The 261,438-nt window shown below is 64.9% G+C and overlaps 13 protein-coding genes and 1 long non-coding RNA gene across 27 annotated transcripts; 6 read left to right on the top strand and 8 right to left on the bottom strand.

Moving 5' to 3' along the window:
• Positions 1-2,256: 2,256 nt before the first annotated feature.
• On the bottom strand, positions 2,257-9,885 carry LOC142003162 (intercellular adhesion molecule 4-like). 2 transcript variants are annotated; one of them, XM_074979876.1, is made up of 6 exons: positions 9,701-9,885; positions 7,896-8,067; positions 7,468-7,740; positions 5,916-6,233; positions 4,358-4,597; positions 2,257-3,613 (listed from the first exon to the last, which is right to left on the bottom strand). In XM_074979876.1, the coding sequence occupies exons 2-6, from the start codon at positions 7,969-7,971 to the stop codon at positions 3,384-3,386; spliced, it is 1,137 nt and encodes a 378-aa protein (XP_074835977.1). In that variant the 5' UTR covers positions 7,972-8,067; positions 9,701-9,885; the 3' UTR covers positions 2,257-3,383. The 2 variants fall into 2 exon arrangements, with proteins under 2 accessions (XP_074835977.1, XP_074835978.1); XM_074979877.1 differs by having other exon boundaries at positions 7,896-8,048.
• A 4,309-nt stretch (positions 9,886-14,194) lies between these two features.
• LOC142003370 (intercellular adhesion molecule 4-like) lies at positions 14,195-21,511 on the bottom strand. Of its 2 annotated transcripts, none has more exons than XM_074980268.1 (5): positions 21,091-21,511; positions 18,945-19,217; positions 17,983-18,322; positions 16,292-16,531; positions 14,195-15,547 (listed from the first exon to the last, which is right to left on the bottom strand). In XM_074980268.1, the coding sequence occupies exons 1-5, from the start codon at positions 21,134-21,136 to the stop codon at positions 15,394-15,396; spliced, it is 1,053 nt and encodes a 350-aa protein (XP_074836369.1). In that variant the 5' UTR covers positions 21,137-21,511; the 3' UTR covers positions 14,195-15,393. The 2 variants fall into 2 exon arrangements, with proteins under 2 accessions (XP_074836369.1, XP_074836368.1); XM_074980267.1 differs by having other exon boundaries at positions 17,983-18,300; positions 21,091-21,500.
• An 18,737-nt stretch (positions 21,512-40,248) lies between these two features.
• LOC142003179 (intercellular adhesion molecule 1-like) lies at positions 40,249-47,056 on the bottom strand. Its single transcript, XM_074979904.1, has 5 exons — positions 46,821-47,056; positions 44,123-44,380; positions 43,491-43,778; positions 42,325-42,585; positions 40,249-41,666 (listed from the first exon to the last, which is right to left on the bottom strand). Exons 1-5 carry the CDS (start codon positions 46,882-46,884, stop codon positions 41,560-41,562), a joined length of 978 nt encoding a protein of 325 aa, XP_074836005.1. The 5' UTR covers positions 46,885-47,056; the 3' UTR covers positions 40,249-41,559.
• Positions 47,057-50,475: 3,419 nt separating this feature from the next.
• Positions 50,476-55,413, bottom strand: MRPL4 (mitochondrial ribosomal protein L4). The gene is made up of 9 exons (XM_074979905.1): positions 55,300-55,413; positions 55,071-55,149; positions 53,904-54,072; positions 53,359-53,410; positions 52,975-53,092; positions 52,548-52,654; positions 51,705-51,814; positions 51,351-51,421; positions 50,476-50,872 (listed from the first exon to the last, which is right to left on the bottom strand). Exons 1-9 carry the CDS (start codon positions 55,345-55,347, stop codon positions 50,727-50,729), a joined length of 900 nt encoding a protein of 299 aa, XP_074836006.1. The 5' UTR covers positions 55,348-55,413; the 3' UTR covers positions 50,476-50,726.
• On the top strand, positions 54,084-61,678 carry LOC142003181 (uncharacterized). The gene is made up of 3 exons (XR_012642792.1): positions 54,084-54,881; positions 59,247-59,376; positions 60,448-61,678. It is a non-coding gene; the product is annotated as an uncharacterized LOC142003181 (long non-coding RNA).
• Positions 61,679-71,146: 9,468 nt separating this feature from the next.
• S1PR2 (sphingosine-1-phosphate receptor 2) lies at positions 71,147-89,220 on the top strand. 3 transcript variants are annotated; one of them, XM_074979630.1, is made up of 2 exons: positions 71,147-71,209; positions 86,566-89,220. In XM_074979630.1, exon 2 carries the CDS (start codon positions 86,643-86,645, stop codon positions 87,693-87,695), a length of 1,053 nt encoding a protein of 350 aa, XP_074835731.1. In that variant the 5' UTR covers positions 71,147-71,209; positions 86,566-86,642; the 3' UTR covers positions 87,696-89,220. The 3 variants fall into 3 exon arrangements, with proteins under 3 accessions (XP_074835731.1, XP_074835732.1, XP_074835733.1); XM_074979631.1 differs by lacking the exon at positions 71,147-71,209 and adding an exon at positions 74,622-75,387; XM_074979632.1 differs by lacking the exon at positions 71,147-71,209 and adding an exon at positions 84,629-85,623.
• On the top strand, positions 77,548-134,527 carry DNMT1 (DNA methyltransferase 1). 5 transcript variants are annotated; one of them, XM_074979627.1, is made up of 34 exons: positions 77,548-77,643; positions 104,357-104,399; positions 106,306-106,413; positions 107,081-107,339; positions 108,352-108,424; positions 109,221-109,308; positions 109,440-109,480; positions 111,322-111,373; positions 111,767-111,850; positions 111,932-112,041; positions 112,325-112,443; positions 112,914-113,006; positions 113,426-113,577; positions 114,161-114,348; positions 115,014-115,203; positions 116,370-116,467; positions 118,697-118,844; positions 119,760-119,875; positions 121,155-121,356; positions 121,778-121,911; positions 122,543-122,716; positions 124,443-124,664; positions 126,190-126,382; positions 127,035-127,125; positions 128,444-128,572; positions 129,292-129,574; positions 130,341-130,482; positions 130,836-131,002; positions 131,159-131,336; positions 131,647-131,842; positions 132,222-132,385; positions 132,628-132,744; positions 133,116-133,206; positions 134,098-134,527. In XM_074979627.1, the coding sequence occupies exons 4-34, from the start codon at positions 107,255-107,257 to the stop codon at positions 134,133-134,135; spliced, it is 4,158 nt and encodes a 1,385-aa protein (XP_074835728.1). In that variant the 5' UTR covers positions 77,548-77,643; positions 104,357-104,399; positions 106,306-106,413; positions 107,081-107,254; the 3' UTR covers positions 134,136-134,527. The 5 variants fall into 5 exon arrangements, with proteins under 5 accessions (XP_074835728.1, XP_074835730.1, XP_074835727.1 ...); XM_074979629.1 differs by lacking the exon at positions 77,548-77,643 and adding an exon at positions 98,814-98,837 and having other exon boundaries at positions 134,098-134,526; XM_074979626.1 differs by lacking the exon at positions 77,548-77,643 and adding an exon at positions 98,980-99,089 and having other exon boundaries at positions 107,081-107,312.
• A 4,184-nt stretch (positions 134,528-138,711) lies between these two features.
• On the top strand, positions 138,712-143,530 carry EIF3G (eukaryotic translation initiation factor 3 subunit G). The gene is made up of 11 exons (XM_074979757.1): positions 138,712-138,833; positions 139,005-139,051; positions 139,434-139,544; positions 139,771-139,859; positions 140,262-140,321; positions 140,753-140,857; positions 141,014-141,203; positions 142,629-142,736; positions 142,906-143,042; positions 143,189-143,295; positions 143,435-143,530. The coding sequence occupies exons 1-11, from the start codon at positions 138,814-138,816 to the stop codon at positions 143,448-143,450; spliced, it is 990 nt and encodes a 329-aa protein (XP_074835858.1). The 5' UTR covers positions 138,712-138,813; the 3' UTR covers positions 143,451-143,530.
• A 365-nt stretch (positions 143,531-143,895) lies between these two features.
• Positions 143,896-146,526, bottom strand: P2RY11 (purinergic receptor P2Y11). The gene is made up of 2 exons (XM_074979598.1): positions 146,456-146,526; positions 143,896-144,894 (listed from the first exon to the last, which is right to left on the bottom strand). Exon 2 carries the CDS (start codon positions 144,888-144,890, stop codon positions 143,937-143,939), a length of 954 nt encoding a protein of 317 aa, XP_074835699.1. The 5' UTR covers positions 144,891-144,894; positions 146,456-146,526; the 3' UTR covers positions 143,896-143,936.
• A 200-nt stretch (positions 146,527-146,726) lies between these two features.
• PPAN (peter pan homolog) lies at positions 146,727-152,839 on the bottom strand. 2 transcript variants are annotated; one of them, XM_074979595.1, is made up of 12 exons: positions 152,763-152,839; positions 152,083-152,253; positions 151,750-151,851; positions 151,278-151,328; positions 150,873-151,043; positions 150,682-150,758; positions 149,424-149,531; positions 149,000-149,123; positions 148,813-148,891; positions 148,602-148,731; positions 147,617-147,780; positions 146,727-147,175 (listed from the first exon to the last, which is right to left on the bottom strand). In XM_074979595.1, exons 1-12 carry the CDS (start codon positions 152,778-152,780, stop codon positions 146,799-146,801), a joined length of 1,572 nt encoding a protein of 523 aa, XP_074835696.1. In that variant the 5' UTR covers positions 152,781-152,839; the 3' UTR covers positions 146,727-146,798. The 2 variants fall into 2 exon arrangements, with proteins under 2 accessions (XP_074835696.1, XP_074835697.1); XM_074979596.1 differs by lacking the exon at positions 146,727-147,175 and having other exon boundaries at positions 147,670-147,807.
• Positions 152,840-153,637: 798 nt separating this feature from the next.
• ANGPTL6 (angiopoietin like 6) lies at positions 153,638-174,763 on the top strand. Of its 3 annotated transcripts, XM_074979974.1 has the most exons (6): positions 161,244-161,618; positions 163,956-164,528; positions 168,829-168,955; positions 172,902-173,095; positions 173,528-173,804; positions 174,036-174,763. In XM_074979974.1, exons 2-6 carry the CDS (start codon positions 163,965-163,967, stop codon positions 174,236-174,238), a joined length of 1,365 nt encoding a protein of 454 aa, XP_074836075.1. In that variant the 5' UTR covers positions 161,244-161,618; positions 163,956-163,964; the 3' UTR covers positions 174,239-174,763. The 3 variants fall into 3 exon arrangements, with proteins under 3 accessions (XP_074836074.1, XP_074836075.1, XP_074836073.1); XM_074979973.1 differs by lacking the exon at positions 161,244-161,618 and adding an exon at positions 153,638-153,816 and having other exon boundaries at positions 173,528-174,763; XM_074979972.1 differs by having other exon boundaries at positions 173,528-174,763.
• Positions 174,764-174,909: 146 nt separating this feature from the next.
• Positions 174,910-179,498, bottom strand: SHFL (shiftless antiviral inhibitor of ribosomal frameshifting). The gene is made up of 8 exons (XM_074979975.1): positions 179,289-179,498; positions 179,062-179,111; positions 178,807-178,851; positions 178,604-178,642; positions 177,573-177,728; positions 177,387-177,490; positions 176,474-176,610; positions 174,910-175,659 (listed from the first exon to the last, which is right to left on the bottom strand). Exons 1-8 carry the CDS (start codon positions 179,356-179,358, stop codon positions 175,457-175,459), a joined length of 804 nt encoding a protein of 267 aa, XP_074836076.1. The 5' UTR covers positions 179,359-179,498; the 3' UTR covers positions 174,910-175,456.
• A 15,295-nt stretch (positions 179,499-194,793) lies between these two features.
• Positions 194,794-201,318, bottom strand: RDH8 (retinol dehydrogenase 8). Its single transcript, XM_074980380.1, has 6 exons — positions 201,137-201,318; positions 198,705-198,866; positions 197,161-197,340; positions 196,429-196,522; positions 195,945-196,128; positions 194,794-195,045 (listed from the first exon to the last, which is right to left on the bottom strand). The coding sequence occupies exons 1-6, from the start codon at positions 201,240-201,242 to the stop codon at positions 194,794-194,796; spliced, it is 978 nt and encodes a 325-aa protein (XP_074836481.1). The 5' UTR covers positions 201,243-201,318.
• A 1,912-nt stretch (positions 201,319-203,230) lies between these two features.
• On the top strand, positions 203,231-260,565 carry COL5A3 (collagen type V alpha 3 chain). Of its 3 annotated transcripts, none has more exons than XM_074979912.1 (67): positions 203,231-203,400; positions 206,138-206,305; positions 207,202-207,415; positions 207,918-208,080; positions 209,506-209,628; positions 209,939-210,076; positions 210,678-210,803; positions 210,896-211,063; positions 213,670-213,717; positions 218,157-218,198; positions 221,787-221,849; positions 221,978-222,052; positions 222,533-222,622; positions 223,339-223,395; positions 223,676-223,729; positions 225,382-225,435; positions 225,889-225,942; positions 226,351-226,404; positions 227,771-227,824; positions 227,903-227,947; positions 228,124-228,177; positions 228,251-228,295; positions 229,007-229,060; positions 229,425-229,469; positions 229,730-229,783; positions 230,369-230,413; positions 230,630-230,683; positions 230,957-231,001; positions 231,296-231,349; positions 232,210-232,317; positions 232,395-232,448; positions 233,043-233,096; positions 234,119-234,163; positions 234,883-234,936; positions 235,451-235,495; positions 235,619-235,672; positions 235,849-235,902; positions 235,984-236,037; positions 237,271-237,378; positions 238,689-238,778; positions 238,859-238,912; positions 239,149-239,256; positions 239,561-239,668; positions 239,894-239,947; positions 240,941-240,994; positions 242,012-242,119; positions 244,166-244,219; positions 244,916-244,969; positions 245,181-245,234; positions 246,021-246,074; positions 246,785-246,892; positions 247,137-247,190; positions 247,795-247,848; positions 248,134-248,187; positions 248,313-248,366; positions 248,587-248,694; positions 249,677-249,730; positions 249,864-249,917; positions 250,858-250,965; positions 251,176-251,229; positions 251,670-251,705; positions 253,136-253,189; positions 253,317-253,533; positions 253,898-254,010; positions 256,554-256,622; positions 257,543-257,779; positions 259,628-260,565. In XM_074979912.1, exons 1-67 carry the CDS (start codon positions 203,310-203,312, stop codon positions 259,772-259,774), a joined length of 5,328 nt encoding a protein of 1,775 aa, XP_074836013.1. In that variant the 5' UTR covers positions 203,231-203,309; the 3' UTR covers positions 259,775-260,565. The 3 variants fall into 3 exon arrangements, with proteins under 3 accessions (XP_074836013.1, XP_074836011.1, XP_074836010.1); XM_074979910.1 differs by having other exon boundaries at positions 210,675-210,803; XM_074979909.1 differs by having other exon boundaries at positions 210,663-210,803.
• The last annotated feature ends 873 nt before the right edge of the window (positions 260,566-261,438 follow it).

Genomic DNA, 261,438 nt, shown 5'->3' with positions numbered 1-261,438 from the left:
CCTCCGGCCCCAGCTCGTCAGACTCCCAGGACAGGTGCCAACCCAGCCTGGGGCAGGGCTGCAGGGTGGATCAGCATGGGCTGCAGAAGGAGGAGGAGGTACCATGCACGAACGTCAGGCCCTGCAGCCCAGAGCTGCCCCCCTAGTGCAGGGCCCACAAGGGGGCTGGGACTTCCGCAGCCCCTGCCACATGGGTGCAGCTCCTCGTGCCACCACCAGGGGCGGCTGCTGGAACGTGCAAGGCAGCGGGGTGGGGGGTCAGGCTCCGTTCTTGGCTCTGGGGCAGACCTGGGGCCAGAGCCTGTGCCAGTCCGTGCCTCAGTTTCCCCTCCCCTTTCTTTAGTTGGACTATGGGCCCTTTGAGCAGGGACTGTCCCACACTCTGTGTCTCTGTGGCACCCAGCACAATATGAGACGATCTCGGCTGGGGTCTGGGCGGCGCCTGGCCCGACGGGGCCCTGATCTCGGCCGGGGTCTGGGCGGCGCCTGGCCCGACGGGGCTCTGATCTCGGCCGGGGTCTGGGCGGCGCCTGGCCCGACGGGGCCCTGATCTCGGCTGGGGTCTGGGCAGCGCCTGGCCCGACGGGGCTCTGATCTCGGCCGCGGTCTGGGCAGCGCCTGGCCCCATGGGGCCCTGATCTCGGCTGGGGTCTGGGCAGTGCCTGGCCCGACGGGGCTCTGATCTCGGCCGGGGTCTGGGCGGCGCCTGGCCCGACGGGGCTCTGATCTCGGCCGGGGTCTGGGCGGCGCCTGGCCCGACGGGGCTCTGATCTCGGCCGGGGTCTGGGCGGCGCCTGGCCCGACGGGGCTCTGATCTCGGCCGGGGTCTGGGCGGCGCCTGGCCCGACGGGGCCCTGATCTCGGCTGGGGTCTGGGCAGCGCCTGGCCCGACGGGGCTCTGATCTCGGCCGGGGTCTGGGCGGCGCCTGGCCCGACGGGGCTCTGATCTCGGCCGGGGTCTGGGCGGCGCCTGGCCCGACGGGGCTCTGATCTCGGCCGGGGTCTGGGCGGCGCCTGGCCCGACGGGGCTCTGATCTCGGCCGGGGTCTGGGCGGCGCCTGGCCCGACGGGGCTCTGATCTCGGCCGGGGTCTGGGCGGCGCCTGGCCCGACGGGGCTCTGATCTCGGCCGGGGTCTGGGCGGCGCCTGGCCCGACGGGGCTCTGATCTCGGCCGGGGTCTGGGCGGCGCCTGGCCCGACGGGGCTCTGATCTCGGCCGGGGTCTGGGCGGCGCCTGGCCCGACGGGGCTCTGATCTCGGCCGCGGTCTGGGCGGCGCCTGGCCCGACGGGGCTCTGATCTCGGCTGGGGTCTGGGCGGCGCCTGGCCCGACGGGGCTCTGATCTCGGCCGGGGGCAGTGACAAGTGACAAGTCTTGCCTTAGCGTTAGCGCCCTGGGGCTGGTTATATACAACCTCTGCAGCGCTCCCCACTTCGCACCTCACTGCCGATCCCACTCAGGTCAGGGGCAGCTACGGGCTCTGTCTGGGGCTCGGCTGAGTAGACCCGGTACAAAAGTGTGGGGGAGGCTATAGCCCCTCCCCCCACCTCCCTGCATGCTGCCCCTGCTCTCCTGGCCAACTGTGGGCTCCTGAGCCCTGCAGGGCAAGTGCCTTGTCCACACCTGCCCGGGAAGCACACGGAGAGCTGGTGGGTCTCTCGGAAGAGATGTGCTTCCTTTATTTGCCCTGACCACAGCTTTGCAGATGCTCTTTGAGCCCTGGATAAAGCCGGCTGAACAATGTCTCCGGTCAGGGACGCTGCCCCTGTCACAGGCCTGAGTCCCAGTGTAGCAGCCGCCAGGCGCCCAGTTACTGGTATAACTGGCTGTGAGGGGGCTGGGCCCACGCTGAGTTGCTGCCCCAGCTGAGTGAGCTTGGGAGGGAAGTTCCTCCAGGTCAGCGCGGTACAGAGCCGGGGGCGGGGTCCCACCTTCCTCTGCAGCAGGGGCTTGGCTCCTCCCAGCACACGGCTCTGGCGGATCAGTTCCCTTCAGGGCTCAGCGCTGGTCCCTTCTGGTCTCTGCCCCTGGCCTGAACAGCCCGAACAGCTGTGCTCAGCATGGGGACTGGCGAAAGGCCACAGCCGGCAGGAGGCAGGAGATGGGCTGGCCACCGTCGGGCTGCGCCAAGACACCACCTGGCCCCAGAACACACTCTGAAAACACCACCAGCCGGGGGGGGATCCCAGGTGTGACGGGGTTCAGGGGTCCCCAGGCACTGTGCCCCGTCCGCAGGCAGGAGTGACTCTCACTCAGCAGGTAGAACAGGAAGTTTATTAGGCGACAGAGGCCCGGCTCACCACAGAGGTGTCAGTACAGCCGGCAGAGACAGTCATTCCAACCCGTCCTGGGGAGAGGAGCCCGAGGGGTGCCCCTCTGGGGTGTAGCTTCCCCGCTCGCCCAGCTGGCTGTCTTCCAGCTCCCTCTCCCCCTACCCTCTAACTGCTCCCATTCAAACCCAGCTCAGCTCCTCCCTGCTCTGTGTTCAGGTCAGAGGTGTTACCTGCCAGCCTAGGTTATAGCCCCAGGGGTCATCCCCAATGCTCTGCCTGTCACACACACATCCAGTCTGACTCTCACACATGCACCCCCCTCCAACTCCGTCACATCAGGCCAGCAGCTCCCCAGCCCCTTGGCAACAACACAAACTGTGGGTGGGGGAAGAGCCCCAGAGGAGATTTACCAGCGTTTGCCTGCAACATACGAATGGTTCCCTGCACCCCCCAGCCAGGCTCCCATCCCGCACTCACTGGGGGCTTTCGCTGCCCCCATTATTAATCTCCCTCCCCCAGTCCTGGGGAACGCAGACCGGGCTCAGCCGCTGCAGGAGAGGGAGTCCTGCTCGACCCGAGTCTGCTCCCTGCCCGCTGCCGAAGCCGGGTTGCAGGGTCCTGCGATCCACGTAACGGGCCCCTCTCAGCTGCCCAGACCCGACGATCCCAACAACTGTCTCGTTAGCGTCAAAGAGTTTTCACAGGGACCCGCCCCCCACCGGGCCCCTCTGTGGAGCTCCCCGGCAGGGCAGCTTGTGCGCAGCTCAGAGGTGCCAGCCCCACGGCTCAGAGAAGTGGTTAGCAGTGGCTGTTACAGCCGGTCTCCCTGCACCACCGTTCTGACCGTAGTGTTACCGGCACTTCCTGCTGCTCTCCCGGCCGCCTGCTTCCTCCGCGGGTCCATGGCAGCTGCAGCCACACGTCCCCCAAGCCAAGGAGGTGGGCTGTCCTGTCTGTCTGTCCTGGCTGTTCTGGGGGCACCGGCCCCCTCCCGCGATCCTGCTGAGCAGCAGGGGTGTGCAAAGGAGGGTCCCGCACTGCCTGGCATGCCATGGGAGGGGGGGAGCCGCAGGTAGGAGCCCCAGGGTGCCGGGTCCCAGCAGTCCAGGCCTAGACGCTCTGCTCCGCACCAGCTGTGCTCTCCGCAGCCCCATTCAGGCTCCTGAGCTCCGACGGCTTGTGCTGCTCAGCTGCTTTGCCTGTCTCCTTGGGTTTGAGCCAGTAGGAACCGACCTTGTAGGTGCGGCAGTACCAAACATAGACCAGGTAGCCTACACCAGCTGCAAGGACGAGAACGCCCACAACCACCAGCACCCACTTCAACCACCACCAGGTGGGATCTGTCAAAGAAGGAGGCAGGAGATTGAGGCACATGAAGAGGTGGGACAGCCTAGTGTGTAGGGCTGTGCACAGTGGCCGTGAGGGGGAGAACACCCGGGCTGTATTCCCCTCAACCCCTGGACTTGGGCAAGTCGCTCTCCTGCTCAGTGCCTCAGTTTCCCCTTCCACTCTGTCTGTTTACATGGTGAGCTCCCTGGGGCAGACTCACCCTTTGCTTGTGTGTGTGTGGATCGCCCAGTACGACAGGGCCCTGATCTCTGCCGGGGTCTGGGCAGCACCTAGCACTACAAGGCCCTGATGCGGGCTGGGGTCTGGGCAGTGCCTGGCCCAATGGCGCCCTGATCTCCGCTGGCATTCCATGGTGTCACACACAATTAATATGAACAGAGAGGGAGCTGTATGTGAGAGGAACTGGGACAGAAAAGAACCAGCAACCCCTCAGGCTGTGGAACTCGGCCCCAGCCCTGCTCGCTCTGGGGCAGGACTGACACTAGAAGCACAGCTGACCCTGGCGGGGCTGTGTCCCGGCCACGCTGCAGAGGGAATGGCTGGCTGGGAGCCCTGGGCCAGGCGGTCTGGCCTGCAGCACACCCAGTGCAGAATGGCAGCCTGGTGTCCCCTATGGCTTTCATGGGCCCCTGGGTTCCTAAATCCCATTGAACAGCAGGTCCATTCCTTTGTGTGCCTTAATCTCTTAGTGCTTATGCAAACCTCGCCCCCAGGCCTCCCCAAAGGCCGCTTACCGTCCACATGGACCATCACTTCCCGGCTGACGGTGCCGTACTCGTTCGAGGCCGTGCAATTGTAGGTCCCAGCATCCTCCGAGCTGACCAGCCGCTGCTCCGCGCCTTGGAAGACAACCCCAGGCTTCACGCACTCCACCGTCGGCGTGGGGCTCCCCTGCGCCTCGCAGAAGATTTGCTTGGTCCCCTTCACCCAGATCCTGCTCCGGGGGCAGCCGGAGTCGTCCATCCTGGGCCGGTCTGCAGACGGGAGAGGGCAGCTGGTTACTCAGCCCAGCACCGTGTGGCCCCAGCCCTTGCCAGCTCCCAGGGCTGCTGCAAACTACGGCAGCTTTGCCCTGCCCCCCCAGCCTCCTCATGGGGCTGCCCTAGTGCCCAGCCAGGGCCAGGCAGGCCCTGTGTGCCAGGGAGCAGCCTTGGCCTTGGGAGCTATGGGTTTTAAATCCTGCCACTGCCATGGCCTCCTTGCGCAAGCCTGGGCCTGAGCCCAGTCAGCAGAAACCCACGAGAAGGCCTCAAGTCCCCACCCGTGAAATGGAGCTGCAGATCCTTCCTGTGGCAGCCTCCTCTCTATTGCTTGGAACTGGGTGTGTGCAGTGTGTGGTGCCACGGGGCCCTGATCTCGGCTGGGGTGTGGGCGGCGCCCTGCCCGACGGGGCCCTGATCTCGGCCGGGGTGTGGGCGGCGCCCTGCCCGACGGGGCCCTGATCTCGGCTGGGGTGTGGGCGGCGCCTGGCCAACGGGGCCCTGATCTCAGCCGGGGCGTGGGCGGCGCCTGGCCAACGGGGCCCTGATCTCAGCCGGGGCGTGGGCGGCGCCCGGCCCGACGGGGCCCTGATCTCGGCCGGGGTCTGGGCAGCGCCGGCCCAACAGGCCCCTGGCCTTGGCTGGAGCTCCCCTAATGCCAAGGACAGGTGGGAGACGGGGCATTCGTGTGGTGGGCGCTGTGCAGGAGCGGCCACCCCCGTTCACAGGCAGCAGGGGAGCCGAGGTGGCAGTGGAGTATGTCTGGAGAGAGCTGGTGTGGGCACCGTGTGCTGGGAGGGGGCAGATGGGCCGGGGGAGCAGAAAGCTGGGAGCTCTGTGACCCCTTCTGCTGTCCCCCAGGCCCTGGCCAGTAGCCGTCCCGTGTGCTCTGCCGTGATGCGCTCCAGCCAGGCCAGGCCCCAGAGCGGGGAGGTGCAGGGTGGGGAGGGGAGGAGAAGAAGAGGGAGACCCCATCGCCCTGAAGAGAAGCAGCACCTGTGCCCACACCAGGCCTGGCCCCTCAGCGACGCTCTTGTGGGGAAATCCGCACTGGGGGGGTAGGACGATCCACCCGATAGGGCCCATCCCTCGGACGGGCGGGTCCCAGTCTAGGCTCAGACCCTGCCTTGGGCGCTTGGCCCCACACCAGCGCCTTGGCAGTGGGAGTACTTGGCCCCTCTCTGGGTCGGACCTGGGAGCTGGGTGGCCTCCCATTCCCGAGCTGGGACTCCACCGGAGGGAGGAGTCAGCCCCGTGGCTGGGTGCCTGTGCCTCTAGCTGTGTCTGGTGCCCGGACCGCGTGAGGACTCACAGTAAACCCGGAGCTCGGCCACAGCGGAGCTGTTCCGGATGAGGGGCCAGTGCGGAGTCAGGTCCAGGGCCGTGAAGCAGGTGACCTGCTGCCCGTGGTCCCATCGCTGGGGGGTTATCTCGTGGGTCACTGTGACGTTGTCGGGTCCGGCCCCAGTGCGGTTGTGGAAGGTCTCCGTGTGCAGGGTCCGGTTCCCCTGGCGCAGGCTCACGGTGAGGTGTCTGACGGGCGCCACACCCCAAACCCGGCACGTCAGGGTGTGGGTCTGGCCCAGCACCAATGCAGGGAGCGGCTCCAGCACCACCTGCTCCGGCGCCCCTGGAGGGACAGACGCAGGCAGGCTGAGGGCAGGGACCCAGCCCAGGGACAGACCCTCCCCAGGGACCAGGGCTCTGCTCCCCGCCCCGGCCAGCTGGAGGCCATGCAGACCCCTGGGGGAGCCACAGGCAGAGTCCCAGGAGCCCTTCATGCCAGCAGCCGTCCGTCCTGCCTCCTCCACAGTCTGCCTTTTGTGTGGTCTCACCCTGACCACAGCCAGGTCTGGAGGCCTCCTGGCCCCTGTTGCTGAGGCTGCATGTCCCTGGGTCCCAGTGGGAGGAAGAGCCCCAGGCTGCCCCCGCCCCAGCTGCAGCCCACCTACCAGCTTGTCCATCCCTCCTGCAGCTGCATCCACCTCCGCCCTGGGCAGACCCTGCGCCCCACGCCCAGCCGGGGCACTCCCTGATGCTGCACCCAGCTGGGCTGCCTTTCAACCTGCCCTGGGCTCTGCCCTGCAGGCTGCTTTGCCCTCCCTCCTCCAGACTGGAGCGGTGCTGGGAGCTGCCCTCCTCTGCGACCCAGCCGCTTCCATCAGGGCTGGCCATGCTACGGGGCCACAGCCCAGCAACAGCTTCTGTCTAGGTCAGCCCTGCACTGTGGATCTGGACACAGGCCCCTGGGGGAAAGGCCCAACCCCATTCCCTGCTCCCCTCCTGCCCCTGGGCCCAGCAGCCAGTCCCCTGCCCAGGGGCCGGGTGGGAGTCAGCACCTCCTTGAGGGGAGAGGCCCACTTCCACACCTGCCCAGCCAGCCTGCGCCGCTCGGGGCCAGGTCACCGCTCGGCCCCCAGTTCCCCACTTCCACACCTGCCCAGCCAGCCTGCGCCGCTCGGGGCCAGGTCACCGCTCGGCCCCCAGTTCCCCACTTCCACACCTGCCCAGCCAGCCTGCGCCGCTCGGGGCCAGGTCACCGCTCGGCCCCCAGTTCCCCACTTCCACACCTGCCCAGCCAGCCTGTGTCACTCGGGGCCAGGTCACCACTTGGCCCCCAGCTCACCACTTCCACACCTGCCCAGCCAGCTTGTACCACTCAGGGCCAGGTCACCGCGCAGCCCCCAGTTCCCCACTTCCACACCTGCCCAGCCAGCCTGCGTTGCTCGGGGCCAGGTCACCGCTCGGCCCCCAGTTCCTGTCAAGGTGGTGTCCATCCCTCAAGCACTTCCCTGCCCCCAGAATGGCCCCATGGGGCAAAACCCGCCCCAGCCCCGCTGCAGCTGGGAGCCAGCGGCACTTACGGTACGCGGAGATGGTTCCTTTCACCAGCTTGTGAGTAGTGTTGCAGTTGACGTAGCACTGAGAGTTCGACTCCCACTCGGAGATATTGACGATGTGCATGGCTATCCACCCGGGGCCGGTCCGACTCAGCTCTTTTGTGAGGGGGATCTCCAGCCCTATCGGGGCATCACGGTCCTGGCACGTGGTGCTGCAGTTTATCCAGACGGACCCTCCGTACTCCACCACGGCAGTTCTCGGCGAAATGCGCACCTCAAACGAGCCCTGCGCGGCCCCTGGAATGGCCAAACCCGCCCGTCACGCTGCGCCTCCGGGGCTCAATGGAAGCCAGCCAGCAGAACGCCAAAGCCACCCGCTGCCGGGCCAGCCGGACACCCCGTCCCGACCGCGCCAGCACTGCCCCGGGGACACGCTGCCTGCGCCCACTTACCCGGCAGCACCCCGAGAAGCAGCAGCAGTGCCAGGGAGTGCAGGGGTGAGTGCTTCTGGAGCCCCTGTGGCCCCATGGCTGCGGAGGGAGGGCAGAGACAGGGCTCGGCTTTCCCGGGGGCCTGGCCCAGGCGCACTGGCCTCAGTGGGAGTCCTGGCGAGTGAGTGAGCGGCTGTAAGTGGAAATGCAGAGCTGGAGCAGAGCTGCCCCCCAGGGCCTGTCTGCAAGAGAGCGCAGCCCCCCCCACCCCCGTGAGATTGCCAGGGGAAACCTGCCTGAAGGGGCAGTTCCTTCTGACCCCGCCTAGCTGGAGACCAGCCCAGCACCCTGCCTGCTCTAACCAGCAGTCTCCACTCCCGCCCCAGCCAGGGCAAGGACCCAGGCATCCTGGTGCTCAGCCCTGCCCCCATTCCTGTCCCAGAGGTAGGAAGAGGGCCAGGGAGTGGTGAGCTGGCTCCCAGCCCTGCAATGCTGGAACCGCTAGGCCTCGCTGCCTTCCAGAGCCAGGGAGAGAACCCAGACAGCCTGCCCCTTAGCTCTCCCCTGCTAACCACTGCCCTCCCGGAGCCAGGGGAGACCTCCCAGCCCCTGCTCTAACCCCCAGCCCCCACTGCCCTCCCAGAGCCAGGGGAGACCTCCCAGCCCCCTGCTCTAACCCCCAGCCCCCACTGCCCTCCCGGAGCTGGGGGAGACCTCCCAGCCCCTGCTCTAACCCCCAGCCCCCACTGCCCTCCCGGAGCTGGGGGAGACCTCCCAGCCCCCTGCTCTAACCCCCAGCCCCCACTGCCCTCCCAGAGCCAGGGGAGACCTCCCAGCCCCTGCTCTAACCCCCAGCCCCCACTGCCCTCCCGGAGCCAGGGGGAGACCTCCCAGCCCCTGCTCTAACCCCCAGCCCCCACTGCCCTCCCGGAGCCAGGGGAGACCTCCCAGCCCCCTGCTCTAACCCCCAGCCCCCACTGCCCTCCCGGAGCCAGGGGAGACCTCCCAGCCCCCTGCTCTAACCCCCAGCCCCCACTGCCCTCCCGGAGCCAGGGGGAGACCTCCCAGCCCCCTGCTCTAACCCCCAGCCCCCACTGCCCTCCCAGAGCCAGGGGAGACCTCCCAGCCCCTGCTCTAACCCCCAGCCCCCACTGCCCTCCCAGAGCCAGGGGAGACCTCCCAGCCCCCTGCTCTAACCCCCAGCCCCCACTGCCCTCCCAGAGCCAGGGGGAGACCTCCCAGCCCCTGCTCTAACCCCCAGCCCCCACTGCCCTCCCGGAGCCAGGGGAGACCTCCCAGCCCCCTGCTCTAACCCCCAGCCCCCACTGCCCTCCCGGAGCCAGGGGAGACCTCCCAGCCCCTGCTCTAACCCCCAGCCCCCACTGCCCTCCCAGAGCCGGGGGAGACCTCCCAGCCCCTGCTCTAACCCCCAGCCCCCACTGCCCTCCCAGAGCCAGGGGGAGACCTCCCAGCCCCTGCTCTAACCCCCAGCCCCCACTGCCCTCCCGGAGCCAGGGGAGACCTCCCAGCCCCCTGCTCTAACCCCCAGCCCCCACTGCCCTCCCGGAGCCAGGGGAGACCTCCCAGCCCCCTGCTCTAACCCCCAGCCCCCACTGCCCTCCCGGAGCCAGGGGGACAACCCAGCCCCCTGCTCTAACCCCCAGCCCCCACTGCCCTCCCAGAGCCAGGGGAGACCTCCCAGCCCCCTGCTCTAACCCCCAGCCCCCACTGCCCTCCCGGAGCCAGGGGAGACCTCCCAGCCCCCTGCTCTAACCCCCAGCCCCCACTGCCCTCCCGGAGCCAGGGGGACAACCCAGCAGCTGCACCTCCTGCAATGGCGTCGCTGGGTAAGCTGGAGCTGCGCAATGCCGGCCAGCAGGTGTTCGGGGCTGTCCCTGGGGCAGGCGAGACCCCTCTGCACTGAGGAACAGAAGCGCCAAGAGGTCTCCGTGGGGAGGGGGCTGGAGTTCTGCCGTTGCTGTTGGAGAAGGGGCTGATGGTGAGCGGCGCAGCCCAGGGGAGCGTGTACGTAGCTGTCTGCTGGGTGAGATAAGGGACGTCTCAGGCCCCCCCCCCCCCCCCGCCCTGGCTGGCTGCCCCAGCTTATGAGCAGAGCACCCTCACGCCCATGGCCAGCAGCCTGTGTGTGTCTGTGGCGGGTTCACAGCCGCACACAGAACAGTGGTTGCTCCACACACGGGCAGGAGCAACCATTGCTGGTTCCCTCTGGCTGCAGCAGAGCTCAGAACTGGGGCTGAGCCCCCAAAGGGGACAGAGACCCGGCTGCCCCCACTCAGTCTGTACCGGGGCAGAACCCCTCCTGCACCCGTAAATGGTGCTGAGCAGCAGCCCGTGTGGCCCTGCTGGGGGGGGTGGCTCCAGCCATCCCAGCTCCCCACGCGCAGGCGGGGCTCACAGGCGGTGGGCCACCAGCCTCTCCCGCAAGCAGCTTTGGACCTGGCTGGTTCTCACTACGTGCTGGTTCCTGGCCCAGCAGCAAGCAGGGCGCTGGGTTGCCGGGGGGGGGGGCGGGGGGGGGCCGTGCAGCCCGTGTGTGCCATGGATGGGGGGGGGGGGTCAGTGGGAGGCCACAGTTCCAGGTGTGCTACTGAGCATGCTCAGTAAAAGTCAAGCTGCACATTGCGGTTGTGGGGGGGACCAATTCCAACCCCCCCCCCCGCCCACCCCTTGTAACCTCTGTCCAGGCAGTACCAAGGCACTGGAAAACTCGAGTTTCCCAGCAGACATCTGGGCAATGGACTGAGAGGGGCCCTGTAGCTAATTCCTGCACGAGAGAGAGAAAACTGCAAATGCCGGCAGGTGGGCCAAAGGGCTCAGGTTGTGGCGCCGGAGGAGCAGGGTGGCGAGTGGGAAAAACTCTTTCCCCGGGAGGGTGGAGCAGCTCTGGGACGGGTTCCCGGGGGAGGAGGTGGAGTCTCTGTCCGGCTTGACAAAGTCCTGGCTGGGGCTGGGGCTGGGCCTGCTTTGGCCTGGGGGGGGCTGGACTTGATGGCCTGCTGTGATGTACATAAAGCTGTAAATCCTTGAGTTGCATCCTGCTCGGATTCCATGTGGGCAGACCATGGTGCTAGTACAGTATTATCTATTCGTTTCCTAGCCAGGCTCCATATTCCGCTAGCTTTTCCGCCTGCCGCCGCCGCCCAGGGAGGGGATGTTCTCAGGGAACGGCCCACGGGGACTCCCAGCGCTGCCCTGAGTGGCACCGGCGAATTCGGGGCCCAGCGTTTTTGTAAGAGGTGCTGGGGTGACGCTGCCCCGTGTGCATTTAGCGACCCGGAGGCCGTCGCCCTCACGTTGCCCAGTCACCCACTCCTGGCAGGCTGCTTTGGACCCAGATCTGTGGAGCGACTTTGTACCATCAGCCAGCCGTGCCCCCGCCCTACTCACTGGTGACCAAGTGGCCCAGCCCCGGGGCAGGCAGGCAGGCCCTGGGGCCCAGCATGCCTCAGGCCTGCTCTCGCCCCTGGCTTTGAAGTGGGCCATGGCTGACGATGGGCTAAGGCTCTCAATCACTTGCCTGCCCACCTTTGGCATCTCACCCACCTGCTGCCGCCCTCTGCGTAGCAGAAACTCCCTGACCCCAAGGCAAACGGGGCCGGTCGGAGCTGCTGCTGGAGCTAGGGCCTGTGCTGCAAGCAGCCGGCAAGTATGAACTTGAGGTCACACCTTGGAAGGGCGACAAGGCCTCCCCGGTGCCCCAGAACGGGCTGGGTCCCAAGTGTCACTGCGCAGAGCCGCTTCCCAGGCACTTATGGGCACAGGGCTGGCTGGTGTAGGTGTCCCTGCCTCCCACCGCCTCCGCCCTGCAGCGCTTCAGTGGCAGAGCAGCGTTCTCTCGCAGGGCTTCCTCGGCTGCGGCTTCTTCCCCGCCAGGGCTGTGTGCGTGTGCACCCGGGGGTGTGCATGGTGCATCTGCTCACGCATTGCCTGGGGCGTGTGCGCATGCACGTTAGGGTGTGTATGCACACGCATGCCTGTGCGCACGCCTGGGTGGGGTGTACCTGTCTGTGTGCACGGCTGATGGGAAGGGCTCCTTGCTAGTGTGGGAGGGCGTTTGCCGGCGAACGCCCCATGTGGCCTGTTGGCCCCTTCGTGGCAATGCCCTGGCCTGTGCCGTGCGGCCTGGTGGCTCTCACCTTGCTGCCCCCCCACCCCCGCGCACTTGCCTGCGATGCCCAGAGCCGTTCTCGGCAGCGAGACGTGGCCCAGGTCACCCAGGGAGCGATGCCAGAGACGGGAACTGGCCTAGTCCCACGCCCAGGGCGAATGCCCCACCAGCCACCCTGCCCTTCCATAGATGAGCCTCTCTGGGTGGAGGCCCTTCGCCCACCCCTCCTCCCTCCAAGATGTGGCCACCTCTGGGCAGGAACATGGCTGCTCTCTGCCAGCAGCAGTGCTGTGGCTGAAGGGGCAGGGCAGAGCGCGAGAAGCTGCCCCTCCGGCCCCAGCTCGTCAGACTCCCAGGACAGGTGCCAACCCAGCCTGGGGCAGGGCTGCAGGGTGGATCAGCATGGGCTGCAGAAGGAGGAGGAGGTACCATGCACGAACGTCAGGCCCTGCAGCCCAGAGCTGCCCCCCTAGTGCAGGGCCCACAAGGGGGCTGGGACTTCCGCAGCCCCTGCCACATGGGTGCAGCTCCTCGTGCCACCACCAGGGGCGGCTGCTGGAACGTGCAAGGCAGCGGGGTGGGGGGTCAGGCTCCGTTCTTGGCTCTGGGGCAGACCTGGGGCCAGAGCCTGTGCCAGTCCATGCCTCAGTTTCCCCTCCCCTTTCTTTAGTTGGACTATGGGCCCTTTGAGCAGGGACTGTCCCACACTCTGTGTCTCTGTGGCACCCAGCACAATATGAGACGATCTCGGCTGGGGTCTGGGCGGCGCCTGGCCCGACGGGGCCCTGATCTCGGCCGGGGTCTGGGCGGCGCCTGGCCCGACGGGGCTCTGATCTCGGCCGGGGTCTGGGCGGCGCCTGGCCCGACGGGGCTCTGATCTCGGCCGGGGTCTGGGCAGCGCCTGGCCCGACGGGGCTCTGATCTCGGCCGGGGTCTGGGCGGCGCCTGGCCCGACGGGGCCCTGATCTCGGCTGGGGTCTGGGCAGCGCCTGGCCCGACGGGGCTCTGATCTCGGCCACGGTCTGGGCAGCGCCTGGCCCAATGGGGCCCTGATCTCGGCTGGGGTCTGGGCAGTGCCTGGCCCGACGGGGCTCTGATCTCGGCTGGGGTCTGGGCAGCGCCTGGCCCGACGGGGCTCTGATCTCGGCCGGGGTCTGGGCGGCGCCTGGCCCGACGGGGCTCTGATCTCGGCCGGGGTCTGGGCGGCGCCTGGCCCGACGGGGCTCTGATCTCGGCTGGGGTCTGGGCGGCGCCTGGCCCGACGGGGCTCTGATCTCGGCCGGGGGCAGTGACAAGTGACAAGTCTTGCCTTAGCGTGAGCGCCCTGGGGCTGGTTATATACAACCTCTGCAGCGCTCCCCACTTCGCACCTCACTGCCGATCCCACTCAGGTCAGGGGCAGCTACGGGCTCTGTCTGGGGCTCGGCTGAGTAGACCCGGTACAAAAGTGTGGGGGAGGCTATAGCCCCTCCCCCCACCTCCCTGCATGCTGCCCCTGCTCTCCTGGCCAACTGTGGGCTCCTGAGCCCTGCAGCGCAAGTGCCTTGTCCACACCTGCCCGGGAAGCACACGGAGAGCTGGTGGGTCTCTCGGAAGAGATGTGCTTCCTTTATTTGCCCTGACCACAGCTTTGCAGATGCTCTTTGAGCCCTGGATAAAGCCGGCTGAACAATGTCTCCGGTCAGGGACGCTGCCCCTGTCACAGGCCTGAGTCCCAGTGTAGCAGCCGCCAGGCGCCCAGTTACTGGTATAACTGGCTGTGAGGGGGCTGGGCCCACGCTGAGTTGCTGCCCCAGCTGAGTGAGCTTGGGAGGGAAGTTCCTCCAGGTCAGCGCGGTACAGAGCCGGGGGCGGGGTCCCACCTTCCTCTGCAGCAGGGGCTTGGCTCCTCCCAGCACACGGCTCTGGCGGATCAGTTCCCTTCAGGGCTCAGCGCTGGTCCCTTCTGGTCTCTGCCCCTGGCCTGAACAGCCCGAACAGCTGTGCTCAGCATGGGGACTGGCGAAAGGCCACAGCCGGCAGGAGGCAGGAGATGGGCTGGCCACCGTCGGGCTGCGCCAAGACACCACCTGGCCCCAGAACACACTCTGAAAACACCACCAGCCGGGGTGGGATCCCAGGTGTGACAGGGTTCAGGGGTCCCCAGGCACTGTGCCCCGTCCGCAGGCAGGAGTGACTCTCACTCAGCAGGTAGAACAGGAAGTTTATTAGGCGACAGAGGCCCGGCTCAGCACAGAGGTGTCAGTACAGCCGGCAGAGACAGTCATTCCAACCCGTCCTGGGGAGAGGAGCCCGAGGGGTGCCCCTCTGGGGTGTAGCTTCCCCGCTCGCCCAGCTGGCTGTCTTCCAGCTCCCTCTCCCCCTACCCTCTAACTGCTCCCATTCAAACCCAGCTCAGCTCCTCCCTGCTCTGTGTTCAGGTCAGAGGTGTTACCTGCCAGCCTAGGTTATAGCCCCAGGGGTCATCCCCAATGCTCTGCCTGTCACACACACATCCAGTCTGACTCTCACACATGCACCCCCCTCCAACTCCGTCACACCAGGCCAGCAGCTCCCCAGCCCCTTGGCAACAACACAAACTGTGGGTGGGGGAAGAGCCCCAGAGGAGATTTACCAGCGTTTGCCTGCAACATACGAATGGTTCCCTGCACCCCCCAGCCAGGCTCCCATCCCGCACTCACTGGGGGCTTTCGCTGCCCCCATTATTAATCTCCCTCCCCCAGTCCTGGGGAACGCAGACCGGGCTCAGCCGCTGCAGGAGAGGGAGTCCTGCTCGACCCGAGTCTGCTCCCTGCCCGCTGCCTAAGCCGGGTTGCAGGGTCCTGCGATCCACGTAACGGGCCCCTCTCAGCTGCCCAGACCCGACGATCCCAACAACTGTCTCGTTAGCGTCAAAGAGTTTTCACAGGGACCCGCCCCCCACCGGGCCCCTCTGTGGAGCTCCCCGGCAGGGCAGCTTGTGCGCAGCTCAGAGGTGCCAGCCCTACGGCTCAGAGAAGTGGTTAGCAGTGGCTGTTACAGCCGGTCTCCCTGCACCACCGTTCTGACCGTAGTGTTACCGGCACTTCCTGCTGCTCTCCCGGCCGCCTGCTTCCTCCGCGGGTCCATGGCAGCTGCAGCCACACGTCCCCCAAGCCAAGGAGGTGGGCTGTCCTGTCTGTCTGTCCTGGCTGTTCTGGGGGCACCGGCCCCCTCCCGCGATCCTGCTGAGCAGCAGGGGTGTGCAAAGGAGGGTCCCGCACTGCCTGGCATGCCATGGGAGGGGGGGAGCCGCAGGTAGGAGCCCCAGGGTGCCGGGTCCCAGCAGTCCAGGCCTAGACGCTCTGCTCCGCACCAGCTGTGCTCTCCGCAGCCCCATTCAGGCTCCTGAGCTCCGACGGCTTGTGCTGCTCAGCTGCTTTGCCTGTCTCCTTGGGTTTGAGCCAGTAGGAACCGACCTTGTAGGTGCGGCAGTACCAAACATAGACCAGGTAGCCTACACCAGCTGCAAGGACGAGAACGCCCACAACCGCCAGCACCCACTTCAACCACCACCAGGTGGGATCTGTCAAAGAAGGAGGCAGGAGATTGAGGCACATGAAGAGGTGGGACAGCCTAGTGTGTAGGGCTGTGCACAGTGGCCGTGAGGGGGAGAACACCCGGGCTGTATTCCCCTCAACCCCTGGACTTGGGCAAGTCGCTCTCCTGCTCAGTGCCTCAGTTTCCCCTTCCACTCTGTCTGTTTACATGGTGAGCTCCCTGGGGCAGACTCACCCTTTGCTTGTGTGTGTGTGGATCGCCCAGTACGACAGGGCCCTGATCTCTGCCGGGGTCTGGGCAGCACCTAGCACTACAAGGCCCTGATGCGGGCTGGGGTCTGGGCAGTGCCTGGCCCAATGGCGCCCTGATCTCCGCTGGCATTCCATGGTGTCACACACAATTAATATGAACAGAGAGGGAGCTGTATGTGAGAGGAACTGGGACAGAAAAGAACCAGCAACCCCTCAGGCTGTGGAACTCGGCCCCAGCCCTGCTCGCTCTGGGGCAGGACTGACACTAGAAGCACAGCTGACCCTGGCGGGGCTGTGTCCCGGCCACGCTGCAGAGGGAATGGCTGGCTGGGAGCCCTGGGCCAGGCGGTCTGGCCTGCAGCACACCCAGTGCAGAATGGCAGCCTGGTGTCCCCTATGGCTTTCATGGGCCCCTGGGTTCCTAAATCCCATTGAACAGCAGGTCCATTCCTTTGTGTGCCTTAATCTCTTAGTGCTTATGCAAACCTCGCCCCCAGGCCTCCCCAAAGGCCGCTTACCGTCCACATGGACCATCACTTCCCGGCTGACGGTGCCGTACTCGTTCGAGGCCGTGCAATTGTAGGTCCCAGCATCCTCCGAGCTGACCAGCCGCTGCTCCGCGCCTTGGAAGACAACCCCAGGCTTCACGCACTCCACCGTCGGCGTGGGGTTCCCCTGCGCCTCGCAGAAGATTTGCTTGGTCCCCTTCACCCAGATCCTGCTCCGGGGGCAGCCGGAGTCGTCCATCCTGGGCCGGTCTGCAGACGGGAGAGGGCAGCTGGTTACTCAGCCCAGCACCGTGTGGCCCCAGCCCTTGCCAGCTCCCAGGGCTGCTGCAAACTACGGCAGCTTTGCCCTGCCCCCCCAGCCTCCTCATGGGGCTGCCCCAGTGCCCAGCCAGGGCCAGGCAGGCCCTGTGTGCCAGGGAGCAGCCTTGGCCTTGGGAGCTATGGGTTTTAAATCCTGCCACTGCCATGGCCTCCTTGCGCAAGCCTGGGCCTGAGCCCAGTTAGCAGAAACCCACGAGAAGGCCTCAAGTCCCCACCCGTGAAATGGAGCTACAGATCCTTCCTGTGGCAGCCTCCTCTCTATTGCTTGGAACTGGGTGTGTGCAGTGTGTGGTGCCACGGGGCCCTGATCTCGGCTGGGGTGTGGGCGGCGCCTGGCCTAATGGGGCCCTGATGTCGGCTGGGGTGTGGGCGGCGCCTGGCCTAATGGGGCCCTGATCTCAGCTGGGGTGTGGGTGGCGCCCTGCCCGACGGGGTGCTGATCTCGGCCGGGGCGTGGGCGGCGCCCTGCCCGACGGGGTCCTGATCTCGGCCGGGGTGTGGGCGGCGCCCTGCCCGACGGGGCCCTGATCTCGGCTGGGGTGTGGGCGGCGCCTGGCCAACGGGGCCCTGATCTCAGCCGGGGCGTGGGCGGCGCCCGGCCTGACGGGGCCCTGATCTCGGCTGGGGCGTGGGCGGCGCCCAGCCCGACGGGGCCCTGATCTCGGCCGGGGTCTGGGCAGCGCCGGCCCAACAGGCCCCTGGCCTTGGCTGGAGCTCCCCTAATGCCAAGGACAGGTGGGAGACGGGGCATTCGTGTGGTGGGCGCTGTGCAGGAGCGGCCACCCCCGTTCACAGGCAGCAGGGGAGCCGAGGTGGCAGTGGAGTATGTCTGGAGAGAGCTGGTGTGGGCACCGTGTGCTGGGAGGGGGCAGATGGGCCGGGGGAGCAGAAAGCTGGGAGCTCTGTGACCCCTTCTGCTGTCCCCCAGGCCCTGGCCAGTAGCCGTCCCGTGTGCTCTGCCGTGATGCGCTCCAGCCAGGCCAGGCCCCAGAGCGGGGAGGTGCAGGGTGGGGAGGGGAGGAGAAGAAGAGGGAGACCCCATCGCCCTGAAGAGAAGCAGCACCTGTGCCCACACCAGGCCTGGCCCCTCAGCGACGCTGTTGTGGGGAAATCCGCACTGGGGGGGTAGGACGATCCACCCGATAGGGCCCATCCCTCGGACGGGCGGGTCCCAGTCTAGGCTCAGACCCCGCCTTGGGTGCTTGGCCCCACACCAGCGCCTTGGCAGTGGGAGTACTTGGCCCCTCTCTGGGTCGGACCTGGGAGCTGGGTGGCCTCCCATTCCCGAGCTGGGACTCCACCGGAGGGAGGAGTCAGCCCCGTGGCTGGGTGCCTGTGCCTCTAGCTGTGTCTGGTGCCCGGACCGCGTGAGGACTCACAGTAAACCCGGAGCTCGGCCACAGCGGAGCTGTTCCGGATGAGGGGCCTGTGCGGAGTCAGGTCCAGGGCCGTGAGGCAGGTGACCTGCTGCCTGTGGTCCCATCGCTGGGGGGTTATCTCGTGGGTCACTGTGACGTTGTCGGGTCCGGCCCCAGTGCGGTTGTGGAAGGTCTCCGTGTGCAGGGTCCGGTTCCCCTGGCGCAGGCTCACGGTGAGGTGTCTGACGGGCGCCACACCCCAAACCCGGCACGTCAGGGTGTGGGTCTGGCCCAGCACCAATGCAGGGAGCGGCTCCAGCACCACCTGCTCCGGCGCCCCTGGAGCCAGAGGTGGAAGAACCTGAAGGTTGGTTAATTGGATCCCTTCCTAGCTGGCTGCAGCTGGAAGGCAGTTGCTGTGCTCCAGCCAGGCACTGCCCGCCCCTGGGGCCTGAGCCAAGCTCAGTGTCACTGCTGGGTGGGCAGGCGCTCTAGGTGGGGCCGGGGCTGGGGTGTGGACGACTCCCTCCAGGAGCCAGACTGAGACCCACCAACTTGTCCCACCTAACAGCTGCCACAGGACAACTATGCATGGGTGCGGCCTGGCCTAATGGACTGGAGTCAGTGTCCTTCACAGGGAAAGGCCCAGCCCCATTCCCTGCTCCCCTGCTACCCCCCACACCCAGCAGCCAGTCCGCTGCCCAGGGGCCGGGTGGGAGTCAGCACCTCCTTGAGGGTAGAGGCCCACTTCCACGCCTGCCCAGCCAGCCTTTACCACTCAGGGCCAGGTCACCACTCAGCCCCCAGTTCCCCACTTCCACACCTGCCCAGCCAGCCTGCGCCGCTCGGGGCCAGGTCACCACTCAGCCCCCAGTTCCTGTCAAGGTGGTGTCCATCCCTCAAGCACTTCCCTGCCCCCAGAACGGCCCCGTGGGGCAAAACCCGCCCCAGCCCCACTGCAGCTGGGAGCCAGCGGCACTTACGGTACACAGAGATGGTTCCTTTCACCAGCTTCTGAGTAGTGTTGCAGTTGACGTAGCACTGAGGGTTCGACTCCCACTCGGAGATATTGACGATGTGAATGGCTATCCACCCGGGGCCGGTCCAACCGAGCCCTTTTGTGAGGGGGATCTCCAGCCCTATCGGGGCATCACGGTCCTGGCACGTGGTGCTGCAGTTTATCCAGACAGACCCTCCGTACTCCACCGTGGCGGTTCTCGGCGAAATGCGCACCTCAAACGAGCCCTGCGCGGCCCCTGGAATGGCCAAACCCGCCCGTCACGCTGCGCCTCCGGGGCTCACCCTGGAGCGATGCAGCACAAGGGTGAGCTCAGCCCCCGGACCCGCGATGGGCCCAGTCCTTGTGGGGACAGGGCGCTTGGGCTGGCCGTGGTGGGGCAGTGCTGCTGCGGTGCAGGGGACTGGGGACTCAGCTGTTACCGAGTGAGGAGGGGGAGGTGGCGATTCCTGCCCTCAGCCCAAGCCCAGACACTGGAGTGAGCGGCTTTGGAGGGCTCTGTCCTTGTTTGCAGAGCTCTGCACTAGCCCGTCCCTGATCCCAGGCCAGGGCAGGCGCCCACGGCCCCATTTCCTCTTCCATGGGCTCCCCCAGCCAGCAGGGACACAGCCACCCTGGGCTCTGGGGCAAGGTGGGAGCAGGGCCTGGCTCTGCGGCTTCAGGAGGGGCAGGGCCGAGGGAAGGCGGGGCAGGGCCCAGGGCCCAGACCGTACTGCTCCAGGCGAGCGGTTCTGCCGCAGCGTTTCAGAGGGCCCAGTGGCAGCAGAGGTCCTGGCCCGTCCCCCGTCAGTGGGCCTGCCCCAGCCTCCACCCTTCCCGCCCAGGACTCAGGCCCAGGCCCTGGGCTAGTGCGACCTGCCGGCCCCAGGCGTCAGTGGGGTGGGGCTGATTTAGGCCAGCCAGGGGTTAGCCCATAATGGACTGGAGCAAACGCGCTCCTGGTGCAGGCCCTGCACTTGGCCCGGCCCGGCCCCAGGGCTGGACACCGCGTCCTTATCTCGGCAAAAACATCCTCCTACGTCCGGGGGCTTTCGTTCAGCCCCCTAATGGCCGGTGCTACGGCCCACCGGCTGCAGTGCCCCAAGCCTGGCCCGCCCATGGCTCGCGATGTGTGTTCCCAGCAGCTTTCTGCCTGCAGCATGTGGGCCCTGCTGGCCTCTGGCTTCCTTCCTTCCCTAACCTGGGGGGTGGCTCCCCGCCGGCAGGCCCTGCAGGGGCTGAGCCTGGTGCAACGTGCACGTGAAACACACCAGCCCAATCAGGGGCTCTACCCTCACTCTCGGGGGGATGGTGAGAGGAGCTGCTGGGCCCCTCCACCCGGCTTGCCCAAGGGGGCAGATTCCTGGCCCAGCCTGTGGCCTTGGCCCAGAGGGACTTCAAGGGGCAGAGCTGCCCCAGGGTGCACAAGAGCAGAATGTGGCTTGTATCTGGCAGCGTTGACAGGGACACACACGAACACGCACACACTAGAGACAAACCGAGGACTCGCGCATGGTATACACATGGGGACACACACACACACACACTGTACATACACTCAGGACTCGCCCATCTTGTGGTTAAAACATTAGGGATACAGTTTTCTTGGCATGAGCATAACTTTGGGAGAACTCACAGACACACACTGACACACACATTCTTTATCTCTCTCACTTCCTCTCACGCATTCTCACTCAGACACACACATTCTTTATCTCTCACACTCTCCCACACTCCCTCACACAGACACACTCTCACACCCCCTCACACACACTGACACACTCTCTGACACACACCCTCACACACTGTCACACTCCCTCTCTCACACACACACTCTGACACTCCCTCACACAAACAGTCTCTCTCACACACCCTCACACTCCCTCCCACACACACTGACACACTCACTCTCTCTCACACTCTGACACACACTCCCTTGCACACTCTCTCTCTCTCTCTCTCACACACACACACACACACACTTGCACACTCACTCTCTCACACACTCTGACACTCTCTCTCTCTCGCTCCACAAACCACCCAGCCAAACCCAATCTCTTGGGCGCGGACCGAGGCGCCACGCCTGGCTGCGGAGCTGCGGGCGAGGCGGGTGCCGGGGCCGCGCCGCTTACCTGCCAGAGCGGCGGCCAGGGCGACGAGCAGGCGGGGCTGGGCCATGGTGCCGCGGCTCGGGCCGGGACTCTGGCAGGCTCTGCCGCCCGGCCCCGCGCTCCAGCTCGTCCGCCTTCCCGGAAGCCCTGGGCGGAGGGAGGGGGATTTCCAGCTCGGCCCCGGGGACTTCTCGCGCTCTGACGTTCCAGGCGGGGTTTCCCAGGGAAAGGCCCCGCCGGGCGCTGCTCTCGGGGGGCGCAGGCCGAGGGGGGAGTCCGGGGCCGCAGGGCTGCGGCTCTGCCCTTGTGCGCCCCCCGCCCCGCGCACGGGCCGGCCCGGCCCGGCACTGACCCAGAGCTCCGCGCCTCCGCACGCCTGGGGAGCCGCCCTCAGGCACCCCGGGGCTCTGGCTGCCGGCGCCCAGGTGCTCAGTCCGCCTGGGGACCCGTCCCAGAGCCGGGCGGGGCACCCCGACGGGCCGGCGCCTGTGTAAATCATCCAGCTGGGGTGCGCCTGGGCGGTGGCTGGGGATGGGCAGAGGGGCGCTGTGAGTGTGGTGTGGCGGTAGGTGGAGAGGACACAAAAAGAGCTTAGTTACGCACACACAAAGGACGTGAATGGCTCCTTAGAGGCGGGCGCAGGCGGGCAGGGACTCACACAAAGCGACGCCCTGGAGGGCCAGACTCTGTGTGGTAGTTTTGTTTACAACAGCAGCAGCAGCCGGGGCCCCACAAGAAGGCAGCAGCTGTCTCTCGTGTGTGTGTGTGTGTGTGTGTGTGTGTGTGTGTGTGTGTGTGTGTGTGTGTGTGTGTGTGTGTGTGTGTGTGTGTGTGTGTGTGTGTGTGTGTGTGTGTGTGTGTGTACACACAGCAGCAGGCAGGCGTTTCGCTCCCTTCTGCCCCAGATCCCCTTTAACCTCCCCGCCCGCACCTGGGCCTGCACCCCTGCAGCTGCTGCGCCCCTGCCAGCTACGGGGCTAGTACCCTACGCAGAGCTCTGCTGTGAGTCCAGCTGTCAGCTGCTCTCAGAGCCAGGGCTCCTTTCCTCCTTCCTTCCTTGTGCTCTGGGGTAGCACAACAGCCCAGGCCCTCCAATTCCCTGCAGCCACATGGGGAAAAGGTCAGAGTGCAGGGCTTCCTCTGCAGCCCCACCTCTGACTCCCCATGGGCCCTGGGGCACATCCTGGGCTCACTCTGTGCCTCGGTTTCCCTAACTGGAAGGGAGGGCAGTAAAACTAGCAGGACAGTGTAGCTGAGCGGGCAGAGCCGTGCGCCGGGGTGCAGGACACCGGCTTCCATTCCTGGCTCTGCTAGCGCTGGTCAGAGCAGAGTGTGTGCGGCTGGGCAGCCCCATCTGTGGTTCTGGCGTGGCTGGAGATAGCAAAGAACAGGGGGCCTTGGAACCTCTTTGTATTAACATGCTGGCTGAGCCCAGGGCCCAGTGCAGCTCAGACCGTGCAGGCCAGGCACTTCGCAGAGGCAGTCCGTGCCCCACAGCTCATGCTCATTATCCCAAGCACAGGTGGGGAGCTCCACCAGCAGCAGTGCAGTGACTTGCCCAAGGACACCTAGGGCATCTGTGGCAGAGCCAGAGACAAACCCAGGCCTCTCACGCTCCCATGCGGTGCCATGTCCCACAACCCTGCTCTGCTGCCTACACCAGGGCTGGGAGCAAGGTTGGTGCAGGGCACGTGTGCCAGGACCCCCCAGGTCAGGGCAGTCATGGCCCCTCCCCCACATTTGAAAGCCCAGCCCCTCCCCCAAAGGATCCCTCACTCCCGTTCCTGGGTTCTTGTAGGGGTCCCTCTCTCCAGCTCCCTGTGCTGTGCAGGGCTCAGGCAGGACCGGGCCACCCTGCATGCCTCTGGACTCCTGCCTCTGCCCAGTACTTCTTCCCTGTATGAGCAACAAGCCATCCAGCGGCACCTTACAGACTAACAGCTGCTTGGGAGCACAGGCTCTGGCGGGCAGAGACCCGCTGGGGCGGGTGCGAGAGTGCAGGGTTAAAGAGTGGGGTCCCACTGCAGGGGAGGGCCAGAGCTGGCAAGGTCTGGTCAGCCAGGCTGGAAGCGGCCTGGAGCCTTGTGAGCTTCCAGAGGAGGGTTCAGTCGGGGGGATGTGGCCCGTTGTTGGGTGCTCATGTGGCGCTGAGAACATCCCCAGCGGTTGTTAGTCGCTAAGGTGCCACGGAACTTTGTGTTTTTGGACTCAGCTTCCTCTCTGCTGCTTCCCTGTGTGGTGGCAGGTCCCAGCTCTGCCTGGGGAAGCCTGGCCCTGGGGTGTTTCACTTCCTTTTCCCAGGCTGAGCTCAGCGGAGTCACTTCCATGCAGAAGGAACAAGCCCTTGTCCCGCACAGGGCTCACTGAGACGCAGCACCTAGAACCTGGCGCTCTGGCCCCTGCTCAGAGCTGCCCTCCTGCCCTTGGCGAGCTGGTAACACCGCTCTGTTTAACAGACGGACTCGCCCGCTGCCATCGGAAGGAGCTGCAGGGCCTGCCTTTGCCTCCTGTGGCGCAGCGGGGCTGGAGCTGAACGGCTGCCGTGTTCCTCCGCAGAGGTGGCCGCGTTTCTGTTGGGGGCAGGTTTCCAGAGTGCTCAGTTAAGCACCAAACCAAGAAGAGAAGCCAAAGGAGCCCACCGGCTGCTGGAGCCCTGTGGAGCTCAGTCAGGACCAGGCTGTGGGCTCTGCAAACCAGGCAGCTAAATGGCCCCGCGTTCCTTGGCGAAGCTCGGCTCCTGTGGGAGTCTGCGGCCACTGGGGAGACAGATTTGCCTCTGCCACACCAGGGCAAAGGCGGAGCGACTCCGGCTTCCAGCGGCGCAGCTGCCGGGTGCTTTGGGATGCCCCGGTGCATGGCAGGCCGGCTTAGTGTGTGATTGCGGTGAGACCGGCCGAGGCCCAACCACACCAGGGCGGAGGCAGCCCCAGGCCCCCATCACCCGCCTGAATTCTTAGTCCTCCACCACCTGCCCCTCGCCCGGGCTCTGGCCCTGCTCTGCCTCTGCGGCCAGATCCGGCCGGGCCAGGTTCCAGGGGTCTAGGCCACAGCCGCACGACCCTGCCTAAAGCCCTGCTGGGCCTTGGGGGAGGGGAGAGGGGTCGGGGCGCGGCCCAGACCCATCTCTTGTGTTTTCATGGACTCGGGGGCAGAAACCAGAGGCTGCAGCCTGCGCCAAGGGGCAGATTCTCAGCTCTTCTGTCTCTGGGCTTGGGGTGCAGGATGGGGGCGTGAGGCAGGGCATGGCCTGTATCCTGGGCCTCCCCGGGGCCCTCCTGCCTAACTCCCAGGCTGGGAAAGAGGGTCCAGCCAGCACCCTGCGCTCCTGCCACCGCCCCACCTGTGCCCAAAGTCTGGGGTAGGAGCGGCCCCAGGCCGAGCAGGGAGACTCGTCCAGGAGGGTGGTCGGGGGGCCACTTCCCCCCATGTTAACGCCAAAGTGAACCGCTCTCCTCTGGATCCTGGTACAGCTGCCTGCCCCTCCGCCTGTCCCTCTCCTGGGATCCTAGTGCATGAGGTCAGCTGTTCCCCCCCTCCCCCAACACCTTCTTCTCCCCCGCAACTCCTTCCCCTCTACCCCCCCTACACAGCTCCCCCTCCCCCCACATCTCCCTCCCCCTCCCCCACCTCACACCCCTCCTTCCCCTCTACCCCCATCTACCTACACAGCTCCCCTCCCCCGTCTCCCTTCCCCTTCCCCCACCTCACACCCCTCCTTCCCCTCTACCCCCACCCGCTACACAGCTCCCCTCCCCCCACATCTCCCTTCCCCTCCCCCACCTCACACCCCTCCTTCCCCTCTACCCCCACCCGCTACACAGCTCCCCTCCCCCCACATCTCCCTTCCCCTTCCCCCACCTCACACCCCTCCTTCCCCTCTACCCCCATCTACCTACACAGCTCCCCTCCCCCCACATCTCCCTTCCCCTTCCCCCACCTCACACCCCTCCTTCCCCTCTACCCCCACCCGCTACACAGCTCCCCTCCCCCCACACCCCTCCTTCCCCTATACGGCCACCCCTCTGCACCTCTCCCGCTCCCCCGCGCCCCTCCCGTAGTCCCAGCGCCGGCCGTTCCCAAGCCCGGCTGCGGCACCTGTGGCCGGTTTCCCCGAGGCTTGGCCCGGTCGGGTGGAAAGCGGCTCCGCGGCGTGGGCCGCGCTGCGCTGCGCTGGGCCGGGCCGGGCCGGAGCCGTCCTCCCCAGCAGCTGCCGAAGGGCCGCGTGTGGCTGGTGTCCGAGCAGCCGGCGGGTCCTTGTGCGCCCCCGGAACCCGCTGGGAGCCTGGGGGGAGCCGCCCGCAATGACCCACCCTCCGCGACCCCGCAGCCGCCAGCCGGCTCCGCTCCGCGGCAGCAGGTCTCCCGCGTCCCTGCGCTCAGAGCGGTCCGGGCCCCCGGAGGGGCGCTGGCTGCCCCGTGTGCTCCCGAGTAACTGCAGCGTGGCCGGGAGAGAACAACTCCGCAGGGGCCTTCAGATTTGCACCGTGTGATGGAGCGGGGGGAGCGCGTGTGTGAGTCAGGCTGGATGTCCGAGCAAACAGAGCAGCTCCCAGTGGCTAAGGGTGACCCCGGGGCTACAACTGGCAGGTGACACCTCTGCCTGAACAAAGAGCAGGGAGGAGCTGAGCTGGGTTTGAATCGGGGGCGGCAGTTAGAGGCTAGGAAAAGGGAGAGCTGGAAGGCAGCCAGCCTGAGGAGGGGGAAGCTACACCCCAGAGGGGCACCGCTCGGGGTCTTCTCCCCAGGACGGGTTGGAAGGACTGTCTCTGGCTGCTGCACTGACGCTTCTGTGAGAAACTGGACATCTGTCGCCTAATAAACCTCCTGTTGTACCTGCTGAGTGAGAGTCTCTCCTGCCAGCGGACGGGGTGCAGTGCAGGGGGACCCCTGAACCCCATCACACACCGCACCAACATCACAGCCGCGGTCAGGGCCCCGTCGGGCGGGCGCTGCCCAGACCCCCGTCGAGATCAGGGCCCCGTCGGGCGGGCGCTGCCCAGACCCCGGCCAGATCAGGGCCCGTGGGGCACACGGGAAGGCCTGGCTGACACCGGCGCCGCAACGCCCTCGCTGGGGGTGCGAAGAGACGCTCCCTCGCTCCCTCCCCGCCCCAGCGCAGGAGGCTCCGGCCCCCAAGGCGCCCGTGTGAGCCGCTCCGGGTCCAGCGGGGCCGGGCCAGAGCTCCCCGCGCGGGGCTGTGACTGCGCGGCCGGCTGCGCTTCCCCCTCCGCTGGAGCCCGGCCCGGCCCGTTCTGCGAAGCCTCGCGCCTCTGCAGGGGCGAGCCCGGGGCCCCTGGGCGAGCGAGCCGCACCTGGCCAGGCCCGGGCACAGGCTCCCGGCTCTGCCGCTGGCGCCAGGGCCCCCCCGGCGGCAGCTCTGCGCCCTCGGCCGCAGCTGCGCAGGTGGTGCCGCACCCCCCTTCCGGTGCGACAGCGGCAGCGCCCGCGGCTGCGGTGTAACGGCCCCGCTGGGGGCTGGGCTGGGCCGGCTCAGCGGGGCCCGGCCCGGCCCGCCGCCGCTCGGCTGCCGGGTGTCGCAGCGGGAGACCGGAGCTGCAGCCGGCGAGCCGCCGCCCCGGGATGCCGCGTCCAAGCCGCACTCGGGGATGAAGCCGGCCCGGGAGGCGCCACAGCGACCCGGCATGAGCGCGGAGCCCGCCCGCGCCTGGCCGGCCGCCCCCTGCCCGGCGCCGCAGGCCGGCCCTGTCCTCTGGCCCAGCGGGGAGCGGCCTCCATTGACCCCCCGCGCCGGGCCAGCGCTCCAGGGGCCTGGAACCCTTTAGAGAGCGGAACCCTGGGCCAGGCCCTTCCCTGGCTCGCTACGTCCCGCGGAGGCGCTTGGTTCCCTCTCTCCCGTCCCCTGGAGCCGACCCAGGGCCGCCGTTCCCTGGAGCCCGCCCCACTCGCCGGGAACGCCGCGCGACGGCAGAGCCTCAGGGCTCCTGCGCACCCCGCCCCGCAGTGCAGGGTCTCTGACACACAAGCGACGGGCTCTGATTCTCACCGGCGGCGGGCGGGCAGAGGATACACGAGCCAGCGCCCGGCCTGGGGCGGGCAAGGGGCAGAGGGACCGCTCTGCAGCCGGGACGGGAGCTGCCGGGAGCCCGGCTCGGACAGCCGCTGCGCCCGCCTGCCTGCCAGCGTCCCCCGGGAGACGGCAGGCGCCGCCCAGCTGCTTAGCCCTGCGGCGGTGCCGGGCCTGGGCGCACGGAATAAAATGCATTCCGCGGAGGGACGGGAAATGGGCGGGGCGCGGCTCCCTGCAGGCCCTCAGCCCGGGGCCTCTGCCCCGCTGCCGCCCAGGGTCCCTCTGTGCTGGAGACGGCCGAGGAGGCCGGGGAGACCCTGCCCAGTTATGGCATTTCTGTGCCCCCCCGCTCCTCACCCCCCCGGCCGCTCCCCAGCAGCTGTCGCAGGCCCCAGGCCACCCCCGACCCAGGGCGGCTGATACAGCCCCTGCTTGGCCGGGCAGGAGGCCCATTGCCTCAGAGCCCCGGCCCAACCCAGCCCGGCGCTGCACTGGCGCTCGGGCGGGCTGGCCCTGGAGAAGTCCGGAGGGCACCGCCCCGCCAGCGAAGAAGTCAGCGGGGCGCGTGGGATCGGGCGGAGGGGGCTCCCGGCTGTAGCCAAGCTGGGAGAAGAACCCAGGAGTCCCGGCTCCCCCTCCTGTTCGCCGGGTAGCTTGTCCGCCCAGAGCCCCGCTGGGGCCGGGCGAGGAGCCGCAGGAGAGGGAGACCTTGCAGGACCCTTCCTCCTCCCTTGTCGCCATCCCCAGGGGCTCTCAGCCCGGAGGCGGCCGCCTGGAACCGAGAGGCCCCTCCGGGAAAGTGCGCTCGGCTCGGGCGAGCAAAGCAGCGGGGGCTGCCGGGCTGCGCCGCCTCCCCCGGCGGTGGGAAAGCTCCCGCCCCGTGCGCCGCGGGTGGAGGCGGCCAGGCCGAAGGCAGAGCTGCGCAGTGCCCCGGGGTGGTGGGGTTCGGGGTCCCCAGGCGCCGCCCCCGGCCGCATGCAGGAGCGACTCACTCGGCAGAGCGGCGGGTTTATTCTCCGACAGGGCCCAGCGTGGCGCAGGGAGAGGAGCCCCGGCCCCCCACCCACCCATCCACCCCCCGGAGCCGGGGCCTGCCCCCCCCGTTGTTCCTCTGTCCCCCCCAGACTCACTGCTTCCCAACCCCCAGTTCCAATTCAACCCCCTCAGGCTCCACCTCCCCCTTTGTCTGCAGCCCGGAGGTGTCACCTGCTCGCCAGGTTACCCCAGCAGGAGCCCCCCTCTGTGTCCATCACACCTGGGGCGGGTGGACCCCGCCGAGCGCAGGCGAAGGACCAGCAGGGGAGCTCCTGCCGGCCCGGCGGCGGGGACAGGGCTTGTGAGGCGGGCTGGCTGCGGGGGTGTGGGCAGGAGGTGACGGGCCCGGCCTGGCGTCGATTCTCTCCTCTGCCACTGACTTCCTGTCAGACCTCAGACAAGTCACTTAGTCTCTGCTCAGGGCGTCGGAGCTCGCCAGGCTCAGGCAGCCGGGCCGGGGCAGGGCACCGGATCTCTGAGTGCTGGGGCAAAGGGCAGCGCGACGGGGAAAGGGGAGTGGCCTTGCTCCGGGCTGAGCCAGCAGCCGGCTGCGTGTCCACTTCCCGCACAGCTCGTGGCCTCCGGCTGCGCGGCGCGTTCAGGGCCAAACGAGCCCCGTTTGCTGCTGACTCAGCCCCCGGGCTGGCAGTCGGGGGGGGCCGAGTGCACTGGGCGGCCTGGGGCTCCCAGCCTGGCAGGGTGACCGTGGAGCGGCGGAGCACAAACCCCCAGTGCCCGGGGACTAGCGTCTGGCAAGGGGCGTTGCCGCCAAGGCTCCGGCTGGAGCCCAGCCCGGGACCCGGCCCAGGCGCCTGCGAAGCCCCCACGAGGCAATCGTGCAAATCAAGTGAACAGCGAAGCGCTGGGCGCCCGTTTCCCCCGCCCCAGCGAAGCGGGCCCCAGGCCTGCCCCGTCCCCCCGGCCAGCTGCGCAGCCCCCCACGGCCGCTCCCGGGGGTGCTGAGCCGGCGGCGGGCGAGGGGCTCTTCTCCCGCCGCAGCCCGCTCGGCACAGGGGGGAGCGGGGCCGGGACGCCCCCTGCCCGCCCCGGGAGCAAGAGGCCGCGCTGGGCTGGGGCTCGCCGGATTCCCTGGGCCGAGCCCCGAGCCCCCTCGGGGAGCCCAGGGCCCGCGCTCCTGCTCCCCGCCGGCTCCGATCGCTCTGCTGAAGCCGGCGTGGGGCTGCTGGGGAGTGGGGGCCCCCCATGGCTCTGCGCCAGGCCGGGCCGGGCCGCAGTGCGCACGGGAGGCTCTGGCCCTTCCCGCCCCCGCGAGCGCCGGGCTCCCCGCTTCTAGCTCCTGCCTCCAGGCCTGGAGGGAGCCCCAGCCGCTCTGGAACCACTTCCTGCCCGGCCCAGGTCCGCGCCCCCTCGCCCTGCCGCCGAGCCGCATTCCCAGCTGGGCCAGCTGCAAGGCAGAGCCCCGGAGAACACGCCAAACGGGGGTGGGGCTACACAGACAGACACAGGGGCTGGGTGGGGATAGACAGACAGACAGACAGGGGGGGTGGGGACAGACAGACGGACGGAGGGACGGACAGAGACAGGGGGTGGGGATAGACAGACAGACGGGGGTGGGGATAGGCAGACGGACGGTCGGACACATAGACAGACGGGGGGTGGGGATAGACAGACAGACGGGGGGTGGGGATAGACGGACGGATGGACAGAGAGGGTGGGTGGGAACAGACAGACAGATGGGGGATGGGGATAGACAGACGGACAAACGGATGGGCGGACAGACGGGGGGTGGGGATAGACAGACACGAATGGATGGACAGACAGACAGACGGGGGGTGGGGATAGACGGACGGACAGACAGGGTGGGTGGGGACAGACAGACAGACAGGGGGTGGGGACAGACGGACAGACAGAGGGGGTGGGGTGGTATATTGGGCCAGCGAAGCAGTGCATGGGGCTGGGAGACACATCGGGGGGCTCCATCTCTGGCTCTAGACAGACACCTGGACTGTGCGGAAGTAGAGCGCAGAGGCTTCCAGCAGCTGGCCATGAGGTGTGAGTTAAAGATCCCGCCCTGGCTCTGCCATGTGGCCCCAGGAATCCGAGCCCAGTTGCACTGTCCTGGGGTTTCTAGCTGCCGGTCTGCCAGAGGCGTGGCCGGGACTGCAGCGGGTGACTGGTTGGAGGGCAGAGTTAGGATCCAGAGGGACCTGGATAAATTGGAGGACTGGGCCAAAAGAAATCTGATGCGGTTCAATAAGGAGAAGTGTAGAGTCCTGCACCTGGGGCGGAAGAATCCCAAACATTGGTACAGGCTGGGGACCGACTGGCTGAGCAGCAGTAGGATGGAAAGGGACCTAGGGGTTCTGGTGGATGAAAGGCTGGATATGAGTAAACAGTGTGCCCTGGTAGCCAAGAAAGCTAACGGCATCCTGGGGTGCATTAGTAGTAGGCATCCTTCAGTCTGCACAGACTATGGATCGCGCCCTTCAAAGTTCCAATCGAGGACTTTACAGCATCTGTTGTGACTATAAAGACCCACACGAGAGTGACAGGCATTAGGAGCAGCATTTCAAGCAGATCTAGGGAAGTGGTTATTCCTCTTTATTCGGCACTGGGGAGGCCACATCTGGAATATTGTGTCAGTTTTGGGCCCCCCAGTATAAAAAGGATGTGGATTTGCTGGAGCAGGTTCAGCGAAGGGCAACAAAAATGATCAAGGGGCTGGAGCACAAGACCTGTGAGGAGAGGCTGAGGGATTTGGGCTTGTTTAGTTTGCAGAAGAGGAGGCTGAGGGGTGATTTAATAGCAGCCTTCAACTACCCGAAGGGGAGCTCTAAAGAGGAGGGTGAGAAACTGTTCCCAGTGGTGTCAGATGGCAGAACAAGGAGCAACGGTCTCAAGTTACAAAGCAGGAAGCGTAGGCTGGCTGTTAGGAAAAACTACTTCCCCAGGCGGGAGGTGAAGCATTGGAATGTGTTGCTTAGAGAGGTGGTGAATCTCCACCCCTGGAGCTTTTTAAGTCCTGGCTGGACAAGGTCCTGGCTGGGATGACTTAGTGGGGTTGGTCCTGCTTGACACAGGGGGCTGGATGTGATGACCTCCTAAGGTCCCTTCCAGCCGTAGGATTCTATGACTCAGGTTCTGTGGAAGGGAGAGAGGTGAGCCAAGCCGCTGCCCTTCGCCCTGGCTGGCTGCCCACGCTTTCTGCTGCCCACTCAGCACCCTCCAGTCACAGGCATTCCAGGAACTGTGCTGGGGCTGAGTCAGGCCCAGGCCCCTGCTGGGACATTCCTGGCCCAGTGCCCCTGTGAGCTGCAGGCAAAGAAAACAGGAACCAGCCCCTGCCAGAAAGGATCCCTGCTTGGGGGTGGTTAGGGGCGGGCCTGTCTCTGCTGGAGCGGCAGCCCATGTGGAGCTGGGACAAGTGCAGGCCCTGGAGCCTGGCTCTGCCTTGCACCTGTCTCTGTTTCAACAGTTTGCAGCTATGTGCATCTCCCAGGGACCTTGGGAGGTCACTGAGTCCAGCCCCCTGCCCCTTTGGCAGGACTAAGCAAGATGCCTTTTTCAGTCTCTCTGAATGGCCCCTTGAGGCTTGAGCTTGCAACCCTGGGTTTAGCAAGACAATGCTCAAACCACTGAGCCATCCGTCCCCCCAGTGCCCCCTTGGCTGCCCCAGCTCCTGGCAGCTCTGCCCCACAGAGCTCTGTGGCCACTCTGCCTCCACCGGCCTGCCCGGCCCCAGCTGGGGAGCTGAGCGAGGTCCTGAGTGGCAGAGCAGGGACTGCCCTGTCCCGTCACTCTGCCCGTGGGTGGCCCAGCAGCACCAGGGTATGGGGTTACGGGGGTTTTACAGTAATGCAGGAGCCGCTCCTGCCCCGGGGCACATGGCACATGGCAGCACCAAAGCTTGTGCCAGGCGCCTGGTGGTGTCTGGCGGGAGCCGGAGGTGCCCTGAGCCTGTTTGTGTGGCTGCAGATGGGTTGTGCGTGTGAGGCTGTAGTGGTTGGGTCTGCACTGAGACTCACAATGGAGGTGTGACCCCGTGGGGACCTGGGCCGAGCGCAGCGGCAGGGCCATGAGCAATGGATGGGGAGGTGCTGGCTAGCCAAGCCACCAATGGCAGAGCACCACGTCAGCCCGCCTGGGCAGGCCACCCTCCATCGCCCACGGAAGGGGAAGGGACTTTCCCCCCACATGGTGAGCTCGACACTGGCCCTGGCCCTGCATCTCCCAGTTCTCCAGCCTCACGAGTTAAGCCGGTGTGCACTGAGCGGCCCCGTTGAGCAGATACTGAGCTGGGGCTGCGGCTGGCCCCTTTGGGGCTGGAAGACTCAGTGTGAAGCTGGTGACAGGCGTTCACAGCCCTGCACCTGAGCAGAGGGGCTGTTGGGCTGGGCACTTGGAAGCAGCTGGAGTTGGGGGTTTGCTTGTGCGGCTGGCCCGGGGGCGGCAGAGGAGCTGTGGTGGCAGGTTGGGGTTGCTGCCGTGAGAAGGGGATCCCAGCCAGGCTGTGAGTGGCCCGGTGTTAAGCAATTTACTCTAGGCTGGTCCCTCTAACACAAGACAAAACTGCCTCAGTGACTGGACTGAGCAGCATTAACCAGGGAAAGGCCAACGAGGCTCAACGAGTCCAACACCACCATCGCGCTGGGAGAGGATGACCTGGAAGATGCGGAGAGCTCACTTGCCTGGGCCTCATCTTCTCGGGAGGGGGCCTGGTCATCAGCACCGGGGAACAGCAGTGAGGTGCTCCCACCACCTCCCCAGGCTACTTCTCCCCCAGGAACTCCCAATTAGCAACTTCAAAGCACCCGCAGGTCATACGGCTGCAGGTATTTCCCAGTTCCCTCCCTCCCAAATCTCTCACCCGCATTCCCGCGCCCCCCCCAGCTCTCAGCCCATCCCCCTGCCCCTGCCCCCTCCCAACTCTCACCCCTCCCCCAGCTCTCAGTCCCACCCCCACCCCTCCCCCAGCTCTCAGCCCATCCCCCTGCCCCTCCCCCAACTCTCAGCCCCATCCCCCTGCCCCTCCTCCAACTCCCACCCCATCCCCCTGCCCCTGCTCCCTCCCAACTCTCACCCCTCCCCCAACTCTCAGTCCCATCCCCACCCCTCCCCCAGCTCTCACCCCCATCTCCCCTGCCCCTCCCCCAGCTCTCACCCCATCCCTCCCTGCTGCCCAGCAGGGATCACCCTCCTCTCCCCAGCATTGCTGGGGTGGGGGTAGGCAGTGAGGAGCTGTGAGGCAGCAGAGTTTTGGTCAGGCCCATGTGATGGGCTGGCCCTATGCCCCCGCCCCCTGTGAGACCCCGCGTGGCTCTGGCTGGACGTTTGGCAGGTACCCAGGCCCCGCTGCCTGGGCTGGGCCCCTCTTCTGCTGAACCCCCCTCTGAGTGTTGTGGTGCACCTCAGGCTCCCCAGCTGTGCTGCAGGGCAGTGCCTGGAGCTGCACAATCCATCTGCATCAGCTCCTGGGGGAAATGGGGGCGCAGACAAGGGGCAGTGCCAGGGACCTGTGGAGCCATTGGCATTTCCTGGTCATGTGCCCTCATCCCCGGGCGGGCCAGACTTCCTCTTGGGCAGCCAGCCCAGCACACAAACACACACAGCCACTCTGCGGAAGGGGCCTCGCTGCCCATGTGGCACTGAACCAGACATGTAGGAGCCAGTGGCAACGGAATCTCTGCCTCAGACAGAAGCTGTGTAGGACATAAGAGGTTCCAGCCCCTGCTCAGGGGTCCAGCCGCTAGCACAGGGCTCCCGGATGCCTGGGTTTGGCTCCCTGCTCAGGGGTCCAGCCGCTAGCACAGGGCGCCCGGATGCCTGGGTTCTGCTCCCTGCTCAGGGGTCCAGCCGCTAGCACAGGGCGCCCGGATGCCTGGGTTCTGCTCCCTGCTCAGGGGTCCAGCCGCTAGCACAGGGCGCCCGGATGCCTGGGTTCTGCTCCCTGCTCAGGGGTCCAGCCGCTAGCACAGGGCGCCCGGATGCCTGGGTTCTGCTCCCTGCTCAGGGGTCCAGCCGCTAGCACAGGGCGCCCGGATGCCTGGGTTCTGCTCCCTGCTCAGGGGTCCAGCCGCTAGCACAGGGCGCCCGGATGCCTGGGTTCTGCTCCCTGCTCAGGGGTCCAGCCGCTAGCACAGGGCGCCCGGATGCCTGGGTTCTGCTCCCTGCTCAGGGGTCCAGCCGCTAGCACAGGGCGCCCGGATGCCTGGGTTCTGCTCCCTGCTCAGGGGTCCAGCCGCTAGCACAGGGCGCCCGGATGCCTGGGTTCTGCTCCCTGCTCAGGGGTCCAGCCGCTAGCACAGGGCGCCCGGATGCCTGGGTTCTGCTCCCTGCTCAGGGGTCCAGCCGCTAGCACAGGGCGCCCGGATGCCTGGGTTCTGCTCCCTGCTCAGGGGTCCAGCCGCTAGCACAGGGCGCCCGGATGCCTGGGTTCTGCTCCCTGCTCAGGGGTCCAGCCGCTAGCACAGGGCGCCCGGATGCCTGGGTTCTGCTCCCTGCTCAGGGGTCCAGCCGCTAGCACAGGGCGCCCGGATGCCTGGGTTCTGCTCCCTGCTCAGGGGTCCAGCCGCTAGCACAGGGCGCCCGGATGCCTGGGTTCTGCTCCCTGCTCAGGGGTCCAGCCGCTAGCACAGGGCGCCCGGATGCCTGGGTTCGGCTCCCTGCTCAGGGGTCCAGCCGCTAGCACAGGGCGCCCGGATGCCTGGGTTCTGCTCCCTGCTCAGGGGTCCAGCCGCTAGCACAGGGCGCCCGGATGCCTGGGTTCTGCTCCCTGCTCAGGGGTCCAGCCGCTAGCACAGGGCGCCCGGATGCCTGGGTTCTGCTCCCTGCTCAGGGGTCCAGCCGCTAGCATAGGGCGCCCGGATGCCTGGGTTCTGCTCCCTGCTCAGGGGTCCAGCCGCTAGCACAGGGCGCCCGGATGCCTGGGTTCTGCTCCCTGCTCAGGGCTCCAGCCGCTAGCACAGGGCGCCCGGATGCCTGGGTTCTGCTCCCTGCTCAGGGCTCCAGCTGCTAGCAAGGACTGTGAAAAATCATGCTCCTTAACCTCTGAGAATGGGACAAGGAGCAAGGGAGGTTTAGGTTGGACATTAACTGTCAGGGTGGTTAAGCAGTGGAATAAGTTGCCTGGGGAGGTTGTGGAAACTCCACCACTGGAGGTATCTAAGAGCAGGTCAGACAGACACCGGTCAGGGTGGTCAGATGGTGCCTGGTCCTGCTGGGAGGGCAGGGACTGGACTCGATGACCCTCCCAGTTCTAGTGTTCTGATTCTTTTGTTCTTTTTAAACCTGTGTGATGGGTTCAGGGTCCCCCAGGCTCTGCACCCATCCACAGGCAGGAGTGACTCTCATTCGGCAGGAGAACAGCGGGTTCATTAGCCGACAGGACACAGTGGTACAGAGGAGTCAGTGCAGCCGGCAGAGACAGCCAGTCAAATCCAGACTACGGAGAGGAGGCCCCGAGGGGCCCCCAGAGCCGGGGCCTTGCCCCCTCCTTGGTCTCTGTCTCTCCCAGCCCAGACTAACTGCTTCCTAACTCCCAGTTCCAATTCAAACCCCTCAGGCGCCACCTCCTCCTTTGTCTCCAGTACAAAGGTGTTACCTGGTCGTCAAGGTTACCCTCAGCAGGAAACCCCCACCCTTTGTGAGCCCCTCACAGACACACAGGTATCCCCCACTCCATCACAACCTGCTGTCTAGAAATCTCCCTGGGTGACCTTCTTGTGTTACGCTAGTGAGGGAGTAAAGGCCAGCTCCTTACACGATGTTTCCTGTCATTCACGGTCTTCTAGACGTCCAACTCCCACAGGCTTTCCTTATTTCTCTTCCAGGCTGAGAAGTCCCCAGCTTATTAATCTTCCCTCCCATGGAAGCTGCTCCTTCACCCCACTCATTTCGGTCGCCCTTTGTGTACCTTTTCCAAATCCAATTTGTTTTTATCTGAGGGGGTGACCAAATCCGTGCTCAAGACGTGGGCAGGCCATGAGCTTTTTCTGTCTGATTAACTATCGCTTTCCTTTCTCCATATTCCACTAGCTTTTCCGCCTGCCACCGCCACCCACGGAGGGGATGTTCTCAGGGAACAGCCCACTGGGATTCCCAGCGCTGTCCTGAGTGGCACCGGTGAATTCGGGGCCCAGCGTTTTTGTAAGAGGTGCTGGGGTGATGCTGCCCCGTGTGCATTTAGCGACCCAGAGGCCGTTGCCCTCGCGTTGCCCAGTCACCCACTCCTGGCAGGCTGCTTTGGACCCAGCTCTGTGGAGCGACTTTGTACCATCAGCCAACCGTGCCCCCGCCCTGCTCACTGGTGACCAAGTGGCCCAGCCCCGGGGCAGGCAGGCAGGGCCTGGGGCCCAGCACCCTTTGGGCCTATTCTTTGCCCCTAGGAAGTAGCCGTGTTAGTCTGTTCCCACAAAAACCAGGCGGCAGGGGCTAATGCTTTCAGCATGGCACACGCTGCCGCGAGCCCCAGCTCAGTTTGTTCACTGCACAGGGCAGAAGGGACAGAAAGGGCTCGGCTCCCTCGGAGCTAATGCAGCCAGGGTGGGCGCGGGTAAGCAGCTGACAATACTGAAAGCAGACGACCACCCATGGCCACGGGCTGCTGATCCGTGGCGAGGTGCTCCAGGGTTTTAGCTGGGGCTGTAGGTAACAGCCTGTGGCTTTCTGCTGTGTTCTGCGTGCGGTGTGTGACTGGTTAAGTTCTGCGGCTGCTGATGTGACCGTTTCCCCCACTGTGATCGTGCCTGATGTCCACATTCCTGCTTTCCTTGGGCCCAGTCCAGCCAAAGCACCGAGTTGGGTTACTGGCTCCCTGGAGCACACCACAGACAGCGACGCAGCTCAGCTCTGGGAGGACTCAGCACCCAGGAAACCAAGCCCCGGAGTAAATCCGTCTTACCCCAAAGGATGCGCACGGGGAAGCTTATAGGCCAGGCCCCTGGGCAGCAGGGTTGCCTAGTGGTTAGATTCCAGTGTCACCAGTGAGCCAAGGGTGTAGGCATTCTTAGCCAAGGCTGTTCCTTCAGTCTGGGGCATGGCCCTGAGATCCCACCTTCCCCCTCCTCAGTGGGGTTTTCCTTCAGGCTCTCCCCCGTGGCACCGGGGGCTGGTGGTTTGGAGGCTGACCCAGCAGGCAGCTCTGGCTCAGGTTCTGCAGCTCCAGGGTTGAGAGTATCTGGGGCAAGAAAAGAGTCGGGGGCTGCCGTGTGCTGCCGAGAGGGCAGGGACTGGACTCAATGACCTCCTGAGTTCCCTTCCAGCGCCAGGAGCTGCACGTTGCCATTTCGTTTTCGAAACCAGCTCCTGCCCCTACACTGGTCAGCCCCGAACTGAGCCAGGCTCCTGCCTTTTATTCTCCCTCCAGGCCTGGCATTGGCTGCAGCTGACATGGGGCGGGGCTAACTGGGCACAAAGGCCTTGTTTGGCCCCTGCAGTGCCAGGCTCACCTCTCCCCCAACCGTTACCGAGGGGCGTGAGATTTGCACAGTGGCAACAAACAAAAGGGGTGTTTAATAGATGGGATACACGTGTGTGTGTGTGTGTGTGTGTTGGGGGGGGCGGGGCTCCTGCTGGGGGGTAACCTGGCGACCAGGTGACACCTCCGGGCTGCAGACAAAAGGGAAGGTGGAGCCTGAGGGGGTTGAATTGGAACTGGGGGTTGGGAAGCAGTGAGTCTGGGGGGGGACAGAGAGACAAAGGGGGGGGGCCAGGCCCTGGCTCCGGGGGGGTGGGGGTGGGGGTCTTGGGGCTCCTCTCCCCAGCATGGATCAGACTGGCTGTCTCTGCCGGCTGCCCTGACCCCTCTGTGCCACACTGGGCCCTGTTGGCGAGTAAATCCGCTGCCAAGTGAGTCGCTCCTGCCTGCGGCTGGGGGCAGCGCCTGGGGACCCCGAACCCCATCACAGCATAAAAATAGGCGTTAGGTGGTTACAAGTGTAAAGGGTCTGCTCAAAGTAAATGATCAAAGCAAAGTGAACAAAAGCCACTTGGTCACATGGGAAGAGCGCCCCCCCCCCCCCCAGCATGCTGCTCTTGTCTCAGGTCCCAGCAAAGTTCATGTTTACTCTGCCCTGGGCCTACAGCTGTTCAAAGGCCAAAGTATTTCACTCTCAAGTGCCCGAGTTTCAGGAGCCAGCTGAGGACAGGAACAAAGGCTTCCTGTTGCTTGGAGCAGGGCGGGGACGGGGTCTGCATCTGGGGCCCCAGGCTCAGGGCTCCCAACCCTCCCTAGAGCCTCGCAGGCTGGATCAGGCCAGATCCAGACCTTGGGCTCTGCCAGGGGCTAGAAGAAGCTCTGGGCCCTGCTGTCACTCACTGCGCACCCCCCCACCCAGCTGGGAGAAGGGCCCAGTGTGGTAGGGGTCTTGGGAGCCTGCGCGGAGGACTCATACCGCTGTTCTGACTGACCAGAAACACAGCACTGGGGCCCTCCATAAATGCTCCATGACAATCCTGAAGCAAAGAGCGGCCTAGTACCGAGCCCTTGCCGGGCTCCTTTTGGAAAAACAAGATGCTGAGAATCTGGAGACGTTTCTTTCGTGGGCTCCAAACCAATTTTCCTTCCTCCTTGCTTGCAATGAAAAGGAAATCTGTCCTGCACCACGGCCTGCCCCAGCCTGCGGAACGCCAGCCTCTGGAGACAGCACTGTTGGCAGGCAAGGCCACGCTTCCCATGCTGGCACACGGACCCGCCCCTGCCCTGCCAAACATTTCACCTTCTTCCCAGGAACAGAGAGGAAGTCAGCTGTACAGGACAGAGCCCGCCTGTCTCAGAAGTCCCAGCGCCAGGCTATGTCTTCAAATAGCTCGCACTAAATCAAGAGCCAGGCCTGGGACAAATTGGGAAATCCCCCCCGGCGCACTGAGTTTTCACACTACCAGACACTGTGCTGCAGGCAGCTGAGCACCTTGGAATGGGCCTGCCAGAGGGAGCAGCGGCACAGTGACTGGGGCGCTTGGTGTACCTGATCCAAAGCCGACTGGCTCCCAGCCGGCTCTGGGTCAGCCCAGGAGAGGCCCTGGATTGGCCATCAGCTGATGGGCAGCCCCTGGCAGCCAGCAGGAGACCCCTCTGTGCCCCCTCCCTGCTGTGCGTCTTGTTGCTGCGGGCTCCACGTTGGTGTCGGTGCCAGGGCGGTGGCCATGGCCAGCAGAGACATCCCCCAGATGGGCCTGCAGAGCTGGGTGCAGCTGGAGGGGAGAGGCACTAGCTGGCTCACCCAGCGGGGCTCAGGGCCCGGGAATTCTGCCTGCAGGCCTGGCCTGTCTGGAAGGAAGGGAGCTGGCGGTGGCTGACTGCGTGTGACATGGCCATGCAGGGGCTCCCACTGGCCCTGAGACAGACACAGCCCCTGTGCCACCTGGGCTGCCTGGACACGGCCCTGGCAAACACCTGCTGAGCTGCCTGTGCTGATAGCAGCTGGTGTCTCTGGCCAGCTGGCTCCTGGATGTTAAAGTCAGTTCTCAGTTCCTGCCCCTCCAGCCAGCTGCCAGGCCCCGGGCACAGCTACCGAACGTGCTCGGACGCGTCGGGGGCTGGGACCTGGCGCCAGACAAGTTCAGACCAGAAATAAGGTGCAAATGCTCCTCAGCTGTTTGTCTGTGCTGTTTCCAGGGGCATTGCAGGGCAGACCTCCCCTCGGAGACTAACGCCGTGGGAGCAAAGCCGCTTCTTCTGCTTGGAAATGGGGGCTGCTCACGGCACTCATGACCCAACACGCTAGTTACCCGGAGAGAAAACTTCGTTTGTCAGCATTTTGCCTGGCAAGAAACTCCCTAGCGAGAGCTGGGGCTGCAGAACCCTCATTCTCTGCTGATGGCCTCCCTTTCCTGGCACGGGTCTCCTGGGCAGCGGCCAGTGGAAAGCAAACAGATTGCTGGGAATCGTGACAAAAGGGCCAGAGAATCCCTTACCGCCTCTGTGTGAATCCCTGGCATGCCCGCAGCTGGAGTACTGCCTGCGGAAGCATCACCTGGTCTCAAACAAGAGCTCTCAGCATTGGAAAAGGCTCAGAAAACGGCAACAAAAATGGTGGGGGGGGTTGGGGGGGGCCCTGTGGGGAGAATTAAAGCAACTGGGACCTTTTGTCTCAGAAGAGGGGACGGGGGCGGAATGGTGCGGGGCTGTAAATCCTGACGGGTGTGGAGAAAGTGCATACAGAAAAGTGCTTTATTTGTTCCCCTAACACAACAATGGGGGTCACCCACCGAAATTAACAGGCAGCAGTTTTCTGACAGACACTATCAGGCGATCTCCTGTGTGCCGCTTTTCCCCTTGCATTTCCAATCCCACAGGGTTTGCCTTTGTCCCAAAACCAGCTGTTTCTTTGGGGGCGAGCTGGGCCCTCTCCAGCGCCAGGGCTGCAGAGGAACAGGCCTGTCCTGCATGTGCCAGGCTGACCGGCAGCACCAGCGGGCACTACCGCAGCCCAGAACAGAAGCAGCAATGGCAGCTGCTCCGATGGGCAGGGCAGCGGCTGGGTGTGGCGCCCTCGGCTCTGGCTTTGCCCTGGACTTGGGATGCTGCAGGGCCGATGGGGCTGAGACCTGCCCACATGCTCCACGCAGAGAACACAAACCCTCAGCCGCCAGATGAACTGCCACCGCCAAGAGATAGGTCCCCTGCCCCCCTGCCAGGCCCCTTGCCTGATCGCACAGAGTGAGTCCAGGGCCAGGCTGTGTCTGCCCTGCCCAGCGGGGACACCTCCCTCTGCCCACCCACCCCGGGGCGAGCCCAAGGGGCACCCGCAGCGTGTACTGAGACGAACAAAGCCGAGTGGACCCGGCATTAGCATTGTGGGGCCAGGAGCCCAGGGGTCCCCGGCCGTGTGACTGGCCCAGGGTCCAGGAAGGGGCTTGTACCTGGGCCTGGCGAAAGCCGAAAAGGCCCAGACCTGGAACATCCAAGCGGCTCTTCCACAGGCTGGGTGGTTTGCATCCAGGCAGCCAGCAGCGGTGGCCAATGGGTGAAACTGTGCAAGTCACATGGCCTGTTGTGCTAGACACATCCATGCGCGTGCACACGCAGAGACGCACCCCCATGCACACACAGGCATCCATGCTCACGTGCACAGGCACACATACATCCGCAGAGACACACGCTTGTGCATGCACAGACACACACATGTGCCTCAGGGCTCACTCCCTCAGAGAGCTGGATCCCCCCAAACCAGCAGCTGGGGGGCCAAGGCAGCCCTTACCTGCAGGGGCTCACAGTCCTGGCACGGGGCTCACCTCCCAGGGTGCTACAGCCCAGAGTGGCTGGGCTGGACGGTGCAGCAAGCGCAGGCCGGGCCCCCAAGCCGAGTCACGTGCGGTAAAGAGCCGACCCCTCCCACCAGCTCCCATCCCTGGGGTGATGGCTCTGGGCTCCTTGGTGGTCTCCTCCAGCCGGTCATGCCGCGGCTGCCCTGTGCCCTGTGCACAGCGGGTGAGGGCGGTGGGGCCTGGCCCATGGCTGGCTGCAGCTAAGTTGTCGTGGGGCGTTTTCTCAAAAACTGCATCATCCCCAGGCCTGCGGTGAGAGGCACCACAGTGGCCGCAAGGCCTGTGAGGATCCGGGACCTTGGGGGATCTGTAGGCAGGAGGAAGAGAGGAGTCAGGGGAGCCCCAAGTTGCTGCTTGCCCAGGCCTGGACACCCCTCACCCAAGGCCTGAGTGTGAAGTGCGCCCTTACAGTTCCTTCCGGGCGAGGCTTTGACAGAGGGGGAACTGAGGCAAAGGCGAGCCGGGCCTGGGTTTGGTGCCTTGCCCGGGCCCCCATTTGGGCAGCCAGGTTTGCAGGAGGCCATTGGGTGCCCCTGACCCCACCTCGGCACACTGAGCGAGCTGGGAACCCTGGCACAAGGTCACGCAGGGCCCCTGCCCAGAGCTCCAGGGTTCCCAGCAGAGCCCAAGAACAGACACCCGCCTCCCCACCGGGCTCGCATCTCACCTCCTGCCACCTGCCCAGGGGCAGAGCGCTGCAGGCAGAGGGAGCCCAGCCAGGCCCTCCCACCCCAGGCAAGAGGGGGTCAGAGCAGGCCGGCAGGGCAGCGCCCCCCAGCCCCCAGCCTGCATCCACAGAGACACCACGCTCGTGGCAGATGCAGGCTCCCAGGCCAGGCCAGGGCACCCGTTCTCCGACTGGCCCAGAGGGCAGGTGCCTGGGCCACCAGGAGTCTGGTGCAGATGGCCCCTCGCCCAGCCCTTCGCACAGCCAGCGAAAGCCAAGAGGCTCCAGCTGCCCTCACTTTTCACAAAGAGGCTGACGTGCCCCGAGCTGCTCCCGTAGTCGTTTCGAGCGAGGCACCGGTAGGTCCCGCTGTGGGTGAGCTGGGCCGAGCGCACGGCCACCGTCCTGCCGTGCTCAGACAGCTCCACGCTGGCCTCGGAGGGCAGCTCCCACTGCAGCTCGGGCTGGGGGTTCCCCTGGGCGCTGCACCTCACCGTGATATTAGCACCAACCTGGAACAGCAGACGCTCCACGGAGACCTGCACGCTGTGAGGCGGGGCTGCAAAGGCAGGGGCAAGTCAGCCCAGGTGCTGGTCAGGCGCTGTCCGGGGGAAGGGAACTGGGGTCTAGGAGTTAGCTCGGGGGCTGGGAGTCAGGACGCCTGGGTTCTCGCCCCACATGTAGGAGAGACGTTGGGGGGTGTCTAGGATTCATGTGGGGGTGGGTGGAGCCAGGATGCATTGGGGGGGGCCTTGGGATTTGTGTGGGGGTGGGCAGAGCCAGGACGCCTGGGTTGCCGCCCCACATGTAGGAGAGACGTTGGAGGGGTGTCTAGGGATTCATGTGGGGGTGGGCAGAGCCAGGACACCTGGGTTCTCACCCCAGATGTAGGAGAGGCACTGGGGGGGGGCCTAGGGATTCATGTGGGGGTGGTCAAAGCTAGGACGCCTGGGTTCTCGCCCCACATGTAGGAGAGGCATTGGAGGGTGTCTAGGATTTGTTTGGGGGTGGGCGGAGCCAGGATGCATTGGTGGGTGCCTAGAGATTCATGGGGGGGAGTGGGCAGAGTCAGGACACCTGGGTTCTCACCCCAGATGTAGGAGAGGCATTGGGGGGGGCAGGGATTTGTTTAGGGATGGGGAGAACCAGGATGCCTGGGTTCTTGCCCCAGATTTAGAACAGGCACTGGGGGAGTGCCTAGGGATTCGTGTGGGGGTGGGCAGAGCCAGGACACCTGGGTTCTCACCCCAGCTGTAGGAGAGGTGTCGGGGGGGCCTAGGGATTCGTGTGGGGGTGGGCAGAGCCAGGACGCCTGGGTTCTCACCCCAGCTGTAGGAGAGGCGTCGGGGGGGCCTAGGGATTCGTGTGGGGGGGTCTTGCCCTGGCTGTGCGACCCAGCTCTGCTGCTTGTCCCCATGTGCTGTGCACCACAGACCCCCGCGCAGTAGCTGATCAATGCCTCACCCCAGACGTGCAGAGTGGTCCTGGCCCAGGCACTCAGCACCTGGTGGCCCACACGGAGCATGGCCTGGCACACGATCTCCTGCCCGTGCTGCGTGGGCTGCGCCACGAAGCTGTACCCCACGGCCGGGTCTCCGTGGCTCTCGCTCAGCGGCCGGCCCGCCGTGCTCAGGGTGACGTTGATGTCGGAGGGGCTGGAACCAGCCACAAGGCTGGAGACGTTGCAGATGACTTGCTCCCGGTGACCAGCCACGATCTTGGCTCCCAGGTGGATCTCAGGGGGCAGTAATCCTGGGGGGTGGGGGGATAAAGGGGAATGAACTGTCCTGGAACCCCGAAGCACCAGGCTGTAGCTACCACCTGCACATAACAGGCCAGGGGCTCTGCACCCTGGGAGCCTATTCCCAGGTGGGGGTGGGGCCGGTGATCAGAGCAGGGTGCTGGGAATCCAGACTCCTGGGTTTTACCTTCTGCACTGACTGTTAGTCCCTGGAAAGCCTTGCCCCTCCCCCAACCCTTCCCCCCAGGCCTCCCTGCCCCCCTTCCCAGCACTCCCTGCCCCTCCCCCAGCCCCTGCCCCATCCCCAGGGCTCCCTGCTCCTCCCAGGAGGGGGTGGGGTGGGGGTCAGCCCTACGGTAGACGTGGAGCCTGGCCTTCTCCATGATGTTGGTGGAGGTGATGTAGCACAGGGGCTGCAGGTCCCACATCTGGAGGTTGGTGATGTTCAGAGATGCCCAGCCGGGCCCCACTTCCATCACCTTCCGCTCCGGCGTCTCCCAGCCCAGGCTGGACTCGCCCGCACACGAGCTGGTGCAGTTCAGAATCACGTGGCCGCCGAACGGCACGGCCGGGTCCTTGGGCGTGATGCTCAGCCTGCAGGCGCTGGGGTGCCCTGGGGAGCAGGGGGCAGTTAGACAGCCTGGCCCCAGCCACAGCACCCTCCTCCCCCCAGGGCCACCCCTGCCAGACCCGGCAGCTCTGCTTTGGGGCGGTCGGGGGTTACAGCTGCAAGGAAATGCCGGGTGGACGGTGGGGCTCAGCAGAGCTTCCCGCCCCCCGGCCTTAGGATACAGCCATTGACAGGTAGCACTGGGCTGCTTCTCCCGGACCCTGCCTCATCCAGGCGCCAAAGGGCCACACAGGGCAGCATACCCGGAAAAGGGTGTCAGGGCACCTGCCTGCCACCAGGCCGGGAAGTGCCCCACACTGGGCTGGGGGGCAGAGCCCTGTGGGTCGGAGCGCCCAGCTCCACAATGGCACAGCGCCGAAAGGGCCCGCAGGCCTGCAAGAGAGCGCCTGAGACCCTGCCCGGCAGTTCTGTGTGTGAAGCTGCTCGTGGGGCCTGGCCCGTGCGCTACACTCAGCATGACAAACACCACTGGGACTGGCCAGGCTCCCTGGAGTAAGAGGCAGGCCTGAAACACAAGCCCACATACTGCAGCCTGGTGTGCGCCTGAACTGCGACGCCAGGCTGTGAGAGAGGCAGGCTGGGCTGACAGGCCCTGGCACAAAGAGGCGTAATGGTGCAAATCACTAAAAGGTGCAGGGCGCGGGCTGGGAGCACATCCCCGAGGGTGAAAGAGCCCCTTCTGCGGGAACCTCCTGTCCCGGCACACTCCCCCCACAGATCACACATCCTGAGCCAGTGCTCCCTGTACTCCGAGCACGTGGGTGGTCACCCCAGAGAGCGTCCGGTGCTGTCCAGCTGATTTGTGGAGAGCACACAGCTGGCAGCCGGCGTTCCTATGGTGGTGCATGTCTGCCAATGCCTCGTGCACAGAACAAAATTTAATCCGCCCCAGACGGAACAGTTAGACGGAATCCTGGTACCGAGCCAGGCTGAGGCCGGGTCTCACCTGGGCATCATGGACGGACACATTCAGGTTCTCGCCAGAACACCCAGCCCCGCAATGCATGCAGAGACCCCCACGGGCAGGGTCCGGATGCCAGCGTGATAGACATCAACCCTCACGTACAAGGCAGTGGGCAGAGGGAGGCGGCCTGGTACGTCAGCGGAGTTGTGTAACTTGTCGGTACCCAGCTGTAAAAGTGGACCCCACGGGGAGCTGTCTGTCCAGCCCGGGGCAGAGCCGCATCCCTCGGCAGGGGTCTGCTGACAGCCACCACTGCCCTTTGTTTAGCGGTGCCCCAGCCAGGCACCTCCATCCCTGTCTGATGTGTGGCCTTTCAGGGCTCCCGGAGGTCTGTGCCGGGCTGACGGGGCACACAGTGGGAGCCCGGTGAAGCAGGAGACGGGTGCACTGGCGACGTCTAGCTGCTACACCCAGGGCCCACCCTGTGGGTGTCCGAGGCCAGGACCCGCTCGCCAGCTGGCCATGGGTGTGCTCAGGGCACAGCTGCCAAAGGTGGGGTCTGCAGGCGGGAATGTCCCCGCTTGCCCCAGGCGGCATCTCATGGGAAACCTGCTAAAACAGCAACGAAGGGTCCTGTGGCACCTTACAGACTAACAGAAAAGCTTTGAGCTTGAGCTTTCGTGAGCACAGACTCACTTCATCAGATGCTGGTCTTGGAAATCTGCAGGGCCAGGTATGAATAAGCCAGAGCAAGGGTGGGGATAGCAAGGTTAGCTCAGTCAGCCAGGGTGAGGCTCACTGCCAGCAGCTGATCTGGAGGTGTGAACACCAAGGGAGGGGAAGCTGCTAAAACAGGGTTACCCGAGTTTCCTGCCTGGCACGTGCTTTAAAATGGCCCAGTGGCGCTCGGCGCAGGCCCTGGCTCACGCTCGGGCTCACACGGCCCCGCAGGAGCTGCCACGGACACCCCACCCTCACCACCTGCCGGGGACCCCGCCTCTGCCGACCCTGGCGTGGCCGGAGCCATGCGCGAGCCAGAGGAGATGGCAGCCTCCCGGGGGCAGCCAGGCCTGTAGCGCCTCGGGGGTTCGAGGCGCCAGGGAAAGAGAATCGGCTGGTTCCAAAGGCAGCCGGAGCCCAGGGCCACGGCCCGGCCCTAACGCGCCAGCCACGCCCGGCTCCTGGCTCCAGCAGCTCTGCCGGGGGCCCTGGGGGCGCACGGGCCAGCCAGCAGCGGGGCCGTGGCCTCTCTTCCCTCGGCCTAGGAGACCCATCCCCCAGGACGGGGTCTCGGGCTGCTGCTGCGCTGGGCGGGCACAAGAGGCCGGATCTCCGCTGGGCGCTGCCCTAAGCTGCTGCACGCCCCCGGCGCAGGGCACCCCGCGCCCCGGGCCTTTGCTGCTCTCCCTGGCGGCCGTACCGAGCGCGGCCCTGCTCCGGGACACGCACCGCCGGGGCCGCCCGCCGCGCTGGAAGGGGGGGGGGCGACCAGCCCGGCGCCCCCAGCCGCGCACTTACCCAGGGGCAGGGCGCAGAGCAGCGCCCCGAGCCACAGGCCGCCGGGGAGGCTGCGGGCTCTCATGCTGCGGCTCTGCTCGAGGCAGCTGCTGGGCGGCCCCGCCCCGCCGCGCCCCGCGGGCAGCAGTTTCCGGGTGCGCCTGTGGGCCGAGGACCGGCCCGGCGGCCGGGTCCCCGCAACGCGCCCCTCCCCGGCAGGCCGCGGGGACCCGGCGGTGGGGAGCAGTTCCACCCCCGCGGGCGCCCCCGGGATGTGACCCGGCGGGGGTGTCTGGGCCTAGAGCCCCCCCCCCGGTGGCCGCGTGTGTCCCCCGCGCCCCGCAGCAAGCCGCGCACGTGCCTCAGTTTCCCGGCACCGCCGGAGGTGGGCGTGTCCGTGTCCGTGTGATGACGTCTCACACGGAGGCCAGGCCCTCCGTGGGCTTTGTAACCATGGCAACCAGGTGACCCCCCCCCCCCCCGTAGGACAGAGGCGGGGGAGGGGCCTGGCTGGTTGAATGGGAACCGGGCGCTGGGGTGGGGCAGTCTGGTCTGGCCGGGGAGGCGGGAAGGGGCCAGGGCCCGGCTCGGGGACCCCTCTGGGCCCCTCTCCCCAGGATGGGTGGTACTGGCGGCTTCTGGGCCCTGTGCTGACCAATCTGTTCTGCGCTGTGTCCCTGTCGCCCCCTAACCCGCCTGTTCCCCCCGCGGAGCGAGAGCCGCGTCTGGCTGGGGGTGGGGCAGGGCCTGGGGACCCCCGCTCCGGACAGGCGGCCCTGGGGCGTGCCGGGGAGCCAGCAGCTGGGTGGGGGGAAGGGGAAGGTGGGCAGAGGCAGAGGCAGTGGCGGATTCCTGGCCTGACCCTTCCCAGCAGCGAGGGACCCGGGATCCCCCCGTCACTCAGCCCCTCAGGCCAGACCCAGCTGGGCTGACTCGCTGTGCAGCCGCCGCGCTCTGCCCCAGAAGCGGCTGCGTCTCCCTGGGGAGCACAAGGACCCAGGCCCGCGCCGAGGGGCCCTTTGCTTCCCTCTCCGGCAGCAAACACGCTCCCGCCACGAGCCCATGGCGGGAGGGGCCGAGCACGGGGGGAAGGGGCCGCTCCGGCTGCAGACAATTCCCGGAACAGCCACATCCGGCCGTCTCACCCCGCGGGTCGCACCCAGCGCAGCTCGGCCCTGGCCGGCACCAGGGGCCTGCTGGGATCCGCCTCTGGAGCTCCCAGCCCGGCCTGCCGGGGAAGGCGCTGGACGAGCCCCGGGCCAGGGGTTACAACAGGCTGCTTCCTACTCAGGAAGCGGAGCTGTGACTCCAGATACTGGGACCTCGGCCCATCACATCTCCACCGGGGTCTGGGCAGCGCCCGGCCCGAAGGGGCCCTGATCTCGGCCGGGGTCTGGGCAGCGCCCGGCCCGAAGGGGCCCTGATCTCGGCCGGGGTCTGGGCAGCGCCCGGCCCGAAGGGGCCCTGATCTCGGCCGGGGTCTGGGCAGCGCCCGGCCCGACGGGGCCCTGATCTCGGCCGGGGTCTGGGCAGCGCCTGCCCGACGGGGCCCTGATCTCGGCCGGGGTCTGGGCAGCGCCTGCCCGACGGGGCCCTGATCTTGGCTGGGGTCTGGGCAGCGCCCAGTCCGATGGGGCCCTGATCTTGGCTGGGGTCTGGGCAGTGCCCAGTGGCCCAGGGACTCCACACTCAGTTGAGGGCTGCAGATAATCCATCCTAATGGTTATTTATCAGGGCTGCGCTGCAGCGCGAGTGCTGGGTTTCCTGCCCAGCACCTGGCAGGGACAGGACACTGGCTGGAAACATGGTAGTTTTTGAAGTGCACAGAGGCCACCAGAGATTTACCATTCTGCACTGGGCCAGGTTGGAGCTGGAGTCACTGCCAGGTGCTGAGGTCACGCTCCAGCTGCAGCCGGAGGTTCTCACACCAGCCCTCATCAGCAGCCACACTGCAGGGGGAGGGCGCGCTGGTCTCCCAGGAGCAGCTGCCAGGAGAGGCCCCACAGCTGAGGAAGGGGAGGCTCAGGCCAGCTGCCCTCACGCCCCCAGCAGCCTGGCCAGGCCCACCAGTAGATGCCCCCAAAGGCAGAAACCTGCAGCGCTGGCCCCTTCACAGCTCCAGTGGAGTGTCCCAGGCAGCAGGTCCCTGCACTGGCCCAGCTCCACGCCTGGACCTCAGCGAGCTCTCAGCTTGCTGACGGGGGCTGATGTGCCATGTGCTAGGGCTGGGGCAGCTTGTTATGGCCAGAATGAAGCACTCAGCTGACAGACAGCCCAGCTGACCAGTGCTTCACGGACCGGCTCCTGGCAGCGGAAGGGCCCTCGGGAGCGATGGCGGCTCTGGCACCAAGTGGCACAGCCCAGCTCCCCCGCCAGCGCACGCCTCGGGGGCGGTGGGTGGGTTACCCCTCTGCCGCGAGCTTGGCCTGTCTCCCATCAAGCCGCAGGGCCACTCTATGGCGCAGGGTGCTTGGGGGCTGGGATGTGTGGGAAGGGAGTCTCAATGGTCCCAGATTTGTGGGGGTGGTCCAAGACCCAGCAGCCACCTCCCTTCCCCCACCCAGGACGGACCTGGAAGCCTGCGCTGCAGCACCCTATGAAACAGCTGCCCTGCCCCCATGCCGAGGGCCCACAGGGCAGACGATGGTCCCACCCCTCACCCAGGGCTGCCCTTGCCCCCATCGCAGTGCCCCTGGTGTGACACTGGTTCAGCGCAGCACCCAGCACCCCCACACGCCCTGGTCATGCAGCCAGGCCCGTTAACACGCCCCAGGAGGCTGCGTGTGAGCGAGAGCCCTTGTGAGCTGGGGCTGCTCACAGCAGCCTCCCCAGGAAGGAGCCCACGGCCTGTAGGCCACATGACAAGTTCTGACACAGCAGCCCCGCAGGCAGTTGGAGCGTGGGGGACTGGCCCACCCCTGCGCACAGCCCGCCCAGGGGAACTGACATCACACTTGGCTCTACTCCCCCAGGTGCTGGGAGGACAAAGTGAGCTGGGGAGTGGCTGCCGGCTGGAGGGAGCCTGGGACCTGCGCACACCCCTGGCCAGGGCGAGACGCTGCTCCAGTCCAGGCCAGTCCTGCTGCGCCAGAGGATTTAGACGGGGAACACGCCGGATGCTACAAAACTGCCCGTTACTTGCCTGGGCTGTGGTTCAGGGGCCGTTTCCGCTCCCCCGCTCAGTGGGGTTCGCTAGTAGCACTTGAGAAAGAGCTCAGCTGGAGGCTGGCGCGTCTCTTACACAGCCAGGGGGGAAGGTACAGGCCTGCCCCGCAGATGCTGCTCCAGTGGTGGGAGATACCTCAGCTAGGGCAGTGCAGTGTGTCCCTGCCTGGGGGTGGCTGAGTGTGGTGCCCGCCTGAGCCGCAGCACTGCCACAATCCAGGTTGCAGCCTGGGGATCCCAGCACAGCTGCTGGACAAATGCAGCTCCATCTGCAGTTCCCCATGGCCACCCCGAGGGCAAGACCGTCCCTCACCCCGCAACCAGCAGCCCAGGCACAGTGCCCAGGGCCAGGCCTGACCCCCCAGGCGGTGCTCCCTCCCCCCACTTACACTAAAGCTATCAGGCAGAAGGCAAACCCCTGCGCGGTCCAGCAGCCACGGCTCAGGCCAAGGCCCTGCCAGGACTGTCCCACCCCAACCCCCAAGGCAGGCAGAGCCAGCGGGGGCAGAGGGGAAGAGCAACTCTTTAATGGCCATGCAGTGGCAGGATGGGCTGTTTAACAGTCACACAGCAGGAGCTCCCCCTGAGGGCCTTGGCCCGATCCTGCTCCTGGCCGCCCAGCAGCAAGCCATAGCTCGGCAATGCCTCGGTGCACAACGGGAGGGCAATGGGAAGCTGCCTGGTGCCAGGTCCCTGTCCAGCTCGTCATCAGGTGGCTGCCCACCAGGCCCATTGCCCCGGAGGTGGCGTGGTCGGATGGGGCTAGGGCCAGTCGCTGTAGGGCAGCCGGAAGGGGTACAAGGCCATGTAACGGGAGTCGTGCCACAGCAGCTTCTCCTCCAGGAAGGCAAGTGTGTCCAGGGTGAGCACCAGCGTCTCGTGCTTGAGCATGCTGTACACGTTGAGCCCTGAAGAGGAGCCGGGGGGGGGGGGGTTGTCAAGCCCGGCCCAGGGTGAATGGTGCAGAGCAGCCTGGCACCCCCATTCATGGGGCACAAGTGTGTGCTTCACCTCACCTACCAGACCTCCTCCCACTCTGGCTAGGCAGCACTGTTGTGTGCTGAGATACAGCCACCATGCCCCACCCCAGAAGCAGGTGCATCTCTGCACCGGGTGAGAGATCCTTGTACGAGCAGCCTCTGCGCTCCACCCCAGAGCTCACTGCATCTCAGTGCCTGAGGGGATTCTCTCTCCACCCCAACTAGGATGGAGCGCACAGGGGGCCAGGGAGGACGGGTGCTTGCTGTGCAGCAGGTGTGGGCTGAGGTAAGGCCCAGGCGTAGGAACACCCCTTACAAAGCAGGATGCCACCAGGAACGCAGGCACTGTGGTGCTGAGTGTGCAGCCCAGCCTGGGCCCCCAGCCAGCTCCCGTCCCAGCACTCACCGAGGGCTGGCACCAGGGTGATGGTTTTCAGGCTGTCTGCTGCCTTCAGGATGTTCGTTGGCAGCTTGTTGCTGGAATGGAGGCAGAGGAGGAATTATGAGCTCAGCCTCAGGTGCCAAGCTCAGCCAGGGGCATTGGTATGGGGCAGCAAGGACACTGGGCCCACACCCCTAGAGAAAGGCTGGGAGCAGCGCCCCTTGGGTCCAGTCTGAGCACCTCTTGCTCAGCAGGAGGTGCTCTTCCCATGGCCCCCCCCCACCCACTACTCCCTCTCCTGCCAGGCCCTCGATCACCCCCTCTGCAGGGCATTGGGGTTTACGGTTCCCCATCTCTCCCCCGCCCGCCCCCACTCACACGTCAACAATGAGCACGGACTGGCCCCAGTGCCTGTATCGTGCCAGGTCGGCCAGGTACTGGGGGTCAGAGGTCGGCAAGTCCAGGCTGTCCACAATGTGCAGGTTGTCCTGCAAACACAACGTACGTTTGGGACCTTTCAGCTGCTTTGCCCCAAGCCAACGGCCCTGACTCCTTCCAAGATAGCCGAGACCCACCCTCCGCTGAACTCGGTAGGGCCCAGGAAGGGCTCAACCCTTCCCCCTGCTAGCTGCCAAGAGGCAAGAGCCCCGCATCTGGCTGAGTGAGATCCTGGGGACCCAAGCCTGCCCCGCTTCAATATGAAAGGGAGCCAAGTGACTACACACATACACCAGGGTCAGGGCAAGAGCCGGGGGACAGACCCAGGAGTCCCAGCTCCTAGGCCGTCTCCCCGTGACCTAGTCTAGCCCCGCAGCTGGGGACAGAACCCAGGAGTCCAGGTCCTTACCCACCGTTCCACCCGCAATCCCATAGCTGGGGACAGAACCCCAGAGTCTGGGGTCCCTAGCCCCCTCAACCCCAGTCTAGCCCAATCCCATAGCTGGGGACAGACCTCCAGATTCTGGGGTCCCTAGCCCCCTCAACCCCAGTCTAGCCCAATCCCATAGCTGGGGACAGACCTCCAGATTCTGGGGTCCCTAGCCCCCTCAACCCAGTCTAGCCCAATCCCATAGCTGGGGACAGAACCCCAGAGTCTGGGGTCCCTAGCCACCTCTAGCCCAGTCTAGCCCAATCCCAGAGCTGGGGACAGAGCCTCCAGAGTCTGGCATTGCGTGGGCCACGCCGGCGAGCCCCTTACACCAGCAGTCCCATGCTGGCTACCTGCATCAGCTTGGCCGTCAGCGCCACCTTGAGGCCCAAGACGCGCACTTTCATGGGCAGCATGTAGTAGTAGCTGGTGGGGCCCCTGGGGCCGTGGCTGATGCCGCCTGGAAGGGGAGGAAGCAGGAGGTCAAGCCGGACAGACAGCAGGTGCCTCACACACAGGGCACGGTGGGCTCTGGTTACACCCTGGGCAGCCTCCACGTTCCCACACTGCACCGCACCGAACTCCCTTCCAGGAAGTCCAGCCCCGCTGTGTGCCCCCTGCCTGAGCCACATGCCGTGGGGAAGAACCCCCAGACATGTGCCACATGGCCCCAGCTGCTCCCCGAGCCACGGAGACAGGAGCAGAGGGAGAGTCACCTCTCCCCACTCCCCGCCCATCCCACGCCGGGGCCGGAACACACGAGGGCCAGGAGCCACTCACCGCCCCGCCAGAGGGGTGAGCGAATGCTGCCGTGCCGGGCCCGGCCTCCACCCTTCTGCGGCCAGGGCTTCTTGCCACCACCGCGCACTTCCGCCCGCGTCTTCACCTTGGCGTAGCTCTGAAAGGAGAGCGCGAGTCAGAGCGGGCCCGGCAAGCAAGAGCAGGGCGCGTGTGCCTGGCCCAGCTCTCCCCGCTCCATGGGCACGGGGAAGGACTCACCCAACGGCTTGGACACGGGGCTACAATCCCAAAGCCTGAGCTCCTAGTCCTGCCCCCATCTCCCACCTCTAACCATTAGACCCTGCTCCCTCCCAGAGCTGGGAACAGCACCCAACCGTCAGCAGCTTTGTGCACTCTCCCTCCCCCCGCCTGGCCCACACTCACTATCCTCTTGTAGTTCCTCTGCCAGACCACCACTGCATGCAGGATGTCCACCCTGCAGAGGGAAGCCAGAGAGGAGGGATTACAACCTGCTGAGCAGTGCAGGCATGTGCTGAAACCACAGTGTGGACGCGTCTGGGCAGGGGACAGAACCGCAGCTTCCCCACACAGGGCAGCAAACGCCCCAGGGTGCGGGATTTGTCAATGCTCTGGGCTGGAATTAGCCCCGGGGACAGGATCCCTGTGTTTAGCCCATCCCAAGCCAGCCCATCACACCCCCGCCCCAGGCCATTTTAGACTCTGCCTCCCCCAGAGAAGGACCCTACATCCCATTCCCTGCCCCATTTCCCTGTGCTGGGGCTCACCTGCAGCTGGTGACCCATAGAAGGTCCCACATCCCCTTGCCCATCCCCACTCCTTTCCCGGAGCCAGCCAAGCCCCATCTCACTCAGCCAAAGGTTGGCTTTGGTAAGAGCAGCAATGGTAACAACATTCTCACATGCTCCCCGGCTCATTTCCTCTTAGCCTGCCTGCTCCCCGGGCCATACCGGGGCATTACTGCAAAGACGTCTGGATGCAGGTCTGCCAGGCCCAGGCGTGTGTCATCGTGGTGCCTCAGGGACTCCACCCAGGCCTGCACGGCTATACGGTGAGAGGGGATTGGAACGCCACATTCCCGCAGGACAGGTGTGCTGGAGCTCACCAGGGGCCACTTTTCTAGGAGGCACAAACAGAAGAGATCTGAGCAGCCACGAGCGAACCCCAGCAACCTGGGCCAGAAATGCCCAGCCCACCATTAGTCCCTGGTGGGCAACAGTCACAGTCCAGCCTGGTTGAAACCGACTGCACCTGAAGACCACACACAAGTCGCTGTGCTAGAGCGGACAGCAGATGCCAGGTACTCATCTGCAGGAGAACCACAAACAGCTGCATAATCCAGCTCAGCCAGCCAGACACCAACACGCACACAGCAAAGCAGACAACAGCGTGAGAGCCCAAACCTGCCTCTCTGGTCACAAGCAGGTGAGGGCCATCAAACACCCCCAAGAGCAACAGTGTGCCTGCAGCAGTGACCAGGCAGCAGCTGGAGCTAACGGCGAGGGCACAGGAGAGAGACACGGAGACCTTCTCCCACCGCTGCCCCGCTGGGTGACCTGGGACGAGCCCCTCCCGCTCGCCGCACCCCTTGGGCTCCCCTCCTGCTTGTGTCGATTTAGACCGGGGTAGTCAACAGGTGACCAGAAGGCCAAAGCTGGACTGCCGGACGCTTCTGGGTGCACCTGACATCTTCTCTCTCCTCCTTCCCTTTTGCTTTTATTATTATTTTCTCTGGAGTCTGGACCTTGACCAGAACTAACGAACTGCCCCTGCTGGACCGTGAGCTCCTGGGGCCGGGGAACGGCTCTCACCCGTCAGGTGGCGCGCAGCACGCCCGGGGCCCGAACCTCGGTCAGGGGCCTGAGCGGTGCCCAGCTTCTCCGGCGCCCTGACCCGCAGCTGGGTCCCCGGGCGCTACCGTGACCGAGGTAAGAGACCCACACGGGGCAGCTGGGGGTGGGAGGGCGCTCCCCGGGGGGGGCCATCCCGCTGCTCCTTTCCGCCGCCGGCCGCGCCCCAGCCGGCACGTGCGGCCCCTGCCCGGAGCTCCCCGCCCACCCGGGCGGCCGTTTCACGCCGGCCCCAGGCGGGCGGCCCCGGCCCAGCACCGGACTCACCTGCCGGCGCTGCCGCCGCGCGCGGGGAGCTGGCGGGGGGCTCGGGAGGCCGCAGGTGGCCGGACAGGGCGGACACGGCCTGGGGGGAGAGCGGGGGGTTAGCACGTGGCACGGCCGCGGCCCCCCCGGCGCGGAGCAGCGCCGCCTGCGGCGGGGCGGGGCCCGGAGAGCGGGGGCGGGCCCGGCCCGGCCCAACAGCCCCGCGGTTCCCGCCCCCCGGCGCCCTCACCCTGGCGGCCGCGCCCCGCCCCCACAGCCGGCTCCCGGCCCGGATCATGGCGGCCCGGCCCCGGGAAGCGCCTCCTGCCACGCGAGCGGCGCCACAGAGCCGCTTCCGGCGCGCGCGGATGACGCAGCGAAGGGGCGGGGCGTTTCGGGGGAGGGCTGGGAGGCACTTCCGGGGGAGGGGAGCGATGCGCCGGGGGGCCGGTTGGACGTGGGCCTGGCCGAGCTCTGCGTGTAGCGCGCGGCGCGGCGCGGCGCGGCGGGGGGGTCGGTTCCCGGCCCGTTCCTTTGTGCGGCGCCTGCGGGACGTTCGCAGGGAAGGCCCCGTCTTAGAGGCGGGTGTCGCGACTGTCGCGATACGGAGCTGAGCCCGGGCGGGGGAAGTTCCCGGCCCGTTCCTTTGTGCGGCGCCTGCGGGACGTTCGCAGGGAAGGCCCCGTTTTAGAGGCGGGTGTCGCGAATGTCGCGATACGGAGCTGAGCCCCGGGCTCGTGGCGCGCCGGGTGAGACGCGGCCAGCCGCGTGCTGGGGCCGCGAGGTGTCTTCGCCCGCCTCGTGCTGCAGCTCCGGGCTCCTGCTCTGCTCCGCCCTTACCCCGGCGCTGTCCCCTACCCGCCCCCCCTGGTGCCAAGGTCTAGCGCCCAACCCCGGGCACGGTCGGGGTTCGCTGCGGGTCCAGAGAGCAGACTGGACCCTGGGTGTGATAGGCTGTCGGGGGTGAATAGCGAGTCTCCCGCGTTACTGAGCCGTGCGGCTGTGTTCCCACCTGCCACGGGTGGGGAGAGTTTCACAGAACCCGAGGGCTGGATGGGACCTCGGGAGGTCATCAAGTCCCAGGCCCTGTCCCAAGCAGGACCAACCCCACCAAGTCATCCCAGCCAGGACCTTGTCCAGCCGGGAGGTAAAAAGCTCGAGGGATGGAGATTCCACCACCTCTCTAGGCAGCGCACTCCAGTGCTGCACCCACCCACCCACCCGGGGAAACAGTTTTTCCTAATATCCAACCTACACTTCCTGCTTTGTAACTTGAGACCGTTGCTCCTTGTTCTGCCATCTGACACCACTGAGAACAGCCTCTCTCCATCCTCTTTAGAGCCCCCCGCAGGAAGTTGAAGCCTGCTATCAAATCGCCCCTTACTCTTATGCAAATTAAATAAGCCCCTCAGCTTCTCCTCATAGGTCATATGCTCCAGCCCCCTAATAATTTTCCTTGGCCTGCCTGAACCTGTATCCACATCCTTTCTATACTAGGGGGCCCACGAGTGGACACAATACTCCAGATGAGGCCTGACCAGCGCCAAATAGAGGGGAATAATAACATTTCTAGATCTGCTGGAAATGCTCCTCCTAATATACTCCAATATGCTGTTAGTCTTCTTGGTTACAAGGGCACACTGCCTCATCCACTGTAATCCCCAGGTCCTTTTCTGCTCCTCTGCTACTTAGCCAGTCAGTCCCCAGCCTGTAACAACGCTTGGGGTTCTTCTGTCCCAAGTGCAGGATGCTGCACTTCTTCTGAGAACAGTAGCGGCCTCAGAACTGATCCATGGGGCACCCCACTTGAAACCGACAGCCAACCAGACACTGAGCCATTGACCACTACCCATTGGGCTCATCTGTCAAGCCAGCTTTCTATCCATCTTACAGTTCATGTATCCAATCCATATTTCCTTGAGCTTGGAGGTGGAAGGAAGAATGTTGTGGGAGACCGTATCAAAAGCTTTGCTGAAGTCAAGGTATATCACATCCGCTGACTTCCCCATGTCCACAAAGACTGTCACCTCATCATAGAAGCTAATCAGATTGGTGAGGCATGACTTGCCCTTGGTGAATCCATGTTGATTACTCTTGATCACCTTCCCCTCTTCCAAGCGCTTCAAAACGAAGTCCTTGAGGCTCTCCATGATTTTTCCAGGGACTGAGGTAAGGCTGATGAGTCAATGGTTCCCTGGATTGTCCTTCTTTCCTTTTTCAAAGATGGGCACTACATTTGCCTTTTTCTAATCATCCAGGACCTCTCCCGATCTCCACAAGTTTTCAAAGGTGGTGGCCAAAGGCTCTGCAATGACATTTGCCAATTCCCTCTGTACCCTTGGATGTGTTAAATTCAGACCCATGGATTTGTGTGCATCTAGCTTTTCTAAATAGCTCTTAACCCATTCTTTCCCGTCTGAGGGCTGCCCACCTCATTTCCATACTGCACCGCCTAGTGCCATAATCTGGGAGCTGACCTTGTTCATGAAGATGGAGGCAGAAAAAGCATTGAGTACTTCAGCCTTTCCGACATCATCTGTCACCAGGTTACCTCCCTCATCCAGTAATGGCCCCACACCCGCCCTGATCACCCCCTTTATTTTTAACACGTCTGTAGAAACCCTTCTTGTTACCCTTCATATCCCTTGCCAGCTGCAGTTCCAATTGTGCTTTTGCCTTCCTGATTACTGTCTGGCAATCTCCAGCCATAGGTTTATACTCCTCCGCATTCATCTGTCCAAGTTTCCTCTTATATGCATCCCTTTTAGAGCTTAAGTTCAACAAGGATTTGCCCAGTAAGCCAAGCTGGTTGCCTTTCATATTTGCCTTTCTTACTGTGCATTGGGATGGTTTGTTCCTGTGCCTTCAATAAGGTTTCTTTAAAATGCTGCCAGTTCTCCTGAACTCCCTTCCCCTTCATATGAGCTTCCCAGGGGGTCCTGCCCACCAGTTCTCTCAGGGAGCCGAAGTCCGCTCTTCTGAAATCAAGGGTCTATATTTACCACTCACCTTCCTTCCTTTGTCTTGTCACAATACTGAATCCACCATCTCACGAACATTGCAGCCCACGCTGCCACCCACTTCTGTGTCTCCTACTAGGTCTTCCCTCTTTGGCCGTGTCTACACTAACCCCAAACTTCGACATGGCCATGTCGAAGTTTACTAATGAGGCACTGAAATGCATATTCAGCGCTTCATTAGCATGCGGGCGGCAGCGGCACTTCAGAATTGATGCGCTTAGCCGCCACGCGGCTCGTCCCGACGGGGCTCCTTTTCGAAAGGACTCCGCCTACTTCGAAGTCTCCTTATTCCCATGAGCTGATGGGAATAAGGGGACTTCGAAGTAGGCGGGGTCCTTTCGAAAAGGAGCCCCATCGGGACGAGCCACGCAGCAGTGAGGCGCATCAATTTCAAAGTACCGCTGCCGCCCTCATGCTAATGAAGCGCTGAATATGCATTTCAGCACCTCATTAGTAAACTTCGACATGGCCATTTGCATGGTGTGATGGAGTGGGGGATACCTGCGTGTGTGTGAGTGGCTCACAGAGGGTGTGGGGCTCCTGCTGAGGGTAACCCTGAGGACCAGGTAACACCTTTGTACTGCAGACAAAGGAGGAGGTGGAGCCTCAGGGGTTTGAATTGGAACTGGGAGTTGGAAGCAGTGAGTCTGGGCTGGGGGAGAGTGAGACAAAGGAGGGGGCCACCTCTCCTCAACATGGATTGGACTGGCTGTCTCTGCCTGCTGTACTGACTCCTCTGTACGATGCTGTGTCCTGTCGGCTAATAAACCCGCTGTTCTCCTGCTGAGTGAGAGACTCTCCTGCCTGCGGACAGGGTGCAGAGCTTGGGGGACCCCAGAACCCCATCACACATGGCCATTTCGAAGTTTGGGGTTAGTGTAGATGTAGCCTTTGTGAGCAGCAGGTCGAGATGTTCACGGCTGCTGGTCAGTTCCATCAGCACTTGGATCATGAAGTAGTTGCTGACGTTCTCCAAAAACTTCCTAGGTTGTCTGTGTGCTGCTGTATTGGTCTCCCAGCAGAAGTTAGGGTGATTAAATTTCCTCATGAGAGCGAGGGCCTGTGATCTGGAAGCTTCTCTTAGTTGTCTGAAGAAATCCTGGTCTACCTTGTCTACCTGATCTGGTGGTCTATAGCAGACACCAACACAACACCACCTTTGTTTCTTCCACCACAGAGCTTAACCGAAAGACTCGCAACTGGCTTTTCTCCTACCTTACACTAGAGTGCTGTATACTGAAGTTTCCCTGCAGGCCAGAGATGGGGCTCCCCCAGCAGTGGGTAGCAATTCAGCCCTGGAAATGCAGGTAACCCCATTCTGCTGGTCTGATTTCCTGGGGGAAGACTGATGCTCCAGAGCACTAATCGTTGATACCCGGCTCTCCCCTCGCCTGTCTGCCAGCGCCAAGGGTCCGTATTGTTAACAGCTGGGTGCCGCTTGGAAAGGGGTTGCAGCTAACCTGCAGCAGGGCACGCCTAATCCAGACTAGTTCTCCCCTGGCCGGCTCCACTGCGCCGGTTTCCTTCCCCTGCGAGAGCCAGGGACACTGATCTGGAGAGGAGCACAGCTCCTAGTCAGTGCTGTAGTGCTGGGCCAGAAGGGGGCACTTGAGCCATCTGATTAACGGGCTGGTGGCGCAGCGGTGGCATGAGAAGCATCTGAGCTCTTGAAGCAGAGGCCCTCCCTGCCTGCCTGTGCCAGAGTGCGGGCAGGGACCCTGGAGCATTTGCCAGACGCGGCCAGGGCTGGCTGTGGCCTGACTGGATTTTACTATGAGCAGGGGAACGTCACTGCGACCGCTGTCCCGTCACGCAGCCCGTCCATGGTGCTTAGACATGTGTAGCATTTGTACGAGTCCTGGCTCTGGGCTCTGATCTGAAAGGTTAGTTTCTGGGAGACCCCAGCGGGAGGCGTGGCACTGGGCGAAACAGTGCTTGGCCCTAATCCACCTTGGAAGGGATGGGGCTTTGGGTGTTTTGTCTGGAAGGTGGCCAAGGGCAGAATGCCCAAAAAAAGGACTTGGACAGGTGATCTGATTATGTGGCTGGCTCCATTTCGGATGTGCTCCCAGATTGGGAGAGCAATGGATTTCCACGTACATGGGACAGTGGATAAAGAGGACCCTGAGGTTTCCCTCTTTTGTCTTCAGTCCTTGATCCAGCTCGTCACTTCCAGAAAACCTCTGCTATGAACGGAGCCCGCAAGGATCTCTGACCCGTCCTATCAAAGGATGTGCTCCAGCGACTTTTAAGATAATAGCCTATTCCATCTGCTGCAGCCTGTACCAAGCACTTTGTGACTGACCTATGTAATTTGATTGATTTAACAATCTCACTCTCACTCTATTCTTTTTTTCCTTTTATTACTAACCCTTTAGATGTTTGATGCTAAAGGATTGGCGCAGCTGCTCTGTGGGGTCAGATCTGAAGTACACGTGGACCTGGGCTGTGGCTGCTCCTTTGGGGCAGGAGGAACCTTCGTGGATTTGGTGTGATGGTTTTCAGAACCTCTCACCTGTGTGCGGAGGGGACGGGCTGTGGCACACAGGAGGCTGGAGTGTCTGAGGGATTAGCTGGAGTCACTTCTTCCCAGCCAGTGTGGCAACACAGGTGCGGTGTGAGGCAGGTTTGGTGCTGTGCAGCAGAAGACCACCAGCCTAGAGCTGCCAGTAGCCCTGTTTCCAGCAAATTGCCCTGGTTTGGCCCCCTAGCTGTGCCTGGAGAAGCCTCCAGTGTTATACTGGGCCTAGCCGAGGATCAGGCTCCTGTGATGGGGTTCTGGGGTTCCCCAAGCTCTGCACCCCGGCCGTAGGCAGGAGAGTCTCTTACTTAGCAGGAAAACAGCAGGTTTATTAGCCGACAGGACACAGCATTGTAAAGAGGAGTCAGTACAGCAGGCAGAGACAACCAGTTTCATCCATGTTGGGGAGAGGAGGCCTTATTGCCAGCGGCCATAATCAAGGTCAGCAGTTTGACGAGGCAAATGGGATGCATGGAGGGAGCCTGGCGAGGCCGTGCAGCAAACCAGACACTGCCTGACAAGGAAGTGATCTCAGCCCCAGACTGGAGAGGGAGAAGGAAAGTATCAGCCACTGCAGGTTCCACCAGCTTCTTCGCTGCTGGTTGCTGTCGGAGACCAGGTGGTCATCAGCTGATCGGAGATGGGTGTGCGGCACGCCAGGAGCTGCGGAACTCACGGCTGCAGGACAGCACCAGCCATAGGACGCCCCAAGTCAGTCGAGCTTCTCAAGGAACTGCCCGTCTGGTTTTTAACGCTCCCTGTGTTGGAGGACACCCCCCGGGGGAGGAGCCAGTCTGCGTCTGTCAAGTCAGCTCCTCTCCCAGCCTCTCCCAGCTGCTCCCAAACAGCCGGCCAATACCCGCCACGTTTAACGCATGTCCCTCAGAAGTTGATACCCTGCCAAGGATTGCAAAGCAGAGTCACACGGGACCCAGCCAGACGTAGCAGAAATGGGGACCTCGTTGAAGAACAGCTTCTTATTAAATAATTCCTAACGACACCAGTGCGGTTTCCTCTTCCGCAATAAACTGTACGTAACCTCCATGTGAACTTGCTCTATCAGATAATTATAATGATCTGGGACTGGACAAAGCCCTGGGGAACAGCTCTAGTCTGTCGAGATTATGATTATGATTATGATTATGATTACGATTTGTTCAGTGTTTATATAGCAAAGGTGCAGAGAGGCCAATGGGCTTAGAACGAACCGTGCCTGGCACTGCAGGGCTGCCAAAGACAAGATCAGGGCCCCCTCAGGCTCTGCCCAGGGAGCTAGAAATGGCATATTTGCCCCAATGAGCGTCAAGGGGACAGGAGAGGCCGTAGGCGGAGGCTGAGCTAAGTCAGTGTGAGGCAGGTGATAAAGTGCGGGTGAGGAGGAGAGCTCAGGCGACACAGGGCTCTGCTGGTGCCATGACACCAGGAATCAGTCACTGAGCTTAAGGTTGGGAAAGGGCTGGTGTTGGCTGCACCGGTCTGCTCTCCTGCAGAGCACCACCCCGAAGTGCTCCCTGCGAGTCCTGCAGCCAGCCCTGAGCCTCTGCCCAAAGTAACGGCACCCGGCCTCCGTGAAGAGACTGAGCAACGAGTGGGGAGGCCGCCCCGCCCCAGCCGAGGTGAGTTACTCGAGGTGGGAGAGAGTGGGCGTGTGGGCATTTTATTCCCCTGGTTGAGGTGCAGGTTTTCTCCTGTCCTGTAGTAACCCCAGGTGAGTGCCTCAGTTTCCCTAGGCACACCATCAGTGCAAAGCTGGTGATGGGGCGGTTGGTGTGATGGTGTCTCACGCAGACGTAGGCAATGGCCCTCCATGGCCTTTGTAACCAGGGCAACCAGGTGACCCCCTTTCTTCCCCGAGGGAGGGGCCTGGCTGGTTGAATGGGAACCAGGCGCTGGGGTGGGGCAGTCTGGTCTGACCGGAGAGGGGGGAAGGGGGCCAGGGCCCGGCTCAGGGACCCCTCTGAGCCCCTCTCCCCAGGATGGGTGGTACTGGCGGCTTCTGGGCCCTGCGCTGCCCAGTCTGTTCTGCGCTGTGTCCCTGTCGCCCCCTAACCCGCCTGTTCCCCCTGCAGAGCGAGAGCCGCGTCTGGCTGTGGGGGGGGGCAGGGCCTGGGGACCCCCCAGCTCTGTGACACAGAGGTGGTTCACTTTTCGCACTCCTCGCACGTGCAGGGGCGCCTGCCTGAGTTGCAGCACTGCACGTTTCTCATTGGGAGTGTTACGGCAGCGCCGAGGACCCCAGTTCTAGGTTGGGCCCTACAGCGCCGGATGCCGTATGGACATGGACACAGATCGCCCCAGGCAGGCAGGCAGCACACGAGGACCATGGGCACCGCCGCCTGGCGTGACAGGCTGTGGGTACAGCTGCCGGCAGCCTGACCCTGACGGGGGCTCTCGGAAGGCTTTGCAGGAGCTGTGGGGCTGCGTCTGGGGGCTCCTCCCCAGCGGAGGGCAGCAGGTTTGGAAATGGCCCAGTGGGTGCTGGAGGCTGGATGGGGGCCAGGGGAGTCCTGGGGGGCCAGGGCCTTGCAGCAAAGCCAAGCTGCTCCCGTTTGACGCCTAGAGAGGAGCCGGAGGAGAGCTGCAGACGCGGCGCGACGCGGACGCAGCAGCAGCTGGGCGAATGGCCGTGGCAGCCGGGGTGGGCAGGGCTGGCCGCAGAGCTGAGCTGCTGGGAGAGTTGTGTGCGTGTGGCAGGATGGGACAGGCCCTACCCCAGAGCCACTGTGCTGGAGAACCAAGGAGAGTGGGAATGAGCGTCCCCCGTGCACTGCGCGCGGGGGCAGCCGCTTGGGAGGGAGCCCGATGCTGCCCAGCCGAGGAGCAGAGCGCTCCCGCCAGGCTGTGTTTCTGCTGAGGGCGCAGGTTCACACGCCGGGGTGCGCACACACCCCTTCCCCACGCGGCAGGAAAAGGCCAGGGGCCGTTGGGCTGGGCAGGGCTCTGGCCCCTGCCGTGGGGACACCCCGGGTGCAGCCTGGGCAGTGGTGTCAGTGTTGGCCGCCCCCAGCCATAAGGACAAGGCAGCAGCGCGGGGGAGCTGAGCTGTGTCTTGTGTTGTGCTGGAGCTGAGCCCTTTGTCACATCCCCCAGCAGCAGCTGCACCCAGGCAGGACATGGGACCAGGGCCAGCGTGCGGGGCTGGGCCTGCTTCACAGGGCTTGGCTCGGGCCTGCGGCTGGCTCAGCTGCCCATGCGGGGTGAGGGCCGTCCCCGCCACATGGCTGGGAAGGGTTGGCTGGCCGGTTCCCACTGGGTCTGGCTGCGAGTGCAGCGCAGTGGCTGGCTGGGCTGGGAGTGTGCAGGCAGCTAATTTTGGCCAGGCTGTTTGGGAGAAAGCTGCAGGCCGAGATTCACAAGCTGTGGCTCCCCCCTCCCTCTCCTGGCTGGGCTGGGCTCGCCGCCGGCCACAGGGCTGCTTCTGCCGCGCTCTCTAGGCTGGCTGGTGGAGGGGTCCTCAGAGCGCACCCAGCTGTGGGGAGACAGGTCCCATCCGTGCTGGTTGCTGCCTCTGGTGCCCTGCCCGCTCCTGGCCCAGCAGTTTGTACCCCAGAGGCCGAGCGGCTGCCTGGCCCAGGGTCAAAGGGCGAGGCAGAAGTCAGCTCTGCTGCAGGCTGGGGCAGGGCTTCCCGACGGGGACCCTGCCTTGCTGTGGCCTTCACCGGGCCTGAGACAGCACAACCGGCCGGGAGCCTGGCTCCGAGCTCTGCGTACAGCCAGCTCCTCTTCCAGTGAGCCCCTGCAGGCGCTGAGGGGCCAGCCCACCTCCAGGAGAGCAGCTGTGTCAGGCATCTGCAGCGAGAAGCCCAGGACTACCCACCCCACAGCGGCCCACACCCCTGGGCCAGATGGAGTGCGGGGGGTCCCCCACCTACTGGGTCCCCCCATCCTGCTCCCTGCAGCGTGACACCCCCTGGAGCTGCACTGGAGCCCACACTGAGTATGAGATGAGGGTGCACCCAACAACCCCTGCCCCAGCATGGTGTCCCCTGGCACTAGGCTGGGACATTTGGGGGGGCTTTGCCGGCAGGGGGAGCACACACAGGGCTGCCCCCCACCATGCTCTCGATCAGAGGTGGCAACGGTACATGAGTAACGGTGCAGCTGCTGGGGAGGGATGTACTTAAGTACAAGTCGCCTCTGGAAAGTGACCCGAGAAGAGCACAAGGGGAACTACTCAAGTGCCAGATGTGAAACCAGCTGCACTTTTACTCACAGGACTTTTGCGTGCTTTGTCCCCCTGCCCCTGCGAGGTCCTGGGGGGGTACAGCGTGAGCGGAGTGGCTCCCAGCAGCAAGTCAAGTGGGGGGAGTGGGACTCACATAACCCCCCAGGCCCCACACCAGGGGCAGCAGCCAGAGGGGCCGGTGCCCTATTTCCAGGGCTCCTGGCAGTGCAGTCTGGCCGGCCCCAGCCCTCTCAGGGAGCCCTCTGGCTGGAGTGAAAGCCGGGCCGGGGGCGGGGTGCTGCAAACAGCTGGGACCCTTCGCCTCGGGGTGTGTTGGCTTCAGCACTCGGCTGAGAGGAGAGAAATACCGAGTGCTGAGGCCGGGTCCAGAGCCAAATGAATTCCATGTGTGCGGTGGCGGAGGGGCCGGGGAGGGGTAAGGGAATGCGGGGGAACCCGCTTTCCAAGCTCCCCTCGATAGGGGCTCTCCACGGGGGCCCAAACTCCCCTTGCCAGGGGCTCTCCACAGAGCCAAGCTCCCCTTGCCAGGGTCTCTGCCTGGAGGGCCCAAGCTCCCCTCGCTGCGGGCTCTGCACAGGCCCAAGCTCCCCTCGCTGGGGGCTCTGCCTGGGGGACCCAAGCTCCCCTCACCGGGGGCTCTCCTTCGCCCAAGGCCCTGAAGTCCTGGGTGGTGGAGCCCTGCACCTCCACCCTGGCCCATGCCTGGCAGCCGGCCCCGTCTCGCGTCACTGCCTGCTGACGTCGGGGCCTTGGAAGGCGTCTGGAAAGTGCTCGTTGGGTGGTGGGAAGGGAGCCAGCGTCGGCTCGGCTGCTCCTGACACGGCACCAGGGCCCTCCTTGGGGCTGGCATTTCCTGCACCGGATCCTTGCCTTCTGCCCCTGCCCAGGGTCCCTCCCCCAGCTGGCAGCATGTGGGGAGCAGCCCTGGCCTCACTGTGTCAGGCCCCAGATGGAGCCTAGGGGGCCCGACTCCTTTGCTGGGGTCCTACCCCATCCAGCACGGCCCCAGAAAGTGCCACAAGTGGCCCCCACGCACTCACCGGCGCTGTGCCCTGGACACGGGGTCAGCCACACTCCCAGCCCCAGCTCTGCCCTGCGAGTAACCAGGCAGCTGCCCGAGGCCCTGGGTAGATGATACACCCCCCACTCCATGGCCCCGGCCAAGGGAGCCGGCTGGCTGGGTGCAACCGTCTCCTCCAGAGCCAGGTTCTGACCCGGAGCGAAAGCAGCAGCTCCGCTCTTGCTGCCAGTAGTAGGCTGTTATCCTCATGGTCACGTGTGCCGCTGGAGTTACTTACCCCAGCACTGCCCCCCGAGCTGGTCTGAGCCCATCCCTGCAGGGCAGGAGCCATCGTTCTCCCGTCCCCCGCCGCTGCCAACGTCAGGGCCGGCTGAGGCTGGAGGGAGCTGAGGTCATGCAGCCATTTGCTGAACAGATCCCAGCTGGTGCCCTTAGCATGGGGGCAACCTGGAGCCAGCTGCTGGCGCTCTGGGCCCAGCTGGAAGTGCGAGACACAGCGTGTAGGTCTGGGGCTGGCCCAGGAACGGGTGACACAACCCCAGGCTAAAAAGCAGCTGCACAGCCCCGTCCCGCCAGGCCGTGTGTGCGCGCGTGGGGGCCCCGTCCCGCCAGGCGGGGCGTGCGTGTAGCAGGGGGACAGACCAACTGGGGCAGCCCATCTGGGGTGTCAGTCTCTAGGTCAGGCAGGGCCTGCGTGGACCCATGAGTCCCTCACCCCACAGGCTGCCCACAAGCCTACCCAGCTGGGGCCCAGCTATCAACACCCCCACCCCGTGGGATGGAGGAAAGAACCGGGCAGGCGGGAGGCGTCTGCTTCCAATTAACTCCACTCCGCCCTCGGAGACGGGAACTAAGGAAACCTGAGCACTTCCCCCTCCAGCACGGCCCCTCCTGCCCCAACACGGCCCCCTGCCCCCCATCCTCCCCAGCACAGCCCCCCCTCACCCCCACCCTCCCCAGCACGGCTCCCCTGCCCCCCACCCTCCCCAGGATGGCCTCCCACGTCCCTGGCTTCCCCCCAGCCCCACCTCCCACTCACTCCTCCCACACCCCATTCCTCCCCCACTTCCCCTTCCTGTCCCCATCAACCCTGTCTGCTCCCTCGCCCCCTCCTTTCCCATCACCCTATCTCCGCCCACCTGGCTGGGGGAGGGGGCTGCTCTCCCAGGCTGGCTGGCGGGGAGATGCCAGGCCCTGGCTGTAGTGGGGATTTGAGACATGTGTCTGAGGCTGGGGCCTCTTTCCTCCCTCCAGCCCCATAAGGGACCCCCCCCAAGGGTCAGTCAGCCCCCGGGTGAGCTCTCTGGGAGCCAGAGCGGTCGGGGGCAGCCAGTGGGGGAGGAGGGGTGCCCGTCATCCCCAACTCCGAATGCCTCCAGCATGGGTGTGACTGTGTCCCCCACCCTCGGGGACCCTGCTGTCAGCTGGGTGCTGTCATCAGCCAGGCCAGAGGGACACCCAGGGGCTCAGCAGACCCTCTCATGACGCACCAGCCTGTGTCCCACTGAGGCTCCCAGGGCTGGTGGTGGCTGGATGAGGGCAGAGCAGGACCCTCTGCACAATGAATACCTTCCTGCTGCTCCCGCAGCAACAGCTGGGCTGGCAGAGCTGGAGCCGTGGCTTTCCAGCTGTGGTCAGCTAAAAAACCCAACCGTTCATTAGCTCCCCGCACTGCCCGGGGGGGCAGCACTGCCCAGGCTCCTGGCTCCCAGCAGGGTGATTCCTGCAGGCACCTGCGTCTGGGGAGGCCCTGGGCTCTGGGGCCTCTTGGCTGGCTCCCGGGGCTCCCTGGAAGAGCTGCCACTTTTTAAATGACTTAGGGCGGTGCCTGTGGGCCCCAGTGAGCCTCAGGGGCACCTGTCGGGCTGGGCGCTGCCGAGCCCCTGGCCTGGGTCAGGGCCCCATTGGTCTGGGCACTGCCCAGACACGCCCCCCACACACACGTGAATGCGCGCGCGCGCGCGCACACACGCACACACACAGAGAACCCTGTCAGCCATTCCCCCTTCTAGGCACACCCCCTGCATCACACACACAGGCTACAGCGCCACCCCACCATGCCCCTGGGGCCCCAGCCGGCTGCAGCACTCTCTGTGTGGCTTTCACCTTCAGAGGTGATGCTGCTTCCTTCCTGCCTGCTGCTAACCACTCTCCAGAGCCCCACCGAGCTCTGCCACCCAGCCCCCATGGCTGCACAGCTCATCCCTCTCTGCGTAGCTCCCTGGATGGGGTGCCTGGCTGCCTGATGTGGAAGATGGGGAGGGCCCCAGCTTATACACAGACCTCTCTGGAGAGAGGGAAAAAGGACCCAGGCCTCCTGGGTTCTTTCTACAGCTCTGGGGTGGGAGTGGGGCATAGCTGGTGGGAGGGCAGAGCCAGGACTCCTGGGTTCCCTACCCAGTGCTGGGAGGGAAGGAAGGCGGGTGTAGGGGGTTAAAGCAGGGTTGGGAGACAGACCCTGGGCTCTAGCACTGCCCCCATAACAAGGAGACAGCTGGTGATTGCCTGGGGCATGCAGCCGAAGGAGCCTATGCCCCAAAGGGCCCTGGCTGCACCCACGTGCTGTGGGGTTCTGGAGCCATGGCTCTGTCAAATTCCCCATGACGGCAGCTGAGTCAGCCTTTCCCACCCAGGAGCACCTGACACCCACAGCAGCGAGCGAGTGCCTGGGTCAGGATCAAAGCACCCCCCCCCCAGGAAACCACCCACAGCAGCCCCCGCTTCCTGCACAGAGGCCAGCAGCAGCTGTGCGCCGGCCGTGCTGGAGCTGGTGCCTCCCTGGTGGTGGGGTGGGGAGGCTGCGTGTGGCTGCAAAGGGGGTTCCACCCAACTTGGGGCCAGGTCGGGCACTGCCTGACCCAGGTATGACACACACAAGCTGGGCACCACCTGGCACACCAGTACAGGGCACACATGCAAACACAACTGCCCGCAGGCCGATGCACACACCTATGCATGCGCCAGGTGCCATGCAAACTCGCTCACTACAGCCATGCACACTCAGCGACACACCAACACACACAGCTGTTGACACACCTGAACACGCATGTCAGCTTGCATACGTGCACACTCATGAATACACAAACGGATATGCAAACCACCTGTGCACATCCACCCCTGCACTGCACATACACAGAACCACACTCGTGTGCTCACACACAAACCTCCTGTGCACATCCACCCATGCACTGCACGTACACAGAACCAGACTTGTGTGCTCACACACATGTGCATACACAAATCACCTGTGCACATCCACCTGTTCACTGCACATACCCAGAACCACACTCATGTGCTCACACGCGTGTGCGTCAACTCTCTCAGCCAAGGTCCTGCTCTCCCTTGGAGGGGGCAGACATCACGCTGGGGCACAGCAGGCTGGAGGCAGAGGTATGTCCAAAGTCCTTGTGCAGTCTTGAGCTGAGCAGTGGCCATGAAGCTGTGTGGCGCTCAAGGGGTTAATAGTAACGGGTCACACGCTGGCACACAAGCCCCAAGGCCCAGACTTCAGTGCCTGAAGTGCAGGTGCCAAAGCTCTGCTGGCAGCCAGGCGAGGGGTCGATCCCCTGAGCTCTGCAAGCCAGGTGCCCAGCTCGGACCTGAGCCACAAGCCAGTGCTGCTCAAGGGCCAGGCCCCAGACCTCAGCATCTGGCTGGGCACAAGGCCCACAGCAGAGACACGTGCATGGGAAGCCCATGTGTTCCACGCACTAGCCATGGGTCCTGCCTAGGTGCCCAGCCTCTGCGGGCCCCAGCCAGCCTGGGCCAGGCCCCCGCTGAGCCAGGGCTAGGCCCCCGCTGAGCCAGGGCTGGCTAGAGACACAGGTGCAGGACATCCTGGCTCCCTGGTGAAACCCGGCTCTGGAGTGGGATGGGGACAGCCTAGGCCTGGAGGTGAGAGCCAGCTGGCCAGGCGGCAAAGGCCCCAGCTGCAGGAGACACCAGTAAGCACCACCCCAGGGAGACGGTGGGCGAAGTGCCTGGGGCTGGCGGGACAGTCTCTCGCGACGTGGTGTTGGGGGGAGCAGAGTGGCTGGGAACGGAAGCTGCCTGTCTAGCGCTGTTCAGGGAAAGAGGAACTCCTGTGTGGCGTGTTTAAACAGCTCCCGCCTAGAAAACGGCCCACCCGCCTTGTCACCCCTTCTCCATCCAGACGGAAAGCCCCGACCTCCTGTCACCGGGGGTCACAGACTCCACACACTGCCAGAGATCTGCGGGCAGGGGAGAACACGCCACATCATGGCCGCGTTCACTCCGCATCCCACCTAGAGCCACAGAGCATCATCTGTACAGGCACAGGCACTGCCCAGGCCCCAGCCGAGATCAGGGCCCCAGCGGGCCAGGCGCTGCCCAGGCCCCGGCCGAGATCAGGGCCCCATCGTGCCAGGCACTGCCCAGACACCGGCCAAGATTGGGGCCCTGTTGGGCTGGGTGCTGCCCAGACTCTGGCTGAGATCAGGGCCTCGTCGGGCCGGGCGCTGCCCAGACCCCAGCTGAGATCAGGGTGCTGCTGTGCCAGGCATGTGCCAGCCCAGGCCCAGGTCTGACTGGATGAGGCTGAGAGAACTCAGAGGGACCAGGGGAGTCTGGTGCAGAGCTGGGTGCTGAGCCCTGACTGCCTGAGTCCCAGCCCAACCCTGACAGTCCCCCTGCCCTCTGCATTCCCTCGCCCCCCGGCCCACACTGAATCCCGCTCTGTGGGCACACAGAGCACCTGGCACAAGGGAATGCAGGTGGCACAGGCCCCATGTGGCTACCGCCTGTTCCTGGCAGGACTCCTCCTGGGCGTTTCCCCAGCCGGGGTGACAGAGGGGCCAGCCCTGCACCACCCCAGGCTCTGTCCCCCATTGTGGTGTGGATGGGGCCCGGCCCAGGGCTCCATCCTGCCCCTGCTCCGCCCCCTGCTGACACGTCTGACTCTGCAGCTGGCAGCTGGGGCTCCGGCCTGGAGGAGCCCAGAAGGGGGTCGTGGGCACCCGGCCGTGCCAGGGTCTTTCTGGTGTCCCCCTCCCCCGAATGAGGCACATGTGGTCCCCCCGCCCCCTCCCTCTGCCAGGCCAAGCGCAACCACCTGAGATCGGGGCGTGGGACCCGTCTGTGCTCAGACCGGCCTGAACCCCGGAAGGCTCCTCCGGGATTTCCCCTCCTCGGCCGGGACCCAGGTGTCCAGGCGGCCCCCTCAGCCGGGGCGCGGGGCGGAGCGGGGCGGGGCGGACCCCTGCCCACCCACCAGCCGCGGAGCGGGACGGGGGGCGGGGCGCTGCCCCCCCCACCAGGGGGGCGCGGGGTGGGGCGGGGCGGACCCCCCACCCTCCGGGGCGCCCGGCGATGCGGCTCCTCCCCCGCCCCACGTGTCCAGGCGGCGGCGCCAGCGCCGAGCGGAGCCCGGGATCGCGGCGGAACCCGCGGCCGGTAAGGGAGCCGCTGTCCCGGGCCGGGGGACCGGGCTGGTCGCCCGCGGGTGGATGTACAGCCCCGAGCACCCGCTGCGCCCGGGGGGCTCGTCCCGAGTCCAGTCAGGGGCTCCCGGCCCCGCTGGAAGCTGCAGGGCCGGAGGTGGCTGCCCGTTGGGGGAGACCCGGGTCGGGGGGCCCTGGCAGGCGGGGGGGGAGCCGGCGCCGTGCGGCGGGGTTCGGGGCGCTCCCTCGGCTGACCCCCACCTCACCTCCGTCCTGCCCGCAGGCCGCGCCCCCGCCAGACGCGCCGCGGTTCCCAGCCATGGCCCGGGGCCTGGGACGTGCCTCTTTTGGGGGGCCCCACCTGCAGGGTGACCCCGGGCGTTGTGCTGCTGGGACCCCTTGCCAAGCCCTGGGCCGCCCGCCAGTCCCCCTGGCTCTGGCCTGACCCCCGCCATCCCACCCGGCTCTGGCCTGACCCCCACCATCCCACCCGGCTCTGGCCTGACCCCCCCGTCCCCTGGACACTGGCCTGACCCCCTGTACGCCAGCTCTGGTCTGATCCCCCCATCCCACCCGGCTCTGGCCTGACCCCAACCCCATCTCACGGGCACTGGCCTGACCCCCTGTACGCCAGCTCTGGTCTGACCCCCGCCATCCCACCCGGCTCTGGCCTGACCCCCACCATCCCACCTGGTTCTGGCCAGACTCCCCCATACCCCCGGCTCTGGCCTGTCTCCCCTGTCCCCTTCAGGCTGAGGTGCTGTGTCCCCCCCATCTCTGTCTGCTCCACTGTCACGCCCAGGCTCGCTCTGCTCCCTCCAAGCTCTGCCTTTGTCACCCCCCCAGCCTGTCTCACCCGCTTTCCCCCGGCTCTGGCCTGTCTCCCCAGGCTCTGTCTCACCCCCCCACCCCGCCTGTTCTCCACCCCGAGTTGGTCCTTTCTAGCTCCCCTCTGCTTCGCTGTAGCATCTCCACCCCTGCTCCCCTCCCCTCCCCTCCCCCTGCGGCTCTCCTGCCCCTCCTCCCTTGTGTGGGGCCCCTGAGCTCCCTCCTGGCTCCTCTGGGCTGGGCCTCCAAGGGCCCATTGGGGCTTTTCCGTTCACGGGGACAGCCCGTAGGGGAAGCTGCCGATTCCAGCATCTGGCCCAGCCAGGGTCCTGGCTCCTGCCTCTGGAGTCCAACAGGACCCCGCTGCCACCAGAGCCCTGACCACGCCTGGGGTGGAGGCATAAGAGCAGGACGGACCCCTAAGGGCTCTTGAGACTGGGAATAGAGCAGGGGCTGCTGGGGGCTGGGGGCCTAGGTTGGGGGGCAGTGGGATTTGTGGCCCAGGGGAGAAAGGGGATAAAATGCCCTTGATCAGGCCCCTTGGACAGGGAGCCCAGGGCTGGGGCAGCCCCACACACTGGGCACCTGTGGGACTTGGGCCTGGTCTCTCTCTCCCCACCTTAGCCACGCCCCAGGGCCGCCCCTGCCTGCTGTGGGGCTGGGCTGGGCCCAGGTTGTCTGCCTCCAAGCTGCCCCTTCCCCACATTACACCAGGCAGGGCCCCATGGCTGGCGGTCCATCCTGGCTGCCTTCCCCTGGCCCTGCTCATTGCACCACGGCTGTGCGACACGGCAGGCAGGGCCGGGCTTGCACGGCTGCTCACGAGGGCTGTCTGATGCCCTGTGGCCCAGGGGCCCTGGGTGTAGCGGGAGGATGGTCTATGGTGTGGCTATGGGGAGGCTGCTGGGCTCTCTCCGGGAGCTGGCTCTGGATGGGACACGTCAGGCTGCCAGTTGTGCAGTGGGCCTGGTTCCCAGGCCCTGGGCTGAGCCGCCTGGAGCCCACGCGTGTCGGCGAGATGGTGCCCGGTGAGAGGGGTGTGGGTGGGGGAGGACAGCGCCCCACTGCCAGGCTGAGCCAGGCTCCAGGCAGCGCATCACAGGGCTCCTCCTCTCTGCCCCCATCTGCAGAACAGGCAGCAAGTGGGAGCAGCGGCTGCCCCGGTGCAGGCACAGCAGGGTGGGTCCCCACCCACCTCATTGCCCCCTCTCTCCTGGAGCCCTGCCCCCCTCCTCGCCCCCACTGCCCTGGGTCCCCGCCCCTGTCCTGCCCCCCTCCCTGTCCGTCCTGGGTCCCGGCACTGGGCAGCTGTCCTGGGGCTGCTTGTGCCGTCAGGGCAGGCCCGGCACACAGGCTGCCTTTGTTGTTGGGGTTAGTGATGTCATTCTCCAGCCTGGGGGATGTGGGGGTGCATCCGGCCGCTCTCCCCGCCCCCGGGATCCCCGTCCATGGAGATGGCCTCGGACCTGGGCTTGCAGGGCAGCGCTGGGACTGGCGCATGTCGCAGCTGCCCTGTCAGCCTGGCCTGCACTGAGGGAGGGCAGGGTCCAGAGGGGGCGCTGGACTGAGAGCAGGGGGTGGTCGGGAGCCCCACAGCTGGGTCAGTCAGCGTGGCCCTGCTCTGTGGGGCTCTATCCCTCCCCTGGCTGGGAGCTTAACAGGAACTAGGCTGAAATAGGAAAATAGTCGCCCCAAAATCTGCATGTGTGTGTGCTGGTCTGTGCCCATGGCGTATGCGTGCTGGCCTGTTGCTCTGTTCCCATGGCGCGTGCATGTGTGTGCTGGCCTGTGCCCATGGCGTGTGCGTGCTGGCCTGTGCCCATGGCATGTGCGTGTTGCTCTGTTCCCATGGCGTGTGCGTGTGCATGTGCGTGCTGGTCTGTGCCCATGACGTGTGTACGTGCATGCTGGCCTGTGGCCACGTCACGTGCAGGTGCATGCTGGTCTGTGCCAATGGCATGTGTGTGTGTGTGTTGCTCTGTGCCCATGGTGTGTGCATGTGCGTGTTGGTCTGTGCCCATTGTGTGTGCGTGTGCATGTGCGTGTACATGTGTGTGTTGCTCTATGCCCATGGCGTGTGCGTGCTGGTCTGTGCCCATGGCGTGTGTGTTTGTGCGTTGTCCTGTGCCCATGGTGTGTGCATGCGTGTGCTGGTCTGTGTCCATGGTGTGTGTGTTGGTGTGCTGGTCTGTACCCATGGCATGTGTGTTTGTGTGCTGGTCTGTGCCCATGGCATGTGTGTGTTGGTCTGTGCCCATAGCGTGTGTGTGCTGGTTTGTGCCCATGGCGAGTGCATGCATGTGCTCGTCTGTGTCCATGGTATGTGCATGTGTGTGCTCGTCTGTGTCCATGGTGTGTGCATGTGTGTGCTGGTCTGTGTCCATGGCGTGTGCGTGTTGGTCTGTGCCTCTGGCATGTGCATACACATGTGCGTGGCTCCATGTTTGAACACCACAGCTGTATCACGGACGTGCGTCTGCACATGTGTGCCTCTCTGGGTGTGCATGTGTGTGCAGGCCAGGTGCTGCACGTGCCTGGGGCTGCTGTTACACTTGAGCGTGTCCCCCCGTCGCCCAGCAGGAGGTGTGTTCGCACTCACCAGGACACAGGGCCTGCTCTGCTGGAGCAGTTCCTCGCTCCCACCCCCAGACAGGGTTGTGCAAGCGAGTAACGGCCATGCCACCGTTAGAGCAGCTCACTGCCTTCCCCGGTTGTTGCACGCTTGTGTGCCCCGGCAGAGCCACGCCACCTGCACATAAGTTCACACCCTGCCCTTCACCCCTGCTCACATCCCAGCCTGACACACTCGTGTGCTCCTTTACACGCTGGCATTCTCTCACTCCTCCCTTGGCTCACTTTCCCCACCCCCGCCTCAGTGACTCACCAGCCCCAGCACCTGGGGCTGGGATGTGCCTGGATCGGACTCTGGGCCCTCACTCCAAGTGGCTCCCCCAGGCCCCCCCCGGCTTGGGACACCACTCCCAGCAAGTGCCCCCAGTGCAGATGGGGCAGTGCCAGGCTGTGCATCGGGGCCCAGCAGGTCCCACCCAGCACCTCCCCGGCATGGGAGTCACTGCAGGCACCTAGATGAGCATGCACGTGCCTGGCTCTGTGCACGTGTCTCTGTGTATGTGTGTGTGTGTGTGGGGCTGTGTGCGTCCCCGCAGCCTGGCGAGTGTGTGGCTTTGCACGAGCATGTGCATGGCACAGTCCGGGTGTGTCCGTTGCATGGTGGGGGTGTGCGTGTCTGGCCCCCAGCAGAGTCTCCTTCTGCCCAGGGGTCCTCCCAGTGCCCAACCTCCAGGGCAGCCTCCAGGCATCTCCGAGTGGTGTTGCAGCCCGGTGGCAGTGGGCAGATTCTGGGTGAGCACATTGGAGGGGTCCGAGTGGGGCCTGCTGGGGCTGAAGAAGGGAGGGTGGTGGCAGACCTGGGGGCAGGCTGGGGGAGGGGCTGTTATAGGAGTTGTAGTTTTGCTCTGTGGGCACTGAGGGGGTGAGGTGCGCTGGGGGTGCCCACGAGAGACGGGGAAAACTGGGTGCATCATGGGGGTGCGAATATGATGACGGGGGGAGCAGCTTCCTCATGTCCCCCCATGGCCAAATCTGAGTCTCACAGGTAGTGTTGGCTCTGCTCCGTCAGCTTGGATTTGTACCTGAGCAGGGCTGTGGGGGGCTTTGGGTTGGGAGTGGGGGGCGCCGGCAGGGCTGTGGGGGTGGGGCGGGGCTGTGGGGCAGGAGTGGGGGCACCGGCAGGGCTGTTGGGGTGGGCGGGGCTGTGGGGCAGGAGTGGGGGCGCCGGCAGGCTCGGGTGGGGCCAGATCCCGCAGGACCCGCCTGTCACTGACTAGCCCTGGCTGTGGCTTTGCAGCACAGCTGCTCCGACGTTGCTCCTAGGCCCCTTCCAGTCGCCCGGCTCCGGAGAACGGAGGCCCCAGGGAAGGGCCCTGGCCCCGTCTGGTGGGTTCCGGGAGCCCGGCTTGTCGCCCCGTGAGACCTGGGGCGTCTCTGTCAGGGCTGGGGCGTTTCCCTCCCTGCCACGCAAACCCTGAGCAAGCGCAGGGCCCTGCCTGGCCTGGGTGGCTGCTGGTACGAAATGGAGAGAGAGCGCTCTCCTTGGGCTGGGAGACTGGCGCGCCCACAGCTTTGGCCACAGGCCTCAGAGGGGTGGGCACGTTCGTCTGTATGTGCAACACCGAGATGTCCCGAGGTGCCCCACAGCCAGGCAGGTTTACTTGGGCATTGCCCGTGGGTCTGGTGAAATGGTGCTGCCCCACGGATGCATCCGCCCAGGTCAGTGTTTACACCTGTATGGCTTAGAATTCAGAGCAAGGGTGGGTGAGAAGTCAGACCTGGGAGAGAGAAAACAGGCTGCTCCCTGAGGTGCCCAGCCCCATTCTGACGCTAGCTGGAGGCAGGCTGAGTGTGCTCCATAGCCCCATAGCCTTGAAAGGGTGACAGGGACCCTGTTCCCACCCCCGAAAGTGGCAGACCGGCAGTACAGCACCCAGGCCGTGTCCTAGGGACCCCATGATTGGCTGCTAAAGGCAGGATACTGGCATGAGGGTGGGCGGGGCTTGCACCAGGTGTGCACAGATGCACGCCCCACAGCACCTTTTGCACCAGAAGGCAGGGTCCTGCCCATGGCCTGAGCCTCTCCCAGTGGGGGGCGCCCCATCGCTCCAGCCCATGGACCCATCCCCACATTGCTGTATCCCTGACCACAGCCCCTTTGCCAGGCCAGGCACCTGTCCAGTCTGTGCCCCACTGCCAGCTGTGCTCCCCCACCTCCTGGCTGGCAGGCTGGGCTCCGGGAGGCGGGGTGGGGCAGGGTTCTGGGAGCAAAGGGGGAGCTGGTGCTCTGGGGGCAGCCTGGGGCTTGCTGGGGTGGCTGCGTCAGACCTGCCCCATTGTGCTGACTCTGGCATGAGCCTATGGCATTTATTGGGCAACTTACGCCGGGGGCATTCCAGGCTGCGGGGTCAGACCAGGAATGTGGGTGGGGCTCTTGGGAAGTGGGTGCTGGGGACCCTAGTGCTGCAGGGAACCTGGGGGGGGCAGCTTGGATGGGTGAGAATGGAACGCAGCAGGCCCCAGGTGGGTTGGGGGTGTCGGGGGGGCAGTGTATGGGGGGGCTAGGCTGGTGCTAGGGTCCTTGGGGACAGAGCTGGCTGTAGGGGGCCCTGGGTTGCAAGCAGGTCTGGGGCAGTCGGTACAGGACGGGCGGGGTGCCGAGGGGCCTGGGGAGGCTGGAAGGAGTTTGCTGGATGCGGGGGCTGTTTGGGAGATGCTGGGTGTTGAGAGGGAGTCGGGGGGGGCAGGATGGGGCGGTTGGGGGGCCGAGAGGGTGTGGGGGGTGCCAGATGGGGCGGTAGGGCAGGTGGAGGTACCGGGGGGCGGGAGTTGGGGGCACTGGGGGGTCGGGGAGCGGATGGGGCGGGCCGGGATTGGGGGTCCCGCCCCGCTCCGTCCCGGGCCCCTCCCCGCCCCACGTGCGCCGGGCGGGGCCAGAGCCGGTCCCCGGGGGCGCCGTGCCGGGCCGGGCTCCTCCTGCCGGGGCGCGACTCGCTCCAGCTGCGCCCTGGCCACGGCCCGCGGCGGCGCGGGAGCCGGGCTGGAGCCGTGAGTAGAGGGGGGCCGGGCGGGGAGACGCGGCTGGCTCCGTGGGGCAGGCGATGGGGGAAGTCTGGCTCCGTGGGGCAGGCGATGGGGGGCGCGGCTGGCTCCGTGGGGCAGGCGATGGGGGGCATGTCTGGCTCCATGGGGTAGGCGATGGGGGGTTGCGGCTGGCTCCATGGGGCAGGCGATGGGGGCGCGGCTGGCTCCGTGGGGCAGGCGATGGGGGGGCGCAACTGGCTCCGTGGGACAGGAGATGGGGGGCGTGTCTGGCTCCGTGGGGCAGGCGATGGGGGGCATGTCTGGCTCCGTGGGGCAGGCGATGGGTAGTGTGCCTGGCTCCATGAGGCAGGCGATGGGGGGGCATGTCTGGCTCCGTGGGGCAGGCGATGGGGGGGTATGTCTGGCTCCATGGGGCAAGCGATGGGGGGTGCGACTGGCTTCGTGGGACAGGAGATGGGGGGCGTGTCTGGCTCCGTGGGGCAGGCGATGGGGAGGCATGTCTGGCTCCATGGGGTAGGCGATGGGGGGCATGTCTGGCTCCATGGGGCAGGCGATGGGGGGCGTGTCTGGCTCCGTGGGGCAGGCGATGCGGGGGCATCTGGCTCCGTGGGACAGGAGATGGGGGGCGTGTCTGGCTCCGTGGGGCAGGTGATGGGGGGGCGCGACTGGCTCCGTGGGACAGGAGATGGGGGTCGTGTCTGGCTCCGTGGGGCAGGCGATGGGGGGGCATGTCTGGCTCCGTGGGGTAGGCGATGGGGGGCGCGGCTGGCTCCGTGGGGCAGGCGATGGGGGGGCGCGACTGGCTCCGTGGGACAGGAGATGGGGAGCGTGTCTGGCTCCGTGGGGTAGGCGATGGGGGGCGTGTCTGGCTCCGTGGGGTAGGCGATGGGGGGCGCGACTGGCTCCGTGGGACAGGAGATGGGGGGGCGCGACTGGCTCCGTGGGACAGGAGATGGGGGGGCGCGACTGGCTCCGTGGGACAGGAGATGGGGGGGCATGTCTGGCTCCGTGGGGTAGGCGATGGGGGGCATGTCTGGCTCCGTGGGGTAGGCGATGGGGGGCGCGGCTGGCTCCGTGGGGCAGGCGATGGGGGGGCGCGACTGGCTCCGTGGGACAGGAGATGGGGGGGCATGTCTGGCTCCGTGGGGCAGGCGATGGGGGGGTTGCCTTTTGGGGATCTGTGGCCCAATGTCCCCCCAGCTGTTTGGTGGGTGCTGTGTACACAAGTTTTCTGCCTCTGGTCCCCCCCAGTACCTCTGGCTGCTCCTGCAGTGGGGAGGCTGGGGACTGCCCAGTGGGGGGAGCTGCCCCCTCCCAGTGCTAAGTCCAGTTATGGGGCCCATGGCCATGTGCTCTGCCTGTGCAGCCCCGGGGTACAACCGCGCCTGTGGGTGTCACCTCTGGCGACTGGGGCCACCCTCCCCTGTTTTCCCAGCCCCACAGGGCGCACAGCCATTACTCCTGGTCAGAGACTGCCAACACCCCCCCGTCATGCCAGCCCCACTCCTGTGGGGTTCTGGGGAGGCCTTGTGCACAGGGGACCCCCTCCTGGCCCTGTTGATTCTTCCCCCCCAAACAAGGGGCGAGGAAGGAACCGGAACCGCAGCCCTTAGAGGAGTCACTGCTCGCGGGCTGGTCCCTGGGCTGCCCTGGCTGACCTCCCCGCACGCCCCTGCTCTAAGCAGTAGCCTGCCCTTCCTCCTGGTGGGCAGTGGGGAGCCCCTCGCTGGCTGGGCCTCTTGGCGCCAGGAGTGGCCGGGCTGGGGGAATTGCTCAGGGGACAGTGAGTAAGTGGCAGAGCCAGGGGAAGACCCAGGAGTGCTGGCTCCCAGCCCCCATGTCTCAGCACTAGCCTGCCCTCCCGCCTGGCTGTGTCTTTGCGACACTGAGAAGTGCAGCTCTTCTTACCGCCTTCAGGATTTTGTTCTGAGTCATCTCCGCCTTGCGGTAGGCCAGCCCCTGCAAACACCTCCAGCGGCAGCACCTCAGCCAGCTGAGATTGATAGCAGCTGCTGATACCGCGGGGGTGGGGAAGGAGGTTCAGGCGGCATGCAGCGGGGTTCAAGGCAGGCAAGTCTGCCAGACCTCTGGGGTGTACGTCACCCCCGGGACCCTCCGTGTGCCAGGTGTGGCTGCGTGGGCGGTGCTGAGGGAGACGGGCACGCGGATGGGACTGTCTGGGACACAGGACAGGAGGAGAGTCCTAGGGAAGGAGAACATCCCTCCGGAGTGGGGAGACCTGACCCCAGGTGGGCACGAGGTGACCATCCATCCCGGATTGGGCGGGACAGTCCCGTATTTGGGATGCCAAAAAGTCGTCCCGATGTATTTTTTAAGGGATGAATTGTCCTGTATTTAGGCTTTCGGGGGCTGGGGGTGGGGCCGGGAGCGCCGGTGGCCACTGCTTCCCCAGGGCTCCGAGTCCAGGAACGCCCGTGGCTGCCGCTTCCCTGGGGCTCAGTGCAGCCACGAGGATCCACCCATCCCCCTTATATCTTTCTGTCTCATATTTGGAACAGGGAGATATGGTCGCCCTAAGTGGGGAATGCTGTGGTGTCCTCTGGCAAGACAGCTAGATGTGTGCAGTGCTGGGAGGAGCCGGCGGCTGCGGCACATGATGGTGCCCATCATGCCGGGAAGGACAGGAGAGAGGTCCTGGGGGCCATAGGCTGCTAGAAAGCAGTAACAGAGAGGGAGCCGTGCTAGTCTATATACTATCAAAACAAAACAGCAGTAAAGTAGCACTTTAAAGACTAACAGAATAATTTATTAGGTGAGGAGCTTTTGTGGGACAGACCCACTTCTTCAGCCCACAGCCAGACCAGAACAGAGTCAGTATTTAAAGCACAGAGAACCAAAAATAGTAATCAAGGTTGACACACAACCTCCCAACCTTATGAGGATTCTCACCCACAACCACAGTCTACACCCTGGGAATACCAGTCCTGGGACTTTTCCTTGCAACAAAGCCTGCTGCCAGCTTTGTCCACATATCTATTCTGGAGATACCATCACTTGACCTAACCAGGTTACTCACAGAATCACGGGCACATTCTCATGTTCCTCAACTAACATCATATATGCCATCATGTGCCAACAATGCCCAGATGCTTTGTATGTTGGACAGACTTCAAACTCTCTTTGACAAAGAGTTAATGGGCACAGAACAGACATAAAAACAGTCCTGATCCACAAACCAGTCAGCCAAAATTTTAATGGAGTGGGCCACTCTGTTAATGACTTAAGAGTTTGCGTGTTACTGAAGAGGAATTTTCACACTACTTTGGAAAGAGAAGCTGCTGAACTCTCTTTTATATTCAAATTCGACTCATTAACACGTGGTTTGAACCAGGATGGGAGTTTTCTAGGTCATTATAGGGGCTCCTCTGCATACTTGGCTTAATCTACTTCTTGACTCCCCCCTCACCGCCCCTCTACTCTGATTTGCTCACCTTGATAATATTTTTCTGATTTGTCCACCTTGCTTCCTGTTTTTGGTTCTCTGTGCCTTAAATGTTGCGTCTGTTCTGGTCTGGCTGTGGGCTGAAGAAGTGGGTCTGTCCCACGAAAGCTCCTCACCTAATGCATTATTCTGTTAGTCTTTAAAGTGCTACTTTGCTGCTTTTTTGTTTTGCTAAAAAGGAGGTTAAAGTTGAGGGCGTTCAGAACTAGGCAGCCTCTGCACAAAGGAGAGGCCTGTGCCAGAGGGCCTGGAGCCAGGCTGCGGGCTTGGAGAGCGAAAAGGGCCCGGGGGAGTGCTGGACCGAAGAGCTGGGGCAGCCAGCAGGGGACGGTGCAGCAAGGACAGAGCCAGCCCCTGGGGCGGGGAGGCTCTTAAGAGGCGTCTGAGTCCCACGGCGAGGAGAGGGGCTGCAGAAGTGTGGGCCGGAGGAGGAGGAACAGCCAGAAAACGAGTCCCCTTCGGGCCCAGCTGCGAGACAGGGACGCGTTGATGGGGGATTGTGGCCAAGGCGAGAGGCCTGGTGCTGAGCGGGGTGACCCTGCACGCCGGACAGCCAGGGAGGCGATGGACAGAGTGGGCAGCACAGGCCCTGGGTGGCCTGAGGCCAGTCCATGGGCCGTGGCAGAGGCAGGCTACGCAGTCACAGGACAGAGAGAGGCTCCCTGCGTCGTGGAAGAGATGAGAAGAACACGACGCTCAGTGGAGACTATAGCTCTAGATTTCAGTTCCTGCTGCTCTCTGTGACTGAGCCGAACCCCCGCGCCCAGGCCAGATGGGTCAATGCAGCTGAAGTTTTCTTCTGGCAACATCCAACTCTGCAAACCGACGGGTGGGGAGAGGGAGGGACAGTTTGGTGCTGGGAGCCATGGAACCAAACTCTGTCTTGTATGTAATGGAAACCCCTCCGAGGCAGGGCTCCTGCAGTTCCCACCACTCCTCTGCTTGGGCATTTCCTCTCCAATCACCCCCCTGCCAACAGGCATCCAGAGAGCCTTGAAGGTTGCCCTGCAAAGGGCATATGTCAATTATAACGGGCCGATCCACTCAGCCATCGCCACATCATTTCCTCCAGTATGCAGCTTTCCTTGGGATGTTTCGTTCTGGCAGCTGGGCCCTATATCGCCCCTGGCTCTGCCTCCACTGACACGCTTTCCTTTTTTACCCAGGGAGCAAACTTCTTCCAAGCAGTCCCCACTGGCTCTCTCGCTCACAGGGCAGGACAGCTGTTCTGTGGCAGAAGTGAGGGGACTATAGGAAGCTGTATGAGTGTGCTGGTTAATGTCTTCCCTTGTTCTTTCCAGTCCACTCCAGTGTTCCTTTCCGCGTTGCCTCTGTCCTCTCCTATCTTTTGTCTCTCTGGCTTGCAGACAATGTCTTAACTAACTCCTCTGCCGTCCTTGGCTGAGGTCCACCAGCACATAAGCACAGGACAAAACCAATCCCAGCCAGCTTGCGTCTGTCTTTGCACATGTTACTTTTTAGTCTGCTGAGAAGCAGAAATTGAAAAGGCCCAAACTTTTTCAAGAAGCAAGTGCCAGTAAGCGAGCTGGCTGCAAGGGAGGAGGGAGAATGTGGTGGTTTGCACATTGGCCTGCTAAACCCAGGGTTGTGAGCTCAATCCTCGCAGAGGCCATTTACGGTTGGGGCAAATAGATGCACCAGACCCCAATTCTACCCTGTTTTAGACCCCAATCCTACAAGAATTTACCTCCACGAGTGTCTCTGTTGAGCTTATTTTTTTTCTAACTACCTGCTCACGTGACAGCAGGGTGCGGACTCGGCGTGCTCCAGGCTTCTTCCATAGCAAACATTGCTTTCTCTGAGCAGATTTCTTTCAAGAAGCTGCACGCAGTCAGGTTCTTATGTGTGCTGTGTTACCAGCAGAGAGCACACTAGCCTCAGCAGAGCATGGCACGGACACAACATTTGAACCATGTTAAGATGAGGATATCTGTAGGTGTCTTCCGATTTGCAGAAACGTGGATCTGCAGATATTTGACACCTCCGGGGGCACAGGCCAAGTCAGAACAGGAAAGAAAACGCATCCTTTGCCAGTGTAGGCCTGAGACAAATGACAATATATTTAAAATTAAGACAACCATCGTTTTTGTGAGACTGTCAGTGTGCATAGCAAGTGTGTGATGAGATGTAATGTGACTGCTCTTTCGAAATGAGAATTCCAGAGTGGTGTTGGCTTCAAAGAGTCCTATTTAAATTGAAAAACCAGTGACTTTTATCCACTTCGAGAGCTAGAGTGTAATAATGGGGGATTTCCATCAGAGTTCCCTGTGAGCTGAGTACTTGGGTGGCTGCCTAGGAGAGATTAAGATGCTACCCAACTGATTAGCAGAGTCCTTGCAGCCGGCAGCCGGTGTTTCTCTTGGGGGTGCCCAGCTGCATGCGCCTTGGTGCACATGGCAAAATTTATTCTTCCCCGGGTGGAAAAATCAAAGGGAACCGTGATTTCAGGTCTCTCCAGCTGAGCTGGGAACATGGCCCCTCCGGCTGGGATATGGTGATACAATGTCTAGGCTCCATTAATGTTGCTTCTTGGAGCAGCGAGTCCTGGAACCCACAGGGGGAGAGCCCATTCTGGGTTCAGCCCCCAGTGGTGCACCTGATGTGGCCCCAGGGGCGAAGGTAGCTGGGGTGGTGGGTACCAGCCACCAGGGTGCACTTCAAGTACCGTGTGGGGATGGGGGAAGTACCAAGGAATCCCTGTCACAGCAGCTTTTAACTTCAAACGGGAACCATGCAAAAATAAAGCCGCTTGTGAAACAGAAATGAAAAGGAGCACTCAGAGGAACACGATGCCTGCAGGTTGTGTCGGACCATCTCTGAGCCACCGGAAAGCAGGCTCGCATGACAGCCCACGTCAAAAACCCCTGGTCCAAATCAATACCGCCCTGGTCTAGCAAGAGAGTTAAAGGGGGGTAGAGCCCAAACGGCTCCTTTAGACATTGGGACTCAAGTCCCAGAAAGGCAAATACAAAGGAGTGTGAACTCTGCTGACACAGCCCAGGGCCAAGTGCAACCAGACAGGCCCAAAGGGTTTGGAAGAGCAGCTAGCAAAGGACACGCACCCGACAGTGCCTCAGCAGCAGGGAGCTGCCAGACAGTCGGCTGGGCCAAGGAAGGCCAGGCGCTAATGGAGCCTGTAGGAAGCAGAGAGCTGTGGGAATTCTTTGCGTCTCTCCATGCTGCAGAGGGTGGGAGGGAAGCTCTCCCCTCAGAGCCATTGTGACGAGATGACAGAGCTCAGGGATGGTCCCAGACTGAGGTCTCACCAGCAGAGGTTTGTGTGCGTTCAAGTCACCAGGGCCTGATGGTGCTGGCCAAGGCACTCCGGGATGTGACTCCCCATGCTGGAGGCAGCTATCGTACAGGGAAGTCCTTTCCTACCGACCTGTTGGAATTGTGTGTGGGGCCACCCGTGCAGTGGGGGGGGGGGGTTGGCGGGTGTAGACTTTCAGAAAGCCCCTTGTCTAGCCCCCTGAAGCAAAGTGAGTTGTCTGGGCTGAGAGGGAAGGACCTCACATAGACGGGTGAGGTGTTAAAGGCAGGAGACAATGGGCAGGAGTAACCGGGCTGTTCCCACAGTCAAGGGCTGAATAGCGGATCGGATCTGGGGCCAGGGATGTTCGATGCCCCCGTCAGGGGTTTGGAAGCCCCACACCAGCTGAGCTGAGCTGGCCAAGTCCGCAGATGATAGCAAACAACTGCAGAGAGTTCAGTCCAAGGCAGACTGCAGAGCGGCAGCAGCCTCCCAGAGCGGGGGACTGAACGCTCCAGGAGAAGCCGTGTGGATAAATGCAAAGTAACACACCTTGGAAAACACCGGCCCAGCTGTACACGCAGGATGAGGAGACCTGAGTCAGCAGTTACTGGTCCGGAGAGAGAGCTTGGAGTCACGGGGCGAGAGCTCCAAAAACCTCCACTTGCGGTGCAGCAGCCAGGGGAGGGGAGAGGCTGCTAGCGCTCTGAGTCCCCGGCGTGCCCACAGCAGGAGAGTGCGGAGCGGAACAAGGTGCACAGGACAGCAGCGAGAACGCGGAGGGGTCCAGGCTGGTGTGCGGAGGCCGGCAGGCAGTGTGGATGGTTCTCTCCGTAAGGGGTGGCCTCGGGCGTGTGCCGCTCCCTCGGATGGCGACGAGTCTGGAGTGAGCGAGGGAGGAAGGAGGCACAGAAGCAGTGGCGCACCAATGGAAGCAGCACGCGGCGGGCTGGGACGAGCGGGCAGTAGCTCTGCACACGAGGCCCAGAGCACCAGGGGACGGTGTGAAGCCAGTAGCACAGCTGGGTTCAAACACGTATTAGCCAAGTTCCTGGGTCAGGGCCTGTCTCTAGGGTTCCCTCACCCTCCACCTGCCGGCAGCCGGGGCTGGACATTGCAGCATCGCCCTGCCCTCTTCTTTCGCTCTGATGTGTCAGGCTCTGGCCATTGCCCGGAGACAGGACAGCGGCCTGGCTGGACTGGCAGCCTGAGCGTTCACACCGGCGCTTCCCAGACGCTGCCTGAGGTCAGGGCCCCATTGTGCCCAGAGCACAACCCCACGGGGAGGGGTGACCGGGGTCCCTCTCATGGTTTCTATCCATGGGCAGAAGAAACTTCTGTGCACCACCTGCAGAAATGCCAGCTGTGGGCACTCTGCTATCAGCTGGGCAGCGCCCGACTCTGTCCTGGGTGGCCGCCCCAGTGCTCAGCTGGCAGGGAGTGCCGGAGGTGACCTCTGCCCTGCAGAACTCTGCCCCTCAGCAGCAGGCACTCACCCAGGATGGAAGGCGAGGCTGGGATCAGCCCCCCGGTTTCCCAACGCCCAGCCCCACCCCCGACCTGGGGACCCACCCTGCACGCAAGTCCCCCTCTCATCACTGTGGTCAGCAGCTGACTCTGGTGCAGGGGGCGGTGGTGACAACTGTGATCCCAGCTGAGAACCTGGCCAAGGGCAATGGAGCAGCCAGAGGCGGGACTGGCTGAGTGGCACTGGGGGGCGGGGGGGGACATGCAGCTCCACCTCCCCTCCCCTGCAGGGCCGCTGCAGCTGGCGGGGGGAGGGGCGTGTGAGAGCCAGAGCAGCGTGTGCTGGACAACGGGGTGTCCCTGCTGGGCGGCCTGGAGCTCCGGTAGCAAACACAAACCAGCACTCGCTCCCAGCGGAGGCCCAGCGACCCCGGAGCCCAGGGGCTGCCGGGAACTGGAAGGGCCCCACCCTGGCCGTGGGAAAGGGAACCTCTGCTGCCAGGGGGCTGTTAACCTGTGGGACCCGCTGCGGCTGCGGGGGGCCCAGGAGTTGGGGCAGGTCAGGCGTCTGGGTGCTCTGCCCCAGCTGGGGCGTGTGGGGGATGGTCGAGGGCTGGAGGGAGGAGAAGGACAGCCGGGGGGGTCCTGTCCTGCTCCTGTTTGGGCCGTCACTACTCTGGCGGCCCTGGCTCTGAGCCCCTCTCTGTGCCTTTGTCCCCAGGTGCGCCCAGCAAGGCGGGCATGGCTGGCGCCTGGTGAGTGGCAGGGTGGGGCCGGCCGGCGCTGCCCCGGGAAGCCATGGGCAGCATCTACAAGGAGTACTTCAACCCGCAGAAGATCCGGGAGCACTACAACTACACCAAGGAGCTGACGGGCAGCCAGGCAGCCCCAGGGCGCGATGCCATCTCCGTGCTCATAGTGGGGCTCTGCGTGCTCATCGTGCTGGAGAACCTGCTGGTGCTGGTGGCCGTCTACCGCAACAAGAAGTTCCACTCGGCCATGTTCATCTTCATCGGCAACCTGGCCTTCTCCGACCTGCTGGCCGGCCTGGCTTTCATGGCCAACGTGCTGCTCTCAGGGCCCCGCACCTTCCACTTGATGCCGGTGCAGTGGTTCGTGCGGGAGGGCACGGCCTTCGCCACGCTGGCCGCCTCCGTCTTCAGCCTGCTGGCCATCGCCATTGAGCGCCACGTGGCCATCACCAAGGTGAAGGTGTACCGCAGCGACCGGAGCTGCCGCATGGTGCTGCTGATTGGCGCCTGCTGGGTGATCTCGGCCGCCGTGGGGGGCCTGCCCATCATGGGCTGGAACTGCATGGGCCGCCTGGAGGACTGCTCCACTGTCCTGCCACTCTACTCCAAGCGCTACATCCTCTTCGTGGTCACCGTCTTCAGCGCCATCCTGGTGTCCATCGCGCTGCTCTACGGCCACATCTACTGCATCGTGCGCTCCAGCCACGCCGAGATCGCTGGCCCACAGACCCTGGCCCTGCTCCGCACTGTCACCATCGTGCTGGGGGCCTTCGTGGTCTGCTGGCTGCCGGCCTTCATCATCCTCCTGCTGGACACCTCCTGCGCCATCAAGGCCTGCCCCGTGCTCTACAAGGCGGACTACTTCTTCAGCTTCGCCACGCTCAACTCGGCCATCAACCCCATCATTTACACGCTGCGCAGCAAGGACATGCGCCGGGAGTTCCTGCGGGTGCTGTGCTGCTGGGGCCTGGCGGGGCGCGGCCGGCCGGCCGAGCGCTGCCGCGTGCCACTTCGCAGCTCCAGCTCCCCGGAGCGCTGCACCCAGAAGCAGGATCTGCCCACCTCGCCCATCCTGCGGGAATGCACCACCTCGGTGTGAGGCGGGGCAGGGGACACCGACCAGTACAGCAGGATCCCGGCCCCCGGCTGGCTCTGCCAAGTGCAGCAGCACTGGGGCAGGTGGGCAGGGGCTGGGAGTTACGGACCATCCGGTCCGGTGCGTGGGAGCCCATCATCTGAGGGCCACCCGCGCCAGCTGGGAGCCTCCCCCAGCTCTCCCACCCATGAGAACCCGGCGGCGGGGTGCAAGCTGCCTGTCTCCATGTGCACCAGCCCAGGGGCTAGCTGGGCGTTCAGCTCCACCCTGCTCTGCCCAGCCAAGGAACTGCCACCTGCTCTGCTGGGGCAGAGGGGGCTGGTGATGAGGGGCGCAGGGCACTGCAGACTCCTAGCGCTAAGCCTGGCCCTGGGGGCTGGTACAGAATTTGTGCACAGTCAGACCCAAACCCCATGTTTCCCCCTGGCCGGCTGGTGGTGTCAGGGCAGGAGCAGCTGGGGAACTCCCTGCACAGACCCCAGGTGCTCCTCTGCCAAAGCCCCTGGGGCAGCCTCGCCAGCCCGCCTGGGGCGAGGGGCTGCAGGGATCGTGGGACCCAGGGCACTGCTGAGAGTGCTGTCTGTCCCTGCCCCTCCCTGCGATCTGCTCTCCGTCTGTCCATCTGTTTAGCCTGGACCTCCTAAACTGTCACTCAACAGGTGGGTCGGCTCCTGGGTTGCCCATCCATTCGTCTGTCCTGCAGTGCCTAAGCGTCAGCCTGTGCAGCTGGGGCCTCCTTGGTCCCCCCCTCACTGCAGCCTGGTGCGCTGGCCCCGACTGGGATCGGAGCAGGCTGTGCCCTGCCCCTGGCCCTGTGCTCGGCTGTGACCAATGGACGACGTCTCCATGAGACACAGAGGGGCTGGGATCGGAGCAGGCTGCGTCCTGTCTCCTGGCCCTGTGCTCAGCTGCGCCCAGTGGACATCACATCCATGAGACACAGAAGGGCTGGAGGGGGCGTGGGAATGGGGGCCCTGCCCAGGTCAGATCACCTGCTGCCCCCGCCCGCCCCGGCTGTGGGGCCAGCAGAGCTCCCTCCTGCAGCAGCTGTGGGGTGTGTGCAGTGTGTCTGCGGGGGGCGTGCCCTACGTGTGCCCACTAGGACGCAGAGTGTGTCCCCAGGCCTGGGGCCCTCCCCCTAGGGGCTGGAGCAGTTTGCTCTGCAGGGGAGGGGAGGTATGCCCAGACTGTAACCCCTGCATATGCTGGGAACCCCAGTGAGCTGGGGTGCAGCCCCCCTCCACGCCTGCCTTTCCCTGGCCCCCAGCTGTCTGCCTCTCCAGCCATGCCTGGATGGGCGCCGGGACAGGGACCAGCCCCAGGCAGGCAGCTCCTGTGCGACCCCTGGGAGCCTGCCCCGCTCTGCGCCCCCCAGCAGAGCTTGGAGTGCCCTGCCAGCAGGACTCGTGGGCATGCAGCAGGGTGGTGGCAGGGGGACACCCACCCTGGGAAACACTACGGGAGCCTGGGGCCCTGGGCCCAGTTCTCTACATGGGGCCCTGGGCGCCACTGGATTAAAGTGTTTGTTTGTATAGCTGCTGCCTGCTGTGGTTCCTCCTGCCCCAGCCATGGGGCTCCCGCTGCCCCCAGGGCCCCGAACCCCCGTGCCTGGGCTCCGTGAGCGAGCTGGCCTGTGCTTGGGGCAGGGCTCGCCATACCAGGACCAGCTGCCAGGCCAAAGGAAGGCTGGGGGGTTCCTGGGTTGGGGGATTGGTCCTGGGGCAGTGGGTGTGGGGGGGCCTTGGGTGTCGAGGTGGTCCGGGGGGCAAGTGGGGGGAGGGGTGGGAGATGTTCTGGTTGCCATAGAAACCTAGCTCCCAACCCCCCAAGCTCTAGGCACACAAGCAACAGATGCTGCTGCAAGGATTGGGGGGCAGCTTGGTGGGAGCCGGGGGCCAGGCTCGCTGACAGGGCGGGGGGCCCAAGAGGGTAAAGGAGGAGTGCCGTGCTCTGAGCTGTGCCAACGGGCTGAGTGCCCAGCCTCTGCCCTCCTGGCCTAGGCCCCGCCCCTCTGGGGCAACTGAACCAGGCCCACCTTGCCCCAGGCCCACAGTGGGTGTCCGCTGAGAGAGGGTCCCCAGCAGGGCTGGGCTGGGGGTCGGGAGAGAGAGTCCCTGTGTGGGGGGGGGCAGGGCTGGGCTGGGGGGGGTGAGATGTGAGTGGCACCAAGTCAGGGGCCTGTGACAAGTTGCTCCTTTGGCTGTAGGGAGTTTCCTGGGGGCTGGGGCTGCCCCCACCCCCCGCCTGCGGTTTGCAAGCTCGGCGCGGTCCTGGCTCTGGGGGAGGAGGGTACTGCATTGCCGGGCTGTGACCCCGCCGGCTGGGGCTGCTGGCTCCGCATCCAGCCTCTGCTTTCTCAGAACAGGACATTTCAGACCTCACCTCGCTTCCTGTGGAGGCCCTGGGGACGCGCTGGGCAGGGAGCCCCGGGGGCGTGGGGGCTCTGCACAGTCCTGGCCCCCCTCCTCCCTGCTCCTGCTGGCCGGGGAGCCTTGCAACACAAGTTCCCTGGCCGGACAGGGGGGCACAAGCGGGACTGGGTGTAAACGAGGCCTGGGCCGCTCAGCCACTGCAGGGTGTCGGATGCGTCTGAGCAGCCGCCTGCATCCTCCCGGCCCCAGCCCAGCCGGCTTCAGCCGGGAACCGTGCAGAGCTCAGCACCTTCCAGGCCTGGAAGAGCATCTGGGAGGGAGTCGGCCCTGCTCCTGCTGGGGCTCACAGGGCCATGTGCGCAGGCCGGCGCGGGGGTGCTCAGGCAGGGCTGGGGGGCACAGCCAGCAGCAGAGCCTTGCAAGCCGCCAGCGCAGCTTGAAGAGTCCCTGCCCCGTCCCCTGTCCCTGCCCTGTGACCGTCCTTCGGGAGTGGGGTGCCTCAGGCCAGCCACTCCAACGCAGAGGTGGACTTGGCCCCTCAGTTGCTATGGGTTTAGGGGCATGTGGGGCTGGGCCCAGCTGGGTGGGGGAGTCACAGGAGGGCTGTGCAAGACAGGGCTGGGCCCCTGGGCAGGGGGTCTGGCAGTGACTGGAGCAGAGCTCCTGGCACCCAGGGGTGGCCCCTCCAGGGCCACTGGCTGTAGCAGGGCTGTTACAAACCTCTGGTGCCAGGGGTTCCTCCACTCAGATTAACCCAGCCTCCATGGGGGGCCAGCTGGAGTTGTGAGGAGCCAGGTGCCAGCGGCTCAGGCCTGCACGCGGCTTGTCCCTGGATTGGGGCCCCCTGGCTGCGGCTCGTCCCTGGATCAGGGCCCCCAGCTGCAGCTTGTCCTTGGATTGGGGCCCCCGGCTGCGGCTCATCCTTGGATCGGGGCCCCCAGCTGCGGCTTGTCCCTGGATTGGGGCCCCCTGGCTGCGGCTCGTCCCTGGATCAGGGCCCCCAGCTGCGGCTTGTCCTTGGATTGGGGCCCCCGGCTGCGGCTCGTCCTTGGATCGGGGCCCCCAGCTGCAGCTGCTCCGGGGCCCCGACTGCAGTACATGGGTGCCACTGGGGTGGCATTGCTGGGGGCAGGCTGAGTAGGGGGCTTTGCTGCCAGCCAGGGCTGCAAAGGCCTGGAGCTGCCACCTCCCTGCTGCTTCCTGCCCCTGGCCTGTGTGCTGGGGGGGGCAGGTAAGTTGGGGTCAGTCTGGTGGTCCTGGCCAAGGGCTCTGGCGCTGGGTGTGGACACTGTGTCCTGGCATGTGGGAGTCTCTTGTAACCCCTTGCACCGCCTGAACCGAGCTCCCCCAGTTTGCACCCGGCTCTGGCGACTCGCTCGGCTGTGGTCAGGGATGGAGGAGGAGGAAGTCTGTGTTGGGGCCCACGCACCGAGCACTGATTTCCAGGGCAGAGAGTGAGCCCAGCCCACCAGGCGCAGGATGGGCCTGGGTGCCTCACAGTGAGGAACGGGGGGTGAAGGCAGGGGCCCGTCGAGCCCAAAGGAGCTCAGGCACCTGTGGCTGCACCGGCGGTACAAGAGCACCTAGGGGAGTTGGCTCGCAGCCTGTTGTGTCGCGGCGTCCTGGCAGGCGCAGGGTGCGGCTGAGGGGCCAGCGTGTGCTCCTGCCTGCCCCCCCCCCCCCCCGCCGCAGTGCTGAAATGGAGAAGCGGCAGGTTTGGCAGAGGAAGTGAGGTGTCTTCTCAATTTCTGCCTCCCTGGGGGTCAGCACCGAGCCCCTCACCCGCCTGGTCCCACAGCCTCAATGCTGTGCTGGTGCCTAACTCCCCTAGGTGCTCTTGTACCCCCGGGTGCAGCCGCAGGTGCCTGGGCCCCTTTGGGCCCAACGGGCCCCTGCCTTCGCCCCCCGTTCCTCGCTGTGAGGCGCCCAGGCCCATCCGGCACGCGGTGGGCTGGGCTCACTCTCTGCCCTGGAAATCAGTGCTCGGTGCGTGGGCCCCAGCGCAGACTTCCTCCTCCTCCGTCCCCTACCGCAGCCGAGCGAGTCGCCAGAGCTGCGCCCCCCGGCACGGCCCACCCTGCCCGGCCCAGCCCGGCCCGGCAGCTCCCCACGGGAAGTGCTCAGGGCCTCTCGCTGGGTCAGAGCTGCTGGCTGGCGTGGAGGCCGGTCCCCGCCCTGGTGTCCTCATTTAAACAGCCCCCTGCACTCTGCATGCAGTTCTGGGAAACCCAGAGCCTCTCCACATTCCAGCTCCTGCCCCTGGCGCCTGGCCCTGCTCCCCAGAGCCCAGTGCCGGGGGGGCGCTAATGGGGGTGGGACTCAGGCCCTGCTGGGTTGGGAGCCTGGTAAGTGAGTCACCCCAAAGCCGTCAGGCACTGGATGCAGCCCCGACTCTCCAGGCCATGCAGGCTCCAGCCTGGCCTTTTGGGGCATCCCCCACCTCTGTTATTCCGGCCGCAGTCCCCTTCCCCCACAGGGTCCAGCTGGAAATTATTCATCGCCCGTGTGAGCAGCTGCTGCCGCGAGGGGCGTGTGACGCGAGAGTCACAGGCTGGCTGCGGGCAGTGTCATGGGGGGGGGGGGCCCCTCGGGAAGGCAACCAGCCCGGCCCAGCCCCCGATGCTGGGGCAGGAGCAAGTTACACCTCAGGCGGCTCCGCCAGGCGTTTGGCCCACCTGCTCTACGACCCTCCGGTGGCAGGAATTCCCCAGTCCTCCAGCCGGCTCCTGAGCACGTGGGCAGCCACCTCGGAGAGCTGCCGGTGCCCCGCCAGCTGATGAGCAGAGCAGAGCTCCCACACCCGGCGGCGTGGGACTCTGGCAGAGCACATCTGTGCTCCATGGTGCGCAGAACAAAATTTATTCCACTAATGGATAGCAGATATTCCCGAGAACCGGCCCTGCCCTCCCGCGCTCAGGAAAGCAGCGGGACCTGGCCTGTGCTCCCCACTGCCTGCAAGGCTGGGGCCCTGCCGGGAACCGCACCACCCTTCCCTTAGGAGCTCAGCCGAGCCTCCTGCGGGTGGGTCAGCCACACCCCGGGGGAGTCCCTGGCCTGGCACAGCAGCCAGGGCCATGCGGTCAGCCTGCCAGGCCCTGTAGCAGTGCTGTAGGGCCCTGTGAACTCCCCGGGCTCCGCTCCTGTGACGTGAGCAGGGCAGGCGGATGTGCGGTGCTGCTGAGAGCTGGGGCTGTGCACAGCCAGGGACGGTGCCACAGGGGGCAGGTCACGTGCGTCACCTAGCGACGCTTGGGCAAAACTTGACTCTTGAGCAAACCCGGGCACGTCTCGCAGGGGCACGGACGTGCGCCAGGCTATGAGCCCACCCCTGGTGAGCTGGGATCAAGAGGGAACAGCTCCTGGGGGCTATCCCCAGGCTGACAGGCTCGCTGGTGCAGGAAGGTGACTGCCCCTGCGCCACAAGAGCTCCTTGCAGCCCCCACGCTGGGCCCAGAGCAGGAGGTTGGGGCCGATCCTGCAGGGTGCTGGGGCAGGGATGGGGTGCTGCAGAACCTCAGGGGCCATGGCACATAGCACCAGGGCCCTCCCAGCGCCCACCACAGGGATGCACCCACAGCCTCGGCGGCTTTGGGAGGGTTCTGTGCCCCGCAGGCTGTGTCCTCCCTGGGTGGGTTTGTCTGGGACGAGCGATGCTGCACGGCTCCCTGCTTCCATTCACGGCCGTGCCCCACCCTCCAGGAATTCCCAACATCCCTCCCTGCGTGCAAGGAAACCTTTAGGTGGTTTGGCCATGCACCATCCTGTGGAGTGCCCTGCCGAAGTCCTTGCTAGGTGAGTCTGGGAGGGTTGTGCCCCTATAACAGGGTTCTTGTGCTTCCCAGCATGGAGCGGAGCCAAGGGGCAGGTAGTCCCGAGGGTGATGTCTGGCCCAGGCAGGGTCCCGACATTCTTCACCCCAGCATGAGGACCAGGCGTCACATCCTGGCCCCAGGACCAAGTAGAGAAGCCTTGTGTGTTGTGCGTCTGTGTGGCCGTGTTTTGCCTTGTGTGGCAATGGGTCCATGTGCCCATTTCACCTTGTGTGGTGTTGTGTCTGATTGCAAATGTGCGCGTTTTGCCTTGTGTAGCAGTGTGTCTGTGTGCATGTGTTTCAGCTTGTGTGGTGGAGTGTCCGTGTGCACGAGTGTCACTGTGTGTGTCCGTTCGCACGTGTGCCTGTATCGTGCCTTGTGTGGTGAGGTGTCCGTGTGCACGAGTGTCACTGTGTGCGTCCGTTCGCACGTGTGCCTGTATCTTGCCTTGTGTGGTGAGGTGTCCGTGTGCACGAGTGTCACTGTGTGCGTCCGTGCGCACGTGTGCCTGTATCTTGCCTTGTGTGGTGAGGTGTCCGTGTGCACGAGTGTCACTGTGTGTGTTCATGTGCACGTGTGCCTATATCGTGCCTTGTGTGGTGAGGTGTCCGTGTGCACGAGTGTCACTGTGTGCGTCTGTGCGCACGTGTGCCTATATCTTGCCTTGCGTGGTGGAGTGTCCATGTGTACGAGTGTCACTGTGTGTGTTCATGTGCACGTGTGCCTATATCGTGCCTTGTGTGGTGAGGTGTCCATGTGCACGAGTGTCACTGTGTGCGTCCGTGCGCACGTGTGCCTGTATCTTGCCTTGTGTGGTGAGGTGTCCGTGTGCACGAGTGTCACTGTGTGTGTTCGTGCGCACGTGTGCCTGTATCTTGCCTTGTGTGGTGGAGTGTCCGTGTGCACGAGTGTCACTGTGTGCGTCCGTGCGCACGTGTGCCTATATCGTGCCTTGTGTGGTGAGATGTCCGTGTGTACGAGTGTCACTGTGTGTGTTCATGTGCACGTGTGCCTATATCGGGCCTTGTGTGGTGAGGTGTCCGTGTGCACGAGTGTCACTGTGTGCGTCCGTGTGCACGTGTGCCTGTATCTTGCCTTGTGTGGTGGAGTGTCCGTGTGCACGAGTGTCACTGTGTGTGTCCATGCGCACGTGTGCCTGTATCTTGCCTTGTGTGGTGCAGTGTCCCTGTGCACGAGTGTCACTGTGTGTGTCTGTGCGCACGTGTGCCTGTATCTTGCCTTGCGTGGTGGAGTGTCCATGTGCACGAGTGTCACTGTGTGTGTCCGTGCACACGTGTGCCTGTATCGTGCCTTGTGTGGTGGAGTGTCCGTGTGCACGAGTGTCACTGTGTGCGTCCGTGCGCACGTGTGCCTGTATCTTGCCTTGTGTGGTGAGGTGTCCATGTGCACGAGTGTCACTGTGTGTGTTCATGTGCACGTGTGCCTATATCGTGCCTTGTGTGGTGAGGTGTCCGTGTGCACGAGTGTCACTGTGTGTGTCTGTGCGCACGTGTGCCTATATCTTGCCTTGCGTGGTGGAGTGTCCGTGTGCACGAGTGTCACTGTGTGTGTCTGTGCGCACGTGTGCCTATATCTTGCCTTGCGTGGTGGAGTGTCCATGTGCACGAGTGTCACTGTGTGTGTCCGTGCACACGTGTGCCTGTATCGTGCCTTGTGTGGTGAGGTGTCCGTGTGCACGAGTGTCACTGTGTGCGTCCGTGCGCACGTGTGCCTGTATCTTGCCTTGTGTGGTGAGGTGTCCGTGTGCACGAGTGTCACTGTGTGCGTCCGTGCGCACGTGTGCCTGTATCTTGCCTTGTGTGGTGAGGTGTCCGTGTGCACGAGTGTCACTGTGTGTGTCCGTGTGCACGTGTGCCTGTATCTTGCCTTGTGTGGTGAGGTGTCCGTGTGCACGAGTGTCACTGTGTGCGTCCGTTCGCACGTGTGCCTGTATCTTGCCTTGTGTGGTGAGGTGTCCGTGTGCACGAGTGTCACTGTGTGCGTCCGTTCGCACGTGTGCCTGTATCTTGCCTTGTGTGGTGAGGTGTCCGTGTGCACGAGTGTCACTGTGTGTGTTCGTGCGCACGTGTGCCTGTATCTTGCCTTGTGTGGTGGAGTGTCTGTGTGCACGAGTGTCACTGTGTGCGTCCGTGCGCACATGTGCCTGTATCGTGCCTTGTGTGGTGGAGTGTCCGTGTGCACGAGTGTCACTGTGTGTGTCCGTGCGCACGTGTGCCTGTATCTTGCCTTGTGTGGTGAGGTGTCCGTGTGCACGAGTGTCACTGTGTGCGTCCGTGCGCACGTGTGCCTGTATCGTGCCTTGTGTGGTGAGGTGTCCGTGTGCACGAGTGTCACTGTGTGCGTCCGTGCGCACGTGTGCCTGTATCGTGCCTTGTGTGGTGAGGTGTCCGTGTGCACGAGTGTCACTGTGTGCGTCCGTGCGCACGTGTGCCTGTATCTTGCCTTGTGTGGTGAGGTGTCCGTGTGCACGAGTGTCACTGTGTGTGTCCGTGCGCATGTGTGCCTGTATCTTGCCTTGTGTGGTGAGGTGTCTGTGTGCACGAGTGTCACTGTGTGCGTCCGTGCGCACGTGTGCCTGTATCTTGCCTTGTGTTGTGGAGTGTCCGTGTGCACGAGTGTCACTGTGTGTGTCCGTGCGCACGTGTGCCTGTATCTTGCCTTGTGTGGTGAGGTGTCCGTGTGCACGAGTGTCACTGTGTGTGTCCGTGCGTACGTGTGCCTATATTGTGCCTTGTGTGGTGAGGTGTCCGTGTGCACGAGTGTCACTATGTGTGTCCGTGCGCATGTGTGCCTGTATCTTGCCTTGTGTGGTGAGGTGTCCGTGTGCACGAGTGTCACTGTGTGTTTCCGTGCGCATGTGTGCCTGTATCGTGCCTTGTATGGTGAGGTGTCCGTGTGCACGAGTGTCACTGTGTGTGTCCGTGCGCACGTGTGCCTGTATCTTGCCTTGTGTGGTGAGGTGTCCGTGTGTATGAGTGTCACTGTGTGTGTTCATGCGCACGTGTGCCTATATTGTGCCTTGTGTGGTGAGGTGTCCGTGTGCACGAGTGTCACTGTGTGTGTCCGTGCGCACGTGTGCCTGTATCTTGCCTTGTGTGGTGGAGTGTCCATGTGCACGAGTGTCACTGTGTGTGTCCGTGCGCACGTGTGCCTGTATCTTGCCTTGTGTGGTGGAGTGTCCATGTGCACGAGTGTCACTGTGTGCGTCCGTGCGCACGTGTGCCTGTATCTTGCCTTGTGTGGTGAGGTGTCCGTGTGCACGAGTGTCACTGTGTGTGTCCGTGCGCATGTGTGCCTGTATCTTGCCTTGTGTGGTGAGGTGTCTGTGTGCACGAGTGTCACTGTGTGCGTCCGTGCGCACGTGTGCCTGTATCTTGCCTTGTGTTGTGGAGTGTCCGTGTGCACGAGTGTCACTATGTGTGTCCGTGCGCATGTGTGCCTGTATCTTGCCTTGTGTGGTGAGGTGTCCGTGTGCACGAGTGTCACTGTGTGTGTCCGTGCGCATGTGTGCCTGTATCGTGCCTTGTGTGGTGAGGTGTCCGTGTGCACGAGTGTCACTGTGTGTGTCCGTGCGCACGTGTGCCTGTATCTTGCCTTGTGTGGTGAGGTGTCCGTGTGTATGAGTGTCACTGTGTGTGTTCATGCGCACGTGTGCCTATATTGTGCCTTGTGTGGTGAGGTGTCCGTGTGCACGAGTGTCACTGTGTGTGTCCGTGCGCACGTGTGCCTGTATCTTGCCTTGTGTGGTGGAGTGTCCATGTGCACGAGTGTCACTGTGTGTGTCCGTGCGCACGTGTGCCTGTATCTTGCCTTGTGTGGTGGAGTGTCCGTGTGCACGAGTGTCACTGTGTGTGTCCGTGCGCACGTGTGCCTGTATCGTGCCTTGTGTGGTGGAGTGTCCATGTGCACGAGTGTCACTGTGTGTGTCCGTGCGCACGTGTGCCTGTATCGTGCCTTGTGTGGTGAGGTGTCCGTGTGCACGAGTGTCACTGTGTGCGTCCGTGCGCACGTGTGCCTGTATCTTGCCTTGTGTGGTGAGGTGTCCGTGTGCACGAGTGTCACTGTGTGTGTCCGTGCGCACGTGTGCCTGTATCTTGCCTTGTGTGGTGAGGTGTCCGTGTGCACGAGTGTCACTGTGTGTGTCCGTGCGCACGTGTGCCTATATTGTGCCTTGTGTGGTGAGGTGTCCGTGTGCACGAGTGTCACTGTGTGTGTCCGTGCGCACGTGTGCCTGTATCTTGCCTTGTGTGGTGGAGTGTCCATGTGCACGAGTGTCTGCGTGTGGTTCGCCCTAGGTCTGTGCACGTGCTGAGTGGTGTGATGTGGCACAGGCGTGCACCCTTGAGGTGCTGCAAGCCAGGATCCCGTAGGCGCCCTGCCCGGCCAGACTGTCTCTAGGAGAATCTGGGGCCACAGTAACATCCCCCCATCACCATGGTACGTCCCTTAAGTACCTTTTTCTGCTGTCCACTTGGTACTTTCCACCCCAGTCTCCCTTAGGATGGTAATCTTATCTCCCCTTCCCTAAGGTCACATTGTGCATTCCATTTCCCCCATAAGGATGGTACATCCCAACTGGTACTCCTCTGGCCTAGGTGCAGTTGGTACGTCCCACTATCTCACTCTGAAAGTGATGTATCCCAGCTGCCTCTGCTCTGGCGACGGGCCACGTGGTACGTTCCACATCCCCCTCAATGTGGTACCTCCCGTTTCACACACTTCCCACCTCCCGTCCAATCAGGAAACGAGGACCTCCCCTTTGCCCCCCCCACCTCCTTCTCCGGGTGTATGTGTAACTCCTCATCCCCCCTTTCCGTGCAGATGGTACAGCTCGCGGGTCATGTGGTGCACTCCATCCCGCCTCGACAATGGTACATCCCACCAGTCATGTCCTCCCCCTGCACGAACATGGCACCTCCCGCCCTCCTCTTCTCTCTCCGGTAGCCGCCTCCTCTCCACAATGGTTTGTCCCGTGCCCCATAGATGGTATCTCCCAACCGTAGGCTGATCTGTGTTCCCCGCAGATGGTAGCGCCCCCTCCCCTCTCCAATGGTTTGTCCCAACCCCCCCCCCCCGCGCCTGGTTTCCGCGCGAAATCGTCTCCCGGCTCCTGGCTCCCGCCCGCCGCCTCCGATGCCGGCCAGGGCCGCCCCGCTGCCCCCCGCCCCGCTGCCGCCCGAGCTGCGCCGGCGGTGAGAGCCCCGCGAGCTGCCCCCCCGCGCTTCTCCTCAGCCCCCCGCCCCGCGAGCTGCGCCCCCCGCGCTTCTCCTCAGCCCCCCCCCGCGAGCTGCGCCCCCCGCGCTTCTCCTCAGCCCCCCCCAGCGAGCTGCGCCCCCCGCGCTTCTCCTCAGCCCCCCCCCGCGAGCTGCCCCCCCGCGCTTCTCCTCAGCCCCCCGCCCCGCGAGCTGCGCCCCCCGCGCTTCTCCTCAGCCCCCCGCCCCGCGAGCTGCGCCCCCCGCGCTTCTCCTCAGCCCCCCCCCCGCAAGCTGCGCCCCCCGCGCTTCTCCTCAGCCCCCCCCCGCGAGCTGCCCCCCCCGCGCTTCTCCTCAGCCCCCCCCCGCGAGCTGCGCCCCCCGCGCTTCTCCTCAGCCCCCCCCGCGAGCTGCCCCCCCCGCGCTTCTCCTCAGCCCCCCCCGCGAGCTGCCCCCCCCGCGCTTCTCCTCAGCCCCCCCCGCGAGCTGCCCCCCCCGCGCTTCTCCTCAGCCCCCCCCCCCGCAAGCTGCGCCCCCCGCGCTTCTCCTCAGCCCCCCCCCGCGAGCTGCGCCCCCCGCGCTTCTCCTCAGCCCCCCCCCGCGAGCTGCGCCCCCCGCGCTTCTCCTCAGCCCCCCCGCGAGCTGCCCCCCCGCGCTTCTCCTCAGCCCCCCCCGCGCTTCTCCTCAGCCCCCCCGCGAGCTGCCCCCCCCCGCGCTTCTCCTCAGCCCCCCCCCGCGAGCTGCGCCCCCCGCGCTTCTCCTCAGCCCCCCCCCGCGCTTCTCCTCAGCCCCCCCCCGCGAGCTGCCCCCCCGCGCTTCTCCTCAGCCCCCCCCCGCGAGCTGCGCCCCCCGCGCTTCTCCTCAGCCCCCCCCCGCGAGCTGCGCCCCCCGCGCTTCTCCTCAGCCCCCCCCGCGAGCTGCCCCCCCGCGCTTCTCCTCAGCCCCCCCCCCGCGAGCTGCCCCCCCGCGCTTCTCCTCAGCCCCCCGCGCTTCTCCTCAGTCCCCCCCGCGAGCTGCCCCCCCCGCGCTTCTCTTCAGCCCCCCCCGCGAGCTGTCCCCCTTCTCTGAGCCCCCTGCGAGCCTCCCCCCACTTCTCCTCAGCTCCCCCCCCCGCCTGGCCCCACCTGCTTCTAGGCTGACCACCCCCCACCCCCCGCTCCGGGCTGCCCTGGCCCAGTCCGAGCCCCATGTAGCGCCCCCCTGTCTCCCCCGCCCCGCTCAGTGTTTGTTCCCCCCCGGGGCTGAGCCCGGGGGGTGGAGACGCAAAGGGATGTGTGTTCTCCCCGAGTGGGGCCCCTCCATCCCCTGACGGTTGTCGGTGAGGGTGTTTGTCCGCTCAGGGGCTGAGCCCAGCGGGGGGGGTGAGGGTGTTTGTCCCCCCGGGGGCCGAGCCCGGTGGGGTGGAGACGCAGAGGGATGCGTGTTTTCCCCAAGTGGGGCTTCTCCATCCCCTGAGGGTTGTTGGTGATGGAGTTTGTCCCCTCAGGGGCCGAGCCCTGGGGGGGTGGAGACGCAGAGGGATGTGTGTTCTCCCCAAGTGGGGCCCTTCCATCCCCTGAGAGTTGTTGCGTCCTGGGACTCTTTGAGGGGCCTTGGACGTTCTTTGGCCTCACCTGCCCCACCTTGTCCTGTGCTCTGGGATTCCCCTGCCGGGGGAAGCCCCAGAGCTGGTGGGACCCCTGCCCTGTGTGGTGCTTGGCTGCTTTGTCTCTCCCTCCCAGCATGCAGCTGCTCAGGACAGGAAGTGAGGCAGACCCCCCATCCGGCTGGAAGGCGGGGTGGCACTCTGGGGGGCAGCAAGGAGCTGCCTGTGCTGTGCAGGACGCTAGCCTAGAATGCCCGTCCTGCAAACCCAGTGCAGTGGGCCAGGCGGGAACGCCCTGCCCTGCTATACCTCCGCCCTCACAGCCTGGGCCTTCCCATGGCTCCGCAGGCCATGATCCCTAAGAAAATGTCCCCCTCTGCCCGTCTGCCATTAGCTCTCCTCCTCCTACCACCCTCACTCCCAGGCATTGCCTTTGTCTTGGCACAACAAGAGGCATGGGGGGGAGCTGATATATGGGGCAGCCCTTTGGCGCCAGGAAGCAGTTTCCTGTTGGCTGTTCAGCCCCACAGGGTAGAAGTCTGTTGGCTCATGTGCATTCAAGGCCCTATAAAGCTCTTCTTATTTTTCCCAGGCTGTTCAGGGAGTGGGGAGGGAATTGAGACAAGCCCAGAAAACATTCCCGCTCCCTCTCCCCACACCCCCGCCCCTGGAAAATGGGAGGCCTGTGGCCCAGTAGTTTGGAATTGCAGGTTGTTACTTCCTGAGATCTGAGGCTTTGCTGTCCCCTTTGGGAATGGCAGCCCATGTGCTGCATATTGACCGTCCAGGCGGGTGCCTTCTGCTCTGGGGCTGGGCTCAAAGGGGTGGCTGGTTTTGAAAATAAATAAATGCCTTCTCTTGATGCTGGTCATCATTCTGCTAGGCCCTTGAACGCTCAGGAATGTGCTTCCCCTTGTTACCCTCTGGGATCCCAGTCCTGAGTCCAAGCCACTGCTCCCCTGCAGATTTGGCCGTGATATATGGGGAGCGCAGTCTTCCAGGCCAGACATGTTCTGTTCACATCAGCAGTGGCTGCAGAAGAGGGAATCTGTTTCCTTCTTAATTTCACACTAAGCTGCTTGTGGTCTGACCTCCTGTCTGGAAGAGCATGACGCTCCTGTTTTCCCCTCTTGTGAGCGGTAGCAGGGCCCAGAGTGGTGAGAGTGTGTGGCACATGGCGGGCGTGCACTTCCTGTGAGAATTTAACCCAGCTCCCTCTCTGCCATTGTCCTTCCCCACCTTCCCTCCCCTCTGTCCCTACGTGGTGGTGTTGTGGTGCCTTCTGCTTCCTGGTCGGGGAGATGAACTGGGCTGGTCTTTTTGCTTCTTCAGCAGTCTCTGGAGTGAGCCAGGTGTACTCAGTGATTGTTCTGGAGCTGCTGTAACCCAGCAGTGACTCTGGTTCCATGCTGCTGCCCAGAATGAGTGTCATTTGGTAGCTGAGGAAGGCTGAATGAACTCCCCCCCCACCCGTTCCTCTCCGTAGTGGGAGTGATTTTCTGAAGTATCCCAGTGGAAATGTTGGTGTCAAACCCTCACCTAGACAGGTGGTTGGCAGACAGCCTGAAGCTACTTTCCTTTGTTTGCATAAGATGCAGGTTGTGCTGTAACTCCCCACCGGGTCCCCCCTCCCCCTATTAGATAGTACTAGTTGCTCAGTTCCCTGCAGTTAGGAGAAGCTGCAGAAGGAATGCACTGGGGTGGTAGTGTGTTGAGGGGTCCGGGGTCCGGGGGGGGAGCGAAATGGTTTTGAGCCCTGGTGCTCACCATGGGGATTTCAAAGAGTCTGTATCCAGGAGGCCTTTCATTTGCATTTCGGCACTTCTTAATAATAGAGTTCTCAGCCCAGACCATAGATTGGACACCATGAGGAGCGGACAGGCGCCCTGTTACTCGTGGTCTGGTAACAGACAAAAATGTGCCTTATGACACGCCGTGGGTGGGGTGGGGTAGGGTGCGGCAGTGAAAACCGTGGCCAGAGGGCCTTGGGTTGCCAGTCATCCAAAGCTGGCTGGAGGTGCAAAGGAGGCAAAGTTGCGGAGCCAGAGTGCTGCAGGGCCAGTAAATCTGCAGCTGGCTGGTGGCATGAGCCCCAGCCATGCAACATGCTCCAAACTGGGAGCAAAGGCTGCCAGTCTGCATCCACCAGGCATGCCAGCTCCAGGTAACTGGGGAGTGGCTCCTGGAAGTGTTCTCTGGGAAGCTTCCAGGAACTGAGATTGTTCCAAATGGGGCTGGGGCCTGGTGTGGTTCCCTGGGATAGCCGCCCCCTCCGTCATGTTCCTGCATGTCTGCGTGTCAGCAGCCATCCAGAGTTTGGGGAGCTTTGTGTGTTTCTGCAAAGCCTGTTGGGGCCTGTGGCGGGAGTGCTGCTGCCTTCTGGGAGGTGTGCTTTCGCTGGGTTTGCTGCCATCCCTGATAAACCTCTCCCCTGTCAGGGCGGGGACCTGGTGTCTATGTTTCAGTTTGTCTGAACTGCCTGTGTGCCCCCCGATGAGTCATTCCTTTTGGGAGTTAACACTTAATTTAAGAGAGACCAGCAAATGGCACTGCTGGGCAACTGGTGCTTGCCAACCCTTAGAGGTGAAAAGGGAGAGCTGAGTCTTAAAGGCCCAGAGTACTGCACCCCCCTTTTCAGGGTTGCACAAAGTGGGGTGAGCAAGGCTCTGCAGGCTGGGTCAGGCTTCCCGTGTGCCCCATAGGGTCAGTGTAGTTGGAGAGCCACTGCCAGCCTCCCACCTCTGGAACGTCCCCGTTGTGCCAGTTTTCCGCATCTTGTTGCCAGGATTGTCTCTGAGTCACCCTGGTCTTGTGGCTGCAGCCAGGGTCCTGGAGGCAGAGTTTGACGGGTTCCCTTCCAGTGTGCGGCCCAGGGATTTGCGATCGTTTGCCCTGGCAGTGGCTTTTATGGAGCCCTGGAGATGGTTGCAGTCTGGCCAGTGCTTGGCGGCGAGCTGCAGTATGGCCAGGAGTGGTGGGATGTTGTCTGAACATTGGTACTGCTGTGCAGATAGGGAGGGCTCCACGCAGACCTGGAGGGAAAGTCGGGCTCTCTGGCACAGCAGTCCCTTGAGCGTGCAGACAGGGTGTTGGAGATGTGAGAGTTAGCCAGGTGGCAGCGAAGAGTATCCCTTGTCCTTGCTGCTTGGAATCTGGTCTGCTGCATATCTGAAAGGAGAGGGAGATGAGTGAGCATCCCGGGTGCTCAACCCGCCTTTACCTGCCTTCCCGTGGGCAGCTGACGGGATCTTTCTGTTTGGCATAGAAGCCAAGGGAAGTTAGGCACTGCAGGCCAAGCCCTAGAGTACACGGACGCTTTGCTCCTTTGCAGGAAAAGCATCTCAAATGCTGCTTAGACTCTTCGTGTTACTTAAGAGTTCTGACCACTTCCCGAGAGACCCTGGCTCCCAGGTCGCCTTTGGAAAGGGAATGTCAGCCCTGAAGTCACTGTGTGGCTTTTGAAAACCATCCCTACACTGCTGTCAGTTGCACTCATACTTGCATTGCCACTGCCCTCCCTGCCAGAGGCTTTGCCACTCCTCTCTGCAGCGGGAGGTCGTAGAAATCCCCTTAAGTGCCCCAACCCTGCCCCGCTTCTAGTTGGGGTTGCAAAGGAAACATGGCAGCGCAGTTACGTCTCAGGTGGGGAAAGAGGCTCTAACGAGTCCCAATTCTCTTGCAGGCTCCAGGATTTGGAGAAGGATGAAGATGGGCTGAGTGAGAAGGTAGGGCTCTCTTTTGGTCATTGGCATGTGATCGTTTCTCGCTGACTGACGCCTTCCCAGGGACATCCACCCGCAGATGGACTCTGGAGTTGTTACTTCAGTTAAAAGGGCTGTTGGGCCTGTGCACAAATGGCTTCTGTTCCAGTGCTTGTCTCCTGTGGGCCCCTCCACAGCAGCACTCCTGTTCTGCAGCCCTCTAGTGGGTATTTTGGAAGGTCTTCCTGGTCTCCTTCATTTGCCCATGTGTCTTCGTCAGGCCTGCCAAACAGGGCTCATTTGAGGAGTGACTTTGTTGTGAGCTGCCTCCTGCATGCTTGGCCAAGAGTCACGTCCGTTCTGAGTCTGGCTGAGGACAGTGATTCATTGGTATGGCATGGCGGCTTCAGGGGCCTCGGCTGCATTGTCAATGTTACGTGAGCAGCCGCAGGCTGACTCAGGTCAGGGCCCTTCGTGCCTGGTGCAGCTCAGACAAGGCAAGAGACAGAGTGATCAGGGCTGGTCCCAGAGACCCGGGACTGGCATCACAGGTCAGATGTGGGACCAGAGCTTGGAGTGGTGGCCAGAGGTTGGGCCAGAGTCAGGGACCTGTTACTGATGGCAGGATGTGGGAACAAAGCCAGAGTGAGGAGAAAAGCCAGGGTCAGAGTTCAAGCCCCAGACCTGGGGGCAAAGCTGGCATCAGAATCCATCCTTCCCCAAAGTCAGGGCCTGGGCCCAGAGTCCAAGAGTGAGGCACAATGCAGCTCTGTCACTACAGCCGGTGGGTGGGGGGGCAGTGGGGTCCTCACTGCATGGACACTTGCTGGACCTCCCCTGGACCAGTCAAGACAGTGAGGGAGGCTCTTTCTGCAGCCCCCATCCCCAGAGGGTATGGGTGGTCGTGTATGCAGCATGGGTGCCGGGTGGTGCTGGGTGCCCCCTCCTCTCAGATCTGGGCTCCAGGCCCGTCCCTGCAAAGTCTCCCACCCTACAGAGCTCTGTCTGAATGGGTGAGGCCTGGGAGGGGAAGTGGCTTGCTCAGGGTCACCCAGCAGGACTAGGACTCGATCCCCAGGTGTCCTGAGTCTTGGGCCAGTGCCCTGCCCACCCCAGATGTGCTGCTTGCCCCTTCTGAAGATCGGTCTGTACTGCGCCCTGGCGGGGGTGGGCTCTGGAGTCTGAGTAGGGAGCCTCCGTGCTGGTGAGATCCCTGCAGGGAGGTCGTGGCCCTGTGTTTATGGGCTCAGTCCGTTTCCATGGAGACTTGCCCCAAACTGGGCTTCTAGATCTCCGGCATAAGGGAAGAGAAGGCTGGAGACAACCTTCACCCGCAGCCAGCTGATGCCCCCTAGTGTGCGAAGCTCTCAGCGGCTCCGCCAAGGGCTGTCTGGCCCTCGGTCAGGGTGAGTTCAGTGAGGGGGTGACTGCGGGTTGTGGCTGGAGCCTGCCCTTGAGAACTACCCCTCACTGGGGATACTGCAGCCATAAATGCCAAGCAGTTGCCTATTATTGCCATAAGGCAGGGTTCTGGAAGGGCCACAACTGCTGCTGGCTCTGGGCCTCGGCTGGGACCTCTGGCTGCTGGGGTGAGGACGGAACATCCTCCCACCGAGGGCTTCACACATTGTCTTCCAACACAGCTAGTTCTGGCCTCTGCTGGAGATGGGGTGGCAGGGCCCTGCGCTGGCCCAGCCTAGCCCCACTGGCAGTATTGCTGTGAAATAGCACAGCTGCTCTCTTCTGCCCTGGCAAAGCAGCGTCTCCCTGCATGAGGCAGTAAGGAAGCCCCAGCAAGATGCTGGCTCGTTCTCTTTCACTGCACATACGGACACATCAGTACTACGTGTGCCCAGAAGGCAGAGGGTGAGTGGGGGGGAGCCAGGTGCTCGCTTATTGCCTGTAACACAGCAGCTCCTTGTCTCCTCAGGAGTGTGTGAAAGAGAAGCTGAGTCTGGTCCATGGCTTCCTACAAGCAGATGCCCAGAATCAGCTTAGTGACCTGGAGACCAAGCTGCACCGAGAGGAGCTGTCAGAGGTAGGGTGAGAGTCCAGCTTCTCCCCCTCGTGCACACATGTGGGCCAGCTGGCTGGGCAAGGGGGGAACCAGGGCATGGGCACTCTGAGCTCCTGCAGCCAAATGATGGGCTCTGAATTTCGGAGTTCACATTAAAAAAGGTGGAGAAGCCAGAAGGTGTGAACCAGGTACGGGTTGAACCTCTCTAGTCCAGCACCCTTGGGAGCTGACCAGTGCCGAACACATTACCAGCACTCCCACTACTCACTGGGCTCTTAGAAGACATTTAGGGATACAGGAGAGCTAACTAAGCACAGAACACTGAGAGCCAGGACTGGTGGCTGTGAAAACAGTTTGATGGGATCGTGGGAAGCTTGGCCACAGCCGTGTTCTGTGGAGCTCAGCCTAACTGAAATCAGCTGGCCCAGCGTCAACCTGCAGAACTGACACCTGCCTGAGTCTGCAGGCAGCCTGAAATAACAGAGCGACGAGGGGTGTGAAGGGCCCCGTTTGCCTGAACTTGGAAGCCTGCTGCCCCTTGAGCATGGGAAGGGCTCGGCCTGTGGCCAGCGTGGTTGTGGGACCCTGGGTGTGTGGGGGCGGGTGCTGTGTTTTTCCCGGGGAGGACCGAAGGGGCCCGGGATGGTCTGTGGTAGCCCTGTGGTGTGACTGGGCCTTGCTCCTGTAGGAGGGGTACCTGGCCAGAGTGAAAGCCTTGCTCAGCAAAGAGCTGTCTGTGGAAAACGGCGAGGCCCCAGTGCTCGGCCGGAGAGCCAATGGGTGCTCAGAGAGCGGCGCCGATGGCAGTGACGAGGATGTGGCGCGAGCGGGCTGCGAGGGGGGAGAGGATGATGCTGTGGAGATGGAGGAAGCGTCGTCATCTTCGTCATCACAGGCAGCCGGGTCGAAAACCCGCAAAGGCAGGAGGAGCCATTCCAGCACAGAGAGTAGGAGTCATGGGCTGCCGGGAAGCCTAGGCAGGGCTTGCCTGTCCTCTCTAGTCTTGCCTTGGCGGGCGCGTTGGCTGAGTCAGCCCTGCCCTGCCCTGCCGGCTGAACCCTCCCAAGTCCTTGGTGGAGGTTGGGCCAGCCCCCTCCCCGCCTCCAGCGCTCCTCCCTGCCACACCTGAGCAGGAACAGCCCCCTGCTGCACAGGGAGGGGCCTGGCAAAGGGAACTCCCCTTTGGGGTTCCTGGGGGAGGCTAGAGGCTGCACCCTGGGAGCTCTTCCTCCGGCTAGTTGAACGGCACGCTTGGCGGTAAATGCCTCGCCAGGCAAGGTGGGACTGGGTTTCTCCTTGGCTGCAGTGAGCAATCTCCCACAATTGGCTGGGCCCTAATACAGCACAGTGTGTCCGACTCCCGGGGCCAGAGGCAGGCTGCCCTGCAGCGCTCAGCTCTGCTCACTCTGAGCTGGGGCGTAGTTTTGGTGTGTCAGAAGGAAGGGGGCCTGGCCTTGTCTCTCCACCTTGGCACAGGGGAAGGCTTGAGTGCGTGTGGTCTAACACTAGGTATTCCTGAGGACCAAGTTCTCAGCCATGCTGAGGCCATTGTATACTGCTTTGGCTTCAGAGCAGGGAAAGCAGACCTCTGGGGATCCCCTGTGCAGAGGATCCTCTGTGGCTGGTGTGGAGCTGCCCTCTGCCGAGGTGCCAAAATAGGGGGCAGATTGGGTGCAGGGCTAGAGTGTTCTGCCCTGTGGTTAGTTTGTCCACCCTGTGGGCCAGAGGAAGTGGAGTGTGAGCTTGACCACCCTCAAGGCTGTTGTAATCTGCATGGGAGTGAAGTGGGTGGGGAGTGCAAAGGTGGATGGACCACAGGCGAGAATGGAGTAAAAGATGATGAGGCCCTCCTGGAGGAGATGTGCACCGGAAGGGTGTGGCGCATGGGCTTTTCTCTAGCCTCAAGTGACAATGGTTTGTCTCCCTCAACAGTAATGAGAGCTGGTTTTCTTCTAACAGAATCCCCAGCCAGTTCGAGGGTTACTCGGAGCTCAGGGCGGCAGCCAACCATCCTTGCTCTCTTTTCCAAAGGGTCAGTACACTTTATGTCCCCCCCAGTACACGTTATGGGCAGGACATGTTTTTATAATCTCTTAGCAGTTTGTTTTTCTAGCAGTTCATTAGTTCCCAGGGGGCACGTGGACCCGAATGCTTGCAGGTCCCTGAGTCTCATTGGCCTCTTACTTGCACAGCAGGAGAATGCTCACAAAGTGGTACCTCCACTTGTGAATCTGTTTGGTCTCTTAGCATGGGGTCCCTATTCTGTGGTAGGCAAGCCTCTAATACACCTTGCGTGTGGGACCCAACACCTGGCGGTCCTGGGGCGGGCCTGGGACAACAGAAATATCAGGTGATGAATGTATTAGCTTGATTTAGTTACAATTATTAGGGGAGAAGAGAGCTGGTGGTCCCTGTGAAGGGCAGAGATGTGGTGTGGGCAGGTCTCTGGACTGGGACTCTGCAGAGCTGGCTTCTGTTCTGACTCCGCCACTGACCTGCCTTATGACCTTGGCAAGACACTTTTCCCCTCCCACTCCTTGTCTGTTTCAGCCAGGTCTGTCTCACCTGTGTGTATGGGGCCCTGACCTCGGATAGTGCTAAAATGCAAACCATTAATGCAAGCAGTGGATCAGAACAGCTTAGCTAGTTCTGTGACCAGTTTTGTGACAGCAGCTGCTGCTGTTGGCAGTGCTTACAGAGCCCAGTGAAGCTGCACTCACAGCCTTGAGGCAGATGGTGCTGGTTTGCTCTGTTGTTCCATAGCCACCTTGGGATAGGAGTTTGTGCCTTTCAGAGAACTGAGCTGTGTTGTTGGCTTTCCTCGTTAGATCCAACAAACGCAAATCAGACGAGGTGAATGGAGAAGTGAGGCAAGAAATGAGTTCAGAGAAGGAGGAAGAGGAGGTGGAAGAGAAGGTATGTCCAATGCATGTTTGAAAACAAATTCTTAGGTGTCTCATTAGGCTGTTAAGGACCACTCCGCCATGCTTAGTTTGTGAAGCTGTTGAGCACTTACATGCATTTCTTTCTTTCACCTCTACTTCAAGGAGCAAGATGAAAAAAGAATTAAAATTGAAACCAAAGAAGGGTAAGAGCAGCTAATATTTTTTCAATCAGGTGTTTGAATGTTCTGACTTGTGTGGGTATGGACTAGATGACCTCTTGAGGTCCCTCCCAGTCCTACAACCAAGTGTGCACATGTGTGTGTCTGTCCAGGCAGAAGTTTGCTGTGAGTTTTGTTTTGGCAAAAAACAAAACAAAAAATTCACAAGATTTCTAGCTGAGTTTTCCTGTCCACATCAGACCTCACCGTAAACCGGGGCAGGCAGAAACTGTGTGAGAGAAATGGAAGCAAGTTTGTGTCCGAAAGAAAAAGGCTGCTCATGTAGCTCACTCATTCGTAACATGTCTGAAACCAGGGCTGACTGAGAGGGTCTGGTTCTGTGAATTCCTTTTCTGTGCTTCCAGCTCCTCTCTGGCTGCAAAGGCAGAGCTTTCAGCCAGGGCCTCCCAATAACATTTCAACACTGCTAGGTGCCCTGAGAGCTGAGTCAGTGGAGCTTTGGGCTTGTCTGCACACAAAAGTAGTACTTCCCTGTACCTCAGTTTCCTTTAACTATGTCCCGAGAGTAGTGGGGGTGAGCTGTGAAGCGCTGTGAGATGTGCTAATGAAAAGCACTTGAGAAGAGCCTAGGGATGCTTATTGTTAACGCTGCTCGTATAGTCACAACAGTGCAGCCCACACCCTGAGTGTGAATGCAGGACCCCGGCATAACTTTCCTCATACGGGGTTAGTTTACACTTGTCTGTGCTTGGGAACAAACCAGAACATCTCTCTGGCTACATCTACACGAGCCCCAAACTTCGAAATGGCCACGCAAATGGCCATTTCGAAGTTTACTAATGAAGCGCTGAAATGCATATTCAGCGCTTCATTAGCATGCGGGCGGCCGTGGCACTTTGAAATTGACGTGCCTCGCCGCTGCGTGTCTCGTCCCGACGCACTGATGGGAATAAGGGGACTTCAAAGTAGGCGGGGCCCTTTCGAAAAGGAGCCCCGTCGGGATGAGACGTGCAGCGGCGAGGTGCGTCAATTTTGAAGTGCCGCGGCCGCCCGCATGCTAATGAAGCACTGAATATGCATTTCAGCGCTTCATTAGTAAACTTCGAAATGGCCATTTCGAAGTTTGGGGCTAGTGTAGACACGGCCTCTGTGTGGCTGGCCATTCAGAATAAGCATCCTTTCTCCAGTTTAGTCTGCTTTGCAAGTGGAATTAAGCTAAACCAGAGAAAGGTGACTTTGTTCTGGCATAAGAGCGTACACTTGGAGAGCTACTTCGCTGTAAAGTCACACCCTGCCCAATACTGGATTAACTTCCTGTTAGAACTGCAGCCACACTAAATAACTAGGTGGCTTAAACCCCTCACACTCCAGCTGACGTAGTTGTACCAGGACAGAGCAAGTGTGTGGTGAGAGGCCTTGGCTCCAGAATCGCTTAGGTGCTTAGGAAAGTTTTATGTTCTCATGGCTGGGCATGTGAGTCCCTTTCCCTGCTTGGAAAAGCCCAGCAGGAAAGCTTGGTGAACTGAACAGTGAGTAAAAACCCTGAGAGCAATTCATACCGCCCCCAAAACCCTCTTGGCAGTACGTCTGATGCCCCTTCGCACAGGTGAGAATGAGTGTGGCCTGTGGTGAGAGCTGGCATATGGAGTCTGGGAGCAGTTGGGATTTGAAGTGCCTTCCTGCAGAACAGAGCCATGTAGGTGACAAGGGGGTGCTGACTTTTTGGGGCATCAGAAAAGAATCATTTGCTTGCCTTGGGGGTCTCTCCAGCAGCCAAGAGCACTGAGCAGGTGGGTGGTGGAACAGTCTTGGTTGGCTTTCTTGCCCTGTCCCTTCATTCCATGTCTTCATGTGTTTGTGCCCAGGTCTGAGGTAAAGGAGGAAGCGACTCAGGTGAAAATAGTGCCACCTGCTAAAGTGAGTGTTGTTTCCTGCTCTTGGCAGAGCTTGGGCACTGTCCAAGTGCTGGTGTCAGCTTTCCAGCCGCTGTGGGGGGTGCGCAGTCAAGAAAAAATACTCTGCAGCACGCACGTTGTTCACAGTTTGGTGCGATCTTCTGGTACAACATTAGCCGCATGGATGCAGTGTAATGGGGGGGCAGTGTTGCACAGTGAGTGCAGCGAGTCTTTCCCCAGGCCGTGCCTGGCTGGTCCTGGACAGCGTGCCAGGTGCTCGTGGCTCGTTTGGCTACTCTGGGTTCCTGGCAGATACAGGACTGGCCATCAGTGTGGGAATGTGTAGTGACATTTACAGGGGGCTGAGGCTGTTACTGGGACAGTCTCCTGAGGTCTCACATGGTCTCCTTTGCAGACCACTCCTCCCAAGTGTGTGGAATGCCGACAATACCTGGATGACCCCGACCTGAAGTTCTTCCAGGGGGACCCTGACAATGCGGTATGCAGAAGGCTGGCGGTGTGGGAAGGTGTGGCCGTGCTGGGGGGGTGCAGAGGCACAACGTGTCCCTCTCTCTTTCAGCTGGAGGAGCCGGAGATGCTGACGGATGAGCGCCTGTCCATTTTTGATGCCAACGAAGATGGGTTTGAAAGTTACGAGGATCTGCCCCAGCACAAAGTGACCTCCTTCAGGTAAGGCCTGCAGCCAGGGAGAGGCTGCCTGCAAGCTGCACCATCTGTGTTTGCATTCCTTGGGGCAGGTCTGACTGCAGGGTGGCCGTCTCCTGCACGACGGGGTGAGGCTTAGGCTGCTTTCCCACACGAGGGCTGGAGTTGGGCTTGTGGGCACGCCCTCTGTCAGTCAAGGGTGGCGAGTGGCTGCATGGGTTGCCCGGAGGATGTTTAATCTGTGTAACACCCGGGAGGTGTTGAACACTGTGTGATGGGGACACGGCCCTTCTCCTCTCTTGCCTAGCGTCTATGACAAGAAGGGTCATCTGTGCCCGTTCGACACTGGCCTCATAGAGAGAAACATCGAGCTGTACTTCAGTGGGGCTGTGAAGCCTATCTATGATGACAATCCTTGCCTGGATGGTAAGCGCCTCTCTGTGCTGCACTGGGGCAGACCTGTCTGATGTCCTGGGCCTTTCTCAGTTGGAAAGCTGGGAAACCTGCTCTTCGGGCCCTGCATGGATCTGAGGCAGGGCAAGGATTGCTCTGTGCTCATGGCTGCCGTGGGGAGCTGTGGTTACTGCTGCAGCATACATCGGGAAGTAATTCCACCCTTGCTTGCATGGGGAGGGGTGCTGTGCAGCACGGATTGTAAACTGCGGTTCCACAGCCGCCTGTTAGTGGCAAGCGGCTGAGAAGCTGTTGTGAGAGCCCAGTTCTCTGGAGGACTTCAGCATGTGCAAGGTGCCCCCATTCTGAGCCAGCCCTGTTGCTCGCCTGTGGCTGCACAGCGTAGGTTAATGGAGCTGCTGGCCCTGGGGTGGTGGTGGCAGCAGCAGGACTCCTGTGGTGCACTCCCAGGAGCGTGAGCATGTGTCTCGCATCCTTCTCAGGTGGCGTGAGAGCCAAGAAGTTGGGTCCCATAAATGCGTGGTGGATCACTGGCTTCGACGGAGGAGAACGAGCCTTAATCGGTTTCACCACAGGTAGGTCTGTGGGTCAGGGGTACTTAGTGGGGCTGGAGGGACCACAGGGTTACTCTAACTCTGTGGGCTGGGGGTGGGAACTGAGGCACTCGGTGCCAGACAGGCTGATGGCTGGTGCCGGGCGCTCCGCTCTAAGTACACAAGCCACAAACGCTAATTTCCTGTGGGCTTGTCCAGCAACCCCGTGGGTTTGAAACTCTTGCTGAAGGCCCTTTGGATGGCACACATTAGGACTGGGCTGGAGCTAATGAGCTAAGCTGCTCTCGAGCTGGTGCGTGCATGTGCCGGGGGGACCAGCAGGGCTCTGTTCCTGAGGCTCCGTCATGCTTTTCCCAGCACGCGCCCGTTACTGCTTTGGGCCTTTTGGCTGTCCCTAACGCTGCTGCAGTCACATATCTGGCCGTCTCTCCCTGCTCCAGCCTTTGCAGATTACATCCTCATGGATCCCAGCGAGGAGTATGCACCCATCTTTGCCTTAATGCAGGAGAAGATCTACATGAGTAAAATTGTGGTGGAATTCCTGCAGAATAACCCTGACGTCAGCTACGAGGACTTGCTGAACAAGATCCAGGTGAGGCGTCGTGTGTCTGTCCTTGGGTCTCACCACTGGGTTCCCAGTGCCCTTGTGCTTCATGGACGGTGCCAGTAGATCGTGGGCAATGTTCCCTGTAAGCTGAATGCTTGGGCAGCCCCCAGCAGTGATTCAGGTGCTGCCTGCTGATTAGCAGAGCATGTTTCTATGGGTGGTGCACATACTCTCACGCCCGGGTGCACAGAACAAAACGTATTCCACCCATGGGCGGAAAAAGTTAGAGGGACCCTGGTCATGGCCGTGCTGCTGGACAGAAGGGTGTTTGGCTCGGGGGTTGCTGGATGAGTCATGATAGGGGAACCAGTGGCCTATGTGCCTCTGAACTCTTGTGCCCCGACGCATCCCCAGGGCCTCATGCGTGCGATGTAGCATCAGCTGCACTCCACAACGGTGACGCTCAGTCTCCCAGAGTGAGTGAGGGGCTGACCTCTTTGGGGCCCAGCCTGTCTTCTGCACCCAGGGCCCCCCAGATGCTGGCTGCTTTGAGTGGAATGTGCCAGGTTGTATAGGACGGCCGTGCTGCAGGCTGGCTGTCCTGTGACCCTCTGCTGCATCTTCCCAGACAACAGTGCCACCCGCAGGGCTGAACTTCAACCGCTTCACAGAGGACTCTCTGCTGCGGCACGCCCAGTTCGTGGTGGAGCAGGTGGAGAGCTACGACGAGGCCGGAGACAGCGATGAGCCACCCGTGCTCATCACGCCCTGCATGAGAGACCTGATCAAACTGGCTGGGGTCACCCTGGGGAAGAGGTGGGCTGGTGGGAGGACAAGGGCTCCTCCTGCTTGTCCCCTTCTGGAACCAGCTGGGGTGTGGGCTTGTACAGGCAATGCGCCCTAGGCCTGCTCTGTGCATTCACCCCCTGCCTTATAGCAGGTGCTCTCCCTGTGTGGACAGACACTGGGGAGTCTGCTGGCCAGCTCGGGGCAAGAGGCACGACGGAGCTTGGCTAGAAATGAGGAATGCCCCTGTACTCAGTTTCTTATCCAGCAAGGCTGGCACGAAGGAAATCCCCTTCGCCTTGTGGCCTAGGGGCCGGGTGGCCTAGTGGTTAAACACTGGGTTGGATCCAGAGGACCTGGGGTTTGTTCCTAGCCCTGCTGCAGGCTCCCTGTGCAACCGTGAGTGCGCCCCATGCTTCTGGGCCTCCGGTCCGCATGTGTCAGCGTGGGATGTGGGGCGCGTTGGACACGTTTGCTGCCCAGCTGGCCGTTCACACAGTGTGTTCCGAGGTTCTGAAGTGTGTCTCATGCCCGCATGCTGTGGCTGGCAGGCCGGGGTAGCAGTGGTGGTGAGCAGAGCGGTCCATGCTGTCTCACGGAGCCAGAAGTGCTCTGCCCTGCTCTCCGGGGACAGGGGAAAAGCCATCGGCTTGGCTTCCGCAGCACCAGGCAGCTGCTGAGCGTCTGTGTTCCAGGCGAGCGGCGCGGAGGCAGGCCATTCGCCACCCCACCAAGATCGACAAGGACAAAGGGCCCACCAAGGCCACCACCACTAAACTGGTGTACCTGATTTTCGACACCTTCTTCTCGGAGCAGATCGAGAAGAATGAGCGAGAGGACGACAAGGAGAACGTCCTGAAGCGCCGGCGCTGCGGCGTCTGTGAGGTGAGCAGGGGCTGGGCCACAGCTGAGCTGCATCTGAGCTAGGCTGGGGGCTGGGCCAGCCCAGCTCCCAGGAGAGGGCTGGGAAACGGGTAAGGCTAGCTGGCCTCCACTGGCCTGTTGGCTGTGGCTGGCTGGGGTCCCTGTGGGGAGAGGCCACGTACTCAGAGTTCTGTTGGGGTGCATCCTCCTGAGCAAGGCATGTGTTTCCCTGCAGTCTGGAGAGCGGCTGCACACCAAGGTGAGCCTGTTCTGGGGGAAGGAACAGGGCGTCCTCCACTTCACGCCGAGAGGGCCAGGCAGTGTTCTTCCCAGGTTTCTCTTTGGCCAGAGCGGCTCCATGGGGGAGGGACCTGCAGCTTTCCTGCTCAGTTCCATGGCCGCTTCTAGTCGGTCCCAAATCAGGAGCGCCTTAGAGACTAACACTGGATTAGGTTGTGAGCTGTTGTGGGTAAAACCAGTTCCTCAGGTGACTGGAGTAGCAAAGTAGAATCCAGGGATTATCTAGTGCATGGGAGTGTGGCATTACCTGTCCCTGGTAGGACCGGCATGGGGGGTGTGGAGTTTCCTGTCCTTGGTAGGACCGGCGTGGCGGGAGATGTGTGTGTGAAGTTACCAGTCCCTGGGAGGACTGGCCTGGGGAGTGTGGAGTTTCCTGTCCCTGGTAGGACCAGCGTGGGGGGGTGTGGAGTTTCCTGTCCCTGATAGGACCGGGATATGTGTGTGTGTGTGTGGGTGGAGGTACCTGTCCCTGGTAGGACTGGTGGTGGGGTGCGGGGGGGGATGTGTGTGTGGCGTTATCTGTCCCTGGTAAGACCGGCATGGGGGGTGTGGCGTTACCTGTCCCTGGTAGGACCGGCGTGGGGCGGATATGTGTGTGGAGTTACCTGTCCTTGGTAGGACCAGTTCCTGAAGCAAATGAAGCAGGACACGTCCCCTTCCTGTGAATGTCTAATGTGGGGAAATTGCCTTGGACTAAAGCCAGCGTGAGTCTTTCCACGGGCTGTGCTCACACCCTGTGTCCCCTGTTGGCTGTGGCCAGGACCAAGCCCTGATGGAGCTGAGCTCTGGGTTCCTCTCATGTAGCCCACATCCTGAGAGGTGAGTTACTCCCGTGGCTCCTCCACTGTTCCCAGCTGCTCAGCCTCCTCTTTCTGCTCCCCCTGCAGGTTTGTCAGCAGCCCGAGTGTGGCAAGTGCAAAGCCTGCCAGAACATGGTGAAGTTTGGGGGCAGTGGCCGGAGCAAGCAAGCCTGCCTGCAGAGGAGGTAACTGTCCTGAAGGCAGCTGAGTACTGGGGAGCAGCGCAGAGCCAGGCTGTTGGGGCTTGGAGACCAGCAAGGGGATTTCTTTACACCTGGGGGAGTGGGCATTCCTGTTCAGGAAGTCAGTGGTTTCGGACAGCACATCGGTGTCTTACAGACATGGCATTACTAGCCAGGGATCCCAGGGGAGCCCAGGTACGTTTGGGAAAGGCAAACATAGTTTCCATCTATAAAAAGGGAAAAAAGAACAACCCAGGGAACTACAGACCAGTCAGTTTAACTTCAGCACTGGGAAAGATAATGGAGCAAGTAATTAAGGAATTCATCTGCAAACATCTGGAAGAAAATAAGGTGATTGGTAACAGCCAGTATGGATTTGTAAAGAACAAATCATGCCAGACCAAACTGATAGCTTTCTTTGACAGGATGACGAGCCTGTGGATAAGGGAGAAACGGTGGATGTGGTACATGTACCTAGATTTTAATATGGCATTTGATACAGTCTTGCATGATTTTCTTATCCATAAACTGGGCAAATACAACTTAGATGAGGCCACTATGAGGTGGTTACATCACTGGCTGGATAACAGTTCTCAGAGAGAGTAGTTACTAATGGTTCGCAGTCACACTGGAAAGGCATAACAAGTGGGGTTCCATAGGGATCTGTTTTGAGACCAGTTCTATTCAATATCTTCAATGATTTAGACAATGGCATAGAGAGTACACTTATTAAGTTCACAGATACCACCAAGCTGGGAGGGGTTGCAACTCCTTTGAAGGACAGGCTCATAATTCAGAATGATCTGCACAAACTGGAGAAACGGTCTGAGGTAAACAGGATGAAGTTTAATAAGGACAAATGCAAAGTACTCCACTTAGGAAGAAACAGTCAGCTTCATACATATAGAATGGGAAGCAACTGTCTAGGAAGGAGTACTGTGGAAAGGGACTTAGGGGTCATAGTGGACAACAAGCTAAATATGAGTCAACAGTGAGATGCTGTTGCAAAAAAAAGCAAACATGATTCTGGGATGTATGAACAGGAGTGTTGAGAGCAAGACACGAGAAGTCATTCTGCTCTACTCAGCGCTCATTAGGCCTCAGTTGGAGTATTGTGTCCAGTTCTGGGCACCATGTTTCAACAAAGATGTGGAGAAACTGGAGAAGGTTCAGAGAAGAGCAACAAGAACGGTTAAAGCTCTAGAGAACGTGAGCTCTGAGGGACGGCTGAAAGAACTGGGCTTGTTTGCCTTGGAAAAGAGAAGAGTTAGAGGGGACACAATAACGGTTTTCAAGTACCTAAAAGAGGGTTACGAGGAGTAGGGAGAAAACTTGTTCTCCTTGGCCTTGGAGGACAGGACAAGAACCAATGGGCTTAAACTGCAGCAAGGGAGGTGTAGGTTGGACGTAGGATTAAACTTCCTACCTGTCAGAGTGGTTAAGCACTGGAATAAATTGCTTGGGGAGGTTGTGGAAACTCCATCACTGGAGAGATGTAAGAGCAGGTCAGACGGACACCGGTCAGGGATGGTCTAGATGGTGCCTGGTCCTGCTGTGAGGGCAGGGACTGGACTTGATGACCTCTCAAGGTCCCTTCCCGTTCTAGTGTTTTTATGATTCTAGTCTGGCACCCCATCTCCAGCAGGGCTGGCTCCGGCTGTGTCAGAGGGCAGTGCAAGGCAGCGATGGCATAGCCTGCCACGGGATCAGCTTCCTGCCCTAACACACCAGGGTTTTGCTTGGCGCTGTGAGAGTGTTCCCAGTGCAGGTCGAGATGCTTCATTAGACACTCCCATGTGCTCTCATTCCGTGAACTGGCTGCTGTCCCAAGGAGAGCTCATGGTGGGGACATACGGGACATGTTGAGCTTGGTGTATAAAGTCAGATGCTATTAGCGATGTATTTATGGAGCCTGGGTGAAATTCCCTCCCCTTCCACTACAGAGCTGGCAAAGGGCTGGGTGAGGCAGGGATGGGATCACCTGTCTGCCAAGGGGGTGAGCGTGGAGGATGTAGCAGAACTGCGTAGGAAGAGTTCAGGGTGGGCTGTAGCTGGGAATAATAGCTAGTGTCTCAGCGTGTGGGCTGCTGCCACATGTCCCACATGAGCCTTGGGTTGGGCTGGAGCCTGCTGAAAGGCTGGCCCTGCCCTGGCAGGTAGTCGGGATGGAGCGGGTGCTTGACGGAGGGGGTCTGTCTATTACCGGGGTGCTGACTGTCACTCCTGGCCCAGGTGCCCCAATCTGGCAGTCCGAGAAGCCGATGAAGATGAGGAGGTGGACGATAACATTCCTGAAATGCCATCACCCAAGAAGATGCTGCAGGGGCGGAAGAAGAAGCAGAATAAAAGCCGGATTTCCTGGGTGGGGGAGCCCATCAAGGTAGAGCCAGAGGAGCGACCAAGCGCGTGGTACACCAGCGGGAAGGGTGTGTTGCCTGGAATTGGTGTGAGGGATCTGGCTGGCAGAGCCAGCTGCAGGATTTCTGCTGGTGTCCCATCCCTGGGCCGTCGACACATTGCTGACAGCCTTCACTTCCCCTGCCTGCAGCCTGCCCTGCTGGAGTGAGCCATGAGAGGGCAGTTGCTGTTGCCAATTGCTCAGGGAGCGTGCAGCCCTGCAAGGCTTGGGTCTAATGGCTCTTCTCTGTGCAAGGGGACCTGGCTTTCAGCTGGGCCTCTTCGGTCTCCTCTGGCATGTTTACTTTGCCAGTAGGCTGCACTGGGAGCAGACTTGAGGGGGCACTTGTAGGTCTGTTGCTGGGTAACCCCAGATCTGACCCTTCCCTTGCTCCCCGAGGCCTGGGTACAACCTCGCGTCGCGCTGCAGTTGTCACCACCTCCATCAGGTTGTTTGCAGGCTGGGCCATGGCTGAGTTCTCATGTGTGGGGCACCCACCGGGGACGGCGAGAAGCACTGTGTCTGGGAACAGAGGGGCGGCGTTCCTGGCTTCTTCAGCCCCACCGGGGGAGCTGCTTGAGGCTACCCAGAGCGGCGGGGTCATGGAAGCTGCCCTCCTCCTCCCTCCAGCATGGGTGTGACTGCCTCTGGGCCAGCATGCCAGGGATTGAGCTAGGGCACTGCAGCTCAAAGCAGGAGCTGCTGGCGCTGGAGCCGGAGCCGGAGGGCTGGGGCTCTGCAGCTGGGGCTGCGCAGACCCAGGCCCTGGAGAAGGTCCGGTAACACACTGCCCTGCGGGCTCCGGATGCTGGCTAGCAGGGAGGGCAGGGAAGGGTCTCTGGTGTTGTGCTGTGTGATGGATGTGGGCCAGTTTTAACATGCAGCTTTTGTTGGCAGCGCGATGGGAAGAAAGACTATTACCAGAAGGTGTGCATCGATTCGGAGACACTAGAGGTAGGGGACTGTGTTTCCGTCAGTCCGGACGAACCCTCGAAGCCTCTGTACCTCGCCAGGTTTGTAGTGGTCGGGGCGAGCATGCGCGCGTCCATGTGCGGGAGGATTCTGGGAAGGGTGGGGGCAGGGCGCATGGGCGTTTCCTGTGGCAATGTCTCTGTGAGTGGGGCTCTGTCTGCTGTTACTGCTTGGTGTGACAGTAGGTTCTGGAGGCCCCTGGCTAGCACAGCCACCCCATCCCCACCCCCACATGCCGGGATCTGCATGTACATGTACATGGTGGGGGGCCTTCCACACAGCGCTTGGTTGAAGTGCACAGGACAGATGGCTGGGAGGGGAGACCCGGAACCCTCCTGCACACAGAAGTGTCTGTCGCCTCTTGTCATGGAAGGGCATCAGCTGCGCAGGAAGGACAGCCGGGGAGGAAAGGTGGAGGAGATGCACTGTATGTCAGAGGGCAGTGTGACTGCTCAGAGCTCCAGCAGGAAAAGGGAGAAAAGCCTGAGAGCTTCTGGATTAAGTCTAGGGGTGAGAGCAACAAGGGTGACGTCATGGTGGTCGCAGTCTGATATAGACCAGCAGAGCAGCTGGAGGAGGCAGGTGAGGATTTCTTCAGACACCTAAGAGAAGCTTCCGGATCACAGGCGCTAGTTCTCATGGGGAACTTTGCTCACTTGGACATCTGTTGGGAGACCAACACAGCCACGCACAGACAATCAAGGAAGTTTTAGGAGAATCTGGGGACAACTTTGTGGTGCAAGTGCTGACTGAACCAACCAAGACCATGCTCAGCTCGACCTGCTGCTTAGAGACAGGGAGGAATTGGCAGGGGAGGTAGACGTGGGCTGCAACTTGGGCAGCAGTGACCATGAGATGACAGAGTCCAGGATCCCAAGCAAAGGAAGACAGGAGAGCAGCAAAATACAGACTGTGGACTATTTCCCTAGGAGGGTGGTGAAGCTCTGGAACGGGTTACTGAGGAAGGTGGTGGCAGCTCCTTCCCTCAAGGTCTTTAAGTCCAGGCTTGACGAAGCCCTGGTGGGGATGATTTAGTTGGGATCGGCCCTGCTTTGAGCAGAGGGTTGGACTTGCTAACTTCCTGAGGTCTCTTCCAGCCCTGTGGTTCTATGACTTGCCCATGGTCACCCAGCAGGTAGGGACAAAGTTGGGAAGAGAACCCAGATCTCCGGAGTCCCAGTCCAGAGTTCTCCTCGGGGTCTCCTCTGCCTGGGGTTTCTTTAGCCCCATTGCAGCTCAGGCCTGTCTGGTGACAGGAAAGCCTCTGTGGCTCAGATGCCTGGGGCGATCGGTGCTAACCCAGGAGCCCTCCCCTTGCAGAGTCACTGCGCTGTGGGAAGACAGCAGCGGGCAAATGTTCCATGCCCACTGGTTCTGCCAGGGCATTGACACAGTGCTGGGCAAGACCTCGGACTCGCTGGAGCTCTTTCTGGTGGACGAGTGTGAAGACATGCAGTTGTCCTACATCCACGGCAAAGTGAACGTCGTCTACAAGCCTCCCTCGGAGAACTGGGCCCTCGAGGTGAGTGGCTGCCAGCCCTGCAGAGAGATCCTGTATATAACAAGGGTAGTCTGGTGGGAGAGCAGGCCCCAGGACTGGTGGGAGGATCAGGGCCCAGCTGTATGCATGGTGGTCCCTGCTTGGAGGAGCTGGCAGTGTAATGGGTGGGGGGAAACAGGCACAGACAGAGGAGTCGTCTTGCTGAACAGCACCCAGCAGGTGAGCCGCAGAGATGGAGCAGAATCCAGGTGTCCTGGACGGCCCCCCTCCGTGTGACAGCCTTGGGAGAGGTTTGAGGGGGCACAGAGGTTCCTTCTTCTCCCCACAGGTGACACTGCCATCGATCAAGGACCATGGACACGTGACAGTCGTGTGTCCGACAGTGGGGTCCTGCCAGCTGCTTGTTCTCTGGCCTTGAACCTGAGAATTCTTCCCCCTCTAGGGTGGGCTGGACATGGAGATCAAGATGGTAGAAGATGACGGCAGAACCTATTTCTACCAGATGTGGTACGATCAAGAGTATGCCAGGTTTGAGTCGCCTCCCAAGATCCAGCCCTCAGAGGACAACAAGTACAAGTGAGTATAGGGGCTGGCCACTTGCAGGAGCGTCTGAAGCTGTGCTTGGCTCATCCAGCTGTGACAGGGCTTCTCCAACGAGCTTAGGCCCCATGTTCGGTGTGTTCTGCTTGCTTCCCTGCCAGGCGCATATTGCCCACCCTGGCCAGGTTTGCACAGGGGGAGTGAATCTGGGCTGGAGCATTATAATAAGTGGCTTCAAAACAACAGGATCAGACAGCTGGTACTGGTTTCCTCAGCTTGGCAGCCTGGCCAGAGTCCCAGACCATCACTTGGGGCTTACGGAAAGCACACCGTTGGCTCAGATGCTCCGTAAGAGTGCTATCTGGTAGTGTTTTCAGCCTGTCTTGGCTCAAACAGGAGTGCTGATCAACTCCCCTCCTCTCGCTGCAGGAGGGTATGGGTGAAAACCACTGGCAGGTGTGGTGTGGGGCTTGCAGAGATCAGCTTCCCCGGGGGCTGGTGTGATGCCTGTGATGGAGGCAGACCCCACCACCGGACGCTTGGGGGCCAACGAAAAGGCGGTTTACAGGCCCCATTGGTATCCCTGCCCTGGGCCGAGCCCTGAGCTACGTTTGCTCACCCTCCAGCTGCCTTTTGCCTCCTGCTCCAAGCCCTCTGCTTCCCCCAGGTTCTGTATGAGCTGCGCCCGCTTGGAGGAGGTGAGGCAGAAGGAGATCCTCAGAGTCCTGGAGCCCCAAGAGGAGATGGACGGGAAGATGTTCTATGGCATGGCGATGAAGAACGGGGTGCAGTATCGCATAGGAGATGGCGTCTTTCTCCTGCCTGAGGCCTTCTCCTTCGGGTGGGTTCTGGCCTGGTGGGCATGGGCTGGTGGTAGCACCCATGGCTGTCTCTTCAGCCCTTCCCTTAACAGAGAGCCATCAGGCCTTGCTTTGCCTGTAAGTCACGTGCCAAACAAAGCAGTTGTGAGTGGACGCCTGCATTTTTAAGACCATGATGAGCATGTGGTCCGACCTCGTGCCCTGGCCAGAGTGGCTCCCACAGTTTGGGCTAGAGTGGGTGCGCTCTCGGGATGGAGAGTCCACCGTGTTCTTCGGCAAGCTGTTCCCAGGGCTAATCGCCTTCCTGTTAAAAATCTGCCCCTTAGTTCTAGTCTGACCTCTCTCTGGATTCCACCTCCAGCCACTGGGTCTCATTCTAACCCTTGTGCTAGGCCAAGGAGCCCTGAGCTGTTCTATTTCAGGTTAGGTTTAGGTGACTTCTTAACTTTCTCTTGGGGAAACTCAAGAGCTGCTTCAGGTGGTTTCTGGCTATACAGCCCCTGTCTGGCTGCTGCTGGGTGAGCTGGAATAAGGTTTGGGGAGGGGCAGGGGAGGATGTAGCTAGCTGGACACGTGGCTGGTTTGGCTGAAACTGGCACAGCCTGGCTCTGGAATTTACTGGCAGGCAGCTGGTCTGTAGCAGAGGAGGAAATTTGTAGAGATGTGTATCAGCCTTCGCCTGGGGAGCAGCAGCACTGGCTTGATGACCACGAGAAGAGCCCTTGGTCTGAGTGTCACATCGCTGTTGCTTATGGGAGGGTGTCTGTGTGTGTTGGTGGCACCTGGGAGCCCAGTGTGGAGCAGGGCCCATTGTGCCATGTTCTATACCAGAGAGAGCAAAATGCGCTCTGCAGGCTGGATGTGGCCACCACCAGGCGCTTCGGTTAAGCTCCCTGCATGCCACTCCAAGTGGCTGGTTGCAGGGACCATGTGCTCTCTGTGCCCCTGCCCCCAGGCGTAGGGGGGTTTTACATGCTGCCTTGTTCCTGCACAACCTTGAACCTCCCATTGGCTGTTTTCCAGCCAATGGGAGCTGTCTGGGCTGTGTGTGTGTGCAGAGGGAGCATGCCCGAGAGTCCCACTGGGCTGCTGGCTGGGAGCAGCCTCAGATTAGCATTTCCCAGACGGAGTCTGCTCCTGGCACCTCAGCCCTTCCCACACCCCAACTCCCTGCCCCTCCTTCACCTGAGCCCCATACCCCCTCTCAAGTTCCTTCTGCACCCACCCTCCGTGCCAGACCTCACACCCCCTCCAGCTACTATGAGGAGGAGTGCGGCCCTTGACCACTTCCCAAACTTTGAGTGTTGTCCCACCCCCCGATCTGAACAGCCCCCCAGCAGTCCCAGCCCCCAAGTGCTTACAGCCTACGTGACTCAAAGTCTTGCACTTTCCCCTGAAGCAGCTGGTCAGAGACAGGCCCTGGGCTGGGCAGTTTTCTGTGGCAATTGCGGCGATCGAGGGTTTGTTTCAGGAGACACACATCCCAGCAGTCCCTGGGCTTTGACATGACCTTGCAGTCTCCTGGGCTCTGCACACAGGAGAGGAGACCCCCCGGGTCCTGTACTGCCCTGCTACAGGCAGGTGCTCTGCTTCATGCCGTGGTGGAGAAAGCTGAGTCGCGCCAGGCCAGGAGCGCTTTATGGGGGCAGAGGCGCACAGCATCGTCTTCTGAAGGGTGGGTCGGTGGACAGCCCGGGATTTGGCGTTAGCACCTCTGACCTCCTGCTGTGCTCTCCCCCACTCCAGCCTGAAGCTGGCCAGCCCAGCCAAGCGCCCCAGGAAGGATGCTGTGGATGAGGAGCTGTACCCAGAGCACTACCGCAAGTACTCTGAGTACATCAAGGGCAGCAACCAGGATGCCCCCGAGCCCTACCGAGTGGGCCGCATCAAGGAGATCTTCTGCAACATTCGCAGCAATGGCAAGCCCAACGAAGCTGACATCAAGCTGCGTGTCTACAAATTCTACAGGTGAGCATTGCCCGGTCTGGGCTCTCTGACTCTGGCAGGTCCTGTCTGGGAGGAGCAGCACTGGTACGTGCCTTCTCCGCCTTGTGCCAGGCCAAAGCCAGCCTGCTGTGTAGCTAGGCGAACTCTCCCTGGGGTCTGGCTCTATCCCTCCTGGAGGTAACAAAGGTCTGTCTGCACTGCAGCCAGGACAGATTGCTTGCTGTGCAGGCGGCAGCTCAGGTCAGCTGCTGGAGTCCAAACCCTCTGGGGAATGTACTCCGTGGCCAGCCCGAACCACTGCCTGTGCTACGCTGCAGTTTTAACCATGCTAGTGCCAGGAAAGCCAGGAGGTGTGTGTCTGCGGTGGGATGTGCGCTTCCAGCATCGATGCACGCTGACCTGTGCGTCACTCAGATTTCTGTCCGGGCTCTGCACTGTTCCTAGGGTTCCTCCCAGCCCTAATCAGGGGTCTGTAACTGAAATAGCGAGAAGGGCCAGTTTTTTTCAAATTGAGTTACAAAATCAATCCTTCCAGAGCCTCAGTGCATGTGAATATGAGAGCGTCCTTCATACGCAACGTCAGACTGGGCTTTGTCACCCCTCTTTTAAGAACAGCCACACACAGTGATTTGTACCAGTTGGGAAGTTGTTACCCCTGTCCCTAGGCTGTACCTGCCTCAGCTCCCAGACCCTCCACCCCATCCGTGAGCTGTACGGGCTGTCACTGCTCCCCCTGCGGCCACCTCCTCAGCATGCCTGTGTGGTTCTGGCAGGGGCAGGCTGGGACGCCCCTCCTCCCAGCTCCCCTGCAGCTGACTTCCCCATGTGGAGCACACAGATGGCTCCCTGTCCTGCCAGCTCCCCCTGCCCCACTGCACCTGACTGCTCAGTGGTTCCAGGGCTGCCGCCATTAAAACTGAATGACTACATCCCTGTTTAACTGTGGGCATTGTTCAAGCGGCGGCAGCCTGCAGAGCCGCACATGGAGTCAGCAGCAGCAGTGCTTGGAGCTGCCAGGGGCTCTGGAGCCGCAGGTTGCCAACCCTGCTCTAGTATCAGAGGGGGTAGTCGTGTTACTCTGGATCTGTAACAGCAACGAAGGTTCCTGTGGCACCTTATAGAGTAACAGAAAAGCTTTGAGCATGAGCTTTCATGAGCACAGACTCACTTCATCAGATGCTGGTCATGGAAATGTGCAGGGCCAGATATAAATAAGCCAGAGCAAGGCTGGGGATAACAAGGTTAGCTCAAGGTTAACCCTCCTCTAGGTCATCCATCAAGAGCTGCTCCACCCCTGTGGATGTCCTGCTTCGATGATAAAGCAGCTGCCTTATTTATCAGAAGAGATCTAATGGTCCCCTGCAGCGCTAGCTAACGGCTTGGGAGAGATCTGGGTGAACACTCCTGAGCCACTTATTCGAGGGGCCCAACTTTACCCAACACGGCAGTGTGCGGGGGAGCATGGCTGTGACATGCAGTCCGTCTCCCAGTCCCCCCCACCCCTCCCTAAGCACTGGCCTTAGGAAATGTGACCTGTCTGCTGCAGGCCCGAGAACACCCACAGGTCGGTGAAAGCGAGTTACCACTCAGACATCAACCTGCTGTACTGGAGTGATGAGGAGGTGATGCTGGACTTCAAGGCGGTGCAGGGCCGCTGCACGGTGGAGTACGGCGAGGACCTGACGGAGTGCATTCAGGACTATTCGGCCAGCGGCTCTGACAGGTTCTACTTCCTCGAGGTGAGCAGCTGGGGGGGCAGCTTTGCTGCAGGGAGTTGGGTGGGGTTTGCAGCTGACCGAGTAGTTGACACGAGGCATTTCTGGAACTGACTTGCATGTTGTAAAATGCCCGTATCCGTCCTGGGGCTGGTGCTCCAGAACCTTTGTTGCAAGTCTGGTGAGTGCATGCGGGGCCCCGAGTCTTGGGTAGAACCATCTCTGGCTGCCCTGCCCTGCCCTGCCCTGCCCTGCCCTGCCCTGGTAGCCTTGTTCTGTAAAACCAGGGGGTGGGCACTTGTCAAGAGACCCTCGCCACAGACTGAGCTGCTGGAGTTTGCCAAGCTGTTTGGAGGAGACACAGCCCCTCATCTGGAGCAGGCCAGTGAGGTGTGGGGGCCATTGTCGGGGCTCCAGTGAGCAGCATGAGAGCTCTCTCCGAGGGCCACTGGAAACATATTGCGGGTTGCTTTGCTGTGCAGATAAGGACCCATCAGTTTGCAGGATCACGTGGAAGCTCGTGACCGCCATCTTTAGACATTTCAGTTGACAAAGGGGGTTGACGGGTTCTGTGTCTGCCCTCTGGAGCCAGCATCCCTCAGTTCCCAGACGCCAGCTGTGCACGGAGCCTCCCTCCACAGCCCAGTGCCAGCTCTTTCAGCCCCTCTCTTTGCAGGCTTACCATGCAAAATCCAAGAGCTTCGAAGACCCCCCGAACCACGCCCGCAGAGCCGGAGCGAAAGGGAAAGGGAAAGGGAAGGGCAAAGGTAGGCCTTGCTCTCACGGCTTCTGGCTGGTGCAGCCTTTTGGTAGCTGCTTCTGCTTCATTTGATCCTGCAGCCTGGCTGGGGTTTCACAGATCAAGACACAGTGGTAGACTGCTGTGAAATCTGCCAAACACACGGGCCAGTGCCAGCAGCGCTGCTTGGAGCGAACGCTCACGTCCCCACAGGGTGCAGGTGTCTCAGCTGCAACGTTTTAAAGGGACAGCACAGCGAAACTGTAACCCCTGCCAAGTGCTGTGAGTGGGCTCCTGTGCGAGGCACCCTGGCCATGGCTGGGGCTACACAGACTCAGGGCAGAGGTTCTGTCTGCCCCAGGAGATCAGCCATGAACCTGCCCAAGCTGGCGTGCTGGCACTTGCCGTTTTACATTGCCTGTGTGTGTTGTCTGCCCTGCGGCTGTGTGACAGGCCCATGCCAGGGGGCAGAGCGTGGCAGGTTCCTGGCTGGGGGTGGGGACAGTGGGCAGCTGAATGGCGGCAGGGTGGAGACGTTTGCTGGAGGAGTGGGTTCCAGCACTGCAGAGGCTTCCGACGGTGATTTGGGAGATGGAAATCGCCCGGCAAGCCAGCCTGGGTGATTCAGAAGCACAAATGGCCTTTCAGTGCTGGCTGGCTGTCAGCTTGCCCATTTGAAAAGCCGCTTCTTCAGCCTGTCCTCCCTCTTCCACACCCCCTCTATGACTGACTCCATGATTAGGAGGAGCATTTTGAGTGGATCTAGAGAAGTGGTTGTTCCCCTCTATTCAGCACAGGTGAAGCCACATCTGGAATAGTATGTCCAGTTTTGGGCCCCTCAGTATAAAAAGGATGTGGATTTGCTGGAGCAGGTTCAGCAAAGGGCAACAAAAATGATCAAGGGGCTGGAGCACAAGACCTATGAGGAGAGGCTGAGGGATTTGGGCTTGTTTAGTTTGCAGAAGAGAAGGCTGAGGGGTGATTTAATAGCAGCCTTCAACTTCCTGAAGGGGAGCTCTAAAGAGGAGGGTGAGAAACTGTTCTCGGTGTCAGATGGCAGAACAAGGAGCAATGGTCTCAAGTTGCAAAGGGAGAGGAGTAGGTTGGATACTAGGAAAAACTACTTCCCCAGGCGGGTGGTGAAGCACTGGAGTGCGTTGCCTAGAGAGGTGGTGGAATCTCCATCTCTAGAGGTTTTTAAGTCCCGGGTTGACCAAGACCTGGCTGGGATGATTTAGTGGGGGTTGATCCTGCTTTGGTCAGGGAGTCAGACTTGATGACCTCATGAGATCCTTTCCAGCCCTGATCTATGAATCTGTGAAGCAGCATCTCCTCTCTCTGTGCAGGCAAAGGGAAGTCAGTCTCAGCCTCGGAGCAGAGCAGGCAGGAGGTTGCCGAGGTGAAGGCGCCCAAGCTGCGCACCCTGGATGTGTTCTCCGGCTGCGGGGGCCTGTCGGAAGGGTTCCACCAAGCAGGCAAGGGGGGTGGGAGAGCTGCTGCAGGGCAGAGCCAGGGCTCGGGGCGGGTGAGGGGGTGCGGACGGACATCCTTCAGCCTCGTATCTCTGGGCGGGGTGAATTATATCTAGCGCAGTTGCACCTAAAGGCCCCAGCCGCGCTGGGGTCTGGCGGGCCCCAGTTCCTTGGCCGTCGCAGGCTGGTGGTCCCTTGTTTGAAAGTGCAATGTGTGGTCCTAAGGTTTGTCCTTGTGGCAACCAGAGGGCCACTGTGTAGGGTTCCTGGGTACCTGGAGAGCCTGGCAGAGCATGCTGCACCTGGAGGGGGTGGGGCAGCCGGATCATGGATTGGAGCTGCTCCCCCCAAGCCTGCTGCTCCTTGCCACTCAAGACCACCCTGGGGGGGATGCAACCCTCTGGCATGCAGGCTGCGGCATTCCACAGCTGGGGTCCAGCCTCAGATGGAAGCTGGTGCTTCTGCGCTGGGCTCTGCTCAGACGCCTGTGTGGATGGGTGCCTGGTTAACACACAGCAAAGGCTCTTGGGGTGCAAAAGGGCTGGTGACAGAGGTGGACATAGAATCTCGGTGTCCCACAGCTCCGCTCACTAGGGAACCCCCCTCTGGGCCCCCAGTGCCCGCGCTGCCAGAAAGCGGCGGTGCTGGGCTAGGGGTTACAGTGAGGGGCCTGCCATGGGAGTCCGCTGAGCTTGACGTCCTCTGCTCCCCTCCATTGCCAGGGATCTCGGAGACTCTGTGGGCCATTGAGATGTGGGAGCCGGCCGCACAGGCCTTCCGGCTCAATAACCCGGGCACCACGGTGTTCACGGAGGACTGCAACGTGCTGCTGAAGCTGGTCATGGCTGGTGAGAAGACCAACTCGCTGGGCCAGAAGCTGCCGCAGAAGGGGGACGTGGAGATGCTTTGTGGCGGCCCACCCTGCCAGGGCTTCAGTGGCATGAACCGCTTCAACTCCCGCACCTACTCCAAGTTCAAGAACTCCCTGGTGGTCTCCTTCCTCAGGTGAGGGGCCAGGCCTGTCTGCCTGCAGGGCTCGCTGGTTGCTGCAGTGGCTGCTGGGGTTCTGGAGACCTCTCTCCACGCATAGGATTCTCTGGGACTCGTGGCCCCTGCTGGGCGGGGCTGGCAAAGAGGGCAGGCTCTGACCTCAGCGTAAGGGCCGGACTTACCTGGGAAACTGAGGCACCACAGTGGAGGACTCTTAGCCTGCTGCCCGAAGCACTGAACTGCCCCCAGAGTGGGAGGAGCTGCTGGTGGCTCTCCCTGTGGCCACGCAGCCGTCAGTGGGGCAGGAAGGGAGGGACCACACCTGGGGAGACTGGCCCTGACTGGCCCTGCCAGCCTGAGGCAGCGTTAGCCATCCCTGTGTGCCTTCTGGCTCCAGCCCACTCCACTGCGGGGGGATGCAGCTGGGTCAGCGGTGGCAGAGCTGGGGGTTGGGTCTGCCTGGAGCCCAGCAGGGCCAGCTTGGCAAGGAAAAGTTGGGCTGTGACCCCCTGGAGCGCCCTGTCCTGCCTGCTGGCCCAGCCTCGGTGTGCTGGCAGGAGGCTGGCTGGCCCCAGAGCACCAGCACAGCACCTAACAGGCAGCCCAGGGCCTGGGCCCTCCGAGTCCGCCTGCCCCCTGGGTGTTAGTGCCCAGAGGCGAGTTGACGCCCGCTGATGGGGGCTGGGGAGGGTTAGTCTGTGGCACGGCTGACCCGAGGCATCTCCCAGCCTGGCAGGAGCCCCCCTGTCTCAGTTGTGTTGTTCCCCCTCCGCTCCCGCAGTTACTGTGACTACTACCGGCCGCGGTTCTTCCTGCTGGAGAATGTGAGGAACTTTGTCTCATTCAAGCGCTCCATGGTGCTGAAGCTCACCTTGCGCTGCCTCGTGCGCATGGGCTACCAGTGTACCTTCGGCGTGCTGCAGGTGGGGGCCGGGTGCCAGCCGGGGGTGGGTGGGCATCCTGGGTACCTGTGGGAGCTGGGGGACTGGCTGAGATCCAGGCCGGGGGGGGCGGGGTGCTCTGCTCTGGCTCTCCTTACCCAGGCCTGGCTGGTGACTCAATTGGGCCAAGTCCACCTGTGCCAAATTGATTCCCTGCGGGTGAGAACTGGTGCAGAGCTTCCAGGGTGGAAGGCGGCCCCTCCCAAGCCTGTGGTCTGCCCCCCTGGGCCTCCTGCCTGCCAGGCGGCGAGTGTGTTCTGGCTGTGGGTGCCCGGCCCTGTCAGGCGCAGGGGACACATGCCTGCATTGGCTCAGGACGCTCTCCCTCGGTGCAGGCAGGTCAGTATGGTGTGGCCCAGACGCGCCGACGGGCGATCGTCCTGGCCGCTGCCCCTGGAGAAAAGCTGCCCATGTTCCCTGAGCCCCTGCACGTCTTTGCACCCCGGGCCTGCCAGCTGAGCGTCGTGGTGGATGACAAGAAGTTCGTCAGCAATATAACCAGGTGAGCGTGTCCTGGGTGATGCAGTGCCCAGGCCTGGGTGGGAGAGAGACAAATGCCTGGAGAAGGGCCGAGGTTGGCAGGGCAGAGATGTAGGTTGTGCAGGGGGTAGGGCAGCAAGGGGCGATGCTGGGCGATCAGTCTCTGTATCCCTTCCAGGACTTACTCAGGGCCCTTCCGGACCATCACAGTGCGGGACACCATGTCTGACCTGCCGGAGATCAGGAACGGCGCCTCGGCTCTTGAGATTTCCTACAACGGCGAGCCCCAGTCCTGGTTTCAGAGGCAGATCCGGGGCTCTCAGTATCAGCCCATCCTCAGGGATCATATCTGCAAGGTGAGGGCTGTCGCGGGTGACAGCTGCCACTGGGATCCTGCAGGGACACAGCGCGAAGGCCTGGCCCTGCCCCAGAGGCTGGGGTGGGACAGTGACCCCCTCTTACCTAAGCCCCAGACAGAGGCCATGACTTCCCCGGGTGGGGCGGAGGTGAGCCTGGAACCCAGGGTCCGGCCCCCATCCTGTTGCCCTGTGGCTGACCTCTCTGCATGCCCCACTTCCCGAGCAGCCACGGTGCCTCAGCAACCCGGCTGGGGCCGAGTGCCCTGGATTGCGCTGGAAGGGTGATGCTGGGGCCTTGGCCTTGCAGGATATGAGCGCGCTGGTAGCTGCTCGGATGCGCCACATTCCCCTGGCCCCGGGCTCAGACTGGCGCGACCTGCCCAACATTGAGGTGCGGCTGTCGGACGGCACCACCACCCGGAAGCTGCGCTACACGCACCATGAGAAGAAGAACGGGCGCAGCAGCACGGGAGCATTGCGGGGGGTGTGCTCCTGTGCAGAAGGTACCAGCGCTGCCCCAAGCAGGCTCAGAGCAGGAATGGGGGGCTTCTGCGGAGCGTGTGCTGGCACGGTCCAGCAGCTGGGGCTGAGGGGCTGTTAATTAGTTCTCCCTTGACTTTCGAGAGCCCGTCTCGTTCTACGAGCAGAGACTCAGAGCCATGTCCAGTCTGTTCTCCACTTTCCGCTCGTGGCAGCGAGTTCCGCAGGGGAAGCCCCAGGGAGGGAGCTGGTGCAGTAGTTCCCAGAGCCCCATGTGCTGGGAGCTGTAGGACAGGATGGACAGGAGCCAGGCCGCCTGCCACGCTCCCGCTATCCTGCTCCTTGGCCAGTAGCTCAGAGCAAGGCCTGCAGGAAACCCCTGTGCTCTGGTCCCTACCGCAGGCAAGCCATGCGACCCAGCAGACCGGCAGTTCAACACGCTCATCCCCTGGTGCCTCCCACACACTGGCAACCGGCACAACCACTGGGCCGGCCTCTATGGCAGGCTGGAGTGGGATGGCTTCTTCAGCACCACCGTCACCAACCCGGAGCCCATGGGCAAGCAGGTATGTGAGCGTGGTCCTGCCGGCGGGGCGGGGCGGGGCGGGGCAGGACAGGCTGTGCTTGTGGGAGGGACGTGGGGAGACCACTGGATGGTGCTGGGGGTAAATCACCCGTGAGCGAGAGCTGCTCTTGGGTGGGCTGAACTCAGCGGCTTTCTCCGGCGCACGTGCTGCAGGGCATACAGCACAGCACCTACCCCAGCACTCCCTCTCTGCTGCCTCAGTGTCCTGGTTTCCTTCCCCAGGGCCGAGTGCTTCATCCGGAGCAGCACCGGGTGGTGAGCGTCCGGGAGTGCGCGCGATCCCAGGGCTTTCCCGACACCTACAGGCTCTTCGGGAACATCCTTGATAAGCACAGACAGGTGGGTGTTGGCGCCCATGCCGCAGAGCTGGGGCTGGAGCCTGGTTTTCCAGGCAGGGGTATCTGTGAGGGGTAGGTACGGCGCAGCGGGGGCCCCGCAGCATCACCCCTCTGTTCAGGGTTGGAGTGGGGCACCCGAGGGGCCCAGGCACGTGACTGAACAGGTGCGGAGGCTCAGCTCCCTGCCTTCAATGCGAGGCTGACTGGGACCATCTACTGGGCAATCGGCGGCTGCTCTGGGCTCCCGTTTGGAAGCAGGGTGCCCAGCTTAAGGGGAAGGGTGGCTCCGGAGGGGTGGGTGGGCGGTGCGTGATGTCACACGGCCTGGCTCTGTGCGGGGTGCACTCACTGCTCCCCCGTCTCTCTTCGCAGGTCGGTAATGCGGTGCCTCCACCTCTGGCCAAGTCCATCGGGCTGGAGATCAAGTTGTGTGTGCTGGCGAAAATGCAAGAGGAGGCTGTAGGTATGTCTGGGTGGGGCGGGGCGTGTGGACTCCTGGCTGGTCTGTGCCCCTGCCGAGGGAACATGCAGTTACCCTCCCACGGGCCCAAACCGGCAGTGCAAGAGGCGCTGGACTGGGGCCGGCTGCTTGGGCCATCTGTCCTTGGCCAGTAAGGGTCCTTCTGGCCTGTCGCCTGCAGCTTCCCGCTCTCAGTGGGGCCCGTGAGAACTCTGCACCCCTTGTGCTCAGGGCGCACCGGGTCTGACACCACACCAAGCTGGACATGGGCCTGAATAATCTGCCCCTTTGGGATCAAGTCACTCTCCAGCTCGCGCAGGCGTGTTCACCCCTCGTGCCTGTCTGGGCAGTGTGTGGTGGGTAGGATCAGACTGGAAAAGCCAGGCTGAGCATCCCTCAGGTTGACTATGTAACGAGTGGCTGCTAACGAGCTGGCATTCACCTGCCTTGCCATGCTGCTAAAACCGCAGGAGGGAACCTGTCTCTGTAAGATGGCCTGGTTGTGTTCTCCAAAGGGTCCATGGGTGTTCAGGAACTGCCTTTGCAGGAGCGCATGTGGTGATGCTCACATCATCAGAGGCCTCCGGTTGGGCCCTGGATTCGCTAGTCACTCTTGCTTCAGGCATGGAGCTGAGCTGGGGGGGAAGGGGAGAGTTTGGGGGGCTGCATGTGCTGACCCCACAAAGGGACCAGCACGGAGGTGGGTTCAAGTAAGATGAGCAGCCATGGAGGAGAGATTCTGATGCTACCCAGCTGATGAGTATTGCACCCACAGCACATGTCTACGGGTGGTGCACATCCTGTTGTGCCTGGGTGCGTGGAACAAAATTTACTCTGCCTCAGATGGAAAGAACTGGCAGGGCCCCTGCCCCTGACCTTCTCGTTCCTTCACAGATCACAGCAAAGTGGAAAAGATGGACATTGCGGACTAACGTGTAAATCTCCCACCTCCTGGCCCTGGCCCCGGCCCCCCCACCATGCACTGATTTCTGTTTGTTTTGTTCTTGTTCGGGTTGATGAGATGATGAGGTCTGTCTCCATTCAGCTGTGGTCCAACCAGTGCTCCTCTCCTTGGCTGACCTTGGAAGCTGTATGTGGTGGTCAAATTATCAACTAATTCTCATTTTAGCGAGCAGCCGTGCAGTGCCCCCACCATGCAGTCTGGATTTTAAGGACGATGTTTTTATTACGCATTGTATTGAAAATAATCACCCACTTTGTACAAGTGGCAGTTAATACTTTATGTAGTTTTTATATGTTGTAATATTTCTTCAAATAAATCTGGCCTCTAAATTATCCTGAGCGGCCCCCAGGCCCCTTCCCCATGCTGGACGGCTGCACCGAGAGGGGCCTGCGGTGTGGCGCCATGATGGGAAGCTGCTGCTCTGCTGGGCCGTTGGGGGGGTAGTGGAGTTGCCTCTTTCTCTTTCCACGCACCACTGGGTGCGCACAAAGCCCCTGCGTCTGCCCCAGGTGGTGCCAAGGCTTCCTGCATTCCTGGTGTGAGGTCACAGCTGGACTGTGTGGCAAGGAGACGGACTGCGTGGGAAGCCTGTCAGCAGAGAGATGCCTGGAGGAGAATCAGGTGTTGCAGGTCTCCAGTTTGTGTCTATGGCCCCTTGGGCCACTGGATCTGCTTGCCTGTGCGGCCACCTGCCTGGGCGGGAGCAGGAGCTGCCTGGGCTGCCCTCAGGGCCTCTGCATGAGCAGAGGAAAGAGCCCCAGCTGTGGGGAGATGTGATCTCAAGGTGCAGAGCCCAGCAGTTCGCTGTCGGTCTGGCAGACTCAGCGCTCCAGGGGGCCGTGGCACAGGCATTTGCCACCCAGAGACTCTGCTGGGCCAGCCAGGGAGGGACAAAGCCTGAGAGGTTTGGCTGTGGGCAGCTGGCCATGCTGCAGCACTCTGCAGCCTTAAGCCAGTCTCACCTGCAGGTGTGGTGAGAGGTGGGGGTGGGGGGCGTGCGTCACATGCTGGCCATGCTGGTCCGCGTCTGCTCCAGTCGGACTCCGGCAAGCTGCAGCAGTGCCTGTGCACCCCTGGAGCTGATTCACCTGCTGACGAGCTGTCCTGGGATGACCGAATGCCACATCCTGGGGCAGGACGTGATGGGTTGGCTTGTGCTGCATTTCTTAATAGCTGCTGCCAAAGCTGGATGTGGAACTGCCTGGGCCTTCCTGCTGTAGAAACAGCCCTCAGGCGCAGGCTCTCGTCTCTGGCTTTGTCTGCGCTGGTCGTTCCAGGGCTGCTCATGGAGCACTGCAAAGAAACTGCAGTTGGGTGCCCACGCGCTCAGCTGCCAGCACAGGGACGTGCATCTGGAGCAGTGCGTTGTGGGCACCTATCCCCCAGCGCACCTCTTCCTCTTCTGCCACTGAGGCTTGTGGGAATATGAGGGGGCTTCCGTGGAGCATCCTGGGTCCGGCCCCCTGCCCAACAGCGCATCACTCCACACTGCAGCAGTCTGCGTTTGGTGCTGGGCCATCTTTTTGGTGCTGCCCGTCTGTGGGAATGGCTCCCCACCTGGTGAAGGAGGCGCTGCGAGGACACAAATGAGAGGCGCCCGCTGGGGCGAAGGGCCCAGCAGTTGCACTGCTCCAGGCAGCTGCCACTCAGGCGCCAGTCCGTCTGGAGCGGCGATGCGCTGGCCCGACTCGTGTGGATGGGAGTGTTGGAGGGTCACCACTCACATCCTGCTCTGAAAGCTCGTCACCCTGGACAATGTAGCTGGCTCTGCACAGACAGGCTCTGTTTGCTGTGGCCAGGTACCCACTGACATTCGTATTCCTATTCTGGCACCACACCACCCAGCCTCTGAATAGGATAGCGCCCAGGGGCGTTTCTCCAGGTGTTCGTGGATCACCACAGCAGATGTTGCCGGTTGGTCTGGAAAAGTGCATGACGCACGCACCATTCCGAACTCCGGCCTGTGCAGGAAGCTGTGAGTGGGGCCTTTCTTCTCAGGCCAGAAGATTGCTGTGTGTTTGAAATGCCTGTTGGGATCTGAGATACGCCACCTGCCCCTTGGTGCCATGCTGGTGAGCAGGGGAGCAGGCTGAGCAGGTGCAGGACTGGAGTGCGCCTTTGGCTGCCGGAGCTGTTTGTACAGGAAGCTGGCCTGGGCCCATGACCTCAGCCCAGCACTGAGAGCCACGGGCGGTACATGCTGCAGTGTGTATGACGGGAAGGGTGAGCGCTGTGCTCAGGGCTGGATGGCAGATGCTCAGTGGCCACAGCCTGTTTGAGCAGCCTGAGGCCAGAGCCAGAGCAGGCTGGAGGCAGACATTTGATACTGAAGGTCAGAACTAGCTGTTGCCTGCACAGAAAAGCAGTGGCCGCAACGCAAGCGGGGTCTCCGGTCCCTGCACTGCACTCAGCACCCCAGTGCCGCTTGCTTGGCAGAGGTGTGTGCGCATGCATCCATCTAATGGAATAAAGATCGCTTTTGGACCCCAGAATCTCGCTTTCTACCACCAGCGAATGTAGAACGTGCAGCAGCAGGACACCTCTGCTCGGGGGACAGGTGAGGCGCTGGCTCATTGGAGGTTTGCACCGCTCTCAGTATCAGCTGTGGCCCTGCTGGGGCTGCATGCTGCCATTCAGCATGGTTAACTGGCCCAGGGCCAGGAGGAAAGTGCATGGGTGAGGGTGGGAGGCTGCAGGTGCCCACAGGCTGGTGGTCAATGTGTGAAGGTGCTGACGGGAGTGGGGGAAGGTGCCTGGAAAACAGTTTGGGGACACTTGCTGCAGAGGTGCTCCGTGGTGCTTGAGAGCTGTTTGGGGGCTTTGTTCCATGGCTCTGCGTCCTCTCATGGTCCCTCTATGCCTCCCATTTTCATCCACAGCAGCATGCAGCGTAACTTCCTCTGCCTTCACTTTCCCAAGGCCAATTCTTCCCCCTCTGTAGCTGATGCTGGGAGCCCCAGTGGGATCCCTGGGGCCGAGGGGGGTTGCCCTCTAAGTACCTCACCCAGCTCCACATTGAGCTAGCAGGGCCTGGGTACAGCATTGGGGCAGTGGCCTGCCACACCTTGTGCGAGGCATGTTTGTATCTCCTTCAGCTTGAACCTGCCTGGCTGCACACCTTCCCTCGCTTGTCTGCAAGTAGCGTAAATCCTGCAGCTGGCTCTGAGCTGGGGGTCGCCAGGTGCATGGATCAGCATGGTGAGCTGGAACGATGTGCTGCGAGCGTGCTCAGCCTTGCTGAGCAATGGGGAAGGGGACTTTCAGAACTCCAGCGCATGCAGAGTGTGCCTTTGGGCTAGGTAGGGGAGGCTGTCGCAGCACTGTAATACACCAGCGTATCCATACTGCCACCCTCATGAAGTAGCCAGAATGCAACAACCCTGTGCCTTTCAGTGAGCTGATTTACCTAGAGCACAGGAAGCTAGTGTGTGCTCAGGGCTGTGCCAGCCTGGGCCCCTCAGGAGTCAGGTGCCTGGGAGCAGATTTACTACACTGTGAACGTGCCAGTGCAGCCAAGGCCTTTGTCTCTTCAGTAAACCGATCTCTTGGGCTCCTCTGGCTACGGAGCCAGGCCAGCCCGAGCGGGACAGGGAGCTGCTTTTCATTTCTGAGGCATGCAGCCGTCCCAAATGCACCTGCCTGCAGCGTGCGATTGCCGGAAATACATTTTCACAGTGAGTAATTAACCCTGCAGTCTGCTGGGGCGGGAGCGGGGGAAACAGCCTCTCCAGCAGTGACCACACAAGAAGGTGGGAGCGTTAAAATGGTCGAGGAGGAAATAAAGGGCTGGTTCAGACCCCGTGTTGGGACGCGGCTGCAGCTGGCCGGGGCCCTGGAGTCCTTTGCTCAGAGAGCTCAGCTGCAGCGAAGGTGTGAGAGGCAGGAAGCGGAACTGAACACAAAGTGGAGGCGGTCCCAGGGCCCCCTGGGGCAGGGAACCCTTTGCGCTTGTGTGGAAAAAGCCCAGCCCCAGCTGCGGGGCGGAGCCGGGCGCGCCGCCGGCTGGGGCCAGACTGTGCTCGGGGGCGCGCAGACTCGCAGGAACGTGCACTGAGTGCGGCGGATGAGGGACGAGGCGGGTCTCCGCCCCCGAGGGCTCTTGCTCCAAAGCACGTTAGTCTATGGGGAGCCCCAGGCCGGCTTGTTCTCAAAGCTACCGCCGAGCCGGCTCCCCCGCCGACACGTGTCTGCGGAATGTTTCCTGCCCGGGGCGCGGACCTGCGCACGCGGCTGCTGTTTGCACCTGCACGCACGGAAACGACCCCGCTCCCGGCCCCTGCCAGGCCCCGGCCCCGGCCCCTTCCCCGAGATGCCCCTGCACCGGCCCCGGCCCCTTCCCCCGCGCCAGGCGCACGTGCAGTCCCGACCTCCGCCCAGCAGGGGGCGCCGCAGAACGGCGCATGCACCGCGAAGCCACCACGGTCTGGCTGGGGCAGCTCCCAGCAACCCCCGCGCCAGCAGCCCTGCGATTGGCCGCCGGCCGCAGGGGGCGCTGGGCCACGCTGACGCGGACGCTCTAGCCGGGACTCGCCGCCCCGCGCACACTTCCGCTTCCGGTTCCGCGGCGCAAGGGAGGCCGAGTTCTGCTGCGTGGGGGCCGCCATTGGGCCGAGCTCGGCAGCGGCACCGGCACCGGCACTGGCACTATGCCCACGGGGGACTACGAGTGAGGGGCGGGGCCGCTTATGGGAGGGTCGGCGGGGGTTGGGGGCGGGGTTCGGGGGCATTGGGGGGCGGGGCGGGGGGAGTTGGGGGCGGCGGGGCGGGGGGTTTGGAGGAGCTGGGGAGGGGAGAGCTGGGGGGGGGCCCTGCGGCTTCTGACTCTCTGCCCCCGCAGCTCGAAGCCCAGCTGGGCCGACCAGGTGGAGGAGGAGGGAGATGATGGTGAGCAGCCCCGCCCCCACCGCCCAGGCCACGCCCCTTTCTCTTGGACACCCCCAGGGACCAGCCTTATTGAGCCCTGTGCTCCCCTGCCGCTCCGCCTCCCCCTCCCTGCCCCGGGTTTGGCTGGTAACTCGGCGGGGGGCAGTGGTATCTCCCCCCATTCGCACCCCTGCTGCCAGGGCCGTGTGTGCTGGCGCTGTAGGGGGTTTGGTCCCCATCGTGGCCCAGAGCAGTTCTGCTCCACAAGGTGTGTGCGCTGTGCCAAGCTGGCAGTGCCACCTCTGCCTTTCCCAGGGTACTGGGTCGGGGGGAGGTCTTTGTTCCCGCCCTTCCACTTTCAGCCTTAGACCAGCTCTGGCACCGGCCTTTGCCCCCCCCCCAGACAAATGCATCACCAGCGAGCTGCTGAAGGACCTGCCCCTGAGCGGGGGGCTGAAGGACATCTCCCCGAGTGCGGACCTGAGTGCAGACGTTGAGCTGCTGAAAGGAGGAGGTACGAGATCAGCCGGGGCACCCAGCAGCGTCTCCTCTAATTCTTTCCATCCACAAGTAGAGCAAGTGCTTTACATGTACTGCGGCACCTGCGGCTGGGCAGCACGGCTGGACATGGTGCCGGCTGTGGGCACTCTTTGCTCTGCTGGGCAGTATTTGAATCTCTCCTGGGTGGTAGCCCAGGCACTCAGTCACTTATCTTACTAGCCGTCCTCTTCCCCCTGAAGGTCCCCTCCCATCCCCAAAGGAGATTATCAACGGGAACATCAAAACCGTCACAGAGTACCGGGAGGAGGAGGACGGGCGCAAGGTGAAGGTGAGTGGTGGGGCAGGGGAGTGGGTCCCAGAATGCCCTGGGCAGGAATCTTCCCCAGCTCCCATTGTGAAGCCCATCCCCATCCTGGTGGCAGGGCCGTGTTCTGACCAGTGGGGCTCCCTGACTGCGGGGGTTTGTCTGCTTTCCCTTCCCTTCCGTTTCTCTTCATTGCACTGGCTGGCCCTGTCAGGAATCTCTTCTCCAGAGCACCCACGTGCCCTGCTCTTGCCCTGTGGGCCCCCCTGCCCCATGGGATGGCAGGCAAGACCAAGCAGGCCTGGAGTCGGAGCATGTCGCCAGCTGGAGCATTGGATTGCAGGAGTCTTGTTGGCCCCCTCGGTACAGGCTGTGACCCTGCCTGCCCCCATCATGCTCAGTGACCGTACGGTTGTTCCTCTCCAGATCATCCGCACCTTCCGAATTGAGACCAGGAAGGCCTCCAAGGCTGTGGCACGGCGGAAGGTGAGTGGGCTCAGCCTGTGAGAGTAGGGCGCTGTGGGGGTGGGTTAACCACTGCTTATGTAGGGAGCTGGGACTTCCCTTCTGACCCTGCCAGCTTTGCAGGTCCAGGGGGAAGTGCCCCAGCTGTGCTGCCGTCCATCTCCTGCCAGGTCTCCCTTGTCCCCACCCTTCTGCTCTTCTCTCCTGGAAGTCCCTTGACCTCCTACTGGGTTAATCCTCTCTGCACTGTAGAGCTGGGGTGAGGTGTCAGACAGAGGGGCTTTCTTGGAGGCTGCACTGGGACTCTCACCTGCAAGACAATGGGTGTCAAGTCCTGCAAGTGGTGGCCAGGCCCAGGGAACATGCAGGGGGGAGTGGGAGAAAAGGATTGGGCCCATCACCATCTCACCGCCCCCCCCCAGCCCCCGCCCTGACCATTGGCTCTCCCCCAGAACTGGAAGAAATTTGGCAACTCTGAGTTCGATGCCCCGGGGCCCAATGTGGCCACGACTACAGTGAGCGACGATGTCTTCATGACCTTCATCACCAGCAAAGAGGTAAGGAGGGGTCCAGTGGGGGTGGGAGCTTGGAGGAAGGGCACAGGGCTCTGACACATTGGAGTGGGACTGGGGGGAACCCTGGGTTTGCCAGTGGTGGGGTGGAGTTCTGGGGCCCTATCCCTGGAGCTGACAGCCCTTTGCCATTGGCCACAGGACCTGAACTGCCAAGAGGAGGAGGACCCTATGAACAAGCTGAAGGGGCAGAAGATCGTGTCATGCCGGATCTGCAAGGGTGACCACTGGACCACGCGCTGCCCCTACAAGGACACGCTGGGCCCCATGCAGAAGGAGCTGGCTGAGCAACTGGGCCTGTCCACAGGCGAGAAGGAGAAGCTCCCAGGAGGTGCGAGCGACCCACCAACTCAGGGCATGCTGCTGCAGGGGCTCTCCCGGCAGGCTGAGGAGTGGGCAGGTCCCTGGGGAGGCAGCCACAGCATGACTCTGCCCCTTGGTGAAATCCCCACCCTGCACAGGCGCTTCGGCGGGGTGGGAGGACTGCATCTGTCTGTAGCTCTTGGCCACATGAGGCCTGCGTGAACGCAGCATACGTTGAAGCCAGCTGCACCTGCGTTGCTAAGTACACCGAGCGCCGGGTCTCCCTCAGTTCAGTCTCTGGAGGAGCGGGTGGGTTGAGGTGTGTGCAGGGCCCAGTTTGGCCCTTTGGGGGGTGTGGGGGGCTCTGGGCGGTGCTTGCCCCTCGCTCAGCCTTGCTGCCTTCCTTTCTCTAGGGCCATTTCTTTCAGTCCAAGGCAGGCAGCTGCTCTGTTCTTCCCACGCCCCTCATCCAGCTGCCTCTCCTATGCCCCCTCTGGCCAGCTCCTGTGCTGGGGCCAGCTCCTGTGCTGGGGCCGGCTCCCGGCTGCTCATTATTGTACTTGCTTGTTTCTCCTCTGACTGCGCTGTGCGGCTCTGCCTTGTCCTGGGCACCTCCCTCTGAGCCACTTACATTTCCTTCGCCAGCTGGAAGCCTGAGCCCAGCCAGCCGGGGGTGAAAGTCCTGCCACTGGACCCGCAGTCCAGGCCTGGTGCTCCCCTGTTGCTTCTTGGCCCCAGCTGGTGTACAGACTGCGTGGCGGCTTCCTGGCCCCCACCCCACTCGCCTCCGCAGCCAACCCCGACCTTGCCTGCGCAGTGTTATTTGCGGCCGCCAAGGCCAGCCCAGTGGTGTCACACCAAGTGCGTGGCTGTGGCTGCAGAACTGGGCTGACTGGCTGCTGAGCAGGAACAGACAGGTCAGGTTGTTCTGGAGACTGGAACGTGACTGTGAGATACAGGCTGCTTCACTTGCTGTCTCCTGCATCAGGTGCCCAGGATCCAGGGAGCAGAGCCAGGGGTGCAGACCCCTCTCCACCTCAGGGCTGGATCCCAAGGGCCCTGCTTCAGCCTCAGGTCCCTCTGTGCTGGCTCGAGCCCTTGGGCTGCCATAGATGTGCATGTCAGCAAGCCCTGGGGCTTCCCCATCTGCTTGTCAGCCGGGCCCCCGCGCCTCCACTTTCCTCTGCCTGCAGGTCATGCTGCGCTGCTCGCCATTGTGGGAGAGCTTCCGCATGCTGCTTGTGTTCCTCTGCCTACTGACTTCAGAGGTGCACAGGGAGCAGGCGCAGTAGGGCTCCCCAGTGGTGGCTGCAGGGCAGGGGAGCTCCTCCGTGGGGCTGGGCCGAGAGGCCTGGCAGGTCCCTGGGAAGAGGGTACAGGGGGGCAGGTCCTTGGAGGAGGCACATGGGTGGGATCTGGGCTCTGCTTTCAGCCCCCTTTTCTGCTTTCCCAGAACCGGAGCCAGTCCAGGCCCAGCAGAGCAAAACAGGGAAGTATGTCCCGCCCAGCCTGCGTGATGGAGCCAGCCGCCGGGGAGAGTCCATGCAGCCCAACCGCAGGGGTAAGCGCCAGGGCCTGGAGCTGGGCCAAGCTGAGCTCTGCGGGTCCTTCCCCAGCTCCGTGCCTCACTTCCCCATGTGCAATGTGGCTAGTAGCGCCTCCCGGAGGCTACAGGCCCAGTCTCCGGCAGTGCCAGGCTGTGGCCACTCTGACCGAGCCCTTCTCCCCAGCTGACGACAATGCCACCATCCGGGTCACCAACCTGTCGGAGGACACGCGGGAGACCGACCTGCAGGAGCTGTTCCGCCCCTTTGGCTCCATCTCCAGGATCTACCTGGCCAAGGACAAGACCACGGGACAGTCCAAGGTGAGGCCTGGTGAACAGGGTGGGGGCCTGGGAGAGGGGTCTCTGGGTAAGGGACCAGGCACTGTCCCCCTGCCCCCGTCTCTCTGGGGCTCCCAGCGACCAAAGTGAGACCCCCTCCGTCCTGCTCACGACCTACTTCCCCCCAGGGCTTTGCCTTCATCAGCTTCCACCGCCGCGAGGATGCTGCCCGCGCCATAGCTGGTGTCTCCGGCTTCGGTTATGACCATCTCATCCTCAGCGTGGAGTGGGCCAAGTGAGTGCCAGTCCTGGGGAGGGTTGGGGCTTGGGCGTGGGTCACTGCATGACCTGCCTGGGGCTGTTCTCGGCCGTCCAGGGGGTGGGGGGTGTTGGAGCTGCCCGTTCCCTTTCTAACCCCCCCTCTCCCTGCACAGACCCTCCACCAACTGAGGCTGGTGCTCTGCCTGCTGCGCCCACAATGGCGGATGCTGTCTGGAGACTTGGTCGCTAATAAAGGTTCATCCCAGTTGGCTCTGTGGGAGTGTCACATCATCTTGGACCTGCCCACCTCCCACGCAGCTGTTTACCTGAGCTGGGGCCGTGTGAGAGGAACCGGCAGCAGCAGGTGTGGGGTGTGGCCGGGCTGTGCACAGGAAATTGGCTGTTGGGGCAGAGCTCTGAGCCCCACAGCCCTGTAAGAGAGAGAGCAACATGATGACAGGGAGCAGCAGGCTCACGCTCTGCTTTAATGGCTGATCTCACAGGAGTCCAGCCCCCTGGCCGCCCCAGTGGGGCAAGCAGGACTGTCTCACGAGCAGCCCTTGTAGGGCATGGGGTTGGCCGCCACTGGGGCCCCATCTCGCAGCTGGCGCACCTGTGCATATCCCTCCTCTGCCAGCCTGAGGCCGTGGGGCGGCTGGGTCCCTCCCCGCACTGTTAGCCTTTCAGGGCCATGTCCGGGGGTGGGCTGCCCCCACCCTGCCTGCAGAGAGCGCTGCACCAGCCCCGCATGCTGCTGGCCAGGGCACCGTAGAGCACCGGGTGGGCGCAGATGTTGAGAGTGACCAGCACCTTGCTGAGCTGGTAGGCCGAGTGGATGAGCAGTGAGCAGCTGCCCCCGGCGGCCAGGCGCTGGCCTAGGTTGAGGTTGCGCAGGGTGTGGTAGGGCAGGTAGGAGATGGCGTAGAGCCCCACCCCCACGCCCACCAACCTCCCCACCTGCTGCTTCTCGGGCGGCGTGAGGTGGGGGTTGCGGCAGACGGTGCGCAGGATGGCTGCGTAGGAGGAGATGGTCAGCAGGAAGGGCAGCCCACAGCCCAGCACTGCCAGGACCAGGCTGTAGGGCAGGTAGCGGTGCAGCTGCTGCTCTGTGGCGCTGCCCAGGCACTCGGTCCGGTTCCCCTGGGGCTGCAGCTCGGAGAAGTGCAGGGTGGGGGCACAGAGGATGGCTACCAGCAGCCAGCCAGCGCTGCTCAGCAGCCAGGCCTGGCGGGGCTCCAGGCGCCGGTGGGCCAGGAACGGGTGCACGATGCCGACATAGCGGTTCAGGCTGATGCAGGTGAGGAAGAAGATGCTGCCGTACAGGTTGCAGCTGAAGAGGAAGCGCTCGAGCTTGCAGAGGGCCAGGCCGTAGCGCCAGTGCTTGGGTGGGTAGTAGTAGGCTGCCAGGAAGGGCAGGGAGAGGGCGTAGAACAGGCCGCTGACGGCCAGGTGGAAGGAGTACACGATGCCCGCGTGCCAGGGGCGTTCACAGGCCACGAAGCGGTAGATGGCGAAGGCGTTGCCTGCCAGGGCCAGTGGGAACTCCAGCGCTAAGATGGGCCACATGTGTTCCTGCCACATGCTGAAGGAGAGGTTGCAGGCGCTCTGCTCCACGCTGCTTGGAGTCATTGTCCTGGGCCAAGGGAAGGGAGGCTGAGGTTAGACAGCAACAGGAGCGCAACTCAGCCCAGGGCCCTGGACTGAGCAGAGAATGGAGTGATCTGCCCCCTGGCCCGTTCCCAGCTTCTGGCCAACAGAGGTCAGGGACCCCCTGCTTGCCCAGCCAGCCATGAACTCATCTAGCTGGGGCCTAGTCATGGCCTCGACAACCACCTCTGACACAGGGAGTTCTACAGCTTGAAACAGGCGAATCCTTTTGTTTCATGTGTGCTAAAAACATCATGGCCCAAACCCCTGCTTAGAACCCTTCCCCTTATCGCTTTCTCTGCCCCCAAGCAAAGGTTCCCTGTCTCCTCCAGCAGCTCTGCCAAACCCACCTCTGGCTGTCGCCCTTTTCAGGAGGCCATGTGCTGTTCAACAGGGTGGCGCACCAGTTTGCCCAGTGCTGAACTGACATAGGGGCTGGCTCACGGCTGGAGCACTTTTTAAAGGTTAGCGCTACTGGCCCAGAGACACAGGTGCTGATTTAAAGACCACTTTCCAACCCCCCCCACCCCGCATTCAGCATTTGGGTGAGTGCCAGAGGGGCCTGGCCATTTAATCGAAAGCTTCCTCTCCTGTCACATCCCTGTGGGTCTCACGTCCTCAGCCACAGTGATCAGCTATCTTTCCTTTCACACAGTGGCCAGAAGGTTGCTGCTTGGGTAGCTGACTTCCTGCAGGCCTATGCTGGAGGCTGTGACACTCCAGGGGCCCATTTTTTCCCTGTGCAGGGATCTGACTTCCACGTGCTTTGGCTGCTCGGCAACATATGGGGCTGAGTTTGCTGTTGTGCCTATTATATCACCTCCGAGCTGATCTCACCCAGGGCAGGCGAGGCTGGTGCAAAGCCCTGGCCTCACAGGAGACAGAAGTGAATTTGATACCAGACTGCAGTGGCTGGATGGGCAGCTTGGGTAGACAGGAGCAGCCCTGGGGGCGCAGCCAGAGGAGCGGGGTGGCTTACACTACAGCAGCCCAAGCTGTCCTGAACCTGACCTGCAGATGGAAGAAAGAGCCTGCCCCCCAGGCTCCCCTCTCCTCACACCAGCAGGGGGTTGAGCCCCCATCGAGCCCAAGGCTGAAGGCGCAGCTCTGCCTGTACCCAGCTGGGAGGGGCTGGGGCCCTGGGAGCTCTCCTGGTTCACAACAGCAGAAATGGCCTCTGGCTGGGTTCACCATGTGCTTCCTGGGGCCAGCTGCCTGCCCCAAGCCAGAACCGCCCCACCCTTCCCATGGCTGCCAGAGTAGGGCCCCGGCCTAGGAGCTGCCCCAGCCCTGCCCTTCCTTTACAGCCGCTGCACACAGCTAGCACTGGGGGCTCAGCTCTCCCCCCACCCGCTTTGCTGGAGGGGCACCAGGGCCAGATGTGGTCCCCATTGCTCTGGGGGCCCTGCTCCAGGCTACTCTGAACAACTGCCAGGGTGCTGGGGGGGGAGAGGGGGATAATCAATGCAGCCTGGCAGCCGCTGGAGCACATACCGCAGGCAGGAGGGCGTAACCCTGCAGCTCCAGAACACCCTTCCCCCCCTCACCTGGTGCTGCCTGGTCTGGCTCCGTGCTTCGCCCTGAGCAGTGGGACCTGCTGGACGCAGGAGACAGGCCAGGGCAGGGCGGGCGGTGACTGAAGGAAGATGTTGAGCCACAACTTCCCCAGCAGCAGCAGGAAGAGGGAGGGCCAAGCTGTACCCCAGCGAAACACGCAGTGCTTCTGTCACAGTCAGGCAGGCGGCCTAACCGAGATCCCCACCTGCCCCCGCAGCTCCTCTGAGCTCCCAACACACAGAGACAAGGGGCCATGTAGGATGGTGTATTGCAATCAGACAGCACAAGGCAAGGCCCCCGCCCCCTCCAGTCTAGAGACAACCTCCTGGGGGGCTAGTGCTGCCCCTTCTTGTGGGCCCTGGGCCTCTGGGGCACCCCCTTGCCCCAAGCTGCCCACTTCCCCAGAACCCCCAGTCTTTTACACTTCAGGCCAAGGACCCTAGAGTCTCGCCTGGGGCCCTGAGGCGCTGGCTGCTGCCCCAGGCTGGTGGGGCGCCATGGCTCTTTCTGGCCAGGCCTCTGGGCATTCCCCATCTCCTGGGGGCTGCGCCCACCCCTCTCTGGCTGGCCAAGGGGTCTCCTGCGCTTCGGCTTGCGGCCGGCTCTGCCAGGCTGGGGGCTGGCCTGCTGCTCCCCTCTTCTCAGTCTCTTGCTGGGCTGGGGCGAGCGCCAGGGCCCAGGTTTCCTCTTCGCCCTTTTGGGGAACAGATCTGAAGGGAGAAATGGAGGAGGGTGGTGACCAAAGCTGGCACAGCCCCGGGCGGGGGGGAACAAAGGCAGCTGCAGAGGAAGGGAGACGCTCATGGGCAGCTCCCCAGAACCACCACTGGAGATCTCTGCTCCCAGCCGGGGGCGCTCAGAGGGCAGGGCTGGCTGACCAGGGGACAACCCTTCCCCACAACTAGGCTCCAGTGCCAGACACCAGGCAGTGCCACCCTGCAGCCCCTGACGCAGGGAAAGGTGCCGTGCCAGGAGCCCAGGCCCCAGCGCAGGCCACACAGCCAAGGACAAGGCTGTGCCAGACGGCCTGTGTTTGCTTGGAACTGCAGTCACGGGACTGGCTGGAGACACTGGGGAGACCGGTGCCCCCAGCGTGCCGGCCCCACCCCACGCAGGGTCCGAGCACAGCTCTTGGGGGCTCCTCCCCTCACCTTCATCCGGCTCCTCGCCCACTTCCCGCCGGTAATACTCTGCGTCGTCATCTGATTGCTCAGCTGGGTCCTGATCCTCCGGCATCCCAGGATCCTCAGCGCCGCTGTCGCACTCCTCCCCCTGCTGCTGCTGCTTCCTCTTGATCCCAGCCAGGCTCTGCTTCCTGCACCCCCAAGAGCAGCGTCAGGCCCTGAGGGGACCACAGCTCCCAGTGTGCAGCCTGCTCAGAGCCACGCAGCCCCCCGCCAGGCCTCCAACAGCCCCCCCAGCAGCAGCCTGCTCAGAGCCACGCAGCCCCCCGCCAGGCCTCCAACGGCCCCCCCAGCGGCAGCCTGCTCAGAGCCACGCAGCCCCCCGCCAGGCCTCCAACGGCCCCCCCAGCGGCAGCCTGCTCAGAGCCACGCAGCCCCCCGCCAGGCCTCCAACGGCCCCCCCAGCGGCAGCCTGCTCAGAGCCACGCAGCCCCCCGCCAGGCCTCCAACGGCCCCCCCAGCGGCAGCCTGCTCAGAGCCACGCAGCCCCCCGCCAGGCCTCTCAACGGCCCCCCCAGCGGCAGCCTGCTCAGAGCCACGCAGCCCCCCGCCAGGCCTCCAACGGCCCCCCCCAGCGGCAGCCTGCTCAGAGCCACGCAGCCCCCCGCCAGGCCTCCAACGGCCCCCCCAGCAGCAGCCTGCTCAGAGCCACGCAGCCCCCCGCCAGGCCTCCAACGGCCCCCCCCAGCGGCAGCCTGCTCAGAGCCACGCAGCCCCCCGCCAGGCCTCCAACGGCCCCCCCCAGCGGCAGCCTGCTCAGAGCCACGCAGCCCCCCGCCAGGCCTCTCAACAGCCCCCCCAGCGGCAGCCTGCTCAGAGCCACGCAGCCCCCCGCCAGGCCTCTCAACGGCCCCCCCAGCGGCAGCCTGCTCAGAGCCACGCAGCCCCCCGCCAGGCCTCTCAACGGCCCCACCAGTGGCTGCCCCAGACAGGCATCTCGGCTGCAGCTCACCTGTGCGCCTCCCGCTGCTCCTTCTTGCGCTGCACATCAGCCTCCTGCTTGCGGCGCCGCTCGGCCTTCAGCTGCAGCCTCTCCTCCCTCCTGGCCAGGGCGGCCTGGAGCTGGTCCTCTGTCTTGTGAACTGGGGATGGGGGAGAGGCTCAGTGGGGACAGGGCCCAGGGACTGGACGGCCGCCTGCCAGGGCTGGGGACAGGCACTTACTCAGGCTGTGGTAGAGCACATTGCCCTGGCTCAACCCTTCCTCCACCTTGATGAGCTGCAGGGTCATGCGGGGCCCGATCTGGAGGAAGGTGACAGGACCCATCAGACCAGGCGGGACCCTCCTGCAGAGCTGTCGTCTCGACACCCAACAGGCACACCCCAGCTGGCTCCCACCCCCAGCACGCACCTCAGTGAGACGCACGGCGCTCTGCTGGGCCTTCATGTTTCCTCGGCCCGCGTACACCTGGGGCAGCTCCAGGATGTTGTGGCTCCCATCCTGCTCGGCTTCACTCTCTGACAAGTTAATGTCCCTGCAGAGGAACCCAGCGAATCACAGGATAACCTAGTAGAGCCCTGCTCTGTCCACCGGATGCCGCTCCCCCCACAGCTGGGGGCAGATCCCAGGAGTCCTGGCTTCCTGCTCAGCAGCCCCAGAGGTCGCTCCGCCAGCTCCCTGGCCTGCAGTCCCCAGGCCATAGTCTCCTAGTCCCCAAGGCCGGCAGGCACAGGCAGGCTGAACTCCCAGGTGCTACTTGCACCAGGAATCTCAGATGCTGACCCAGCCCGGCCCTTCCCCAGCTGGGTCCCAGCATGCAGGGCCCCGCGCTCACTTGGCCAGCAGCTCGCTGATGTCCTCCAGCCGGCTCATGTTGGGGAACTTCTCCTGCAGCAGCTTCTTGAGGCCTTTGCTCGCACCAATGGGCACCACCTTCAGGCTGCTGGGGAGAGAAAACAGGAGGCTCAAACCCCAGCCACCCAGCTCAGAGGGCAGAGGCCCCGGGAGCAGGACGAGCCAAGTGTGATGGGGTTCAGGGGTCCCCCTGCACTGCACCCCGTCCGCTGGCAGGAGAGACTCTCACTCAGCAGGTACAACAGCAGGTTTATTAGGCAACAGATGTCCAGTTTCTCACAGAAGCAACAGCACAGCAGCCAGAAACAGCCCTTCCAACCTGTCCTGGGGAGAAGACCCCGAGGGGGGCCCCTCTGGGGTGTAGCTTCCCCCTCCTCCGGCTGGCTGCCTTCCAGCTCTCCCTTTTCCTAGCCTCTAACTGCCGCCCCCCCGATTCAAAAACCCAGCTCAGCTCCCCCCTGCTCTTTGTTCAGGCAGAGGTGTTACCTGCCAGTTGTAGCCCCAGGGTCATCCTTAGCCACTGGGAGCTGCTGCTAGCCTCAGACATCCAGCCTGACTCACACATGCACCCCCCCACTCCATCACACCAAGCAGGGCAGAGCACCAGGGGACGGGCCAGCTTGGCAGGCAGGGCACTGGGAACAGGACAGGGAAGGCGGGAGACAGAGCTGGGGCAGCCTGGCCCTGGCCGGGAGCTGCAGGAAGGGAACCACAGTTCGACTCCAACCCAGTGCAGCCCCTCCCAGGCAGGGATTTTCCACCTTGCTGCCGCGGCTCAAGCCAGGCAGACAAGAGGCTGGTGCAGCCGCTGGGGTCAGCAGAATAAGCACAGCCCACCCTCCCCCTGCCATCTGGAGGGCCGAGACATTACACATCAGTGGGGCTTGCCCCGCAAAGGACCTGAAGCCTCCGTCTCCAGCCTGCAACCAGAGGCAGCCCCAGGCAGGATGCACCAAAGGGAGCAGGTGGGCCAGGCTCTCCACTGGGGGTCAGCTGTCACCTGGGCAGAGGGAGCTGCTGAAAGGCAGCGACCGCCCCCACTCCGGCTCCCTCCGCTGGATGCCTCAGAGCGTTTACTGTAGGACGAAATCACTGAGCCATCAGCAGACTATACTCTCATCACCAGCATCCAGGCCAGCAGAGCACTGCACTGGAGACAACCCTCAGCCCCATCTCCCTCAGAGCCAGCTACGGAGCCGCACGCCCGGCCCAGCCCAGCCCCCCGCACAGACCCTTACTAGTGGCGGAAGTCCAGGCGCTGTGTGTCTGCATCATAGCTGATCAGCAGGCACCGCTTGATGGCGTTGAGCCTGACCTGGGGACAAGCGAGCGGCAGTGAGCACCTGAGACAAGCCCCTGACTTAGCGTGGTTCACTCCACTCCCCAGCCTCAGGGAACCTGCAGCCCCCGGCCCTGATGCCACACCCACCTTGTGCACATTGATGGAGGGGAACATGTTCTGGAACATGGTGGCCATCAGCTTGATGTGCATCTGCTGCAAGCCGAAGTTGTTGAGCACCAGCAGCGGGTGGTGTGTGAATTGCTGCTCGTGCATGCGGTGGCGCTTCAGCGAGGACACCACATCCCGGATGAGCGAGTACTGGAAGGTAGAGCAGAGCAGGGGCAGGTCTGCACTGGGCTCCACCTCTGGTGTCCCAGGCTCATTCTCTGCACGGGGGTGGGGGGACCCTCGCCGGAGCGGACCTGGGTCCAGCTCTCTGGCCGGGGATACGCAGACACCACAGCCCGCACGCTGAGCAGGCCTGGATGTAAGGACACGGGGGAAAGGCCCTTGCTTCTCTCAAACTACTGGGGTGGGCAGCCCAGCACCCACCTGCGTGACTTGGAAGGTCAGCGTTGGGCCTCCTGGGAGACGGAAGAGTTTCTGTGGGAGAGAGATGGGAATCAGGGCCGGGTAAGGTGACGCCACAGCGCCCGCCAGGCCCAGGGTGGAGCAGGCTGCCACGCCTCTTGCCCAGTGGATGCATCAGTGCGTTTACTTTGAAACTGAAATCACAGTGTGTGCTCAGTAAGATTTGCTTCATCAGCTGCATCCAGCGCTGAGCCCGGCTGTCTGAGACCCAGGGGCGCAGCATCGCGGGGCCGTGTGCTGGGCCTGGCTGTCGGGGAAGGCGGTGGCAGGCACAAAGAGGCCCAAGCAGCCGCAGTGGCCCCAGCAGACCCTTCCCAACCCTGAAGAACATCCCGTCCTACCCCAGCAGGGCCTGGAGCTCCCCACAGGCTGTCTGCTCGAGGCCGAGGCCCAGGCCCAGGCCCAGGCCCAGGCCCGCGCCCAGGCCACTTACGAAGTTGATGTTGCTGGGGGATTTGGTGAAGGCCAGGAAGTGTGTCACACCCAGAGGCCCTGCCACTGCCACGAAATCCTTCAGCGAGTTCTTCTTCCGCACCTGGAGACAGCAAATGTCACCCCACCAGCCACACTCACCAGGGGGCCCAGGGTCTGCACCGGCGGGGGCGGGGGCTTAGAAGGGGGGTTCCCAGCGCCTCTGTGCCCTGCACAAAGGGAACCAGGAATCCTGCCCCGCCCCTGATGGGACAGACCCAAGAGCCTGGCTCATGCAGCCTGGAACTTGAGACCCAGCCCCTGCGCACCGGCAGGAGCCCGGGCCAGGCCTCACCTGGAGGGTGCGGGCTGTGAACGGCTCCATCACCCGCCGCACGTCCTGCACGAGCTGCTGCAGGCTGCGGCCCACGCGCCCGCGGTGGAAGACGAAGGAGTGAGGGACGGAGGCGAACTGCTCCTGGGCGAGCACCTGGGCAGCGGCCCGCTGCCGCTTCTGGTTCCTGCTCTGCGGGGGCAGGGGGAGGGTCAGTGCAGCCCCCCCCCGCCCCGCAGAGCCCTGCGCGCCCCCCCGCCCCGCACCTTCCCCGCCCCCTGCAGAGCCCTGCGCCCCCCCGCCCCGCACCTTCCCCGCCCCCTGCAGAGCCCTGCGCCCCCCCGCACCTTCCCCCCGCCCCGCAGGGCCCTGCGCCCCCCCCCGCACCTTCCCCCCGCCCCCTGCAGAGCCCTGCGCGCCCCCTCGCCCCGCACCTTCCCCGCCCCCTGCAGAGCCCTGCGCCCCCCCGCACCTTCCCCCTGCCCCGCAGGGCCCTGCGCCCCCCCCCGCACGCGCCCCCCCCGCACCTTCCCCCCGCCCCCTGCAGAGCCCTGCGCGCCCCCTCGCCCCGCACCTTCCCCGCCCCCTGCAGAGCCCTGCGCCCCCCCGCACCTTCCCCCTGCCCCGCAGGGCCCTGCGCCCCCCCCCGCACGCGCCCCCCCCGCACCTTCCCCCCCCCCCCGCACGCGCCCCCCCCGCACCTTCCCCGCCCGCCCCATGCTGCAGCCGCCCCACGCGCTCCCGGCACTTCCGGCCGGTGCCTCCCTCTCACGGGCCCGGCCACTTCCGGGAGCTGCAGGGGGCGGGGCTGAGTCCCTAGGGCCCCCTCTGCCCCACCCCCCACCGCCTTCTCTGCCCCACCCCCCACCCCTGTGCCTCTGTCCTTCCATTGCACCCCACCCCCACCGCGCCCCCCCGTGCCCCCCGTACTCCTCCTGTGTCCCCACTGCACCCCACCCCCACCGCGCCCCCTGTGCCCCCGTACTCCTCCTGTGTCCCCACTGCACCCCACCCCCACCGCGCCCCCCGTGCCCCCCGTACTCCTCCTGTGTCCCCACTGCACCCCACCCCCACCGCGCCCCCTGTGCCCCCCGTACTCCTCCTGTGTCCCCACTGCACCCCACCCCCACCGCGCCCCCCGTGCCCCCCGTACTCCTCCTGTGTCCCCATTGCACCCCACCCCCACCGCGCCCCCCCGTGCCCCCCGTACTCCTCCTGTGTCCCCACTGCACCCCACCCCCACCGCGCCCCCCCGTGCCCCCCGTACTCCTCCTGTGTCCCCATTGCACCCCACCCCCACCGCGCCCCCCCGTGCCCCCCGTACTCCTCCTGTGTCCCCATTGCACCCCACCCCCACCGCGCCCCCCGTGCCCCCCGTACTCCTCCTGTGTCCCCACTGCACCCCACCCCCACCGCGCCCCCCGTGCCCCCCGTACTCCTCCTGTGTCCCCACTGCACCCCACCCCCACCGCGCCCCCCGTGCCCCCCGTACTCCTCCTGTGTCCCCACTGCACCCCACCCCCACCGCGCCCCCCGTGCCCCCCGTACTCCTCCTGTGTCCCCACTGCACCCCACACCCACCCCTGCCCCCTGTGCACCCTGCAATCCTATACTCCCACCTGTGCAACCTCAGTAGCCCCATTGCATCTCACGTAGCCTCTGTGCCTCCCCACACTGCATCCCATACACCTGGCCCCGTACCCCGCTGAGTCCTGTGACAACGTGGGGTTTGGTTTATCGACCTTGTTTCGCCACGTGAGTTTCAGTGCCCTGTGTGTGCCTCAGTTGCCCTGGGCGCTGCACCATTGCCAGCTGGCAATGGGAATTTCGGAGGTGACTCCAGGGAGGGAGGCTTCCCCTCGGCCGGTGTGCGACGGTTGCCTGCAGGGGAGGTGCCCGGGTGGCACCTTTTGCCCTGTAAGCCAACGAGGCGGGGGGTGGGGCAGGGAGCTGGAAGGCGGGTTCAGAATCTGGCTGGCTGGGGACAGAGGGGGAGACGGTTTCCTGAATGTTCCTCTTGTTAATGCTGCGAGTTTTGTTCGCCGCCGCGTCTCTATCGGCCGATAACCCTTTTGCTCCGGCCTGGCTGAGATCCTGTTGATTGCGGTGTGGGGGTGCACCCCCTCTACCCCCACTGCACCCCATACACCCCTCTACCCCCATACGCCCCATACATCCCCTACCCCCACTGCACCCATACGCCCCATACACCCCCTCTACTCCCACTGCACCCCACACACCCCCACTACACCCCATACACCCCTGCCCCATACACTCTCTCTACCCCCATCCACCCCAGCTACCCCCTCTACCCCCACACACCCCCTCTACCCCCCCAAACCCCTGACCCATACACCCCCGCTACCCCCACTGCACCCATACACCCCCTACCCCCACATGCCCCCTCTACCCTCATATGCCCCATACACCCCCTCTACTCCCACTGCACCCCACACACCCCCACTACACCCCATACACCCCTGCCCCATACACTCTCTCTACCCCCATCCACCCCAGCTACCCCCTCTACCCCCACACACCCCCTCTACCCCCCCAAACCCCTGACCCATACACCCCCACTACCCCCACTGCACCCCACACACCCCCTCTACCCCCACTGCACCCCATACACCCCTGCCCCATACACTCCCGCTACCCCCACACACCCCTGCCCCATACACCCCCTCTACCCCCACTGCACCCCATACACCCCTGCCCCATACACTCCCGCTACCCCCACACACCCCTGCCCCATACACCCCCTCTACCCCCACTGCACCCATACACCCCCCTCTACCCCCACTGCACACCCTACCCCCACTGCACCCATACACCCCCTCTACCCCCATTGCACCCTGTGATGGAGTGGGGGATACCTCTGTGTGTGTGTGTGGCTCACAGAGGGTGGGGGGCTCCTGCTGAGGGTAACCTTGATGACCAGGTAACACCTTTGTACTGCAGACAAAGGAGGAGGTGGAGCCTGAGGGGTTTGAATTGGAGCTGGGAGTTGGAAGCAGTTAGTCTGGGCTGAGGGAGAGAGAGACCAAGGAGGGGGCAAGGCCCCGGCTCTGGGCGCCCCTCGGGGCCTCCTCTCCTCAACATGGATGGACTGGCTGTCTCTGCCTGCTGTACTGACTCCTCTGTACGATGCTGTGTCCTGTCGGCTAATAAACCTGCTGTTCTCCTGCTGAGTAAGAGTCACTCCTGCCTGCGGACGGGGTGCAGAGCTTGGGGGACCCCAGAACCCCATCACACTGGTGTCAGAAGTGGGATGTTCTGCACCCCGAGGATGGAGCATCCAGTAGTAAGTGACGGGCGCCACGGAAGAAGAGGGGCCTGCGAGACCCAGGTGTGCTGATGGGCAGTGAGGTGCAGTTTCCCAAGGAGGAGGGGCCTGCGGCCGAACCCAAGCAACTGTGGTCATGGTCTTCCAGAGGGGGTGTCACACCTGAGGAGGGGTTACTCCTGGGAGTCAGTTGGAGTTGGTCCCAGAAGGTGGAGGGGCCGACGGCCCAACCCCCAGGAACAAGTGACCCACAAGGAGGCTGACGCTGAATGAGTTGTTCCCAAGACAGTGTGCTCATGGTCCTTGAGAGCGGGTGTCACAGAGAAGAAGGGGTTCCGCTGGGAGTCTGTTGGAGTCGGTCCCAGAGGGCAGAGGGGCCTACGGCCTAACCCCGGGGAGCTTGTGACCCGCAAGGAGCCTGCCACACTGAAGGGATTCTTCCAGGAATCGTGGGGTGCAGAGGGCATCAGCCTGAGAGCCTGCAACCACGCTGAGCAACTCCGCTGTGAAGTGGCAGCACCTGGACCCGAATCGAGATTAAAGGAGCTGGACAAGGCAGCATGGATGTGCAGTGGCAGAGCTGAGGGTTAAGGAAACTCCTGCAGAGGTGAGCCCAGATCGGGGCAGGGAACCCTGGACTGCCTGGAGCTCTGAACCGAGTGGCCTGCCACAGCTCAAGGAGGGAAGGAGCGATTCCAACCCATCATCTACTAGTGGCCAAGACAGACCTGCGAAGAGGTTTCCAGGCCTGGGCCGAGGAAGGTCCCTGTGTGTCTGTGCAGGAAAGCAGCTGATCCACTGGGAATGGCAAGTTGTCTGTGAGAGAAGCTGCTTCACCTTCTGTGTGTGTGTGGAGACCAGCCGGGGGGCTGGGACAAAGGAGAGAGTGTCTCCCATTGTCTGTCTGTGTTGAACAGCAGCAGCAGCCTGGGGAGAGAGCAGAGCCTGCGTTTGGAAAAGGTGCCAATGAGGAAACTAGCCCATTGTCTGAGGAGGATTCCTCAGCCTAGGGTGGCTGGAGAAGGATCCACCAGAAAAGAGCATTCCAGGTGTGTCTCTGAATCCAGCCATGGGGGCTGGAGCAGAGGGAATGGCTCTGGGATGGGGCAGTGGTATCCCTGCTAAGGACACTGGTCCTTGGTGCAAGAAAAGTGCTTCTGCTTCTGGGGAAGTGAATCCTTTGTCTGAGGCTGTGGGGGCTTGAGATGGGGCCAAGATCCCAGAGCTGGATCTGAGGGCAGCTGAAGCCCAGATGGGAAGTGGGCCTAACTCTGTGTCTCTCAGGGGGGATGATGCTTTAACTTGGTCTAATCCAGTTAGTATCATCAGGGAATCCCAGAGACCAGACGATTCTGGTACTTGTTCTGTGCCTGATGCTGAGGTGTTATTGGGAGGGGGTGAGAGGACTCTGTCCTACCAGAGTCATCCTCTCGCCAGGACACAAGAACAGACGGGCAATGGAGTTATGCTGAGTGATGAAGATAAAGGAGCTGGTAGCAGAAGGGAGGAAAGGGACCCTAACCTTCCGTCCGGTGGTACTGGCTGTCTGTCTGGAGGGGGATTACGTGGGAATCTGCCTGATGGGCCAGAAGTGATCCTGGGTGTAGGTGAAACCTAGGAGCTGGTTGTGGCTCAAGGGAGCAGTGCCCTTGTGGAGCCAGACAGGGGTGAGTTATTGTTTGGGGAAGCTCTTAAGGAAGAGAATTTCCCTGAAACTTTTCCTGACCCGTCTGTGGGGACTGCAGAAAATGGGAGTGAGGTGGAGGAGAGTGAACAGGAAAGGTGCTTGTCTGTAAGCACCAGAGCAACCCTTTGTCTGGGGAGAAGTTTGTTTCAGCTCCTGATGGCCAGGACCTGCCTGAGTGTGAAACCACTGGCTGTGCTCTGGAAGGGTCCAAAGCAGGCAGTGTAAAAGTTTCTCAGGAATTGGAAGTTGGTGCAAGTAAAGTGAAAACTACCAGGGAATGTGAGCAGCCCTGTGAGAACCAAGTAAAACAGCTGCACAGCCAGTCTCTGTAGGATGCAGGAGAGGGCCAGCAATTCCCCATCTCCAGATGCTAGAAACACTTATATTCTCACACTGAACTCCAATTCTGATTCCATGGGGAGGCAGTAGTTGGAGGTGGAAGGACAAAGGAGCTTTGGGCCTGGTGGGCCGATAAGGGATAAACAGGGATTCCTTCATGTGGATTCTGCGTCTGGGACTCACAAAACAACTTTTAGAAACCAGTTTGGTTTGCAAATTTCCAGGCTGGCTGGGAGGGGGCCGTCTCCCTGAGATCATCAATGGCCCAGCTCTTGTTAGAAGGGTGGGCACAGCCAGAGAGATCAAATTTCCACCCCAGGGGGCAAGAGAGAAGATTAGAACTTGATGGTGCTAAGAAAGGCCTCAGCCATTTATCCCCAAAATACCAGATTCTCAAGGATGTTGCACAAAGGTTGTGGTCTACCAAAGAGCAACGTAAATGTACACTTGCAATGGGTTTGTTCTGTTACTCACGCTGACTGCTGTAACCAAGTGTGATGGGGTTCTGGGGTCCCCCAAGCTCTGCACCCTGTCCACAGGCAGGAGAGTCTCTCACTCAGCAGGAAAACAGCGGGTTTATTAGCCGACAGGACACAGCATCGTACAGAGGACTCAGTACATCAGGCAGAGACAGCCAGTCCAATCCATGTTGAGGAGAGGAGGCCCCGAGGGGCCCCCAGAGCTGGGGCCTGGCCCCCTCCTTTGTCTCGCTCTCCCTCAGCCCAGACTAACTGCTTCCAACTCCCAGTTCCAATTCAAACCCCTCAGGCTCCACCTCCTCCTTTGTCTGCAGTACAAAGGTGTTACCTGGTCATCAAGGTTACCCTCAGCAGGAGCCCCACACCCTCTGTGAGCCACTCACACACAAACAGGTATCCCCCACTCCATCACGCCAAGGGGTGCTGCTACCAAAAGCTGTAGAATTGTACCATGCACTGAATGTTTGGAAAGAGCCATTTGACATGACATTGATGTAGAAGCATGAGTTGTATGTTGAAGGAGTCTGTAACTCTGAAATGTCACCATTGTTCCCTGTAACTAGTCTTGCAACCTCTCACATGAGGAGGAACATTCCAAACCTATTGTGTGGCATGGAAGGGGAAACTGAGGCACACAACCATTTTGGTGGTCTGGCTAAATGCCAAGGGTGGAAGCATTTGTACCTTCTTTTACTGGACTGTAACTGAATTCCAAACATTGGCCGGAGCAGCTGTATGGGCTGGTGGTCAGACAGGGCAGGGCCCAGACCAGAAAAGAACTATTTGATCTGTTGGTGCTGCAGCATCTGTATGGGCTCTGCCTGCCCGATTTGAGAACGTGGCTGACGGACCGGGGCTGAAGCAGGGAGACCGACCAACCTGAGGGAACTAAAGGGACTTGTCCGGCTGCATCACATGAAAAGGGCCAATACCAAGCTCCTGACTTGGAGCCTCCCCCAGCAGGATTATGACATGGAGGTGGTGCACATCAAGGGGAGCACTGAGGGTGCAGCCGATGCCCAGTCACGAGGGGAGGGCCCCAAACTTCCCCAGGTCACTGGCTGAGTGACCCCGCTCAGTTCGGTCTGGAAGGGGGGAGAGATGTGATGGAGTGGGGGATACCTGTGTGTGTGTGTGTGTGGCTCACAGAGGGTGGGGGGCTCCTGCTGAGGGTAACCCTGACAATGAGGTAACACCTTTGTACTGCAGACAAAGGAGGAGGTGGAGCCTGAGGGGTTTGAATTGGAACTGGGAGTTGGAAGCAGTTAGTCTGGGCTGAGGGAGAGAGAGACCAAGGAGGGGGCAAGGCCCCAGCTCTGGGGGCCCCTCGGGGCCTCCTCTCCCCAACATGAATTGGACTGGCTGTCTCTGCCGGCTGCACTGACTCCTCTGTACGATGCTGTGTCCTGTCGGCTAATAAGCCCGCTGTTCTCCTGCTGAGTGAGAGACTCTCCTGCCTGTGGACGGGGTGCAGAGCTTGGGGGACCCCAGAACCCCATCACACACCCCCCGCTACCCCCACTGCACCCCATACATCCCCTCTACCCCCATACACCCTCCTCTACCCCCACTGTACCCCACACATCCCTGCCCCATACACCCCCTCTCCCCCACTGCACCCCTTACACCCCCTCTACCCCCATACACCCTCCTCTACCCCCACTGCTCCCCATACACCCCCCTCTACCCCCACTGCACCCCCTGTACTCACCCTGTCCCCACACACCGCACTCCTACACCCTCCCACACTGCTCCCCATACATCAACCCGTCCTTCCATACGACGCCTCTCCCCCGCCGCCACACACTGCCCCACAACCACACAGCACAGTCCACACACACACCCCCGTTCTCCAACGATGCACCTCTGCGCCCCCACCCTGCACTGCATGTACCTCTCACAGCCTATGCACCCAACTCTGTACCACATGGACACGCTCTGTGTTCCCCCACTACCTCCCCGCCATCTCCCCCCGCAGACCCACCCTGTCCGATCTGCCCCCAGGGGCCTGTGCCCCACCGACACAGAGGGTAACGTGCCAACTGCAGCAGGCCCCAGAGGCTCCAAACAGGGGGGCAGAGGGGTGTATTTCCTGGACTGGGAAGCGAACCTGGATGTCTAGACTCCCAGGCCAAAGCGCCCAGCCTGGCACCCCCCTTGGCCAAGACCCCCTGGCTGAGTGGTGCCCCGGCCGTGGGGCGCTCAGCCTGCAGCCTGGCTCTGCGTGTTCCCCGCCCCTCTGCCCTGCCTCCTGCTCAGCTGGGAGCCCCCGGCGCTCTGGCATGGGGCTTGGCTGTGCTACAGAGGCCCGGAAATTCAAAGCAGATTGTGCACTTCTCAGCACTGGAATGAGGCGGTTGGGGCCCTGGTTCCCCACCCTGAGCGCTGGCACTGCACCGGGGGGCTCCCTGTCCCTAAGGGGCTGGCGGCCCCTCTGACCCACGGACCCACTGCTGGCTGGCTGGACAGCCCCGGCCCAGGGCACTGCTTGGTAAACACCCCCTATTCCCATGGCCTGTGGCTCTGGCAAGGCCACTTTGGTGGGTGGCTCAGAGCTGCCGGCCCCACACCCCTGCGCCCAGCGGCTGCTGCCCTGCTAGGCTGCACAGACGCCCACGCGCAGCAGCAGTTCCAGGCCAGCTCCCTGCTGGCTCTGTCCCCAGGCGTCACCCCGCCCTGCCCTGCGTCCCAGGTGCCCCAGGCTGGGACCCCCTCGGGACAGGCCGTGCTCCCAGCCCAGCCCTGGGCACTGTGCTGGGCAGCCCCGAGCCCCCCTGCCGCAGGACCCAACCGTCCCTGTGGGCACAGAGACCCCACACAAACCTCTCCGTGAGGGTGTGACCAGGAGGCACTGGGACCTCACATGCCCACCGGGGCACCCTGCCAGCCCCACTGTCCCCGTGCCCGACACTGGGGGCACCTACGCATACTGGGCTCACACCACCACCCTCCTGCACCCCCTTGTGGGACTCCCTGCAGCGCCCTGCCGGCGTGCCAGAGGCTGCCTGTGCCCCGTTGCCTGGCCGGGCCCGGGCAGCGCTGGCACACCTGGGCATGGGTGCCAGGGAGGCACTGCCAAGCCTCATGCAGCCTGGCTGCCCGCGGGCACCGCAGACCTGCGGTTCCATCGCCGAGAGCAGGTCTGGGTGCCTGTCGCTGCCCCAGCCTGACCCCTCTGCCAGCACGTCCTCTCCCTTGCTCCCAGGTGCCCTTGGGCAAAGGGACACCAAGGCCCATGTCTCTCTCCAGCAACGCCAGCGCAGATCTCGCTGCGGGCCAGGCACCTCGCACCTCTAGGGCGGGCAGCGCTGGCCGGGCCGGGCTGGCGAGCTGAGCCCAGGCCAGACGCCAGGTGCGCTCGGGGGCCCCGTCGCGGTCAGGCGGCGTAAGGGAAAGAACCCCCGGGCAGTGCCCAGCGCTGCCCAACCCGCCCACGTGCCGCCTCCAGGCTCTGGGCAGGGCTGGTCTCCCTCTCAGGTGGTGCCCCCCACAGCTGAGCTGGGCTGGGCCGGGCTGTGAGCTGGGCGGGGCGGCGGAGGAGGCGGGGGAGCAGGGCTGGAGCTCTGCCGGGCCGGGAGCAGCATTCCTAGGCAGGCGGCAGCCAGGGCTCAGCTGGGGCCTGCAGCTGTCACCGCCGTCTGCAGCCCGGCCGGGGCAGCTGCTGAGCAGAGGTGCCGGCCCTTGGCACTCACCCCCTGGCCTGGGACTGCCCACCGCAGCCGGGGCACCGGGGCTGGACCCTTCTCCTGGTGGACACGCAGCGCAGGTGGGTCCTGGGGGCTGGGAGGGGCGCAGGCTGGCTGGGGTGGGTGTCCCAGCTCGGGGCGGGGACGGCAGGTCGAGAGGCGCCAGCCAGCCAGGGGCAGGACGTGAGCAGAGCAGGGGAGAAAGCAGGATCTGGCTTGTGCTGCTGGCATTCCCCAGCCCCTCCTCTGCCTAGTGTCAGGGGCTGTGCTGGGGGGGCGGTGGGGGCCATTGGGACAGAGCAAGGGGCTGGGTACCAGGTCTCCTGGGCTCTCACTCCAGCCCTGGGAGGGAAGTGGGGGCCAATGGTTAGAGCAGGGGCTGGGCACCACGACTCCTGGGTTCTGTCCCTTGGCCAAGGACAGGAGCGGGGTTCAGGTGGGTACTAACAGGGCTCTCTCACATGTAATGCGTCCGCTCCTGAAATGTCCTTGGCTGTCCCTGCGGCTGAGGGAGACGGAAAGTGTGCCAGGCTGGGCCGGGAGGTGAGCGGGGCCAGTCCTGCCCCGCTGAGGGGATCCACAAACCGGGGGGAGCTGCATGCGGCAGCCACCCCCTCGACAGAGACTGCCAGCCTGGAGCTCTACCTCTTACTGCCTGGGTGCCCAGCCTGACGGGGCCCTGACCTCAGCTGGGGTCTGGGCAGCGCCTGGCCTGACGGGGCCCTGACCTCAGCCGGGGTCTGGGCAGCGCCTGGCCCGAGGGGGCCCTGATCTCAGCCGGGGTCTGGCCAGCGCCTGGCATGACGGGGCCCTGACCTCAGCCGGGGTCTGGGCAGCGCCTGGCCTGACGGGGCCCTGATCTCGGCCAGGGTCTGGGCAGCTCCTGGCCCGAGGGGGCCCTGATCTCAGCCGGGGTCTGGGCAGCTCCTGGCCCAACAGGGCCCTGACCTCAGCCGGGGTCTGGGCAGTGCCTGGCCCGATGGAGCCCTGATCTCAGCTGGGGTCTGGGCAGTGCCCGGCCTGACGGGGCCCTGAACTCAGCCCGGGTCTGGGCAGTGCCCGGCCCGACGGGGCGCTGACCTCAGCCGGGGTCTGGGCAGCGCCTGTTACGACGGGGCCCTGATCTTGGCTGGGGTCTGGGCAGCGCCTGGCCTGACGGGGCCCTGATCCAGGCTGGGGTCCGGGCAGCGCCCAGCAATCAGGTGTCCCCAGTCTCCTCCTGCTGGCTTCACCCCCAGCCCGTTAGCGTCACGTACAGCTGAGCTGGGGTGTTCCTGCACTGCTGGGGCCCTGTACTCTGGCCTGGCTGCAGGGGTGGCAGGCCTGGCTCAGACTCGGGCGCCGGGGGACCTGACGTGCCCCACTCTGTTCCAGGCTCAGGGGCTGGCGCAGGGCATTGCAGCGTCTGATTTCCAGCCCCCCGCAAAGGCTGGGCGCTGCTGTGCCCTGGGTTGTGCCTGCGTCACGGTGTGGCCAGGGCTGTTACCAACCCTGGGAAGCGCCTTCGCTGGCTGCTGGGCTTGTCACCTGATGTGCTGGGGTTTGGCACCAGGGCCGTTCCCCCAGCCCCCTCCCCGCCCTGCGCTGTGGCGGGGGGCAGCTCCTGCAGTTGCTGCATGCCAGGGAGCAGGGGGGTTTCTGGGGTGGGGGCTGGGAGCGAGGACTCCTGGGGCCTGTCCCGAGCTCTGCCAGAGGAATGGTTAGAGTGGTGGGGGGGCACCAGGAGCCAGGACTCACTCCCCACCTTGTCCCCCTATTTGTGCAACTTGGGAGCAATGTCCGGCCTCGTCCCGTGCCGCAGTTTCCCCCGTGGCACAGTGGGGCTCACACGGGCTGTGTGGGACGGGGTGGGGGCAGGGCTGAGATCTCGGGGCACTTGGCACAGCCATGCTGCTGCTGGGGTGGGGGTGGGCTCTGCTCCTGGGCCAGTGTGGGAAGAGGCTCGGGGCCAGCCCTGTTTACAGGCTGGGATAAGCCCAGCACCAGGCCTGGGACAGGACGTGGGGGAGGGGTGGGGGGGAGACCAGGGAGCTGCTCTCCAGAGCCCCCCTCCATGGAGCAAGCGGTGCAGGGTGAGGCAGCAGGCTGCTCGCCCAGTGTCTGCCTGGCCCCTCTGAGTCCTGCTGGGGGGAGCAGCAGCCATCTCCAACAGCACTGGCGCGTGGTAGGGGTTAGTGCCGGGGGTGGGCACCCGGACACCTGGGTTCCCTCCCCTCCTGCCCCCACCCCCGGGGGCTGAGCTAAGGCAGGAAATGCGCCTGGAACCTGCCCCAGCTACAGAGGGAGCCCCTGGGTAAGGAACCTGAGTCACAGGCAGAACTTGCCCCAGGTCAAGCGGCAGGACAGCGGCAGCGGTGGGACCCCCAGCTCGCAGCCCCATGCTGCTGCCTGTGCTCAGCTCCATTCTCCCCCCACAGCCCAGCATCATGGCGCCCTGGGCCCTGGCCCTGCTGCTGAGCCTGGCGGGGCTGGCGCACGCGGAGGAGCCGGGGCGGAGCCGGGGGGCCAGGTGCACCTACACCTTCATCATGCCGCAGCAGAAGTTCACGGGGGCCGTGTGCTGGAGCAGTGTGCGCGCCGCCCCGGCACCGGGGGGGCCCAACCGCAGCGAGACGCAGGCGCTGCAGGAGGCGCTGGGCCGGCAGCAGGCGGAGCTGCAGCGGCTGCGGGAGCTGGTGGAGCTGGACGGGGCGCTGGTGAGCGAGGTGAAGGCCCTGCGCAAGGAGAGCCGGGCCGTGAATGCCCGCGTGGGCCAGCTCTACGCCCAGCTGCTGCACAACACCCTGCAACAGCGCCAGCAGCCCGGCTCGCTGGCCCAGCTCGAGGGGCGCGTGGCCAACGCCTCGGGGCAGGCGCTGCGCCTGGCCGCCAGCTACCACCAGCTGGAGCGGCGCTACCAGGCCCTGGCCGCCCTCGTCAACAACCAGAGCGCACTCCTCGAGCAGCTGGAGCGGCAGTGCCGGCCGGGCGCCGGGCCGCCCGCCCCCCAGGTACCGCCCGCCGCGTGTGAACGAGGGCTGGAATGTGCACCAACGCGGATGGTGTGAGACACGCAGCTGGCATGTGCCACGCAGCGGTTGTGCGGCACAGCGGTGATGTGACACGCTGACGGCGTGTGACACGCAGGGGCGTGCGACATGGTGACGTGTAACATGCTGGGGGCATGTGACATGGGGTGATGTGTGACACGCTGGAGGTGTGCGACACGGGGTGACGTGACATGCTGGGGGCATGTGACATGGGAGAGATGTGTGACATGCTGGAGGCGTGCAACACGGGGTGACGTGTGACATGCTGGGGGCATGTGACATGGGAGAGATGTGTGACACGCTGGAGGCGTGCGACATGGTGACGTGTAACATGCTGGGGGCATGTGACATGGGAGTGACGTGTGACACGCTGGAGGCGTGCAACACGGGGTGATGTGTGACATGCTGGAGGTGTGCGACGGGGTGACGTGTGACACGCTGGAGGCGTGCAACATGGGGTGACTTGTAACATGCTGGGGGCTTGTGACATGGGAGTGATGTGTGACACGCTGGAGGCGTGCGACACGGGGTGACGTGTAACATGCTGGGGGCATGTGACATGGGAGTGATGTGTGACACGCTGGAGGCGTGCGACATGGGGTGATGTGTGACACGCTGGGGGCATGTGACATGGGAGTGATGTGTGACACGCTGGAGGCGTGTGACATGGGGTGACGTGTCACATTCTGGGGGCATGTGACATGGGAGTGATGTGTGACACGCTGGAGGCGTGTGACACGGGGTGACGTGTAACATGCTGGGGGCATGTGACAGGGGAGTGATATGTGACACGCTGGAGGCGTGCAACACGGGGTGACGTGTGACATGCCGGGGGCATGTGACATGGGAGAGATGTGTGACACGCTGAAGGCGTGCAACACGGGGTGATGTGTGACGCTGGAGGCGTGTGACATGGGGTGATGTGTGATGCTGGAGGCGTGCAACATGGCGTGACGTGTGACGCTGCAGGCGTGCAACACGGGGTGATGTGTGACACGCTGCAGGCATGAGACATGGGGGTGATGTGTAACATGCTGGGGGCATGTGACATGGGAGTGATGTGTAACACTCTGGAGGCATGCGACGGGGTGACGTGTAACATGCTGGGGGCATGCGACATGGGAGTGATGTGTGACACGCTGGAAGCGTGCAACACGGGGTGACGTGTAACATGCTGGGGGCATGTGACATGGGAGTGATGTGTGACACGCTGGAGGCGTGCAACACGGGGTGACGTGTAACATGCTGGGGGCATGTGACATGGGAGTGATGTGTGACACTCTGGAGGCGTGCGACATGGGGTGACGTGTAACATGCTGGGGGCATGTGACATGGGGTGATGTGTGACACGCTGGAGTCGTGCGACACGGGGTGACGTGTAACATGCTGGGGGCATGTGACATGGGGTGATGTGTGACATGCTGGAGGCGTGCGACACGGGGTGATGTGTAACATGATGGGGGCATGTGACATGGGAGTGATGTGTGACACACTGGAGGCGTGCGACACGGGGTGATGTGTAACATGATGGGGGCATGTGACATGGGAGTGATGTGTGACACACTGGAGACGTGCTACATGGGGTGATGTGTGACGCTGGAGGCGTGCGACATGGGGTGATGTGTGACGCTGGAGGCGTGCGACACGGGGTGATGTGTGATGCTGGAGGAGTGAGACACAGGGGTGATGTGTAACATGCTGGGGGCATGTGACATGGGGTGATGTGTGACACGCTGGAGTCGTGTGACACGGGGTGACGTGTAACATGCTGGGGGCATGTGACATGGGGTGATGTGTGACACGCTGGAGTCGTGCGACACGGGGTGACGTGTAACATGCTGGGGGCATGCGACACGGGGTGATGTGTAACATGATGGGGGCATGTGACATGGGAGTGATGTGTGACACACTGGAGGCGTGCGACACGGGGTGATGTGTAACATGATGGGGGCATGTGACATGGGGTGATGTGTGACACACTGGAGACGTGCTACACGGGGTGATGTGTGACGTTGGAGGCGTGCGACACGGGGTGATGTGTGATGCTGGAGGAGTGAGACACAGGGGTGATGTGTAACATGCTGGGGGCATGTGACATGGGGTGATGTGTGACACGCTGGAGTCGTGCAACATGGGGTGATGTGTAACATGCTGGGGGCATGTGACATGGGGTGATGTGTGACACGCTGGAGTCGTGCAACACGGGGTGATGTGTAACATGCTGGGGGCATGTGACATGGGATGATGTGTGACACGCTGGAGTCGTGCAACACGGGGTGACATGTAACATGCTGGGGGCATGTGACATGGGATGATATGTGACACGCTGGAGTCGTGCGACACGGGGTGACGTGTAACATGCTGGAGGCGTGCGACATGGGGTGATGTGTGACGCTGGAGGCGTGCGACACGGGGTGATGTGTGACGCTGGAGGAGTGAGACACAGGGGTGATGTGTAACTTGCTGGGGGCATGTGACATGGGGTGATGTGTGACACGCTGGAGGCGTGCGACACGGGGTGATGTGTAACATGATGGGGGCATGTGACATGGGAGTGATGTGTGACACACTGGAGGCGTGCGACACGGGGTGATATGTAACATGATGGGGGCATGTGACATGGGAGTGATGTGTGACACGCTGGAGGCGTGCGACATGGGGTGACGTGTAACATGCTGGGGGCATGTGACACGGGGTGATGTGTGACGCTGGAGTCGTGTGACACGGGGTGACGTGTAACATGCTGGGGGCATGTGACATGGGGTGATGTGTGACACGCTGGAGGCATGCGACACGGGGTGATGTGTAACATGCTGGGGGCATGTGACATGGGGTGATGTGTGACGCTGGAGTCGTGTGACACGGGGTGACGTGTAACATGCTGGGGGCATGTGACATGGGGTGATGTGTGACACGCTGGAGTTGTGTGACACGGGGTGACGTGTAACATGCTGGGGGCATGTGACATGGGGTGATGTGTGACGCACTGGAGGCGTGCGACACGGGGTGATGTGTGACGCGCTGGAGGCGTGCGACACGGGGTGATGTGTGACGCTGGAGGCGTGTGACACGGGGTGATGTGTGACGCTGGAGGAGTGAGACACAGGGGTGATGTGTAACATGCTGGGGGCATGTGACATGGGATGATATGTGACACGCTGGAGTCGTGCGACACGGGGTGACGTGTAACATGCTGGGGGCATGTGACATGGGGTGATGTGTGACATGCTGGAGGCGTGCGACATGGGGTGATGTGTGACGCTGGAGGCGTGCGACACGGAGTGATGTGTGACGCTGGAGGAGTGAGACACAGGGGTGATGTGTAACTTGCTGGGGGCATGTGACATGGGGTGATGTGTGACACGCTGGAGGCGTGCGACACGGGGTGATGTGTAACATGATGGGGGCATGTGACATGGGAGTGATGTGTGACACACTGGAGGCGTGCGACACGGGGTGATATGTAACATGATGGGGGCATGTGACATGGGAGTGATGTGTGACACGCTGGAGGCGTGCGACATGGGGTGACGTGTAACATGCTGGGGGCATGTGACACGGGGTGATGTGTGACGCTGGAGTCGTGTGACACGGGGTGACGTGTAACATGCTGGGGGCATGTGACATGGGGTGATGTGTGACACGCTGGAGGCATGCGACACGGGGTGATGTGTAACATGATGGGGGCATGTGACATGGGAGTGATGTGTGACGCACTGGAGGCGTGCGACACGGGGTGATGTGTGACGCTGGAGGCGTGCGACACGGGGTGATGTGTGACGCTGGAGGAGTGAGACACAGGGGTGATGTGTAACATGCTGGGGGCGTGCAATACCTCATGTCCATATTGGTGCCCATAACAAAGTTCATTCTGCACATGACCAAGGGGTCTGGTGTTCGGGAGGGGACTCAGGGCTCGGGGGGTGCAAGTGGTTGGGGTGCGGGGGGCTCAGAGCAGGAGGTTGGGGTGTGGGGGGGCTGCTCATGTTTGGGGGAACAGGAGGCCCTGAGCTGCCCTGCATTCACCCACAGGCACCAACCCTGCCCCTTCCATTGGCTGCGATTCCAGGGGGGCTGGTTCAGAGCGCAAGGCACTGGGGGCTGCACATATTCCAGGCTGCAGCCCTATAGCCGCTCTTGGCCCAGGGTGCTGGGTGCTGAACGGGGCAGGGAGTGAGGGGGCAGCCAGGGCCGTGCTGTGCCCGGGGAGTGGGGGGGGTGTTGGCAGGCCTGGCTCAGGGCCTGCCCTGTCTCCTCACAGCCCCCTCTGGTGCCCGTGGTGCCCCCCCGCCCGGCCGGCATCGCCAACGAGAGCAGGATGTACTTCGACGCTGCTGCCCAGCTGCTGGGCGACCAGGCGGAGCCGGCTCTGCCCACCCAGGCCCCGGGTGAGTCGGGGAGCGGAGCCAAGGGAGGCCGATTGCAGACCCCCCCCCGCCCGCTGCCAATCCCTGCCAAGGCTGTGGGTGCTGGCTGCTGAGCCGGGTCTGGCCCAGGGCCTCCCCAGCATGCCTGGGATGTGCCCCCCCCGACCCCGCTGGCTTGGCTGAACGTCCGGGGGGGCGGTTCACCGCAGGCGTCGCACGGGCATAAGCGCTGTAGCTGCTGCCTCCCCCCAGCCCATCCTGCTGCCCCCGCCCTGCTGCCCCGCCCTGCCCCGCCACCTCCCCCCGACCCCCCCGCTTCCCCCGACCCCCCACTTCCCCCAACCCCCCTGCTTCCCCCCGACCCCCTCGCTTCCCCCAACCCGCCACTTCCCCTGACCCCCCCGCTTCCCCCGACCTGCCACTTCCCCCAACCCCCCTGCTTCCCCCCGACCCCCCACTTCCCCCCACCCCGCCACCCCCGACCCCGCCCGCTTCCCCTGACCTGCCACTTCCCCCAACCCCCCCTGCTTCCCCCCGACCCCCCACTTCCCCCCATCCCGCCACCTCCCCCCGACCCCCCCGCTTCCCCCGACCTGCCACTTCCCCCAACCCCCCTGCTTCCCCCCGACCCCCCACTTCCCCCCACCCCGCCACCCCCCGACCCCCCCGCTTCCCCCGACCCCCTCGCTTCCCCCCACCCCGCCACCTCCCCCCGACCCCCCCGCTTCCCCCGACCCGCCACTTCCCCCAACCCCCCCCGCTTCCCCCCGACCCCCCACTTCCCCCCACCCCGCCACCCCCGACCCCCCCGCTTCCCCCGACCTGCCACTTCCCCCAACCCCCCTGCTTCCCCCCGACCCCCCACTTCCCCCCACCCCGCCACCCCCGACCCCCCCGCTTCCCCCGACCTGCCACTTCCCCCAACCCCCCTGCTTCCTCCCGACCCCCCGCTTCCCCTCACCCCGCCACCTCCCCCCGACCCCCCCGCTTCCCCCGACCTGCCACTTCCCCCCACCCCGCCACCCCCCGACCCCCCCGCTTCCCCCAACCCGCCACTTCCCCTGACCCCCCCGCTTCCCCCGACCCCCTCGCTTCCCCCCACCCCGCCACCTCCCCCCGACCCCCCCGCTTCCCCCGACCCGCCACTTCCCCCAACCCCCCCCCGCTTCCCCCGACCCCCTCGCTTCCCCCCACCCCGCCACCTCCCCCCGACCCCCCCGCTTCCCCCGACCTGCCACTTCCCCCAACCCCCCACTTCCCCCCACCCCGCCACCCCCCGACCCCCCCGCTTCCCCCAACCCGCCACTTCCCCCCATCCCGCCACCCCCGACCCCGCCCGCTTCCCCCGACCCGCCACTTCCCCTGACCCCCCTGCTTCCCCCGACCCCCTCGCTTCCCCCCACCTCCCCCCAACCCCCCTGCTTCCCCCTGGCCCCCTGCTTCCCCTCACCCTGCCACCTCCCACCGACCCCACTTCTTCCCCCTGACCCCCTGCTTCCCCCCACCCCGCCACCTTCCCCCAACCCCACTTCTTCCCCCTGACCCCCTGCTTCCCCCCACCCCGCCACCTCCCCCCAACCCCCCTCTTCCCCCCACCCCGCCACCCCCCGACCCCCCCACTTCCCCCAACCCGCCACTTCCCCCCATCCCGCCACCCCCGACCCCGCCCGCTTCCCCCGACCCGCCACTTCCCCTGACCCCCCCGCTTCCCCCGACCCCCTCGCTTCTCCCCACCCCGCCACCTTCCCCCAACCCCACTTCTTCCCCCTGACCCCCTGCTTCCCCTCCCCCCGCCACCTCCCCCCAACCCCCCTGCTTCCCCCCGACCCCCCGCTTCCCCCCACCCCGCCACCCCCGGACCCCCCCGCTTCCCCCAACCCGCCACTTCCCCCCATCCCGCCACCCCCGACCCCGCCCGCTTCCCCCGACCCGCCACTTCCCCTGACCCCCCCGCTTCCCCCGACCCCCTCGCTTCTCCCCACCCCGCCACCTTCCCCCAACCCCACTTCTTCCCCCGACCCCCTGCTTCCCCTCACCCCGCCACCTCCCCCCAACCCCCCTGCTTCCCCCTGACCCCCTGCTTCCCCTCACCCCGCCACCTCCCACCGACCCCTCGCTTCCCCCAACCCGCCACTTCCCCCCATCCCGCCACCCCCGACCCCGCCCGCTTCCCCCGACCCGCCACTTCCCCTGACCCCCCCGCTTCCCCCGACCCCCTCGCTTCCCCCAACCCCACTTCTTCCCCCTGACCCCCTGCTTCCCCTCACCCCGCCACCTCCCACCGACCCCCCCGCTTCCCCCAACCCGCCACTTCCCCCCATCCCGCCACCCCCGACCCCGCCCGCTTTCCCCGACCCGCCACTTCCCCTGACCCCCCTGCTTCCCCCGACCCCCTCGCTTCTCCCCACCCCGCCACCTTCCCCCAACCCCCCTTCTTCCCCCTGACCCCCTGCTTCCCCTGACACCCCCCTGCTTCCCCCGACCCACCACTTCCCCCCTGCCCCGCCACTTCCCCCAAACCCCCTGCTTCCCCTCGCTCCGCCACCCCCCCCAACCCTCCCGCTTCCCCCTGACCCACCGCTTCCCCCAACCACCCCGCTTCCCCCTGACCCACCGCTTCCCCCAACCCCCCCGCTTCTCCCTGACCCACCACTTCCCCCAACCCTCCCTGCTCCCCCCCAACCCGCCACCCTGCCACCTCCTGCCATGCCGCTTCCCCGCCCTGCTCCCCCGACCCACCGTCCCCCAGACCCGCCACCTCCCCCAACCCCCCTGCTGCCCGACCTGCCGCTTCCCCCAACCCCCCTGCCCTGCTCCCCCGCCCCACCACCTCCCACCCTGCCGTTTCCCCACCTTGCTCCCCCGACCCACCGTCCTCCCTGACCTGCCACCTCCCCCCAACCCCCTGCTGCCCCCGACCCGACCTGCTGTCCCTGACCCACCGCCTCCCCACCCTGCTCCCCCACCTACCATCCCCCCGACCCGCTGCCCCCGACCTGCCGCTTCCCCCCAACTCCCCTGCTGCCCCCCGCCCCACCACCTCCCACACTGCCGCTTCCTTGCCCTGCTCCCCCCACCCACCACCTCCCCCCAACCCACCCTGCTGCCCCCCGATGTATCGCCTCCCCACCCTGCTGCCCCCACCCCACCAACCCATGGCCCCCCTGATCCACCACCTCCCCAACCCACCACCTCCCCGCTCTGCTCCCCCCAACCCACCACTTCCCCATGGGCCCTGCCTGCCCCCTCACACCCAACCTTCACCTCGCCCACACCCTGGGCCTCTACCTCGACCCACTCCAGCCCTCCAGCTGCCCCACGTCTCCAGCCCTGCCTAGGCCATAGATGTGTTGGGGGGTTCCTGACGGGGCAGGTGTGATGGGGTTCGGGGGTCCCCCAAGCTGTGCACCCGTCCGCAGGCAGGAGTGACTCTCACTCAGCAGGAGAACAGCGGGTTTATTAGCCGACAGGACACAGCATCGTACAGAGGAGTCAGTGCAGCCGGCAGAGACAGCCAGTCCCATCCATGCTGGGGAGAGGAGGCCCTGAGGGGCCACCAGAGCCAGGGCCTGGCCCCCTCCTTGGTGTCGCTCTCTCTTTCCCAGCCCAGACTCACTGCTCCCAACTCCCAGTTGCAATTCAAACCCCTCAGGCGCCACCTCCTCCTTTGTCTGCAGTACAAAGGTGTCACCTGGTCCTCAAGGTTACCCCCAGCAGGAGACCCCCACCCTGCGTGAGCCCCTCACACACACACAGGTATCCCCCACTCCATCACAGCAGGGACCAGCCCGTTCTGCTCACTTCTCCCCCAGCCCCAAAGGGGCCTCGCTGGCAGGGGGAGGCCACAGCAAAGAGAGCTGGCAGTGGGGAGACCAGTGGGGCCAGTGTCCCCCGGCTCCCCAGAGCCCCATGCTGAGCCTGGCCTGGGGTCCCCCATGGCTCTGACGTGGCTGCCCCGGGCACACAGGGCCCTGGCGGGACTGCCTGGCTGTGCGGCGTGCCGGGTACGAGGCCAGCGGAGTCTACAAGCTGCAGCCGGAGGGCGCGGGCCAGGCCCTCACGGTCTGGTGCGAGCAGGAGCACGAGGGTGGCGGCTGGGCCGTGATCCAGCGGCGCCAGGATGGCTCCGTCGCCTTCTTCACCACCTGGCACCACTACCAGGTGTGGGGGCCCTGGGCCGGGGGGGGGGCTGGGGCCCGGCCGGGGGCATGTGGGGCCTGAGCATGGGAGGCCTAGGGCCTGGCTGGAGGCACGAGACACAGGGGGTCACGGGGGGCTGGGCCTGGGGCCGCTCCTGGGGGCCCAAGTCATGGGGGCTTCACTGGGGAGCAGAGGATTGGACATTGCTGGGGGCACAAGGCCTGGGAGCCCCTGGTTGCATCCCCGGGGCAAGGCAGGGCTATGAGGTGGGGGGGAGCTGTGCCAAGGGGCAAGGCGGGGATTGCAGTGATGGGCCTGGCAGGGGATGGAGTGGGTGGGGCCAGGGCTCCATATGACCCCATGGGGCCCCCCCACACCTGGCCCATGACTCTTCCCCTGGGCACCCCAAACCCTGACTGGTACCCTCCCCTCACTGCTGCCCCATCTGCCCAGCACGGCTTCGGGAGCCTGGAGGGCGAGCACTGGCTGGGGCTGGAGAGCATCCGGCGGGTGACCGGGCAGGGCCCAGGGCCCTACGCGCTGCGGGTGCTGCTGGAGGACTGGGCGGGGCGTCAGGTATACGCCCACTACGACCGCTTCTTCCTGGAGCCCGCGGGTGACGCCTACCGCCTGCGGCTGGGCCGGTACCACGGCAGTGCCGGCGACTCGCTGGCCTGGCATGACGGGCTCCCCTTCAGCACGCCGGACCGGGACCACGACGCATACAGTGGTGAGGGGCTGCAGGGACCGCCACGGCCACGTGGCTTGGCGGGGGGGAGGGCCACGGGGGGCCAGGACCCCTACAGCCACATGGTGCAAGGGGCACCACGTGGTATGGCGGTGGGAAGGGCTGCCCCTTTCCCTCCTGCAGCTCCCCAGGGGCCACAAGGGGCTGTACGTCTGGGGGGGTCAGTATTGCCTCCCAGGGACCTCCTGGCCCTGACACCTCCCCTCCCCACAGGGAACTGTGCCCACTACCACAAGGGGGGCTGGTGGTACAACGCCTGCGCCCACGCCAACCTCAACGGGGTCTGGTACAAGGGGGGGCACTACCGCGCCCCCGACCAGGATGGCGTCTACTGGGCCGACTTCCACGGCGGCGCCTACTCCCTGCGCAAGGTGGTAATGATGGTGCGGCCTGCGCTTCCGGCCCCCCCCGTCTGAGCCCCACGGAGCCGCCCGCCGCCTGAGCCCCACGGAGCCCCACGGAGCCGCCCGCCGCCTGAGCCCCACGGAGCCGCCCGCCGCCTGAGCCCCACGAAGCCCCACAGAGCCGCCCGCCGCCTGAGCCCCACGGAGCCCCACGGAGCCCCCCGCCGCCTGAGCCCCACGGAGCCCCACGGAGCCCCCCGCCGCCTGAGCCCCACGGAGCCGCCCGCCGCCTGAGCCCCACGGAGCCCCACGGAGCCCCCCGCCGCCTGAGCCCCACGGAGCCACCCGCCGCCTGAGCCCCACGGAGCCCCACGGAGCCGCCCGCCGCCTGAGCCCCACGAAGCCCCACAGAGCTGCCCACTGCCTGAGCCCCATGGAGCCGCCCGCCGCCTGAGCCCCACGGAGCCGCACGCCGCCTGAGCCCCACGAAGCCCCACAGAGCCACCCGCCGCCGGAGCCCCACGGAGCCCCACGGAACCGCCCGCCGCCTGAGCCCCACAGAGCCGCCCGCCGCCTGAGCCCCATGGAGCCCCCCAGACACCAGAGGAGCAGGAAATCACCAAAGGACGGGGGCAGCACTGCACCCAGTGGGGGGAGCTCCCTCTGCCACCCAGCTTCCCACCTTGCAGCGCCCAGAACCACGGCTCTCCAGCTCCCCGCTCCACCCCCACACCTGGGCCCCGTCTGTGCCAAATTATCTTTATTGTCAGTCTGCTTTGCAAAGGCGGCTGCGAAGGGACCCTGCGGCTGGGAGCCCCTCTAGGGTTAGAGCTTCACCAGCTGCCCAGCAGCAGATGGACAGACGGAGGACAGGCTGGCTGGCTCAGCTGGGCCAGCCACAGGAAGGGGCGAGGGCAGGGCTGCAGGAACGTCGGCCCCACGCTGGCCGTGGCTTGGTCCGGAGGCAGCCGGCTTAGCCCTGCTCAGCTCTCGGCTTTGGTCAGGGCGGTAAGCCAGGGGCTTCCGCCAGCCCCAACGGGCTGAAAATAGAAAGATACAAAACAACCCAAATTGGACCCAAACTCCAGCCCCCAGTGCCCTCCCCATGGGAGCAGGCGGGGCCCTGGCGCCCTGCAACTCACGTGGAATAAAGTAAGGCGGCAAAGCCCCAGTGCCAGACCTGGGACCCAGCAGCGCCTGAGTGGGTTGGCCAGGGCTGGTGGGGCTGGAAGAGCTGAGCAGAGGATAAGGTGCCAGCAGGTCCCTGGGCATGGGGGGCCAGCGGGGGCGCTAGTCCCCAGGGTCTTCATTCTCAGCCAGGTCTTCCAGGATGAGCTCGTCCAGGTCGTACAGTGCCAGGCTGCCCTGGCTCAGGCAGGTGGCCACGGTGGAGCCAGTGCTCTGGTGCTCTGGGCTGGGAAACAGTACCTTGGGCAGCCTGTTCTTGGTGCGGCTGCGGGGATGGACGCAGTGGGTGCCAGGCACATGGGGCTCTGCAGGGGGAGGGAGGAGAGTGTCACATGGGCAGCAGCTGAGGCTCCTGGGGCTCTGCCTATGAGATATCATGCGGAAACTGAGGCAGAGAGATGGGAAGGGACGTGTGTGTGATGGGGGGGGGTGCATGTGTGAGACTCAGGCTGAACGTGTGTGTGACAGGCAGAGCAGCTCCCAGCGGCTAAGGATGACCCTGGGGCTATAACCTAGGCTGGCAGGTAACACCTCTGCCCTGAGCACAGAGGAGGGAGGAGCCGAGCTGGGTTTGAATCGGGGGCGGGAGTTAGAGGCTAGGAAAAGGGAGAGCTGGAAGGCAGCCAGCCTGAGGAGGGGGAAAGCTACACCCCAGAGGGGCACCCCTCGGGGTCTTCTCCCCAGGACGGGCTGGAAGGACTGTCTCTGACTGCTGTGCTGTCGCTTCTGTGAGAAACTGGGCATCTGTTGCCTAATAAACCTCCTGTTGTACCTGCTGAGTGAGAGTCACTCCTGCCAGCGGACGGGGTGCAGTGCAGGGGGACCCCTGAACCCCATCACAACTTGAGGTAGTGGCAAAGCCTGGAATAGAACCCAGGAGTCCTGATGCCCAGCCCCGCCCCCCAACCACTAGACCCCACTGCCTTCCAGAAGCTGAGGATACAGCCCAGGAGTCCTGGGTCCCAGCCCCTATCTCTAACCACTAGACCCCAGCCTGACTCCCACCTCCCTTCCCAGAACTCAGGTGTCCTGGCTCCCAGCCCCCTGCTCTAACCACTGCACCCCCCTCCCCTCCAAGCCAGGGGAAGAACCCAGGTGTCCTGGCCCCCGGCCCCTCACCGCGGCGGTTGTAGCAGTCGGAGTGGGGGTTGCGGCTGCGGGGCTCGATGCCCTGGCGTGGTGGGAGGATGCGGCTCGGCAGCACGCGGGCGCCACACATGAAGCAGGGGGAGGCCATGCCCATCTGTCCTGAGCCCCTGTCGGGGAGAGAGCCAAGTTGAGTCCCACCCCCCACAGCTGCTGGCTGGAGCCTGCCGGTGCCCCAGGGCGGGCGGCCCCAGACTCCTCATAAGAACATGAGAATGGCCACACTGGGTCAGAGCAAAGGTCCTGTCTGCCCCCCCGTGGCCAGTGCCGGGTGCCCCAGAGGGAGTGAACCCAATAGGTAACGATCAGGCGATCTCTCTCCTGCCGACCATCTCCAGCCTCTGACAGAGGCCGGGGACACCATTCCTTAGCCAGCCTGGCTCATGGCCACTGATGGACTAACCTCCATGAACCTATCTAGCTCTTTTTAAACCCTCTTCTAGTCTCGGCCTTCACAGCCTCCTCTGGCGAGGAGTTCCACAGGTTAACTGTGCTGTGCAAAGAACTTCCCTTTATTTGCTTTAAAGTGGCTGATTTCATTTGGTGTCCTCTAGTTCTGATATTACGGGAACAAGCCAACACGTTCTCCTTGGTCACTTTCTCCGCACCGCTCATCAGTGTACAGCCGTCTGTCGTATCCCCCTAGCCTCCTCTTCTCTCAGCTGAAAGGTCCCGGCTGCTCTAACCTCTCTTCACCTGGGACCTGTTCCAAACCCCTCACTGGGCTAGTTGCCGCTTTCCTGACCCTCTTCTAACGCCGGCGTGTCTGTCTGCAGAGGAGGTGACCAGCTCTGCGCGCGCGCTTCCAAGCTGTGGGCGTCCAAGGGGTTTCCAGAGGGGCAATGAGATATTCTCCATCTCCTTCGCTGTCCGTTTGCTGTCTCACCTGAAGCTGCGGTTGCAAGAGGGGCAGTGGAACTCGGCCACACCCCACATCCTGTCGTAGGGCACCGGGTCGTAGCGCTTCCAACACTGGCGGCACCGGGACACCTGCGGGGGGCACCAGCGAGAGTGAGCAGCCGGCCACTGGCCCCTCCCTGCCCCTGCTGCCAGCCACCCCCCTCTGCCCTACCTGCTTCCTCTGGGGCACACGGCGCCACCAGACATGGTCGCAGGGCTGGCAGGCAAACTGGCGCTCGGCCCAGGGCAGGAGGTTGCGGCTGGCGTGGTCGAACATGCGCAGGTTCCGCTCCGTCAGGGGCAACACCCTCAGCTGCTTGGCGATGGCCTGTGGGAGGCAGGGACACGTGTTCGCCCTCCTGCCTTGGGCACCACATCCCCTTGCACCCACCTGTGCACACAGGGACTTGGACAGGGCCCTGATCTCAGCTGGGATCTGGGCAGCGCCCGGCCCGACGGGGCCCTGATCTCGGCCGGGATCTGGGCAGCGCCCCGGCCCGACGGGGCCCTGATCTCGGCCGGGATCTGGGCAGCGCCCGGCCCGACGGGGCCCTGATCTTGGCCGGGATCTGGGCAGCGCCCGGCCTGACAGGGCCCTGATCTCGGCCGGGATCTCGGCGGCGCCCGGCCCGATGGGGCCCTGATCTCGGCCGGGTTCTGGGCAGTGCCCAGCCAACAGGGCCCTGATCTCAGCCGGGGTCTGGGCAGCGCCCAGCCCGACGGGGCCCTGATCTCGGCTGGGGTCTGGGCAGCGCCTGGCCCGACGGGGCCCTGATCTCGGCTGGGATCTGGGCAGTGCCCAGCCAACAGGGCCCTGATATCAGCCGGGGTCTGGGCAGCGCCCCGGCCCGACGGGGCCCTGATCTCGGCCGGGGTCTGGGCGGCGCCTAGCCCGACGGGGCCCTGATCTCGGCCGGGGTCTGGGCAGCGCCCAGCCCGACGGGGGCCCTGATCTCGGCCGGGGTCTGGGCAGCGCCCGGCCCGACGGGGGCCCTGATCTCAGCTGGGGTCTGGGCAGCGCCCACCTGACGGGGCCCTGAGCTTGGCTGCGGTCTGGGGCAGTGCCTGGCACGGTGGGCCCTGATCTCAACCGAGGGTCTGCGCAGCGCCTGGTACGACGGGACCTTGATCTCAGCTGGGGTCTGGGCACCGCCTGGCCTGACAGGGCCCCTGATCTCGGCCAGGATCTTGCCCCCCCCTCACCTCAATGTCTTTGTCGTTTTCACAGTCCAGGCTGGATTTCTGCCATGGAGAGAAACAAATAAAATGCAAATTACCAGACGTGTGCAGCACATCTCGGTTGCTGGGCCCCAATGCCCGGACAGCCCCTTCCCCCAGCCATGCCGGTGCCTCCCCTTCAGCCAGGGAGATGGACAGACAGACAACACACACACACACACGCTCACCTGTTTCTGTTGCTCCTCTTCTTGCTTCAGTTTCTGCACCACGCTCTATGGGGAAGGGAGAGGAGCAGGCAGGGCCGGGAGGCTCAGCAGGGCCTGCCGGTGACCCAGCCCCACACCCCTGGGTGCAGACCCCCCCTCTCCTGCTGTGAGCATGCACCCCAGGGCAGCCTGGCTGGCCACCCAGTGGGGCAGGGCCTGGCGCTGTCTGCGAGGCGGCCCAGGGCCCCAAAACCCCAATGGTGGGACAAGCGCTACCTTCACCACTGGGTCTCGCTCCAGGGTCTCCCGCTCCTCAGGCTCCACATCTAGGGCAGGACAGAGAGTGGTTACCCCCTGCCTCGCCGGGCTGGCTCCCTGCCCCCCCACCCTGCCTCGCCGGGCTGGCTCCCTGCCCTCCCCCCCCCTGCCTCGCCGGGCTGGCTCCCTGCCCTCCCCCCCTGGTTCCCTGCCCCGGCCTGGCCCAGCTCATGCCCCCAACTCACCAGCCAGCTGCTCCCTGCAGAGCACGAGGACCTTGCAGACCATGGCGTGGTTGTTGTGGTACCTCTGCATGAGCAGCACAGCCTCCTCCACGCTCACCTGCCCGTAGAACTTCTCCCGCAGCCGTCGCAACGCTCTTCTCCAGCTGCCGGGCGCACGAGCCGCCTGAGCGCTGCCGGGCACTGCCCACCTCCTGCCCACGGACCCTCTCCTACCCGCCGGGCACAGGCCCTCTCCTACCCACCCGGGCACAGGCCCTCTCCTACCCCCTCCGGGCACAGGCCCTCTCCCCTCTCCTACCCGCCGGGCACAGGCCCTCTCCTACCCGCCGGGCACAGCCCTCTTCTACCCCCCCGGGCACAGCCCCTCTCCCCTCTCCTACCCGCCCGGGCACAGGCCCTCTCCTACCCCCCCGGGCACAGACCCTCTCCCGTCTCCTACCCGCCGGGCACAGACCCTCTCCTACCCCCTCCGGGCACAGGCCCTCTCCCCTCTCCTACCCACCCGGGCACAGGCCCTCTCCCCTCTCCTACCCGCCGGGCACAGACCCTCTCCTACCCCCTCCGGGCACAGGCCCTCTCCCCTCTCCTACCCACCCAGGCACAGCCCCTCTCCCCTCTCCTACCCGCCGGGCACAGACCCTCTCCCCTCTCCTACCCGCCGGGCACAGCCCCTCTCCTACCCCCCCCGGGCACAGCCCCTCTCCCCTCTCCTACCCGCCGGGCACAGCCCTCTTCTACCCCCCCGGGCACAGCCCCTCTCCCCTCTCCTACCCGCCGGGCACAGCCCCTCTCCTACCCCCCCGGGCACAGACCCTCTCCCGTCTCCTACCCGCCGGGCACAGACCCTCTCCTACCCACCCGGCACAGACCCTCTCCTACTCGCCGGGCACAGACCCTCTCCTACCCGCTGGGCACAGCCCTCTCCTACCCCCCCGGGCACAGACCCTCTCCCGTCTCCTACCCGCCGGGCACAGACCCTCTCCTACCCACCCGGGCACAGACCCTCTCCTACTCGCCGGGCACAGACCCTCTCCTACCCCGCCGGGCACAGACCCTCTCCTACCCACCCCGGGCACAGGCCCTCTCCTACCCCCCCCGGGCACAGGCCCTCTCCCCTCTCCTACCCGCCGGGCACAGACCCTCTCCTACCCCCTCCGGGCACAGGCCCTCTCCCCTCTCCTACCCACCCAGGCACAGCCCCTCTCCCCTCTCCTACCCGCTGGGCACAGACCCTCTCCCCTCTCCTACCCGCCGGGCACAGCCCCTCTCCTACCCCCCCCGGGCACAGCCCCTCTCCCCTCTCCTACCCGCCGGGCACAGCCCTCTTCTACCCCCCTGGGCACAGCCCCTCTCCCCTCTCCTACCCGCCGGGCACAGCCCCTCTCCTACCCCCCCGGGCACAGACCCTCTCCCGTCTCCTACCCGCCGGGCACAGACCCTCTCCTACCCACCCGGGCACAGACCCTCTCCTACTCGCCGGGCACAGACCCTCTCCTACCCGCTGGGCACAGCCCTCTCCTACCCCCCCGGGCACAGACCCTCTCTCGTCTCCTACCCGCCGGGCACAGACCCTCTCCTACCCGCTGGGCACAGACCCTCTCCTACCCACCCGGGCACAGACCCTCTCCCCTCTCCTACTCGCAGGGCACAGCCCCTCTCCTACCCGCCGGGCACAGCCCCTCTCCCCTCTCCTACCCGCCGGGCACAGGCCCTCTCCTACCCACCCGGGCACAGCCCCTCTCCCCTCTCCTCCCCCCCGGGCACAGCCCCTCTCCCCTCTCCTACCCACCCGGGAACAGCCCCTCTCCCCTCTCCTACCCCCCCCCGGGCACAGCCCCTCTCCCCTCTCCTACCCCCCCGGGCACAGCCCCTCTCCCCTCTCCCACCCGCTGGGCACAGACCCTCTCTCACCTCCCACCCGCCGGGCACAGACCCTGTCCCCTCTCCTACCCCCCCAGGCACAGCCCCTCTCCCCTCTCCTACCCACCCAGGCACAGCCCCTCTCCCCTCTCCTACCCGCCGGGCACAGACCCTCTCCCCTCTCCTACCCGCCGGGCACAGGCCCTCTCCCCTCTCCTACCCGCCGGGCACAGCCCCTCTCCTACCCCCCCCGGGCACAGCCCCTCTCCCCTCTCCTACCCGCCGGGCACAGCCCCTCTCCTACCCCCCCGGGCACAGACCCTCTCCCATCTCCTACCCGCCGGGCACACACCCTCTCCTACCCGCCGGGCACAGACCCTCTCCTACCCACCCGGGCACAGACCCTCTCCCCTCTCCTACTCGCCGGGCACAGGCCCTCTCCCCTCTCCTACCCCCCCGGGCACAGCCCCTCTCCCCTCTGCTACCCGCTGGGCACAGCCCCTCTCCCCTCTCCTACCCACCCAGGCACAGGCCCTCTCCCCTCTCCTACCCGCCGGGCACAGGCCCTCTCCTACCCCCCCGGGCACAGCCCCTCTCCCCTCTCCTACCCGCCGGGCACAGCCCCTCTCCTACCCCCCTGGGAACAGACCCTCTCCCCTCTCCTACCCCCCCCAGGCACAGCCCCTCTCCCCTCTCCTACCCGCCGGGCACAGCCCTCTCCTACCCCCCCGGGCACAGCCCCTCTCCTACCCCCCCGGGCGCAGCCCCTCTCCCCTCTCCTACCCACCCAGGCACAGCCCCTCTCCCCTCTCCTACCCGCCGGGCACAGGCCCTCTCCTACCCGCCGGGCACAGGCCCTCTCCTACCCCCCCGGGCACAGACCCTCTCCTACCCCCCCGGGCACAGACCCTCTCCCCTCTCCTACCCCCCCCGGGCACAGACCCTCTCCCCTCTCCTACCCACCGGGCACAGGCCCTCTCCTACCCCACCGGGCACAGGCCCTCTCCAGCCCCCCGGGCACAGGCCCTCTCCCCTCTCCTACCCGCCGGGCACAGGCCCTCTCCTACCCCCCCGGGCACAGACCCTCTCCCGTCTCCTACCCTCCGGGCACAGACCCTCTCCTACCCGCCGGGCACAGCCCTCTCCCCTCTCCTACCCGCTGGGAACAGCCCCTCTCCCCTCTCCTACCCGCCGGGCACAGGCCCTCTCCTACCCCCCGGGGCACAGGCCCTCTCCTACCCACCCGGGCACAGCCCCTCTCCTCTCTCCTACCCGCCGGGCACAGCCCCTCTCCCCTCTCCTACCCGCCGGGCACAGGCCCTCTCCTACCCACCTGGGCACAGACCCTCTCCTACCCCCCCGGGCACAGACCCTCTCCCGTCTCCTACCCTCCGGGCACAGACCCTCTCCTACCCGCCGGGCACAGCCCTCTCCCCTCTCCTACCCGCCGGGCACAGGCCCTCTCCTACCCCCCTGGGCACAGACCCTCTCCTACCCGCCCCCGGGCACAGACCCTCTCCCCTCTCCTACCCGCCGGGCACAGACCCTCTCCTACCCGCTGGGCACAGCCCCTCTCCTACCCTCCCCGGGCACAGACCCTCTCCTACCCACCCGGGCACAGACCCTCTCCCCTCTCCTACCCGCCGGGCACAGCCCCTCTCCCCTCTCCTACCCGCCAGGCACAGGCCCTCTCCTACCCGCCCAGGCACAGACCCTCTCCTACCCCCCCCCGGGCACAGACCCTCTCCCCTCTCCTACCCGCCAGGCACAGACCCTCTCCTACCCCCCCCGGGCACAGACCCTCTCCTACCCACCCGGGCACAGACCCTCTCCCCTCTCCTACCCGCCGGGCACAGACCCTCTCCTACCCGCCGGGCACAGGCCCTCTCCCCTCTCCTACCCGCTGGGCACAGGCCCTCTCCTCTCTCCAACCTGCTGGGCACAGCCCCTCTCCCCTCTCCTACCCACCGGGCACAGGCCCTCTCCCCTCTCCTACCCGCCGGGCACAGGCCCTCTCCCCTCTCCAACCTGCTGGGCACAGCCCCTCTCCCCTCTCCTACCCGCCGGGCACAGCCCTCTCCCCTCTCCTGCCTGCCGGGCACAGACCCTCTCCTACCCGCCGGGCACAGCCCTCTCCCCTCTCCTACCCGCCGGGCACAGGCCCTCTCCCCTCTCCTACCCGCCGGGCACAGCCCTCTCCCCTCTCCTACCTGCCAGGCACAGACCCTCTCCTACCCATCAGGTACAGACCCTCTCCCACCTCCCACCCGCCAGGCACAGCCCCTCTCCCCTCTCCTACCCGCCGGGCACAGACCCTCTCCTACGCGCCAGGCACAGACCCTCTCCCCTGTCCTACCTGCTGGGCACAGACCCTCTCCTACCCGCCGGGCACAGACCCTCTCCCCTCTCCTACCCGCCGGGCACAGACCCTCTCCCCTCTCCTACCCGCTGGGCACAGCCCCTCTCCCACCTCCCACCTGCCGGGCGCAGACCCTCTCCTACCTGTCAGGTACAGACCCTCTCCCGCCCTCCTACCAGCCGGGCACAGCCCCTCTCCTACCCGCCGGGCACAGACCCTCTCACATCTGCTGGGCACAGACCCTCTCCCCTCTCCCACCCGCCTGGCACAGGCCGTCTCCTACCCCCCCAGGCACAGACCCTCTCCGCTCTCCCACCCGCCGGGCACAGACCCTCTCTCACCTCCCACCCACCAGGCACAGACCCTCTCCCCTCTCCCACCCGCCAGGCACAGACCCTCTCTCACCTCCCACCCGCCGGGCACAGACCCTCTCCCCTCTCCCACCCGCCAGGCACAGACCCTCTCTCACCTCCCACCCGCCAGACACAGACCCTCTCCCCTCTCCCACCCGCCTGGCACAGGCTGTCTCCTACCCCCCCAGGCACAGACCCTCTCCTACCCGCCAGGCACAGACCCTCTCCCACCTCCCACCCGCCAGGCACAGACCCTCTCCCCTCTCCCACCCGCCAGGCACAGACCCTCTCTCACCTCCCACCCGCCGGGCACAGACCCTCTCCCCTCTCCCACCCACCAGGCACAGACCCTCTCTCACCTCCCACCCGCCGGGCACAGACCCTCTCTCACCTCCTACCCGCCAGGCACAGACCCTCTCCCCTCTCCCACCTGCCGGGCACAGGCCCTCTCCCACCTCCCACCCGCCAGGCACAGGCCGTCCCGCTCCCCACAAGGGCCCAGCCACTTGCCTCCTAGCTGCAGCCTGTCCCCAGAGTCCCTTTGGGCTTGGCCCCTCGCAGCCAGCCCTGCCTGGGCTCTCCTTCCCTGCTCCAGACCAGGGGCACCAGCCATCCAGGTGACACTGCACAGACCCATGTCTCAGCCCTGGGGCAGCCGGACAAGCCTGGGGGCTGCTGGCTCCCCATTGTTCTCCCTCCCCCACACCTCCCCTGCCCCAGGCAGTGCCCAGGGTGGGTTATTTTTGTAGGGTCTCTCCCAGGGGCACGTGGCCCATTGGCTTGTCCCCAGCACAGGGGACGGGTGAGCTGCAGATGGGGGCAGGGCTGTGGGGAGCTGGCTGTGCTCTGGGCCTCCCGCCTCGCCCACCTGGCCCCAGCGCGGGCGGGGCCAGAGCAGCCATGGGGGCAGGGCAGGGGGACTAACTTGCCTCCATCATCACCCCCAGTTCCTCTTTTTGCTGCTGGATCCCTGGGGCCAGGTGCCACTGCCCACAGCCCCGGACGTCCTGCTGCCGTCTGCTCACGTGCCCCTGCTTGGGCAGAGCCGCTGCATGTCACGGCTACGCACTCACTGCCATCGGCCCCGCCAGCCGTGCCATCACGGGGCCAGTGCCAGGCGGCGGCGAGCAGAGTCCACATCCCTGTGCCCTGCAGCACCAGTCCTGTGGCTGCTTGTGCCCGCCAGGAACCAGGGCCTTGTGCAAGCATGGGGGGTGGGGACTTGTGCAAACATTGGAGGACTTGTTGAATAGTAACAGAGAGGGAGCTGCGCTAGTCTATTCACTATCAAAACAAAAAGCAGTCGAGTAGCACTTCAAAGACTAGCAAAATAGTTTATTAGGTGATGAGCTTTCGTGGGACAGACCCACTTCTTCAGCCCATAAAGTTGGTCTGAAGAAGCGGGTCTGTCCCACAAAAACTCACCTACTAAACTATCTTGCTAGTCTTTGAAGTGCTACTCGCCTGCTTTTTGCTTTGATGGGAGGACTTTGTGCAAACAGCCGGCTGGTATCAGACTTGGGCAGCTGGGCATCCCATGCCGGGAGCCAGACCCGGGGGGGCTCCTAGCTCCGCCCTGCCTCGGACTGCTCTGGGGAGCAGGCTGTGCTCCAGCTGGGGACCCCCTCGAAGCCCCATGCCCGGGGTCCCTGGTGCCCCACACAGGGCTCGTGTCCCCAAGGGCCTCAGGTGGCCAGAGATGTGGCTGAGCGGGCACACGAGGCCAAGGCTCTTGGGCAGTGCTGTCCCCCCCAGGCAGTCAGAGTCAGGCCTGGCACAAAGGGCCCAGGGAGAGGAGACCAAAGTGCCCTGAGCCCCCTGGCACTGGTTGTCCAGCCCGTCTGCCCACCCACGTCCCACCTGCAGGTAGGAGGCCCTGGCTGCTCTAGGCCTGGCAGAGGCTCTGGGGGCAGCAGGGCACAAAGCAGGGTACTGCATCCCCTGGCCCCACCAGCCCCCACAAGTGGGGCAGCCACACCCCACATCCAAGTGCTGGTCCCCTGGCTCCCCTGTGAAAACCCCACACCAGCACCCACCACCCTCTGCCCTCCTGGGGCAGCCCCCGCCCCCCTGCACAAACCCCTGCCCCCCCGGCACCGCACCCCCACCCCCTATGCTCCCCCCGCCCCCCTGCACAAACCCCTACCCCCCAGCACCGCACCCCCACCCTCTATGCTCCCCCCGCCCCCCCTGCACAAACCCCTGCCCCCCGGCACCGCCCCCCCCACGTTCCCCCCCGCCCCCCGCACAAACCCCTGCCCCCCGGCACCGCACCCCCCACGTTCCCCCTGCCCCCCTGCACAAACCCCTGCCCCCCAGCACCGCACCCCCCACGTTCCCCCTGTCCCCCTGCACAAACTCCTGCCCCCCGGCACCGCACCCCCCCACTTTCCCCCCACCCCCCCGCACAAACCCCTGCCCCCCGGCACCGCATCCCCCACGTTCCCCCCGCCCCCCCGCACAAACCCCTGCCCTCCGGCACCGCACCCCCCCCGTTTCCCCCCGCCCAAACCCCTGCCCCCCGGCACCGCACCCCCCACGTTTCCCCCGCCCCCCTGCACAAACCCCTGCCCCCCGGCACCGCACCCCCCCCACGTTCCCCCCGCCCCCCTGCACAAACCCCTGCCCCCCGGCACCCCCACACTCTACCCGCCTGGCGCGGCCCCAGACCCCCGTGCGCCCCCCGCGGTACCTCCACCGCCGCCCCCCGGCTCTCCATGGCCCGGCCCGGCTCGGCCGCTTTCGCTTTCGCTCGGAGGCGGCTCCTCCCCGGGGCGCAGCGCAGCGCGGCCGGTCCCAGTCCCGAGCGCCGCCTCACGGCCGGTCCCGGGGCAGAGCCCGGAGTTCCAGCCGCTCCCCCGGCTCGGCCGCCCGGGGCTGAACTCGGGACCCCGGCCTGGCTCTGCTCGCACCCCCTGGGGGGCTGGGACCCCTGGGGCAGCCAGGGCGGGGAGGGGCCTCGCTCCTCCCTCAGCACCTCCCCACAGCCCGGGGCGCTCCAGCGCTCCCCGAGTTCCCTTGCAGCTGCCAGAGGCCCTGATCTTGTCAGGCGCCGCCCAGACCCCGGCTGAGATCAGGGCCCCGTCGTGCCAGGCTCTGCCCAAACCCTGGCGGAGATCAGAGCTCCCCTCGGGCCAGGCGCCGCCCAGACCCCGGCGGAGATCAGAGCCCCCCTCGGGCCAGGCGCCGCCCAGACCCCGGCGGAGATCAGAGCCCCCCTCGGGCCAGGCGCCGCCCAAACCCCGGCGGAGATCAGGGCCCCTTGTGCCAGGCTCCGCCCAAACCCCGGCGGAGATCAGAGCCCCCCTCGGGCCAGGCGCTGCCCAGACCCCGGCTGAGATCGGGGCCCCGTCGTGCCAGGCACTGCCCAGACCCCCGCAGAGATCGGGGCCCCCTCGGGCCAGGCGCCGCCCAGACCCCGGCTGAGATCGGGGCCCCGTTGTGCCAGGCTCCGCCCAAACCCCGGCCGAGATCAGGGCCCCGTTGGGCCAGGTGCTGCCCAAACCCTGGCTGAGATCAGGGCCCCGTTGGGCCGGGCACTGCCCAGGCCCCGGCCGAGATCAGGGCCCTGTCAGGCCAGGTGCTGGGGTTGGGGCAGGTGAGGTGTCTAATGAAAGCTGATGGTGCCCTGAATCTGTGTATGCCACTTGTGTGTCTGTATCACATCTGTAGGTAAGAGAGTAACCGCGCGGGAGCGGGCTAGTCTATATACTAGCAGAACAAAAGAGCAGTGCAGCCGCACTGTAGAGACGAACGAGACAGTGTATTAGTGTACGTAAAAGAATAAATGCACACAAATCAGACATCAGAAATGGCAATATACAAAAACCCATAGGAGAGCACTTCAATCTCCCAGGACACACAGTAGCAGATTTAAAAGTAGCTATCCTGCAGCAAAGAAATTTCAAGAACAGACTCCAAAGAGAAATTGCTGAGCTACAATTCATCTGCAAATTTAATACCCTCAGCTCAGGATTAAACAAAGACTGTGAATGGCTGGCTAAATACAAAAGCAGCTTCCCCTCTCTTGGAGTTCACACCTCCAGATCTACTGATGACAATACAACTCAGCCTGCCTGACTGAGCTAACCTCGTTATCCCCAGCCTTACTCTGGTCTATTTATACCTGGCCTTGCAGATTTCCAGGACCAGCATCTGAAGAAGTGAGTTAACTCACGAAAGCTCATGCTCTAAACTTTTCTGTTAGTCTATAAGGTGCCACAGGACCCTTCGTTGCTGTATTAGGTGATGAGCCTTCATGGGACAGACCCACTTCTGCAGGCAAAGCCGGTGACGTCTGTAAGTAAAGTTATGGCCTTTCGCTCTGTAGCTGTAGAACAGGTTTCAGTGCTGCATTTCACAGCAGGAGGTGTGAGCTCAGCCCCAGCAGGGACATTGGGCTGAACAACGGGGTGGAAACCAGGTGCTTAGAGGTCAAATCCACATCCCAGAGGCTTGGGGCCTGTCAGTGGAGTGCAGCCCACTGGTCGGGGACCTGGGTGAGCAAGTGAACTGCAGCGAGATGCCCAGCCATAGATTCCACCTGCCAGGTAAATGGCTGGGATGTGCTGGCCAAACCAGCCACCAATGGCATTTTGCCACAGCGGCTCGCCTGGGTCAGGTGACGTCTGACCTGCAAGGGCCTGATGGGAAGAAGAAAGGGCTTTGTCCTTGAACAAAACGCGTGTTGTGGGCTTAGCAGTGCCCAGCTTGGCTCTTTTGTCGTTTGGTCTCCAAGGGTCCATGTCCCAGCGTGTGGATCCCAGTGGGCTGGAGCTACAATGCTCCAGTAGCTGAAACTATGTAACCTCAAAGGAACTTTCAGAGACCTTCACGAATCAGCAGATAAGCTCGCTGGCCTGCACCAGCAGCGGTGACTGATGTACGCAAAGTATTGAAATGTAATGTGGGTAAGTGTAAGGTAATGCATGTTGGAAAAAATAACCCAAATTACACGTACTACATGATGGGGTCAAATTTAGCTACGACAGATCAGGAAAGGGATCTTGGAGTTATAGTGGATAGTTCTCTGAAGACATCCACGCAGTGTGCAGCGGCAGTTAGTAAGGCAAATAGGATGTTAGGAATTATTAAAAAAGGGATCGATAATAAGACAAAAGATATCATACTTCCCCTATATAAAACTATGGTACGCCCACATCTCGAGTACTGCGTGCAGATGTGGTCTCCTCACCTCAAAAAAGATATATTGGCATTAGAAAAGGTTCAGAAAAGGGCGACTAAGATGATTAGGGGCTTGGAAAGGGTCCCATATGGGGAGAGGCTAGAGAGACTGGGACTTTTCAGTTTGGAAAAGAGGCGATTGAGGGGCGATATGATAGAGGGATATAAAATCATGAATGGTGTGGAGAAAGTGAATATAGAAAAATTATTTACCTTTTCCCATAATACAAGAACTAGGGGACACCAAATGAAATTGATGGGTAGTAGGTTCAAAACTAATAAAAGGAAATTTTTCTTCACACAGCGCACAGTCAACCTGTGGAACTCCTTGCCCGAGGAGGCTGTGAAGGCCAGGACTCTATTAGGGTTTAAAAAAGAGCTTGATAAATTTTTGCAGGTCAGGTCCATAAATGGCTATTAGCCAGGGATAAAGTATGGTGCCCTAGCCTTCAGAACAAGGGCAGGAGATGGATGGCAGGAGATAAATCACTTGTCTTCTGTTCTCCTTCTCTGGGGCACCTGGCATTGGCCACCGTCGGCAGATGGGATACTGGGCTTGATGGACCTTTGGTCTGACCCAGTATGGCCGTTCTTATGTTCTTATGTTCTTATGTTCTTATTGCTTTGACAGTGCTTCTCTCTAACCCTGGTCTCTTTTTTGTGAATACATCTTTAGATACCTAGATCTTAAGGATTGGCGAGTGTGTTGTTTTGGGTAAGATCCAAGTATATATTGACCAGGAAGTGGGGCTGGGCCCTTTGAGGCCCAGAAGAATCTGCGTGGTGTTGGGTGAAACAGGTTTAGTAACTGCTCACCTGGCTGGTGGAGCAGCTGGGCAGCCTGTGGGCTTGCTTGTGTGGCTTCTGGCTGGCCGGGGGCTGCGGTAGCTGGCTGGATTTGCCTTAGTCAGGAGGAATTCCCAGCTGGGGGCTGTGAGTAGCCTGGATTTTGAGTAAAAGTACCCTGGATTGATTTCTCTAGCTCTGCCCAGAAGACCTTCTCCCAGCTCAGTGGCACAGTCAGCAGGACCCACAGAACCTGGTCAGCTGAGCTGGGGACTCCGACCCCGCACTGTTCTAAATTTGAATTTTGGGGTTTGAGCGAGTTTTGGTTAAAGTGCGGTTGCAACGGATTCACAACAGTGTGAGAGGCTGGAAAGGTGGTTCCTGGAAGCGATGTGCTGGGAAAGAAATCGCTCCTCCGGTGAGGGAGCCTCAGAAGGGGAACGTTGGTGCAGCAGTGGTGTTGTGCAGACAGGTTAGAGCTGGGAAGGGGCCAGCCTGGGACAGTGCAAACCTCACCTGATGCTGTGAGCTCCGCAGATGTGGTCATGATAGAAGATGAGCAGGAGTTGGAACGTCATCTGCATTTAAAGGAAATGTTTGAGAAAGCCGACTGGGAAAAGAAGAGGATTCTGTATCTGTACTGCCTGCATGTAACAGGGGACGTGTGTAGCTCTGAGCCATTTGCTGTGACTAACCTGCACTGCAATGGCCAAGGGGGAAGTTTCTGTGAACTGGTGCCTGGAAAAGTCAGCTGTGTGTCAAGGCAGAAAACCAGGGCTGCAGTCTCTGCAGGTGAGTCTAAGCCCTTAGAAGGGAGCCTGGAATTACACCAGAGACAAGAGAGGGGCAGGGAGCAGGAGGCGGTGTGATGGAGTGGGCGGGGGTGCATGTGTGAGTCAGGCTGGATGTGAGAGACAAGCAGAGCAGCTCCCAGTGGCTAAGGATGACCCTGGGGCTACAACTGGCAGGTAACACCTCTGCCCTGAACAAAGAGGAGGGAGGAGCCGAGCTGGGTTTTTGAATCGGGGGCGGGAGTTAGAGGCGAGGGGAAGAGAGAGCTGGAAGGCAGCCAGCCTGAGAAGGGGAAAGCTACACCCCAGAGGGGCACCCCTTGGGGTCTTCTCCCCAGGACGGGTTGGAAGGACTGTCTCTGACTGCTGTACTGATGCTTCTGTGAGAAACTGGGCATCTGTTGCCTAATAAACCTCCTGTTGTACCTGCTGAGTGAGAGTCACTCCTGCCAGCGGACGGGGTGCAGTGCAGGGAGACCCCTGAACCGCATCACAGGCGGTTGCTTTGACACGCGTGGAAGTTAAGAATCAGGTTAAAAACCCTACCTGAGAAGAAGATTGAGATTTGTGTTAAGGAGAAGTTTCAGGGTAGGGATGAAGTGATTCCAACCTATTGGCTGCTAGAGGCAGGAAATTACCAGTGAACGGTGTCTTTGGGCAGAGGCCAGAGAAAGGTGATTTGTTTAAAACAGCACAAAGTGATCAGCCATTGCCTGTGCAGCGAATCAGTTTGGCTGCTAAGAATAAGGACGGGCCTGTCTGAGGAAGGTGCCTGTGTCTCTGTGCAGGGAAGCAGCTTGTCCACTGGGAGCGGCAAGTTGCCTGAGAAAGAAGCTGCCTTATCTTCTAGGTGTGTGTCTGAAATCAGCAATGTGGGGTGGGCCAAAGGAGAGTCTCCCAGTGGCTACCTGCCTTGAAAAGCAGCAGCATTCCTGGAAACGGAGCCTTTGTTTGCACCTGCATTTGAAAAAGGTGCCTCTGAGAAAGCTAGTTCTCTGTGCGGAAAGGTGCTTCTCTTCCTAGGGAAGTGAGTCCTTTGTCTGAGCCTGTGGGCGCTTGAGCTGGTGCCAAGATCCCAGAGTTGGGTCTGAGTGCAGCTGAAGCCCAGATGGGAAGTGGGCCTAGTTCTGTGTTCCAGGAAGGCTGCAGCTTTAACTCGGTCTGATCCAGGTAGTATCAGCAGGGAATCCCAGAGACCAGACGCTTCTGGTGCTTGTTCTTTGCGTGATGCTGAGGGTTGCTGGGAGGGGGTGAGAGGCCTCTGTCTGGCCGGGGCACAGGTGATGCAGGGCGACCCGGTAGGTATGCTGCATGTTGGCAATGGGGAAGCTTGTGGCAAAGGGGAGGAAAGTGATGCTGACCTTTTGTCGAGTGGTACTAGCTGTTGTGGGGAAATCTGCCTGAGGGGCAGAGGTGATTCTGCCTGCAGCTGAAACCCGGCAGGAGCTGGTTGTGGCTCAAGGGAGCAGCGCCCCTGTGGAACCAGAGGAGGGTGAGCTGTTGGCTAGGGAAGTCCCGAAGAAAGGGGATTCTCCTGGAAGTTTTCTCAAAGCATCTCTGGTGCCCGCAGGAGATGGGAGTGAGGCGCAGGAGAGTGATGGGGGAAGGTGCTTGTCTGTAGGAGCCGGCCCTCTCTCTGTGGAGAGGTTTGTCTCAGTTCCAGGTGGCCAGGGCTTGCCTGAGTGTGAAACTCCTGGCTGTGCTCTGGATGGGTCCGGAGCAGGCGGTGTAAAGGGTTCTGAGGAGTTGGGAGGGGGCCCAGGGAAAGAGGAAATGGAATTTGAGCAGCCCTGGAACGACCGGGTGCCTGGGATGACCAGCTCCCTGGGAGCGCAGCGCTGGTCCAGGCTGCTGTTGGAAGTGAAGGGAGTGAGGCTCAGGGTCAGAGGATGAGGAGCTGAACAGCCAATCGCTGTCAAGGCAGGGGAGGGAAGGTCACCTCCCCTCTCCAGGCACTGGAGAACAGGTGCGTTGCTATTGGACTCCACTCCCCATGCCGAGTGGGACCAGAAGTTGGAGGTGGTGGAACAAAGCAGCCGTGAGCCAGGAAGGGTTAACAAGAAACCACCCCATGGAGCAGCTTGAGGGAAGCCCTCTGAGGTCTAGGAAAGTGCAAATTGGAGCAGGCTTGGAGGAGAAGAATCCAGCTACGGTGGCTGTTAGACGGGGGGGAGGTACCAGCCGGGGGCTGGCGGTTGTTAGACGGGGGGTGGGGGGGGAGGTTAGGGTTAGGGTTGACCCGAGGCGCTCAGGTGGGGGCGACCCGGCGGGGGGGCTCAGGCGGGGGCTTGGGCCTGGGTGACCCAAGGGGCACAGGCAGGGGTGACCCGGCAGCGGGGGTGGGGGGGCTGCAGGGGCTCGGGACCGGGTGACCCAAGGGGCTCAGGAGGGGGCTCGGGCGTGGGTGACCCGAAGGGCTCAGGTGGGGGTGCAGGGGCTGCAGGGGCTCAGGCCCGGGTGACCCGAGGGGCTCAGGTGGGAGCGACCCGGCTGGGGGGCTTGGGCGGGGGCTCGGGCCTGGGTGACCCGAGGGGCTCAGGCGGGGGCGACCCGGTGGCGGGGGTGCGGGGGGCTGCAGGGGCTTGGGCCCGGGTGACCCAAGGGGCTCAGGCGGGGGCGACCTGGCTGGGGGGCTCGGGTGGGGGCTCGGGCCTGGGTGACCCAAGGGGCTGAGGAGGGGGCGACCTGGCGGCGGGGGTGCGGGGGGCTGCAGGGGCTCGGGCCCGGGTGACCTGAGGGGCTCAGGCGGGGGCGACCCAGCGGTGGGGGGTGCGGGGGCTCAGGCCCGGGTGACCCGAGGGGCTCAGTCGGGGGCGACCTGGTGGCGGGGGTGCGGGGGGCTGCAGGGGCTCGGGCCCGGGTGACCCAAGGGGCTCAGGCGGGGGCGACCTGGCTGGGGGGCTCGGGTGGGGGCTCGGGCCTGGGTGACCCGAGGGGCTCAGGCGGGGGCGACCTGGCTGGGGGGCTCGGGTGGGGGCTCGGGCCTGGGTGACCCAAGGGGCTGAGGAGGGGGCGACCTGGCGGCGGGGGTGCGGGGGGCTGCAGGGGCTCGGGCCCGGGTGACCTGAGGGGCTCAGGCGGGGGCGACCCGGCGGCGGGGGGGGTGCGGGGGCTCAGGCCCGGGTGACCCGAGGGGCTCAGGCGGGGGCGACCTGGTGGCGGGGGTGCGGGGGGCTGCAGGGGCTCGGGCCCGGGTGACCCGAGGGGCTCAGGCAGGGGCGACCTGGCTGGGGGGCTCGGGTGGGGGCTCGGGCCTGGGTGACCCAAGGGGCTGAGGAGGGGGCGACCTGGCGGCGGGGGTGCGGGGGGCTGCAGGGGCTCGGGCCCGGGTGACCTGAGGGGCTCAGGTGGGGGCGACCCGGCGGCGGGGGGGTGCGGGGGCTCAGGCCCGGGTGACCCGAGGGGCTCAGGCGGGGGCGACCCGGCGGCGGGGGGGTGCGGGGGCTCAGGCCCGGGTGACCCGAGGGGCTCAGGCGGGGGCGACCCAGCGGTGGGGGGTGCGGGGGCTCAGGCCCGGGTGACCCGAGGGGCTCAGGCAGGGGCGACCCAGCGGCGGGGGGGTGCGGGGGCTCGGGCCTGGGTGACCCGAGGGGCTGAGGAGGGGGCGACCTGGCGGCGGGGGTGCGGGGGGCTGCAGGGGCTCAGGCCCGGGTGACCCGAGGGGCTCAGGCGGGGGCGACCCAGCGGTGGGGGGTGCGGGGGCTCAGGCCCGGGTGACCTGAGGGGCTCAGGTGGGGGCGACCCGGCGGCGGGGGGGTGCGGGGGCTCAGGCCCGGGTGACCCGAGGGGCTCAGGCGGGGGCGACCCAGCGGTGGGGGGTGCGGGGGCTCAGGCCCGGGTGACCCGAGGGGCTCAGGCGGGGGCGACCCGGCGGCGGGGGGGTGCGGGGGCTCAGGCCCGGGTGACCCGAGGGGCTCAGTCGGGGGCGACCTGGTGGCGGGGGTGCGGGGGGCTGCAGGGGCTCGGGCCTGGGTGACCCGAGGGGCTCAGGCGGGGGCGACCCGGTGGTGGGGGTGCGGGGGCTCGGGCCCGGGTGACCCGAGGGGCTCAGGCGGGGGCGACCCGGCGGCGGGGGGGTGCGGGGGCTCAGGCCCGGGTGACCCGAGGGGCTCAGGCGGGGGCGACCCAGCGGTGGGGGGTGCGGGGGCTCAGGCCCGGGTGACCCGAGGGGCTCAGGCGGGGGCGACCCGGCTGGGGGGCTCGGGCGGGGACCGCCGGCGGCGGCAGCACCGGCAGGTGAGGCATTGCAAGACCCGCAGGCTGCCGCGGAGGAGCAGCCCGTGGTCGAAGAGCAGCCCGTGGAAGGTGCGCACGGACAGGTCCCCTGAGGGTTCGGCGAACTTCAGCGCTGTCAGCGGCGTGTACAGCGGGTTGGTGAGTGTCCGGAAGGGGGGGCGAGGTGCCCCGATCACCTGCACCACGGCCTGCAGGAGGCAGGGGGTCAGCATCCGTCTGGCCGTCCCCCCAGCTCCCTCTCCGTCCGCCCACCTGTCCCCAGTGGCGCTGAGCCCGGTGCTGAGCACGTGGCCGAATCTCCCATCCGCTGCCACCCCACATCCCTGCCTCAGGCCCATCTCCGGGCTGCTCCTCCCACCCCAAGCCACCCACGTGGGGCTGCCCCCTCCAAACCCCTGCTCCCCACGGGCCCCAGACACCCTTCCCCGCCCTGCCTGCACCCCGTCCTTCTGCCCCAGCACCCACCCGTCTGGCTGGCCGGGAGGGGCTGCCTGAGCAGCACCGGATCAAGCCCTGCAGGGAGAGTCTGGGCCTGGCTGTGGCTGAATCCCAGGGGCAGGGGGGCGGCTGCCTGCGGCTGAATCCTGGGGGGGAGGGGGGGTCTGGCTGCAGCTGAATCCTGCGGGGAGAGGGGGGGGTCTGGCTGCAGCTGAATCCCGGGGGGGCGGTATCTGGCTGCAGCTGAATCCTGGGGTGGGGGAGGTCTGGCTGTAGCTGAATCCTGGGGGCGGGTCTGGTTGTGGCTGAATCCCGGGGGGGAGGGGGGACTGCCTGCGGCTGAATCCCAGGGGGGAGGGGGTGTCTGGCTGCGGCTGAATCGTGGGGGGCGGGGGGGGGGTCTGGCTGCGGCTGAATCCTGGGGGGGAGGGGGGACTGCCTGCGGCTGAATCCCAGGGGGGAGGGGGAGTCTGGCTGCGGCTGAATCCCGGGCGGGGGGCTGGCTGCAGCTGAGCCCCTTGCTGGCAGAGGGTGTGGGGTTGGCCAGGAAGCTGGGGAACCTGTGGCAGGCGGTTCCCAGCTCTGTGGGGCCTGCTGTGGGGAGGGCGCCGCAAACCAGGGGGGCAGATCTCTGCTGTCCCCCCCGCACCTTGGCCACAGCGTCGGGGCTCTGGCCCATGGTGCTGAAGATGTGGCGGGAGGCGGGCAGGTAGACCTCGCGGAAGTAGCGCAGCGTGGCCGGGTCAGTGCCTGGGAACTCGGCGCTGGAGACGTCCGCCATCAACTTCAGCTCGAAGTCTGTGTCCACGGGGCCCGGCTCCACCAGGGACACGCTGTGGGAGCCGAGCCGGTGTCAGGGCGGGGGGCGCTCCCCTCCGTCGGGGGGACGCGCGCTTGGGGAGCAGAACAGCCAGGCTGCTTCGCCTGGCCGCGCACGGCAGAGAGATGCTGCCCGGGCCTTCCCGGCCCCATGCGCTGCCCCCGTCTCCCTGAGCTCCCCCAGCCCCACGCACTGCCCCGGAGCCCTACGGCTTCAGAGTGGGCAGGGACAGAGCCAGAGCTTGGGTGCTGGACACCTCCCGGGCTCCCCTCTCCCCACTGACCCCCGCCCCCCTTGCTCCCCGGGTGCTCACAAGATGTGGAACTGGAGGAGCTGCACGGCCAGGCTCTCACAGAAACCCTCCATGGCGAACTTGGAGGCCGCGTAGACATCATTAAACACAACGCCTGTGGAGAGGGCGTCAGTCCGGGGAGCCACTGGGAGCGCATTCCCCCCCGCCCTTCGACTCCACTGCCCCCAGGCCCCCCATGGTCCTCCACTGCCCCCAGGACCCCCAGGACCCCCACTGCCCCCAGCCCCCCCATGGTCCTCCACTGCCCCCAGGACCCCCACTGCCCCCAGCCCCCCCATGGTCCTCCACTGCCCCCAGGACCCCCACTGCCCCCAGCCCCCCAAGGCCCCCACTGCCCCCAGCCCCCCCATGGTCCTCCACTGCCCCCAGGACCCCCACTGCCCCCAGCCCCCTGTGCTCCCAGGCTCCCCACTGTCCCCAGGCTCCTCCCAGGCCCCCCAGGCCCTCCCCACTGCCCCCAGCCCCCTGTGCCCCCAGGCTCCTCCCAGGCCCCCCACTGCCCCCGGGCTCCTCCCAGGCCCCCCAGACCCTCCCCAGTGCTCCCAGGCTCCCCAGTGCCCTGTACCCCCAGCCCCCTGTGGCCCTGTACCCCCAGGACCTCCATTGCCCCATACCCTCAGCTCACCAGTGTCCCCCACAGCATCCTGCCACCCGCACTTCTACCCTTCTGCTTCCCGACAGCCCCCCTCCCACACACCTGCCCCCCGTGCCCCGGCCCGACGGACCCCTCACCCTGCAGCCCCATCACGCTACTCATGACCACGATGTGGCCGCGCTGGCGCCGCTTCATGCCGGGCAGGACGGCCTGCACCATGCGCACGGCCCCGAAGAAGTTGGTGTCAAAGACGCTTTTCATCTCTGCAATGCTGATGCCCTCAATGGGCCCGATCTGCCCCACGCCTGCATTGTTCACTGCGGGGGGTGAGACGTGAGAGCCCCGCCCCTGCACAGGGCCCAGAGAGCTGCTCAGCCCCCCGCCCCCCTGCCCTGCCCCAGCCTAGCACAAGTCTGCCTGCCTGTGACGTTACTGGATTTTAGCACAGGCAGGAGAGCTGGTTACCCCGTCTGGGTTCTGCACCAAGCCCTGCGCCAAGGGGGCCCCCGAGGTGCCAGCAGAGCACTGGAGGTTTGCTGCGCTTCATGCTCACGTGCGGGTTATTTTCTGCTGGGCGTGTTAGGTGCTGGCTCTGGGCCGGTGAGTGAATTTAGTCTCTGGAGGCGTCAGACACCCCCCACCCCAGCCGGGTGAAGCCGAACGTGGCAGAGGAAGAACTCATCAGGCTGCAATCGGCGTCTGAAGGAACACGCCAGGGCCGGGGGGGCGGCGGCAGATGGCCCAGCAGAGGAGGTGGACAGGTGACCTGATTGTGTGACAGGCTCCCAGACAGAGAACAATGGATTTCCCCCCACGGGCCAGGAGTAAAGGGGCCCTGAGGCTCCTTCCTTTCGTCTGCATCCCGCTATGAGCTTGGCCAGGAAGGATCGATCGCTGACCCATCCAGCCAAAGGGTGGGCTCCAGAGAGTAAAGCTAACAGCCTGTTCCATCTGCTGCAGCCTGCACCACGAGCCCTGGGACTGGGTAGGGAATGTGATGGATTTAAGATCCTCGCTCGCGCTCTTCTTTCTTTGCTTTTACTGATAACCCTTTAGGTGGGAGATGCCAGCGGCTGGGCCCAGCTGCTCCATGGGCAGGACTGAGGCTCACCTGCCCTGGGGATGTGGTTGGCCCTTTGGGACTGGAAGAACCTGTGCAGATTTGGTGAGATTTTATATGGCGGGGATGGGCTGTGGCACACAGGAGGCTGGAGTGTCTGAGGGATTAGCTGGTGTCACTTCTTGCTGGCCAGTGAGGCAACGGAGGTGCTGTGTGTGCTGGGTTTGGTGCTGTGTAGTGGAGGACGTGGTATGACAGAGCTGTGTAAAATTATGAGTGGTGTGAACAAGGAAAAGGTGTTGACTTGTTCCCATAATCTCAGAACTAGAGGACACCAAATGAAATCGGTTCAGCCGCTTTGGAGCAAATAAAAGGAAGTTCTTGTTCGCACAGCGCAGTTAACCTGTGGAACTCCTCACCGGAGGAGGCTGTGAAGGCCGGGACTGTGGTTTGAGCACTGGCCTGCTATAGTCGAAGCGGTGAGCTCAGTCCTCAAGGAGGCCATTTAGGAGTCTGGGGCAAAGAGATTTAAAAAAGAAATCTGCCAGGCATGGTGCTTGGTCCTGCCACCTCCCCCTCCCTGCAGCACAGCACCCCTGCCCCAGCTGTGCCCAGCCTCACCCAGCACGTCCACCCGGCTCTCAGGGATACTGCCCAGGCACTCGGCCACGGAGGCGTCGCTGCAGACGTCCAAGCGCCGGATGGTGAGGGTCCTGCCCAAGGCCGTGCCTGCTGCCTGCTCCAGTGGCGCCTTCTTCTGCAGGTCCCGCATGGTGGCAATGACTGGCAGGCACAGCAGGTGCTAAGGGGGAAGGGCACACAGGGGCCTGCCCCTCCCAGGCCAGCCAGGAACTGCCCCCCTGCCCCTCCCAAGTCAGCCGAGCATGGCCTCCCCGCCCTGCCCCCCCCAGCCAGCCAGGAACAGCCCCCCCCCGCCCTGCCCCCCCCAGCCAGCCAGGAACAGCCCCCCCCCGCCCTGCCCCTCCCAAGCCAGCCAGGAACAGCCCCACCCCGCCCTGCCTCCTCCAAGCCAGCTGGGCACAGCCCCCCCACCCCGCCCTGCCCCTCCCAAGCCAGCCGGGCACAGCCCCCCCCCCCGCCCTGCCCTCCCCAACCCAGCCAGGCACGGCCCCCCCCTCCCTGCCCCCCCAAGCCAGGCAGGCACGGCCCCTCCTGCCCTGCCCTGCCCCCCTCAACCCAGCCGGGCATGGCCCCCCTCCCGCCTCCTAATGCAGCTTGGCACAGCTCCCCCCCAACCCAGCTGGGCATGGCCCCCCCCGCCCTGCCCCCAACTCAGCCCCCAACCCAGCCGGGCATCGGGGAAGGGCAGCTCAGGGCTGTTGAAGGGTCAAGCCAGGATTCTGGCTCCCTAAGAGGCTTTGGTGTCATGGTGCCTAATCCCCATATTGCTGAGCCCCCACGTGTGCTTGGTGTGTGCTCCGGATGTGGCTGCGTGTGTTTGACATGTGCTCCGCATGTGGCTGCATGTGCGCCGTGTGCAGCTGCGTGTGCTTGGTGTGTGCTCTGCATGTGGCTGCATGTGCTTGTTGTGTGCTCTGCATGTGGCTGTGTGTGTTTGACATGTGCTCCACATGTGGCTGCATGTGCGCCGCGTGCAGCTGCGTGTGCTTGGTGTGTGCTCCGCATGTGGCTGCGTGTGCTTGGTGTGTGCTCCACATGCGGCTGCGTGTGCTCCTCATGCGGCTGCATGTGCTTGGTCTGTGCTTCACATGCGGCTGCATGTGCGCCGCGTGCAGCTGCGTGTGCTTGGTGTGTGCTCCGCATGCGGCTGCGTGTGCTCCTCATGTGGCTGCGTGTGCTCGGCGTGTGCTCCATGCATGGCTGGGGTGTCTGCCCCATGCACTTGACTGTGCCCAACCCCATTGCCTGGTGCGGGTTCTGGGTGGGCAGACCCAGGGCAGAGGCAGCTGCTGCCACTCAGCGTCTCTGCTGGGACCATGGCCCCACCTCGGGGTGGGAGGGGGTAGCTGGGGGAGGCACGTGCCTGGCTGGGGCCGGCAGCCCCCCCTGCATGGGGGGCACAGGGAGTTATACAAGTGCCCCCCCAGTAGCCCCACAATCTTCTCTGGGCCACTAATTCCTGGGGGATGGGGCCAGTGTGGGGGAGGGGCAGGGCTGGGCTGGAGGAACCAGTCCCCCCCCTCTGCTGGGCCTCACTGAGCTCCAGTGCCAGGCTGGGTCCCAGGACCACAGGAGACCCCACCAGACCCTCCGCCGTGAGCCCCTGGGTGTGTGGGGCAGCTGGGGAAGGGAATAGACCAGCCAGGCATCACATCCCCACCTGTCCCATTCTGCACCCCTGGGCCCCCCACCCAGTTCTGGGCCCTGATCCTCGCAGCCCCCCCCCCATCCCCCATCCCCCACCCCGTTCTGGGCCCTGATCCTCGCAGCCCCCCCCCATCCCCCATCCCCCATCCCGTTCTGGGCCCTGATCCTCGCAGCCCCCCCCATCCCCCATCCCCCATCCCGTTCTGGGCCCTGATCCTCGCAGCCCCCCCCATCCCCCACCCCGTTCTGGGCCCCGATCCTCGCAGCCCCCCCAATCCCCCATCCCCCACCCCGTTCTGGGCCCCGAGCCTCGCAGCCCCCCACCCACTCCCCCATCCCGTTCTGGGCCCCGATCCTTGCAGCCCCCCACCCACTCCCCCATCCCGTTCTGGGCCCCAATCCTCGCAGCCTCCCCCCCAATCCCCCATCCCGTTCTGGGCCCCGATCCTCGCAGCCCCCCACCCACTCCCCCATCCCGTTCTGGGCCCCAATCCTCGCAGCCTCCCCCCCAATCCCCCATCCCGTTCTGGGCCCCGATCCTTGCAGCCCCCCACCCACTCCCCCATCCCGTTCTGGGCCCCGATCCTCGCAGCCCCCCCCCAATCCCCCATCCCGTTCTGGGCCCCGATCCTTGCAGCCCCCCACCCACTCCCCCATCCCGTTCTGGGCCCCGATCCTCGCAGCCTCCCCCCCAATCCCCCATCCCGTTCTGGGCCCCAATCCTCGCAGCCCCTTGCACCCTGTTCCCCCCCCAACTTCCTCACCCTGGAAGCGCTGGCTGGGATCCTGCGCCAGCTGCACAGCCAGACGGAGTCCAATGCCCGAGGAGCAGCCAGTGATGAGCACCGTCCTGGGCCCTGCGCTGCCCATGGCTGCGCCACCCGGCCCCCGAGGGTGCGTAGGGATCAGAGCCGGGCACACGTGGGCCAGGGATCAGCTGCTCCGTGGCCTTGAGCCTTGAGCTGGGGCAGGGACGGGAGGGGTCTGGCCTGGTGCCTCACCTCTGCCCAGCACCTCTGTCCTCTCTGACCCCCGATGCCCCCCAGTGCCCCTCACACCCACCAGTTCCCTGGTACCGCCCAGTGCCCCTCTGACCCCCTGGTGCCCCCCAGTGTCCCTCAAACCCACCAGCTCCCTATCCCCCTATCCCCCTGGTACCCCCCAGTGCCTCTCCATCCCCCCAGCTCCCCAGTATCCCCCAGTCCTTCTGGCCCCTGGCACCCCCCTCTGCCAGGGCCCATGGGGTGGGCAGGGCCATGAGCACCCACAGATGGGGGGGCCATGTCTCCTGAGCCTGTTGCCATGGAACCAGGTGTGAGTGTGAGAAGCTGTCCCTCCCCCGCCCAGCTGCCCCCCCCCCCATGAGCTGCACCCCCAGCTCAGCCTGACCCTGGCACGAGCTGTGTCCCCACCCAGTGTGCCCCACTGCCCTCTCCTCTGGCCTGGCTGCCCAGCGGCACTGAGCTCAGCCCCTGGCCCGACCTCTGTCTGACCCATGCCCGAGGGCCTGCCAGAAGGGGGCAGCACTCTGGGGGACCCCCTCCACGGCCGCTGCAGCCACGCTGGGGGGCAGGACCCCTGGGTCCCATCCCTGACTGTCTGGGGGGGTGAGTGTGTGGGGGCAGGAGGCCCCTTGCTTTGTGCGGTGGGCTCCCCAGCCCCATCAGAGCCATGGGGTGTCTGGCCAGGTGTGCAGGGAACCCCCCGCAAGAGGAGATGTGGCCCACGGACCAGGCGGAACTAACCAGGTCCCAGCAGGAGGGTAAATGTGGGGCTGTACAGGCCTCTCCCCCAGCCCCTGCCAGCTCAGCCTGGTCTCCCCAGCCCCGCCAGGGACCCTCACTCCCAACCCCCAGCCCCCGCTCCTCTGGTGCCCCCTCGGATTCGGCCCTTGCTGGGTGCCAGGGGCGGGGTAGGTGAGGTGGGAACTGGCTCCCAAAGGGCTGCGCTCTAGGGGGTGGGGGCTTTTCCCGTGGCCCCCTGGCAGAGCAGGCTGGGGTGGGGGTGCAGAGCCAGGGGGAACGTGCAGCCGTCTGGGCCCTGGGGCCGTTACTGCAGAGACAGCTGTAAATATTTGCCGGAAGCGCCGAGGGGTGAGTGGGTTCGGAGCCCAGTGGGTGACTCATGCTATGAGGCAATGGGGTGAGGCAGGCCACCGAGGCCAGGGCGGGGGCTTGCAGTGCGACCGCAGCTCTGGGGCTGGGGCTGGGCTGGGGCTGGGCTGGCAGGGGCTGCGGGTCGGGAGTGAGGTGCACCGGCAGATCCTGGGGGGCAGCCACACATGTGACTCCTGAACTGGGAAAGAAACTGGCCTAAGAACCTGCGGCAGGGGTGGGGGTAGCAGGAGGCTGGGGTTAGCTCAGCACTGGGGGGAGGTGGCATGGGGGGGAAGAAGGGGGAGGGGGAGGCAGGCAGCAGACATGAGCAGCCCCAGCTTGTGGGCACTAGAGGGGCCATGTGGGGAGCCCCAGGCAGTGTCAAGTCCCTGAGGGGTCAGTGGGGAATGGCTGCCCCAATGGGGGGGCGCAGTGGCCTAGCTCCAGCTGGGGTGGGCCTGAGGGGGAGGGGCGCTGGGTATCGGGGTCTCAGCCCATAGGGCCCATGATGACTCTTGGCCTGGGAGAGCAGGCAGGGCCTGTGGCCTGACCCCAGGGGCAGAGCTGGGGCCACAGCCAGGCCAAGGGGTGCAGGACATCTGGGTTCAATCCTTTGGCCGCAGTGGGGCGCTCTCAGCACCACCCCGCACATAGCTGGGCGGGGAGGGGAGGGGAGGGGAGGGGAGGGGAATGGGGGGCGGTGGGCGGGCAGGGGGTGGGCTGGGGGAGGGCTCTCCCTCTCAGTCTCGCCCAGGGCTGGAACCAGTCTGCACACGGCCAGGCAGCAGCCCCGGGATCGGCGCCCAGAGCGTCCGGGGAGCTCGGCAGAGCTGCTCTGAGGATGGAGCCGAGCCCCGGCATGCAGCGTCCCTGGAGGGCCACACTCCTGCTGCTGCTGGCCCTGCTGCGTGGCCTGCCCCGGGCCCAGGCAGGTAACGGTGGGCATGCAAGGGGGGCAGTGGGCCAGACCCACCAGCATCCTGGGGGGTGGTGGTTTGAGGGCGGGGAGCAAGGGGATGTCTCCAGCTGGGGCCACAGGACAGGCCGCCGAGGGGCAGAGCTGGCAGCTGGGAGGTGGGGGGTGCTGAGGCAGGCTGAGTGGGGCAGGGGGTTCTCCCCTGTATACCTGCACCCCACCCCCATTCCAGCACCCCACAGCTGTACCCCCTTGCACATACTTACACAAGCTGCCCTTGACTCCCACCCACCCGGCTGCATGTTCAGCCCCCCCGTCGCTGAGAAACAGGAGGGAAGCCCTCGGGCGGGTGCACTCTCGCTCAGACAGACAGACAGACAGACTCCCCCGGGGCTGGCTGCCCTGGCCGCCAGGGCAATTCCGGCTGAGCCTTCGCCCAGGAGACTCTCAGAAGTGTCTGTGAGTGAAAACAAGGGAAGTGTGTGGTGGGGGGCGGGAGGTAGGTCCTGCTCCCCCCTTTCTCTGTGCCCTAGCTCCCCACTCTCTGGTCTGTACTCCAGCCCCCAGCCCCCTCCCTCTCTGTGCCCCAGCCCTTTGCCGTAGTCAAGCACCTACGGGCAGTAGGAGTGTAGCAGCCCCAGTTCCTCTGCCCCCCACAGAGCCCAGGTGGGGCCAAATGGCCCAGCCCTTCCCCCCAGTCCTATGTTGGGTCCCTGTCTTGCCGCCCAGGGTACTGGGGGCTCTGCTGGGCCAGGCTCCCTGCTCAGCCCTGAGCTGGAAGGGCTGGGGAGCAGATGGGGCCCTGCCAAGAGCCCTGGGGGCAGACCCTTTACCCAGTGCCCCATGGCCCTGAGAGGGAGGGGCACAAGGGGAGAAGTGTGTTGGGTGCCAGAACTCCTGGGTCCTTTCCCCAGCTCCGTGGGTGGGGGGGGAGGCTCATGCCCAGGTTGCCTTCAGGACCTTGGACAGAGCACCAAGGAGGCTCCACCCCTGCACCTGGGCAGGACGTGGCCCCAGGTGTGGGGGGCAGGACATGGCCCCAGGCCCTTGTTCCGGGGCCCCAGCAGTATTTGGCAGGGTGAGAGTCAGCCCCTTGGCAGTGCCCTGCTCTGCTGCAAACCCTCCCACTGGTGCCCCAGCGCAGGGAGTGTGGGGCTGACACATGGGGAGGGGATGTCTGGTTGGCTGGCCGGCCCCGGGAACAAGGCTATTCCGGCTGCCAGGTGCCAGCCCTGGGGCTCTGTTCCACTGCCGGGTGCGATACACACGGGGCGTCGCTGGGCCCCGGCGGGGCGGAAAGGGCTCTTTGCCGGGCCTGGGGGTTCTTGGAGCAGGGCTCTGCCGCCCCATTGCACGGGCAGCTGGGACCAGCAGTGCCCTGGGGCTGCGGTGAGGTTGGGAGCCCAGCTGGGCTGGCCCTGGGAACCACACAACCACCAGGGAGGGGCAGGCGCCAGCTCCACAGGGGCTGTGTGGGGCCAGGAGCCACCAGGGTCAGGTGAAGCTGGTGCTGGGCTCTGCGGGAAACCCTCCCCCCTGTGACTGCGGGTGCTGGGGGGCAGGGGGCTGGCAAGCTGGGCTGGGCTGGGCCAGGGGTGAGACCCACCCGGCTCCCTCCCAGGGCTGGCATGTTCCCATCAGCCTCCTGGCCAGGGCTCCCCTAGCCCTGACCCACAGCCCCCACTACCCCAGCCCTGGGCTCCCCTCCCAGCCCTGCTGGTGCCCCTCCATCCTGACCCACAGCCCCCACCAGCCCAGCCCTGGACCCGCCCTGGCCTGGGGGTCTTAGCCCCCTTATCTGTGGCTCAGTTGCTCCCGGAGGGGTTGGCTGGGGCAACCCCTTCCCTTCCGCCAGCTGGAGCCCGAGATCTGAGCCCCCTGCCCCGCTGGGGCCTGGAGCCGAGTGTGACTCCCTGGGAGCGACCGGCAGGAAATGGGAACCGTGCGTGGGGTCAAGGGAGCCTGGGAGCCGGAGCTGCCCTGGCCCAGTTCTCAGCTGGGCTCCGCTCGCCCCCCCAGCCCTACGTGTGGCTCCGACCTGTGAGCCCCTCCCCCTCCCGCAGCCTGGCCGTCCCTCCCTCCTGCCGGCAGAACCTGGCCCAGTCCCCTAGCCTGTGCAGACAGGCCCCTGGCAGGCTGTGGGGCGGGTGGGGCTGCTCCAGGGCAGATGAGGCCTCACTGTGTCTCTGATACAAACTCCCCACCCCTCCACTCTGGGATTAACCCCTGAGGTGCCAGGGCTGTGTGTGGAGGCTGGGCCAGGGGCTGGACGTTTTCCAATTGCTGGGGGTGGGGCCCCTTGTGGGAAATGGGGGGGCTGTTCTCACACAGCCCCCTGCTGCCGCCGGACAGGGGAGGCCACCCCCAGGGTCACTTGCCCCCTCAGTTTCTCCCAGGAGTTGGGGGCAGGGCAGTGCCATGCCCATGAGGTGCCCGTCTGGCTCAGGGTGGGGCAGGGGGGCCACAGGGAAGGAGCCTTGGCCAGAAGAAGGGCACAGGGTATCGGGGCTGCTAGGCCGCCTGGCTCTGCCCTGCTCCCCTCTGCCCGGCACGGGCACCCCCCAGGGCCAGCACAGCTCCCTGGGATGGCGGAAACTGAGGCGCAGGGCTTGGGGGGCACTGAGCAAGGCATGCTGGGAGTGGATCGTGCAGGGTCTGCCAGGAGTGTGGATGGAAGCCAGCTGGTGGGGGGGACAACCCAGGAGCCAGGGGGGCACCCTGGGCTGTGACCCCACCTCCCCCTTGCCCTGCAGCTCAGCCCGTGGACGTGCTGCAGGCAATGGGCTTGTGGGACAGCAGGGACGGCGTCTCCGTTGTGGCTGGGATCTGCCCCCAGCGGCGCGGGGCCCTGGGGAGCGACTTGGCCATCCACCTGCACAATGGCTCGCAAGTCAGCGCCCCGACCCGCCAGCTCTTCCCAGGTACGGCGCCCTCAGGGCTGTGGGCCATTCAGTGGGGCACGCCCAGGCAGGAGGTGCTGGGTATGGGCTGGGCTGGGAGTGCAGGGGCTGTGGGGGGACAGGCAGAGGCCATTCAGTGCGGCAGGCCCAGGCAGGAGGTGCTGGGTACGGGCAGGGCTGGGAGTGCAGGGGCTGTGGGGGGACAGGCAGAGGCCATTCAGTGGGGCAGGCCCAGGCAGGAGGTGCTGGGTACGGGCAGGGCTGGGAGTGCAGGGGCTGTGGGGGGACAGGCAGAGGCCATTCAGTGGGGCAGGCCCAGGCAGGAGGTGCTGGGTACGGGCAGGGCTGGGAGTGCAGGGGCTGTGGGGTATGGACAGAGGCCGTTCGGTGGGGCAGGCCCAGCCAGGAGGTGCTGGGTACGGGCAGGGCTGGGAGTGCAGGGGCTGTGGGGTATGGACAGAGGCCGTTCGGTGGGGCAGGCCCAGCCAGGAGGTGCTGGGTACGGGCAGGGCTGGGAGTGCAGGGGCTGTGGGGGGACAGGCAGAGGCCATTCAGTGGGGCAGGCCCAGGCAGGAGGTGCTGGGTACAGGCAGGGCTGGGAGTGCAGGGGCTGTGGGGTATGGACAGAGGCCGTTCGGTGGGGCAGGCCCAGCCAGGAGGTGCTGGGTACGGGCAGGGCTGGGAGTGCAGGGGCTGTGGGGTATGGACAGAGGCCGTTCGGTGGGGCAGGCCCAGCCAGGAGGTGCTGGGTACGGGCAGGGCTGGGAGTGCAGGGGCTGTGGGGTATGGACAGAGGCCGTTAGGTGGGGCAGGCCCAGGCAGGGCATGCCAGCTGCAGGGTGGCTCCAGGCGGGCGTCTCTGGCTCGCAGAGCGTCCCCAGGCCGGGCTGGGCTAAGCCCCGGTGGGTGTCCCCCAGACGGCCTCTTCCCGGTGGATTTCTCCATCCTGGCGACACTGCGGGCCCGGCGGGGCAGCCAGGCCTTCCTGCTGGCGCTGTACGACGAGAGGGGGGTGCAGCAGCTGGGTGTGGAGATCGGCCGCTCACCCGTCTTCCTCTACGAGGACCAGGCCGGGCAGCCGGAGCCCGAGAGATACCCCCTCTTCCACGGCATCAGCCTGGCTGACGGCAAGTGAGTGGGACGGCAGGGCTGGTCCAGGTGCCCCTCCGTGCAGCTGGGGGGACGGTTACAGGGGACATCCAATGCCCCCTGAGCAAGTCAGGGCAGAACTGGGTGAGAACCCAGGCGTCCGGGCTCCCAGCCTCTTCCCTTCCCCACTCTAATCGCAGGGCCCCCTCCTCCCCCAGAGCTGGAAACAGAACCCAGGCGTCCGGGCTGGGCCCCGCCCCCCAGGGCCCCCTCCTCCCCCAGAGCTGGGGACAGAAACCAGGCGTCCGGGCTGGGCCCTTCCCCCCAGGGCCCCCTCCTCCCCCAGAGCTGGGGACAGAACCCAGGTGTCTGGGCTGGGCCCTGCCCCCCAGGGTCCCCCTCCTCCCCCAGAGCTGGGGACAGAGCCCAGGCGTCCGGGCTGGGCCCCGCCCCCCCAGGGTCCCCCTCCCCCCACAGAGCTGGGGACAGAACCCAGGCATCCGGGCTGGGCCCCGCCGTCCCTGTGATGCTGAGGGCCCCACAGGTGGCACCGGGTGGCGCTGAGCGTGGAGGGCACCAATGTGTCGCTGCTGGTGGATTGTGAGGCGCCTGTGATGCTGCCCCTGGAGCGGGGACCCCGGCCCATCGTCAGCACTGCGGGCATCACCCTGCTGGGGGCCCGGCTGCTGGACCCGGAGGGCTTCCAGGTGGGTCTGGCTGGGGGGCCAGTGTATGTGTGTGGGGGGGCTGGGCTGATTTGGGGGTGTGAGCGGGGAAGGGTGGGAGGGCTGGGCTGGGCTGGGGGGTGGGAGCAGGGCGGGGGGCTGGGCTGGGGAGTGAGCAGGGGGAGCTGAGCTGCGTGTTGGGGCTGGGCTGGGGGTGTGAGCAGGGCGGGGGGCTGGGCTTGGGGGTGAGCGGGGGGAGCTGAACTGCGTGTGGGGGCTGGGCTGTGGGGGCACGAGCAGACCCACACACCCACCACAGGGTCTGCACAGCCTGCGCCCCCCCCCCCCACTCGCCCCACACCCGGCCTGCCAGTGGGTGGGGGTGGATCAGCTCTGTGGGCAGGGCGATGGGGGGCCGGGCTGGGGCTGGACGGGAGCTGTGCAGTCTGCAGCTGCCCCTGGGCCCCCCCCACATTCCTGCCGGCCGCGCCTGCCAGCGGCAAAGGTCAGGGGCCGGGGGCGGCTGGGAACAAGGCTGTGCTTGTCCGGCCCCTCGGGGCTCTCAGGGTGCGGCTGGAGTGGGGGGGCCAAGGGGGCTGGGCCGACTCACAGCTGGCTTCCTGGGCTCTGCTCCCCGGCTCCCCACAGGGCCCAGTGCTGCCCCCCGGGACTGGCTTGGCACAGGCTGGGCTGCCTGCCTGGGGGGCAGTGGGGGCTGGCTGGGCTTGCCCCCCCCCCAGCTTGTCCCAGCTGCCTGTCCTGGCTGTGGCAGTGCCCGGCCAGAGAAGCTGATCTGCCTGGGAACGTGGGGGCGGCTGGGCAGGAGGAATGTTCCCAGGGCGCCCGCCCCCCCGTCTCCCCATCTGCTCCCAGTTCCCACGGCCCCACCCCTCCTGCGCGCTCAACTGCCCAGCCCCGCTGCGGCTGCCTGGGCCGTGTCCAAGCCCCCCATGGCGACCCGCAGGGTGCTCAGGAGGGGCCCAGGCTTTGAGGCCCAGCAGGTGGGAGGCCCCGAGGGCTGTGTGTGTGAGGGGCACGGCTCTCCCCACGCAGAGAGCGGGGGGGAGTGTGGGTCCCACTGGGGTCTGGAGGTGTCTGCTGTGTGGGGCTGGGAGGGGCAGCAGGCGTGGGCAGTTCTGCCCCGGTGGGCCGTGCCCATCGCCCAGGCATTGTGGCTGCTGTGAGCAGCTCCTGGCTGTGCAGCGCCCGGGCCCCGCGCCAGCCCCGTCATGCTGCGCTCGGAAACACCTGGGTCAGGGCCCTGCCAGCGCTACACAGCTGCAGCCGCAGGGCTGGCTGGGGCCCAGGAGGGGCTGGGGCTGGGGCTGGGGCGTGGGCGGGTCGCCCAGCAGTGCCAGGTGGGGCTGCAGGACTGGGCCCTGGGATGCTGATGGGCACTGGGGGAGCAGGGCCACGCCTGGCACATCAGAGAACCCCCAGGGCTCAGCCCCCCGCCTCGGCCCCCAGGGCGACGTGCAGCAGCTGCTGATCTCCCCAGACCCACAGGCGGCCCTGCACTACTGCGAGCGCCACATGCCCGGCTGTGAGGTGGCGCTGCCCCATGGCCTGCCCAGCCTGGACCCCCCAGAGGTACGTGCCTCACCCCCCGCCCCACTGGCTCAGCCAGGCCCCCAGGTGCTCCCCGGGGTGTGCTGGCTGGGCTTGGCATGGCCACAGCCTGCATCAGCCTGGGGTGTCTCCCCCAGCTGGGCTGGGCTGGGCTGGGTCACGGGCAGGGCCTGGGAACGCACCCCTGGGGCAGCTGCCCCCTCCCCAGGCAAGAGGTCTGCCCCACCCACTCCCCTGCCGCAGCCATGTTGTGCCCAGCCCTGGACGTCCCCCGGGCGGCACGCGGGCAGTGGGCATGGGTGGCTCTCACCCCCTCTCCGCCTCCCCGCAGAGCCAGGTAGAGCCCACGGCCACCCCCGCCCGCAGGAAGGGCAGAGGGAAGGGCCGGCGCAGGGGCAAGGGCAAGAAGAAGCGGAACAAGGAGCTGGCGGAGCGGCCGGACACGGTGCCCACCACGGAGCTTGGCCAGGTAGGGAGCCCCGACCCACTCGGCCTCAGCCACTTCCTGGCCCAGCCTGGCCCCCTAGAAATGGGGGAGGGAGGAGAACTAGGGGGCAGGGAGCTGGGCAGGCTGGGGAGCAGGGGAAGGGATTTTGGGGTCTGGGAGCCCAGAGGAGCTGGGCTGGGGCAGGGCAGGATCATCCCCCAGGGCTCAGGGCCAAGACGGCAGCTGGTGGAGCGGAACCGGAGCCTGAGTCACACTTGGCTGGGAGCTCAGTGCTGGGGGGCAGAGACGGATCCCTTCCCTTTCCTTCAGAGGCACCAGCTGCTGCCACCCGGGGCCGTCCCCCCGATGGGCCTGGCTCAGTGCAGGACATCGGCTGGAAGGAGCTGGCACTGCCCCCACCCCTCCAGCCTGGATATGTGGCTCGCCTGCCCCCCCCCCATTCCCTCGCCACCCCCACCGCTGCTCCATGACCCACGCTATGCCCCGCCCCTCCCTGCTGCCCCATAGACCAGCTCTGCTGCCCCCAGCCCCCTGGCAGGCCTGACCCATCCTGGGGCTGTTGTGAGCACTCAACTGTCTCCTTTATTGCTCCATTTTCTCTCCACTGCCCCCTGCGGAGGAGGCCTTGAGGACAGCAGCCCCAGCACTGGAAGCAACCCCCTCTGGGGAGGAGCACATCATGCCACTGCCTGGGACCTCCCGTGCTGGTGCTGAGACCATCAGCCTGAACCTCCCCAAGGCCTACGAGGTACCTGGGCTGTGGCAGGGGGCCAGAGGGATGTGAGGGGGGTCACGGCTCCCCCCCAACACCAGTGACCCCAACTACCCCCTTGCCTGCAGGACCTGCGAAAGCAGCACAGTGTCGGAGCGGGTGGGGACCCCGAGGACCCCGACAACTCCCCCGAGCAGTATGAGGAACATGACGCTGGAGGGCCTCCAGGCCAGGATGCCAGCCCAGCGCACCACAGCCCTGCTGAGCGCCGGGGCTCTCGGAGCCAGGCTGCCTGGGTACGAGAGCTGGGCTGCAGGGGATGGTGGGAATGGGGGAGAAGGGGCAGAGGGGGACAGGCAGTCGGAAGGGGCAGCCAGGGACGGGTGTTGTCTGGGGCACCACTGGGATGGTCAAACCTGGGCAAGCTGCTGAAAATGGGGCAACTGACAGCCCAGGGTGGGGCCCTCGGCTACACGGCACCACGCCCGCTGCCGCACCCGCCCGTCGCACCTAGCACCGCACTGCTCCCGTCACACCCAGTGCCGCTCCCGACCGTCACACCCAGTGCCGCACCGCTCCCATCACACCCAGCGCTGCTCCCGTCACACCCAGCACCGTTCCTGTCACACCCAGCACTGCTCCCGACCGTCACGCCCAGCGCCATGCCCGCCCGTCACACCCAGTGCCGCGCACCCGCCCGTCACACCCAGCACCACGCCGCTCCCGTCACACCCAGCACCACGCCGCTCCCGTCACACCCAGCGCCGCGGCCGTCTGTCACACCCAGCGCCGCGGCCGCCCGTCACACCCAGCGCCGGTCCCGCCCATCACACCCAGCGCCGCTCCCGTCACACCCAGCACCGCGCCGCTCCTGTCACACCCAGCACCGTGCTGCTCCCGCCCGTCACACCCAGTGCCACGCCGCTCCCGTCACACCCAGTGCCACGCCGCTCCCGTCACACCCAGCGCCACGCCGCTCCCATCACACCCAACGCCGTGCCTGCCTGTCACACCCAGCGCCACTCCCACCTGTCACACCCAGCGCCACGCCCACCCGTCACACCCAGTGCCACTCCTGTCACACCGCACACGCAATTCCCTCTGACACGCCAGCATCCGTGTGCCACAGCCCCTCCCTGGCGCACACAGGGTGAGGTTCTGCCAGCCTCTCGCACCACATCCACACGGGTTCCTCCAGCCCCAAAGAGCAGCCACAGCCCAGGTCTGACCCACAGAGCTGTTGATGAAAGGGGAGAGAGGGAAGCGAGTAGGGTGAGTACCACTGCTAACGAAGCGACAGCCCTCCATGCAAAGCCCCGGCACAGGCGCCGAGCAGAGGTGGAGCTGGCTGCCATGGGAATGGCCGCTGGGGTCCATCTCCTGCTAGGACGGGTCAGCAACCCTCCCAGGCCCTACTGAGCAGAGACACTCCTGAAGACAAAGCTGGAGAGGTCCCAGGGGGACGCTGTCGTGGTCTGTAACCCCAAGGGCAGTGGGAAGGCCTGGGGCATCTCAGACTAACAGACCCGTTGGCGCCTGAGCTCTCGTGGGCAGAGACCCGCTTGGGCCAATGCAGGCCACTAAAAAGGCAGGTCGTGATGAATTGCATCGGCCCATGTGGTCTGTGCCCATGAGAGCTCAGGAGCCAACAGATCTGTGAGTGCCAAAGACGGAGGCACCACCAGGGCCCCTCTGCGCCCTGACCCACCTGGAGGGAGGCCGTTGTTCCCACAGTGGGGAAGCACCTCCCCACCAGGAGGCTGGCACACGAACATCTGCCATCTGCGTGGGGCACAGCCCTTTGCAGGCCAGAGCCACAGCTCACCCGCTGCCCTGAGCAGCCCCAGCAAAGCGCCTCGGCTGGCGCACGTGACCGGCAACTCTTCTGCATGGGCCTGGCCTGTCTCCCGCCAAGCAGAACCGACCGATGTATGAGCCAAGCTTTCTCACGTGCGGCTCCACGGCCCCCACTCCTGTGTGCAAGCAGCACAGAGAGGCACAACGCCCCGGATCTGGACAGCCCTTGTCCCCAGGCCCTGCCCTCCCGCAGCCAGACGCGGCTCTCGCTCCACAGGGGGAACAGGTGGGTTAGGGGGCGACAGGGACACAGCGCAGAACAGACTGGTCAGCACAGGGACCAGAAGCTGCCAGTACCACCCATCCTGGGGAGAGGGGCCCAGAGGGGTCCCCAAGCCGGGCCCTGGCCCCTTCCCCCCTCTCCGGCCAGACCAGACTGCCCCACCCCAGTGCCCAGTTCCCATTCAACCAGCCAGGCCCCTCCCCAGCCTCTGTCCTACTGGGGGGGGGGTGTCACCTGGTTGCCATGGTTACAAAGCCCACGGAGGGCCTGGCCTACATGTGAGACGTCATCACACGGACACGCCCACCTCCGGCGGTGCACTGACGCGGTGTCGGGGAAACTGAGGCACGTGCAGGGGCTGCTGTGGGAGAGTAGGAAATGCTGCAACTGAACTGGGGAATAGAGACCTCCCCTCCGTTGACTTGCTGGGCACAGGGTTTGGTGTCATCACAGAGCACTGCCCACAACGTTTTCTGTGTTATTTCACAACCCCATTGTGCCATGGGGGTACGGGGGGGCGGGATGGGGCACAGGCAGGGACAGGGCGTGAGTGGAGAGAGGACAGGAGGGGACAGCTGAGGGGTGCTGGGCACTGGGGATGGGGTGTGGGTGCAGAAGGGGTGGGAGGGGACAGCTGGGGGGTGCAGGGCACTGGGGATGGGGTGTGGGTGCAGAAGGGGTGGGAGGGGACAGCTGGGGGGTGCAGGGCACTGGGGATGGGGTGTGGGTGCAGATGGAATGGGAATGGACAGCTGGGGGGCAGCACCTGGCATGGGAGCGCTGGGGCTGCCTGTGGACACCTGCCCCACACGTCTGTTGCAGGGAGCTGGCCAGAAGGGCGAGAAGGGGGACCCTGGCGCCTTTGAGCCTGTGAGTACCTGGAGCGTTGGGCAGCCCTGGGCCCAGCATCTGGGAGAACCTCTTGTGATGGGGTTCTGGGGTCCCCCAAGCTCTGCACCCTGTCCGCAGGCAGGAGTGACTCTCACTCAGCAGGAAAACAGCAGGTTTATTAGCCGACAGGACACAGCATCGTACAGCGTCGTCAGTGCAGCAGGCAGAGACAGCCAGTCCAATCCATGTTGAGGAGAGGAGGCCCCGAGGGGCCCCCAGAGCTGGGGCCTTGCCCCCTCCTTTGTCTCTCTCTCCCTCAGCCCAGACTAACTGCTTCCAACTCCCAGTTCCAATTCAAACCCCTCAGGCTCCACCTCCTCCTTTGTCTGCAGTACAAAGGTGTTACCTGGTTGTCAGGGTTACCCTCAGCAGGAGCCCCACACCCTCTGTGAGCCACACACACACACACAGGTATCCCCCACTCCATCACATCTCTCCCCCCTTCCAGACCGAACTGAGCGGGGTCACTCAGCCAATGACCTGGGGAAGTTTGGGGCCCTCCCCTCGTGATTGGGCATCGGCTGCACCCTCAGTGCTCCCCTTGATGTGCACCACCTCCATGTCATAATCCTGCTGGGAGAGGCTCCAACTCAGGAGCTTGGTATTGGCCCTTTTCATGTGATGCAGCCGGGCAAGTCCCTTTAGTTCCCTCAGGTTGGTCGGTCTCCCGGCTTCTGTCTCTGGTCCATCAGCCACGTTCTCAAGTCGGGCAGGCAGAGCCCATACAGATGCTGCAGCACCAACAGATTAAATAGTTTTTTTCTGGTCTGGGCCCTGCCCTGTCTGACCCCCAGTCCATACAGCTGCTCCGGCCAATGTTTGGAATTCAGTTACAGTCCAGTAAAAGAAGGTACAAATGCTTCCACCCTTGGCATTTAGCCAGACCACCACAATGGCTGTGTGCCTCAGTTTCCCCTTCAATGCCACACAATAGGTTTGGAATGTTCCTCCTCATGTGAGAGGTTGCAAGACTAGTTACAGGGAACAATGGTGACATTTCAGAGTTACAGACTCCTTCAACATACAACTCATGCTTCTATATCAATGTTATCATGTCACATGGCTCTTTCCAAACATTCAGTACATGGTACAATTGTACAGCTTTTGGGAGCAGCACCCCTTGGTTACAGCAGTCAGCGTGAGTAACAGAACAAACCCATTGCAACTGTACATTTACGTTGCTCTTTGGTAGACCACAACCTTTGTGCAACATCCTTGAGAATCTGGTATTTTGGGGATAAATGGCTGAGGCCTTTCTTAGCACCATCAAGTTCTAATCTTCTCTCTTGCCCCCTGGGGTGGAAATTTGATCTCTCTGGCTGTGCCCTCCCTTCTAACAAGAGCTGGGCCATTGATGATCTCAGGGAGACGGCCCCCTCCCAGCCAGCCTGGAAATTTGCAAACCAAACTGCTTTCTGAGAGTTGTTTTGTGAGTCCCAGACGCAGAATCCACATGAAGGAATCCCTGTTTATCCCTTACTGGCCCACCAGGCCCAAAGCTCCTTTGTCCTTCCACCTCCAACTACTGCCTCCCCATGGAATCAGAAGTGGAGTCCAGTGTGAGAATATAAGTGTTTCTAGCATCTGGAGATGGGGAATTGCTGGCCCTCTCCTGCATCCTACAGAGATTGACTGTGCAGCCGTTTCACTTGGTTCTCACAGGGCTGCTCACATTCCCTGATAGTTTTCACTTTACTTGCACCAACTTCCAATTCCTGAGAAACTTTTACACTGCCTGCTTTGGACCCTTCCAGAGCACAGCCAGTGGTTTCATACTCAGGCAGGTCCTGGCCATCAGGAGCTGAAACAAACTTCTCCCCAGGCAAAGGGCTGCTCTGGCTCTTACAGACAAGCACCTTTCCTGTTCACTCTCCTCCACCTCACTCCCATTGTCTGCAGTCCCCACAGACGGGTCAGGAAAAGTTTCAGGAAAATTCTCTTCCTTAAGAGCTTCCCCAAACAATAACTCACCCCTGTCTGCCTCCATGGGGGCACTGCTCCCTTGAGCCACAACCAGCTCCTGGGTTTCACCTACACCCAGGATCACTTCTGGCCCATCAGGCAGATTCCCACGTAATCCCCCTCCAGGCAGACAGCCAGTACCACTGGACAGAAGGTTAGGATCCCTTTCCTCCCTTCTGCTACCAGCTCCTTTATCTTCATCAGTCAGCGTAACTCCATTGCCCGTCTGTTCTTGTGTCCTGGCGAGAGGATGACTCTGGTAGGACAGAGTCCTCTCACCCCCTCCCAGTAACACCTCAGCATCAGGCAAAGAACAAGTACCAGAATCGTCTGGTCTCTGGGATTCCCTGATGATACTAACTGGATCAGACCAAGTTAAAGCATCATCCCCCCTGAGAGACACAGAGGCAGGCCCACTTCCCATCTGGGCTTCAGCTGCCCTCAGATCCAGCTCTGGGATCTTGGCTCCATCTCGAGCCCCCACAGGTTCAGGCAAAGGATTCACTTCCCCAGAAGCAGAAGCACTTTTCTTGCACCAAGGACCAGTGTCCTTAGCAGGGATACCACTGCCCCATCCCGGAGCCATTCCCTCTGCTCCAGCCCCCATGGCTGGATTCAGAGACACACCTGGAATGCTCTTTTCTGGTGGATCCTTCTCCAGCCACCCCAGGCTGGGGAATCTTCCTCAGACAATGGGCTAGTTTCCTCATTGGCACCTTTTCCAAATGCAGGCTCTGCTCTCTCCCCAGGCTGCTGCTGCTGTTTAACACAGACAGACAATGGGAGACACTCTCTCCTTTGTCCCAGCCCCCCGGCTGGTCTCCACACACACACAGAAGGTGAAGCAGCTTCTCTCACAGACAACTTGCCATTCCCAGTGGACAAGCTGCTTTCCTGCACAGACACACAGGCACCTTCCTCGGCCCAGGCCTGGAAAACTCTCCGCAGGTCTGTCTTGGCCACTAGTAGATGATGGGTTGGAATCGCTCCTTCCCTCCTTGAGCTGTGGCAGGCCACTCGGTTCAGAGCTCCATGCAGTCCAGGGTTCCCTGCCCCGATCCGGGCTCACCTCTGCAGGATTCTCCCCAGCCCTCAGCTCCGCCACTGCACATCCACGCTGCCTTGTCCAGCTTCTTTAATCTCGATTCGGTTTCCAGGTGCTGCCACTTCACAGCAGAGTTGCTCAGCGTGGTTGCAGGCTCTCAGGCTGATGCCCTCTGCACCCCACGCTTCCTGGAAGAATCCCTTCAGTGTGCCAGGCTCCTTGCGGGTCACAAGCTCCCCGGGGTTAGGCTGTAGGCCCCTCTGCCCTCTGGGACCGACTCCAACAGACTCCCAGCGGAACCCCTTCTTCAGTGTGACACCCGCTCTCAGGGACCATGAGCACACTGTCTTGGGAAGAACTCATTCAGCGTCAGCCTCCTCAGGGGTCACTTGTTCCTGGGGGTTGGGCTCTCGGCCCCTCCACCTTCTGGGACCGACTCCAACAGATTCCCAGGAGTAACCCCTCCTCGGGTGTGACACCCCCTCTCGAGGACCACGACCACAGTTGCTTGGGTTCGGCCACAGGCCTCTCCGCCTTGGGGAACTGCACCTCACTGCCCTTCAGCACACCTGGGTCTCGCAGGCCCCACTTCTTCCGGGGCCCCGGTCACTTACTGCTGGATGCTCCATCCTCAGGGTGCAGAACATCCCACTCCTGACACCAGTGTGATGGGGTTCTGGGGTCCCCCAAGCTCTGCACCCTGCCCGCAGGCAGGAGAGTCTCTCACTCAGCAGGAAAACAGCGGGTTTATTAGCCGACAGGACACAGCATCGTACAGAGTTGTCAGTGCAGCAGGCAGAGACAGCCAGTCCCACCCATGTTGAGGAGAGGAGGCCCCGAGGGGCCCCCAGAGCTGGGGCCTTGCCCCCTTCTTTGTCTCTCTCTCCCTCAGCCCAGACTAACTGCTTCCAACTCCCAGTTCCAATTCAAACCCCTCAGGCTCCACCTCCTCCTTTGTCTGCAGTACAAAGGTGTTACCTGGTTGTCAGGGTTACCCTCAGCAGGAGCCCCACACCCTCTGTGAGCCCCCCCCCCCCCCACACACACACAGGTATCCCCCACTCCATCACACCTCTCTGCACCCCAGCTGGGTGTGGGCTCAGACCCACGGCAGAGCAGGAACGGGGGCTGGCCGGGAGCGGCTCAGACCCACGGCGGGGCAGGGACGGGGCCAGCTGGCAGTGTCGCAGACCCACAGCAGGGCAGGGACCGGGCCCGGCCAGGAGCGGCGCAGACCCATGGCAGGGCAGGGACCTGGCCCGGCCGGGAGCAGCTCAGACCCACGGCAGGGCAGGGCGGGGGGCTCTGTGTGGGGGCTGGGGGTTCAATCCAGCTGGGTGCTGGGGCACGAGGGGCTGGAGCCCTGGTTGCCGGGTCGGGATGTGCCGCCCTAACGCTCTCCTCCTCCTAGGGCCAGCGGTTTGAAGGGCCCCCGGGATCCCCGGGCCCAGCGGTAAGGAGCAGGTGTTGGGGGACCTCTGAGCCATGGGGGTGCAGGCTACACTGGCACCCATGGGTGCAGGCCCATGAGTTGCATTGCTCCGAACCTGACCCTGGGGGTGGGAAGGGGTGTCACTGCTGGGGTGGGCCGTGGGGAGCAGGAGCTGAGGGGCAGGAGTTGGGGCTGTGGGGGGAAGGATGGGGCTGGGGGGGGAGTGGGGGCCATGGGGGGAAGTGTGGGGCTGTGGGGGGAAGCGTGGGGCTGAGGGGCAGGAGTGGGGGCTGTGGGGCTGTTGGGGGAAAGCGTGGGGCTGAGGGGTGGGAGTGGGGTCTGGGGGGGAGCGTGGGGCTGAGGGGCAGGAGTGGGGACTGTGGTTTGAAGCATGGGGCTGTGGGGGAAGCGTGGGGCTGTGGGGGGAAGTGCGGAGCTGAGGGGTGGGAGTGGGGGCTGTCGGGGGGAGCGTGGGGCTGAGGGGCGGGTGTGGGGACTGTGGTTTGAAGCATGGGGCTGTGGGGTGGGAGGGGGCTGTGGGGGAAGCGTGGGGCTGTGAGGGGAAGCATGGGGCTGAGGGGAGGGAATGAGGGCTGTGAGGGAAATTGTGGGGCTGAGGGGAGGGAGTGGGGAGCTGTGGTGGGGGGAGCATGGGTCTGAGGGGAGGGAGTGGGGGCTGTGGGGGGAAGCGTGGGGCTGAGGAGAGGGAGTGGGGGCTGTGCGGGGAAGTGTGGGGCTGAGGGGAGGGAGTGGGGGCTGTGGGGGGGAGCGTGGGGCTGAGGGGCGGGAGTGGGGAGCTGTGGGGGGGAGCGTGGGGCTGAGGGGAGGGAGTGGGGGCTGTGAGGGAAAGCGTGGGGCTGAGGGAGGAAGCGTGGGGCTGAGGGGAGGGAGTGGGGAGCTGTCGGGGGGAGTGTGGGGCAGAGAGGCAGGAGTGGGAGCTGTGGGGGGGAGCGTGGGTCTGAGGGGCGGGAGTGGGGAGCTGTGCGGGGGAGCGTGGGTCTGAGGGACGGGAGTGGGGGCCGTGGGGGGGAGTGTTGGGCTGAGGGGAGGGAGTGGGGAGCTGTGGGGGGGAGCGTTGGGCTGAGGGGCGGGAGTGGGAGCTGTGTGGGGAAGCGTGGGGCTGAGGGGAGGGAGTGGGGAGCTGTGGGGGGGAGCGTGAGTCTGAGGGGCGGGAGTGGGGAGCTGTGGGGGGGAGCGTTGGGCTGAGGGGAGGGAGTGAGGATCTGTGGGGGGGAGCGTTGGGCTGAGGGGCGGGAGTGGGAGCTGTGGGGGGAAGCGTGGGGCTGAGGGGAGGGAGTGGGGACCGTGGGGGAAGCGTGGGGCTGAGGGAGGAAGCGTGGGGCTGAGGGGAGGGAGTGGGGAGCTGTGGCGGGGAGCGTTGGGCTGAGGGAGGAAGCGTGGGGCTGAGGGGAGGGAGTGGGGAGCTGTGGCGGGGAGCGTGGGGCTGAGGGGCGGGAGTGCGGGCCGTGGGGGGGAGCGTTGGGCTGAGGGGAGGGAGTGGAGCTGTCGGGGGGAGCGTTGGGCTGAAGGGAGGGAGTGGAGCTGTCGGGGGGAAACGTTGGGCTGAGGGGCGGGAGTGGGAGCTGTGGGGGGAGCGTGGGTCTGAGGGCGGGAGTGGGGGCTGTGGGGGGAGCGTGGGTCTGAGGGCGGGAGTGGGGGCTGTGGGGGGAGCGTGGGTCTGAGGGCGGGAGTGGGGGCTGAGGGAGGAAGCGTGGGGCTGAGGGAGGAAGCGTGGGGCTGAGGGGAGGGAGTGGGGAACTGTGGGGGGGAGCGTGGGGCTGAGGGGCGGGAGTGGGGAGCTGTGGGGGGGAGCGTGGGGCTGAGGGGCGGGAGTGGGGGCCGTGGGGGGGAGCGTTGGGCTGAGGGGAGGGAGTGGGGAGCTGTGGGGGGGAGCGTTGGGCTGAGGGGCGGGAGTGGGGGCCGGGTGGGGGGAGCGTTGGGCTGAGGGGAGGGAGTGGGGGCCGTGGGGGGGAGCGTTGGGCTGAGGGGAGGGAGTGGGGAGCTGTGGGGGGGAGCGTGGGGCTGAGGGGAGGGAGTGGGGGCCGGGTGGGGGGGAGCGTTGGGCTGAGGGGAGGGAGTGGGGAGCTGTGGGGGGAAGCGTGGGGCAGAGGGGCAGGAGTGGGGGCTGTGGGGGGAGCGTTGGGCTGAGGGCGGGAGTGGGGAGCTGTGGGGGGAAGCGTGGGGCAGAGGGGCAGGAGTGGGGGCTGTGGGGGGAGTGTTGGGCTGAGGGGAGGGAGTGGGGAGCTGTGGGGGGGAGTGTTGGGCTGAGGGGCAGGAGTGGGGGCTGTGGGGGGAGCGTTGGGCTGAGGGGAGGGAGTGGGGAGCTGTGGGGGGAAGCGTGGGGCAGAGGGGCAGGAGTGGGGGCTGTGGGGGGAGTGTTGGGCTGAGGGGAGGGAGTGGGGAGCTGTGGGGGGGAGTGTTGGGCTGAGGGGAGGGAGTGGGGAGCTGTGGGGGGGAGTGTTGGGCTGAGGGGAGGGAGTGGGGAGCTGTGGGGGGAAGCGTGGGGCAGAGGGGCAGGAGTGGGAGCTGTGGGGGAAGCGTGGGTCTGAGGGCGGGAGTGGGGGCCGTGGGGGAAGCGTGGGGCTGAGGAGAGGGAGTGGGGAGCTGTGGGGGGAAGCGTGGGGCAGAGGGGCAGGAGTGGGGAGCTGTGGGGGGAGCGTTGGGCTGAGGGGAGGGAGTGGGGAGCTGTGGGGGGGAGCGTTGGGCTGAGGGGAGGGAGTGGGGAGTTGTGGGGGGAAGCGTGGGGCAGAGGGGCAGGAGTGGGAGCTGTGGGGGAAGCGTGGGTCTGAGGGCGGGAGTGGGGGCCGTGGGGGAAGCGTGGGGCTGAGGAGAGGGAGTGGGGGCCGTGGGGGGGAGTGTTGGGCTGCGGGGAGGGAGTGGGGAGCTGTGGGGGGAGCGTTGGGCTGAGGGGAGGGAGTGGGGGCCGTGGGGGGGAGTGTTGGGCTGAGGGGAGGGAGTGGGGAGCTGTGGGGGGGAGTGTTGGGCTGAGGGGCGGGAGTGGGGACTGTGGGGGGAAGCGTGGGGCAGAGGGGCAGGAGTGGGGGCCGTGGGGGGGAGCGTTGGGCTGAAGGGAGGGAGTGGGGAGCTGTGGGGGGAAACGGGCTGAGGGGCGGGAGTGGGAGCTGTGGGGGGAGCGTGGGTCTGAGGGCGGGAGTGGGGGCCGTGGGGGGGAGTGTTGGGCTGAGGGGAGGGAGTGGGGAGCTGTGGGGGGGAGTGTTGGGCTGAGGGAAGGGAGTGGGGAGCTGTGGGGGGGAGTGTTGGGCTGAGGGGAGGGAGTGGGGAGCTGTGGGGGAAAGCGTGGGGCAGAGGGGCAGGAGTGGGGGCTGTGGGGGGAAGCGTGGGGCAGAGGGGCAGGAGTGGGGGCTGTGGGGGGGAGCGTGGGGCAGAGGGGCAGGAGTGGGGAGCTGTGGGGGGAAGTGTGGGGCAGAGGGGCAGGAGTGGGGGCTGTGGGGGGAGCGTTGGGCCGAGGGCGGGAGTGGGGGCCGTGGGGGAAGCGTGGGGCAGAGGGGCAGGAGTGGGGGCCGTGGGGGAAGCGTGGGGCTTAGTGGGGTGGGTGGGGGATCCTGGTGGGTCACTGCAGTGGCTCAGGCCCCTCTGTGTCTCTCCCAGGGCGAGCTGGGCCCCCCAGGGCCGGTGGGGCCGGCCGGGCTGCCGGGGGACCCTGGCGAGCAGGTAAGCGGGCGCGGGGCAGCGGGGGGGCGGCGGGGGCGGGGGGCCGAGGGGGGGCCGACGTGCTCCCACGGGGGCTGCGAGTCCCAGCCTGCGCCGCCCACTGACTGACGGGGCTCTCTCCGCTGCAGGGCCCTGCAGGACAGCCGGGGCTGCCAGGAGCCGACGGGGTCCGTGGGCCTCCAGGGACCTTCCTCATGCTGCCGGTAGGGGAGTACAGCCCGTGGGGCCTGGGAAGCACAGCTGGGGGGGGCCCATGGGATGTGGGGAGGCCAGCCGGGGGGCAACCTGTGGGGCATGGGGAGCACGGCTGGGGGGGCCCCGTGGGGCGTGCGGAACACGGCCGGGGGGGCCATGTGGGGCCTGGGGAGCACGGCTGGGGGGGCCTCGTGGGGCGAGGGGAGCACGGCCAGGGGGTCACAGAAGTGGGGGATGCATTGGGGGTGGACCTCCTGTTTCCCGCGGGGCTGAGACAGACTCGGCGTGGCGGGGGCCTGGGGGGCGCTGACGCCGTGGCTGGGGCCTGGGGGGCGCTGACCCCGTGGCTGGGGCCTGGGGGGCGCTGACGCCGTGGCGGGGGCCTGGGGGGCGCTGACCCCGTGGCGGGGGCCTGGGGGGCGCTGACCCCGTGGCGGGGGCTGGCCCCAGGGTCGAGCTGCTCCACGACGTTGCTGACCCACCCCCAGTTCCAGTTCCAGTTTGGTGGCGAGTGGCTCCAGGACCCCACGGTGTCGTTCCAGGAGGCCCAGGCCCAGGCTGTGCTGCAGCAGGCCAAGGTGAGTCCAGGGCTGGTGCCTGCCGGTGTGGTGGGGTTCGGGGTCCCCAGGCGCCGCCCCCGGCCGCAGGCAGGAGCGACTCACTCGGCAGAGCAGCGGGTTTATTCGCCGACAGGGCCCAGCGTGGCACAGAGAGTCAGCGCAGGGAGAGGAGCCCCGGCCCTGCACCCACCCATCCACCCACCACCCCCCGGAGCCAGGGCCTGCCCCCCCCGTTGTTCCTCTGTCCCCCCCAGACTCACTGCTTCCCAACCCCCAGTTCCAGTTCAACCCCCTCAGGCTCCACCTCCCCCTTTGTCTGCAGCCCAGAGGTGTCACCTGGTCGCCAGGTTACCCCAGCAGGAACCCCCCACCCTGCGTGAGCCCCCACGTATTCCCCACTACATCCGGGGGGCCCTGAGCCCTGCCCCGTGAGCAGCCAGGTTATTGGGGGGCAGATGCAGCAGAGAACAGACAGCCCGGAGACCAGGTGCAGTCAGTGCCATCCGTCCCGGGAGGGGGCCCAGACCCCCAGCCAGCCCCTCCTCAGGCCTTTGTCTCCTGGTCGCACCGCTGGGCTCAGGGGAAGGAGGGCATTGGCTGCTGGGTACATGCTGAAGGTGCCACCACCAATGGGCATTGGTGCAGTGCCTGGGGAAACTGAGGCACGCCCCCAGGGTTACTACAGGACAGCAGCACAAGGGGAGTACAATCCCACCCCTCTCCCTCTCTTCCAGCTCTCCATGAGGGGACCCCCAGGGCCCATGGGCCTGACTGGCCGTCCCGGCCCCCTGGTGAGTGGTTCGACTGGGGCACCAGGTGGGGGCGAGAGATAGGTGAGAGGGGACGGGAGGAAGTAGGGACGGGGGGGAAGGGGCAGGACCGGTGTGGGCAGTGCTTGGGGTACTAGCGGGAGGGGTAGTGTGGGGCAGGGAGATGGGAGGGAGGCCGTATGTGGGGCAGGAGGGGAGTGGGGGGCAGGGACACAACACAGACTTTGCCGCATCAGTGAAGCTGAGCTGGGGTCTGTCACCTCCCTCCTGCACCTGAGGATTTTCTCCTTTGTTTTTGTAGGGTCTCCCAGGAACTCCTGGCCTGAAAGGGGACTGGGGCGTCATGGGGCCGCAGGTGAGCGGGGCCGCGGGGCATCGCGGGGTGCTGGGCCCAGCCGCTGTACCCGTGTCGCAGAGGCCCAAGGCGCTGGCACTGCTCCAATGCTGCCAGCCTGGTCTTGGACACGCCACTCCCCAGCACAAGGAGCCGCCTGGTCTCCGGACCCCCGGCTCAGCCCATGGGGCACTCAGCCCCTCTTCCTGCCAGGCGCTAGGCAGTGGGGCTGGGACCCCCCCTACTCCACCTTCACCCACCCACAGGGGCAGCCAGCCGGGGCACGACCAGGGCACAGCCGGGCACGGCGCAGAACAGAGCTTAGTAGCACCCAAATTGGAGAGGTTCAGTGCAGCTGATCTTGGGGGCTGTGATGGGGGCGGGGTGCATGTGAGAGACTCAGGCTGTGTGTGTGTGAGACGGGCAGAGCAGCTCCCAGCGGCTAAGGATGACCCCTGGGCCGTACCCCAGGCTGGCAGGTAACACCTCTGCCCTGAGCACAGAGCAGGGAGGAGCCGAGCTGGGCTTGAATCAGAGGCGGCAGTGGGAAGCTGGAGGGGAGAGGGAGCTGGAGGGCAGCCAGCCTGGCGAGGGGGGGAAGCTACACCCCAGAGGGGCACCCCTCAGGCTCCTCTCCCCAGGACGGGTTGGAATGACTGTCTCTGCCGGCTGCACTGACCCCTCTGTGCTGAGCTGGGCTCTGTCGCCTCATCAACTTCCTGTTGTACCTGCTGGGTGAGAGTCACTCCTGCCAGTGGATGGGGTGCAGAGCTTGGGGACCCCTGAACCCCATCACAGGGGTCCCAGGCCCCCACCCCGGCTCCGAGTCCTATAACTGGAGAGTGCCAGGATCCAGGCCCTGGGTCCTCCTTCAGCCTTGGTCTGCTGGTCCTGCCAGTCCCCCCCGGGCTCTGGGGCTCAGGTTACAGTCACCCTGCTCTGGGTAGGCAGCTGGCAGCCTCCCTGGGGAAGAGTCATGGAGCCGGGGGTCCCCAGGCCCTGCCCCACCTGCAGCCAGACGCGGCTCTCACTCCGCAGGGGGAACAGGCGGGTTAGGGGGCGACAGGGACACAGCGCAGAACAGACTGGTCAGCACAGGGCCCAGAAGCCGCCAGTACCACCCATCCTGGGGAGAGGGGCCCAGAGGGGTCCCCGAGCCGGGCCCTGGCCCCCTTCCCCCCCTCTCTGGCCGGAAGACTAGCCCCCCTTCCCACCGCCCAGCTCCAGTTCAAACCAGCCAGGCTCCACCTCCCCCTTTGTCCTTCACCTGGTTGCCAAGGTTACAAAGACTCCCCTAGCTCACCTGTGCTGCCCCTCACCACACACGCACACACGCACCCCGCTTCAGCCCAGGCAGTCACACCTGAGTGCCCAGCACCATCTGCCCAGGGAAACTGAGGCAGGCGCGTGCGGGTTACTATAGGACAGTGAACTCATGTGCAACCCACCCAGGTGAGTAAGGTCCCGCCTTTGTCACAGGTGCTCCGGGTCGGGGCTGGCTGTGGGGAGTGAGCTGAGGGCCGGTGTGGGGCCCAGTGGAGTGGAGGTGGGGCGGGATGTGCAGGGAGGGAGGGAGGAGGGGTCTGGGGCTACCTGCGGGGCTGGGAGGCAGGTGGTGCAGGAATGGGGCAGAGGGGCTGGACTGGAGCGCTCAGCCCTTCTCTGTCCTGCAGGGTCTGCGGGGGATGCAGGGCCCACCTGGCCTGCCTGGCAAAGGGGGCAAACGGGTGAGTGTTACTGCCTGGGGGGCCCAGGGGGCCTGGCAATGCAGAGCAGGGTTCCTGCCCAGGCCTCCCATCTACCCCCCCATCCTGGGCCTCCCACCCCAGGCTCACTGCTTGTCCCCCACACCCCCGGGCCCCCGCCTGCCCTCCCCACCCTGGGACAGGCTGCCCCCACGAGGGCCTCCCTGTGGGGACAGGAACACCCCCTGGCTCTGAACAAGCGGTACCCTGCCAGCCCACCCCTAAGGACCGGCCCTTGGGCCCCAGTCCTGTCCCTGCGCTGGCGCAGAGTGCGGCTGTGAGTGCACCAGGCCAGGGGGCCCAGCTGGCATTTGAGCTGCTTCCGGTGCTGCAGCCCCCCAAGAGCTCAGCTGAGTCCCAGACACCTGACCCACAGAGGCCCCCCAGCCCCCCAAGCGCAGGAGCCGCCTCACCCCTTCTTCCTGTGTTCTGCAGGGACGCTCAGGGGCAGACGGGGCCCGGGGCCTCCCTGGCGACACTGGACCCAAGGTCTGTGGCTGGGCTGACATCCCTGGGGGGTGTCGGGGTGTGGGGGTGGGACACAGGACTCCTGGGCCCCAGCTGCAGCCGCAGGAGGGCAGCGTCTGATGGATGCTGAGGGTTGGAACAGGCACCCTGGTTCTGTGCCCAGCTACCTCTGCAGGGGGAGCCACCCCCTCCAGTGCCTCAGTTTCCCTCCCAGAGAGGAGGCGCCAGGGTCCGGCACAGCCTTGAGGCTTCGCTGGTGGAGTTTGTCCCAGCCGGGCTGATGGGGCGGGAGAGAAGGGGGGACGATGGGGCAGGGGGAGGGATCATGGTGGGAGCAGAGCTCTGGGGCAGGGCAGGGTGGTCCTGATGCTCCCTGTGTGCTGGACCCACTCCCAGACCCCCAGCACGACTAATGCTGCGTCCCCATAGGGTGACAGGGGCTTCGATGGGCTGCCTGGGCTGCCGGGCACGAAGGGTCATAAGGTCAGTGTGAGTGTGACCCCCACCGGCCCCACCCCCCGGGCAGGTGTGAGTGTGACCCCCACCGGCCCCACCCCCCGGGCAGGTGTGAGTGTGACCCCCACCGGCCCCACCCCCCAGGCAGGTGTGAGTGTGACCCCCACCGGCCCCACCCCCTGGGCAGGTGTGAGTGTGACCCCCGCTGGCCCCACCCCCCGGGCAGGTGTGAGTGTGACCCCCGCCGGTCCCACCCCCCGGGCAGGTGTGTGACCCCCGCTGGCCCCATCCCCCAGGCAGGTGTGTGACCCCCACTGGCCCCACCCCCCGGGCAGGTGTGTGACCCCCGCCGGCCCCATCCCCCAGGCAGGTGTGTGACCCCCGCCGGCCCCATCCCCCAGGCAGGTGTGAGTGTGACCCCCGCCGGCCCCACCCCCCGGGCAGGTGTGAGAGCGACCCCCGCCGGCCCCACCCCCTGGGCAGGTGTGAGAGCGACCCCCGCCGGCCCCACCCCCCGGGCAGGTGTGTGACCGCCGCTGGCCCCATCCCCCAGGCAGGTGTGAGTGTGACCGCCGCTGGCCCCACCCCCCGGGCAGGTGTGTGACCCCCGCTGGCCCCATCCCCCGGGCAGGTGTGAGTGTGACCCCCGCCGGCCCCACCCCCCGGGCAGGTGTGAGAGCGACCCCCGCCGGCCCCACCCCCCGGGCAGGTGTGAGAGCGACCCCCGCCGGCCCCACCCCCCGGGCAGGTGTGAGTGTGACCCCCGCCGGCCCCACCCCCCGGGCAGGTGTGAGAGCGACCCCCTCTGGCCCCACCCTGCAGGCAGGTGTGAGAGCGACCCCTGCCAGCCCCACCCCCCGGGCAGGTATGAGAGCGACCCCCGCCGGCCCCACCCCCCGGGCAGGTGTGAGAGCGACCCCCGCCGGCCCCACCCCCTGGGCAGGTGTGAGAGCGACCCCCGCCGGCCCCACCCCCTGGGCAGGTGTGAGTGTGACCACCGCCGGCCCCACCCCCCGGGCAGGTGTGAGAGCGACCCCCGCTGGCCCCACCCTGCAGGCAGGTGTGAGAGCGACCCCTGCCGGCCCCACCCCCCGGGCAGGTGTGAGTGTGACCCCCCGCCGGCCCCACCCTGCGGGCAGGTGTGAGAGCGACCCCTGCCGGCCCCATCCCCCGGGCAGGTGTGAGTGTGACCCCCGCTGGCCCCACCCTGCAGGCAGGTGTGAGAGTGACCCCCACCGGCCCCATCCCCTGGGCAGGTGTGTGACCCCCGCTGGCCCCACCCTGCAGGCAGGTGTGAGTGTGACCCCCTTCCGGCCCCACCCCCTGGGCGGGTGTGCACTCAGGGCCCCCACACCCCGGGCCCCACAGGCCTCACTCGCCCTCTTTCCATCAGGGGGACGTGGGGACGCCGGGGCCTCCTGGCCCCCCAGGGGAGAGTGGAGCTAAGGTAAGAGCCCCAGACAGGGCAGGGGGCCAGCGCTCTGCTGGCATTCAGCACCCCTCAGCACTGCTCTCGCTCCCTTAGGGCTCTGGAGGCCAGCCAGGACCCAGGGGGCAGTCTGGGGAGCCTGTGAGTATCCCCCACTTGCCCCGGGGGCAGGACTCCTGGGTTCTCTCCCCGGCTCTGGGGTGGGTGGAGGAGGGGGGCCGGGTTCCAGGACTCCTGGGTTCCCTCCCCAGCTCTGGGGAGTGAGGAAGGCTGCACTCTGGGGCAATCTGATTTCTAATTTTTTTCTTTGGCTGCAGGGTGTGCGAGGCTTGGTTGGCTCCCGCGGCCCCCCTGGCCCCCCAGGACAGCCGGTAGGAGCCTGTCTGTGTGCGCCCCCTCTGTGGGTCTGCTGGCCCCCACTAACGGTCTCCTCTTCCACCGCAGGGCCCCAGTGGCATGGACGGTGCGCCCGGGCCCAAGGGCAACGTGGTGAGAATGGGAGGATTGCTTTGGGGTGCAGTGGGGGGCAGAGCATCCCAGGGCTGCTGAGCTCGCGGTCTGCATGGAGGCAGGGCCATGGTGTGTGTGGGGGGAGCTCAGGTGGAGGAGGTGGCTCAGGTGGGGTGTGATGGGGTTCAGGGATCCCCAGGCACTGCCCCCGGGTTTGTTAGTTGACAGGGACATGGTGCCGTGCGGAGGTGTCAGTGCAGCCGGCAGAGACGGTCATTCCCACCCATCCGGGGCAGAGGAGCCCAGGGGGTGCCCCTCTGGGGTCTCGCCTCCCCTCAGCACAGGCTGGCTCCTTCCACCTCTGCCCCCAGCTTCCGGCTGCTGCCTCTGACCAGCCAGCCGGGCTCCTCCCCGCTCTGTGCCAGGGACAGGTGTTACCGACAGCTGGGGGTCATCCCAGCTGGTGGGCGCTGCTCGGCCTGTCGCTCACCCCCCCACAGCACAGGGGGTTCCAGTTCAGTGGGGGGAGCTGGCTCAGGCGGGTGAGCTGGCTGGGGGGTTTCAGTGCTGGGGCACTGCCAGTGGCAGATCCCAGCAGGATGCAATGGGGGGCCACGAGCCGAGCCGAGCCGAGCCGAGCCAGCCCAGCCCCTCGAGCTCTGTTCCCTTGCCGGACGTGGAGCCCCTGGCCTGGGCGGTGGGGGTGGGGTGGGCTGTGCCCGTGTCTCAAGGATGCTGCTCTCTCCCCAGGGAATCCAGGGGGAGCCGGGCCCCCCTGGGCAGCAGGGGACCCCGGGGCCCCAGGTACGTACGTCGGGTGCCCACATGGGCCAACGTGGGTGCAGGGGGCGAGGCTGTTGTACTTCAAAGGACGAGTCGGGGTCGGCTGGGGGAGAAGTGCGGGTAACACCCATCAGTCACCCCTCTGGTGCCCATCCCCGCTCCCACCACTGCAGCTGTCACTGGGGTGCTGCTGCTCCTGCCTTAGCTGCTCAACAGGCCGTCAGTTAAGTCAAACGGGAGAGGCCTGGGATCTCCCTGCCCCACTGTGCATGGAGTGGGGGGTCTGGCCTGGTGGGGCATCCCAGGGGGCAGGGGAAGTGCAGGGGTGGGACTGGGTGGGGGAGCTGTGCCACCCCCCATGATTTGTCTTCATTCTCCCTGCCAGGGCCTGCCTGGGCCCCAGGGGCCCGTGGGGATGCCAGGGGAGAAGGTGAGTGCGGGAGGCCCTGGGCTGCTGTGGAGTACGTGTGGGGCTGGGCTGGGGGCTGGGCACTGGCCTTCCATGACCCCCAGGTGGTCCTGCTGCAGCTGGGCTGGTGTGGGCAGCTGAGGGTGGGGACGGGGCAGCTGGGGCCAGGGGGCAGGGCAGCCAGTGTCCTGCATGAGGGTGGCCAGGGCCAGGCACCCTGGCGGCCAGGAGTGGGGGAGTTGGGTCTGAGGGGCCCCCGTGATGTGCCCTTGTCTGCACAGGGTCCGCCAGGGAAGCTGGGCTTGCAGGGCGTGGCTGGGGCCGATGGGCCCCCCGTAAGTACCGGGCAGTCCTGGGCTGGGGGGGCACAGAAAACAGCTGCTCTGAGGGGGAGGTGGGTGCCTTGGGGCAGCGCAGGGACCCCAGGAGCTGCTTGGGGGGCTTAGCACTGCCCTGCCCCCCAAAGGGGCCTCAGTACCCTGACTCCTGCCAGGAGGGGAGCGGGCGGGAGGGGGTCAGACACAGACCTGGGACTTGTCTGGCATATCCCCCCCGACAGAGCACACCCCCAGCCACACCCCACATCTCTTCTGTCACTGGGGTCAGGGCGCTGCAGGGGTGGGGAGCAGAGGCCAGGAGAGTTGGGAGGTGAGGGAGCAGGGGGCTGGGGGAGTGGGGGGCTGTGGGGTTGGGAGGCTGTGGAGCAGAGAGGGCTGGAAGAGTAGGGGGCCGTGGGAGAGCGGGGGCCATGGGGCAGAGGGGCGGGGGCCTGGAGGAGTAGGGGGCTATGGGGTTGGGGGGGCTGGGGGAGTGGGGGGCATGGGGCATCAGGGTTGGGGGGCTGGGGGGCCAGAGGAGCCATGGGCCCTGTTGCCTGGCCTGGCACTAACCATCCCAGCCTGTTTCTCGCTCCTTTGCAGGGTCACGTGGGCCGTGAGGGGCCGGCAGGGGAGAAGGGGCTCCAGGTACCGATCCGGGGCCCCTGGGAGCATGTGTGGGACAGGGCGGGGCTGCCTCCAGGCGCCCAACAGCCACACGCCCTAGCACCATGGTGGCCTTGGGGGTCAGAGCCCATGGGGGCTGTGCTGGGGGGCACTGCGGGGAGCAGGGCTGGGGAGACTGGGGTCACGCCCAGGGGCTGTTTGGGGGCAGGGCTGGAGTCTGATGCTCTTTCTCCCTAGGGCCCGGCTGGTGCAGGGGGACCCGTTGGCTACCCCGGCCCCCGTGGGGTCAAGGTGGGTTCTGCCCCGAATGCCTGGTCCTCCCTACCCGGCCTGGCCATCAGTCCGTCCAGCCCCATGGCCGGGTCAGGCCCCCACCCCCTGCCCGGCAGCTCTGCCACCCCCTGTGCCTCTGCCCCCCACGCCCACATCTCTCCTGTGCCTCCTGCCCCCCATGCCCCCGGACCTCCAGCTGCACACCAGGAGGTGCTGCAGGGGTCCCAGCCCCGGCTCTGGGGTGCAGTCCTGCCCTGCACCGTCCTGCTTTGACCCCCCGTTTCTCCCCAGGGGACCTTTGGTGCCAGGGGCCTGAAGGGGAGCAAAGGGGAGAAGGTAAGTGTGTGCGCGTGCGCGTGCGCGTGCGCGTGCGCGTGCGTGTGTGTGTGTGTGTATGTGTGCGGGGGGAGCTGGCACCTGCCAGGTGATGAAATGATGAAAAATGTGCCTCTGTGGGTGTGGGGGCTGCATGTCGGGAGTGAGGGGCACCGGCAGGGCGGGGGGATAGGTGCTGGGGAACCTTTGGGCAGCCCCCCTGTGGGTCTCTCTGGGGGCAGAGCTCTCCAACCCTGGGAGGAGGAGTTGGAGGGTGGTCCTGGCTGGTCTGACCTGCGACTCTGACCTGTGCAGGGAGAAGACGGATTCCCTGGCGTCAAAGGTGACATGGGCCACAAGGGTGACAGGGTGAGCGGGGGCCCAGGGAGGTTGCGGGGGGGCAGGCCCCCGGGGGGTTGAGCTGGGCCCTGGGAGGGGGTTGGGGTGAGTGGGGCCCCGGGAGAAGCTTGGAGTGAGCGGGAGCCCCAGGGGGGGTGTCGGGGTGAGCGGGGGCCCCGGTGGGGAGTCAGGGTGAGTGTGGGCTGCGGGGGGGTTGGAGTGAGCGGTGGTCCTGGGGGGGGTTGGGGTGAGTGGGGGGTTGGGGTGAGCGGAGGTCCCGGGGGGGTTGGGGTGAGTGGGGGGTTGGGGTGAGCAGGGGTCCCGGGGGGTTGGGATGAATGGGGGGTCGGGGTGAGTGGGGGCCCTGGGGGGTTTGGGGTGAGTGGGGGGTCAGGGTGAGCAGAGGCCCCTGGGGGGGTCAGGGTGAGTGGGGGTCCTGGGGGGGGTTGGGATGATCTGGGCCCCGGGAGAAGCTTGGGGTGAGTGGGGGCCCCGGTGGGGAGTTGGGGTGAGTGGGGGCCCCGGGGGGGGTCTTGGGGTGAGCTGGGCAGCGGGAGAAGCTTGGGGTGAGCAGGGGCCTGGGAGAAGCTTGGGGTGAGTGGGGGCCCTGGTGGGGAGTCAGGGTGAGTGGGGGCCCTGGGAGGTGCTGGGGTAGCCCAGAGGATGTGGGCTGTTGCCTGGGGCAGGAGGGGGGTCTGGATGGGTGCAGGCATTGGGCAGGGCTCTGGGAGAGCAGGAGGGGAGGGGCAGGGCTCTGAGGGACCAGGAGAGCTGGGATGGGGCTCTGGGTGGGACCCACAGTTGGGGCTCCCAGGCGAGGGAGGGGGCAGCCTGGGGCAGCCCCATTGCCATGCTACCCTGGCACCGTGGGGCCTCTCTCTCCCTTGCAGGGCAACGCAGGGCCCCTGGGGCTGCGTGGGGAGGATGGCCCTGAGGGGCTGAAGGGCCAGCTGGGCCCCGTGGGGGAGGCGGGCGCCTCCGGCCCAGCGGGCGAGAAGGTGAGTGTGGCCCCGTCCCCTGCCTGCCATCTGGCTCGGGGCCCTGCTGCCTTCAGCTCCGCACTCTCTCCTTGCAGGGCCAGCTGGGCATGCCAGGCCTGCCGGGGTACCCTGGGCGCTGGGGCCCCAAGGTAAGGGGGGCAGCAGTCTGGGACCTGGGGGCCCACAGCGTCGTGGGGGGCCCGGCACATGAAAAGGCGCACTGTCAAGGGGGGCTCAGACCCTGGGCTGGTGCGTGAAGTGTTACGGCGGGGCGACCGCTGGGAGGGTTCCCAGTGGGGTGAGGCCCGGCGCCAAGGCACCGGGGGGACGTGTGGCCCTGCAGAGAGGCGATGGCAGCCAGGTTCAGCAATTCGCCCCGATCTGCCCCTCCGCTGTGCTGGGAAACACCTCCGGTGTGACCGGGCATTGGGACGCGGCTGAGAGCTGGTTCTGCTGACGAGCCTGCGTCCTGCGCTGTCCGGCACCCCGCCGGGCGCCAGAGGGAGGGTTTGCAGGAATGTCGGGTCAGGGCAGGTGCTGCTTCCCTGCCTGTTGACCGTTCCCACCTGGGCGGTGCGCCCAAGCAGCCCTCCCCAGCCCCACTGGCTGCGGGGTCACCGGGGACTGATGCTCACAAACTGCACAGCCGGAGCCGGCCCATCGGAGCCGCCCCACGCGCCTTGCGGGGCCCGTCCTCTCACAGCCCCATAACGTCGCCCGCTGCCTTGTGCTCTCTCCTGCAGGGCTCCACCGGCTTCCCGGGCCCCCCAGGGCTCACAGGGGAAAAAGGCAAGAGGGTGAGTGAGCCGGGGCCCTGAACTTGAGCGACCCCAGTCCCAGGGGCTGGCAGCAGCAGCTGGGGATGGAAGCCCTGAGTCCCAGCCCCATGGGCCATGCTGGGCCAGCCTCCCTGGCCCCCCTTGGCTGGGCACCCAGGGTTGGGTGTGCCCCCTTCTGGGCCTGGCCTCTGGCCCCTGGCTGAGGCACTTGGTGAGAAACATCACATGCCATGGTCTGGCTCCTGGGGCGTGTCATGAGCCCCCAGGAGTGGCTCTGGAGCAGCCGTGGGGACACTCCCTCCCAGAACCAGGCCCCCAGAGTCCCCCACTTCCTTTGGGCATGTGATGGAGTGGGAGGGGGGTGCATGTGAGACTCAGGCTGGATGTGTGTGTGACAGGCAGAGCACTGGGGATGACCCCCGGGCTGTACCCCAGGCTGGCAGGTAACACCTCTGCCCTGAGCACAGAGCAGGGAGGAGCCGAGCAGGGTTTGAATGGGAGCAGTTGGAAGCTGGGGGAGAGGGAGCTGGGGGGCAGCCAGCCTGGCGAGGGGGGAGCTACACCCCAGAGGGGCTCCCTCGGGCTCCTCTCCCCAGGACGGGTTGGAATGACTGTCTCTGCCAGCTGCACTGACACCTCTGTGCTGAGCCGGGCCTCATAAACTTCCTGTTGTACCTGCTGGGTGAGAGTCACTCCTGCCTGCGGCCAGGGGACAGAGCTTGGGGACCCCTGAACCCCATCACAGGGGGAACCCCCCATCCCTGGGGCCCAAACTCTGGACATACAGCCCCCTGCACTCCCACGAGCTCCGCCACCTGCCTTGCGCACCAGCAGCCCTGCGCCCCCGTGCACCAGGGAAACTGAGGCTCCAGCTGGCTTGTTAAACGTAGGGCAGGAGATCGCCAGGTGGTTGCAGAGGGGCAGAGGGCTCTGGGTGCTGCCCTTGGGCATGTGCAGTGCCACATGTGCGGGCCACACGGCGCATGTGCTGGGGGCTGGGTGGTGCCACACACACCACTGATTTTTTTCTCCCCGTGCAGGGCAAGGCCGGCCAGGCTGGGCAGGAGGGAGAGCGCGGACCTCCGGTGAGCAGCCCCCGCCCCCCGCAGCGCCAGGGACAGGCTACAGAGCCTGCTCTGGCTATCTGGGACAGCCCCCAACCTCAGTGATGGGACCTAGAGCTCCCCAAATACCAGTCACTGGCCCCAGAACCCCCCATGGCCACAGAGCCCCCCCATATCCCCAGTGACTGGCCACAGAGCCCACCCATGGCCACAGAGCCCCCCCCATATCTCCAGTGACTGGCCCCAGAGCCCCCCATGGCCACAGAGCCCCCCATATCCTCAGTGACTGGCCCCAGAACACCCCAAATACCAGTCACTGGCCCCAGAGCCTCCCATGGCCACAGAGCCCCCCATATCCTCAGTGACTGGCCCCAGAGCCCCCCATGGCCACAGAGCCCCCCATATCCCCAGTGACTGGCCACAGAGCCCCCCGGCCACAGAGCGCCCCCATATCTCCAGTGACTGGCCCCAGAACCCCCCATGGCCCCAGAGCCCCCCCATATCTCCAGTGACTGGCCCCAGAGCCCCCCATGGCCACAGAGCCCCCCCATATCTCCAGTGACTGGCCACAGAGCCCCCCATGGCCACAGAGCCCCCCCATATCTCCAGTGACTGGCCCCAGAGCCCCCCATGGCCACAGAGCCCCCCCATATCCCCAGTGACTGGCCCCGGACTCCTCCCGGTGAGTGCTGAGCAGACCCCGGTGCCTCTGTGTGATCCGCCTTCCCTTCTCTGCCCAGGGCCTGCCAGGGGACCGAGGCCAGATGGGACCAACAGGGTCGCCAGGCCCGAAGGTACCTCAGTGGCCGGGGAGCAGCCCCAGCCCCAGCCGCTCCATCCGTCCGTCCGTCCGTCCGTCCTTCCCTCTGTGTCAGGGACGGGCTACAGAGCCTGTCGGTGCCTGTCAGCTGGGTATGCGCCAGCCTCCTTGGACCCCATCTCTCGCTGCCCTGTGGGTACAGCCCCTGGCCCCCCAGTGACCCTTTGCCCCCCAGTGCCCCCCCGTGCAGTCATTCCCCCATTGGCCCCCGGTGCCCTCCAGCCCCTGTTGCACCCCCAGGGCCCCCAACTCTGAGACTCCCCCTGGACCCCCGCAGAGCCCCACCCTCCTCACCTGGCACCTCTGCTGTGCCCACCACCCATTCCCCTTGACCCGCCACTCACCCAGTGACCAGCCCCCACCCAGCTCCTCCCCTCGGCTCACCCCAGCGCCCCTGCCCTGGCTGGCCCCTGGGCGGCTGGTGCATGCCCTGGTGCGGGGTGATGTGGGGCCAGCTGGCCGCCCTCAGCCGCGTTCTCTGTCCACAGGGCGACGCCGGCCACAACGGGGCCCCCGGGGCCGGGGGGGAGAAGGTGAGTGCAGCACCAGCATGGACTGGGTGGGGGCCGGGCTCTGGGCCAGGGCAGGGCAGGGGAACTGGGGGGTCTGGGTGCTCTTCCCCGTGTGCTCACAGCTGTTGTCTCCTGTTCTCACAGGGCCCCCAGGGGCCACAGGGCCCCATTGGATTCCCAGGCCTAAAGGGGCCACCCGTAAGTACCCCTCCGGTGCAGGGTGCTCTGCCCCCAGGGGCTGTGCAGGCCAGGGTGCCCCCTTGTCACTGGCTGGTTGGCGTGTGGGGCTGCCCTGTGGGGAGGGGGCGTGTGGGGCCACCCCGGGGAGTGAATCTGACTGGTTGGCACCCACAGCCCCATCTCTGCCCTGGCAGGGCCCAGTGGGGAAGGACGGGCCGCCCGGACACCCAGGACAGCGTGGGGATCCGGTGAGTGCCCTGTGCCCCTGTGTCCTGCCGCCCCCAGGGGCCTGGCTGCAGCCGCCTGTGCTCACCCTCTTCTCTGTGCAGGGTTACCCTGGCAGCACAGGCCCCCCCGGCCCCACAGGCGTGGTGGGACCCCAGGTGAGTGAGTGAGGGCCCCTGGCCCAGCTGGCCCTGGGGTGGGGCCCCTGCCCAATTGTCTTCAGGGGCCATCGCTGGGCTGGGGGTGGCACAGGCTTGTCCTGCTGGTGTCACAGAGCGGGGGGTCCCCAGTCCCTGCCCCCCCCCCGCAGCCAGACGCGGCTCTCGCTCCGCGGGGGGAACAGGCGGGTTAGGGGGCGACAGGGACACAGCGCAGAACAGACTGGTCAGCACAGGGCCCAGAAGCCGCCAGTACCACCCATCCTGGGGAGAGGGGCCCAGAGGGGTCCCCGAGCCGGGCCCTGGCCCCTTCCCCCCCTCTCTGGCCGGAAGACTAGCCCCCCTTCCCACCGCCCAGCTCCAGTTCAAACCAGCCAGGCTCCACCTCCCCCTTTGTCCTTCACCTGGTTGCCAAGGTTACAAAGACTCCCCTAGCTCACCTGTGCTGCCCCTCACCACACACGCACACACGCACCCCGCTTCAGCCCAGGCAGTCACACCTGAGTGCCCAGCACCATCTGCCCAGGGAAACTGAGGCAGGCGCGTGCGGGTACTGGGGGACAGTAGGAAACGCTGCAGCTGACCAGGGGAACCAAATCCCCACAAACCCCACTTCAGCACAGCAGCACATGGAGTCTGGGGGCTCTGGGCAGCGCCTCTCTGCCAGGCTGTGACTAGGGCAAGACTCTGCCCTGGGAACTGTCAGCATCCCAGGCCCCGGGCTCCCTACAGTGAGTCCCCCTGAGAGGGCTCCTGGCCAACCGGGGGCCTGCACCCCAACTCCACAGCCAGCCCGACCCAGTGCAGACTAGAGCTTGTTAGCGCCGGAGCTGGGGCGCTCAGCCAGGCCCAGAGCCCTGGTTCTTCCCTCCTCCGACAGCCTCCACCAACCGCGACTGGCCCGCTCCCAGCTGCCTGCCCCCCACACCCCTTGTCCTCCACCAGCCTCTGTCTGCTTCCCAGGCCCAGAGTCACCCCCCGCCCGGGGTCAGGTGACAAGGGAGACTGGCCATCCAGTATTCACCTGCCCCAAGGGCCTCAGCCAACAAGCCACCTGGGGACTGGGGCCACACAGAGGGAAACTGAGGCACATCCAGTCCGTGTAAACCGACTTAGAGTATCACACGGGCTCTCCACTTCCTCTGCCCCCTCGCTTTGCAGGGCCCAGCTAGACCCATGTGGGGCCCAGCCCACCCTGCGCCACCTCACTGCTGCCATTTCTCTGCCCCTCAGGGTAACTCGGGTGAGACGGGCCCCGTGGGAGAGAGGGGGCATCCAGGCCCCCCTGGCTCCCCTGGGGAGCAGGGGCTGCCAGGGGCTGCCGGCCGGGAAGGCGTCAAGGTAAGTGGGGTTCCTGCAGAGCGAGGGCTCCTGGGCTCCCTCCCTGGCTCTGGGAGCGGAGTGGGATCCAGCAGTCAGCAGAGGTGGCACCCGGACTCCTGGGTCCTAACCCTCGCTCAGCCCTGGCAGTGCCTGGGGCAGGTGCGAACCGGTTTAAAGCCAGGTGGACACGTACAGCGCCCCCAGCAAGCCCCCAGCTGGAGGAGCTCTGAGTCCCCACTCCATAAATGCAAAGGGGCCGTGAGGCCCTGGGCCTGGGGCCACCTCCAACAAACACTGGCACCTTACCCCCCAGCAGTGCCCAGCTCCTGGCCCCACATCCTGGCTCCCCTAGCTGCTCCCTCCCCCTAGTGCGTGGCCCCCAGGGTGGGGGGTGGGGCTGGGCCCCCCCCAGTGCACGGCCCCTGAGGTAGGGAATGAGGGGCTGGGCCCCCCCCAGCGCACGGCCTCCGGGGTAGGGAATGAGGGGCTAGGCCCCCCACCAGCGCACGGCCCCCGGGGTAGGGAATGAGGGGCTGGCCCTTGTGATGGGGTTCAGGGGTCCCCCTGCACTGCACCCCGTCCGCTGGCAGGAGTGACTCTCACTCAGCAGGTACAACAGGAGGTTTATTAGGCAACAGATGCCCAGTTTCTCACAGAAGCGACAGTACAGCAGCCAGAGACAGTCCTTCCAACCCGTCCTGGGGAGAAGACCCCGAGGGGTGCCCCTCTGGGGTGTAGCTTCCCCCTCCTCAGGCTGGCTGCCTTCCAGCTCCTCTTTCCCCCTAGCCTCTAACTGCCGCCCCCGATTCAAAAACCCAGCTCGGCTCCTCCCTCCTCTTTGTTCAGGGCAGAGGTGTTACCTGCCAGTTGTAGCCCCAGGGTCATCCTTAGCCACTGGGAGCTGCTCTGCTTGTCTCTCACATCCAGCCTGACTCACACATGCACTCCCCCCAGTCCATCACAGCCCCCAGCGCACGGCCCCCAGGGTAGGGAATGAGGGGCTAGGCCCCCCCGCCAGCGCACAGACCCCGGGGTAGGGAATGAGGGGCTGGGCCCCCCGCCAGCGCACGGCCCCCGGGGTAGGGAATGAGGGGCTGGGCCCCCTGCCAGCTCATGGCCCCCAGGGTAGGGAATGAGGGGCTGGGCCCCCCGCCAGCGCACGGCCCCCGGGGTAGGGAATGAGGGGCTGGGCCCCCTGCCAGCACATGGCCCCCAGGGTAGGGAATGAGGGGCTGGGCCCCCCACCAGCGCGCTGCCCTTGCTCTGGCAGGGTGGGGGCACATGCCCACTGTGACTCACACTTGTTGCTGGCTGTCTCTGTCCCCCAGGGTGACCCCGGCCCACCCGGCCTGCCTGGGAAGAGTGGCCCTCCAGGAGTGCCCGGCTTCCCTGGGGCCAGGGCTGCTCCCGGCGAGACGGTGAGTGCAGCCCGGGGGGCGCTGGTGCTGGGGTAGAGCTGCTCCCCAGCTGTAACAGTCCTGTCTTGTCACCCCCACAGGGACCAGCTGGCCTGAAGGGCAGGGCAGGGCCCCCCGGACCCCTGGGCTCCACAGTGAGTAGTTGGCCCTGTGGTTCCATCTCCTCTCTGGGGGGCAGGGGCTGGGGCTGGAGAAGGGCCCATATGGGAGCGTGGGGGAAGGGGCCTGGGGAGCCTCCAAGGATGTTTGTGGGGGGACGGGGGCTGGTGGGGGGGCTGTGCTCTGAGGGGTGGATCAGTGGGTTTTGGGGGGCGTATTTTTGTGGGGGGCTGAGAACATGGTGCCCTAACAAATGGGCACTTCTTCCCAGGGTCCCCCTGGCGAGCGAGGCCCCTCTGGGGCAGCTGGAGGCATCGGGCTGCCAGGCCATGTGGGAGAGCAGGGCCCCCCCGGCCCAGCAGGGGAGAAAGGCGCCCCGGTAAGTGCAGGCTCTTCCTGTGCAGCCCCTCTGGGGCCATTACTCCCCACGCGGTGCTCTTGGGGGGCAGTAGGAGTGTAATGGGGGGTCAGTCTGTGCCCCATGGGAGTGACATGGTACCTTGTGGGGAGTAGTCGTTCTGTGCCCCATGGTGGGGGAGTTCACTTTATTCCCCATGAGATGTCGGGGGTTGATCTGAGCCGTGGGGTGGGGGGTCGGTCTGAGCCGTGGGGTGGGGGGGTCGGTCTTGGCCCCATGTGGCCCTGGCTGCCATCTCTGACTTGCTCCCTTTTCTACCCACCAGGGTGAGAGGGGCCCAACGGGACCCATGGGGCACGATGGGATCCAGGGCCCTGGGGGTCTGCCAGGCCCCACTGGGCCCCCAGGCCCCACTGGCGAGGATGGTGACAAGGTAGGTGGGATGGAGCAGCTGCCCCGTTGCCTGGGGGAGCATCTCCCCGAGCTGGTCCCCCGGGCGCCGGCGGGTTCATGGGCCGGTCCCCCAGGCGCTGGCGGGTTCCTGGGGCCGGTCCCCTGGGTGCCGGTGGGTTCCTGGGGCCAGGTGCTATGGTGATGGCCAGGTTCTGGAGAATGGTTCTCTGATACAGAAAGTCTCACAAGGTCTCTGCCTTTGCAGGGGGACCTGGGGGGCCCGGGCCAGAAGGGGAGCAAGGGGGACAAGGGTGAGGCGGTAAGTACTGGGGTGGGGCAGGGCGGGGCCTGGGGTCGCTCCCAGTGCGTGCTGGGGGTCTGCGAGGAGGCTGGTGGGGCGGGAGGGTGTGACGCGGGGAGCTGGGCATCCCCAGTGCACAGGGGTATTGTGATCTCCCGGGTGACACCTTTGTGTGATGCTGGAACAGGACAAAGCGGGAGTGGGCTTGGCTGGGTCCAGCTGGAACCGGGAGTTGGCCAGTGTGATGGGGTTCAGGGGTCCCCCTGCACTGCACCCCGTCCGCTGGCAGGAGAGACTCTCACTCAGCAGGTACAACCGCAGGTTTATTAGGCAACAGATGTCCAGTTTCTCACAGAAGCGACAGCACAGCAGCCAGAGACAGTCCTTCCAACCTGTCCTGGGGAGAAGACCCCGAGGGGTGCCCCTTTGGGGTGTAGCTTTCCCCCTCCTCCGGCTGGCTGCCTTCCAGCTCTCCCTTTTCCTAGCCTCTAACTGCCGCCCCCGATTCAAAAACCCAGCTCAGCTCCTCCCTGCTCTTTGTTCAGGCAGAGGTGTCACCTGCCAGTTGTAGCCCCAGGGTCATCCTTAGCCACTGGGAGCTGCTGCTAGCCTCAGACATCCAGCCTGACTCACACATGCACCCCCCCCACTCCATCACAGCCAGCAGTTAGCCTGGGCTGGGGGAGAGAGACAACGTGGGGCCAGGGCCCGGCTCGGGGACCCCTCTGGGCCCCTCTCCCCAGGATGGGTGGTACTGGTGGCTTCTGGGCCCTGTGCTGCCCAGTCTGTTCTGCGCTGTGTCCCTGTCGCCCCCTAACCTGCTTGTTCCCCACGCGGAGCGAGAGCCATGTCTGGCTGTGGCGGGGCAGGGCCCGGGGACGCCCCAGCTCTGTGACAAAGGGGCAGTAGGGGGGGTCAGAAGGGGCTGGAGTTGTTGGGGGTCGAGCTGTGGGGGAGGTTGGGGTGGGGGGCTGCTTTTGCCCCAGTTCTGACCCTGCCCTCTTCCCTCAGGGCCCACCAGGACCCACCGGTATCCAGGGACCCATTGGGCACCCTGGCCCTGCAGTGAGTATCTAGGGAGCCCCCAGCTGCCCCTGGGGCGCTTGACCCAGAGACACAACTCCCCTGCCCCACCACGCCACGTCAGGGCACCGCCCTGGCGCAGGGCCCCGGGCTGCCCTGAGTCCAGCCAGGACTGGGGGCTGCCTCTGGCCATTCAGGGGAAACCCTGCTCCGGTGCTGGTCACTGGCCCCGATCCTGGCCCCTCATTGCTGCTGCCCCATGGCCCCCCCAGGCTGCCTGGCCCAGAGCCTTTCTCACCAGGGTCGTCCCTCTGCCTCCTGGGGCCTCAGAGCCCCCAGCCCGCCAGCCTCTGCCCCCGGGCCCCCTGGGGGAGTCCCCTCGCTCTGCCCCCGGGGAGCAGCGCAGCCCTGTTCCCCAGCCCGGAGCAACGCTCAGCCAGCGTCACACAGCAGGTGACTGAGCATCTGACCCCAGCACGGAACATCTCCGGCCTGTGGGCCTGGCCTGCCCGGCACCGCCCGGCTGAGTCTGCCCTGCGGCCAGTGGCCTCTGCCTGTTCTCTGCCCCGTCCAGCCCAGCAGCCCCTCCTCCCAGCCCAGCCCAGCCCAGGCCAGCTCCTCCCTCGGCCTTTGTCTTCTGTCCAGGTAACCAGGTCACTGGGCCCCTCTCTTCTGCGCCCTCCTCTCCTCCCCCTCTGTTCTCCCTTGGCTGGGGCCAACGGGGCAGGGCACCGGGGTCCTCTCTTCACAGCCCCGTGTGCTCCACTGGCCAGATCCGGCTGCGCCACCCGAGCTGGGGGCTCCATTCTCCAGGCTGCTGGCCGGGTCCACAGTTCTGTGCTGGTCCCTGCACCCCCAACTCCCTTCCCCTCCCCTCTTTACAGGGTAACCCCCAGGGACACTGAGTGCCGCTCTCTGTGCAGGCAAACCCTTGGGAACCCCCAACGGCCCCTGGGGTCACAGACGGTTCTGCCCCCCAGAGGACTCTGGCCCCCCAGCTCTGTCCCCCAGAGGGCTCGGCACTGCAGGGCTCTGACCCCAGCCCCTCTGACCCCACAGGGCGTGGATGGGGAGCCCGGCCGCCGTGGGCAGCACGGGATGTTTGGACAGAAAGGGGACGAAGGTGTGCAGGGATTCCCTGGCCTGAGTGGTCCTGTGGGACTGCAGGTAGGGATGGGTGCCAGCACTAGGGGGAGCTGAGCTGGGTGAGCAGGGGCTGCAGGACTGAGGAGCAACCAGGGCTGGAGGGGGCTGTGGGTCGGGTGTGAGGGGCTCCCAGGGCTGGAGGGGGCTGTGGATCAGGAGTGAGGGGCTCCCAGCACTGGCGGGGGGCTGTGGATCGGGAGTGAGGGGCTCCCAGGGCTGGAGGGGGCTGTGGGTCGGGAGTGAGGGGCTCCCAGCGCTGGAGGGGGCTGTGGATCGGGAGTGAGGGGCTCCCAGGGCTGGAGGGGGCTGTGGATCGGGAGTGAGGGGCTCCCAGGGCTGGAGGGGGCTGTGGGTCGGGAGTGAGGGGCTCCCAGCGCTGGAGGGGGCTGTGGATCGGGAGCGAGGGGCTCCCAGCACTGGCGGGGGGCTGTGGGTTGGGAGTGAGGGGCTCCCAGGACTGGAGGGGGCTGTGGGTAGGGAGTGAGGGGCTCCCAGTGCTGGTGGGGGGGCTGTGGGTCGGGAGTGAGGGGTTCCCAGTGCTGGCGGGGGGCTGTGGGTCGGGAGTGAGGGGCTCCCAGCACTGGCGGGGGGCTGTGGGTTGGGAGTGAGGGGCTCCCAGGACTGGAGGGGGCTGTGGGTCGGGAGTGAGGGGCTCCCAGGGCTGGAGGGGGCTGTGGGTCAGGAGTGAGGGGCTCCCAGCGCTGGAGGGGGCTGTGGATCGGGAGTGAGGGGCTCCCAGCGCTGGAGGGGGCTGTGGATCGGGAGCGAGGGGCTCCCAGCACTGGCGGGGGGCTGTGGGTTGGGAGTGAGGGGCTCCCAGGACTGGAGGGGGCTGTGGGTCGGGAGTGAGGGGCTCCCAGGGCTGGAGGGGGCTGTGGGTCAGGAGTGAGGGGCTCCCAGCGCTGGAGGGGGCTGTGGGTCGGGAGTGAGGGGCTCCCAGCGCTGGAGGGGGCTGTGGATCGGGAGCGAGGGGCTCCCAGCACTGGCGGGGGGCTGTGGGTTGGGAGTGAGGGGCTCCCAGGACTGGAGGGGGCTGTGGGTCGGGAGTGAGGGGTTCCCAGCGCTGGAGGGGGGCTGAGGGTCGGGAGTGAGGGGCTCCCAGGGCTGGAGGGGGCTGTGGGTCGGGAGTGAGGGGCTCCCAGCACTGGCGGGGGGCTGTGGGTTGGGAGTGAGGGGCTCCCAGGGCTGGAGGGGGCTGTGGATCGGGAGTGAGGGGCTCCCAGCACTGGAGGGGGCTGTGGATCGGGAGTGAGGGCCTCCCAGCACTGGCGGGGGGCTGTGGGTTGGGAGTGAGGGGCTCCCAGGGCTGGAGGGGGCTGTGGATCGGGAGTGAGGGGCTCCCAGCACTGGAGGGAGCTGTGGGTCGGGAGTGAGGGGCTCCCAGCACTGGCGGGGGGCTGTGGGTTGGGAGTGAGGGGCTCCCAGGACTGGAGGGGGCTGTGGGTCGGGAGTGAGGGGCTCCCAGGGCTGGAGGGGGCTGTGGGTCGGGAGTGAGGGGCTCCCAGGGCTGGAGGGGGCTGTGGGTCGGGTGTGAGGGGCTCCCAGCACTGGAGGGGGCTGTGGGTCGGGAGTGAGGGGCTCCCAGCGCTGGCGGGGGGCTGTGGGTTGGGCTCCCAGTGCTTGCGGGGGGCTGTGGGTCGGGAGTGAGGGGCTCCCAGTGCTTGCAGGGGGCTGTGGTTCGGGAGTGAGGGGCTCCCAGTGGTTGCAGGGGGCTGTGGGTCGGGAGTGAGGGGCTTCCAGCATAGGAGGGGGCTGTGGGTCGGGAGTGAGGGGCTCCCAGCGCTGGCGGGGGGCTGTGGGTTGGGCTCCCAGTGCTTGCGGGGGGCTGTGGGTCGGGAGTGAGGGGCTCCCAGTGCTTGCGGGGGTCTGTGGTTCAGGAGAGAGGGGCTCCCAGCGCTGGCGGGGGCCTGTGGGTCGGGAGTGAGGGGCTCTCAGGGCTGGAGGGGGCTGAGGGTCGGGAGCGAGGGCACTGGGGGAAGCCAAGGTTGGGGTGAGCAGTTGCGGCCCATGTCTTGGGAGGGATCGGGCACAGCCTGTGCCCCACTTAACCTGTGTGGTTCTCTGCAGGGCATGCCAGGCCCGCAGGGCGACAAGGGTGAGAGCGGAGCAGTTGGCCCCATGGTAGGCATCCCCTAGGGCTTCCCCACCCCAGCTCACTCAGCTCCCCCGCCTCTTCCTGCCCCCATCGGAAGAGCCGCAGGGGCTCAGACCAAAGGCCCCCACAGCCAAGGGCCCTGTGTCCTGCCAGCAGCCAGTGCTGGGTGCCCCAGAGGAATGACCAGAGCAGGGAACCAGCACGTGCCCCTTCCTGGTCATCTGGAACCAGCCTGGGACACCCGCCCTGCCAGGCCTGGCACCGAGGGACCGGGACACCCGCCCTGCTGGGCCTGGCACCGAGGGACCGGGACACCCGCCCTGCTGGGCCTGGCACCGAGGGACCCGGGACACCCGCCCTGCCGGGCCTGGCACCATGGGACCAGGAACACCCGCCCTGCCGGGCCTGGCACCGAGGGACCTGGGACACCCGCCCTGCCGGGCCTGGCACCGTGGGACCAGGGACACCCACCCTGCTGGGCCTGGCACCGAGGGACCAGGACACCCGCCCTGCCAGGCCTGGCACCAAGGGACTGGACCTCCTGTCATTGGTCCGGTGCTTTTCCAAACCTGGTACAGTCGCGGGCCTCACCCCCCATCAGAGAGTGGTGCAGACTGGCTGTGCCTTGGGTGAAGACACCCACCCCCAGCTCCTGACCCTCCCCTCACCCCCCTTGCGGTGCCCCCCTCCCCTCTAACTGCGGGGCCTTTCCTTCTGTGCAGGGCCTCCCTGGTGCTGCCGGGCCCCGTGGAGCACAGGGCCCTGTCGGCAGTGAGGTAAGTTCCCAGGTGTCACGGGGCTGGAGGGGGTGGGAGTGCCACATGCTATGGGGTAGGGTCGGGGGAGATTCCAGGGGTGCGCTGGGGGCCCTGTGGTATCTGGGGGCACAGGTCACTGGGAGTCGTGTTCCTTGCAGGGCCTGGCCCCTGGGGGGGTGGGGGGATCCCAGGATGCTGAGCAGCAAGTGAACCCCCTCTCTGTGCCTAGGGCCCCCAGGGGATGCCAGGTGGCATGGGTCAGCCAGGCGCCGTCGGGGACAAGGTGAGTGGGGGGCACCCGCCCCTCGGAGCCATCGACCTGCCCCTCTCCCAGCTCTGTCCCTGCACACGTGTCCCCTCCCTGCCCCCACACTTCCCCAGCCCCTCCCCCCACTTCCCCAGGGCCTCCGTCCCTTTTCCCCTTCCCCGGGCAATTTGGGTAGCCCCCCTGAAGAGCGCTGCATCCTGCCCCTGCCAGCCCACGCAGAGCGGTGGGACCCCAGTGTGATGGGGTTGTGGGGTCCCCCAAGCTCTGCACCCTGTCCTCAGGCAGGAGAGTCTCTCACTTAGCAGGAAAACAGCAGGTTTATTAGCCGACAGGACACAGCATCGTACAGAGGAGTCAGTGCAGCCGGCAGAGACAGCCAGTCCAATCCATGTTGGGGAGAGGAGGCCCCGAGGGGCCCCCAGAGCTGGGGCCTGGCCCCCTCCTTTGTCTCTCTCTCCCAGCCCAGACTCACTGCTCCCAACTCCCAGTTCCAATTCAAACCCCTCAGGCTCCACCTCCTCCTTTGTTTGCAGTACAAAGGTGTTACCTGGTCGTCAGGGTTACCCTCAGCAGGAGCCCCCCACCCTCTGTGAGCCACTCACATACACACAGGTATCCCCCACTCCATCACACCCAGCACCCCTCCTTCTCCTCTGCCCAAGGGAAAATTAACCCTCAGGCCTGGGGCAGTACCGTGTGAATGGGGAAACTGAGTCACACATCATATGCCTACAAAGACTACAGCTGCCCTCCTCCCTCCGGGCCGGGCAGGGCTCATTCCACTCTTCTCTCTCTGCACAGGGGGAGCCGGGCGAGGCAGGGGACCCCGGGGTTCCAGGGGAGCCAGGCCAGCGGGTAAGTTCTGCACACAGGTGGGATGGGGATTGTCACAGAGTGGGGGGTCTCCGGGCCCTGCCCCAGACCCTGCAGCCAGATGCGGCTCTCGCTCCGCGGGGGGAACAGACGGGTTTGGGGGCGACAGGGACACAGCACAGAACAGACTGGTCAGCCCAGGGCCCAGAAGCCGCCAGTACCACCCATCCTGGGGAGAGGGGCCCAGAGGGGTCCCCGAGCCGGGCCCTGGCCCCTTCCCGCCTCCCCGGCCAGACCAGACTGCCCCACCCCAGCGCCCAACCAGCCAGGCCCCTCCCCCGCCTCTGTCCTGGTGGGGGACAGGTGTCACCTGGTTGCCATGGTTACAAAAACCCATTGTGTATGTGGGACAATTCATCACGCTGGAACTCCCCTCACCACTAGCCGCTGACACTGCACCTAGGGAAAGTGAGGCACACACCGCAGGTCACTACAGTGCCTCAGGCAGGAAACACGCACCTAGCCAGGGGAATAAACTCCCCTCCCACCCCACCCGTCACAGAGGCGTGTCTCTATACCCAGGGCACCTGCAGGGAGCTGGGGACTGAGGGGCCTTGGCAGTCCAGCCCAGCTCCCTCCTTGCGGCAGTGAGCCCCACAGGTTAACGTCTCATCCTGCGTCCACTGGCCCCATGCTGGTCTGCTGTGGCTGGGGCGAGGCTCTGGGCAGCCTGACGCCGGGTCTCCCTACAGGGCATGAAAGGGGACCTGGGGGAGAAGGGCGAGTCTGGGCCCTCAGGCGCCGCTGGGGCCCCAGGCAAAAGGGGGCCCCCTGGACAGGATGGATCCAAAGGCAACCTGGTGAGTACAGCAGAGCCTGGGGCTGGGCTGGGGCCAGCAGTGGGGAGTTTGGCCTGGGGCAAGGCAGATAAAGCAGAGTGGGTGCGATTCCATTGCTGACACCTGCCCTCACGTATCCCCAAACACAGCTCCCCAAGATCTGGCCCTGAACCCCCCCCATGCCTTGGCCCCCTGGAGCCCCCCTGTGCAGGGTGTGGGGGTCTCGGCCCCTGCTCTTGTGCTCACAGACCCTTTCTCCTTGCAGGGCCCTGCTGGCTTCCCTGGTGACCCAGGCCCCCCTGGAGACCCTGGGGTGCTGGTGAGTGCCCCACTGCCCCCTGGGCTCCCCCGAGCCCTGCATGCCCCCCACACTGCCTGCAAGGGGTGTCTGGCCAATGCAGCGTCAGCCCAGTGCAGCCGAGGTTGGGTCTCTCCAGGATGCCTGGGTTCCATCCAGCTCTGGGGCGCCGGGGGCAGATCTAGCGTAGTGGTTCTCAGCCTGTGGCCGGAGCCAAGGCCCAAGGGATGCCCATAGCCAGAGGGGCAGCAAGGGGGTCTGCAGCCCCCACAGCCAATAGGTTGAGAGCTTCAGGGCTCATGGTTAGAGCAAGGGGATGCTGGGCGCCCGGACTCCTGGGTTCTACCTGTGACTGGGGGAGGAGAGTCTAGGGGTTACAGTGGGGGGGGGGATGCTGGGTGCCCGGACTCGTGGGTTCTACCTGTGACTGACAGCACCACGCTGCATGATGGACACTGACGAAATTACCTCCGGTGGGTCACACCAACATTCAGGTACATTCAGCTCCCCCAGCCCCACCCCGCTCGGCAGTGTGTGTGGGGGGAGGCGGGGGCAGCTGCCAGGAGGGGCACCCTGGTGCGGGTGGCTCTGGCTGGGCCCCACACTAACCCAGCCGTGTGCGCAGGGCCTGGATGGCGCCCCTGGTGAGAAGGGTGATGGAGGGGACCCCGGCCTGCCGGTGAGTGGGGGCAGCAGGGGGTGGGCTGCAACTCCAGTGCTGTCTGCACAGATGCCAAAAAGTGTGGGGGTGTCACTGACCACCTGAGGAGCCCCCTGGGGACCTGGGTTCCCTGCAGGGCTGGCCACCTGGCCCCATGCACCTTGGGCCCCCCCCAGAGCCCTTCCCACAATCCCAGCCGCCCTGGCCCCCCTCAGAGTCCCCCCAAACCCTCTTATCAATTTCTGGGGCCTCTGAGTGTGTGGGGCCCCCCTGGCTCTGACCGACTGTGTGGTTTGTGTGCAGGGCCCTGCAGGTGCTTCTGGGGAGCTGGGGGGCCCTGGCCCCCCTGGGAAGAGGGTGAGTAGGGGCTGCAGTGGGGCAGGGAAAGGTGGTGGGAATCGGGACTCCCTGGCCCCCAGATGCCCCATGGGATGGGGGTTCAGCTTGGCTGCCGATGACTCACTTGGCCTCTCTCTGTGCAGGGCGCGGTGGGACCTGTCGGGCGTGAAGGTCGGCCAGGCGAGAAGGGTGCCAAGGTAAGGGGTCCCAGCCCCCCCTGCCCCCCGGGGAGGCCTCAGCCGTGCTGAGCTGGCATCCGGGGGTAGGGCGGAGCTCTGTGTGCTTGGGACACCAGTGTTGGGAGTGGGCTGAGACCTGGCTGACTCAGTTCACCCCCAGCCACTGCCTGGGGCTGGGTCGGAGCCTGTCCAGCAGCTAGTGCCCAGCTCTGACGTGGCCCCTTCTCCCCTTCCCTAGGGCGAGCCAGGCCCAGAGGGGCCCCCCGGGAAGATAGGCCCTGTGGGCGTTCAGGGCCCTCCTGGCCAGCCTGGCCCAGAAGGTCTGCGGGGGATCCCTGGCCCGGCCGTGAGTGTCAGCGGGGGTGGTGTTTACAAAAGGGGTCTTTCTCGGGGAGAAGGTGATACCCCAAGTCGTGAGAGTACCTGTGCACAGACATGCTCGTTCACACGTGCACACTCTCTCGCACACACCTGTGCATGCACACTCACATCTGCACATTCGCACGCACACAAGTACACACCCACATGCACTCACTTGTGTGCTCACACTCGCACGCACACTCACATGTGCACACACACATGCACGCACTCACCTGCACCCACACTCACCCCAGTCGATGTTCTAGTCCCTGCACCATCAGCTGAGCTGATGGCGGATGAGGCTGGAGGGATGGTGCTGAGCCCCCAGCCAAAGGGGCCCGCGAACCCCAGGGCTGGGCAGAGCTCCCCCTTCTGAGAGCGGCCCTGGGACTGGAGGGTGTTGCTGCTGGGTCCCTTCACGTTTCCTGTAGTTCTTCTCCTCTCTCGCCCTCATCCCGTCGCCAGTTCTCAGCAGCTCCTGCCTGCCCGCTCCTCCGGCTCTGGCGGGCAAACGCCCCAGATCTCCCTGCTCCCTCCCTGGACACCCGGGGAAGGTCTCACCCCCACACCTCCCTGAGTACAGTGACGACACCCCATAGTCCTAATGAGCCCGCCTCGCCCTGGCCGGAGCGACCACGGTGGGGCTTGTGCTTCCGGGGCTGATGGTGGGGTGACTGGTGGGAGCAGGGCCCGGGGGGGGAGAAGCTGGGGCAGGGGATGGGGTGACCAGCAGGACCAGGGCATGGAGGAAGAAGCTGGGGTGGGGGATGGGGTGACCGGTGGGAGCACGGGGGGGGGAGAAACTGGGGCGGGGGATGGGGTGATGGGGGGCAGGGTGGGGGTCTGTTGTGCTGCCTGGAGCTGTGGTGGGGGCGGGGTCAGAGACGTACCTGCGGGAGGGAAGCTGAGTTGGGGAACCCACGTCTGACCCCCTCTTGTGCTCTCATAATTCTGTGTTTCCTCCTCAGGGGGAGCAGGGGCTGCTGGGGGCCCTGGGGCGGGCAGGGCCGCCAGGCCCCATGGTGAGTGAGCGCTGGGGCAGAGGTGGGGAGCTGAAGGGCAGGCAGGGGGCAGGGGCAGGGCCAGGCAGATGGGGGGCGGGAGGGACATGAGGCAGGACCAGGCAACCAGGGAAATGACTCCCATATCTTGCAGGGCCCTGCAGGTTTGCCTGGCCTCAAAGGCGACCCTGGCTACAAGGGTGACAAGGTGAGTGGGGCCCCTGGGGGGGGCTGATGTTCCCCCCCCAGCACCCCTCCCCCAGCCCCTACAGGCCCAGGAACTGCCCCCCCCACTCACAGCCTCCACCCAGTCAGGGGCCACCTGCCCCATGGGGCCCTGCTGAGAGCCCCAAGCCTGCCCTGCTCCAGGCAGGGGCCTGAAGCAAGCTCCAGCCCTGGTGGCTGGGGGTGACCAGGGCCAGACTCCTGGGTCCCTGCCGTGAATGGGTGGGGCACTCCGGGGCTGCTCGTTTGCACTGCCGTGGCCCAGGGCCCAATGGGGCAGTGTCTCCCCACTGGGGCCACTGACCATGGTACGGAGCTACCTCAGCTCCAGCACCCCCCGGCTCTGACCTTGGGGCATCCCAAGAGCTTGGGCCCCCAGGAGATCCCCACAGCAAGTGAGCCAGCCATGCCCCAACCAGCACAGCTCAGGACTTCTGGGCGGACTCAGTAATGTGCAGGGACAGGGGGCGGGGTGCACAGCCCCCTGCAGCCTGTCTCACAGGCCAGGAGTGTGACCCCTTCCAGCAGCCTGACCTGTGAACGCCCCCCCACTCCCTGGCCACAGGGCCCCTCCCATGGTCCCAGCCCTTCGCTCCCATCCCGCTGCACATCCGCCACAGCCACCCCAACACTGGGGAAACTGAGGCACACCGTGTTTGGAGAAAACCCTGAAAACATCCACTGTGTCACACCATGTTTACACCAATGCCCAGAACAGCCTCTCCACCGCTCCACAGGTCAGACCCCCCCCCCCCCGCCACCATGGGTCAGATCCCTCCAGCCCCACAGGTCAGACCCCCACCCCAGCCCCACAGGTCAGACCCAGCCGCCCCAGCCCCATGGATCAGATCCCTCCAGCTCCAAGGGACAAACCTCCCCCAACCCACGTGTCAGACCCTCCAGCTAATACCTGTGCTCCCCAGGGTCACGCCGGGCTTATCGGACTGATCGGCCCCCCAGGGGACATGGGGGAGAAGGGTGACCAGGGGCTGCCCGGCAGCCAAGGGGCCCCAGGGCCCAAAGGAGATCCTGTGAGTATGTGGAGCTGGGCAGGCGGGAGGTGTGTGGGATGGGGCTGGGCAACGGGGTGGCAGCATGGGGCGGAGGGCTCAGATGGGGGAGGTGTCATGGAGGCAGAGGGGACTGTGCGCCCCCCACTCTGCCAGAACTGGGACACACCTGGGGCTGCACCACTGGCAGCATCAGTTGGGGGGTGGCGCTGACGTGTTCCTCCCCCACAGGGCTTGGCTGGCCCCGTTGGACCCCCAGGGCCCCCTGGATCCCCAGGGCTCGCGGTGAGCACCGGGCTGGGGCGGTACTGCTGGGGCCCACCACAGGGCCCCCTTCAGCCCAGGCCTGGCACAGGGATCCTGGGCCCCTCAACCTGCCCCCCAGCGCAGGACCCTTCACCGCTATCCTGTGCACCCCATCCCCCGGGGCCCCTCGCCGTGCCCAGCCCCCTTGCACCTCTGGGTCCCGTGCCCACCCCCCACCCAACCTGGAGCCCTTCACCTGCCCCGACCACTCCTGTCCTGGGCACACACCCTGCTCTCCCTGCCCCTGGTCCGTCCGTCTGTCCGCCTGTCCATCCGAGGGATGAGGCGGGTGCTGGGCTGGGCCCAGCCACAGACCGGAGACCTGAAGCTCCACCCACAGCCCCCTGGGTGCCACCCACCCTGCCCTGGCTCTGGGCCCCCCAGCCCCACCCCTACTCACACCCCCATTCTCTCCCCAGGGGCCGCTGGGCCAGAAGGGCTCCAAGGGGTCACCGGTGAGCAGCTGGGGCTTGGGGGCCTTGAGGAAAGTGTGGGGGCTTAGTCCCATCCCCAGAGCTGGGAGAGAACCCAGAGCCTTATGCTCTTCTGTAGCTGGGTCTCTGGGGGCCTGATTGGATGGGGTGCTGCAGAGGGTGATGGGGGGCTGTCAGGTGGGGGAGGGTGCCAGAGGTGATGGGAGGCTGTGGGGTGAGGGAAGGGCTGCAGAGGGAGATGGGGGGCTGTGGGGTAGAGGAGGGGCTGCAGAGGGCGATCGGGGCTGTGGGGTGGGGGAGGGTGCCAGAGGTGATGCAGGGCTGAGCACTGCAAGGCTCGGTTCTGGGGCCAGTGTTATTCAACATCTTTATTAATGACCTGGATGAGGGACTGGGTTGCACCCTCAGCAAGTTTGCGGATGACACAAAACTAGGGGGAGAGGTAGATACATTGGAGGGTAGAGAGAGAATCCAGAGGGACCTGGATAAATTGGAGGACTGGGCCAAAAGAAATCTGATGCAGTTCAATAAGGAGAAGTGTAGAGTCCTGCACCTGGGGCGGAAGAATCCCAAACATTGTTACAGGCTGGGGACCGACTGGCTCAGCAGCAGTACGATGGAAAGGGACCTAGGGGTTCTGGTGGATGAAAGGCTGGATATGCGTAAACAGTGTGCCCTGGTAGCCAAGAAAGCTAATGGCATCCTGGGGTGCATTAGGAGCAGCATTTCAAGCAGATCTAGGGAAGTGGTTATTCCTCTTTATTCGGCACTGGGGAGGCCACATCTGGAATATTGTGTCCAGTTTTGGGCCCCCCAGTATAAAAAGGATGTGGATTTGCTGGAGCAGGTTCAGCGAAGGGCAACAAAAATGATCAAGGGGCTGGAGCACAAGACCTGTGAGGAGAGGCTGAGGGATTTGGGCTTGTTTAGTTTGCAGAAGAGGAGGCTGAGGGGTGATTTAATAGCAGCCTTCAACTTCCCGAAGGGGAGCTCTAAAGAGGAGGGTGAGAAACTGTTCTCAGTGGTGTCAGGTGGCAGAACAAGGAGCAATGGTCTGAAGTTGCAAAGGGAGAGGAGTAGGTTGGATAATAGGAAAAACTACTTCCCCAGGCGGGAGGTGAAGCACTGGAGTGCGTTGCCTAGAGAGGTGGTGGATTCTCCATTCCTGGAGGTTTTTAAGTCCCGGCTGGACAAGGTCCTGGCTGGGATGACTTAGTGGGGGTTGATCCTGCTGGAAGCAGGGGGCTGGACTAGATGACCTCCTGAGGTCCCTTCCAGCCCTGTGATTCTGTGATTCGGGGGGGCTGTAGGGTGGGGGAGGGGCTGCAGAGAGCGATGGGGGGGCTGTGGGGTGGGGGAGGGTGCCAGAGGTGATGGGGGGCTGCGGGGGAGGTGCTGCAGAGGGGTGCAACTGGGCAACTCCACACTGCTCTTCTGCCCTCCCTCTGCAGGGAGCTCTGGGCCCCCGAGGAGATCCGGGACCCCCTGGGCCCCCAGGGCCACCGGTGAGTGCTGAGGGGCAGCCCAGGGCAGGGGCAGCTGGAGGTGGGGCCAGCAAGGAGTGGCTGGGGGAGCAGGGGTGGGTGCACGGGTGGGGGTGGGTCACTGCCCCTCACTGCCTGTTTCTGCCAGGGCCACCCGGCGGAGCTGCAGCCAGTGGCAGGGGGCCAGAGGAGGCGACGGGCAGCAGAGGGGGAGCAGGAGGATGAGGAGGGGCTGGAGGAGGTGTACGCCTCACTCAGCTCCCTGCGCATCGAGGTCGAGCAGCTCAGATGCCCGCTGGGAACCCCCGAGAGCCCCGCCCGCGTTTGTAAGGAGCTGCAGCTGTGCCATCCCCACTTCCCCGATGGTGAGCCAGGGGAGGCCGCTGGGGCCCTGGAGCCCTGAGGAGCTGGGAGCGTTAGGGCATTGAATGTCTGGGGAGGCTGGGACCCCAGCATCCAGGAGCATCGGGGACTTCCGGGAGGGGAGCTGGTGTCGGGACCCCAGAGTGCAGGAGCAGGGTGGACCCAAGGCCCTGCTGTGTGACAAGGGTGCTGGGAAAGGGGGAACCAGAGGTTGGGGTGAGGCTGTGGGGGCGGGGCTGGGTCTGCGAGGGCCTATGCCACACCCAGGTGAGAGGGTGCGACAGGAGTGCCCCCCAGGCTGGGCTGTCAGAGGCACCAGCCGAGGGGAGGCCCCTTTGGCTGCCCCCCAACTTCTCCACGCTCCAGGAGAGTACTGGATCGACCCCAACCAGGGCTGTGCCCGTGACGCCTTCAAGGTTTTCTGCAACTTCACGGCAGGTGGTGAGACCTGCTTCTTCCCCGAGGAGCGATTCAAGAGTGTGAGTGGGCAGGGCTGGGCTGGGAGGGGCTCTGGGTCGGGATGAGGGGTGCCGGCAGAGTGGGGGGCAGGGCTGGGCTGAGAGGGGCTATAGGTCGGGATGAGGGGTGCCGGCAGAGTGGGGGGCAGGGCAGGGCTGGGCTGGGAGGGGCTGTGGGTCGGGATGAGGGGTGCCGGCAGAGTGGGGGGCAGGGCTGGGCTGGGAGGGGCTGTGGGTCAGAGTGAGGGGTGCTGGCAGAGTGGGGGGCAGGGCTGGGCTGGGAGGGGCTGTGGGTCGGGATGAGGGATGCCGGCAGAGTGGGGGGCAGGGCTGGGCTGGGCTGGGAGGGGCTGTGGGTCGGGATGAGGGGTGCCGGCAGAGTGGGGGGCAGGGCTGGGCTGAGAGGGGCTATAGGTCGGGATGAGGGGTGCTGGCAGAGTGGGGGGCAGGGCAGGGCTGGGCTGGGAGGGGCTGTGGGTCGGGATGAGGGGTGCCGGCAGAGTGGGGGGCAGGGCTGGGCTGGGAGGGGCTGTGGGTCGGGATGAGGGGTGCTGGCAGAGTGGGGGGCAGGGCTGGGCTGGGCTGGGAGGGGCTGTGGGTCGGGGTGAGGGGTGCCGGCAGAGTGGGGGGCAGGGCAGGGCAGGGCTGGGCTGGGAGGGGCTGTGGGTCGGGATGAGGGGTGCCGGCAGAGTGGGGGGCAAGGCTGGGCTGGGAGGGGCTGTGGGTCGGGATGAGGGGTGCCGGCAGAGTCGGGGGCAGGGCTGGGCTGGGCTGGGAGGGGCTGTGGGTCGGGATGAGGGGTGCCGGCAGAGTGGGGGGCAGGGCAGGGCTGGGCTGGGAGGGGCTGTGGGTCGGGGTGAGGGGTGCCGGCAGAGTGGGGGGCAGGGCTGGGCTGGGCTGGGAGGGGCTGTGGGTCGGGATGAGGGGTGCCGGCAGAGTGGGGGGCAGGGCTGGGCTGGGCTGGGAGGGGCTGTGGGTCGGGATGAGGGGTGCCGGCAGAGTGGGGGGCAGGGCTGGGCTGGGCTGGGAGGGGCTGTGGGTCGGGATGAGGGGTGCTGGCAGAGTGGGGGGCAGGGCTGGGCTGGGCTGGGAGGGGCTGTGGGTCGGGGTGAGGGGTGCCGGCAGAGTGGGGGGCAGGGCTGGGCTGGGCTGGGCTGGGAGGGGCTGTGGGTCGGGATGAGGGGTGCCGGCAGAGTGGGGGGCAGGGCTGGGCTGGGCTGGGAGGGGCTGTGGGTCGGGGTGAGGGGTGCCGGCAGAGTGGGGGGCAGGGCTGGGCTGGGCTGGGAGGGGCTGTGGGTCGGGATGAGGAGTGCTGGCAGAGTGGGGGGCAGGGCTGGGCTGGGCTGGGAGGGGCTGTGGGTCGGGGTGAGGGGTGTTGGCAGAGTGGGGGGCAGGGCTGGGCTGGGCTGGGCTGGGAGGGGCTGTGGGTCGGGATGAGGGGTGCCGGCAGAGTGGGGGGCAGGGCTGGGCTGGGCTGGGAGGGGCTGTGGGTCGGGATGAGGGGTGCTGGCAGAGTGGGGGGCAGGGCTGGGCTGGGCTGGGAGGGGCTGTGGGTCGGGATGAGGGGTGCTGGCAGAGTGGGGGGCAGGGCTGGGCTGGGCTGGGAGGGGCTGTGGGTCGGGGTGAGGGGTGCCGGCAGAGTGGGGGGCAGGGCTGGGCTGGGCTGGGAGGGGCTGTGGGTTGGGATGAGGGGTGCTGGCAGAGTGGGGGGCAGGGCTGGGCTGGGAGGGGCTGTGGGTCGGGGTGAGGGGTGTTGGCAGAGTGGGGGGCAGGGCTGGGCTGGGCTGGGCTGGGAGGGGCTGTGGGTCGGGATGAGGGGTGCCAGCAGAGTGGGGGGCAGGGCTGGGCTGGGCTGGGAGGGGCTGTGGGTCGGGGTGAGGGGTGCCGGCAGAGTGGGGGGCAGGGCTGGGCTGGGCTGGGAGGGGCTGTGGGTCGGGGTGAGGGGTGCCGGCAGAGTGGGGGGCAGGGCTGGGCTGGGCTGGGAGGGGCTGTGGGTCGGGGTGAGGGGTGCCGGCAGAGTGGGGGGCAGGGCTGGGCTGGGCTGGGAGGGGCTGTGGGTTGGGATGAGGGGTGCTGGCAGAGTGGGGGGCAGGGCTGGGCTGGGCTGGGAGGGGCTGTGGGTCGGGATGAGGGGTGCTGGCAGAGTGGGGGGCAGGGCTGGGCTGGGCTGGGAGGGGCTGTGGGTCGGGGTGAGGGGTGCCGGCAGAGTGGGGGGCAGGGCTGGGCTGGGAGGGGCTGTGGGTCGGGGTGAGGGGTGTTGGCAGAGTGGGGGGCAGGGCTGGGCTGGGCTGGGCTGGGAGGGGCTGTGGGTCGGGATGAGGGGTGCCAGCAGAGTGGGGGGCAGGGCTGGGCTGGGCTGGGAGGGGCTGTGGGTCGGGGTGAGGGGTGCCGGCAGAGTGGGGGGCAGGGCTGGGCTGGGCTGGGAGGGGCTGTGGGTCGGGGTGAGGGGTGCCGGCAGAGTGGGGGGCAGGGCTGGGCTGGGCTGGGAGGGGCTGTGGGTCGGGGTGAGGGGCAGCAAGCCAAGCTCTCTGCCTCCCATTGCCTGTGCCCTTTTTCACTCCCAGGTGCGCCTGGCTGCCTGGAGCAAGGAGAAGCCGGGGAGCTGGTACAGCAGCTTCCGGAGGGGCCAGCAGGTAGGGGGACACAGGAGCAGGGCAGCCAGCTGGTGGTGGTTAGGGGAGATGTGGGCCGTTTGGGGGAGAGGCCGGCTGGCCAGTGGGCGTTTGGGGGAGAGGTGAGGGCGTTTGGGGGAGAGGCCGGCTGGCCGGTGGGCGTTTGGGGCAGAGGCCGGCTGGCCGGTGGGCGTTTGGGGGAGAGGTGAGGGCATTTGGGGGAGAGGCCGGCTGGCCGGTGGGCGTTTGGGGGAGAGGTGAGGGTGTTTGGGGGAGAGGCCGGCTGGCCAGTGGGCGTTTGGGGGAGAGGTGAGGGTGTTTGGGGGAGAGGCCGGCTGGCCAGTGGGCGTTTGGGGGAGAGGCCGGCTGGCCGGTGGGCGTTTGGGGGAGAGGTGAGGGCGTTTGGGGGAGAGGCCGGCTGGCCGGTGGGCGTTTGGGGGAGAGGTGAGGGCGTTTGGGGGAGAGGCCGGCTGGCCAGTGGGCGTTTGGGGGAGAGGTGAGGGTGTTTGGGGGAGAGGCCGGCTGGCCGGTGGGGCGTTTGGGGGAGAGGTGAGGGTGTTTGGGGCAGAGGCCGGCTGGCCAGTGGGCGTTTGGGGGAGAGGTGAGGGTGTTTGGGGGAGAGGCCGGCTGGCCAGTGGGCGTTTGGGGGAGAGGCCGGCTGGCCGGTGGGCGTTTGGGGGAGAGGTGAGGGCGTTTGGGGGAGAGGCCGGCTGGCCGGTGGGCGTTTGGGGGAGAGGCCGGCTGGCCGGTGGGCGTTTGGGGGAGAGGCCGGCTGGCCGGTGGGCGTTTGGGGGAGAGGGGCGGGAGTCTGGGGGAGAGGCCGGCTGGCCGGTGGGCGTTTGGGGGAGAGGGGCGGGAGTCTGGGGGAGAGGCCGGCTGTGCGAGAGAGCCGGGGAGATGGGGGTCCTTGGCTGAGGCCATGCTCCGGGTTCCGCCCACAGTTCTCCTATGTGGATGTGGACGGGAGCCCACTGGGCATCACCCAACTGACCTTCCTGCGGCTGCTGAGTGCCAGCGCCCGCCAGAACTTCACTCTCACATGCCAGCACGTGGCCGCCTGGTACCACGCCGGTGCCGCCAGCTATGCCCAGGCCCTGCACTTCCGGGGCGCCAATGGCCAGGAGCTGGGGTACAGCCACCCTGCCACACCCATCCACGCCCTTTACGATGGCTGCCAGGTGAGCTCGCCACCCCATGGTTCCTGCCCCACGTGGTCCATAGCATCTGCCTGCAGCCTACCCCACAGTGCCTGCCCCCAGTGCCAGCCTGCTGCCTACCCCCCACTTGTCCCCCCTCCCTTGCCCCACAGTGCCTGTGTGATGGAGTTCAGGGGTCCCCCTGCACTGCACCCTGTCCACTGGCAGGAGTGACTCTCACGCAGCAGGTACAACAGGAGGTTTATGCAGATGTCCAGTTCCTCACAGAAGCGACAGTACAGCAGCCAGAGACAGTCCTTCCAACCCGTCCTGGGGAGAGGACCCCGAGGGGTGCCCCTCTGGGGTGTAGCTTTCCCCCTCCTCAGGCTGGCTGCCTTCCAGCTCTCTCTCCCCGTCGCCTCTAACTGCCACCCCCGATTCAAAAACCCAGCTCGGCTCCTCCCTCCTCTTTGTTCGGGGCAGAGGTGTTACCTGCCAGTTGTAGCCCCAGGGTCAGCCTTAGCCACTGGGAGCTGCTCTGCTTGTCTCTCACATCCAGACTGAGTCTCGCATTTGCACTTCCCCCACTCCATCACAGCCTGCCCCATAGCAACTGCACTCATGCCCCTTCTCTGGGGCCACTCTCTCCAGGGTTGCCTTTCTGCCTCCTGGGACTGCCCCTGTCTGAGCCCCAGCCCGCCAGCCTCTGCCCCTGGGCCCCCTGGGGGAGTCCCCTCGCTCTGCCCCCCTGCAGCCCCACTCCCCCAGGGAGCAGCGCAGCCCTGTTCCCCAGCCCGGAGCAACGCTCAGCCAGCGTCACACAGCAGGTGACTGAGCATCTGACCCCAGCACGGAACATCTCCGGCCTGTGGGCCTGGCCTGCCTGGCACCGCCCGGCTGAGTCTGCCCTGCGGCCAGTGGCCTCTGCCTGTTCTCTGCCCCGTCCAGCCCAGCAGCCCCTCCTCCCAGCCCAGCCCAGGCCAGCCCAGCTCCTCCCTCGGCCTTTGTCTTCTGGCCAGGTAACCAGGTCACTGGGCCCCTCTCTTCTGTGCCCTCCTCTCCTCCCCCTTTGTTCTCCCTTAGCTGGAGCCAACGAGGCAGGTGTGATGGGTTCAGGGTCCCCCAGGCTCTGCACCCGTCCGCAGGCAGGAGTGACTCTCACTCAGCAGGAGAACAGCGGGTTCATTAACTGACAGGACACAGTGGTACAGAGGAGTCAGTGCAGCCGGCAGAGACAGCCAGTCCCATCCATGCTGGGGAGAGGAGGCCCCGAGGGGCCCCCAGAGCCGGGGCCCTGCCCCCTCCTTTGTCTCTCTCCCTCTCAGCCCAGACTCACTGCTTCCAACTCCCAGTTCCAGTTCAGACCCCTCAGGCTCCACCTCCCCCTCTGTCTGCAGTCCAGAGGTGTCACCTGGTCGCCAGATTACCCCCAGCAGGAGCCCCCCACCCTCTGTGAGCCACACACGTATCCCCCACTCCAGCACAGCCGGGCACCAGGGTCCTGTCTCCGCAGCCCCTTGTGCTCCATTGGCCAGACCTGGCTGCTCCCAAGTGTCACTGGTCGCTGGGTTCCCATCTCCAGTCCCTAGTCCCAGGGTCCTGGCTGCTAGTAAACTCCCTCCCACTGCCTGGCTACACATGCAGCATGTGGGGAAACTGAGGCACACAGACGCCCACAGCCCACTCATCTATAGCTCTGGGGACACCCCACTGGGTCACAGCACCTCCTCCTGGCCAGCCAGGAACTGCCCCATCCCCTCGGGCCCGCACAGGGACGATTTCAAGGGCTCCAGTAGTTTCTGGATGGTCCCCCTGGCGGTGGTTCAGTGCCAGCTCCTGGGGAACCCCTCCCTGGCCTGCCAGCCCTGACCTCACCCCGTCTCTCTGCAGCACCAGCAGGGCCAGGAGCACACCGTGCTGGAGGTGACCTCGACCCGCCCCGAGCAGCTGCCTCTGGCGGACGTGGCCGTCCTGGACTTTGGAGCTGCCAACCAGAAATTTGGCTTCGAGCTGGGACCCGTCTGCTTCCTGGGCTGAGGGGCCTGGCACATCCCTGGGGGCCTGCTCCAGACTGCGGGGGCGGCTCCAGGGGCCTTAGTGCCCCTCACGGGGGCCTGTCACTCCCCGGGGTGCACTCAGGACTCAGCCCCACACCCCGGGCCCTACTGCTGCCCTCCCTGGCCACCGGGACTCTGCAACCCCTGATGCAGAGCAAGAGGCGAGAACGGGGAGCCAGGCACAGACTGACCCCCCCATGGTGCTATGGTCCCTGGAGGGGCCTCTGCTAGCAACACACTGGACACAGCCCTCAGCCACACAGCCCCCCGGTCCATTGACGCCCAGCTGGAGGATGCCCTGGGGCAGAGCAGCCCCCCCGGGACCCCTGATGCCCAGCAGGGGCAATGGGACCCCTGGACCCTATGACACCCACCAGGGAGATGGGCCATGGGGCAGAGCAGCCCCCCAGACCCCACTACACCTGGACAAGGGGTTGGATTTGGGGATCTGGGCCCTCCCCACTGCACAGAGCCCACAGGCACCCACACGTCCCTCCTGCTGCCAAAGACCGTTTGGCCGGCCCCACGGCAGGGTGAGAGCTGAGCCCCGCCAGGCGCCTGGAACCAGGTGCACTTCCACCCTGTCTGCCCCCCCAGGCATCGATCCTGACCCCTGCGTTGGGGGAGGCCATGGGGCTGTGGCGCACAAAGCCCTGCCTCCCCGCTGGCCCCACCGCTGCAAGGCCCCACTCGCCGGGGCCCACGGCTGCTGTCAGCCTTGCGCAGCCGGTGCAGACGCTGTCTACTGATAAAACATCGTGTGAACCGCCAGCCCCCGGCGCCCGTGTGTCCTGCCCCTGCCCCACGCCTGCCCCACACCTCGGCGTGTCCTGTGCCTGCCCCACGCCCACCGCGCACCTCGGTGTGTCCTGCGTCTGCCCCACACCTCGGCGTGTCCTGTGCCTGCCCCACGCCCACCTCGGTGTGTCCTGCATCTGCCCCACACCTCGGCATGTCCTGTGCCTGCCCCACGCCCACCGCGCACCTCGGTGTGTCCTGCGTCTGCCCCACACCTCGGCGTGTCCTGCGCCTGCCCCTTGCCTGCCCCACGCCTCAGCATGTCCTGCACCTGCCCCATGCCTGCCCCACGCCTCAGCGTGTCCTGCGTCTGCCCCACACCTCGGCGTGTCCTGCACCTGCCCCACGCCTCGGTGTGTCCTGCGCCTGCCCCAAGTCTGCCGCACACCTCGGCGTGTCCTGCGCCTGCCCCACGCCTGCCCCACACCTTGGCATGTCCTGCGCCTGCCCCACACCTCGGTGTGTCCTGCGCCTGCCCCACGCCTGCCCCACACCTTGGCATGTCCTGCGCCTGCCCCACGCCTGCCCCACACCTTGGCGTGTCCTGCACCTGCCCCATGCCCGCCGCACACCTCGGTGTGTCCTGCGCCTGCCCCCGCCTGCCCCACACCTCTCTGCCCACCCACCCATGCTGGCCCCACGTCTCTGTCCCAAAGCTCCTGTCCCCCATGTCTCCCCAGCACTCACCCGTTTGGCCACCAGCACCAGCCAACCCGCCCTGGGGCTCCCCAGCAGGAACAGCTGGGTCAGAGACCCCCCAGCCCCCCATTGCTTGGCCCTGGGGCTCCTGATCTCCATGGCAACGGGCAAAGCAGCTGCAGTAGCCATGGCAACAGTGGCTGGCCT

The sequence above is a fragment of the Carettochelys insculpta genome, chromosome 29 (genome assembly GCF_033958435.1).
Source record: "Carettochelys insculpta isolate YL-2023 chromosome 29, ASM3395843v1, whole genome shotgun sequence".
NCBI lineage: Eukaryota > Metazoa > Chordata > Testudines > Carettochelyidae > Carettochelys > Carettochelys insculpta.
The sequence above is the reverse complement of the archived record's forward strand: the minus strand, read 5'-3'. Positions and strand labels throughout refer to the sequence as shown.

Bases quoted from the DNA above. Each gene is read 5' to 3' on its own strand.
- LOC142003162 (XM_074979876.1), bottom strand. From the start codon at position 7,971: ATGGGGCCACAGGGGCTCCAGAAGCACTCACCCCTGCACTCCCTGGCA. The intron at 7,741-7,895 runs GTAAGTGGGCGC...TGGCCATTCCAG, and splicing joins GCTTCTCGGGGTGCTGCCGG to GGGCCGCGCAGGGCTCGTTT. The intron at 4,598-5,915 runs GTGAGTCCTCAC...TCCCGTCTGCAG, and splicing joins GGCCGAGCTCCGGGTTTACT to ACCGGCCCAGGATGGACGAC.
- LOC142003370 (XM_074980267.1), bottom strand. From the start codon at position 21,136: ATGGCCCAGCCCCGCCTGCTCGTCGCCCTGGCCGCCGCTCTGGCAG. The intron at 18,301-18,944 runs GTAAGTGCCGCT...CTCTGGCTCCAG, and splicing joins AGGAACCATCTCTGTGTACC to GGGCGCCGGAGCAGGTGGTG. The intron at 15,548-16,291 runs GTAAGCGGCCTT...CTTCTTTGACAG, and splicing joins AGTGATGGTCCATGTGGACG to ATCCCACCTGGTGGTGGTTG.
- LOC142003179 (XM_074979904.1), bottom strand. From the start codon at position 46,884: ATGAGAGCCCGCAGCCTCCCCGGCGGCCTGTGGCTCGGGGCGCTGCTC. The intron at 44,381-46,820 runs GTAAGTGCGCGG...CCTGCTCCCCAG, and splicing joins GCTCTGCGCCCTGCCCCTGG to GGCACCCCAGCGCCTGCAGG. The intron at 42,586-43,490 runs GTGAGGCATTGA...CTGCCTTTGCAG, and splicing joins GACCACTCTGCACGTCTGGG to CCCCGCCTCACAGCGTGCAG.
- MRPL4 (XM_074979905.1), bottom strand. From the start codon at position 55,347: ATGATCCGGGCCGGGAGCCGGCTGTGGGGGCGGGGCGCGGCCGCCAGG. The intron at 55,150-55,299 runs GTGAGGGCGCCG...CTCTCCCCCCAG, and splicing joins GGCGGGGCGCGGCCGCCAGG to GCCGTGTCCGCCCTGTCCGG. The intron at 53,093-53,358 runs GTGAGTGTGGGC...CTCTCCTTTCAG, and splicing joins AGAGGAACTACAAGAGGATA to AGCTACGCCAAGGTGAAGAC.
- S1PR2 (XM_074979630.1), top strand. From the start codon at position 86,643: ATGGGCAGCATCTACAAGGAGTACTTCAACCCGCAGAAGATCCGGGAG.
- DNMT1 (XM_074979625.1), top strand. From the start codon at position 99,031: ATGCCGGCCAGGGCCGCCCCGCTGCCCCCCGCCCCGCTGCCGCCCGAG. The intron at 106,414-107,080 runs GTAGGGTGAGAG...TTGCTCCTGTAG, and splicing joins ACCGAGAGGAGCTGTCAGAG to GAGGGGTACCTGGCCAGAGT. The intron at 112,042-112,324 runs GTAAGGCCTGCA...TCTCTTGCCTAG, and splicing joins CACAAAGTGACCTCCTTCAG to CGTCTATGACAAGAAGGGTC.
- EIF3G (XM_074979757.1), top strand. From the start codon at position 138,814: ATGCCCACGGGGGACTACGA. The intron at 140,858-141,013 runs GTAAGGAGGGGT...CATTGGCCACAG, and splicing joins CCTTCATCACCAGCAAAGAG to GACCTGAACTGCCAAGAGGA. The intron at 142,737-142,905 runs GTAAGCGCCAGG...CCTTCTCCCCAG, and splicing joins CATGCAGCCCAACCGCAGGG to CTGACGACAATGCCACCATC.
- P2RY11 (XM_074979598.1), bottom strand. From the start codon at position 144,890: ATGACTCCAAGCAGCGTGGAGCAGAGCGCCTGCAACCTCTCCTTCAGC.
- PPAN (XM_074979595.1), bottom strand. The intron at 151,044-151,277 runs GTGGGTGCTGGG...TCTACCTTCCAG, and splicing joins TGACCTTCCAAGTCACGCAG to TACTCGCTCATCCGGGATGT. The intron at 147,176-147,616 runs GTGAGGGGAGGA...TTCTCCCTTCAG, and splicing joins GGGCGAGGAGCCGGATGAAG to ATCTGTTCCCCAAAAGGGCG.
- ANGPTL6 (XM_074979973.1), top strand. From the start codon at position 163,965: ATGGCGCCCTGGGCCCTGGCCCTGCTGCTGAGCCTGGCGGGGCTGGCG. The intron at 164,529-168,828 runs GTACCGCCCGCC...GTCTCCTCACAG, and splicing joins CCGGGCCGCCCGCCCCCCAG to CCCCCTCTGGTGCCCGTGGT. The intron at 173,096-173,527 runs GTGTGGGGGCCC...CCATCTGCCCAG, and splicing joins CCACCTGGCACCACTACCAG to CACGGCTTCGGGAGCCTGGA.
- SHFL (XM_074979975.1), bottom strand. From the start codon at position 179,358: ATGCAGAGGTACCACAACAACCACGCCATGGTCTGCAAGGTCCTCGTG. The intron at 178,643-178,806 runs GTGAGCGTGTGT...TCTCCATGGCAG, and splicing joins AAGAGGAGCAACAGAAACAG to AAATCCAGCCTGGACTGTGA. The intron at 176,611-177,386 runs GTGAGACAGCAA...TCTCCCCGACAG, and splicing joins TCTTGCAACCGCAGCTTCAG to GGGCTCAGGACAGATGGGCA.
- RDH8 (XM_074980380.1), bottom strand. From the start codon at position 201,242: ATGGGCAGCGCAGGGCCCAGGACGGTGCTCATCACTGGCTGCTCCTCG. The intron at 198,867-201,136 runs GTGAGGAAGTTG...TGTGCCTGCCAG, and splicing joins TCCCAGCCAGCGCTTCCAGG to TCATTGCCACCATGCGGGAC. The intron at 197,341-198,704 runs GTGAGGCTGGGC...CACCCCCCGCAG, and splicing joins GAGCCGGGTGGACGTGCTGG to TGAACAATGCAGGCGTGGGG.
- COL5A3 (XM_074979909.1), top strand. From the start codon at position 203,310: ATGGAGCCGAGCCCCGGCATGCAGCGTCCCTGGAGGGCCACACTCCTG. The intron at 229,784-230,368 runs GTAAGTACCGGG...GCTCCTTTGCAG, and splicing joins CTGGGGCCGATGGGCCCCCC to GGTCACGTGGGCCGTGAGGG. The intron at 254,011-256,553 runs GTGAGTGGGCAG...TTTCACTCCCAG, and splicing joins CCGAGGAGCGATTCAAGAGT to GTGCGCCTGGCTGCCTGGAG.